General features: G+C 39.1%; 1 protein-coding gene across 5 annotated transcripts; it reads left to right on the top strand.

Annotated features, from left to right (window-relative positions):
- Positions 1–110,076: 110,076 nt before the first annotated feature.
- On the top strand, positions 110,077–259,560 carry RBMS1 (RNA binding motif single stranded interacting protein 1). 5 transcript variants are annotated; one of them, XM_063340626.1, is made up of 14 exons: positions 110,077–110,452; positions 191,134–191,306; positions 218,407–218,465; positions 221,300–221,391; positions 233,081–233,238; positions 236,452–236,531; positions 245,009–245,124; positions 245,993–246,042; positions 246,136–246,229; positions 249,811–249,861; positions 252,001–252,111; positions 252,773–252,853; positions 254,069–254,153; positions 257,081–259,560. In XM_063340626.1, exons 1-13 carry the CDS (start codon positions 110,378–110,380, stop codon positions 254,144–254,146), a joined length of 1,218 nt encoding a protein of 405 aa, XP_063196696.1. In that variant the 5' UTR covers positions 110,077–110,377; the 3' UTR covers positions 254,147–254,153; positions 257,081–259,560. The 5 variants fall into 5 exon arrangements, with proteins under 5 accessions (XP_063196696.1, XP_063196695.1, XP_063196697.1 ...); XM_063340625.1 differs by having other exon boundaries at positions 110,078–110,452; positions 191,131–191,306; positions 257,081–259,556; XM_063340627.1 differs by having other exon boundaries at positions 110,079–110,452; positions 191,131–191,306; positions 245,009–245,115; positions 257,081–259,554.
- The last annotated feature ends 3,851 nt before the right edge of the window (positions 259,561–263,411 follow it).

Here is a 263,411-nt window from a genome sequence, read left to right as displayed (position 1 = left end):
GGCATCAGAGACAGATGTGAATTTTCCCATTCATCTAATGTTTTGCACTAACTGCAAAACATAATTGTGACAACTTTAATGCTAATAGTGTTAACTCTTCTATTTCCGAATCATATACTAGATATATCTATTACAACACCACTTCATTACTGTTGAGCTTACTTGATATGTTCTAGTGTATCCTTCATCTTAAATGACTACTTAGAAATATGCTGCCGGAGCCCACAGAATGCCCAAAAGCAGAAAGGCACAAGGGACAATCTCAGAGTCAAACATAAAATTGCTGCTTCCAGATCTCATTCCTAGACTTCTAGCTAAACAGCTCATTGATCTTTGATGGCTGCTTGTCATAATATTGTTTTTCCGCCACAAGAGAAGTCTGATAGCTTCAGACTTCCCTTCCCCCTCTTTGATTTTCTTTTAAGGAGCTCTTTAAATATTTATGTCAAAGTGTACTAGTTAGAAATCAGTTTGAGACTGATTTCTCAAATCCAGCAAAACAGGGCTGCTGATAAGGAAGGATGTCACACAGCTCTAGCCTAGACAGACAAGGGTGAGGAGACCACAGCCTCAGAAAGCTGAAACTTATTAACTCTGTGGGGTATTAGCTTTCCAGAATGGGTATGTTTGAAACAGCTGCAGTTACGTAGCAACAGGCAAAAATTCAATTCTCTCATCTCATCTCCTATAATTATAACAATAATAATGTATCAAAACATGTTAAGTCTTCCCGCTCAACTAGCTTATGTGCGGGAGATAGACAACTTAGTCCTACTCCTTATATTACAGTTAGCTGTTTGTCTTACTCTCCTAGCAGGTGGCAGAGTCCAAAGATACAGGTGGTTTTTCAACTTTCATTTAGAATGACTGATAATTTGGACAAAATTCCTCTAAGTCAAGTCAAAAGAACTTGTCTGCAACAACCTTAACATGGCAAGTAAAGGAGAGAGAATAAGCACTGGTTATTTGAAGCACTGGAAGAAATCCCACTTATGTTTTGTTGCTGATAACCCCACTCAAGGAGAAAGAGATGATGCTTTTCAGGAAGCGAGGTCTCTCCTGCCCAGATGAGTTGGCAGGGAATAGGCCATGTTACTGGAGAGGAAATCTTAAGCGATTCCTTTTAAAGTCAGTTGTTTTCTGTCTTTTCCACAATGTAGTGACTCCCTTAAAGACTGCTTTTGTATATGCGTGTGTGTGTATACATGTATATAAGTATTTATACACACACGTATAAGTACAAGTAAATGTGTATTTCTTGGAGATTCCTTGACTCCTCAAAAATTGCAGAAGAAAACCAAGGTGCTTGAATTTAGTGGGCGGAAAGTGGGTTAGAAATAGGACAGTTTATCAAATTATGGTGGTCCCATCCCACAGACTGTTGTCCTTTCTTTGCAAGCTGTATAAATTCAGCCTTCAGCTACATTTCCAACTTCGATTCCTTGTCACATTTCTCATTCCTGTCTCTCTGCTCAGCCAATGACAGCAGTGCCAATCTCCCAGTTGTTAAATCTATCCGAAAGCTTCCCCCCTCCTACTTTATATCACCCTAAAAGTGATTTTTGCAGCCTCTCCTCCAGAAAGAGTGAATTTGAACACAAAGACGGAATATTTGAGCCAACGAGAGAAGTAAAAAGAGAATCCTTGAAGTCTTTTCTTTAACTCGTGTTATCCTATGCACATTACAGGAAGGAGAATGTCCCTTTAAATAGTTTGGGAGCCCTCTAGTGATTCTTCCCGTCTTTCACTGAAGAAACGATGAGATCCTCCCCCCTACCAGGGGAGGTCGGTGGAGGGGCCTTTCTGTATAGCTCATGGACCCAGTATTTGGCATCCCACGATACCAGCGTTAGCTCCACAAATCCTTAATGTGGTACAAAGAACCAGAATAAAGTGCTTTCCTTTTCTCAGCCATCTCTGTTTGTCCATTTCATTAATCATTTAAATTCCTGTTTTGCAAAGTTGCAAACTCTGGGAGATCAGAGGCTTAAATCTTGGCAGCATTTTGTCTTGGTTTGCAAAGGACCTTTAGGGCAGAACCCCAAGTACGCGTATCCTTGTGCGTGCTGCAAACCCTTCTGAGTTGTCAAGAATTAGAATGTAAATCCTGAACTGTCAGATTATGGTGGGAGCTAAACCTTTTGCTATTCTACAATTACAAACCATAAGCTCTTATAAAATATATTTTAAGGAGTCCTATTGAATCGCACAGTATGTAGCATAATGTAATCAATACAAGAAGCTGCATATAAATAATCTGTTTGGATTCTCACACATTTTAAGATGAGAGAGGGCACCATTCCCAGCAGTACTCCCCCCCTCCCTCAGAGTTCACACCTTTTATGGGGGAAAATGATTGTAAAGTATTCATTTAAGCCAATAACCAAAGCTTATGTTATTCATTTCTCAGTGATATACATAGTGCTCTTTTTGTATACTATTAACTGTGGACATATGTTTTTCATTTGACTATGTTACTTACACACACAATTCTTTTAAAAAATATGTAAAATATAACAGCTGCTGCAAAAAAAATATTTTTAGATCTCTGAAGTGCCTAACGAGCTGCAGTGCACAACAAAAATGGTTTGGTCTTTGTAACATGCGCATAGTAAAATACCATGGAAGAGTTTAATCCACTTGGTCACCTCCCTGGAAGGGAGCAAATTGACACAGTTCTGATATGACCCTGTGCTTCTGTGGGGTATATTCCTTGGCTAAAACAGCAAGGTCTTGATCATTCATTGCATCAAAGCAATGATACAAACAATGGATCAGCCAACTTTTAAAACAGCAGTATAAAAGCAATTGTAAAGGCACCAACTGTATCATCTGAGCTCTGCTTTGACATTGCTGTTTTCTGATGGCAAAAATATACCTATTTCCTGCCAGTGTAAGTGAGAGATTAAGGGGTAAATATAGAAAACCTAAAGTTTGCTTTGGATGAGAAGTTTTTTCTTTATGAATTATTGAATAAATCAAATATCCTTGGTTCTCATCCCAACAGAGTGTGATGATTGCTAGCTTGAAAAAATGTAGCAAGAGCAAACGTTGGCAAGAGTGAAGCATTATAATGTGATGTCTACAGAGATTTAGAGATAGGAAGGATTGTCAGTTACAGTCAGTGCTATCAATGTTGGTGGAAGATGTTTAAACTGTAATTCTACCTAGATTAAGGTACTTAAAAACAGTGTTTGTGGCTTGAAAATGACCTGTGTGATTCTCTTTTAAGGAATGAATTCCACCGCTGGTTAATACATAGATGCAGATTATTCCATTGCAACACTTTTGGCTGCTACCATGTGAGGGAAGGCAAGTATGGAAAACTGCCAAAACTGAATGTCTTCTTCCTTCTCTTCCAGTTGATAAGACAGGAAAACTAAAATGCTTTTTTGAAATCAGTCATGTGGTATCTGGAGAGTAGGATGAGAAAACACAATTTTCTTTATGAAGATCCCAGTTATACAGTGGTTGAGAACATACTGGGGAGGACCCTGCTGTCAGAGGAGCTCTGACATTCCCTGCAGCAGCTGCAGCACCATTCTGCAAATTTTCTGCTGCCATTTGATGGGGGGCCATGGTCTTGACTTGCACCAGGTCCTGCTCTGCCAGGTTCTTCTAAAGCACCTTGCATCATCCATGTTAAATGCCCAGACAACATTTCTCATTTCTTTGTTTCTCCTACATTTTCATTGCTTTAGTATGGATATTTCCAGAGTGTTGTCCAATGTGTTCAAAGGGGTCCAGGGTGTTCAAAGCTGTGTAGACAGTGTCACTGAAGCACTTCCATTCTGCTTCAAAGGTGTCCATGGTGTACAAAATTGCACAGGCAATGTTCTTGAATCAGTTCTAGTCAGCTTTTATGTCACAGGAAGTTGCAGTAGTGGTATCCAGCTGGCTTTCCACTGATTTTCAAAGTGCTAGTTTTACAGCAACAATTTTACAGTATTGACTTTAAAATTGTTGAAATTTAGCTTGTTCCAAGGCTTTTGCTTAGTTTGATGTGTATGTCAGGCTTTCACAGATCAGTTAATTTGACATTTGAATCCTCCTCCCATAGACTGATGCTGATGTTGCCCTGGAAGTGGTGTAATCAATCACTGCCAATTTTTAGAATGGGAATATGTCTAGGGAATTTTGGTTTTACTTGGAATCTGAAGGCCTGTGATCATATTAAGTATATTATTTAGGAAGAATGGGTCACTGGTTTTGCATTTTTCATACTGTATTTTTCAGTAACGTCAGCAGCCTTGACAGGCTTCCTCAAAGCAAGCTTTGATGACAGCAGGGTAATTATGCTCTCCTTTGGTATCTGAGAATTTATATGCTCTATGTCTTCATAAAAGTTGTGTCTTATTTTAGCTGTGTTTAAGTGGTATTTAGGCAGTAATAATGGGCCAAAGCATTTCTTGTAAAGTAGCAATCTTGCTGTATAGTCATTTTTGCCATTGGGCAATCTAGTTTATTGATCATTGGAGATGCAACAGTGAAACCACCATCATTTTCTCCATTATTTTTTCAGTAATTACAGGTCTACAGTACAGATAGCTAATCCATGTTTCCTTAAAATTGCTTTCCTCTTAAGAAAAAAATTATTTAGTGCTATTATATTAATTTCCTATCTGGTGACTGCGTTGTCCGACAGGGCAGTTCTTCACATTGGATGATTAAGTGGATGTCAGTAAGTGTTTGTATGATCCTGCTATGTTCAAAGAGGTAAGTTTAAAGGACTTAAAATAAAGGGAAGGGAGGTTCCTCAGGGAATGTCCGTGCTGTGCAGTTCAATGCAGTGCAGGTAGTCCTGAGCCATCTACAAACTGACCAGCTGCATTTGTATGATTTTGCACTTCAGTAAAATATTTGACTCTCAGTGGTAAGCTCTGGCTCCAGCTCAGTGCCATGGCGATGCAGGCATCTTGCTTTTGCTTCCAGGAGTTTGATCTGCTGTACTCTGTCGTGTGGGAGTCACTGAGCGCTAGTATGGCTTCCGATCCCAAATTTCTTGTGAGCAGATTTTGCAATTGTAACTGCTATTGAATCCATACCTACAGCTTTGCTGGATTTTTGTCATCTCAGAAGTCTGAAAGAATGGTAGATCAACTTGATTTTGATGCCAAACAGACATGCTGTAGCAGTATCACTCATCCAGATTCAGTCACAAGACAGAGACAAAGAATAGGAGGTCAAACTGGCTATAATGTTTGGCTATAATGCCTGTGGAATTTGATAAACCTCTGTCAGTGATCTCGTGTGTGTACTAAAACTGCGTGACAAACTTCCTGCACTAAGTTAGAACGGAATCGAATTTGACCTCAAGCTTACACACTTGTTTGCAGGTGTCTATTTGCAACAGCAGCTCTTTGGAAGACAGTATAAGCTTAAGAGTGGAGATCAGGGATCAGGTTTCCCAGTGCAGATTGCTGCTGACTCCTGAACTAAGGAACTAGTACAATTTCGCTGTGCTCAGAAGGATAAAACAGAATGGTTTGATTTTTAAAATGATATGGCAATTGATATTTTGATTTTTTGGTTTGTTTTGGGGAAAACCAAATTGTCTTTAAATTTTAAGTGGCTTTTGGAGTTACGTACGGGAAGCAGAAAGGTAGGAGAGGAATACTTGTGTTCATGGGAGATTTCCCAGCTCTTCCATTTCACACACACAATATGCATTGAATGTTTTCGCTACAACGAAGCGAGACAAAGGGAAATTGGGATGAACTGCTCTCAGCTAGTAGAAGTGTTTTATTCTCAGTTTAGTTTAGAGGATACTCGGTGGATGTGAAAGATGAATTAGGGTTTGAGGATTGAGAGTGTAGCGTAAAAATCTGCACTAGGGGGCAGCCGACAACTGATGCGTTGGATTAGTAACGCGGTGTCCCTTGTCATTCAGGAGTTGGCCCAGAAGATCCATGGACTGCCCAGCCTCTGAGGCAAGGTTTAGGCTTGCAGAAACCGTTTAGTCAGAGCTGCCTGTACTGCGTAAATACACGAATGAAAAGGTCCTGCATGGTATTAGAAACCCTGCACATGAGGGTGGTGGTGAACTACAGTGATAAAGAAAGCTGGGACACAGAAATCTCCTTTCAATTTTAGCAGCAGTATTGTTCTTTTTCAAGAGCTGCATTTTAAAGCAAGGTTGTTGATTTTATTTTATTTCATTCATCTTGAAGTAATTTGTGTTTATTTAGACAGAGTACATTTTTGCCAGGGAAGAAGAAAGAAAGATGAAATTTAGCTCATTGTCAAAATAAGCAGAAAAACTATAGTCATCAAGCAAACAAGATAGATAGTTTTTGAAACCTTTCCCTTTTTTAAGTTGCTTTAATATAAAATTACACTAAAGATTGTTGCTTATTGCTCAACTTTTCTGTCAGCAGCACATTCTCATGAAATGACACTTTGGATTTTGAAGTGAATTTACCCAATTCAGCAGAACACTTAGATATAGGCCTGGAATGCAGGTAGGAATAGGAAGCTGGAAGTGCACTTCAGGTTCAGAGGTTCAGAGTTCTCACGGCAAGAACATTTATCTCAAGGAGGGAGGTTAGGTTCCATGACCATTTGGCAGAGCTGCCAGTGCTATGATTACTAATCTGGGTTATTTAGGGAAACGCTGTTGGTTGCAAGCAAGGTATGAGTTCTGGATCATAGTAAGAAATCAGAAAAAGTCCTGGTTGGAGAGGAGCTGAGAACCACTGCATAAACATACTTGAAATCTGCGTTGTACTTACTTTGTAGAACACAATTTCAGCTCTCAGAAATTAAAATTTTATTTCCTGTTTTGCCAAATGAAGGAAGCTGAGGCAGGGGGACAAACTTACACTTCCAAAGTGTCACAACAAAGAAAACTCGAAAAGTTTATTGACAAAGGAAGATATAAAAGTGCTGGAAGAAGCAAACATTCCAATGGCAAAGTGTGCACCAAAGTGTGGAGCCCTTGCTGGGCTAATCCTGTTGATTTTGCTATATAGACAGTGAGGAGAAACAAGCTATTCCTCTAGAATCACAGAAATCTAAGGGAGGTTTTTAATTTTCCAATGATTAAAAAGAAAGCCCAGGAAGATCTGACTAGCAAGGGTGAAGTTTGATTCTTTATAGTGCAAGGGAATGATTTTATAATTTCCCATTTCTGTAGCTTTCCTTCTTTCTTTTCTTCCAATATCTAGCACGTATCTTACAAAAGAGCATTTGAACTGCCTTCTGAATGTCCTTGGTAGGTAAATATGTGGAAGTTTGTGAATGTCAGCTTTTCCCCGCTTTAAGACCTCAGAAAGTTATGGTAGTGCCCAAACTCACAAGATCATGATATTTTGACTTTTGAACTGATATACTCTAAGAAGAATAGATTTTGTGTCAGTTTGCATGATTCATTTTAAAGTAGGGTCCTGATACCTAAATCAGGTTTGGAGACTACCTTAGTGTGAAAAGTAATACATTTTGGCCCTGTGAACCAGAGTATTACATCTGTACCAAGTTATCAGCATTGTGTATTTTAACTTGTAAGGCTGCAAGTTATTTGCCGCTCGTCTCCTTACTTGAGCTATTGCAGTTGTAATCCACTGAGCCTATCCTACCTGGTCATTTTCTTAGTGGAGTTGATGGCTGGTTGGGAATTTTACATCTCTGACCTTTGATTTCTTCACATGCTTCTTGAGCAATAACCATATACATTTGCTTGCCCATGTATTGAAAATGTTGGGGGTTTTGGTCCTCATCTTTGCACATCACTGATATGCAATGTTGAGCAGTAAAAATTCCATTCTATCAAGTAAAAAAACAATGGAAAATCAGCAGTGGAAACAAAAAAAATATTATCTGAGTAAAGTATGAGGAACTTTTAATACCGCTTCACAATGACTGTCTTCTGCCTGTTCTGATCAGGATCCAGATAATGCTTTTCATCTCTAGCTCCCCTGTATATTGTTTTTAGACTTATTGCATGATATCACCATCTGTGCTACTCACATTTTGGTACAATTCAGGATCTGCATATTTTAAGACATGAATTTATAGCTGAAGTGCCTGAAAGTCTCAGAGTTACACAAACATTCTCTCTGCTTTGTGTGCCATATCAGCAGACATCAAGAAGATAGTTCCTGCCCCTCAAACCTAAAAGTTCAAATCAGCAGAGAGAAAGGAAAAAAAATGGGAAAAACAAAGAAATAATAAGACAATATTAAGTGAGGTGCCAATTCACTAGTGTTGATCAATTTATAGGCATCAAGACAAAGGAAAGCTTGAAAGATGTGAAGCTAGTGAGCTGTTTTTATCAGTAAATAATAGTCTATAATTAAATTAGAACTTTGCTCTGGTGGTTATGACTCTCATTTTACACATAATCAGAAATATTAGCTCTGCCACTACTGTGTTTTCTGCATAAAGCACATTGTTATTGTACAACTGATTTGTGAAAATGAAAGCAATGAAAATTCAATCCAATGCATTGATCGGTAATTTTTGTCTCTTGGTCTTTTCTGAAAAGCTCTCAGTCATGGTTGAATAACAACAAAGATTTCTTCAAACTTTTTGTTTCTGAAGCAGATCTTCTGGCTGATGCAAATATTAGGAAAAGACCATGAGAGAGGTCAAGGAAACTTTAAATGAAGTCATTTATTTTTCAGCCAAGAACATATTGAAATAAGCTATGCATCGCCAGAATTAGGCAATATTACCATACACTGGTCTTACAAATGTTTTTGGTAATATGATTCCCTCTCACATGCCAGCTACACTAGAATCAAACAAATATATTTTTAGTAACGAGTTCAGAATTGTTTAGTCTTTTTCTGCTAACAGAATCATTCTTTATGAGCCCTGATTTTGACAGATTTCCATAAACTGATCTGACTGGCAGTAACTTACTTTGTATATTAATTACACTGACATTCCCTTTTTCTATCTGGATGATTAAATAATATAACCAAGAGGTGTCTTGGTGAACCAGTGAGACATCAGAAGAATGTGACAACTTTCCTTTCTGAGCCGGGGATGGCCCAATCTTCATTCCTGAAGGAAAGATATGTTGCTCTAAGATTAATTTTATGGACTGTATTTTAATTTTCTCCTCAAATGTTTTGTACCTGGTTTTAGGTTGAGGCTTTTTATGGTAGATTGAGGTCAAATGGAAGCCTGAGTAACAAGTTCTTCAGGCTCTATACAAAGCAGAGTGATGGCACTAACACAGCTCTGAGTTTGAGCTACTGGGCAGTGCATAGCTTGGACTTGGCAACACATTTACAAGGTCACGTGGCCTTTGGATCTGACCTGACTCCTGGTTTGCTGTGGAATACAAAAACTATGCATATGATGCATTTTCTAGATGATAACGAAAACTAATTCAGTTTCTTTTTCTATTCTCCGTCTTGCTCTTGTTCTGCTTCAACGCTCTTACTATCATTCCCCAGTGCTGCTAGTATCATTCTTTTTTTTTCTTATTCCATTTCAAAATATGTTTACCAAAACTGATCCAAGGAGAAAGCTCATATATAGCAACTGCCTAAGCCACTTCTAACACACACAGTGCAGAAGGACTCTTCTGGTCCTGTCCATTTCAGTGAGCAAAAAGCTTGTTCTCACTTATACTGACCCTCATGAATACCTGAGAACTGTTGAAGGACAGCATGAGCTATCATCTCTTTTTGGTTCCACCTCCTGCTGGTGGTGAAAAAAACCTGTTGGCATTTTCTGTGTGCATGTAACCTTGCTCTCCAGGCTGTCTTTAGGACTTTTGCCCTGTTAGAATGATGCAACATTTTCCTTACGTGAAAATCAGGCCTATCTTGAACAACTTCTCATACAATACTTATTGATTTGTACGAGACAACTCATTAAGGTTTGAGTCATTAATATTTCTCCACTGCAGATATTGATACATTGTAACCAGTGTGAAAGTTCAGTTGGTCAGATGAAAACCAAAACTTGCTAGATTTCAAGGCTGCATTTAAGAGCAGAATTTAATCATTTTAACTGCCAGACATGTCTGATTACTATCTTCCAGACATTCATAGCTCTATCATAAATATATAGATTTTCACATTTTCCTAATAAATGAATGAATATACCTTTTGGGGAATAAAGTGATAGGTTTTAAAGGCATTTGTTTACTTTTTCTGTAAGCTCCTGAGATGGCTAACATACTAGTTGTTAATCACACCATCTGTTCAAGCAGTGTTTGACTAAATGAATCAATTCATACTTTTTCTTCTTAAAGCAGTTTTTTACAGAACAATATGTTTGTGTCTATTACCCCATCATTTGGCAATGTAATATGAGATATTTTAATTTTCCTATTTATTGTGCATGGATTTTCAATCTCCAAATATTTTTTTTAAATATGCATACAGCACAGAAAAGCTGTGTCTATTGATTTCTGTAGCATTGCAAACAGTGGAAAAATCTGTTCCATTCTGCTGTCAAATTTCAACCATCTGATTATATTTAAATGAGTTATTTCAACATGTTTCATCTGAATGACGGTCATATAAGCGATCCCTCCTTTGTACCGAAGATGGCAGTGGTGCACAACCTACCTAGCCGCTGGTACATTGCCTGGAAGAGTTTTGCTCAAATTTGGTTACTAGTTCCAGCAAACAGCAAATTAGGGGGGGACATTCTGCAAATGGGAATGGCAACCTTTTGTAGTCTTCCTTGTCTCAGTTGTCTCTGGTGAGCTTACATTTACATAATTCCAATCAAAATTCGGGCTAAATACGGAAACCGCAGCTTGAAAGAAATATAAATCCAAGCTTAGAAAGATTGTAACTGCTCTGTTTTAAATTTTGCATTCACGTGCACTTTCTAGCTTCAGCTGAAACAAAAAATCGTCAATGTCCGAAATGTCCTTGCATCAAATCTCGGTGATTCCTGAAATCTCGTGTGAAAGGCTACAACTGTCAGGTGACTATGAGTTGTTTCTAACCCCACAGAGGATTTGCACAAACATGCTTGGAGAAGTTCCTGACTCTTAGTTTACCTTAAACCAACGTTTTGAGGTCCCCCCAGTAGATTCAGAGAAGGAATGCTGGGCTGATCACCGGGGAGAATCTGACAATTAGTAAAATAGTTTTTGAATAAAAAAAATGATTGAAGCTGCACTGGTAGTACAAACAAATAAAATGAAAACAAGTAGCAAAATTCCTTCAGTATGCTGTAAAGAATAATCATGAAGGAAAATTGACTGAATGATTTCCTAACAATTTTTCTGTTATCATGGACTAAACATACCTTCATACTGCAGTGGAATCAGAGGTAGCAATTGTTCCTAAAGGCTATATCCTATTTACATGGTTGCTTAAGAAACAGCAAGTGCTTTTCCTCACTCATATGATGCCACTGTCCAGAAAGCTTTCTTCATAAGAGAGGCAACTGTGTCCTTAGAGGCAAATACCTATTACATTAAAGACAAAAATTGTTCTAAAATTATGGCTCGTTCATACTATGTTTTTCAACCTGAGTCTAATTTGTGTAAATTCATATGTAGTCAGGTTACTTGGCCAGACTCGTTTTTGAAGGATTGCATGCTATAATAGAGAAGTGTTTACTATGTAATGAAGAATGCTGCTGAGATGATCTTAATAGAATCTTCATCATCCCTTGGTTTGTCTGGGTTTATTTATTGATGGTTTGGGGTTTTTTTGTTAGTGACAGAGTGAGAAAGTAAAAGGGCAAATGTGTCTGTGAATGATGTCTCAAAATTTTCCAGCTGTAAATTGTAATCAGTATTGTGTTGTGCCAGTGGAACACAGTTGTCTTGCTGGATAGAGCAGGAATCTGTCAGTAATGCAGGCATCAAACAAGTGAATATACTAAGGAATAGGTTCATGGCCTTGAACTGGTGCTAAATGTGAACTTGAAGCCAGTGGAAGGTAATAAATAACACATGTATTGTTTCCTCAAGTGTCCTGGTAAGGTGATAAGCTGCTAACTTCTTTTATAGAAGGTGAAGATTTTGTATTTCTTCTATTTTAATTACCAGCTAACATTAGTCTGCTCTGAACACATTGCACGAGTCATTGTGAAGTGACTCCTTTGAGAAGCAGTGTGGCCAGCAGTGACTCCTTTGAGCCAGCAGTGTGCCCAGGTGGCCAAGAAGGCCAACAGCATTCTGACTTGTATCAGGAATAGCGTGGCCAGCAGGAGCAGGGAAGTGACCGTGCCTCTGTACTCGGCACTGGTGCGGCCTCACCTCGAGTCCTGTGTTCAGTTCTGGGCCCCTCTGTACAAGAGGGACATTGAAGTGCTGGAGCGTGTCCAGAGGAGAGCTGCCAGGCTGGTGAGGGGTCTGGAGACCAGGGCATATGAGGAGAGGCTGAGGGAGCTGGGCATGTTTAGCTTGGAGAAGAGGAGGCTGAGGGGGGACCTCATTGCTCTCTACAACTACCTGAAAGGATGTTGTAGAGAGGTGGGTGTTGGCCTCTTCTGCCAAGTGAATAATGACAGGACCAGAGGAAATGGTCTGAAGTTGCAGCAGGGGAGGTTTAGATTAAATATTAGGAAGAATTACTTTACTGAAAGAGTGGTCAGGCACTGGAACAGCCTGCCCAGGGAGGTGGTGGAGTCACCATCCCTAGAGGTATTTAAGAAACGTCTAGATGTGGCACTTCAGGGCATGCTCTAGTGGCAGAGATTGTAGGTTGTTTGGTTGGACTCGATGATCTTAAGGGTCCTTTCCAACCATGAAGATTCTGTGATTCTGTGAGAAAAAGGATTATTTCTGGGCATCCCAAAGACAAACGAAGACATTCTTTCACCCATCAAACCTTTTTTCAAATCTAAATATTTAGCATTTGGCAAACTTGATCCACTGTGTTGCTCTCAACCGCAAAGCTTATTTGACAATGAAGACGCCCATCCCTTCTGTAAAAGAAAAGGACAGCCTCTTGATTAAGCTCACAGCTTCACTTAGGCCTTGCTTAAGTTTCACTTTGAACCAGCCCCTATCCAGTCCAGTCCTGGTAGTATTAATACATAATGACATTTAATTCACATCATTGATTTCTTCTACTGGAGGCATGTCATTCTCATGTTGTTGACAACAAAGGTATTTCATGTCTTCACTGTTCCTAATGGTTCATCTATAAATGTAGAGAAAGGAAGGGAGGAAGGAGGAGAAAGGATGGCCATACACTTTGTAGGCCTCTGAAGGATGAAGGCAGTTGTTATAATGCTACACGGTTCACTTTTGCTCTTGGGCTCAACAATACCTTATCAAGTATATTACAGTCAACACAGAGGGAAATATTGAGACTGAGGTTTAATTTCCAGGTTTAAAGCCTTAGAGAAGTCCTATGGGGAATTTCTTCCCTGAGTCCTCATCCATCTCCTTCAGAAGCATATGTAAACTACATACAAGTATTTTAATTTGTCTGTGCTATAATTTATTTATATGATTACCAAAAACTTGATTTTTGATTTTTCAACAAAATTTTCAAAACTTTGTTTTCTCTCCATTCAAGGGGTTACGGAAGCTGACTTGTTACAGTATACTTTAAAATGTGGGTATGAAGTAGAATTAGTAAGTCAGTTGTCACATCGGATCACTGAGAAGCTCAGGTAGAGCTATGGCATCAGTATGAAACTGCTCCTACACTGCTTTATCAGGTTAATTAAAAAGGATATCTGAGTGGTTCATGTCAACTTGAATAATGATGCATTCTTCCTGTACATATTAGAATTCTCTTTGAAAAATCTAGTAAATAGCATTGCCATGTTGAAGTTGCAGATTTTATTCAGCAGATAGATCAGGTCTGCTGTTTTAAAAGGGAAAGATACATGTTTTTCTTCAAAATAGAAGCAATTCTACTGAGAGAACTAAATTTACCTTCTTTACATTAATAAACTGACAAATGTGACTTCCTTACCATTTGTATCTCGTGCAATTTTCTTTTTCACTGGGTGGAGTTATTCCTTAAGAGTTCAAAATGTTCCTGATCTTTTTGATTAGGCAGTACTTTTACTGTTATCTAATCTCGAAAGCATAAAATCTTTCATAATGTAACCTGATCTCCTTATTGCTTTTATATGCTACAAGCTGAATTTGTTCAGTCCTTATTCATATGGTTGATTACCAACTCATATATAAATCCCAGCGATTGCCGTGGGATCATTTTTGTAAGTGCATGTAAGTAGAAAGTAGATAATATGTAATTTTTTTATATGTAAAAAAAGTATAATGTGAGTGGTTACTCTTCTGTTGCAGAAGGTGTCCTATGGGTTTGTTACAGATCTTTTCTAAAGATTTTACAATAATGATTAATTTTCTTCTCTAACATGTCAATATCCTTGAAGATAGCCATTTTGAGTCCATTAAAATAATGGACTCAAAATAATTTAAAGATTGTTTAAGCAATTAAAACCCATGATTTGACTGAAAATTGCATTGTACCAGATGACAATTTTAATGCTTTTGCTTTTTGTAAATAAATGCAAAATTAAAATGAATAAGAAAAAAAGAAACAAGGGCCAAGCTGAGATCTTAAAAAACTTTGAGAACTTTGAATTATTTAATATAGTTACAAGATTATTTGTTTTAGATACTTGTTACTGTCAAGTTAGAAACTAGCTACATCTGATTATATATGGCAATAATATTCCATTTGTATTGAAGAAGGTTGTCATCAGTCTACACAGATAATAATTAATTTTCAGTACCTTTGTAGATAATAATTAATTTTCAGTACATTTGTTTTGAATTTTGTACTGTAGCTGACTGGGAAGTGGAGACCAAAGGAAAAAATACCATCTAACCACTCCTCACGAAAGGCAGACGAATGGAAAAGGAATCTTTAAGTTTTTGAGGTTGTATCTGCATTGAAAGCTAAAGAGTTAAAGTCTATTTCTATTACTGCACCTCTAAATCTCTAAAATTAAGGAGTTTGGAAGTTTGTGTAATTTATTTCTATATTGGCGCAATAGCATCAGGTGTTAGGAAATGTTTGCTCTGTAGCTGCCACAGGACGGACGGAGTGCCTGGTGTTGGAGCAGGAGTAGGATAGAGTCGAATTGAAACTTACAACGTTCTCAATGATATTTTGATATTTCAGGCTCTGGAACATCAACAAATGTGAGCTGTTATTATTTCTGTGTTTAGCCATGGCTTTTTGTCCCATGTGAAAGATGCAGGGCTTTTTGTCATTGCTATTTTTTACTCTGGATTTTTTGGTAAATAAGAACATTTTGAATCGCAAAATAAAGAAATAAATTTGTAGAACCCACCCTAAATCTGTTTTGGCAAATAAGTGTCACCCTTGCTACCCACCAATAGTAGGGACAGATTTTCATGATTTTTAATATAATTGCACCTAAGAATCATTTGGTATCAGATCCTCTTTACCAGACATTGCACTCAGTAAAGAACTTGCAAGTCCAATGAGCTTTAAATTAGCGTGTTTATGCTATTTACTAGCATCATGCTACGATTTCATTACATATCTTCCACCTGCCTTTAACTGGTGATTAGACGGTAAACTAAAGTTGTTTAAATTATGTTTATGGCAGATTAGAGGGGAGTAAGATGAAGGAAAAGAAAGAAGATGAGTGAGATGAGGTACAACACTGCTTCTTTGGTGATGAAAATGCTTTATCAGTTAGGTCCGTGTAATGTCTGATTCTTTACCATCTTCAGGCCATACATATTCTGCTCTTCACTGAATCACATATTTGTTCATTATATACCATTCTTTGTGCTTTTGCTCCCCCAGCTACTTTCCTCTGTGGTGGTGGCACTGCTCTAGCAGCTTGACAGTCTCTAACTTCCAGTTTTCTCCTATTTTAAAGAAATTCTTGAAGTCTTGTGGAAGAGAGAGGATTCAATAAAAAGCAAGTACTAACTGCTAGATACAGTCCCTAGAGACATTGTCAATTCCGTGGACTTATTTTCATAACAAAAGGAACTACAGAACAGTAATTCCACCTAGAAAGGAAGGCTCACAATCAATGGGCTATGCAGACAATTTTTCCAGTTAGTTGCTTATTCCTGTATTAGTTTGCATGTAAACTTTTTCATTTTCCTTCTGATACAGGACCTTGAAGAATCAAATCTTTTATACATTTTATTTAAACATTGTAAAAATATTCCATTTGCAATTTAAATTGATTACATCTCGAAGCAGAGAAAAAAAGGAAATAATGATGACAGAAATACTTGTTTAAAAAAATGCTGCAAATGTGGTGATGTATCATTCAAGGACAAACATTTCCTTTATGCAGTGTAAGAATCTGATGAATTCCAGAATACTGTCGAATTACTGCAGCAATGGTGTTGCAGTTGTAGTAGAATCTCTCCTCTTCTTGCTGCACTTGCTTTTGCCTCCTTAACCTCTTTATTCAGTTATGTAGGAATGAAGGCTCTTGTGGACTTAGCATAACCCCCCCACTTGCAGGCCACTTGCCAACACTTTCTTAAGTGCTTAAGTGAATCTTGTACAGGAAACGCAGCACTGAAACTTGTCCAGGGTAGGCCAGGTGATAAGACTTTTGATCCTTCTAGCCTCCTCCGCTCTAGACAAAGAGTGAACACAAAAATAATGTTTCAGAAGCACAACAAACAAGAACATTTGGAAGCAAGTAAAGAGTTGTTATTTTCTGGGCCTGCTAACAATGACATTTGTTAGAAAGGTAAGAGGTATGATGATGGAGTCATCGTTTTTACCAATATGTAAGGAAACCCAGCTGCAGTAGACTTAAAGGCGCATTACTGTCATGATCACCTGTGGCTGTTGGCTTTTCTGTTATCGAATTAGAATATTAGATGTTAGGAAGGAATTCTTTACTGTGAGGGTGGTGAGGCACTGGAACAGGTTGCCCAGGGAGGTTGTGGATGCCCCATCCCTAGAAGTGTTCAAGGCCAGGCTGGATGGGGCTTTGAGCAACCTGGTCTAGTGGACGGTGTCCCTGCCCATGGCAGGGGGTTGGAACTAGACGATCTTTAAGGTCCCTTCTAACTCTAACCGTTCTATGATTCTATGGTTCTGGAAATTGACTGTTATTGTGAAATACAACGCCTCATGCCATTTCAGGCAATGCTCCAGCATTCACTCTTTTCCTATAAAACTCCAAGTAAACTGCTTTTATGTAGAGAATTGAGTGGAGAGGGACTAACGCTTTCTCACTTACTTACTGAAAGCTTCTCCTGCGGGGTTTATATGGTCCATAGAGAATGAACACAAAATTCCACTTAGTTATCATGATGCATCATATGAGCAATATCCTCTAGGTCTTGATTTAGCCAGACGTTATGATAATCCCTTCCTCAAAGGATAACCTAGAAGTGGGGGTGTATCTACAGTCAGGGTGTGTGAATATAAATTACAGATGGCAAAGCACTGTATTTTCTAGGGCACAAGATGCATGTATTATTAATTTGTTATTTTGTGCTTATTTCAGTTGTTGTAATAATAAGTATTTCTAACTACTTTACACTTCAGTATATACAACCTCTATGAGTTTTAAGAGCATATATTTTTGCTTCTGTTCTTTTCAAAGCAAAAAGTTATGGTAAGCCAGTTTTGTATTATTACATCCTCTCAAGGGACTTCAGTAAAAAAAGTCTGCAAAATACTGCACTAGATCAGCAGTCAGTGAGGCCACTCACGGTACATAAACCTAACTGTGTTTGTAAGTCTTTTCTGGGTCAGGGCCGAAGAATGTATTCACTTGCCAGTACTGCCCTAAAGACAACTTAACAAACAAAAGAATCAAGCACAACAAGAAAAGCATCATTCTTATGAAGACACTTGACATTCCCTGAAGCATCCACACCCAAAAAATCAGTCCCCACCTGAAAAGCAGACTAAACTAAAAGCAGTTTAAATATGTTCTAGTAGGAGAAGCTCAAATATTTGCAAATATTAAGCAATTGTTCTATGTACTTCTAATTCATCTGGTTGCATTAAACTTAAATATGCAAAGGTCTCTCAGTATCACTGAGGAAATTGAAAACGTGATAAGCTCTGAAACTCACTGTGTTCACTGAAAACGTGTAACTGTACATTCAATAGGTGCGTAGTGATTCTAAAGATGTTGTCTTTTCATACTTCGGGTTCCTCAGGCTTCATACACAGTGTAATTAACCCCCAGTTGAGAACAACCTCTGTTGTTCATTCAATACATGAATTCTTTCAGTATAGCTAACATACCAAGTGGATTGTGTTAAGCGCATTTGTATATTGTTACAAAATGCTTTTCTTTTGTTCAGGTTTTTGTACTACAGGGCATACTAATTGGAAAAAATATCTATGCACAACGTTGCCAAGCTACATGTTGAAGTATTAAAGATATATAAAAAATTGTTTTGTAATGGAAATGCTGAATCTAAAGAGACTTAAATGTCTGCTTCTCTCTGTCATTTAAAAAGTAACTGTATCTATAAAAGTCCATCTGTTTTGATAGAGCATTCCATACATTCAACTTTACCACTGAAACTTGTTATACTCTATAGCTGTTTTCGCTGTTGAGCTTAAGCTATGCGTTCTTGTAATGCTTAGAACACTTATATTTCTAATTGCGATACTGGCAGACAGATGAAAGAACTAGAAATCAGGATCTCGAGTTCTGTTTTCCATTCTTCATCTTATTTAAGTGGCATCTCTGCAAATTACTATTTAGCCACCTGCAATTTAGGAGAAGAGTTTTGCAGATATCTACACGATGACACAAGATTTGGAAAGGGTCTGTAAACTGCTTTGCAAGGCCTGCATGTTAAATGCAAAATACCTATACTAGATACTGGGAAACATTTTATTGTGGTTTATATACTCTGTGGCATTTAAAGAGCTGCTTCTGTTTCTGTTGTGGAAATGCCATGTAAAATCCATTGAATTGAATATAGGTGGTATTTTTATATTTCACGTGTGTAGGGATTTGTTTGATGGCTTCTTTTGTGTTCGGATTATGTTTCCACTTGATTCTTTCCCTCTAATTGCCTGCCAATTATCTATGAAACAGGAACTCGTGTTTATAGAAAAGTGGTGAGGAAAAGTTTATCTAGTGTGACAGAATCAGAATATATTTGTGGTCTAGGTTCTCTATAGGTTAAAAATTCTTCTCTCGTGCCTATCTATGGCCAGCAGCTCTGCCTATAGAGCCAAATCCTCATTCCCGTGTCTGCCTCTCTGGGGCATGTTGTCAAGTGTATACAAACAGAATACATTTGAATTACATTTGAAAAATATCCTTGCAACATTTATACATGTATTGTTGGAGAGATGCTAGTGGCTCCAGACCTGTTGCTACATAGTTTTGCACATAAAATTACATCTCTCCCTACATTTACTGTCTTGGATCACGATAAAACAAGATAAATATTTTTAAATTTTTTTCTCTTGGAGGTTAGAATATTCTATTTATCTTCCTTCAAGTGGAAGAGAAAAAGAAATATAAGATCTCTTAGACAACATCTATAATTAATAGAAAGGCGAATTACTGCTGTTTAAAATTGTATATGAATACAGTCACTTATTAGTAAGTTTTCTGCTACTTGCTGATATGATACTACTTTCTGCTAATGCTGATATGAACAATTCATTTCAGTGATGGGCAATGACTGCATAATTTAATAAGAATACATAAATACATAAATAAATTTTAAAGCTGTAAACGTGTGCATAAGCAGTTAATCTGGGCAGCATGAGAGCTAGCCCTGTGAGTGCTTCTCTGACAGAATACAAATAGTAGTTAATCTATATGCAAAACTGAATTTACCAGAAGAAGAAACAGATAACTTTGGTTATAATCATGGCTTGTTTAGGGAAAAGTAGACTAACTGATCATTAGTTTTGGGAAATGCTTTAATGGAAACAAGAGAGTATTAATTTGATTCTTCAAGAGTCATTCAGTTATTAGTTAACACAAGGGCTATCCAGCAACACAGTATTTATCATTAGGCTATACACCAGAGCTTCCAGACACTTAACGCCTGGGTTGGGAATGTAATTCAGATCATTTCACTTCAAAAGCAAAGGCCATTTACCCGCTTGAACAAAAGGAGGGTGTTATTAGTGGGTAACAGCACAGATCCAATGGGACTTGGGCCAGGCATTAGAACAGCTGAGAAAATGACAAATTTTGCTCAAAACTACCTACATTTTCATTCCATGAGCTGTAAGGAGGAAATACTTTGTTCACAATTTTTCACCTAAAATTATTTTGCAGGTGTTCTTCATCGAGAATCAGTAAAGGGTACAAACTTCTCTTAAATTTTGCCATTGAAAATTATTGTTCTTATTTGATATATCAAGTTTAGTCATCAGTCTAAATGTTTTGAAAGAGTATTATTTCAAAATTTGAGCTAACACTTTTAAGCAATTGGTTTACATCTTTGAGCAATGCACATTAAAGTGTGTTTTACTGTATTTTTCTCCTTTCAAATGGAACAGAAGGAGAAGCTCATTCAATTCAATGTCTCTAGTTAATAGGTGAATGAGTGTTGTTTAAAATGATACATCAGTGAACACACTGAGTAAGTTTTATTCTATGAGCAACGGTTGATGTAATGATCAAGATTTCTTCTCTTTCTATGAATCAATATTTTAACACCTTCCAAAAGAAGAGGAAAACATAGAAGCCTCCGACTACTTTTCCACTAACTTCAGTTTGAGCTCTCTTGAGGACTACAAAACTCTCCCAGGAAATTTGTGGCAAAAGATTTTCCTCTGTTCTAGCATGTCACTAGAGGTTTTTATCCCAAATATCAAAAATTGGTGATAGTTATTGATTGAGTTCTGACTTAACTCACCTCTTGAAAATACGTCTATGAATATTTTTCAAAACTGAAAATAATCTTCTAACATGAGGTGCTTCAGGCATCTGTAAAGGACACAGAAAACTAGGCTACATTCCTTGTGGGGTTTTTGGTTGGTTGGTTCCTTTCCAGAGCTATTCCACAGGGTCGGATAAAGGAGGCCACACAAAATGGACATAGATTAGAGATTTTAGACCATTAAAATGGTTGTGAGTAACTTTTGTGTCGTTCTGCACATCTTTTTATCTTCCTCATACCTTCGTTTTAAAATCTCTTACAGAATCCTTGCAATTTACATTAATGAAAACAGGTATGTGCTTCAGGAACAATAGCATTGCATCTTCACAAGTCATGAGGAAGTAAAAAACCATACATTCGAAATAATGTGCAAGTAAAACTTGCATTTAGAACTGTATTGCTACATACTTATCCTGTTTACAGTCTTTCCTACAGCTTTTCTCACAGAAAAATGTAGATTTGGATTCTAGCTGGAATAAAAATGCCAGAAAGCTTTGGCAAGAGGATAGTTGCTGCATACTTAGGGATATTGCATGGAGAAAGAAATGTGTTTGTAATTAGGGAAACACAGAGCAGTTCTGATTACATCTAAGAAAAGCCAAATAGAGCAACTTTCTGAAGGACAGAGCATGTAAGCTTAAGTGGATGAAAATTTAGCTTACGCTAAAGTAGTTGAAGTACACAGGTTCTCACAAAATTCTATAATCTATTTCTAGCTTTGTTCTTGAATTAGAACATACACATCATTTGGCCTGCAAGGTTCAAAAAGTTTGACCAGTTTTCTCTCAAAATGTGTGAGTAACGGTTACAAAAAGCCAGAAAACCATTTTGCTGAAGATGGCGGTAATCTATCTACTGAACTCAGTGGGCACTAAATAAACATGATTGACTGTATTGTGTTTTTAAGTGTTCAAACACTGTTTGATTTCAGGAAAGATTTACATGGAGAGTAAAGTGCTGCTGCTTCTTCTCAACAGAAGGTTTTCATATCTACCTGACTCTTGGAATCCAGGCACTTCTAAAAAGCATCACTTTAAAAATATTTTAAAATGTTCAGTCTGACTAGTTAGTGTTGGACTGTTTCGTCTCACACACTTCTAGTTTGCACACAAAAAATCACACAAGCTAAACTAGTGAACTTGGAGAACTAAAGCAACTTAGATCTGCTGAACTAATGATGCCACAGAAATGTCAACATATGGATTGTCTCTGCAAAATACTAGTTCTGATCGAGTGAGGTTGACCAATTGTCTTTTACATCTGACCAGCAGGTAGGTTGTCTGGAACTTGAGAAGGCACAGAAACCTGCATTTTGAGATGGTTTGAGAAAGCTAAAGCTTCTGAGTGAGTTCCTTGTAGCATTTTCTGCCTTGACATGAGACCACATTTTCATGGCACACTGCACTAACAGATGTGGTACTGCAGTTTAATTTATTATGAATAGCCAAGTTTCATCAAAGCACTATTATTCTCAGAAAATGCCTGGACAATGTTAAGACTTTGACTTTTCAAAATGTAGTATTCAGGCCTGACCTCTTCCAATTACCAATTTTTCTAATTATTATCTTACCATTAAGAATTTCAGGTCCCTATTCATAAGGGTAGTGATGAAAAAGCTTCTGAGCCCTATGTCTGTGGTACCTAAGAGTCTCGTTTGTTGTTGAATGTGCAAATAAATGAAATCATTATTTTTAGAAAGAATGAGTGAGCCAAAGGAAAATGAAGATACTTCAGAAAAAAAAATATTAATAGAGCCAGTGTTCTTTAAACAGGTTCATGTCAGCACCTGTAACAGCTCTAGAATTTTAACTCATGTTCGTAAGAAAAACAAATCCCATCATCTTTATATAAATGCAGAATAAGCTTTCCAGAGCAAACGGCAGCAGAAGTAGAACAGGAATAAGACTGGAACTCTCATCCAACATAGATGTTTGCTTCATATATTTGTTGAAGTCAAGCAGGTAGCATTTCTGTCCCTGGAACAAACCATGTCTAAAAAAAAAGTCTTGAAACACCTTCTTTTCCTATCATCTCCTTCAGAACCAGTATATCCATCAATAGCAGACCTAAAGGGACACACCAACCCTAGATATTAAATCCCCAAAGCCTGCATGCATTCTTGTGTGAACTTCACCTGAGTAGGTCATTCTTGCTACAAATTAAAAACTTATACATTGACATTAGGTGCTAAACCTGCAATCATGATTGCTAAGTGCAGGAAACTTTTTCTTCAGCTAGTAAATTAGTCATGACTCCCTTGGAGAATGTCATGGTCTGTAAGCATATAATTTCAAGAAAAAGCTATTATATTTTAGGATTACTTCTTTAAAACATTCTCCTAGGGTTTTCCTCTTGCACAACATACACTTATTTCTCATAGCAAGCCTATACAGCATTGCTGGGCATGGAGTGCTCCCAGTTCTCTACCTGGAAAGGAGAATCAGGGATGTAAGCACAGCCCTTACATTGCTCTTCTGAGTGCTACAAACCAGACAAAGTTTGTGGTATGTTGGGACTATGTAGTTTGTAGTTTAACCTCTGTGTTGACAGAATCTTTTTGGACTCTGTGTGATCATAACTTACCTTTGGAAAAACATGTTATTTTTAGGTTTTTTGAGGGTTAACTCTACAATATATGGTATGCTTTACTGATATTTCATTCTGTAGCAACCCTAACATTAGTTGGTGGAATTCTCACTATGTGATATAAAGATCAATTGGTATAATGATGTTTTCCAACAGTTGTGATTACTTTAAAGGATATACTGTAAAGCATTTGTCTGGAAGCAATTAAAAGCTAATATAAACTCACCGTTTATTTCAATCAGTCAATCATACTTATTTCTTTCTCTCAGTGTTTTTCTTCTGTTTTAATTTTTTGAATCTTAAGTGTCAATAATGGCTTTTGACTTTTCCTCTTTTTTTTCCCTTCACAGATCAAATCTTCTGGAACTCTCGGGGTTTTCAAACAATGTTCTGATATGCATTCAAAATTTCTTTACATCACATTCTTCCTGTTTTCCTTTTGTTCTTGATTCAAGCATGAACAGTTAGGTTCACTTTAGTTATTTACAATATACTTAAAAATAACTTTATGTGAGTGTACTTCGTGTATCTTTTTATTTTTTTCCTTCTCCCCCAGATCTTCACAAACTAAAACAATGCTCACAGTTTACCGAGATCTGAGTTGACACGGGTCCTGGTTTAAATCTCAGATGTACAAAGAAGAGTATAATTTAAATTAAAATAAATCTACTGTTCTATGATGAGGAAGTTCTGATTTTCAAATGCATATATTGACATATGTTGACTAAAATGCATGATCCTTTTTCAAAACATTTAATCTCTTCATTATATGCTATTCCATTTTGTATTAGTTCTTTTTTAATATTGTAAATGGATACATGCAAAGCAGCAAAGTATAGACAGTTGAAATGGCTATTGCTACCATTATTCAGAAAAAAAGTATGCTTACCACCGCCTTTAATAGACCTTTGCCTGAATAAAAGACAGAAAAATAAAATCCTTTTTTATTTCAACTTGTAAAATCTTGGAGTCTAGTCCTTAAATATTTGCTCACTTGCAAGTACTGAGAATCTAAATTGCATTGAACTGAAGGATGCTGCAGAAACGTGTTCCTCCCTTTAGAGCTATGAAACAAAATGAAAACACTGCCTCTAAATATTTTGTTCTAACAATCTTTAGTGGCTGATTAAATATTTGCGTGGTTCAATAGCAGTTCTGTAGAAGCAGGCTCAGTGCTCAGAAATTCACTGAAGTGCAAGACAGAGTCGTGTCGTGGTGAAAGGTTCTTAAATTCTGCTTATATGCGTAAAGGCATGGAGCAGTATGTACTGAAGCACCACCTCTTAGATAAAGATATGATTTATTTTCACTAAGAATTTCTTAATTTGGAAATCGTCTACAAACAAAAACAAATCTGGTGTGTGAGCTTTTCACGTTATTTTCTTCCTTCTGGATATAATTATTTGCATTATTTTTAACAACTTCTTAGAAAAGTCCTATGCAGTCTATTTTTGCAATGGGCAGTGTGCTTACCAGGAATGACTTATTGCTTACATGATTACAGTCTACAAGATAGAGCAAGGAAGGCAAATGCATTCTAACTTGGAAATTTCAAGAAAAGCTGTACTGTTTTACTGTTTTATGACCTTCATTATGGCCTTAGAATTGAAAAATTTTTCTAAACTCCTATCCATCTGCTCTGAGTAAAGCAAATGTTTGTGCTGCTGCTCTCCATAATCCCCTTTTCCTTTCTCCCACATCTGCTACTGACCAGGCCTTTTCTTGATTGTTATGGAGTGCTTAGTTTGAAAAGACACAATAACTTTAAAATAAGAAGATGTCATTGTTATTAAAACATTTTACTCAGACTCAAAATCAGGGTTCAGGAATCTTCAGATTTCCTCAGTGATTTTGGGCAGCTGACTGAATCCCTCCATGCTCCCGTCTCCTATTTGTAAGAGGGAATAATAATGTTTATTTTTAGGAGAAAAGTATTGTTGCTTATTTTGATTGAAAGAATTTGTTCATTGCATAATACGAGGAAATAATATTATCTCTTGAAGCTTCCACACAGTGTATAATGAAAATATTTTAAAAAGTAAGAATACCATTTCAAAATGCTTTAAAATTAGATTATATATGAATTGCTATCTTTGATTTTTGAGTGTATTGGACCTTCTGCTGTTTCAGTGTTTGTTTCAGTGTTTCACTGTTTTAGTGAAATAGTAAAGTAGTCCGATAAAAAATACTAAAACTTCTCTGCACTTCCATTGAACACTAGTGAGCCCTGTGTACTCTATTCTGTAAGTGCTAAACATAGGAGCTCTCCTTACTGTAATGTTCGTTTGGAAGGCCAAACGTCTGGAGAGAAAGCTTATTAAGGCTTGCCCATGTACGGAAGCTTCTATTGGTTTAATTATATAAATCAGATTTATATGACATGTATAAACACTACACTGTACTGTATCTTGGCAGGCACATGTTATTTGATTTGCTTCCAAGATTTCAGGTTGCTGAGTGTCACATATTGCATGCCTCAAATACAATGAAAAAAACAAAGGCAAAAAAAAATGCAGCCCTCCCCACACCTCCCACATACCCCGTAGGTCCAGTGGGACTGAACCCAGGAGTATTTGGCTTTAGGATTTCTGGGATTTTCTTAGCCCTTTGCCAAATGGAGCAACCTTAAAAAGAGGAGAGTTTGTCAACCTAAACAAGCATGTGCAGAAGTGACTTTGCTTGTCAACACGCTTTTTTGCAGCAGATCTAACACTGCACCTTCTTGCTTCAGTCTAATGAAGAAGAAAGCCCCAGATCCTTTGAATTAGTTGCTCCTGCTTTCAAAGGAGTTGTTTATACAGTAGAGTAGACATTCAATGAGTTGTTTAGAGATACTTACAGTATGGAGATATTACTCGTTGCAGAAGATGGGAGGACACGAAGGTCACTTGACTTTGGGAGGCCCGTTTGTTATCAACAGTTGTGTTGATAACAAACATGCCATTCTAGGGTTGCACACAAATACAGGACGACCAGAACTGGCTGCAGAGTTCCCACATTAAACTATGTGAAAAAATTATTCTATCTTCCATTTCAGAGTAAACTTTCGGAGGGACCAATACTGGTATCAAGGGAGTGAGATTGCACTCGTGTCTCTGGCTGCTTCAGACGCTGTTGGTGCAAACCAGTGTGCTTTCAGCGAGTCAGCTGGCAGCGTATGGCAGTGGTAGGGAATGTCTGAGAACTGACAGCAGGCCGGTGCATAACACATCTAAAACTGTATTCAAAAAACCATCTAATTTCCAGAAAGATTTACAAATACAGCAGGATCAAACTAAACTGTGGTCATACTTCCCTCCTTCAGGTGGGTGGCCTGTATGACACCTACGAAGGGAACATTCGTCAGTCACCCAGGATTGCGGGTGTATGAATATGGGTTTGAGACGTACTCGTAAGGTGGGCAGCCACAGCAGCAGGCTGGGGGAATCTTGTGGCACCAATAAGGGCAAGCATCCCAGTAGCACGGTGAGCAGTGTCTTATTGCCTGTGGCTGTATGAATGGCACGTGAGAGGAGTGTATCTGCAGTTTCCTGTTCCTGTCAAAAATGCATAGTTCCTGAACTGGCTGCAGAATGTGGAGAATGGGAAGTTGTAAGGGTCAAATACTTGTGTCTGCAAAAGATAAAAGTAACTCATAAGATAAATGAAAGTGTTGATATAGGCAGTGCTTTAGTATCAGTGTCGTATTACCCCATGTTACATATTCCTAGTTGCAGCTTGTTGCCTCTCTTTACACCCGTTGCCGTTAGCTGTAGTTGAAAATGGAAGTGTCATCAGAGTGTATATACAGCAATGTGAAATGTGATGGCTTTTATTTATTGTAGATAGTTTACTTGAGTTGTGAAATGTCTTCTGCGCCCTATCTCATAGTTGTTTTGATTTTAAGATTTATTTGTCCCAATATATGTCCCAATGTCAAGGGACATACTGAAATACGGAAGCCTGAAAAAACTGTTTTTAATTCTGTTTAGTGACAGATTCTGCATTGTTTCAATTGATTGTTAAGACTAAATTCCTTGCATTTGAAATCAGACCTATTTTTTTCCAGGAGGAGCTTTAACCCACTCCAATTTAATGTCATATAGCAAACTCCAGCCTTCTAAAAACATATCCATTTTACGGTCATGATTAACTCTTTTTTTATTCTTTACTGCAGCACCTGCCAGGGGTTGAGAGCTGCCCAGAATGTCCTAATCTGTGCTTAAATGTGTTGCTGCTTCTCATTCTTCTTCCCTTTTTGCTTACAGTTTACAAAAAAGTACCCCTCCAAAACTTCATGGGGAAAGTATGAATACTTGATTTTCAGGGAAATCCACCTATTGTAAATGTAAATCATTCTTTGTATTGAAAGCTCTTGTGTCACTGTGCAAATGCACAGAAACTAGTTATACATCTGTGCATCAAGGCTGAAGCACGCACAAGACCAGCTAATTCCTTTTTCAAAAGTCCAGAGGATTGTCCTTTGACACCATCTACAGAGCACATTTACAAATGAAATCCTTTATCATTCTAGACCTTTTCTTAAATATTTTTAGCTTATGCAACAGCATCTGGTTTAAAACAGGAAACAGGCTTATAACTAAATGACTTTTGCACATAAATATTTAAGACTCTATATACTGAAATGTGACACCACAAGTTATCACTTCCCGGTATGCAGCTTCTTATGCTCAGTTTTATTTTGGCAGATATAAAATATCACAGAGACATGATAAATGTAAAGTCCTTCTCAGAAAACAAATTAAGTTCTAATATCACTTTGGAATGCTATAATCTTAAAGCAGTGTTTCTGATTTTATTGAATTGCTGGTTTTGGGGGGTTAGTTTTTTTTTCCGAAAGGTAATCTGCCTTCACGTTTACTTAAAAGTTTGACCTAGTCTGCTCCCTCTTCAGCTAGTGGGAGCTTTGCTGTAGATTCCAGCTGATAATTTGTATTACAGGAATGTGTAATACAAATAGAGTAAACTCTCTTCTCTCATGGGATATCTACAAGCTTTAGGAGATACATTAAGCAAAAAGCACAGTTATGTTTTTCTGGAATTCAGTGTTGAGGAGGAAGAATTATAGCATGTAAGTAAATGAACATATGTTTACTACATGAATGCTTTTACTTTTTTATGTCCTTTCTCAGTTGTATCTCCTTATCCCGTGCTTATAGTTGTCTTTTTCTTCAGAATATGAACTACATATGCTTACTGTTCTATTTACTCTCCCTCTTGATGGCCCATTTCAGCTAAACAACCTGGGATGTTCTACTGCCTTTTCACTGGTCTCAAATGGACTTCTGTCCTATTCAGAACTTTGCAGTGGGTACCAGTAGGCACGGCAGAAGCCAGTTTGAAAGCATGCAAAATCTTCTACATGCCAGGGCCCCCAGAATGGTTCCTCCAGACTTTGGCATGTCTGAAGAGATCATCGGGTAATCACTTCTGGTTAATCTTAATGAAGGTTTTAGTAATAATGAATAATTTAATGGCTAATAAGAACTCCATTTTGTACAGGAGGGATTTTGAATATTGCATTCTGTTAAGTGGACCTTATAAGATGCATAAAGAGATATAGGCCTGTGACTGAAGTATTCCTAAGTCATCAATAGACCTCAGATAAGAAAATGGTTGAGAACAGTTGTCCACAAACTGAGTGGGCTGCTTGAAAGGGAGCAAAGGAAAAATCAGAGGAGAGGCATGGACAGGTCAAAGGAGGTTGTGGGCACAGGGCGCCTGAGGCCAAGAGCAGGGAGGGGGCAACGTGCAGCAGAGCAGAGTAGACTCCGGCATAGTCGGGCTCTCAGCTATGACTAGATTTACCCAGAGCTGTTGTTCCGCTCGAGCTTACTTAGACTAAGTCCCACCTGCCTCCCACAGACCAAGGAGAGATGGAAGCTGTGGGAAAAATTAATTTCTCTTTCCTCCACAGCCAGTGGGCATGATCAGAAGAGTCAGGAAGAGCACTAGAGGATGGTATGGTCAGAAAGGAGGACTCTGATGACAATTCCCTCCAGTTCTGGAAAGCTTTACAGCCCTGTCCACATGCAGTTCCAGTTTTGGGTAGTTTAAGCCTAGGTACAAGCTCTTAAGGAATAATATTTCCTTTATGCTGTTTCTAAAGAGCATCTCATATAATGTAAGGAATGCCTGACCTTAGCATTTTACATCTAAGGACATTGTTAACAGCAAGTCAGGGTGGACATGCAAGGTTACGAAATAATGTCTAGATATTCTAATTTCTGAGAAAACATTCTATTAAATTTATTCAAATCTACATGAAGAATTTACTGTGCGTTTTGATTAAAAATCATAGCCTTACTATGAACAATGGTAACATTTTATGAGCATTAGTTTAAGCTGTAAGGAGTTCTGAAAAGTTTATAAATTTTTTCTTATCAAAAGCCAATGTTAACTGTAATCATATTGATTTCATTCTTAGCATGGCACAGTTTTGACACAAATTTTGAAAATAAGTAGTAATTTCTATGAAAATTAGCAATGAAAAAAGAAAATATTTTCAATTGTCCTGTGTTTCTTATTTAGACCAAACTTGCACTTGAGTAAAAAATGACCAACTGAGCTTATCTGTAATGAAAAAAACACGTTCTGGATACATGTATCATTAAGTAGAATATTTTAAAATTGTATTTATTTTTACCCACAAGGGGAACTTGTATTTCCAGCAACTGAAGAGAAGAAAGAAGTCAGTGTCCTGATTAATTGTTTTATACCTTTCCACTAAATTTTAGCAGATTTGAGCTTGAACACTGCCCTTTTCTTGCTCCACGCTGGTCAGATGATAAGGATTAATTTGCTGTGACCTATTTGTTTTGACCTTACTATGACCTTTAAGCTTTTTTATCCCTTTTCCTGACACTGTCTGTCATCTACCTTGGGCAGCCAAGTATAACTTCAAAGCAGTGTTCTGTAGGATACTTAGTTTTATAGCATAGTCATTCATTCCAGCACATAAAAGATCATTTGCCTATAAACATTGTTCCTGAAAATAGGAGTAAAATGGGTCCATTTTAAGCTTCCCAGGTTATGTCTCTGGGTGAATGTTCCAAAAGGAATAAAAGATGTGGCACACACTCTTTCAACTATTTAAGTCTATTATTTAATATAATTTCTGCAGGAATATTAGTAGAAGAACTTCTGTATATATGTTATAAAAAATGTCCATTGTGTTGTATTTCAAGAGACCGGACTTCATGCAGTTTCTATTGTGTTTAAAGCGATTTTAACTACTAAGTTAAAATGCGAAGTTTTCACACTTCTGTTGGAATGTTTTAATCCATCTCTGATTGTTATGTATGAGCCAGAGGTATCAAACCCGTAGAGTTCACATCTTGCTTGGACACTTACACATATTCCAGATTGGTTTTGACCCATATTTTTTTTCCCTTCTCATCTCTAATGATCGCACATGCACTTTATAGGGCATCTCTGACCACTCTGCTTGCATGGATTAATTATAGCTAGAATTAAGCATTTTCCAGTGGCTGTCATTTGAGACAGTGATTTTCATTTCCTTTCACCATGGCAAGTGACAGTTCTAACTTCTGCAAGCTTGCTATTCAAGAGGAGCAGAAATGAGAACTTCATATTTCTAGTGAGGGAGACTCCTAACTTTCCAGTACTCTCCGTACAACTTTCCAAACTGTTGATCTTAATAGTATAATGTTGTATGCACAGAGGAGCTATGTTTTAAGAATAGCGAGACAATGGCAGTGCCACTAGCAGCTAAACGTCTTACTTTGCTCCAAGTTTCTATAACAAAATCATGAAGATAACAATACAACATCTCTTCCTAACAGCATCTTGGGACCATGATTGATGCAGCTGTCCCAGACTCATGCAGATAAGATGTTTGTACACACACATAAAGTATGCCCACATGCCCTTCCATACTCCCTCCTACAGTCCCTCACCACAAACCCTTATCAACTTGTTTTACTCATCTCTCCATTGAGCTATAGGTTAGAGACCTTTTTTATTCTAGAATTCCTATTTGTTTCACAAGGAGTCCTGGTTGTACCAGGAATATAGGAACATCCTCTTAGGTCCCAGTGCAGCAGAACATTTAAGCATATGCTTAGCTGTAAGCACATGTTTTAAGTTCCAGGAAAGTAAGAATCTAATCATGTGTTGAATCTGAGCCAGAAAATACAGCACAAGGCATGTGTAAGTAAGTGCAAACAGTTTGCTCAGGTTTTAGGGGTATGTTGAATTTTTTTTTTTTTATCGGGAAATGCCGTATAAACAGAGCCAGACTAAGTTTTGGGCATGGATAATCAGAACAATCTGCAACGGCTTCCCGTCTGTGGCTAATGGGATGTTTCTCCAAGCTTTGTCACCATGGCAAATACTTTTTAATACACAAACATTTGCTGCATTGAAAATCCACCCACTCTTGTTGAAAGATGGCCAGGTTTTGTAAAATTGCATTCCAGCTACCCTGCTGATTTTTAAGATAAGCCCTTTCAGTTAACATTCCATGTGTCTAACAAAAGATGTGTGAAAAGCACAGTTTATAAGAACACACATGGAATCTTTACAGTTTCACTGTTCTCTACTTTAATGAGAAAACGAAGTTAAAAAGTCTTCTCGTATGTACATGCATGCAAGCATGCAAACACAGTTTTATTCACTGTTTTTTCTTTTCCTTTCCTTCCCAACCCTCAAAGGGACAAGCCAGTAACTCCATGCCAAGTTTCCATCTAAACTTGACTTCCCAGTTCTGGCAGGCATTCTGTGAACATCTCGTGTATTAATGAGAGATTAGGCTTTGAGGTTTCTTAGTTTTCACTGAGCGAGATACATATGCTAGGTAATAAGGTATCTATTTAGCTTTTTAAAATAATTGCTCTTAACTTTTCTTCTTGCTTAAATATGAATATATAATAGAGTAATAAAAATCAGTGATGTTCTTAAGTGCAACATAAATGAAATGAAATCTAGACATTTCCCCTCCCACTACGGCTCTAGGAAGAATGGTCTGTCCAGCTTTTATTTTCAGTGCCATATGGGTGTGTGATGCCAGTAGAAACGGCCCGAACACTTACATGAGATAGTTGCATCTGAGAAGAGACTTCAGGGAACATTGGAGGGAAGATATGAGCTATAACGGTCCCAAGGAAAAGACAACTTGCATTTTGGCAACTTGTGTGAATTTTGCAAGCCTTTTACTTGGTCAAAAAAAGGGAAAAAAAAAAAAGAGAAAAAAAGGAAGGAAGAGGGAAGGGAATCAAATAACATTCCACTCACACAGAACCATAAATACACATACCATTTTGTTCTTCGGGTCTACACAGGGAATATTTTTTCCAAAATATTCATTTTTTTTTTCTAGCTAACTATAATCCTTTTATGCTTTTTAGCAAAATCCCTCAGCAGTTTCTTACTGTATATCTTATTCTTCTGCCCTTTTATAAAGTATTTACTTCAGACCTGACTAAAGGGTAAGCCTCCCTTAATATTATCTTGCAAAACACAGGAGATAATCTTGTGCAGGCCTATTCACATTCAAATGCGTCATACTTCCTTCACAATAAAAGAAAAACAAAAACAATTTACTAAGGCATCACTGGTACATAAAAGGGACTGATCCGTACACGGTAAACTTCTCCAGATTTCCACAAAAATACTTTTGTAAAATTCCTGGAAAATCTCCAAGAGAAGATGCCACGTGAATGTAAACATAAATCCACACAGTCCTTGGACATGGTACTTGTTGTTATCTTCATCCTTTTGAAGTATTATCAGAAATGTCTCAAACAGAAAAGATAATAAATTACTCTGCTCACCCTATGAGGTCACTCCGTGAGCTCATGCTACATAGGAAATAGAATTTGGAAGCCTGACACCCAGTTTTTAGGACTAATGTCATTTGAATTTTTATAGGAAGCATGATATTATGTTTTCAAAGCTGTTGTATGGTTTCACATCCATTGGTTTGAGTTTTATAGTGTCTGAAAGGAAATCAAAATTTCACTTGAAAATGGGGATGTATTTAGAACTAACACCAAGTTCTTAAATTTTTCCTGAGTAAAAGCAGACGTGGTCTAGAAGTGATTTTAAAAGACTAGTGTTTTCTACATTGTGTGGTTCTACTACAAAAGTATTCGTAGTAAACTTACAATTCCAACAGCTGAGGCTGCTTTGCAGCATCCTATATTTTACAAGCATGGCAGAGGGACATTTGTTCATTAAACAAATATTCTCCCCTGGGTCTGCTTCTTCTTCTCAGATGCCACCTATAGTGTGTTCCTCATGCCCCAGGAGCCCTGCTTGCTCTTCTGGGCATCTTGGCGGCCCATTCACTGCCATTTTTGCTGCTACCAGTAAAGTGCCTTCAGTGGAGTGACTTCATATGATTACTTGCTGCACTTGGGGTGGAAAGAGAAAAGTGGAGCTGCACAAGTGATAAAAATAGTGGATATTTTGAATTAAATGTATTCTGGAGAAAAAAATATTTGCTGTCCAGCCAGGTCAGAGCACAAAGATCTTGATTCAAAGCCCATTTAACTCAAAGCAAAGATTCTTGCTAAAACTAGTGGGCTTTGGATGAAAACCTAAGTATACTGAGGAAAGATTTTTGCTTTCTGATGTGCACACAAATGAACCAGAAACAGGAATAAACCACTCTGGACTCAATTTTAGCCAAAACTTTAGTGGCAGAAATATTTTGAATGAAACACTCTTTATTTGTTGAAAAAAGTCGATTCTCTAAATAAGGTAATAAAAAATATACTGAATTGATGACTTTACAGGTCATGTATGAATTTATACATATAACCTAGATCTCTTAAGGTAGACTGCAAAGTGTCTATATATTAGCTAGATGCTGGCAGTTTGGCTGCTGTGGCTAAATTCTGTATTAAAGCTTGTGAAAAGTTTACTTTCGCAATTCAGGATGGAGAATTCTTCCAAGAGAAAGACTATAAAAGTGAAACAGGAAGCAAGTCAGTGTAAAATATCGAAGTCTTTTAAAATATTTAAATAACATTAGCACTGTGCTGAAATACTCATTTCCTAATTGCGTAGCACACAAAATCTTGGTCTTGCTAAGGCCTCCAATAAATTGAAAGCAGACTAAAACAAGCTTTCATACAAGAAACATCTGGTTATTTAAGTTTCCTTCTTTTAATACTAATTTTAACAACTCCCAAACGTGGATAGAAATACTACCTTATACTTTTGTTTAAAGTTCATTTCCTGTCCCTGGGATATTCGCTGACCTTTTAATGCTGGCCATTTTGCTTTCCACTTTCTTATTCCTATTCTCATTGACTTCATTCCATTCTTGACCTCTCTTCCCCTCAAGAAAATTAAATGCAGTCCAAAACATGTTGGACACCAATTAGTTTTACAGCTCGTCTTACCTCCCCTCCTACTGCATTCTTCAGTTCATTGAGTCCACTCCACTTTTATATTTTCAGTCTTCACAAAACTTATAGCCCCACTGCAAAATAAACACTGCTGGCATGAAATTAAAGCCTTTTTCTCTGCTGTTTTCCTCCTGCTAACCAATATCAACAAAAAGTGATCGCTAGACACACAAGGAAAAATATGATTAGCTTTTACCTTTGGCTTTTGAAAAAAAGCTTTCTTTTCTTGTAGTTACATCAGAGGCTTATGGCACTTTAGAACAATAAGTCTTGACTAGACAAAAAGTAAAAATAAAACTTTGCATACTGTAATTTACTTCTTTATCTTTTAATTATGGAGGTGTTGGAACAAGAAAGAACATATTTTTATTTCTGATGAGAAGACATATTCTCTCTTGTAATTTAAAAGTATACCGTAAAATATAAACATATAAAATGTAAACATAAGTTACGATCCTACTTATATTTTAAGTTATTATTTAAAAATTAGACATATTTTGCACTCTTACACTGGTCCAAATCTGCCATCTCAGCGTGGTTATCAGTAGGATCTTGCCTAATAAATCTTTTGTTATTGGCCTACCCCCTGACTCAGCGAGGCGCTTGCTGAGTACATACACGGCAAGGTTCAGAACATTGCTGGTTGGATGGAAACCGCTTCTCAGCTCCTGACATGTGTTCCAAAGTAGAAGACAGGCATTTATTTAAGTATCTTTCTGAAGTACACTTAGTGACAGTATGGCTGTCAGGCAAAATATTGTAGACAAAATACCTGCAATTTTGTTTGTCTGTATGCAGCCACAGATCTGATGCGCTAGCCGTCAAAGTTTGCCTTTGACTTCAGTATTGCAAGACTGAAGATGATGTGTGTGTACATGTGAACTGTCTCATATTTTTAGAGGTATATTTCATATGTTATGGATATAGTTATAAATATATATCATATATATCTATATTTGTACAATAATATTTCTGCCCAGAAATAGCAATGACTTTTTTTAAATTCCTCTTCTTGAGAACAGTCTTGCGTCAGAGCTTATAGCTAGCCTAAAACAGCCTGCTTTTTAGTAAGAAAAAAACCTATATCACTGCCAATGGTTGTTGTTCTTAAAACTCCTTGTTAAACTGAAAAAGTTAATGATAAGCACTTTAAAGTTTTTATTAATTTATGACTATGTGATATTCAGTTGCTTGGACTGATCTGAAGAGTGTGAGGAAAAACAAGAGTCCCCTCTTCTCTCTTAAAGAATCATCCTTCCTTTGGCTGTAAATAAATCTTATCACCATGAGCCAGAGAACACAGCTTTTATTGATTTATTTTCTTTTTTACCCGTCTTGTAATGTCTAAACACTCATATCTAAGCCATAGATTATTCAGGAGCTTTCAGTATTGTTCACAGTATAAAGTTTTCTTTGTCCACACTTGTAAGAACATTTTATGGCTCTTCAAACTAGATATTACATCAGTATGTTTCTGTCTGATATAATCTTTACAACATAAAAAAAAACCTACTAAAGCAGAAGTGGTCTCTATGTAGTAGTGTTTCTAGTTTTAGGGATATCTTTTTTGCTTTCAGCATTAATGCTATTAGTGTCAAACTAAGAACTGTAACTCACAAGATTCTGTAAATCTGCCTTTTAACTTTATATGCAAAGTATCAGTTTCATGGGTGAACCCTGACCACGTTTTAGGAAAAAACGTAAAATGTATGGTACTTTCCTTTAACCAGTTTTTGCCCTGGAAAAGTGATAAGCGTTAGGTACTGGTGTTATATATTTCTGATAGAGACCACTCCCCCCCTTTTTTTTCCCTTATTGTTCTATCTATATGTAAGACACTATTTTGACTTCATTATTTCCACTTTCTACCTATCTTGGTAGACTAAGGAGAAATCTGACTGAAATTCATATTAACAGTTAGATCTCTGAAATTCAGAAGATACGTTTTGTAATTATATGCTTAAGGCAAAAAGAATAATAAATATTAAGAAAAACCTCACTTTCAGTATAACATGGCTTAGTCTTCTCCTTTCTTGGAAAAAAGCCCCAGAACTCAGTTTTTGGCTGTACATTGTAAGAGATCCTTCACTGTGAATATGCTGATTTGTGATACCTATGGTTCTGCTCACACATTGTTAGGCAAAATGAAATCTTTTAATCAGATGCAAGCTACAAAGAAAAATTGAAGTGGTGAGAATTATGCACTGAGAAGGAAGAACGTGCCTCAAGAAAGTGTCAGTGCACCACATGCAAATGTTATTTACCTTTGGGGCATACAGACGGTTATAACCATATTAACACTCACTGTGATCCTAAAAGCACTTCTGTACTTCTGAATATAGAATTAATTTGACACAGATAACCGCGTTTGTGTTCTACTAGAGGGTTATAACCACCTTTCTTTCTCAAAGCTTGCAAAGTCCTCTTAATATTGTGTAGAAGGCTTATGGTGACTCACAATTCTGCCTAGGCACATGTTCTTGTCAGGATGTTATTCAGTTTGCTCCAAAATGTGTACTATAGCCACTCAGTTTTTGGTTGCCCAGGGCGGTGGAGGCTGGAATAACTCAGTAACACAAAGGTGCAACTAACAGAAGAAAATCTGAAAAGTCGGGGGAAGATAGTCTGTGCTGAATTTACTGCTGTGTCAGAAGCATGAGACCACATGACAGGGAAGAAGGCTCAGCACTATGCTAAACTTAGTGAATGTATCATATAGCAGGTTCCCTTTCAGGGTGGCACGGTTAATCCACAAGCCAGATAATCCCCTACTGGTAATTGAGAGCTGATTATATTTGGTGACCTTCTGTACTAGCAATGCTATTTCCTGCAGCCTGAAATTTAGCTTTCCCACTCTGCTGAAAGTCAGAGGCACATAAATATCTCAAATCAGTCACATGAATGGTAAAGATAGGATCTGAAAAAAATGTGAATACGCTGTCCTAGTATAGCAAAGATTTGAATGGACAGTAGATTCTTTGGATTGCCTGTGTTCACAGAGAAAGAAAGAAAGAAAGAAAGAAAGAAAGAAAGAAAGAAAGAAAGAAAGAAAGAAAGAAAGAAAGAAAGAAAGAAAGAAAGAAAGAAAGAAAGAAAGAAAGAAAGAAAGAAAGAAAGAAAGAAAGAAAAGGTATTTTCAAAAATTGGGCTCCCAAAACCTAGTCGGTTGTGGCATCAAATTACGAAGTTTAATGGATAGAACGTCATTTCTATACCCTGCTGGTGAGATCATGCCATAAATTATGTCAGATTGTATTTGTTGGATCGGTGAATTCCTTTTGATATGAATAGGAAAAGTGCAAATATGAAAAACATATAAAAGAATATACATACAGGCTGAACTCTTCCATTGTAATTTTTAAAAAATATGTTAGGGTAAAAAATTCAAAGCAACAATTCTATTAGATACAGCTCAATGAAATCACCATAATTCTTCTTTGAATATTTTCTGTTGAACTCAGAAAGTGTAGAACAAAGTTCTTGCTGTGCAATCTTATTTATGGCTGGATTTTTGCATGGATATAGGAGTTAGAGTGAAAGTCTCCCCATTTGACTTTGAAAAATTAGGATACATTCCAAAAATGTAAAATGTAGCCTAAGCTTCAGCATGGGGGTTGCAGTCCAAGATCAGCTGCTTATTCATTTTAACTATTTTCACAGTAATTTTCTCGTTTGAATAGCTCACTTCTGTTACTTTATTTTCCAGATGTTTTACTCTTTCCTTCCACAATGCTTTTAATTTTTCTTCTATCTAGACACTATCTATGTTACATGAATGATACCACGAATCTGGGGTGTGGAGCTCTATGTGAACTAATTTTAGTCTGATTTCCAAGTAATTATAGGAAGAGGACAGTTCAATGGAGATGTACTTGCATTGCTGGGCTACTCTCACACCTTGCTGCTGCAGCTTCCCTGTTTACACGGTGTGTCCAAGTAAAAGCTCGTACAGGTCTGACCACCGGAACTGTGATCAGGTTTGGTTCACTCCCTGTAGTCTCAAGAGTGGGGGAATTAAAATTCTCTCCCTGATGGCAGCCTCCATACATTTATTCGCACAAGGGGGAAACTGTGCCATTCCAACCTCCCTGAGCACTGCTTGTCTTGTGGTTGCGGTATAATGATATCCTCATATCCCATAATACCCTCACTTTATAGAGAGTTATCATTTTTGGTTTTTTTTTCATGCCTCACAGACCTACAGACAATCTTCCTATCTCACAGAGCCAAGTTCTGAGGGAAAAGACAGTAGAATTCAATCTTTATGTGGTAATTCAGTTGGAGAAGCAAATAGAACAGGAAAAAAAGTATCTTGGTATGTAGCTGTTGAGAACCAGAAGTTTCACATAGAAGTGTTATCCATCTCACCTTGCTTCCTTCTCAGCAGAGCTAAGAATGTTCTGGCAATATTTTAATTGTTGGAAAAATACAGTTCTGTTGAAATCAAACTGTTTCACAGGAATGTCTCATTTTTAAAAAAAAGTTACCCAAGAAAAATACAAAATATATTTGAAGCCTAACTTTGTATGTGTGTGAGATTTTAATGTCAAACCCAAACTGACAGCATGAAAACAAATGTGTGACCATGCCAGAAACAAATGTTTTCAGAATTCATTTCAAAATAAGTCTTATTATCTTGGCTTGAAATTAATTTTTATGTATGCCTGACTAACTTGGTGGATAGGAATTCTGCCTGAGAATGTAGAAGAACATACTCCCAAATCAGGGGAATTATAGAAAATAAAAATTACTTAATTTACTATCCATACATAACAACAGTTTTACAAGAAACCTATGCATGTACTGGCACATTTTCCAAACTATCTGTAAAAACAGTGAAGGGGACATGGAAGAAACAAATGTTAGTGTGATGCTGCACAGTGCTGCAGAACTTCTAGCTCACAGCGTTTGGCACTAATGGTGCTCTGTGGCTCTCTACTGTGTTTATCACAAACCCCTTAAAAAGCATCACCACACAATGTTTCACTTTTTTTTTCATTTAACTGCCGTTTTAAAAGAGTACTTGGTCTGATGAGATGTATCTCATGTTTTCTTTCAGTTGAGGGGAGGTACCACATGTACGAACCAAAACAGATCAGGAAAGCCAGAGATGGTTAAATTCTGCAGGACAGGCTCTTAAAATTGATTGTTAAATCCCATATTTCTGAAAGATGCCTGAGAAATTCCTTATTCAGTGAATTTCCTTATTAGGAAAAGGTATCTGAGATCCATCAGCAAAGCAACAGTCAACTCTATGATTGGAAAGGGAAGACAATTGAGTTTCTAATGAGAGGTTCACGGGGTTTAGCAAAAGGAATTCTAACACAGCGTTAAACCTGAGTTTAATACATAATACATTTGTAAACTTTGATACATTTGTAAACTTTGATACATTTGTAAATTTTGTATGAATTTATGAGTCGTATGAAGCATGATATAGCCAACACATTTGGTACATATGCTCTTTAGTTTAACCCCAGGAACCAAGGGAGATATTCTGGTCCAGGGAACTGAGATTTAGAAGATTTGGGTTTGCCACTGACTTGCCTTGTGACTATTCAGGTCATTTACCCTTCACGATGCTCCTAGTTTAACACTCATAAACTGGGGATAACGTTGGTTAATGCTGTGCAAGCCTGAGTTGAAGAATACTGTAGGAATATAAAAAATCGGATCTCCTCCCTTAAGTTCACATATAAATAACGTATTTGATAAATGTAATTTGAAAAATGTCATAGATATTTGATAAATTAAGTTGTGAAACAATCTTAGAACTGCATGCAATCATTAACTTACAATACTCATTAAGAAGATGTAATGAAAAACATTTTGATATTCTAATCAGGGATTGCTTTTATTTGTTATGAACACCAACCAAACAATACAGGGTTGTGCTCCGGCAAGACATCATCTTTGAGGGGGAAAAATTCACATTTCAGACTGACAGAAAGGAGACAAAATAAAGCCTCTTATTGAGATACATAAATAAGAGTTTATAGCCTTTGCCATGCATTTTGTGGTTCAGTTGCAACAATCCTTGAATACTGAGGCAGATTGTCCTGGCGTGTTCAACTGTACTGCGTAACTAGAGCATAGATTTTTAGAGGGTTTCACCATCACTAACCAGCCCCTTTTAACAGAGGTAAAGTTCCATAATCAGATTTTCCAAAATCAGCAGCCTCTGCTGATTCCAAGTTGCACTTAATACTGGCACTCTGTGGCTAAGAAAAAAATTAATAACTAAAACTACCTTACAGGCTAACATGCCATATAAAAGAATTCCACTTTTCTAGAAGAATACTTTTCTACACTTCAGTCGAGTGTTGTGTAATTATCTTAGGTGGCTGAATGTGACATTAAAAGAGAAGGTGGGCGAGATAACCTTTGGAAAGCTTGCATGAGAGGATGGAAATGTGCCTCATAATAATGAGCATGTCAGCACTGCAGCGTTACCTGAGGTCACGGGTGGAACATATGAGCACGGTGACTAGTTTTCTTAAGGTGTGAATCCTAAATTTATATCAAAGTTACTTTACACATACTGTGTTCACCTGTGTGTGTCACTGGGATTTCTGCAAGCATACTCCATGTACCCTGACAAGGATAGTGACCTACATTTAAAAAAGTTTTTGACATTTCTTTTGCCAATAAAATTCTTGACTAGGTTCTCTGTTCCTCTGGGCAGGCGCGGTTGAACTGAGGGAAGGTACTTCCTTGCCTTTCAGACAGATGAGCCCACGTTCTGGCTGCACCACACTAGATCAAATGAAACCTTCTCCATGGAATTGGCTAACTTGAGGTTAAGTAACCCTAATGCAAATCATAGTTTATGGCTAGGTAGAAGCCACACCAAAGTACGGATATGGATTTACTTTGAAATTAAAACATATTCTAAATTCTTGCATGAATTGGATTTTGTCTTGAGAAAAATTAGTGATGCTAATTCCAAATGATTTAGCTGTGAACAGAGTATCTGCAACACAAAGTTGTGTGTGCATGGCTGTTCACTACAGCATTGATGACAGTGGTGACAGACAAAGTCAATATTCAGGATAAGGTTAGGCTTGTTAAATCACTTCACTTATATTTATGGTATGTTAAAAAACTGGAAACTCAAGAGGCAAAAAAGCATAATTTTCCCTCTTAGTCTGTAGGGCTTGTTGGTTCTCTACTGGTTAAAACATTTCAAAATTAAAATATTTGAATGTCTATATTAATAAAGATTTTAATGTCTTATCAAAATATTTTATATTAATAGAAAATTTTACTAAATATGATCTGAGAAATACCATGTCATATCTTGACTTTTCAGCCTATGCTGTTTTGTCAAACAGCATCTTTAGGATAAAGATGAGGTACCTTTTCATATAAAATACATCAATGCTTATGTTTTCAATATTGCAGACTAAAAAAATTCTGATAGCTGTCAGTTTTTTCATAGTTTTTCATTTTCTGCAAGTTTACAAACAATGCAATGTATGTAAAATATGCTAGGTTCAAGCAAATAACATACTAACTTCCCTATATATATTTCAAACATCACATCAAAAGCAGAAATTATCAGTTCCTTCTTGCCAGCCTGTGGTCTGCCTCTGGCTACTCCCTGTGTATTCCTTCTCCAAAGCTAAAGCAAATACAAGAAGTCCACATGGTAGATGTTTCTCTTTTCTGCATGTATCCTATCCACCACGACCATGTTATTCAATATATAACTAACTACTAACTTCAGGGTATTAGCCAAGTCTGTCTACACTACATTAAACCAGATTTACTTTAATTCTGGAGTTATTTAAAATCTAAGTTAAAATTCTGATTAGAATAAGCAGGAATGTGCGTGTGTATATTTTTAAGATTTTCAGCACACAGATCTGGGATTTTTTACAACCGTGCACAGTGTCTATAAACCATCTTCAAAAATGTGAAAGTGATTTCCTCCTTGCCATATTTTCTTTTTGACCTGATGGCACAAATTTGTATGTTTAGCTGTAGCTGCTTGAATACATTCCACAGATGTTCGCTGATAGGGAGTGTCTTCTGTGGCAAGCATCTGATGTTGTAAATGTGCACGGTCTGAAACACAAGAATCCCTGAAAGGTAATGGCTTTTATGTCACGTAAATTTGGAGGTTAGTTCACGGACTCTTCTAGGAGCTCCAGTACTGCACATTTTTCCATACCCAGCCCCTTTTAGAAAAAAAGGGCCCCAAATATTTTGTCTGAATTCCTTGCTCAATGAACCTACAAGGAAACTTATGGAGCAATGGAATTAAAAGATTAAACCACAAGCCACTTGTACTAAGTCTTTAAATGACTTACGAAGCATAGAGTTTACATAGTAATTGAGTCTGCAGACTCAGTTGCTTTTGGAGAGTTCTGAGGACTTCTGGCTTTTTTCTGCCTGACTTGACTGCTTTGTTGCTGTGTGGTTGTTCCCATCTGGATGTTACAAAAGAACAAGACAAAGGATAAGATTACAATTAAGTAACATTTATTTGTTTGGGGTTTTTTTAACCACTTCGTAATTAGAGAGAAAATCCCCTTTATTGTTAACCAATAGGGCAAGAATTTGAAACAGCAATATCACATGGTCACAATATTCTCACTCACATAACTACCTTAAGTCTTTTATATACTTCAGGCATGCAGTACTACATGTGACAATCTTAAGAGACACAATGACTTGATACACACCTACATTTAAATGTCTCCAGCAAGGTGATTTTTTAAGTTTAAATATTAAATATTGACAAGACCGAAAGCAATTTTTACCAGTAACCTCTGTCTGTGGCTTTAAATCCATTAATTTCTGTGACACGGGGTAGGGAAAAAATAAGCATGCTGCAAACACGGGAGGAGGCAAGTATTTTACCCTGGATAACCAGGAATATAACCTAGAGGTAGATTAGTGGCTTGGTACAGGTATGAGGACAGGTCATATTATTCTGTGGATGCCTTTCAGTTTGTCTTCAGAGTGTAAAGTGCTTAATTTTTAAATTTTGATTCTGTAGCTGCGAGGATAATAAGCTGACCCCTTTAGGCTTGGTCCCCTGTTTCTATTCAGTATAAGGGTGAGAGAGAAGAGAAGCTAAAGTTTCCAGCAAGGACTGTGGGATTCCCCTTCTCCTATCAGGGACAGGAAGCTGTGTGTTAGAGAGCTGGGATAACACATTTCACTAGTGAAACAAATGGACAGGAGAAACAGTTAACGGTGTTAGGAGCTTGTAGTTCTACTGATCAGCTATAGGCAAGTTTAGTGCTTCTAGAAGATCTGAATAAATAATAATGATGCGGTCATCTAAACTGTTCCCGTGGCTGGTGTTTGTGGACAGTGATGATCAGGTGTCATTGTGGAGTGGGTAGAAATGGTCCCAGGCTTCATATGGGATCCAGGCATGGTTGTGGTGTTGTAAAATTTGTACCATTGCATTTCTGTTCTGCTTCTAGCAATGCACCCTTCAGAAGACCACCAAATGCCAGAGTGGCCAATATAAATTTTATACCCATATTTTTTTTTCCATTTACACCTAGATGATGATATGTTTTCACACCTGGTCGCCTTGCTGACAGATGAAGCTGGTCAGAAGCTAGTACGGAATGAGAACAGGTTGAGAGCACACTTGAGAGGTGTAATCGGTCCCCAGAGAAACTTAAGACAAAGTAGGAGGTCTCTGGCCTTTGAGGTTTTTTTTTGTTTCATAAACAAGGTCATTACAGCATATAATCAACCCTCCCAATATTTGATTATCTTTTGTTTCCACATACTGATGAGAAGGATTGTGGGATTTTTTTTCTTCATCATTGACAACCTATCCAAATTGTGATAGATGTAAAAAATTTCGTCTGCTTACTGGTCAGTAAAATTTGAGGTGAACTGAAGGTTTTAGAAATATCCTTCAATGGGACACTCTTGCAAATTACCATAAAACTTCTGAGTGAAACTTCATAAACTCAGAGAGCGATGAACATCGGTGCTGTGGAATTTCCAGGACAGAACTTCCCTTTTTCATCTGTTTACAAAACCTTATTTCTGCCTTGTTTGGTTCTGTTTGCTTCTTGCATATGGACAATTTTCACTTAGGGATTTCTGAGGTGTCAGCAGGAAACATCTAGCTGTAGAGAAACCTGCTACACGACCAGCAGTGCAGGTGACTGCAGCTCATTGAATAGTGTTTTGTATTAACACTTGCCCTCAACCTGAAAAAAGTCACATTTCACGAGAACACATTCAGCAACAGGAACAGAGACTGCAACGAGCAACACTGTCTGTAGAGGACTAAGCAATAAACAGAAAGACTTTTTCAAAAATATGCCAAAAAAGTAATTGGAATTTTTACAGGTGTTTATTATTTTAAATTCCTTTCTGAGGCAGGCTGTGTAGCATTTTCCGCTCGTGCAACATTATCTGCCCAACTACTTTATATTAATGGCTTGGTCTTGCAGAGAAGTTACAAATGTTTTTCAGCAATAGTTCAGGTATAGCAAATGAATGAAGAGTGTGACAATCCACTAAGAAGGACAGGAACAGAATTTGAACCTACCAGTTGAGCATTTTACACTTCAGGACAAAAAAACCCCATGTGAAGCGTTCTGCCTCTTATGTCTTAAAGTCAGTAGAGGTTGACTGACTGAACCAAAGGTTCTCTGTACAACAATGACAGAATGTTTCTTGTTATGTAGGATATCAACACAAAGTAGCTGCAAAACCTGTTAAATCCAAAGGTACTCTTCAATATTGTCAGTAAGGCTCTGGTGTGAAAAATAGGCCATATAAAGCATTGTAGTTCCAAATACTTATAGCCATCTGAAGAGCAAAGTGGTCTTCACAGGTTTTGGGATGTGCTAGAACAAATTGCATGTGATTCATCGGGGACAAAGGAAAGGTAATGTGAACGATTATTCAACCACAAAAATGCAGATTGAGAAAAAGGAGTATTTAGGTAGCAGTTGTATAGAAAAGGACTAAGGAGTTATTTTGGATCACCACCAATATTAGTCAGCAGCGTCATTCAGGTTTGAAAAAGGCTGGGATGTGAAAACAGAATCCTGCCCTGCAGGTTGTGAAGATGAAGGCAGTTAAAAGCAGAAAAGCTGCAGCTGAAATAGTGTGTCCAGTTGTAGATATGACACTTGTAGAAAGATGGTGACCAGTCGGTGTCTAGAGGAGAGAAATGAGGTGCTCAGCTCTGAGAAACATGACCTAAAAGGAAAACCAGAAAAATCTGAAGTTATTTGTCCAGAGGAAAGAAATCAAAGAGACCTGATAACAGTGTAACGTACACAAAGAGCTGCTGTGAAGGAAAGGAAGAATCTATTGCCACATTTGTGAGGGGCAGTACAAGAAGTAATGGTCCTCAGATTACAAATAGATTATTTATTTTAATAATAAAGATAATTAAAGGCAGGAATAGACAGCTTGGAGATGTAGTGGAATCCTCTTTACTAGAAGTTAGACAGGCATCTGGCAGAAGTGATGTAAGAACGGTTCATTCTGTCTTCAGGCAGTGCAGTAGCTTCGGTGATCTCAACATCTTACTCAGCCCTTGAATTCTTTTAGGTTCTGAGGTCCTGACTATCTGATAAGTATTTGGTGAATATGAACCAGCGCTGAGGTGTGGCTGATGGAAGCTGGCAGACCAGCAAAAAGAGATACAATGAGGGTGGTATGCAATTTGTCTGAAGTCTCATGGCTTTAGTAAGAAGTCACAGAAGTGATGACGGGAGGAATGAATTTCCATGTGTAACACTAAAATCAGTAATTAGAACAGAACCAGCATAGAGAGATAGGTGCATCTCTTTTACTGCACCTGTTTTTTTTTTCAAACGGAATAAAAACTCTGGTCTTTAACAATGTATGGAATCCAGAATGAATCTGATAGATAGAATGGATTTTAATAGCATGCCTGAACTATATGAAGGATGCAGACTTCTGAGTTGCAAATATAAAATGCTCATGTCTACAAAATCTTTGCAACATGGATGCTGTATATATGATAATTTCTTTGTATTTCTTCTGAGAAACTAACCTGTTAGCATTTGTTCTGCAGTGGAATTACTTGAAAAGCAAAAAATGTCACAATGATATCACCTTGAATATTAATTTTTATTTATTTATATACATAGTTATTCAGAAAAAACACAGACACATAATCTATCATGAAATTCAGCAGTGGTGCTTTATACAAAAGTTGATATCCTTCATCAAATAACAATGATGTACTTTGTATGCTTAGAAAAGCCTCTGATCTGTGTTTGCCATTCTCAAACATAAAGATTGCGTCTATGATTTTGCTAGCATTAGTATTTGGAAGAATAATCAACACAGAAATGCTGAGGTTTGACAAGTGGTATAAGATTTCAGTAAACATGTCTTCTCTCAGAGAGATATTGGAACCAGATAATATTAAGGGAAATTATACTGCTTGGAACTCTGATCTTCAAAGAGAATATAAGTATAGATTGAAATCAGAATGGACATTTAGGGATATTAAATGCAAATAAGGCTTCAACAGAGGCTCAAAGATACAATTAAATTATGGAAATACGCACAAGTTCAATAAGTGAAAACACAAAATACTTTGGGAAGGAAGGTTGTATAAACATAAGCTTATTGCTAAATTAATATTTGGAGTTAGCTGGAGTATTGTCATAATATTTAAACTGAAAATTCTGATTTATCAAAAGTAGGATGCTTTGTGAAAACTTTTACGGAATTTTCTTTAGAGAGAAAATTTTTTAAGAATTTAAATGAATTCTATTCCAGCTATTTCAAAACAGAACATTCTGAAGGTGTCTTGCATTGGTTTGCCTATTGGATACAATTTTAAGATGGTCACACCAAAATGAAATATTTAGATTAATCCAAAGTATTTTTCTGCACTTCTTATGAGGGAAATTTGCTGATATTTGTATTTGTTTCCTTTCCATTGCAACACTAAAAGGGATTGGAACTTATAATATTCCCCCCAAAGAAAAATTTCGAGTCACAGTTGATTATTTTAGAGTATTTTTCTTTAATGGTATTAAAAATGGGTCCTCTAATAAAGGTAAAGGATGGTTAAATTTAAATACTTATTAAAAAAATTAAACAATTCACATGAATTATGAAAAAAAATTAATTTTATCCCTAATCTTACAATTTCTAGGGATATATAAAAATGAGAAACAAATAGAACATGAGTTCAACAAGCACATGTACATTTATAAGTAAAATGTGAAAGTAGTTTTAAATACATACTTTTCACATACCTTAGAAAATCATTAAGATTTTGCCAGATGGCATTTATATGCCTTATTGTAAAATGTATCTGATGACATATATATTTCATAGGCAGTTAAAGGATAACAGAATGTTATATTCAGTGACCACCTACAAATCTTTTTTAAAGATACAGGTTAGACTGAGTGCATTAGCAGCCTAACCACATATTTAGAAAATGAAAGATTAGGCTAACTCTTATCATGTGAGCTCAGAAAGTACGGTTGTAGTTTTAGACTGCAGGATAAAGAGGTTAGGGGCCTTTTGCAGACAGAGAGTTGCAGAGAGTAGGATAAATGTGAGAAAAAAGGAGAAAAAAATCTTAAGTACTCTCATGTATTCCAGTTATTGTAAATACCATGGAATAAAAATGTCAGTTCATGAGCCTCAACTTTTCTTTGCTTTCCCTTCCTGTTCACTGACTCTGTCCTCAAAACACCTCAAAATCCATTTAAATTCTGCTTTCCATTACTCCAGATGTACAGTTTGGATGAGGAGTGCACAGGGAGTTTAAAGCATCCTCTACCACTTGCTAGCTGCTATAGAGATTAGCTGCACATCTGCAGGGCAGCAAAAAAGTAGAACTGGATGCTAATGCCACCAAGAACATTTCTGGTTTTAACATTGGAAATTAAATAACAGCTTAACAAAAATTAAGGTTGCCTGGAAGGTTCCTGCACCTCTCCAAACTACAGAGTTCAGCAAAACTCACATTTTTTAACAATGTGTTTTGAATATCTCAGTCTTGATTCTTAACTTCTTTAAATTTTTTCTGATAGTTCATAAGATACATTCTGTCTCCTTTTTCTTCTTCGAGCAGGATACTTAAACCAGTCTAGGGCAAGCTATCATCAAATTTGTTATTAGGTCCAACACATAGCTGGTCTCCCAGAAACAGCACTACATGTACACTACATACACAATGTGCATTACATGTATAAAATTTTATGACCCCTTTGCCTTTACAAACAGGATACCATATTTGTGACTTTAACAAGTATTAGGGTTTTTTAATATATAAATGCAGCAGTAATGAATAATTCAGTTGTTTTTTGGTTTTACCTTAACTCTGTAACTCCTGTCTTCTAGAGCTCTGAGCTTTGCTAAATATGATGTTCCCAAAGGATAATAGTCGGAAATCATGTTATCTAAACATCTTATTTGTCAGGGTGTTTACTGGAGCAAAAGGGGCTGTTCCTCCTCCTTTGATAAATCAGGCAAGCATGTGTGGCAAGAGGAAGTTGGTTTTTATCCCCGTAACATTTTAGTTAAGATAAGGAGTGCAGTGAATCTCTCCATTGTTCCTACACACTGTACTTTACATACTGTAGTTTGGATCATGTTGCATAGGAGTCTCAGAGTGCAAATGAATTCCTTTTGAGTGAAACTAAATTGGAACATGCACAATAGGAACGAATCTAACACACTCCAACTGCAAATGGACAGTCAGTTAATGGGTCTAAACCACAGCTAGTCCAAGGGAAAGGAAAAAAAAAGGAAAATATATAACGTAAACTTCAGATCTCCTCAGTCCCAACTATTTGACTTCACCGTTTGACCACAGTATTTGCTGTGCTAAACACAGTCAGAGAGCAATCTACTCCATATATAAATGGTGGTGTCCCCAGCTGAGGTTTCAGGTATGTTTTAAAACCGCAGCCAGTAGGAGGAAATTACCACTGAAGGCAAATAGAGTTTTAAAGGATTGACCCAAATCTCATGAAAGCTGCTGGATGATTCCAATCAATTTTAGTGGGTTTTGCATAGACCTAGAAACTCCAGGTCTTGCTGCCTACTGTTGTCTGATGGCATTCAATAATCTTAAAAAAAACAGAAAGAACTCAGTAGAGCAAATTGTCTATATGAGTCAAAGAAATTATTTCAGTAAAGAATGTAGTCATAACTCTTACTTACACAGATTGTTTCATTTAATAGGATCTGGGTGAAGATTAACATATATTCCCTCATCTAGAGGAACATATAGCTTGGAAACGTCTGAAAAAGTAAAATAATTCTTAAGAATTCCCAGAAGATTCATTAGACACGACTGACTTTGACTTAAACAAATTACTTCTAAGATAAAACCAAATATTTTGGTATAAATATATCTGATATACCAAATATTTACTTATTAGGCTTTTTCCTTTTACAAATTATCATCATCCTACAATAATAATTCATAAAGAAAAGAAAAACAAATGAAAATGTGAATACGCTTTGTGAAAGGTAAGACATTTTGAATAATTATTTTTTTTGTTTTTCAGTCCCTTTCGTTCAAGAAATGTATTAAAATACTATGGGAATATATACATAGCTCAAATTGTGAGACAGAATTAGAGTAATCAATTGCTTATAGGGTATTTGAAAATAAATTGGATGCTTTCATACTTAAGTGTCTTGATAGCATATTTTCTGTTGCCATGCTTTAGATAAGTTTCTGAGAAGGAGATGCAAAAAAGAGTGAAAAAACCTATCTATAGCCGTGTACCTTGTTCCATCTTATTTAAGAAAAGCAGGATATTGCTCCAGACTTTCACCAAGTTAATGCAGACATTAGCCTAAAGCCTGACTTTGCATTCTCATCGCTGGGGTGTGTACCACTTTCTCTATTTAGATCTCCAAGCAAACAATAAGATTCCAGTCTTCCCTAAATTAAAAGGCAAGTAAGCAGCAGACATAACTAAAGAACTCTGCCTGTTGTCTGCTCCCAAAAAGTCTCACCAGAGACTCTTTCTTCCATCTTTGGAAATTGGCATCCTGAAGCCAAATGAGTCCTCTTTGTTTTTTTCCCCACCTTCAGCTCGATTGAAGTCCCTCGTTTCCCTCTTGTAGTATGTCTTTATGCTGCTCCTTATCTAGTGAACACCCCGTTAAACAGCTCCTTTTCTTGACCTCTCTCCCATACAGGCCTGCTGTCTGAAGGGATTTATCTTGGGTTTTGCTTACTCCCCTGCCTAGTCTCTCAGTCCCACCTCAGAAGCAGAATGAAAATTCCGCTCGTTTTAGAGCAATTTTTGCATTGTATGGTTCCATCTCGAGGCTCTTCTGCTTATACCACTTATCAGGGAATTGTCTCCCTTTCCTGAGAACCACTGTCACATTTTCTGTTATGGTAACAGTTTTAGTACTTCTTCTCTCCACTCTGGAGTGCCAGCCTCTGAAATGGTTTTACCAACTGCTGAAAGGTATGTTAGATGGGTAACCATATGTCTTTCATCTGCTGCTGTGCTCAAAAGTCTTCTGATGGGAGAGCATTGGTGAAATCTCTCCAGAGCACTAAGTTCTCTGGTCAGTTAGGATGAAGTCCGCAATTCATTCTTCCCAGTTCTTCAGTTTCAAACTTTTTGTAGGCTCCTGGAAGTATTGCTACATTGATTAACCTTAACCTATGCTTTAAATATATTGTCATTGTCAACTTGGGCCAGGAACTTAATGAGGTGAATATAATCAATTAATTTAGCAGGTGTGAGCTAGAGACCTGAAGTGCCTTAACCTAACCATAGTTCCCTCTGAGTATTTCTTCTCAGGGACAAAATCTGGTTTTATCCTTTGTCTTGATTTTCCCAGCACTCCTAACTTTCCAGTGAGGTTTCTAAGCACTGGTCTAAGCTAAAAGTCCCAGGTACGTTGTTGTAAGAACCAGGTAGTATCAGAAAACAGCCATGCCATAAAAGGCAAGCATGCTATGTTAATTATGTACCATTTATTTACTGAGCATAGCCCTTCCTTTTATTTGCATTCTTTACCAAAAGATTTTTCTCCGAACCCTCTGATTCACCCTGTTTTTATCAAGGTGGAAGTGTCAACCATTTATATTTGTTTAAATGTTCTGATTGAACAGATGATACTCAGGCTGGTTTCTGTGATGTCACTGGCAGTACAAGGTGGCTGTTGGCAAAGTTTATATACGAAGTGCCTGGGTACAAGACAGCTCTCTTGGTGATAATGAGGTCACATTCAGTTGGTCATTTAGTAGAAGCATAACCTTTCTGGTTCAGTGCCAACCTCTCAAGTATCCCAGTTATTTCTATAGTGTTGTTTCCTTATTTCAAATTACACAGGCCTGCTCTTTTTAACAGACTGCTTTCGCTCTTCGATAACTGGTGGAATCACCATGAAGCAGAGCATTGTTTATAATGAATTAGAAACCGTCCCCGCATCTTCTTTTCCTTTTTCGTATACACTGCTGGATTGCAGAATTCTCACTCCCATCAGTTGTGCTTCTGCAGTCAATGGATGTAATATACTGCTCAGGAAAAGTCCAAATATTAGAACTTGGCTATTTTTCCTCAAATTTACAGTGTATTATCATGAAGTAGGAAATAATTCCATTTAAGATGCTTTATCATTTAGGACTGAAACCTGGTTTCGTTTAAATGAGTGGTGGAATTTTGGCTGCTTTCAGTGAGATGAGGTTCGGGACTTATGTGGCATAAGGGCTTGAATTTGTGGTTTCTTCTGAATTTTGTGTGCGTTTTTGTTCTTTCCCATAGGGCAATATATTGCTCCTTCTTCTGTTGCTGTTGGCTCACCTTGGAAGTAAAAAAGTGGAAGCCAGTAACTTATTTTCATCCAAATAATCTATTGCACCTCTTTAGCAAGATTCTTTCATGATTTCTAAGAAAATATTCACAAAATGCTAAAGCACGCAGGCGACTGTGAAGATAGGAAGGTGGAAAATATTTTGCTTTGGAGGAATAGTAAAGTATTTCAAGGTCTTACTGATTTGTACAAATTACATTTCAATGTCTATGGCTATAAAGGAGAGCTGTCATACACAATTCACATACAAAATTCATAAGGAGTGAATTGTTCCTAAAATATTTCCAGCAAAAACTTTACCATGCAAAGATGTGTCATGTATAGCAAATATTAATGATAAGGTTTCAGTAATGTCTGAATGACATAAAAGTTTAAATCCCTTTCAAAAAAGTGGTTACGACATATATTGAAAGCAGAAGTACCAGCACCTTGCAGAGAACACGGCAGAATGTTCAGCCTCCTAAATTAAGCCTCCTAACTTCACCCAGCTTGATTAGCTGGCTAATCTCCTCAGGCTTCCTGTATAATTAATGGAGAGAAGTAACTTTCTTCCACTGCCCATCCATGGCAAGAACCTAATTTAAGTGCTTGAATTGCCTGGTGGAAGAACCTGTTTCTCTTCACTGACTCTAAAGAAACCGAGCTGGCTAAGCTAGGTGCGTCAAGTTTGGTTAAAACCACTCTCTTCTGATTCCGAAGGGCTCAGGGTCCTGGAAGTGGAACTTCAGTTTTATAACAACTTCAAGTTCTTCCTTTGGGCTGGTCAAGCAATGTAGATAGAATTCCTCTATCTAACGGTTCCTCTGCCGGAGTCTTTAATTCTTTCCAAATTACCTGTAAACGAATAACTGCTTTTACAAAATTCTGGTTTATCTAGAATTATTTCAATGTTGAACATAACAAATGTTACCCAATTATTCTGAGGTTCACCAAGTTTTCTTTAGAAAGTAGTATTGTAATTATCTCATCACTTAAGTCAAATAGATTTTCCCGTTCCCTGATGAATTGGGCAGTACCTATAAACCATCTCTGCTGTGGCCCTAATTGATTTTCTTCTAGACAAAAATACATATGCTTTTTGTCATGAAAAATTAACACTAGCCCAAAAGTAGTACTTGTGAAAAATATTCTTATTGTTGTCCCCCTACATAAGATGCAGTAATTCTTACTGATTTGCCTATATATTACCTATTAATTTTCCCACAAATGAATATTTAGAGTCTGAAAGCAAGATAATGCAAACACTAGAGAGGGATTTTGTTAATGCAGTAGCCCAAAGCACATTCTGGTGATCGAGCATGTATTTCTGAGTTCTGATGCAAAAGTATAAATTCATTTGTTTGTGATTGTTTGTTAGGATTTTGACTTCAGCATCCAAATGATGTACTTGGAGGTGATAGCTCCTGTTAGAGCTTCCAACTAAACAAACTCACTCTTTCTCTTCCTTTTAGTCCATTTGTACTGATCGCATCTAGTTTTCATTATCCTTCAGATTATTCTTTTGAGGAAAAAAAAAGTCACAGATCTCTTTTCAAAACATCTGCATAAAGTGCTTTCTGCCTTGACCTCTAATTACTTTGTTCACTTAGCTTGAGAACAGATGTTTTTTAAACAGAATGACAGCTTTATCAAAGGATTTTAAGAACTATTTCAGAATGTTTGAGCTTATTGAACAGATAGATATACCTATTTTATAATCCTTCCTTTTCAGTCACCATATCTTATTACCAATGTCATTGGTAAGGCAACTATTGGTGTTAGCAGCTAGTAGGAATTCTAGAAAGGATTTTTATGGAATGGGAATACACATGCTGAAAATGGCTTCATATTTTTCTGCATTGTTATTATTATTCTCATTATTGTAATTATTATCATTATTCCTACTTTTCCCATGATGCAAGTGAAGCAGAACAATCCTGCCTTCTCTTCATATTTTTATGATTTTTTGCTATAAAATCCTTCTTAGTGCTTCTTTATTTTTATAGTGTGGTGGTCAGTGTAAGGAAGAGTTTTTTTATCTTTTGATTCTGTGGTTAGAAGACTTCCTTCTGGAGAAGAGAGAGGGAAGGTATGATGAGGAGAGAAGGAAAGGAGACAGCAAAATAAAGGATGAAAATTCTCTCAGAACCCATTTGGGTATCTCCAGTGATGCGAGGGTGGCTGTGAAGCAGAACACAGCACATTGGCACTTCAGATGTCATGCCAAAAGTTACATTAAGTTACAACATTGCTGACCAAAACCATGTCTGCTTTATTTCAGATGCGTAGTGCACTTTGCTGGATGCTTCTTTCTCCTCTCTAGCTCCATCTGATGGAAGTACTTCAGTACGTGAATCTCCAGATGTGACAGTATCACAATTTATGTTAATCTGTATTTTGTATTTTCTGAAATTCGTAAAACAGATTGCACGTAGTATTGAAAATAAGTGTACAGTCATGCACTGAAGTATAAATATTAGGGAAAACTTGTAACCGTGTAAATAACAGCATGGGCAAATGACCAAAGCTTTATTAGATCTCTTTTTTTTCAAGCAATAATTTTAAGTAATAAGTAGTAAATGCTGTAGAAACCTCCACTGCAATGAGAAACACAGCTATATAGTGCCAGCAACCTGATTTCATTCTCATTCTCAACTTCATTCTCATGAAGTTGTTAAACATGGCAGAAGAATATCTGTTCTCTTCTTATCTACCTTTTTTGGTCAGTATTTTGATTTGTCACTTAAGAAGAGAAAGACAACCTCTTGTAACGATGCTAAACTATAATTTGAAAGAAAATAAAGAAAAAGAAAACAGCCAAGTGGCCCAGCTATTAAGTTCTCCTTCTCTGTTCTGAGTCTAGGATTTGGAGACTTTTTCTTTGCTTCAAAATTAGTTTTATTCTTTGCTACAGACTTTTGTTCCTCTGTTTTTTAATTCCTGCATTGAACTGTCCCTTTCTTGCATCAGTCAAAAAAACCTATCAAAATTCCATGCCTGTGGTTATCCTATAAATTATGTGGCAATATTGGAGGGAAAATGAATCAAAACCTGTGCAAACTCTGCTCGCTCTTTTGTTGCAGAATATCCTGTTCCCTCTGGCTTAGAAATAAATTTGTGCCCAAGGCATCACCATTCCATGTCTCATGGCTGACAGCAAAAAGTGTTAGTTTTGTGATTTGTTAGATTCAGAAAAGGACAGTGAAATTTCTTGAAGACAGCTTCTCTTTACACAGAGGCTAGCTCTCTCGTATTTAACATGTTTCTTAAATGAATAGCAGCAGATATTTAACTGGTGTTTATGAAAGGAATGACCAGCTGGCTTATTGTCGGTGGACATATCCAGGTTGGCTGTGCAAGTGAAGGCCCAAACGGGCCAGATGTTTTCCATCATAGCACACTCTCAAAGTGCTGCTCTTATGCCTGAACGAACCCCACACACCAAGCAGTAATCGTGCCCTGATTTCTGTTCTAATGCACATTGCAGCATGAAATAAGTTACATTCCATCTTGTTGACACAGCGTGCTTCAGCTGCTGGTGTGGCAAGTTGTTTCTTCACTGAAGCTGAACTAAGAAATGTCTGGCTTTATTAGACGGATTATCTTATTACTGTTTTCTTGGCAGTTCCTCACAATGGCACTTGTATGGCACCATGAGAAAGTGAATACCCAGAGCACTGAAAGTGCATTAACGAAACCAATCAAAACGTATATACACTTCCAAAAAGTTATTTTGGGACAGAGTTCAGGGACAATATCATCTGTTCCGTAGCAAACAGAGGGTTAACTTCGTGTGACTGCATTTAACTTCCCCAAGAGTGGAAGAAATAGAGAAAACTGCCATAGGTCAGTTAAGCTCCCTGGACTGTGATAAAACGAGAGTCTACAGACACCTCCTTAGACATAACCATCCATGGTCTTACCTATCTGTACTTTCTAGTCTAACTTGGATTAGTCGATTTTGCCTTCTCAGTACCCTGTAGTTTAAACATGTGGGAGCAATCACCCCACTTGGGTAGTTTGGCTGCCTCTCCTTTTCTACCTTTGGCCCCAAAATTCTGTGTTCCTTTTTATATATCATCTCGGCTTCAAGAGGAGGGCCACAGAATACTATATGTCAGCTTAACATATGTAGCCTGAGAATTTAGGCACTCTTAGAAGACAGCAACTATAATTTGAACCTCCTCAGGATAAAGAAGCACTGAGATTTCTACTTTCTGGGCAAATTCTCTAGCTGTTCTCTACTCTGCTTTGTAAAAAATGTCTCCTTTCCCCTTCTGCTTTTTGAATAAGTGGGTGTTTTTTGTGTAAAGTGAAATACATCCTGTGTTTTATGTGTCTAAAGTACTGTTAGATTGGGTCATTGAGGAACTTGGATAGAGAACTTAGGCACAAGCATGCTTTATGGGTCCCAAATAGATCAGACAAGCGATGGATACCAAAAAACCATTCCGTTTAGCCGAATTATGGCCAAGTGTTGGTAATATATACTAGCAGAACTTTTAAAATATTGATGGAAAACACAGTGTTCTTTTGCCCTGTATTGTTATACTTACGCTGTTTTTTTAGGAACTTGCCACTTGGTGTTATTTGCTTTAATATGTATTTTCATATTCATAATTTATTGGATTCATTTGTTGCTGCTGCTCTATTGCAGTTTTAGCAAAGGTATTGGTAAGGTGGAGGTAAAGAATCTTTACAGTTGTCTTGTACAAGTTCATAGTAGCTGTCTTCTGCAAAGGACATCTGAGCTGAGGCTCAAAATGTTGGAGTCCTGTAAACAACACCCACTACAAGTCACTGGTTCCTTGAGCATGCAAGAGAGCTCCAAAACCTCTCAAACATTAAGGGGAAATTTATACACTTCGGCTTTCTTCTCTTGCCGTCCGTTATAACTGAATCTTTACAATGGTAGCATTCTAAGAAACTATGCATACTGCGTGCGGGCTGGTTTTTTTTTGATGGTAAGGATAAAATGTATTGCTACTAGGGCTAGAAAGTAGCTGATACCTCTATTGAAGTAATTAGAAGCAGATTGTGGCACTTTAGACTGTTAGCTTTACCAATACCTGGAGAAATGGTCTCCATTTTCCATTTGCATAGCCCTTCTTCCCCTGCTCCTGGTAAGAGGGTAAGAAAGATATAAATGGAAATGGTCCTTCCTTCTGTAGTTGCTGCTGCCATCCTGGTAACGGCAGGAGCAGAAAACCCACCTTTGCAGAGCTCTCTTCCTTTTGACTCTTCTTTCTTTTCAGTAAGGATAGCAATAGGCCCAGGACAGCCCCTCCCCAGGAAGATAACAAAATTTTTAAAAAAGATGGAAAGCTGAGGTTGCCTAGGGGGTGGAGAGTGGGGACTACATGGCTTAAAGAGTCTGAGGTGGGATTTCATATCCCACAGAATTGAAGAAACTAGAGGGGATCCCGGTTCAGGGTATAGTGAGAAAGTGAAAGTATCCCTTACAGAGCCCTTCACCTCTATGGAAATATTTCAACCCACCTGCTACGCAATCTCCTCAACTCTCATCACTTCCCCAAAGTACCATTCTTCTCTCAACCCCCCACCCAGATTCCACCACCTGCTTCCATGTCTTCTCTGAAAGGGTGCAGAAGTCAGATGCAATTGAATCCAACTGGTGCAGAAGTTCCAGCCTGAGCAGTCTCCACACATGGATCAGATTTCTGGATCAAGGCCTAAGGCTGAGACTGTAGCCAAATATTTCCTGCTCTACGTGCGACACCACAGTGCACGGCTGTGTCCCGGAACAGTGCATTAACTTTGCAATGTTGCAAATCATGTTTCTCTTCAAAAACTAATTTTCTCCTATGAAATATCCATTGAAAATGGTACTAACTTTTGATTGATTGCTTGTGATAGAGATTGGCTAGTGGTAATCCTGTTTGGCTTTGTGTTCTTCATTTTACTTCGGGAAAAATGTAAGAGAGACTCTACAGTTTCCATTACTACTATTTTTCAGCTGGTATTTCTGCGTTGGTGAACTTTGAACAACCACTTCAATCCAGAAACTGACTATTCCACTTTACTATTTACAGCAAGTGCGCTCCTCACACTGGGATTCAGACAATTTTCCTAAATTTGTATAAAATAGCTCAGGAAATGTTGAGTGCTAAGGACACTGAAGGAATCCTTACTGCATTCAAGAACTGACTATATATAGGAGGTTTTCATTGTGTGCAGTGGCTTCAAGCTACCTTTAGATCTTGGAGATTCTTTATCTTAGTCCGCAGATTTTATTTTGGTCTATAAAATTGTTGTATGCCAAAGCAACATCTCTCTTCTGCTTGATCTACTGGAATCATTACAGAAATAACTTTGCATATTATTTTGGCCATTAGAGACCAGAATTTCTTTTTCCCCTCTGAGGTTGGGGAAAAAGAAGTATGGGCTTTCTAGACAGGGGAAAAATAGGGTGGAGAACAATGTGAGGGAGGTTCAGGCTCTGCAGCACTCTTCTGTTATCATGATATATGTTTGCATGATGTATGCTCACATTATGTAGGTAGGCCTTCTGAGAGAGGAGTTAGAACTCTGGAGATAGCAGTCAGTGAAGCCAACCACTCTGAAAGGTTTTTCTAATCCAGCACAGACAAATTTATGCAGTGACCTCGTGAAGTAATTTTAAATATCAAGAGAAAGTCTGATTAGAGAAACTAAGGAGATGGAAATGAAAGATAAGCAAGTCGCAGCCATTTGCAGTTTGGGAGTCTTTTACCTTAAATAACTTTATAGGAAATTTTTCTTCTGCGTATGGTTACTTTATGGTATTGCCCTCATAAGAGAAAGAAATCAGTCGTCAGCTGGCTCGTCAAAAACCCCTGATATAAAGTTCAAGAAACTTCTTCCAGATATCCTGCACTGGAAATATATTTGGACTTGTAAAAATCTCCATGATTACCTAAAATTTCAGGAACAATTGTTCATCAGTTGCAAAGGATCAGCTCTATGTTTCTTCTGTATTTAAAAATCTGTGCTAATGCTACTGCCAGTCATTACTGTTTTATGGCTATTTGTTTTGTTACATTACCCAGCGTCTTTGAACACCACCAGCCTAGGCGTTTAATCAAAGAGCTTGTCTCTCTGTAATGATCTGAGCACTGATGAAATACTATCTGGAAAGACCATGTTACTTAATCTTTGAGAATAGAGTGCAGATTTATTATTTTCTTTCAAAGTAAAGCACAAAAATGAAGCAATCCACACTGTAAGTTATTCTGGTATCGGTTCTGACACAGAAGTGACATTACATTTATTTATAAACTAAAGTAAAATTTCTGATTTAATATTTGCTTTCATCGAAATGAAAATGATTTCAGGAAAACAAAAGGATTTTAGGAATGATTAAAGCCAAAAATATAATTACTTTAACATGATAATTACCTTCTTTAAATCTGGAAATAAGTATATGAATAACAATCAGTTTTTTACATACTTCAAATTGTAAAGAAATACAGAACAGGGCTAATAAATGTAGCAAACCCTAAACACTATATTTTTTGGAATTAATCAAATTGAGAATCATTACAATTATAATTCTAGTGGTTGAGAGGTTTGGCCTACCATATTATTCAAATGATTTAACTGCAGAAAATTTTTAAAAGTAAATGTTGTGATTTTAAAATATTCTTTTATATAATTGTGTAATAAAAATTAATTATCAAGGCAGCTCAGAAAATTTTACAATTATTTTGCTAGAATTAAAACTGAGGGCACTTGAGCACTTTAGGAACAAGTTCAGTGTTTTATGGTTATCAGCCCAAGCTTATGAGTGAGGTTGTTCCACTAATAAAAAGCTAACTTTCCTGATCTTTTCCCACTTGAAGACAGGTGAAAAGGAAATACCCCAGAGACTAGAAGTGAAGGCTGTAGCTGTGAGAATTCCTTCCTAAAGTTCCCAGCCTGGCCTCTAAACAAACCCAAAGCAAGTCTAGTTCCAGGAACATCAAATAACTGCAAACTCTTTATGAATCAAAAGCTGCAGGATTAGTACAGTTATATTCTCAAGCAAAGCACTTTGTTCACCCCATCGTAGCAGGTAGTAATGCCTGCTTTGTTTATGGAATCTAAAACTCTGTGGGTTTGGACCCTGGTGAAGTCAAACTAAAAATTGTGCTTGAGTTAAAATCAAATTAGGATCACTATGCTTTCATGAATGTACATCTTTAAATAGATTTCAGATTCCTGTGGCTAGCTTCCCCAGACTAAATGAGCTGCCCTTGGCAAAGGACTGGAAAATGGAAGAGGAAGTGAAGGCTTTAAAGCATTTGTGGTTCCCCTCTCTCCAAGCTGGCAGCCAGTCAATCCGGTTCCAATGCAGTGTGCTCGGATGCCCCTGGCCTCCAGGAGCGAATCTGGCAGCCAGCAACTGATGCAGGCAAAAAGGCAAGAGCTACTTGCTTCACATGTGAGAACGGGGCATGAGAGGCAGACCTGGGCTAAGATCCCGGCCTTCTGCCTAGAAGTCATCTATTTCTCTGACGGAAGAGCACATTATGAATCTTTTTGTTTGTGGAGAGTGGATTAATACTAACATTAGGAAAAAAGATCTTGCTGTAAACTGAATACCATTTTACACAGGTTTATGAAGCAATTTGGAGGGACAGAAGATCAACAAGAGGATTTGGGACAGAACAGATCACATGTGAGGGTGCTCATTAAAACTGATGTTAATGGTATAAGAAGGTCATGTAGTTGACAATAACTTGCATTGCTTATAACTTAATGTGCAGAGAGCTACAGCTCGTATTTGACAAATGAGTGCTGACTATAATGTACTTTATTTTGAACGCCTTGGTCTCTAGGAGCATCTAAGAGGACAGATGTTTAAATGTACTGAACATGATGACTCCATAAGTTAATGAAAGCTTTCATCTTGTGAACCTATGAACAGCAAGGCCTCAGGGTCTAAAGTTTAAAGTGAAGTGGCATCACATCTAAAAATCTCACCCTCACCCTACTTGCCTCAGTGTCTCCATTCATATGGTAAATATTTTTATATAGTTACATACTTCTACATAGTTTGTATATACTTTCAATTGTATTTGGAGATACTTCAGATATGCACAGAAAAGAACAAAAAAATATGTGATATAAAACAACTGCGTACAGTTGTTTTTAACCTCCATCTGCTAAACTAAGAAAAATTGTGCAGTCTCTTGTCTACAAACTGTAACCAACACATCAGTGCAGTGTTTATTGTCCAAATCTGTGTGCGGAATCTTACAATGAATCCTAAACCCCTTTTGTCTGAAGAGAGAAAAAGGAATTGGACGCAGCTTAATAGACTGCCCACTGATTTAAGGAAACTGAAACAAACTGTTTAAATAGTTTTCAATGGAAATTAGTATACACATTGACACAGAAGTTTCTCAATATTTTGGAATATATATCTCCATGGAAGTAAAAAAAAAAAAAAAAGGAAGAAAAAAGCTAACTATGAAATAATGTTTGAATTTAATAAAAAAATGAATGAGCTTGTCAGAGTCACAACCATTCCTCTATCCTTCACAGGCAGAATATAGACACAGAAAAACAATCTTGAAGCAAACAAAGTAGCTTCAGTCAGATTCATAGTCTCCCTCGCACTTTTTTTCCTTTAAACTTTATTTATTCTTGGGTTTATCTTTCCAAGGGCTTTTAAAAGGTTTGAACGATGATTTGAAAACACAGAAGAGTCAATAACTAAGCAAATGTCTTCTTGTGGCAGATATAATTTTTCTTGAAGGTTAAAGCCAAAAGCACTATGATTTGTAAGTTAAATTCCTTGGTATTTTTGCTATACTTCTTATTTATTAGCTGTTTTTTCAACAGCAATGACCAAGGGATTTTCAAAACGGAGGTATGAGCACATAAAACAAGAAATAAAATGCAATTTCTCTGTAAAGAAATCCTTCAAACCAATTTTTTTAATTTAGGGTATCAAGTTCCTACATTTCATTCTTCAGAGCAGAAAGGTTAACCAAATATTGCAGATAGGCCATTACAAAATGTTTTCCTCCCTCCACAAGGATGATTTTTTGCACCATACAGTGCATTGTGCAATGTTCCGTTCTGATGCAAACTAGGGATTTCTGTGGCTGTGGGGCCTCTAGTTGAGTGGGAGAGCAAGAAAATCCTCTGATGATTTTGTCAAGCAGGATCTGTTTCTGCCAAAACAGAAATGGCCCCTGCTCAAACTCTTCCCCACGAATCAAAAACCATATGGACTTTTTTACATACTTCTGTTGTATAATAAGTTATTTTTCTGCTGAATTCTGTCATTCTTTCCTCTTTGGTGATTATGTATCGCAGCTCGCATCCTTCTACCCAGTGATCTCAGTTTATTCCTATTCAACTACCATCCACAAGATGCTTAGCATTTACATGCATCTTTTTCCACTCTGGTAGTAGGAACACATGGTCATAGGAAACTACAGGCTTTGGGCCTCTGCCCAGAGCAATTTAACTGGCAGAGTCATCACATACTGCAGATAAAGACAGCTGAGCGCATAGAGTGGCTGCGACTTCATAACTTGCAGTGTTAGCTGATACACCTTTGAACTGCACACAGGGCAGTGAAATGCCTTTGTGAATTAACTCCTGACTGTTATTTCCAAAACATGCTTGGGTCCCATTAACACTCTCTAAACTCTTGTTTTTTAAAACAAATTAAGCTGATTTTATCTCGGAAAGGAACACAAAGCCTCTCAAACCACATCTTTTTCTGTGCTTCTTTAATATGGAGTCTACTAAAGCCGTTTTATCAAAGGAAACTTTTAAAATAGACTTGTCAGCTGTTTATGCCAACATTGACTCTAAAATTAATTTTCATAGTTGAATCACACATCTCAAAAGAAATTGAAAGTGATGGAAACAGTGCTACAAAACCAGTGGGGTTTGCAAGTCTAATTTGACTATATCATATATAAAATCATTCTCTCCACGTTCAAACCCCCCAGTGGAGTTTAAGTTCCACCAGCAGAAATCAGCATTGCTTTATTGGCTTCATCAGAGCTACATTGGCTGACTCCCATTCAACTCAAATCTGAGAAAGTTTAGATAATTTGTTAATATAAGTCGCTTATGTCCTTCAAGAGTTTTGCTGTAAACTAATGGACGCCTTTCATTCCTGCTTCAGACTTTGGTTATTGTTGTAATGCGCAAAATACCAGCGTAGCTGGATAAAATGTTCAAGTCACATCCCTAATTGTTAGTTGCATTTTATAGAGATGCACGATGCCTAGTCTACAGTACCCCACCTTTATCTCGGTACCTACTTTAGTTGCTAGATCATAAAAGATCATGAAAATCCTTCACTAACAAAGGAAAGACATTGCATCTGTTTTATGACTTGCAGCTTTGATGCAGGCCTGGGAGGCTCATTAGTAGAAATTAATTCATAAGTTGTGGAAAGTTTTCTTGTCATTTCAGTCAGATTAGACAAGAGTCTAACATCAAAGTAGGGCTATGAATATGTATTTTTCCCAGAGTTCTGTAACTGTTTAGACTGATGGGTCTCTTATACAAACTCCAGACCATAATTCAACTTGGTAGCGGTTTCTTCTATTATTCAATACTTCTACCATAAACACAAATATTTTACTCCAGTTTATTTTAAACTTTTTTAATGTGAAAGAAAGACTTCCTTAAATTTGATTTATGGTTCAGATTAGTAAAATTAGATATTTATTGGGTTGACTGAAATAACGAATACTTTATTTGCTGAATTAAATGCAATCAAAGAAACTATCCAGGCTCCTCATTCGTTAGATCTGAAAGTCTTGAAAATTTCACCATCACTGCAGTTTACAAAATCATGTGAGGAAGGTACTGAGTTTATGGGATGAAAGTAATTGAAATTTTAGTAGTAACTAGCAAATTTTCTGTCTTGGATGGGCTTAGGTAATACGTCTTAGACAATTATCGATGGAGGCACTGTGTTAGACTGTTATGTTCCTACAAACAGCAATTAAAAACCTCAGATGTCAAGTGTCATACTTTTTGATGGTTTTGTCCTTAAAATAGGTAACAGGATCTGTAACTTTCCTAGGTGCTAATCCTAAGAATGCAAAGCAAGCATCCATTCCTCTCCTTGGCTTTGTGATGAGTTGTCAAAATCACGTATTTGAAGTCCTTAGACAGAGAGGGCACGCAAAAGTGTACACAGGCTTTGAAAACGTGGCCCAAGCCATTTGACTTTTGTCACTTAGCCAAAGAATGCTAGCTATTTTCAAAGGCTATTTACAAGTCAGAGGAAGTTCCCACCAGATTAGAACTGCTTTAAGGAAAAGTTAAAACCTGGGCCAAACTACTCTGCAACACAGAATCTTTTTAATCTGCACATACAGTTCTTACGTCTATAAAAGGAGTTATTTTTTGATAAGGAAACTGAATGCATTGAACCTGCATGGTAACATGTCTTTGTCAAAGGCTGTTGTTACAGTCCCTGTGGTTGGTAATGTAAACAAAGTGCTGTAGGTCTCTTTTGATGAAAGATTGGTCAAATAACTATCCTTTTGCTGGGTAGCGGCAAATGCTTTGGAGAGCAGTTGTAAAGATTCTGGTATCATTTTACTGTGACCTGAGAAATGAAATGAACCGGCTAAAAAAACAATAAGTAAATTCGACCTGCCTTTAGTCGTAGGCAAAATGTTATGTAGTGGAACTTTATTAATCTAACTGTAACTTTAATTTTTTGTTCTCTTCTATATCTTCACTGATGGTAAAGAAACAAAGTCTCTGTGATTCATAAAACAAGTTGGAAAAAAAAAAAAAGGAGACATGTTTTTGTAACTTACTGAGTGCTTGAAGCTCTAGTAATTTAGCTCTACTAATTACAGTCCTTGTCCATGTAGGACAATTTACAGTAAGGATGTTGAACATATCTTGAATGTACGACATATGAGAAAAAAGAGTAATTTCAAAGGTGAATAAAATTTCTTAAATAACTTGTATACTCTAGCCACCAAAAGAGCAATTACTTCTGCTTATATCTGATAAATAAAATTTTAACTATGGTAGAATGCACAAGAAAAATAAACAGAAACACACTGAAATGTATGTATATATAAGAATACTGTATTGGGAAAGTGCAAACCACAATTTTTGATTGAAGTCAATTAAATGAAAAAACACAAATTCTTGGGAGATCTATGGAGCCCAAGACCGTGGGCTCAGAGTTTGAAGTTGCCTTCTCAAGCATCTTAATTTGAACACCTTGAAACCAAAGTATTCACATTTACTATCCATTCTTGAATATTCTGCTCACTCTAGAAAATCCGATTGTTCTTGATCAATTATCACAGAAATATAGAGCACAAACCTTATTTAAACTCCAGATATTGAATCCTCTTTTACTTTGGAGCTATTTCAATTCTGTGACTAAACAGCATAGTGAAAGCTCATCTCTTGTTTCATCCTTTGGTTAAATATTAACGAATGACACAAAGTGTTGAAACTTTATGATAAGGATGAGAAGAAGTGTATATAAATGTTCAAAGGAGCTTTTTGCAAAAGGCATCATTAAATGAATTCTGAATGTTGCAGAATTGTTATGTTACAAGACCGTCTGAAAATTAAAAGCTTGAAAATAGTTGGTAAGAAAATTGTGTTCTGTTATTTCTCTCACCGCTCTCATTAACATACTCACCATCTCACAGCTAGAAAGATACACTGAATATTTATCCACCACTTTCTTTTTTCATCTTCTTGCTTTTATCTGATTGTTCAATTGCCATCATTCGATGTAAATGGCAAAGGGCTTCCCCTCCTTTTTAAAGTTTTTTGAATAATAATTTTACTCCATTGGGATTCTGTGCAATGATTTTAACTGAGGGAAAATACTGAATTCCATACCAATGCAAATTCAAGCTTGCAAATCAGCGATTAAGCAGTGGAAGTCTATTTATAGTATATACAAGATCACTGGAAAAAGTTCCGTTTCAGGGAAGTGTACTTTTTCTGAGAAAGTTGCCTAACACACTAATTTTTACTTTTACACATTGTGTAATTAACATGCATAAATATATTTTTTATATAGGAAGGTCATAACTTTTTAATTAAAATTGAGCAGAGAGAATTATAACACAGGATTATTGTTTTGTTAATTTCTTAAACTGTGCAAAATGCAAACAGTAGAAGACTTCCAATATAATCCTTCAAGTCTAAAATATAAAATATATTCTCTTTAAAACAGGCACATATTTTTTTATGATTTTTAGGCCAAATTCTGATTTACAATTCTATTTACATCAGTGTAATTACACTATTGCTAAGTTGGGACGCAAGGGCTTCAGGCTGTATTGTCTCTGCTGGGCTTAGAACAAACCTTAGCAGCTCAGGTAGAGCAATCCCTGCTCTCTGCTCTCATCTAGAAACATCCTCTAGGTGTTTAATATCTCTTTATCTCTCTTTCAAGCTGAAGAGAGCCTGCTTTTCACCCGTTTCAACCACACTAATCTAATAAGCACATTCTCCACCACAAATCAAGATGTGTAATGGAGACTTTTGAATCTGGAAGAAAAAGCTGACTCTCGCAATGAGTGCATGGCAACGCTCTAAAAAGATCTTGTCAGCACATTGGCTGTATTTATCTGGGCAGTTGTTCCAGGATGAATCATTTGTGTATAGGAGTACCCGTGTATCTCTATGTGCATGTCTGTTAGGATATCATTCTGTTACTGACATTCGCATTAGCGGAATCTTTGTATTTCTCATATCCGATCTTATTTTACCTCATTCTGCGGTAAAGCTAAATTGAAGTCTTGCATTTGTCATTTTGCCACCAAGACTCACGGTCTAGCTCATCTTTGTGGAATTAAGTCACAAGCAATTTTTACGCAAGTTCTGATTCCTGCGCTCGCAATTTTCACCATGAAGTGAGATAATGTTCTCAGATTGTCAGTATTTATGCCTAACCACCTCAGTGCTGTTTTCTCCCCCTTTTATAACATATAATGGAGATTACCTACTGCAAGATGCACTGTTTCAGAAGTCACCGTTCTTTCTCTGCACTAAAGAAAGCATTTGTTTAAAAGCTACTTTCCCCTCTCAAAACATCTTCCACCGACATGGAGAGTAATAAGCACAGAAAAGCACTTGAACCACAACAAACGGTGAAAATCACAATCTAGAACACGAGGAATCACAAGTGCTGTCTTTGTATCTTATATGCTAACTTATTCTTTACTAGTTACAAAGAAAGTTGCCTGAAAATATGACTAGGAGCCTTACGTGGCCATTTGCAAAGTGAACAATACCTGCCTCTGCGTAATTCTAGGAATTATGGAGTGTATTCCTTAAAAACTGTATATATTATGCAAATATCAAGCTATTGTTGGTGGGAGTGGGACCGGAGGATGCTTTTAAAAAAAATCATTCCACTACGGTAGGAATTCTTTTTAGACTAAGAAATTCCATTTTCTGAAAAGGATCAGAAACAAGAATGACTCTACAGATTTATGGCTCTTCATAATTAAACACAATTTGCCAACGCAATGTCACACGGAATAGCTGCAGCATAAATCAGATTCCAATTTTAAACATATTTTCTATCTTCAAGTCAATACATTTTGCTCAGATGCTCAGTAGGTTATGTCCTTACGTCTTCTTCAGGAGACAGAGATTAAGGCCAGGTCAAAGTCCAGTATTGTAACTAGATAAGATATTAGGTAACATTTATTTTTGTGTCTATCCCTCAGTAAGGAAACAGAGATTTAGCTGAATAGCATTCTCTGTTCCTATCCCATCAGACTTTGAACCCCTGTGAAAAGTAAATTCCACATGTTAGGAATATTTGGAACCACACTCAAGAAGCAAGGAAAACAGACTGTCATAAGCAACATACACATTGTATTGAGAGAGCCATTTTTAAAATATGAGAGCTCTCCCTGCTAATAGGAAGGTCACTATTAACTTTAGGTTAGAAGTTAATCTTCAAGAACCATTAAGCGTATCAATGACAACCATAACATTAACCCTGTCCTACCATCTTCTTGGGGTAATTCTTGGAATTCCCCCAAGTAGCAGGAGAAAACAGGCACAATGATGCTTCTACATTTTAACACTTGCAATGATTTTTCTTACACTATCCCCTAAAAGGTGCATTTCCAAATTCAAAGATATACATTCTGTACTCTTAATGTCCTTATGACGGTTATCATAAGCAGAAAAAATGAGGAATAATTGCCTCTATTTGCGCAAAGCTGGCATGCAGCAGTCATTGCCAGTTGATGAGCAATTGTTCGTGTGGCATCAACAAGTATTTTAAAAATGTTCATTTCTGGATTCTTAGACCAGGATCCTATCTGATCTGTGGTTGATCTATTTTCTCTGCTTGTTACCGGGGTGATGAATATCTTGAGCTGGGATTTTGTCTAATATTTTTTTTTCTCAAAATAATAATAACACTATAGAAAATAGTATGTTAGACTTCCCATTATAAACCAGAGTTGCTGAAGCAAGAGGGGATTTTATTTGTAAAGTTCAATCATATATTTTTATCAAATACAAACTATAATAATGAAATGTTCCTATAAATGTCAGCACTTTATCATCCTTACACTCAAAATCCTTTAAAGAAAAAATAAAATGAAGCACACAAAGACAAATGTTGAGCTTAGCCAGATGTGAATTTGCAGTCAGCATTTTATGGACCAAATACCATTTGAACAGAACAGTAGAGAAAATATTTTAAGATTTTTTATTTAAACTAAATAAAATATTTATGCAGGAGAATTTCTGTGGAACACAAAGGCAAGCATTCATCAAGTTTTGCTGCCTGTTTTCCTCAGCTCAGTATTATGGTAAGTAAAACTGTATGAGTCACAGACCAAGAGCTTCATACATGTTTAGTTATGTGGGTGGATCCTCACGTTGATGTTGCCTTGCTGCAGCCAGCTGTCTGTGTAACCTGTGGAGTAATCACTGATAAACTCAACATAGTCTCCTTTGCCTGCATTCCTGGGTAGAACCTGTGTATCATCTACTACAGTACAGAGATCCCCTTCTTAATGCGATGGAAAGCTTTCTAGAAAACATTTGTAGTACTAAAAAACTGCAGTTCAAGGTAAAGGAAACTGATTACAGACATGTATTTCTCTGTAGGCAAAGGTCATGTATCCAACCTGCCTCTTCTAGTCCACTTCCCTTTCAGGCTTTTGACAATTGCTTGCCTATATTTTGTATTTGTAAAAACATGAATGAAAAACAGATTTTGTGGTGGTCTGAATGCAAGTTGGGATATTACTGAGTCAAGACTCTGTTCAGATACTGTTTTCACTGTGGGACAATGTCAATTGCCTTAGCCTGGGTGAGCCTTTACTAGCTGAAAAGATAGTCCATCTAAATGAAACTGTATTTTTTTAGACTTGAGTCAGCCTGGGTCAGGCAATACTTAATATTGCTTCTATTGAGTTACTTAGGTTTTCCTCATATTATTTACTAATGTCCTACTAAATGTATTCTCAGATCCTTCCTGTTTATTTTCTTCTATTGTTTTCCTTCAGTTCTTCTTTCTCTGCATTATCTCCACCATTAAAAATAAATTTCCAGTATTTGCTCCTATCTGCCACTCATGCAAATCTCTTTTCTTCTTCCCCATCCTGTATTTCCTTTTCCATTTTCCTGGTTCTGAGATTTTGCCATTCTTTCTTCTTTTGCTTCTTCTTTTGAGTCTTTTCTTTTTTTCAAAGTCTTTTTGTCCACCTTCCCGATATCTGCACTATGAACCCCTTATGCAATTCAGAAGGGATAATGGGATTATTGCAGTTGGTGCACTGCCTTTCCTTCCCATCCTAGCCCACTTTACCCTTTATTTAATGTGAGCAGGTGGCACTTACTCAGTAAATCATAGGAGAGAAGACACTGGAGAATGGCTGTCAGGGTTGCAGACAGAAAACTGTTGTCAGTTCTTGGCAGCGTGCTGAATATATTCGCAGTTAAAGGTAACCCATACAAAGGCACAGGTTTCAAAAAAAAACTTCACCCAAAAATCCCAAAGGTAACTACGGCAGCGTTCTTGGGTTCCGGTCCTGTTGCTAACTGACATAACTTCACTTTCAGTAATGAATCCCAGGTTAATGCCAGCTTGGGATCTGGCCTGAGGTTTGTTCTAGTGAGATTTTGCCAACTCCCTCGTTTCCTCCATGCACAGAGTATGGTGAGCATAGCTGCCTTGATAACCCCCAACAGTTGCTCCACAGATGGGTTCTGACTGTGTAGGAGGTCCAACCAAAAGAAAGTGCTTCTCAGAAGGGCAATAAGCCTGCACAGAGCTCTGTATTTCTCTGCTTCCAGGTTGCTAAATAGCTAGTTCCCAGTTAGGCAGTTTGGGAAGAGCGTAGGTATTTCTGCCTGACAGCACAGAGCCCTGTATAAACCGGGGAGGCCAAGCTGCACTGCAACCTTCTCCACTAATACCTGCTTCATGCCCTGGTTTCCATGGGCTGGAAATGCAGGTGCTCTAGCCAGAAGGTAGTCAGGGCACAGTCACAACAGTTTACACCCGTGGTCTCTGAATACTGGGGGAGGGCTGCGGGTTTGTCAGCATTAGCAGCATTAACATTAGTCCTCAGAGTAAACAGTCTCCTCTTGTTACTCAGACACTGATCTCCAAAGTACTATTCCTGCCTTTAAAGGTATGGAGAGCCACCAATTCTTTTAAATAAGCTTTGTCAAGATTTTTCACCCACTCAGTTAACTAATGTTGAGGATTTTTGTTGCTACTTGCTTTGGCAGTAAGTTTCTTTTAACAACAAATCCATGCAAAGCCCAAAACCTCATAACTGTGACTCCTATGGCACTCCTAAACCAAACTGTATGTGCGTATTCTTTCTAACACAAGCATTCCCTCAAGGCACTGTTTACTGTAGGGCACAAGTCATGTTTTTTTTTTAATTTTTTTGACAACTGAAATTTGCAGGTTATTTAAACTAGGGAAAGAAAAATATATTTCCTAGCGTCTTTGGTTTTTGTACAGGCAGCAAAACCCATTGTTAAAAGAATCATTTGTTTTGCAGGTGAAAACAGTCCTTTGAAGTGTTTTAATAAAAAAAAAAGTGGTTGGAGAGCCAGCAGGACCCGTGTGTAATACATTCCTGATCTGTGCATTTGTGACCTCCAGGGCCGATTATTGTAATTTATTTTACCTAGCACTGCTGCCAGGTGCTTGGGGAAAAACCCTCCAGTTAGCCCCAAAGTAACAACTTGTTTCCTCAGGAAAACAGGTCAAAATGAACCCGTCATCTCAATACTGTTCTGCCTGTGCAGGCTTCTTGGGGATAGATACTAGTTGTATGTCTCTGCCCTCATATTGGAAGATCTATCTGAGAAATCTCCTCCCAGCCCATAACCACTGACTCTCACAAGCAACTGTTTCTCGTCATAGTTAAATTGTGGACGAATGATGGGGGGAGGTTTGTGGATGTGAAAGACAGCTGCTGTACAACATGGTCTCTCCTATTTTTTAGCCTATTAGGGGAAATAGCACATTAGGGGAAATGGTTTGGCACATGCTCGCACCTACTACTCTGACAACTTCCACTCTGGGAAAATATAAAGAAATGTAGAAATGACCGTAATGAGCAAGCTATTGCTAATAATACTGAGCCTCATGCTGGAGCCAGAGGTGTCAGCGAGAGAGTTTGTTGTTGCTGCCATTTGCCAGTGACTGCAGTCAAACAATGTTTTCTTTCTGTGTACTTGTATCCTATAAGAAGGATGTTCCAGCAACATCACAGTAACAGAGTTGATATTCAGCATGTGACATGATGAAATTTATTCTTACAGTTTCACGAGTTTACAGCAATCAACATTATGCAACAAGCTTATATAAACTAGTGCCATTCTATCAATTTTAATATATTTATACACTGTGGGTACAGTTTGTCGATTTAGTCTAGGCAGAATTATTTAATTTCTCATAAGCTAATAATGAGTTCTGTATTAGCTACTGTATTTTATTAGTGTGAGACATGTCTTTTGAAGGATCAAGGCCAAAACCACAATTATTATTTCTTCTTATCAACATTCAGCTTTCACAGGCAATTACAGCTTATGCATATTTTATAACAAGCACTTGGAGCACATGCTGATTATGTAGTACTTGCTCAATGCCTTGTAATATCCAAGAATGCTTATGGCAGTATACAGTATTGTGGGATCTTACAGTACGAAAGAACCCTTTTCCCTCTAATCACTTACAAAACGCAGTGCTTTTTGCTTGGCGACCCTGCTATATCTTGTTTGCTTCAATTATTAAAGGTGAAAAGAAAGGCTAAATATTTCTGCTTACATTTCTTATCTGTATGTTGGCACTGCGTCACTGTGTGAAAACAGAACCGCAGCAGAGGAGCTGCCATGTGGAGAGACCTGCGGTCCCTCCAGTATCCAGACGTGTAGCCTGGATCTGTTAATGACCGATTCCAGATACCTGAGCGAACCAAGCGAGAAGCCATAGAAAAGTAAAGTCTTCATCTTGATCTCCAACAGCTAGCTAGCAGGCAGCTTTTGCTTTGAAAAATGAATGCTTGTAAGTCTCAAAACGGTATGGTCCTATCTAATTTATCCCATCTAATCCTCATTTTTGCTATGCATATAAAATCTTTTCTTCACCAGAGCTCAGAATGTCCCCAGTAAACTGTGAGAAAAGAAATATGTCTACAAGGTGTGTTGTGTGATACGCAGCATCTGAGGCAGCTGAGGGTCCTGTGGTACCAGCTTCCTCGCTGTTTTTGGATCCTGACCCATCTCTTACAGTGAAAAATTGTGGTTGCATGGCATTATTCTAATCTTCTCCAATTTTGCCTCAGACAAGGATTTTTCAGTGTCAGTGAATCCACATCTGCCCCTTTAAGGCTTCTTTCCATCTTCTTCGTGCTGTCTCAGCAACGTTGCACAGAAAGAACTGGAGCCAAGAACTTGGATCAAGATGTGTAATCGTGTTTTGAATTCTACTACGCTTTTGGCTTTGGTAGTAACGCATGGCTGTGGGTTCCACAGTTTAATCATAGAATTCATTGTCAAAGTCATCATGAAGATCAGCAATTTAATGAGATTCTAGCCAAGCCCAGGAAGCATTTTAAAAGTGTCAGTGATTTTTGGGAAGGTTTTATTTAAGAAGCAATAGTTTTTCAAGGAAAGCTTTCATTTATCTTTATCCAAATTCAGTTTAACATTCTACTTTCTTCTTATGGAACTCCAGCTTAATGCTTTTGAAATGGAGAAACTCTGAAAACAAATGAAGATGTTTTTCTCATTACCTGGGCACAAAGTGGTGTTTTGCCTATTCTTTCCTGCTACTTTCAGGGGCAAGGGCGAATCCCTGACCCCTTTGAGGACGATGGCAAAGGTTTCAGGGACTTTAATGGAAGTTTTCCAAGACTTAATTTACGTGAGAGAGCTGTATGTGAGTGACAAAAATGCTAGAGACGAGTAAATGAAGCCATTCAGCTGAACACCTCTGTATGCACATAAATGCCATAAAACTTCTCATTTTTTTTTTGACATATGGCTTTAAAATTCAGCTACTCTACCGAAGTTTATGGCAATATATTTCTGCTCATCATGTGTTCTGTGGGAGTTCTCCTCGGCAGTATTTTAGAACTTTTAATGTTCACAGTCTCCCATGAAAATGCTTCTTTTAAGACTGAAGTTTACTTCGCCATCAAGAAAAGCAAGAACTCTAGCAGACAAAATCTGCTGAATTCCTTTTTAACTCCAGAGAAATCTCCAAATACATGGGCAACAGCTTCAAAATTTAAGCAGAAAATTTGACTTGTCAGTTCAGCAGCAATCTGCTGTCTTTATCTTTTAAGGACACATCTTGAAGGAAATCAGTAACAAATACCAAATTATAATTTTGGTTTGAAACTAGAGCTTTATACTTCTTTCACACTGCATGATGGCTTTAAGTCTTTATATATGAGAGCTGCTGTCTTAGAAAACTAGGGTTTTGGCATGGATTCCAAAGGGCAGAATTTCTGTATCCCTGTTATGCCAGTGTTCTCCTGAAACATGTGGCTAATTTCACAATGAGATTATAAATTGTGGGCTTTTTTCTAACCTGTGGTACAATTGAATCAACTTCCCTGTGAAAACCAGCCGTTGGAATGCCGATGCGTTTGTCGCTTGCAGGGTTGGGCGAATGCAGTCACAGCCGTTCAGCTTTATCATGACAACACACAATTCTAGTACGGCACATATTACCAATATGCCTCAGAAACAGCTTGTCTCATCTGAAATCCTCACTGTGAAGAAGAATGTATGTATTTATTAATTCATTGTCAAAGGAGCAGACTTAAAATCTATCTAAATTAACGCATAGCTTACAGTCTCTTGTGAATAACTGAATAACTTGGTTCAATGTTAGGTCACAGTGGAACATAGACTGTAACAGGAATATATAAAAGCTCTGAAGGGAGCAAAGAGACTTTATTCTGGAATGGTGAGCATCGTTGCCAGAGTAACATAAACCTTGTGTGTTTTCACAAGGAAATGAGTCACTTGTTTCTGTTGGCCGGAACTCTGTTTTCTTTTAATTTCATATTTTAGTTGCCTAATATAGTTTGAAAGAACCCTAGGGTTGCAGTCTTTGGGCTAAGACACCTTGTTAATTAAAGCAGAGTAGAAGGGTAGCGTAGTAATTACACAGAATCATGAAAAATTGATAGTAAATATGACATTATCACATCGTGTGAAGGAAGCCTTGATCCCTTTGTCGTACAGTTCTGTGAACTATTTATGAAGTTCTGAAAAGAAGATTTATTTTCATGTGTGTGATGTTTATACCTGTATGTATACTTACATCTGTGGCTTGTGTTCTTTGTGAAACTAATTTGCAAGTTCCTCCTTGCAACTGTGAGTCTCATAGTTAACTTAAGGACATAAAGCCCAGTTGTCATCAATGAACAGACTATGTTAATGTTAAAGATGTTGGATCAGATCCATACAAACAGTGGGGCACTATTTCCTTTCTTTGGACCAGCAACTCGGAACCAGTAAAGATTCTTCTCCATTTTCCCAGTGTTACGGCAGCACTGAGTATTCCCGTAGAGTGTCACCCCTTCTTGGTGAGGCGTCCTCACGAGACTTAAGATCAGCGCAGCTCAGTCCTAAACCACTTTCTATTTTCTCTTCTTACAGCTCCAAGCTGCCGAGATTGTGCCAAGCAAAATAAGTAACACAGACTGTTTGAGCAATTCTCAGCTACAGTGGAGTCTCTGAAGGAACATAGCTGGCTGGTACAACATAGACTACTTTATCCCGTATGTAATTTGGGCAGAGACTCCATATAGCTCCCTTCACTACTACAGCCTTAAATGGAAGTAGCAGAGACTAAGGGCCAAATATATTCAGTTGAGAATTAAAGTATATATTATGACCTTTTTTTGATGGCATAAATCTATATGCATAAACATTGCACACCTGTGCCTGTGTATGTGATAGTTCAGACATATAAGCATATTTTTAATTTAGTGTTTGCATATGTGTATGGGTGTAGTAGATAATCATGCACTTACTGCATCATGCATCCCAACAAAGCAAATTCCTATTCCCATTGGTAAAGATTCTTCAAAAAGCAATGCTTTATGCTTAGATGGAAACACTGGGAAACACTGAAAAGATCCTTAATCCGTCCTATTCCAAAACCAGTGTTTGCATGCATATTCAGACTCATCTGAGAATCGCAAAACCAAAGTTTATAAGTAAAATGGAGGCATGCTTTTGACAACCTGACTAAAACATAAGCAAGTGTTTTTAAATAATTTCAGTGGGGATCAAAGAAGCGGAGAAGCTAATTGAAACTTAAAGGTCATCTACTGTGATTGACTCAGGGAAAAAAAAGTCCTGGTCTCGCATTAAGAGTTTAGACACAGGTAGCTAGTTAGGACTTTCTGGGCATGTTCAAAGTGCTGTAAATCCCAAAAAGCACAGCAGATGATACTCAGATATGTATAAGTGTAACTGAAGTGAATTGGTGACTGCAGCATTGAGTTTTGTTTATTTTGAAATGTATTATGCAGAATAATTAGGGATTAGGGATGGGTTAGAGAGAAAGTGCAGAGAAAACAACTTAAAATATTTGGAATATATCAAACGCCTTGTCTCCTTTACACAGAAGACTAATTATCTTTTTCCTTACCAAAAAAGTGGTTTAGCATATAAAAATAGGTGAAGATACAAACTGAGGAAATAAATACCTTGTGTACAAGTGCTGGAGACTGGTCTTCTCTAACAAAGGGTTATCGCAGATGAATGTGGACGTTTAAGAGCAACATAAACTTGCAGTCCTTGTCAAAGATAACTATTGATTTCATTGTGTTTTCCGTTCAATGACTCTGACCTACCTGATCTATGCAGTTGATGTACCTAAGTATTTTGACAGCTGCGGGCGAGTTTGAGTACCTTGAAAAGAAGATGCTTCTGCTATAAATTGTAACCAGGGATTTTAGTTTTTGTTTCTCCCACTCTCTTGTGTTCAGACAGGTGGAGGAGTGTGGAAAGTGCATAGCAAATGTCATTGTATGTTTACTAATCCTAATGAGCATTGTTATTCTGCTAATGATATATGCCCTACATTTTTCTTCCATGTCTTCCAGCCACAGCTGTTTCACATTTGTAATGAATATTTTATTGTTTCTGAAGAACTGCTGCTTCTGTGGAAATCCGCAGAAATATGGAGTCCCTTCTTACAACATGGTCAAATAGTTCCTTTGACCATTTCAAAATAACAGGTCCAAAGGTCTGCGGCGCTCAAGATCAGAATCTTGAATTGAGTATGGATTCAGTGCCACGGGTATTTCGCCATAGGGGTTTTCAGATTTTGGAAACAGTTAATAAAAATTAAATAGAATAGGTACCATTACTGATACTTATGTTTAGGATCAAATTGTGTTCCTAACTGAAAATGTTTAGGATCAAATTGTGTTCCAAAACTGAAAAGCTTAAAAAAGAGATCTTGCAGACTCACCCTTAAAATGTCCAGTGAATATTTTTTACCTCAGGTCACAGCTGTCCCACCTACTATATTCAGTGTCCCTTCTATGCTTACATAAGTCATGACTCATGAGCACTGGGAAGAGAAATCTGTAAGAAATTTTTGCTGGGCTCTGTGCAGGTTTTGTCTTTCAACAGGTATTCATTTTGAGGATGATGAAGATATAAGGAACTTTTTTCAATATTTTTGTGGGGGTTTTGTGTATTTTTTTTCTTTTATTTTAGTAACTGCAGTCCTAAAATAGGAAGGTCATTCTAAATAGTACCTGTTGAGTTTCTAGCCATTAGAAAAATACATTAAGAAATGAACAAAACTTCAGCTCAGTGCTGGTCCCAAAACAAAGCACCATGTAATCTGAATGCATTTTAGCAGAACATACTATACTAGAATTCTATGAAAGATGTTACAAGCATTTACCTGCACGCACACGCCTATTTATCTAATTATTTTATTAGTGTTATCATAATGCCTTGGCTATTTAGGTGCAGATTAGATCTCCTCGTGGTAATTTCACTGCTTTTTGTTACACTCCCACTGTGTTTTCTGAGTACAATATTACCTGCTCTAGAAAGCTCATGATGCAAGTGAAAGGTGGGATCACAAATGGATACAGAAAGATGGAGCAGGAAACAACTGTAATTGAGATGACAGATGCTCCAGCACCGTCGCTGTAGGTGTTTCTGACTGTGCAGGACTGGGCTCAGAGCAAGCAGGCCCAGAGTATACCAGTTATGCGACTTTGGAATACTAACGTTCATCAACTTCAGTTTTGGGGAACATGATTCAGGCACTCTCGGGTTCTTTTCCGTCCTGCTCTCAGTCATATTTTTCATGGGATACCACGTCTTCAGAAGCGTGTTGTTGCCTTTTTCCTAGTATTAAAAAACTTCAAGCTAAAACTTGATTTTGCCACATCGTCCCTGAAAAACATTGCCAGCCTTGAAATATGCCATAGAGTGAAGTTTTAAGTAGCCCTGCAAAACAAACTGATAAAACCTTGCCAAACTGTACAATAACTTATGCATGGTCTATACTGAGAATGAGCCTTTATTCCGGTTAGCAGTGGAGTTACATCAGGCAATGCCAACACCCAACATCACGCCTTGCCCCTCGCAGCTGACCCTTACTGAATATCTGAGTGAGCGCCCCAAGTACAAATTATAGTTTGAATCACCTAAACGAGGAGTTTTCACTGATATAATCATCCAGATGGCAAACAGCAGGAAAATCCACAACCTTAAGCAAACTAGTCTTCAGAAAAATCAAAAAGCCCCTTTAGAGAGTTTCACCTTCTCACAGCAACAAAGTGTTTTCGAGTTTCTAAATCATATTTTTTTAGGGCAGAGGTAAAAATAGGTAAATGCAGCTTCCAGAAGGAGCCCGGACTAAATAAGTTGTCAAAAAATTATATGAAGAACCACAGTATGTTCCATGGAATCAGTCCTCTGTGAATAAAATGTAATGCTTCCTGCATAGGCACGTGTCACCTTTGCATAGAGCTAAGCAATTGCTATAAATCATCTTACAGACAAGTACGTGTTTGCAGAATGTATTGCAGACGTTTTATGATTGGTCTTTTATGAGAATGAATGGTAACTTGAAGGAAATCAAGGATGTGTTAAATTAATACGGATCTCCCTCCTGTGTTGTCGTAAGAATTTATTTTAGCGTCTACAACTGTTGGCACATGCAATACTCTTGTTTTCTGTGAAAATCTGCAGTTTGATGGTCAAATGGCGATGACTGTGAGCAACCTGCATATCTTTCTTGTTTCTTTCAGTGAGAGTTAAATTTCTGTCTTCGTACTGTGGGATGTAATGTAAGACCAGCTATCACCTGGCACTCCAACATGAAGCCAGTGTAAAGTATGTGGTTTTAATTTCCACTCAGGATAAGCCACTGGATAAATTGCATCAGCTCTTGCATGCAGCCTGGTTTAGCCTGTTGTCTACAGGTTTAGGTCTACAGTATTAAGTAAAGGGTTCCAGTGAAAATCAGGAGAGCATATTAATTTATCCTTTTTACCCTGTCATGTTTTAATCTGGTAGTTTTGAAAAAGAGGGAAGAAAAGATAACGTTGGAGAATTTTTCAGTAAAATGAACTTATGTGAGAACGAAATGTTTCTTTTCGGCCCTTGGGAACAGGCACGGGGTAAACATGGACAATACTGAGCAAAGCCTGGTCTACACTGACAGAACTGGGAAGCAGTTTGCTTTCTCTGTCATATATTAGGCCTTTCATGTAATTAGAAGTTAGTCTTTCATACAAAGTCTAAGGCAAAAGAGTGCTGCGAGTGTTTCCTAAGTTATGACTTCAGATGCTTGCACTCAGTGAAGTAATGAGCAGTTGAATTATTTTAAAAGAATGGCATTTCAGCAGACGATAATTCCTCATTTATGCACAGTATACTTTGCTTCCACGAAATCACACAAATATCAATTAACTAACCATTACAACACTTTGAGAGAAAGGAAAAAAATTACCATTCAAAAGTAAGAAATAAATCTGGCACAGAGATATAACTGCTGGCATGTCAGAACTTTGATCAACACAATTTAAATTATTTTCTGACTTTACCAAAGAAATGAAGAAATCTTTATATGTATGTATCAAGTAGCCTTATATACCTTCATGTGTGAGAGTGCTCTGACTCACTCCCTCCCTGTACATGACCCACGCCTATCCCAAGGTAGGAAATGTCATTTTAATGACGATAGTGCTTTATTTGCCACTGCATACGTGTACAAATTGCATGGCAGGGATGTTTTCTTTTTCATCAGCTGTGGTGAGCTGTATTTACGACAGCATTTACCATTGGGGTACCTCTGGAAAAGCTTCGCAGCTTCTGGCTTTGACACTATTCAGTGTGTCAAAAACTAAGTTTGAACACAGCTCCGAAATTCCTGCTGCTGCTAGGTATATACAATTCCTCTCTGCCTCAGCTGTACGGGTCGCGGCAGCGGGTCTGTCCTGCCCCAAGATTCCTAACAGTCTTATTAAAATAGAAAAGTTGACTCCAGCAGAGAGCTAATTATGAGGATGTCAGGCTCACACACCTCCTACCTTTGGGAAACTTTCTTCATGCAGGGTGAAATTTCTGGGAAGAACTTGCAGCTCCTATCAAATCTTCCCTTAAGCTCAAGCATCTTCAGCAAGACTTCCTAGTCTCTGTAAGTCTGAATTCTCTTGAGATGCTTTAGAATAAGCTTCTCCTTGTCTGAGAAGTCATAAACAGGATAAACTGTGGGTACCTTAATTCACATACCACCCCGAAATGATTCTGCCCAGCACAGTTTGGATCTCCCCTGCTTTGTGTTCAGGGCTTAATGTGCAATCCATTGAATGTCACAGAAGTCTTTCCGCTGATGCTAAAGTGATTTTGGATAGGGACTATCTATCTACTGTATCTTTCTCTCTAGAAACTGCACGATGTCAAAGAACTAGATAAACGGATTCAAACTATGCTTCACCTCAGGAGGCAGATAAATGCCCTGTTTCTTTTCAATATGAGAGGAGGAAATGTAGGAACATGAGATGGAAAAGAGATTCCCAGGATACTGAGCCCAGCCTTGTATTGCCATCAGTCACATCACATATTGCCCTCAGAAATGTATCTATCTCTAGCTGCAGGACAGCAGAGGATTAACCCCTAGTGGAACACTGCTCCAGAAATGTCACTCTATTGAAGGCTGAAGATATTCTTCTACTATCAAGGCTAATATTATTTATGACACTGTTCACTCCTTTTCTGCTCGTATCCTTTCCCCTAAATAGCTTGTTTTCCCACATACCCAGTCCTCTTATAGAGAAAATTATCTTGAGACATACAGAACACTTAAGTCCTTGGCCAAACTTTGGCATGGTACAAATGCAAGTAACTCTTAAAGAAGCTGTAACCATTTACGATGCATATTAAGTTCATATAATAACTTTTATGTTGGTTTGTAATTTCAAAAGAGGGTATTACCACAAAAAGCAAAAAAAAAAGTACAAGCAATTGTCGGTATAACACATTGTAAGACTTTAGTGTTACTGTAGTTTCTATTATAGTAATTGTAAAGCTAAAGCTAGTTATTCACATTTGCTTACACAACAGTTTCAAGTGCCTTCCGGATTTATGGCTCATCCAGACCTTGAATTTTAATCTTAATTTAGAAATTCTGTGACTGAGATGAGGTGAATTGGATGTTTTACACCTCTTTTGCTGTGTATTTCTTCTTTACAAAACTCAAGACAACTGAGCCAACTCAGATCCAGGAAGCAGGATGACAGGTGGTGCTGTGCCCCCGCTGGTTAGCTCTCCTTCTTTATAATTATACCAATTATGGGATCCTAGCTAATATCACTTTATGTTTATTTTACTGTGCCATGTAGATAAATCAGCTTATATGCAGAACAAGTGCTAGTCTCCTTGCTGGCCACTTCATTGCACGATGAGGATGAATCTGTGTTGTATTTCCGTGCAGTATAACATCAAGCTTTTTTTTTTTTTTAATCTCCTCATCCTTTTCATCTTCAATCTTTGTACAAATTATGAGATGTTTTAAGCCCTGAACTTCTTAACTTCCTCCTGGTCCCTTGGACAGAACCAGGCTGCTGACTAAGGGAGAGTTATTAAATTTTTTTTTTCTCATGGTCAAGTCCGCAATTGTTCATTTCAGGGGTTCTTCACCGTTGCTTAAGAGGTAATGATGAAGACAAAGATGTAACTTAAGAAGTACTAATCACTATCTAATATGGGATAGCTGAAGCACTGGACCACCAATCGTACGTGGTGTGGCAATCCTCATGTTCCACATCTCCATATTTTTCAACATAGAAATTAATTGTTTGGTACAATGTTCCTGCTGTATAATTATGCATATAGTTATTGGGTAAAAAGCTGATTTCCACTAACTAGTGGGTATGATACAAAAGATGGTTTTGCTAATCAGCTAATAAAACTGACATATGACATTTTGGATATTCTCTCCAGTTCTTGGATTGGACTGGAGTGTATGTTTCTAGTTTTATGGAACAGGACGGAGTTATCAAGCTCCCAAGCAGTCTTGGAGCTGTTTGCTGTCCTCAGTGATTTATCAGTGACCTCACTTGTAGGTTGTCAGGGAAATAAAGGAGAACAAGAACTCCAGGTGAAAGCACTCTGTTTGAGAAACGTATAGCTTGCTGGGATGGTAAATTTGCTCAGGAGGGACTGGGCCCACAAGGATGCTGGGCTTAAATGGGACTGAATATTTACTTTACTGGAGATGTTGAAAAAGCTAAAGAATAGGTACTAGCAGCTCCTACCATTGCTAAGTCTTTCAGGTGGAAATAGTAGCGGCTAAGTAGCTTGCATAAAGAGGGCAAGTATTCCCTTTTCAAACAGCCTATAACATTTAGTCTGGGTTTATATTGGAAATTAAGTGTTTTAGAAATAAGTGTGAGGCAGCTTCTAATTAGACGTGTCTGAACGTGCTGCATAGTTGTGTGTGATTAGAATGCTTTCTTTTATTTTAAAAGAATGAAGTACTAATGAAAATAAGCAGCTATGGTAGTACTTGTATGCTTCATAATTTCAGGAAGAGTTAGAGCAATGCCGCATTCATTAATATTGAAGTTTGTCGAGAACCACAAGTCTCGGGATGCATGCAGACAAGCCTGGCAGGGGTGTCCTGCAGGGAGTGATGTTTTGAGCATTTCTCAGTCCCAGCAACAGTCTGTCCCTGTGATAGAGGGAATACTGTCCATTGGACAAAGAGGGTAAAAGCCAATACCCGTTGAATGTCAGCCTGCAAGTGTTCTGCGCATTCATTATTTGGTGTGTTATTTTAACCCAAGACCAATGGCAGCTGATGCTAGAATTTCTGGCTGTGAACCTTGGGGATGAAGATTCAGTGTATATTTTTTACTGAGGCTGCTACCCTTGGGCAGTGGAGGAGGGGAGGAAGGCCGGTAGACGGCTGGGAACACCCCATACTGGTGTCTTATGTCATCCCAAAGGATCACCAGAGTTTTATGAAAGGACTCTTTTGTAGTCCTCTCAGCAGCAACGCAACCACTTTCAGAAGCAAGATATAAGTCAACAGAGCAATTTCTAATCAAGATTTACATAGTATAACTATTGATCCCAGGGTACCTTATCTGACTCTGCATCAGCTTAACAGAATTAATTTATTACGCTTGTTTTTCACGGAACATATTTCAAATCTTATTTGTGGAATGCACTGCCTTTTAATTGCTTGTAGCTTTTAGAATACATCTTTTTTTTATATATACATATATATATATATAATGTCTCATTGCCAGTGTTATAGACTTCCTTGAGAAAAACCAAATCACAAAAATCAAAGGAGACATTTAATAACTTTTTAGATATGAGACCTGATGAGAAATTTTATTTATTCCCCAAATACAGCAAGGTTTCTTTATTGGCCTGTCAGCATTCCAAAAACCGCATTTATGTGAGAGATCATGTCATAAAAAATGTATGCAACAGCTCTGTTCTAGAAATGTGAATTCTAAATAGCAAAGTGCAATAGCTACAGTACCGGAAAGCATTTTCTTAAGAAAATGTTTTGTTCATTTCATGCAAGAAGCTTTCTCAACTGTTCAGAAAAGAGGGCGTCTACCAGGTACTTTTCTCTGTCCTTTTCAAGCAACTGTTCAAGAGTGAGTGTAAGTGTTAAACATCGCTGGGTTCATGCACTTGAAGAGCCCCCTAGGGTTAGATTCTAAAGCCCTTTCATGGCCTTTATACTCATAAATAAGGGATTTGCTGCATTTTAAAGCATATCAGATCACAGTGGAAGTTTAAATTAGCATTTACTCCAAGGAGAACACATTCCCGAACCCTTGTTAATGTTCACCTCTTGGGTACATGCAAAGATTGAAATGAGAGGCTTTCCAGACACACTGGGCATTTCCCTCCTGTTCTGTGTCCCGTTTTGCTCCTTCGAAACTGCAAAGCAGCAAGATAAATGTGGGAGGGAGCCTGCTGTATTGCTAAAAAATGAGTTTCATGTTACTGCAGCTATACCACATGGGTGTATTTTATCAATTTCTGTAATAACTAGATGGCAGCCAATCACAAAGCTATTGAAGTGTTCAAATCCAGCTGCCAATTAGCAGCTGTAACAATAATCCATCCTAATAGCTGTTAGCAGAGTCAGTGGTGGGATGTACTTTTACAACCTGAGACTGAAGAAGTAATGGTTATCTCTGAATCTTCTGTTTTTGAAAAAACATAGTGGGCTGTTCTCATTCTTGCAGTTCTCCTTCTGAGGATTTTATTGGTATGCAGTTCGAACAAAGTATGCAGTAGGGTGTATCTGATAAGAATATTTGGGGCTGGAATTTTCAACGGCTGCACAGTGAGGCACACAGTTTAAGACATGTAAATGTTTTCATCCAAAAAAAATTTTCAGACGTGCAATTGAAGTGACTAACGCAGCTGTGATTTGCCAGCCTGTGCATTTATGACTGCACAATTCAGATATTGTTTTGGAAAGATTTACATTAGCGCATAAAGTACAATGAGAGTAAGTAGATAGAAAAGCCTTCGCAGTGCTCTGCAATCTGTGCTCCTCTGAGAACAAGCCCACCCAGATTGCAGCCTGGGGGACGCTGTGTAGGCAACCAACACAAGATTGTGCTGCAGACTATTAACTTAGTTGATACCTTCTCTTCTTTTTGGTGGAATGTCCTGAGGTTTTGTGTTTGGATGTCTCTGAAAGGGGGAGAGTAAATCTCTTTCTTCATAGTATGTTCTAACTACTCTTCTAGGTTAATGTTGTTCTGAATTTTTGATCTTGGTTAACCTCAGGCTCTAAGCACATTCACTCCTTCCCATAGGCAAGAAAATGGATAAAAGAAGACTCTATCACAGTTCTCTCTTCTGGAGGCAGAGGGGCAGGATAGAAAAGAGTGGCGTTATCTTACTGCTAAATACTTGAAGGATGCTCATTTATTACGATAAGGAGACACACAAGAACCTTAATAGGTTGGGTCTTGCAGATACTGATTTTCTGGTTTGTTTCACGATACTTTTTGTACCTAAATATTAGCAAAGGCGTACCCACTTTTATAGCAGTTTTGCTATGGTTCCCTGTACCTGGAAACTGGCAAAGCCAAGTTGTGACATGAAGCAGACATTCATCTATCTATCCAGTGGCTGGGGTGGTTTTTTGCAGGGGTCTCAAAAAAGTTCAGGCTTCTCCTTTTTAAAGCACAGTAAAGCTAACAGCTTTGGGCTTGACATTCCACCTCTGGAAGTGAAAACTGATTCCTTTGCCCCAGGATGGTAAGGTTAGAGAAATTAGCAGGGGAATTAGAAAATAATTATCCAAAATGCTGTCACTGAAATAGTAATCTCCTTCTGCTGCTCTGAGTTTTGTTGCTGCTTTGCTTTCCTCAGTGGTAAGTTTCATATAATCCAACGCAAGAGTTCCCTGCTGCCGTGAAGCAAATATTATAAGCAGCAGTCCTGATTCGTTGCTGTGATAACAGAAAAATCCTATTCCTACTTAAGCTGCTGCAGTGCGACTTCTGATGCAGTGTCAGGAAGAAATCTCAAAGCTGATTTTTGTGGAGAAAGGAGAGAAATTCCCATACCTTTGTGCTAAGAAAAAGGTGGAAAATGCTTCTATATGATGGCTCCTCCTCTAAGGTGGAACTAAGAAAAATGGTCATTGTTATTTAGGAAATTGGGCAATTTATAAAACATTGTTGAGAACAGTAATCTGAATGATGGACTGTGTCAAAAGATATAACGTAACAGCAATAAATGGTGAATTAAATAGAAAGTGCTTGAGGGCTGAGAACTGGAGTTTAGTCTTGGAATATTAATTAAAATGATAAAAGTATGTAGCATTCCTATGAAACAGCTAAGTCGATTGGAACAAACTAATTCCCATTATAGCTCTGCTGAAGACACATGAGTCACACAGAATAAATTTGGCTCACTGAGTTAAATTCTGCATCACTACTATGGCAGACAGAACTGTACCTATTGCGCCAGGTGCAATTAAAGAACTCACAAGATGTCTTACTAGAATAATTACTTTTCTTTCAACAGTTAAAAAGGGCTGAGACAGGACTGTATATAGGTGGGGGGGAAAAAAGCGCTTATTTTTATATGGTTATCTTCTTTTTCCATTGGAACGGGGGAAAAAAAATTGTGTGAAATTACTGTTTTCTTTTAAGGCAAGTTTTATGGATTATTGGTCCAGGATGTTTGCTCTTTATTGAGTAGACTGTGGATAATTTTAAAAATAATAAATTGTACTATTAATTTTGATTTTGTCATTATTTTTACAAAACCCACAAAATGGAAAAGGCTTTCTGATCTTGATCAGCTTCGTGGTGATACTAACAAATCTCCATAGTAATCAGTCTGTTATAATTAACAATCTATTCTTTTTCGCTTTTTTCTTATAATTGACACATGATAAGGACAAAGGACCAAAAGTGTGGAAAGAAACACAACCAGAATAATTTATTAGTAGGAAATAGTCTCAGGTAAGAATTTCCATCTGTTTTCTCAAGTTCAAAATTATTTGGCACTGTGCAGTGAACGTGTAAGGAGGAAAAAAGCGTGTTCTTTGACTAATATAAAAGTAGGGGGTTAGGCTTCAAACTCTTTCTTGGAAAACTGGTCCCATTATGGGATATTTGCCACTTCATATGCAAAAGTGTGTATTCAATGGTCCCTCCTCTGGCACACTCCCAAAAACTCTATCCAGAGCCCTATTCATGGTTAGTGTAGTGTAAAATGGGTCAATTTAACAGACTTTAATTGGATCAGTTTTCAAACATGAGTTACAAATATGGGTCTCTTCTTTTTTCACTTAACTCTAATTGCTACTTGCTGTATACTACATGCCTGCATCAACTTGAGTGCTGAAGTACAAAGATGTTGCTGTAAACTGAGCACCTCATTCTGAAAAGGGAGGCCTACGCTGGTTTCTCAGTAGAAAGCATAGAAAAGCATTCAACAGTGGGTTACTTAGTCCATAGAAAGATTAATTTCTACTTACACTGATCCTTATAAAATAGAAGTCTCTTCTATTTCTCAGCTACTTTTTAAAGCCTCTTGTTAATTCAAGCCTACAGAGTCCTTGGTGGTGGGAAGGGAAATTGCTGGAAGATTGCTGATTATCTGCTTTAAGATGACTCATTCAATATGAGCAATTGTGAATCATGAACAAACTATCTACAGGCAGCACGCGCAAGACTTAATATCTTCCGTGTTACTAGATGCTTCCAATGTTTAGCATTAGTGTTGCTTTCTTCCTAAAAGCAGAAAGGCTCACAATCTGGTATTGAAGAATTACCAATTTAAAAGTTGCATGGAAATATTTGTGACGCTAATTCTCTACTAGGTACCGTTGCATGGGGGTTTAGCCCATCATTTCAGATTCTGGTGTATGTAACTTCAAAAGCCTTTAAAATGACAAAGAAAAATGTAAAAGTTTATCCCTGGGCAACATACCGCTATCCCTTGTGCACACGGGTCATTACAAGATCGAGCTTCGTGATGCAGCTTCTTCAGCTGGTGTAGCCAGGAGCAGGGTGCTCTACTAGATGGTGAGGGGACAGCAGCAGAGTGGGAGAGTAGCTCAGTAGGATTTACAGATGTTGATGATAAGAGAGGAATGGTGAGATTTTAAAACCTTCAGGTTCATACTGACTCCAGCATGGAGCATCCAGTTATGGGTAACAGTCCAAATAATCACTGTTCCAATCTCTCTTTGTCCCATCATGATGTACTTGGACATCCAAGCAATCCGCTTCATTTCTCATCCTAACCTTCATCTTTTTGTTCAGACAGACCTATTTTTCCTGATGTTGCTTTCTGGCATTAATCCCATAGTTTCCTAGCCCTTCTGGTACTACCTGTCTCATTCCAGGCTCTTTTGCCTCACCTCTCTCCTCCCTTTTCAGGTTCTTCATTCAGGCTTTGGTTTTGTTTTGTTCTTTTGCCTCTTCCTTCACATCTTTCTTTACTCTGGCTCCCCATCTCCCTCCTTCAGGTCTCATTTTCAACCTTCACCTGACAATCAGCCAATCTCACTGTCCCAGTCTACTTGTCCAGTCAGTCTTATCTCAATAGGCTGTATATTCTGGCTGTATATATAGGATGAGTGGCCTATATATATTGGCTGCTATCAAACCTGCCTGAGCTGTTCTATTGCTTTCCTATTCTTTTTACGTCCTATTTTCAGTTTGTTTACTGAAGCAATATTTTTTTGGTTTGTTCTACCTTGAGGTCATTTTCCCCCAGTCAAAGGTTCCCAGGCCTCCTCTATTTTTCTTACCAACTTCTTGTCCCTAGCTCAACCAGTCTTCCTATTTATTAGTTCCTATTTCCATTTACCCACCCAGTCTCAGTATCACCGGATTCCTTGCTCCAGATTTTCTTCCCTCTTTACCTCCATACGCTGCCTGCTATTCTGCCTGCACTTGAATCCTCCAACTTCTTGTGCACATTGTGAGTGTCAACAGGACAGTCTCGGAGAAGGTAGCACATCTTACAAAGTTACTTTTTCCCAGGGATCCCTTTCCTGCCGTGTGCCCAGCTCAATTCATCCAATTCTCAGCCTTCTCAGCCAATTCCCTGAATGCGCTTGAGTTACCTCAAATGAAGAGGGCAACCAGGATCAAGGTCCATGAATTTCTTGAGTGACCCCTTCTCTCAAGCTAACCTGGAGCACACAGGATTCAGCTTTGGTGGATGTCCTTGCAACGCATGTGCGAAAAAGCTGGTGTTTGTACTCTGAACATCGTGTGCACGGTAAGTGTGTCAGACAAGCTCCACGGCACGGACGGGAAAGGCTGCACTGAGTAGCTCCCTCATGCTGCAAGGAGCCAGCAACAGAAAGGCTGCCATAGCACTTCTGAAATACTCGATATTGTTTTAGCTGAATAACTTCTTTGTCTGAGGGAAACTTTAATTCTGTTAAGAAATAAAAGCTGAGGTTTCCTTTTATATACCTAATGGTTTGTTTAAATTAGTGAAATGATTCATTTTAAATGCCTTCATCTGTGGTTACATAGTAAACTCTTCTATTAGTAGAAGTGTGTGCAGGACATGAGAATCAAGAGAGAACAAAAAGACCGTTAGGAAAAATAACTTCCTCTGACATGTCAGAGAAGGTATGCTCTTTTTGAAGAAAATTAATTTCCCTTCATAAATTGATAAGGCTTCCTATATTCTGTGTTCTGAATATACAGTCTCTGAACACCTTATGTTGGCAGTTGTCCTTAATGCAATCATCCCTAGATTAATCCTAAATGCTGCTCATGTATAGCCAAGCACTACATGATAACTAAACATTTTGTTTCTGATAGTGCCCTTTTAATGAGTTGCAGGTGCCACAAACTTCATGTTCCCTATAGTGCTTTATTGCTTACTAGATGCAGTAAAACAGTTGGCACACTGTAAATTATCAAGTGATAATTATATTCATGGCCTCAATACAAGAAGAAAATCCTCTGTTAACAACATATTTCTTCCCAAATGTGGTAATGAGATGTGTTGCACCTCCTAAGAAGAGCTTGCAGGGTGACTCTCTATTTAGAATACTGCAATCACAGTTCTATTTTGGGCCAGCATCTCTATGGTCAGAACGGAGGGTGACTCTGTACTCCCAAATGTGTATTTCTCATTCACTATACTCTTTAATTTTTACTCATCCACTAGAAGAAAGTAGTTCTGTAGTTAAAATTGGAAAGATTTGATATTTATTTGTCAGGAAGGTATCAATGTGAATTTTTCATACAATCTGATTTGAAAAGGTTGAGCTGTGAGCTACAATAACGCGATGCCTTAGCCAAGCTATTCTAGTATTTTTCCACTGTTCCAAATGTCTCCTGTATGTGAACACTCCATGACAGCCACATCTCAAATGGTAATAGTGTCTCTGAATAGCATAGGATGCTTCCTATCTCTAATAAGCTCCTTTAATATACCAGCCATATAATGATGCTCATCAGTACAAATTACCACTGCAAGGTCAATGAATGTTAATATGTTTCCTGCAACAGAACCTTGAAGAATAATACAACCCCCTCTTCCTCTCTAACTAAGATAATTCCAGGCTGAGTACTGACCTACAGCAAAATAAATTAAGGAATACCGGAGTGTGTGGTTATGTGGACTGTGATTTTGTAAAATAATAATCTCATTTTAGATTCTCCTCAAGTGCTACAATAATTATTACTTTTTAATGGTTTGTATTAATCCATCAAAATTATGTGATAACTGTAAACAACTAGAATATTTAGGGAGCAATATTCACATAAGATTTAATTTATATCATCTCAGTTTTAATGTTTGGAATCTTCCTCCGGGCTGCAAAGCTCTACACAAGCAAACAGGCACATGGGGTATATGTAATAGTTACACACCACGAGAGAGCTGCAAGAAATTCTGGCTTGATCATTAAAAAATGGGGGGGGGGGGTATTTATGATTTTTTTTGGTGAAACAACAGTTTAACTTTTTAAACAAATTACCTGATTTGTTATTTCTTAGGTGGTTTTTGTTGCTTTTCAGAAAAACACAGATGTGCACAGAAACTGAAGGTTAGTCACTCCATACGCAGGCACTAATTCAAGAAAACGGTAAAGCTGTATTTTGGTGCATCCCTGTTTAGGACAGTATGTGAAAAACTAAGAATAAGTTCTGAACAGAAGCCTCAAGCAGATTAATTTTAGTATATGAAGCTTTAATTCAGTATTGTCACCAAAAGTTGTTTAGCAAAGAAAAAAGGTTTTCTGAATATTCTGTTCTGTTTTCTTTCACAGCTAACTTAGCCACCTGTCATATTTGTAGCAGATAATTAATTTCAGAGAGTACAATTAGTCTAGCTAAGAATAGTCTTTGCAGCATACTACCTTCTTATTATTTCTTTGTCATGCTCCCCAGCCCATTGACTCATTACTTCTCAGCTACTACATTTACATTTTACTCTTGGGTGAATCCACAAAATAATAAAATGATAAGATAACAGACTGACACTGCTCATTATGTATTGTAATAACCATAATAAGAGGGATAATCATATCACGCTTATATTTCATGCATACTTCATTGCCTTAAACTCTGGCCTGTAGTCACTGATGATTTTGTTTATTTCTTGGTGTTTGCTAGAAGAATTTAATATTAAACAAAAAATATATTAAATGGTAATGGATGATTTATTGGAAAATGCGAGGGTAAAACCAGGATAAATAGCTATTTGAAAAACACTTCTAAAAAGAATGTCTTTAATTAAAAAGATATTTCATCATTAAGATGATAGACAAATTAATAAAAATCTTTTTTACTTTATAGCATATATTACAGTTAAAAAGGGACTCTCATGAGAACAAAAATGCATAAACCATAGTGTACTGCTTTTTGCCCAATACATAATTCATACATGCAAATGTTCTGCAGATATTTCACTATAAATATAATTAATTGCTCCAGATTCACAGATGAGGCTGTGTGACTGTGCGTGCACACATTGCCAGGCACGCTCATTTATGTTGATTCCAGGCTAGAGACTCCTGTGACAACCATAATAGGTAAAGAGGGGGAAAAAATCCGCATTTAGAGACACACAGAGTCATGCAATGTCTATGTAGGCAATTCCTTACAGAAATGACAGCATCCACCAAGAAACTGATGAAAGTGGCCTGAGGTAAATAAGGAAAGGTCTCTCATACTAATAAATACATGTACCATATAATATTGCATAGTATTAGCGTACCGCAATTTAGTTGAATTTATTCCTTGGCACTCAGCAATTATCTCTTTATGTTGTTGCTGATTATAACTATTGGAAAACCACTGAAAATGGGGGGGGGGGGGGGGAAGGGGGGAGTTGAGATTATTATGTTTTTTAATAGCTTTGCAAGGTAGAAGCTCTTTTGCTTTTGTTTTATTGTTAGAAAAGGCTACAGAAAAGTTTACGGATAGTCTTGCAAAATGGGGAATTCAGGTTGATACATGTAAACATAGGGGTCATTTGGAAAATTCCAAGCAGGGAGGAGCTATTTGGCTTTGGAGGAGGGAAGCAGACACACGAGATGATCTAACAGGCTTCTCTCTTTCCTATTCTATATGATTTCATCACTGATAACACAAAGCAGCTGTTGGCACCAAGTAAAATAAATTATATAGTAAATGGATTTTGCTGTTAATTGATAATCTCAGTATCAACATTGTAAACATCTAATTGTATTTTTATCTAAAAAGTCAGTAAGACCATGCACTGAGAAAGAGATTCTTCATTTCTATCTGGATTTTCAAATTCCTATCTAACAACATGTAAAAAAAAAAAAAGAAAAGAAAATTAGGATATTGCATTTAGTGAATTATTTCCTATGGCATAGTCAGCTGTAAAGGATATGCTCCGAAATTTCACTACAATTCTATCATCAATTTACATATCTGATCAAACTCCAGACAAGATATTACTTGGAGTTCATACTCTTTAAATTCAAAATAAACACCTTGCTTTTTAAAAGTCTGGTCACCAAAGACTTCCAAAGCATTCAGTAGGAGATCAGTGAATCCCTTTTGAATACTAATGCATTCTCATAAATAATTGGAGATCACATGTTACTATTCAGTTTGTAACAAAACTCCAAATTAATGTTGGTGTCTAAAAATGAATGCCCTAATAGATTCCTAGGGCAGAATTTTTGGAATTTTTATGATTGCAGTGCTCTGTCTTGTCCATTTCTGTGACATAAAGTTTACAAGAATTCTCAGATTTATGACTTCACGAGACTTCTACAGTGTTTGGAAAATTCCTTCAGCCTTCCTCTCTAGACCTTTTCTAATTAATTTGATGGCTATATTTAATTTCTTAGAATTATCTTGTTTATTATGGAGATAGGTTTGGTAGATCAGCATAAGCTTCAGTTCTTTCTATTTAGGCATTACCTAGTAAATATCCGTTCAGAACACATTTGATTTTTCATGGTTTATATTTCGTTCAACTTGATTTAAATTTTAAAGTCTTAGAGGTGGCACTTAGATTTTTGAATCCAGGGGTTCCCACACAGAAAAAAAATCTGTCACTTGAAAATCTAGTTGTTTTTCACATCAAATTAAGTTGAAAGGGAACTGTAAAAGGTGAATTTATGATGTTTACATACTGGTTTGGAGGGGTCTCCATGCCTCATGTGCTGTGCAGAAGGATGCATAATTATTTGTAGATGAATGGGAATTCTGATACGTTAGAAAAGCCAACGGCAACTAAAGAAGAAAATGAAAAAAGAGTTACTTTGGTAACTTGCTTCAAATACTTATAAATATCAGTCAACTCTTTTTGTTGTGTGATTTAAAGTCATAACTCGTAACCATTATTCACTTGGGTTATCTTGTTTGGATAGGAAGGAAAAAAGCTTCTCATTTGTTTGTTTGCTTTTTGTCTTTTCTTCTTCCTGTTTTTACCTGGTCATTTTTTAATATTCCAAGATTTTGACAGTGTCAGTGAACCAACAGAGAGAAGAAACATAAGTATGAATTAGGTGAAGTAGCTCAGTATGAATAAGAAAAAGTAAATGGCCAAGATAAAAAGTTCACGGGTTGAAGTCTCCTTTCAAATTTGAGTACTTGCGATTGGCAGATAATAGCAATTGATATGTGTTAATAAATGATGGAACAGGACACACAAAAAAAAAGACAAAAAAACAAAAAAGCCCCACCCAACCCCCCAAAAACCCCTAAGTTAGTTACAAATGGTTTTCAGAAAAGAATCTGTTTTGTTTCTTCCTACTGAATTTGAATAATCACTGTTTTCTTGAGTGACTTCTCTGAGTATGGAAGTTAACCACTGGAAATGCCTCAATTTTTATTGTTTTCTATACAATATTTATACTATTTGTGTTGTTTTGCTTGATTGTTTCTCTGGATTATGAGGTTATTGATGTTGTCTGCATCTTTAGCAGCTTAAGTAAAATTTCCGGAAAGTAAATGGGAGACAGATTCAGTGAATCTGCTCTGCTTACACTGACATTTCTGACACAATATCTTTTAGAAGAAAAACCCTATTTTTGTGAATTGTTACTTAAAGGCAAAGAAGATTTTCAGTCATTTCCCCGTAGCCTATACAACATAAAATGTACAAAAAAGCATACAAAAGAAATCTCAATTTTTGCTGACAAATCAATGTAAAATTTTTGTCAGGTTCTCTTCTTCAATCTGATTGAAAGAAGGGGAAAAAAATCTTCAAAGTTTACAGTAAAATCAAAACCTACCCATTATTCTTCAACACGCAAAAGCTTATTGCAAGTGAAGATGTGTGGGAACATTTTTTGTCCAGCAACATCTCTGTTCTAGCTATAAAAAGTTGCTTACTATCATCTTTCCTTTCAAATCGACACCCTGCAGGCTTTTCTTGTATATCCTCTGAAAAGCTGTAATACTTGCTCTTCTGCCTTTTCCAAGCTTGCAGAATTTGTGGACTAGTATTCTACTCATTATCTCAAAAGGTTTCTTAAGAACTGCTTAATTATTCCCATCTTGTCATCTATTTTTTTCAGCTCTTTAATTGTCTCCAAAAAAATCCATCCTGCGTGTAAGTTAGAATGATCTTTCTCTTGTGAAAATGCCAGTGTTAGAAAATAATCATAACTCCATCCTGCCTTTGATTATAGTTTATTCTTCTTTGGTCACTGCAGATCTCATTAAGATTCCAAGAGATCACTCGTCCTTAAAAAACACCATAACTAAGATACTGCAGCTAGGAATCTTAGCAAAGAGGTGAGGAGTGAATAGACAGAAAGATAGGTCTGCTTCTCTTTAAAAATAGACCTTTTTCTAATTTGGGGTTCATCAATTTGCTCTGTCAAAGAGAGTTACTGTAGAGCAACCAATGGAGACATGGAGAAATTTTCCTCAGGAGGCACAAATGCTTGTAGAATCCACAGCAAACACGAGAACAAACGGCAGATTTAGCAAAGATTCACTGATCTAAATCCTAAACCCTATTCAGAGAGATGCTAAAACTAACTTGCTCGGAAAGTATAAATTTTCTGCAGTTTGACTTCATCAATTTAGCTCGTTGCTGTGTTATGCTGAAGCTGAGCTATTCCACTGCATTAAAATATGGGTAGCAACTAGCAACAGAGGTTCATTGTTGTAAGATTGCTCTATAGAAGAGCTGTCTTTGAATATATAAAAAAATAATTCATAGTATCATTATTCCCATATGAGAATTTATCATGGTCTATGTAATAGGTAGGTTCAGTAAAGTTACACTACTATTGTTTTAGAATATGCCTGAGTTATCATGGACCCATCACAAACTCAAAGGATGATTGAGAGGATCAGCGCTGATCCCATTATTCTTGGTGTGTGGTGCCAATGCTGGTGAGCAACATTATCTCTGAAGAGCCTTTACACACCTTCCTAATAGTTTGGGTGTCATCAGGAAATAAAGTTCTGCAGTTGCACCATGTGTGCATCCCCTAATGATTTTTGAAGCTGGTGCTGGAATTGTTGAAGATTACCTGAAATTAAGGAGAAAGGCAGAAATCTCACTGGTCAAATCCCAACAGGTTTTGTGAAAATCAGATGAATAGAAAGAGAAGAAGGAGAGAGACACCAAGCAGTGCCCCCAGGAAGGGAGAGGCTGCATGATGAGCTCAGCAGTGATCCGTCCTGTTTAGCCTGTCACTAGTGGGTTGTCAGGCAAATGCTGGCTGGCCAGTAAGCATTTTCTTGACTAGAAACCTGTGATGCTGCCTCTTGCCGAAGCAGTAGTTGGAGGCAGAGGAGTGCTGTGGAGATAATCTCAGAGAGCGCGAGTGGCTGGGACGGCAGTAGGACCTGGCGTTATCACAGGACTCGTGCAGTTCTAAGGGGTACGGAGCTGGGTAGCTGGCCAGGAGGTTTCCAGGGCACAAACGCAGAGGAAATCAAGCTTCAGTAGTTGTGCTGTGCAGGGAATACTCTGAATTTGTTTCAGATTTTGTTCCAATATACGAAATAAAATTTGCTTTGAAGAATTTCCCTGGTTTGTCCTCTTTCTCTCTCATCACTCTCAAATACTTCCACTTTACAGAAAGACATAAATTTTGTCAGGTTTCTTTTATATCTATGTGGAGGTCTCTGTGTAGAATTTGCTTTAGACTTCATCACTTGAATTCTTCCTACACATTAATGAATTTATATTTGGATCTCTCCCATGTATGCAGGCATTATGCGTCCCTACTCTCATAGTGCGGTGAACAGCTTACTCTGCTCCAGGGTCTGCAGGAAATGCTCTACTGGTGAAATTGTCCCTGCACAATTTCTGAGGGCTGTAAGCTGTTAGAAGGAAGTGAACCAAGGACAGCTAAAACAGGACAATGTGTATTTTGAAGCTTGAACAAAGAGGCAGAGGAGCTGTAATAGATTTACACCCTCTGTGTCATTCATTATCATTTATCTTACGTGTTCTGACACAGACACACGAGCTTTGAGTTACTCTGGGTTTTGCCTTCAGTCAAAGACAAAGCCAAGTACTTTTCAGCACTGAATACTCACATGCTGTTGAAAGGGCCCTCTACAGCTCTGCAGAGAGGTCCACACCACGTAACTATAAGCTTTTTCATCACTGAAGTGCTGTTGCAAGTGAAAAAGCAAGTAAAGTACCTTGGGTTTTAACAGAAATTTCTCTCTATCCTTGAGATTGTAGATGCATCGCCCCTGTTCAGAAAGATTCCCATTGTGGTAGATGAATCACTATAACTACTTCTTCGACATTATCATTGAATTATACTCAAAATTCCTATGGGATGGTCAGGATAATGCTATGGAGAATGACTGTCTTTTCATCCTATCCCCTCTTCACCCGCTCCTATGAGGATCCCTGAGAATAGTTTTTTGTTGAAAGCAAGCACACCACAGAGTCAGTATTTTTTCCCACCATCCACAGACTTTCATCATGATCAGATGGAGATATTCATTTTTATCTCCAGCAAAATGTGATGGAAGCATTCACATTACTTTTAAAAGGATGCTAGATGGAATATATGTAGATGGGTTTTGTTGGTTTTTTTTCTATTGTTCCTTACTTTTACCTTTCCTGTTTATCCCATCTGTTCTGTGTCTGTGTTAGTTTAGACTGTAAGCCTTTTGGAGACAGAAATAAAACATTTTATACAAAGCATCGTCAGTATACAGCCAATAATAATGATGACATAGCTGGGAGATCAATTAGTTCCTTACTATTATCATTCCATATATATTTTTCTTAATGTATGCCTTGTAATGTACATAATTCTGGTGGGTTTTTTTCACTAAGGACATACATTTATTGCATGTTTTCTGCTACATATTTACAAGGCAAGTATTTCTCTGCTCTTTAACAGTTTAATACACACCACTATTGAAATTAAGGGAAAACACTACTAGTTTAGGATAGACTTGTTTTGGTTTAAGCTTTTAAAAAGCACCATAAGTTTATGCTTTCTTTATATTCAGAAACTTCCAACACTTTCTCTCTTGCGTGTGCTTGCATTTATAATCCCCTAGGACTTCTTGGGTTTCGCTGGCACTGGAACTGGCAGCACCAAAATACCATGATAAGGGCTGTTTATGCAACACTTCCTGCCTCGCCAAAGCCAGGAAGTGCTAACACCCCTAAAAAAATTTCACAAGCTTTATAGTCCAAAGCCGTTCAACAAAGCTGCTGAGCTTTCTGCATCCTAATGCTAACTGAGCTTTTTTTTTTTTTATATTTGCCTCCCATTAGCACTGTGCCTGGAACGATGCCAGTTTGTCCTCTTCAATTGTTGGCTGTCCTTGAAGACTAGAACCCTGTGCTTACTTATTCTTTCAACGGGACAACCATAGCTCACCAGCTTCTTTGCACCATTTGTCCAATGTATCCCAGCTCATTTCATGGAATAAGCACCTCCGGAAGTCACACTTAGTTTAGGCTGAGCTTGTTAATTCTTTATGGCGTGACTGATAGCAAGCCAGTTAGGATGAGGCACTGTTGAGAATCTTCCACAAGTGTAAAAAGGAGGTGTCTAGCACAATGCTTTGGAAAGAAAAATACCTCTGTGCGTCTCTTTTTTCCCTAGTTTGTGCCAACAATGCACAACAAAGTATCTTCAGTTGCTGTGAGTGTATAGCTACAGAGAAAGGGACAGACATCCCAAGTAACCTTTTTAAGAAAGAAATGGGTTGGGAGAATTTGGAAGTCGGTGGCAAATTATTACTGCGAACACTAGTGCTGAGTATCACCATTTATCAACAAGACTTACAAGACTCTCGTTCTGACAGAGGTCTGATGGAGTTATATGATATGCAAAATGCAGGCTGACCCAGTATTTTAGAGGAAAGTTTTTTACCTTTGCATGTGAGACAAGACTTGATAGTGAGATCGTTACATAATCTATCTGAGAGCACATATTGCAAATTCTTTTTATAACCCAAAAAATAAGTGTTGCACCTCTCCACCTGAGAGAGAGTCACGTCCAATTCAGGCATTTGTGTGTTTGTCAGCATGTTTAAATGAAAAGGGAAAGAAAGGATTCATAGGTGACAAAGCTGCAAGGGGCAACAGTCCTTTCTCTATAAGCCTCTGACCCCATCCCCACCTTTTCACCTATAACTACCAGAAGCCAAACTCCAGAACCGAGAGCAAAAAAGCCCGATGGTATTCTTCCTGGAGGAGGGAGTCATTACAACAACACAGGAGAATATAATAGCAAAGTGACACAGAGGAAAAAAAAAAAACTTTTTCCATCCTGTGTGGGCTAGGTGCATAAATTAGAAGCCTGCAGCTTGCTGGGATCTTTTCTTTGTGCTCTTTCTTCATGGTAGTCAGTCTATTCCCAGAGGGACGGAGTCCCAAGTCTATTACATCAGCTTCCTCTTTATGAGTAAACTCTTTACAAGTTGTCTGCTTAGGGAGTTTTTCTATTGGAAAGTGGTACCTTATTCACTTACTTTTTTTCGTAAATTGCAAGCATCTATATTTTTAAGACCTAAAGAACCTTAGCATAGGTCACCCAATATCTCTGATCTCTCAATGATTTAAATTAACCTAATAGGAATGGTGTTGAGGGAACGGATCAGAGATTGGGAGATAAACAAGAGCAAGGATAGCAGCAAGCAAACGGTTGTGGAAGTAAAAATAATTGGGTGACTATCACACCCATGAAAAGGACTATTCATAAGCATTGGATCATCAGACACAAGCCAAAGCCAAACGACCTACCAGTGTCAAAAGATGTGTAATGCTTCCTTTTTAGCAATAAAATAAATGTTCCTCATGAGAAGATATGATCCTTCCTAAGCAATGCTCTCAGCTTCCTGAATGTACAGAGGGAAGGAAAAATTGAGCCATAAAAATTGGCTTCTGGATTTGAATCATGCCCCAGTCAAATGAAGAAAGGTCATTATCAAGGTCTTGTCTGTGAAGAGCTATATGAGCAACTGTGACTGAAGCCAAGTCTTATCCTTTCCTTTGATAAACTGAAGAGGCCGAGCTCCAACATGAAGTCGAATAACAGCATTCTTCATGTAAACTTGTAATCCCTTGTGATTTTAACTCCACTCTGTTTTCAAAAAAGGCTCCTTCCTGCTTGGAGGCCTTTCAAATCCATGGTCTTAGACCAGACCCCCTTCTCTGAGTTGAAGATGCCCGTATCTGTTTATGCCTACAAGAATACCCAGACACACACACAAATGTGCTCTCATGCTCCCAGCATATATACATTTTGCAAAAGGACTCTATATTGAGCATGTGCTCTTCACCTCTAGTATCCTATTGAGAAATTAGTTTAAGCTTCTCTCTTACTATACCCTGCTAAGAATGTCCTATAGCTGGAAAGAAAGAAAGAAAAAACGGTATTGAGAAATAAAAAAAAAAAAAAGAAATCAAAATAATAAAGCAGCCTATCCACTGATTTTAGAATCTGTATTTTAAAAACATATTTTTTTTCTTAATTTTTTTAATTTTTTGGCAGAAGCTTTGAGGGGTAATAAGAATCTGTGCATCATACTAAAAATCCCCATTTAAAAGCTTGTATAAATATACGATATATGATGAATTTGCATTAGTCTTGTTAAATACTCATGTAAATATATTATTAGCAATGATTCATTTCAGTTATTTTAATTATTCACTTTTTTAGTTCTCTTAGATTAATTTTACTTCCTTTGTGGGTGTTCTGAATACCTAATTCGATTCCGAGATGGGGAATATGTTCAGAGCTTGTCAGAAAATACACAATCAATAGTCAAAGAAACTTCTGAAATGTATGACATTCAGTAACAGTGATTAAAACAAATAATATGAAAGAAAAATATGAAAAGGTAGAAAGGCTGAGTAGGAGTCAAATGTGTCAATTACTTTTCAACATGGTATGCTGTCGTTTTCTTTTTAAATACAGACAAGAAAAAAAAGGAAAAAAATTAGTTAACATGCAGAGGTGATGTTGTAATAAGCTCTAACTTATTATTAATGTAACCGTCGTCATGGTGGTAGGTGGAGAGGCCGCAATCTGTAGAAATTACAGAAAACGCTAAATAATGGAGTTGATGCTGAGACAGGCTATGTGCGGTACCGTGAGGTCTCCTACAAGGTGCTAGGCACCTCCAGTGGGAGATGCTCTCCCCCAGCACGAATCCACGGGGCAGGAGGAGCGTGCAGCGCTTTGCGGCATCAAACGTTTCAGACGTCAAAACCGGAATGAAAATGGTTGAACGGGTGTTTCTCCGGGTGCATCGATGACGCCATCACTGGGGAGAGGGCTTTTGCCGTCCACGGGTTTCCTGTTTTCCTTCAGTCGAAATGACGTGCCTTTCCACACCGGGACGCGTTGCGTGGCCACATCCCTCTGGAAGCGGAGCCACCGACTCCGGAGCGGCGGCGGCAGCGCCGCGCAGCGCCAGGTGGCACTGTCCCCCGCCGGCCCCGCACGGCGCCCGCGGGGCTGCCGGCCTCCCGGGGCGGCTTCTGCCTGGGCACCTTGGCCTGCCACCAAGGAAGGGGAGTCCTCCCGGCTCCACCCGTGGCGACGTGTCTTTCAGCGTGCTGAATTCTTGCTCCAAGCGTGTGAGCAGGAGTTGAGAGCTGGGAACGGCCAGGGCACCGCGCATCGGACATGGCTTTCCCGCACGGAAGGTACAGAACTGGCTGAAGAGCTGCAGCGGTGGGTCCCCACGCTCATCCCTCACTAGAGGCGGTTCCTGAAGGAGACTTTTCTCCAGGAATCAGGAACAGGTACTTGCCTGAGGTTCCTGAAAAAAAAAAAAGAAAAAAAAAAAAGAGATAGTCTGCATGAGGCTTCGTTAAAGACGCTGCTACGTCTGCCTGGCAAAACTGACCATACACAGAATTGTCTGCTCATATTTCAAAAATTCGGTATTACAGTTGTTGTCACAATGTTCCTTAAGTTATGTAGGGAGTCTAAGGTTGTAAATAAACTAGAAATTGTAATAAACTAAAACTTTAAAAACTTTGTGAGTTCCTAGCATATTCAATCAACCAGTATAAAAATATGAAAATCCCAAACTACAAATCCTAAAGATGATTGCAAGCTTTAGAAAATACTTGCTAGTCTTTAAGTCCTCTGAGGAAAAATGATTAACATTCTTCATTGCTAGGGATGTGTTGATTACAACTCAGACTTCGGCTTGTTTATTTACAGTTTTTAGGTCCCCTAGGAACATATGTTTGGAGGTTTGATGTCTTTGTGCCTCCCCTAGTGAAAATGGAAGCAAAAGTGCTTTATAAACATCAAATTATACAAAAATTAATCAAAATTCATAAAATGATGCAATAAATACTGCTAGCATCTGATAGAAATACTATCCCACGATCAGCGAGTACATTCTTAAGTTTCTCAGTGGATTAAAACCCCAGAGACCAGAATTGGAAATGCAGTATTTTTATTTGGATGACTTTCTAGCAAAATAAATACACATTGGTTTATAAAGAGTTGTTGTGAAACAGAAGATCTGGAAAGAACTTTAAATGCTAAGAACGTTTTGGTATACAGCTGAAACACTTTTTTGATATCACAATGTTTCTGACATGCACGAAATCCTAAGGAAGGGAAGAATTACAGTAAAATGAGGCTCTGATAGTTTTGGAAACAAGAAAGATACAAAATGGTTAAATATACATGTGAGAACTCAAAGCTTTTATTGGTGTATTCTCTCATTTATGTTAGGAACAACAAAAAAACATTGAGCTGGTCCAAAACTGGAGAGCTAGCCTTGGAATCAGAAAATCCAAAATTATTTATGCCACTTTTATGTTATTTGCAACAAAGCTTATGCCATCTATAATCTTTTAAAAGTCATATAGTCCCTCCACATCTTAGTTTCATGTCTGTGAATGGGTTCAAAAAATGGGTTGTGAAGATGAATCAAAAAATATTCTGACATTATCACAGCACAGTAAAAGGACAGGACATAAACATCCTAAATCTTTCTCATTAAATAAAAAAGGGTTTGTCTTCTTAGTCCCACTAGCACATAAATTGGCATGTCTTGAAACAGCACAAAATGGACCCAGAAGAATCTCAATGTATCAGATTGACCCTTTTCCACTATCAATTTTCAGAAATAAGAAAAAAACTTTTTAATCCCCTAAGAAACACACTGTAACTGTGACATCCGGCTGGGCCTCGCTCTTAGTTCCATGAATTCACATCAGCATTAGCATTACTGTCTGTGCTGAAGAGAGAAAAAGAAATGAAGTTGCTCAACTCTGCTTTGTCAGCGTTGCATGACTTGAGAACTATTTTAGCGGGGAATACTGGGGCTTCCACAGGAAGGTCATCAGCCAGAATGAATCACCCCAGCTCGACTGAGGATCTGGCATTTCATCTAGAAGACAGAAATGGATTCAATGCCAAGGAGGAAACTTCCATTTGTACAGCAGATCAAAGGTGTTGACACTTTAATGGATTTTTGAATTATGCAGTAGAGACGCAACACCTATTAGCTCTGAGGATGTATTGCACTGTAAGTGTTAATTTGCATGTACAGGGGTCTGAGTGGCCAGCATTTACAAATAGTTTGTGATAAAGCTAAACATGATAAATTGTGAATGAAGCTCAAATACATGAACTAATTCAAAATGGCAACGTGTTGTGGTCCTTTTGTGAGAAAGATGTTTTCTCTGTGTAATGAAAATCAAACAAAAATAGCACTGATATGTACCTGTTGAGATATATAGTTTAAGTGTTTGGTTTGTATGGCAAAGGATTTAAAAAAAAAATTATTAAAATGCCTTATTCTCTGGTTACATTAAATTACAAATTTAAGACATCAAAAATGTAGAACCTAATATGTACACTTGATAACAGGCAAAAGAGCCTTGCTCTTTGACTTGTTCAAGTGCTTTCTTAAGGAAATAAGGCTCAAGCAATTGTTTTGTCTGCTCACCTTCTCCTTCTTCATCCCTCACGCCATTATAACTTTTGAAGCCTTTGGGCAATTTCAGTTAAAGGTGAAGGTGGAGCAGAGGTGTCCCAGACAGGACAGCCCGAAAAGTTGCACGAAAGTCAGTAGCTGAGAAAAGGTGAGAAAGCTGGTGTTCTGCTTGAGAGCCCAGCAGGCGGGGTTCAGCCTGGGCCATTTGGGCAGAGAGCAGCCCGCTGGCCGGCCCGCACCTGAATCCGCACCCGCATCTCTCCCCTACGTACAACCACGCAGAGGGTGCGGACAGTCAAAGGTATCGCTGTGGGTGATGGAAGGAGGAGGGGGAGGAGTTTGAGACATTGGAAAGACTTGGTAGATATTTCATAAGCTGCAGAACTTGTCTAAAACACAGCTGTGTTTGAATTGGAAGGTTGACATTTCATAGTTGGGAACAGTTTAATTGCAAAAATAGGAAAGTTTAGGGGCATTTTTGAATAGAAGCCTGAAGGATGTATCCTTCACCTTTTATTCAGAACTTGCTTAAGATATGCCTAAAGACAGTGCAATGTGTCCCTAAAGTCTGTAGAAATAAGATGTCTGTTGTCTATGTTAATTAAACTTTAAATTTTTGTTTGCATGGCAGGAAAAAACCCACGTTTGTTCTGAATTATCCACAAATATTTAAAATCAATGGTTTGAATTTGATCAGGACCAACCACAGCTGGTTGGTCAAGCTGTTAAAAAGACAGGCACAAGAATTCGTATTACGCTGCAGCTGAAGCGGGCTGGGCTTGGTGTTTTCACAAATACTGCCCTGAAACTGAGAGGAGAAAACTGAAAGGGAATGTCCTAACGAAAGAATTGTAGCTGGTCAATATTTTATAGAGGTACAATTATTCTCTTCCTTGTTCATCTGCTTGCACAGTGGATTGTATTGCTAGAGAGACTCCAGGGTGGTTAGGAACTGCATGGGATGGAAGTTTCTGATAAATAATGTATGAATAGAAGTTGGATTCTTAACTACCTCCACCCTAGGATGAACATGCTCCTGTAATACAGATAATTTTTGCTGTCAATGAGAAGACAATGTAAAGGAAATGTACATGTATTAAATAGACATATAGAGCTGGACCAACAAGAGGTGCCTCACAGATTTTATGAAGAATGCTGAAAAAAAGCCCAATTGCTGTTCGTATGCAATCACCTTATACATATAGCTGGGCATCTTAGGGTAAAGTAAACCAGAATACAGAAAACTCAGAAAATGCGGTGCTTGTATGGGAAAGGATTCTCTCAGACCAATCTAAACATGAAGAAAAGGTTTCTTGCTGGCAATCAGTGTACCCAAATTCATGGCAACATGTTTAGCTGCAAAGACAGAAAGCGTTTTCATGGGCAGTCCAGCTGCATCCTTTGCTGACGTCCATTGCCCATAGTGGGAGCATTGCCTGGTGCTTGTGAAACTTCATGAGAGGGAAGCCCAAATGCAGAAGTATGTTAAATTCCTATATGCCAGTGCCAGTTAAATACTTCAGTTGGACAATCTTAGAATAGTGTATAGCCCTGTAGGTTTTACAAAAGTGAATTCCGCTGAGCGCAGCTGTCAGGAGCAGCTGAGCCAGTGCAGTGCATGGCTGAGCTGTAAGGATAAACAAGGGCACGCCACATTCGGCAATGTTTCAGCGAAGCGTTGTTACACCAGGAGAGCTACTGTAAAAATACAGAATTGTAGTCACTCTGTTGAAATAAATATTTAAGTATTTGCTGAAAGGGTTAATAGCCACTAAATCTAGAGAGTTGATTTAATTGATGAAAACAATCAAGTGCTTTTCATCTTGGTGGCCCATTAACAATGGCCGTTTATTTAGCCTTTGTGCTTAAGAGTGTGGCCCACTGCGACCTGAATTGAAGAGTCTTTCATTTGTGTTGCAAAGCAGTCAAGGCCATATGATGGGGCTAAGGGTGGCATTACAACAAGGAGGTTTTGCAAGTAATTGGAACAGTGTGTGTTGGGGGTGAGGGGAAGAGCGAAGAGCTTAAACCGAGTTGCATTTCTGTAGCCCTAACACACTCTTTAGGGGTATAAAACAGATCTTTGGTTTGTTAACATTTGTATGTGAATTAGGAGGCAGGACCTGGCTTCTCTGCATCCACAAGTGATGCACTGCCACCGCTTCTATTTATTTTAGTCATTTTATGTGGATCACACTAGGCAGATTCCTAGGAAGTGCTTGTGGTGCCTTGCATTGCCTACGGACTGAGCACACAAGGCAGACAAAGAACAGAAGCGGGTGAAATGTTTGACACAGTTTGCAAACTGGGGAAGTAAGGCACAGGGTAATTCAGCCACTTGCTCACCCTCTCGCCCACATCCTGTGGTAGATCTGGTATTGGACAAAGATCTCCCAAGACTCAAGCTAGTATCTTAACCAGAAAAAAAAATAAAAAATAATCCTTGTTCAAATATGCCTGACTGTGACAAAGTAATAACGATTTCAGCATGAACATGTCTGTCTCTTTCAGCTTAAACCAGTGCAAAGACCCCGAGTGGTGCAGAGTACAGCAGTCTGCATGGTTCCTGGAGTGAGGTGGATTAAATGTATTTCCCTCCTATTCTACATTGCATTTAACTTTTTCCGCCTTAGGGTAGAGCTCCTAATGTCTAAATTAATCTGTAAAGATTAAATGGGATTTCTCTTCCAACACTCCTAGAGTCAGTGGATAACCATTGATTTGGTTTAACTGAGTTGCCCTAAAATTCATCTGACATGGCAGCACATACAGAGCTTCTCAGGCGTTTGCAACAACAGCCCAACTGTGTTCTCATCATATTTTAATCTGTCCTGACCAGATAGACCTTAACTATGACAAGGAAATAATGTACAAAAAAAAAAAAAAAAAGGCAGACTAGAATTTAATATTGTTCCATCAATAGTCAGTGAAATCTGGCCATGGACAAAATTATGGATTACTTTTTTCCCTAATATTCACAAAGCTGCAGTATCTACATTTGTACTGCGGCACTGTGTAGGAAGTCAGCTTTTAAAGAAGAAAAAAAAATCTTTTTATTACTCTGTTGGGTATCTGCTAGCCCTCAGAATGAAATTCAATGTTTACCGTCCTTCTTAATCCTATATTTTGTGTAGTGTGCAAATGAAGGAAGGATTTTTAACCTTGTGAGTATTTAGTTAGACAGCAGGAGTTAGTACAGCCAGACAGCATAAGCAGTTTCAATTTAAAAGTGTTTGTTTGCCCTTGTTATGTACATAGAATAAGCAATTAAACCCAAACATTTCCATCAGTATGAAAAGTTAAGAAATTAGTCATTTGGCTTAAAGCTTCTTCTGCAATGGCATCCTGTCTGTATTGCACAACTTGTGTTCATGTTACTAAGTTGGCTGAATAATCAACGTATCAAAAAGATACAAGCAGAGACTGCCCTGAGTGGTGCTTAATTATGATTTTTTTGCCTAAGAATTCTTCATTGATCCATTCTTACGTCATTCATGTAAATGACTCTGATAAAATAATTATATTTTCTAACCTCATTTTAATAAAAACTGAGCATCATTTGCAAATTCTCATTAATCATCAGTGGGATCACTGCACTGTAAAAGTTTGTAGTACTAAGTTGCAGGCTTATTTTTTAAAATTCAATGATAAATATTAAACTCTATCAATTTTGTACTTCTGCAATGTCAGTTTTGCTAAATAAATTAGAGCAGATATTCCAGTGGAAGTAGATCTTCAATTAGAAAATATTCTGGTTGAAAATGGAACCGAATTGGTTTCAACCTTACATGAACAGTGACAGATGTTTGGGGATGAGATTAAGCTTTAGAGCAAAAGACCTCGTTTGGGAAAGTTCTAAGTCTCTGCAAGGAGAGACTGGGAAGGAACTTGGAGATCAGCTTTAGCTGTTACAGTTGTAATCAAATACTCTCTTAGCCAGATTTCTTCTTTCATCACTTTCAGGAGCCGTTGTGGCAGAGTGCACTGCTGCTCCTCTCGCTGGCAGCCATCAGCCATTCTCAGTAACTTGACACAACTAAGCTGGAGACTGTTGCAGTTGTAAATGCTGGAATGATACAGGCTGCATTTCCCCTCTCCTCATTTCCTAGAGATTTTTTTTCTTCTGGATCCTTCTGTCTCCATTCATGATTGCACAACGTGCTTGTGACAGCCACAGGAGCTGTTTACATGAAGATGGATTCTAGGAAAACACTCTCCTATTTCTAGCTGTCTTCAGTACAATATGTGTTTTCTTTCAGATCTCATTCTTTCCTTCTCCTCAGGAAAATCCTCACAAAATCCATCCATCAACTACCAGTCTTTATTTTTTCTTCTTGCTTGTTCTGTTTTTCTCAGAAGAAAACTAAGTGTACTACCACCCGTAACCTGTCAGTTTAAGAAAGGCTTCAGACCACAATTTGGCAGTTCTTAAAGCAATCTGTAACAGTATCATCACTTACCTGGGCGTAGCAACACATTTCCCCACGAAAGCTCAGAAACTTCATTTCTACTCGCCTCAGACCATGCACCACCCTGGAGCGTATTACCTTGCATTCTTCAGACAGAAGTGCAGCCCGTATGCTTTTTCCACTGCGTAAACGTCAGTACAGTCAACAGAAGGCAGCTGATTTTGGCCATGGCCATTTCAGCTTTTCCAGATGCACATTCTTAACCCACTCAAATACCTGATATTTCTGTTCTGATCAACTTTTCCCTAACTTTAATCTTTGTCCCTCCCACAGAAAGCTGCCATCATGGACACAAAAATATTACCAACTCATATGCTTTCTGTGCTCAGCCTTCTTTTCATAGTCATTCTAGCTGTGTGTTAACCAAAAAAAAACCCAACCCCAAACTAATCCAAAACAGAAACCCCCAAACCTAACCAAAACTCAAAATCTTCCATGTCTCTTTCCCAGAGAAAAAAGACGTCTCCTAAAGATGCATCTAGGCTTTTAATCTGTGCAGACCATAAAGCTTATACAAATTTCTTCCCTGGAAAAAACTTGTAAAGCAATCTTAATGGCTAGCCAGGAGAGCTGCAATGTCATTTGCGTAATTGTCCTCTGCTCAGCTGGAATTTGGAAGAATATCTGCAGTTACCTCTCATTGCTCAGCCTGCACCAGGGATTCATGGCTGCACAAAGGCTGCCTTTGCTATTGCAATGTAAATCCTTAAGTTTTTTAATCTTTCTTTACACTATTATCACATTTAGCTTGGTTGATGGTAACACATTCAGGAGTTTTCGTGGACCTTACATATACATTTTATTAATAAAACAGTGTGGCGAGACAAAAATGATTGTGACAAAGAAACGGCATCTGCTTAATACTCTGAGCATCAGTTTATCTTTGTGTAGAAAAGAGACACATTTGTCAGAAGTAAATCCACTGTGCTAAGTGGGGTTTTTTACAAATAACAGTGGATTACAGTGTGCCACCGGTTCCTACTTTTAATGTTTGGGAAATTATCTTTCAGAGAGAACGTATTCAAGTGAAAAAAAATTGTAACTACTATCGACTGGAACAGGAATGTTTCCTGTTTGAGAATGAAGTATACTCAGCACCGCTGGCGAAAGTACAAATTTAAGGATGTACGATGGGCCAGATGGAGAATTTGGTCTGGTTTTGTGGTTGCTGTTCTGTGAACTGATTTTAGCACTGCAGTCCCTCCTGCTCCTAGCAGATAAATGGACCATCTACCGCCAGGCAGAACCGGAGCCAAATGTAGTTTTCCAAAATCGTCTCCAATTCTCCCCTGAAGCCTGCGCCCTGCACCACTGCTCGCCAACGAGATGCACAAAGAGCAAAGGCGATAACAAAGCACCACCGGCTAATTAGGTCAGAGCCGAGCCGTGTGCGGATGCGACCGCTGCAGCCCTCCTCCTCCTCCTCCTCCTGCGGAACGTGGAAACCCCCCGCTCCGCTCCTCTCCCCGCCGGGCACGGCTGCTTTTCGCGGCGCTGAACCGGCCCTCCGCCCCAGCGGCTCCGCTCCCTGCCCGCCGCGGACGAGCTGCCCGCTGCCCCGCGGGGGCCGCCGCGTTGGGCCGGGGCCGGGGCCGGGGCTCGCACCGCGGGCGCCGAGCGGGGCTAAGCGCCGCCCCTCGCCCCCTCTCTCCCTCCTTTTCCCTCCCTCCCTCCTTCCTTCTCTCTCTCTCTCTCTCTCTCCCTCCCTCCCTCCCTCCGCCAGCCCTGCCCCGCCGCCTGGCACCGCCGCCGCCGCGCCCGCCCCGAGCGCTCCCCGCGCCGTCGCTCCGCCAGCCGGCCCGCCGCCGCCGCTGCTCGGCCCCGGCCGGGCGGGGACTTGGCAGGAACTCCCGGGGAGAGAGCGAGAGTGCCTGCCCCCGCTGCCGCCGCTCCGCTGTGGCTTTTGGGCGGAGGAGGAGGAGGAAGGTCTGGGCTCGGCCGAGGAGCAGCCGCCGCCGGAGAGGAAGAGACAGGAGGGAGAGAGAGACGGAGAGGCGGCTGGAGCCCCCCAAAGTGCCCCCCCATCCCTGCACTGCAGGCTACATTTCCAGCTTCATGGGCAAAGTGTGGAAACAGCAGATGTACCCCCAGTACACCACCTACTACTACCCCCAGTATCTGCAGGCGAAGGTAGGGTACGGCGCGGCGGGTCTGCGGCTGGCCCCGCTCCAGGGCGGCCGGCCAGGGCCCAGCCCGGACGGGGGCTCCGTGAGGCGGGGCACGGCCCGGGGGCGGCGGTCAGGTTGCAGCGGGGGACGGAGACAGGAAAGAGCCGGCAGCCCCTTCCTGCCGCCCGCCGCCGCCCGGGGAGCGCCTCCGGGCTCCCCGCCGGGCTCCCACCCCGTCCCCTCGCTCCCGGCTCTGCCCTCTCAGACCCGTCTCTTTCCCTCTCGCCTCCCCGCTCCCGCCGGCCGTCCCTCCTCTTCCCCAGGGCTCTCGGCGCGTCTCCTCCTTCCCGACCGCGTCCTCGGCCACCCCGCTGCACAGCGGAGCTCTGCGGAGCCCGCCGGGCCCCGCTCCTGTTGCCTTCACCCAGCGCAGCCTCCCTCAAGGCCGGGGAACGACCCCAAACTTCAGCCGGCAGGCCCCAAACCGGGGCTGTCCGCTGCCGGTAGCCGCTCCTTCGGCTGGGGCGGGGGTGCTTTGACATCCTGGGGCGGGGGGGTGGTGGCCGGGCGCGCTTATTGCTGCGATGGGGGTGGCCGTAATTCCACTGAAATACGGACACCGGGGAGGCTGCGGGGCTCGGATGGATCCTCATTGTCTGTGGAGTTGGATCTTTGTGAGCTGCCACCTCTCAGTTTACAAACTGGATTAAAAACGCATTAAGGGTCCAGCTCCTGCTGGTTAATGTTGTACACGGGTAGCTGTTGTTTGCAGGGAAATTGATGTTAGGAGTTTTTGTGGTGGTGGATCTCCACCTTTTCTTCCCCCCCCTTTCTCCTTCAAGTCTGTAAGGGCAGCCAGCCCCACTGCTCTAGAAGCATCATGCTGCAAACTGGCAGATGCAGAGGTGGTTGCATCAGCTGTCTGGAACATTTAGCATAAGCCTCTCCAACCACCAGTGTCACTCCTCACAAATCAAAACAGACCCATATGAGGCTTCAATGTGTGAACTTTTTTTAGAGGTTATAACCGTGGTGTGGATTTTTTTTGTTTTTTTTTTTTTTTTTTCTGTTGAAGTGTCCTGCCTGTGTGGCAATGACAGGACAAGAATTCCCTTCCTTAGCTGCACTCTTCATAGGCTCTTCTTTTTATTGTGTTCTGTGTTACTATATTGTGAAATGTAATTTATACTGCTTGGCTGAAAAATAAATTCAGTTTGACAGTCATGAGACATTTTACAAGTCAGCAATGAGGAGGCTTTGAAATGTGCATTCATATATACAGAAATTGATAGAAATATGATGAAGGTCTTTAGGTGATTTGAAATGACTAATCTTTTAAATGCATAATCAACATCAGGCTAAATGGTAGAGTCTGTATCCATTTAAAGATTGTGCCGCAATCACTTCAGTACTGTTTAGATACATTTTTTTAATGCATTATTTTTATGAAAGGTAGAGCGCCTAAAGGACAGCCTTTTGCATCACTTGGCTGTGTCACCATAGAAATATTCTCAAGTGAAAAAATGTCTTTGCTCAGAAACTTTTACCTTCATGATTTTGTGTGGCATTAGTAAGTTACGAACCACGTACCTAACACTGAATATATATAAAGCAATGTCACTTGGCGTTTTTGACCTGTAAATAATTGAAGAGGGAGATAAACTGTAATAGCTCACGGTAGATTAGAGTATGATCCTAGAAATCCATGATCCTATGAGAAAGCTTGATGGACCATCTTTTGAAAATGTTTCCTGTACAGATAATTTAATATTGATTTGTATTACAGTCAATGACATCTTCAAAACATCTTGCAGTCTTTGCTATAAAATTATACAGCCTGAAATTACATTACTCTATGTCAGCAGAGAGAACACACAGCCATTTGACCTACACACATGAAATCAAATATCTGGGATCCAGTGAGTTTCCTGTTTTCAGAGATCTTGATTTTATAAAAGAAATAAAAGAAAAAAGGTGGCTCCTTGGTGTAGGTAAAAGGACCAGTAACTGTAATTTTTGATATTCAAGTATGCAGATTTCAGTAATATAAGTGATTTTTCACTATGGATCCTCTCTGAACATGCAGAAGAATTAATTTAACTCTTAGTTTTCAGATGTCCTATTCTTTGGGCCCTAAAACAACCCGTTGTCCAGTACCTGAACTATTTCAGAGAAATCTTTGTTTTTTATTAAAGAAAAATGATAGTAGAATTGAGTAGCCTTTGCTGAATGTCTCATGGGTGATGGTACATGGTTACACTGGGGGAGGTAAGAGATTTTGAAACTAGAAGTTTTGCTTCCCATTTTATCCTTATTTAAGTAATGATGGAAAATCTGCTGACAATAAACTGCAAATCGATAATTAGGAGATGACAGGAATTGCTTGGAGATGGATTTTGCTGTAGAGAGCTCAAAAATACTCATTGGAAATTGCGTGCATTACGAATGGCTCTTTAGGTTATAATGTTGGTGCGGTCAGCTATTTTAATTGCTACAAAATATGTTATAGATTTTAAAAACAGATTTTGTATTTGTCTGTTATGATCTTCACAATCTTATTCATGAAGTGTTCAAGCTGGTTCAGTCATATATTCTGGGAGGAAATACAAACATTTGCTGTGTTTCAGCACCTCCCCCCTCCCTAATCTTGGGGAGTTTAGCATCAAACGAGACCAGTGAAACCATGGACTTAAATGAAATGAACAAAATAAACATTGGAAGAAGGTGTAAGGCTTTTAATATGAAAAATCGTTATGGCAATGAAAATAGTTTGAAATGGTTTCAAGTTGAAGCTTGTAAAACATTCTGTGTTTTTGGGCCTGCCACAATTTTTACTCTGGCAAATGATATGTTTGCCATATTTGTTACATTTTTGTGTCTTGTAATGAATGTGCTTTTTAGGACAGTTCCTATATTGCAGCATTGTATGGCGTGTCAGAGAGCATCAAAAATATTTTCCAAGTTCAATGGACATTTCTAAAGGTTTAGATACTTTCTTTAACACTATTTCTGTACCGTTGCTTTTCAAATTTCAACTCAGTTGTATTTAATTTCCTTACTTAAGTTTTTATTTGTAAGGAAGAGATTCTGTATTTCAACATTTCAGAAAATGGTGTTAAGTAAGACTGTATGTGTTTTACTAATGCTTAAAGGCCTCTCTGTCCAGGAGTAAAATCTGACTGTGCTAGGCAAAGTATTGTAACATTTAACAAGACGGTTAGGGTACACATAAAAAATATAAATGTATATATCCATCTCTGGGCCACAGTCTGTGTGAATTTGTGTTTTGTTTTCGTTTATCTAAATATCAAATGGATTTCAGGGACAGGATGCACAAAATGATTTACAAATCAGTCATGATAACTAGCTGTATTACTGTTTTTTCCTTGGACAATAATGTGACAATATGACTAATTTTACCTGTAGGTTTCTGTATCATAAAGGACAGTTCTTTGTATAGGAGTTAGTAGAAAACAGCAACATTTCCTACAGATAGCATGGTTTATTTAAAGTGCAAGCTTTTAATATTCATAGATAATATTTATGTGATACTTGAATTCTATTAGTTCTGTTTGGTATTAGGTAACGACAAGAAATCAAATTGTGTGAATCTTGCTAGAGTGGGCTTCTAACTCTATAATCTCTTAGCTGCAAAATCAGTGCCCTGGCAGCTATGAAAAGAACTAATAATTCTAGAAGTTTGTGTAGGTTCGTAGGCAGGACTGCAGATTGATGGAAACTTGTAGTGAGCGGGCAGATTCTGCCATGTCAAAAACTTATTTTCAGGCTGTTGACAGCAAACTTTAAAATGGGAACATTTAATCTTTATCCAGGCCTGTTGATGGCAGAGTAAGTAGGAAATCAGTTAACGCGGAACTTACTGTAGTGTTAAAGAAAGTAGATATGAAACTTTCTTATTCGGAGACGCTGGATAATCCAGAGTTTAGTGTCAGTGTATGAAGTTAATAGGCTGATGTAGAACCTTCTGGTTTTGATGCTTCTAAAGCAGAAGCTGTAGGACCCTCTAATGGTTTGCTGCTAATGAATACCTTTACTCTTCGCATTCTGTGCCAAGCACAGGTCTGTTAGCCTTTAAAAAGTTTTACTGGCTTATGAGCTGATTTTAGTCAGCATAAATGATTACTAATTCTAATCAGTTTAGTTAGATTTATTCCATATGCAGTACGACTGCAAAATCTCTACATAGTAAAGGACAAGTTTACAGTAACACAGACTACGCGTGTTTATGTTTATAAGGTTGGATAGAAATAATTTGCAGACTTCTTAATTGTGGGAAGTTATATTAATTGCCCATAATTGTGATCTCTTTTGTTCTCGACTGGTCTTAGAAATCCATTAAAAAAAAAGCAGAGGTTAGCTGCAGGCAAACTTTTTGTCTCTGGGCAGTTACCTGATCCTGTAGCCTCCTCAGCCTCTTGAATGTGTTCTCTCCCATTCCGGCCAGGCGGGGATTTTATTGTGCTACTATCCAAAGAATTCCTTGAAAAAGTGTACCACATTGTGGAAGGGAAAGAAGTGTAAAGTTTACCAATTTTAAGAAAAACTTGAGAGCGCTGGTGGTGAGGTGATACCTTCGGCTCTATAAAATAATCTCAGGGGATGTACGATATGGAGAAATGAAGAGTGTTCCCTAGAAAGAGCATTTTCTCTTCTTCCAAACATCCCAGTCCAAAACTGAGAGTGCCTGTTTGCATCCATCCATTGGACACACCAGTGACTTTTTGTCACCGATCTCAGTGATTGCTTTATGTAATCGTTCCAGCCAGCGTATTTGGTGGGGGGCATCTCTATCCTTGTCCCAGTTATAACTCCTTTTAACTTTTGAAGTTTAGTTCAGGTGGCTTACTATGAAGTAGAAATATGTCCTTCAGAAAGTGTTTCGAGAAACCGCTGCTAGAATAATTCTTGTATATGCAAAAGTTGAAGCCTTTCTAGAAATGGATTGATTGAAGTTCATACAAAGCTCTGCAAATGCTTGTCTTCCTTGCCACAAACTGTTGCAGTTTTGAATTATTCTGTATCAGGGCCTTTCTTGAGAAGCAGTGTCAGATTAGCCCCAGGGGCAAATAGGCATTACAAGCAGGATGTAACCAGATACGTTTTGTGTGTTGTTACACACAAATTGTTAATAGTAGTGACTTCAGGAAGGCTTAAACCTAGGTATTCCGTGCTGGGATCACCGCATTTGTTGGTGGAGTCAAGAAGGACGTACGTTAATGTGTCGTGTATGTTAATGTACATCATTGTAAATATCCAAGTAACTGATAAAGGTACACGAAATGTAGAAACACTTCACAACATCATCATCTTGAAGACTGGCTTCATTGAAGTCAATGAATTTTGCCTTTGATTTCAGATGAGCAACATTTTATTTACTAGAAACTCGATTCATGCTTGGGATACGCTCACCGTGCTTAATTTGGAGGTGATTTGCAATGAGATGATATTCATAATCTTCACTTTGGAGGAGCAAATGTTAGGCAGTGCAACATATAGATTGTGTGATGGGGGATGTAATCAAGGAAAAGTAGCAATGGCATCCATAAGATGTGCCGATTCTGTATTTTTTCTAGTGAATCTTCTAAAGAGTTTTTAAAAAGCCACAACTTTTCTCCCTTAATCCAGCCTCCTTAGAGGTATAAATATACATACACTAAGGACTGAATTTGCAAATGACAGAATAAAAAATATTTTCCCCACATCATTAATGGTAGAAATGACAGCGTCTTATTAGCTTTGTAATTTCTAGAAGTTTGAGACTAAACTCATCCCTAGAGTACACTGTGCTTGGGGCTTAATTTGATCCTGCGTGATTGGCCTCATTTAACAAATGTCAACAAAATCTCGGTCCCTCTTCTTGATTCAGTGGTAACTTTAATGCTGACGTGTGAGTCAGATCCTGAGTCTGATAGTCTTATGGGACTGATTTTACAGAAAGGTGATAAACCAATATATGACTTTAAAAACACTTGAAAAATGTATTCGGTGCCGTTTTCCTTTTGTGTTTGATTGTTAGCCCCCCTCAAGCACTGGTTATATTCCAAAATTGTATCTCTGAAGTTTATATTCAGTAGGTAGGCAACAGCTCAAAGATTTTTGTAGTCGTTTATTTTCTAGCTTTACCTTCAACGCAGGATCTCAAGGCAGTCATGAAAGGTGCGCAATAAGTTCGTGGGGGGAGAAGTTAATTTTCTTTGAATAAAATAGTTCTTTAAAGTATGTTTTCTTTCACAACTCAACTGTTACTCTTGGTAATGACTGTAGTTTTTTCTCATTACTTTTAAACCAGAGTTGAGCGTGCTGTTTAGATTCTTAACCTTATTTGTAAAGGAAACCCTATACTTCAAAATACTTTGCTTCTAGTTAGAGCATAAAACTTCAGGTCTTAGTTTCAAGGATGAAATTTCCTGAGAGTAAATTTCTAAGCTTCCACCTAGTGTTGAAGGAACAAAGAAATTTTCCAAGGGAGAATACTAGAATGTGGTAAAGCATTGCTTTCTAAATCAGTTTTTCTGTAAAGCAATACCTTTCAGAAACATATCTATTTAGGATATACATCAAAAAAACATCTCAGACAATTTTTAGGCTGCTTTAAAGTCCAAGCAGCAGTTTGAGCTGTCAACGTTGATAGTTGATGCATCACTCTTGCTGAGAAAGGTAACTGATGCTACTAATCCAGTGGTCGTAGTGAAGGACACTTGATTGTGAAAGCAGTGAAGAAGTTTGAACAAAGGCATAGTAATAAACTGGAAACTGTATCTTGGTACAGTTACGTATTTCAGTTTCAGTCTTCCAAGTAGTCATATCAAGAGCAAATAACAATGGTTTAAAAAATAAATTGTTTCTACGTGAAATTATGCTTTTGGTTTGAGAAATAGCCCTTTGAAGATATATGCTCACATTTAGCCAAAGATATGCTACAAATTATATGCTCATTTTTGTTGTATTGTATAGTCTTTCTATGGCCTGTGCTAAGTAGTGATCACAACTATTTCTACTGGAAAATCACTTGCTTTGTTATAGAAGTGAAAAATGTTGGAAAAATATGCTGATAAAAATCTGTTCTATCCATCTGAGGTTAATTCATTTCAGTCAAAACACAGGCACACAACAAATTCAGGTCATATTTACTGTGGCTAATAGGTGATAATTATTACCTGACTTAATGCATTTTCTTAGTCTTCCTCAGCTGAAAATACCGAGACCTGCATTTAAATGTAATTTAATTAAGTTCTAAGCTGCGTTATATTATCGCAGAATTGAGGAAGACAAAGAGGTTGGACATGGGTATAATGAGGTACCACGGCTCGCTTGTTTCATGGTAGCTTTTGAAGCCACTGTGCTCTGTTCATGGTCTGAGACTGTAAGAATACATTGAGTCTCAATTGCTCTGATTTAATGGAAACATTTCAAAATATATTTAAACTAAATTTCTGAAATCTCAGGGTACACATAAGGCCTGTGAAAAGTGCTGCAGAATCATTTCAGGCAGATAAACAGCTTACTGATGCAAAACACAACTCAAAATGTTCAGTGTGACTTTTGTGTATCGATCTTCTGTAGAGAGGTAGAGTAAACGGCCTTCGCTTTGTGGATTTTACTACAGGTTAAGAACTGAATTCCCTTGCTTGTCTCTTGGCAACACACACTGACACAATTTCTATAGCAGTTTATAGGCTGTGGTAGTATCTGTGACCTCTTCTATCCCTCAGGCCGTAGCTACATAATCACTTTAATTTTACATAACTATGCACAGCAGCCAAAAAGGGCAGTCTTCTCTTTCCCCATTGCCCCCAGCAACTCGTTCCTGTCCCCTCCCCTGTGCTGGCACTAGCATTCGTACCATCAGTCAGTGAGCTGAATCAAAAAACCAGTCTGGCTGAAAACTAACCCAAAAAACCCCAGCTGTAATACATTTTTACAGTGGAGCGACTAATGAGATACTTAAGGAGTTGGAGATTTGCATGGCTGTGGGTGAAGTTGTCTCCAAGAAAAGTACACCCTCTTGGGTCTCACTTTTGTACAACAAAATGGTGGTTCTTAATGTTTCTAAAGAAAAGGTTTTCCATGTCCTTGGCCAAAAGGGCAAAAGATTCAAGCCAAAGGAAGATACAAGAGAGCTCTTAGGTTACCAAAATCTGTTGATTGCATATATATGCAGTTAACTGCTAGCATTATTTTTCTATTACCTTATTTTCTCTTTTACTGTTTTAAATTGTGTTAGATGTTGCTGTACTAAGTGTTAAAAAAGCATTTGAGTCTGTCTTTCATTCTTACGACTAATGAAAGAAGAAAGTGTGAAATAAGTTGCTGAGAGGGCTTAAGTTAGGTAGAGGCCTGGGAGGAAAAAGAATCAAACGTAAATGGGACTTCCAGAGGCCTTGTAGCATAGCGTTACATCTAACTTTCCATTTTCGGCACAGTGCAACATTGATGTTTTATTTCATTCTGGGGAAAGAGGGGAGAAGGCTGGCACTTCAAATTAGCAGCAGCTGCAGAATTAAGACAAGGGTGTTAGTGACTCATTTGGAAAAGTACTAGCTAAAACATTCTGTCTCCGAGAAAAAACATTTAAGAAGGGTTTATGATACAAACTTTGAATTTCATGAGTAGCGCCTGTGACCTTCTGGTTTCCCCCCGGTAGCTCTTCTGACTAGTGACCATTGGTTTCTGACAATCACATATTCAAGTGAGGAGGAGGCATGGGGAGATTTTGGAGGGGGAAACATCTCTGTTAACAGGGTCAGAGACTCCAGAATGCCTCTGACTTCTTTTGACCCAGTCAGTTAGCAAAAAACTCAGATTCTTATCGTTCCAGGTAGAAGGAAAAAATGGTGATACTTAGTTGTTGCTTTGATGTAGCTGAATTATTGACAAAGAGTAGTCAAACTCCAGTTTCCCTGAACATGGGGATCTTGAATAATAGAAGCAGCTTCTAGAAGCAGTTTCTTTGTTCTCAAATTCCTTTCCCCAATTCCCAATTCGTTCTGTTTAGGCCGTTTACAGGACCATATACTCAGTGCTTATGTTTATGTTGTTTTCTACTCTTTTCTATTGGTATTTGGGTGAGGTTTTTTTCCCTCCTCTGATGAATATGTGTATTTTCCTAGTTTATCCCCAGGCCTACAAATGGCTTTATTTAGCTTTAAGAAGAGAAGGCTAAGGGGAGAGCTAATTGCTGTCTAAATCTATCAAATAAGAACGTATAGACAAGGTGGAGCCAGACACTTCCTTGAGGTGCAAAGGGTAATTCAGGTTGGAAGGGACATCAGGAACTCTCTAATCCAACTCTCTGCTCAAAGCAGGGTCAGACCAGGTTGCTCAGGGCCTTATCCAGTCTGGTCTTGAAAGCCTCCAAGGATGGAGAGCACAACCTCTCTGCACAACCTGTTCCATTGCTGGCTGTCTTCATGGTGATTTTTTTTTCCTATTTCCAATCTGAACCTCCTTTTTTTCATCTTATGCTCATTGACTCATCCTCACACCACGCACCACAGTATAATAACCTGGCTTCTTTTCGTTGATAACCTCCTTGGATGTTTCCATTTAACAAATGGAAAGCTGCTATTAAGTCCCACCAAAGCCTTCTCTGCTCCAGACTGAAAGAGCCCAGTTCCTTCAGCTTTTCACAGAGCATGTGATCCAGCCCCCAGCCGTCTTGACGACCCTCCACTGAACTTTCTCCAGGTTATCAGTGTTTTTCTTTTACTGGGGGCACAAAGCTGAATGTAGTATTCTAGGTAGGGTCTATCAAATGGGGGTACAGCCACCTCCCTCCCCCTAACGCGGCCCAGGAGGCACACCTTACTGCCAGAGCATCCTGCTGGCTTATGCTCAGCTTGCAGTCTGCCACAGCTCCCCCAGCTCTGCCCCAGCCAGTCAGTCCCCAGCTTGTATCATTGCAAGGGACTCTTCCTTCCCAGGTGCAGAACTTTTACACTTCTCTGAAACACACAAGTCCCAGGATAGACCCTTGTAGTGCTCCACTTAGTACTGGCCTCCAGGTACAGTAGAACTCATTAACTGTGATTCTCTGAGCCTGACCATCCTGTTAGTATCATTCCCATCTAGTTGTCCACTCATCCAGAGTATAACGTCCTTAGGCCCAAGAATATAGTGGGACACAAAGTCAAAGTCCTTGCTGAAGTCAGTGTGAATGACATTCACTGCTCTCATCTTGTCTACACATCTAGTAGTTCTAGGAGAATAAGCAATAGAATATATATAACACAATGGACACAAGTTGTGGCATGAGAAAATTTTAATTAGAATCATAGAACGTGTTGGGTTGGAAGGGACCTTTAAAGGCCATCTAGTCCAACCCCCTGCAGTAAGCAGGGACATCTTCAACTAGGTCAGGTTGCTCAGAGCCTCATCAAGCCTGACCTTGAATATCTCCAGGGATGGCGCCTCCACCACCTCTCTGGGTAACCTGTTCCAGTGTCTCACCACCCTTGTTGTAAAGAACTTCATCCTAATGTCTAATTTAAACCTACCCTGCTCTAGTTTAAAACCATTGCCCCTCGTCCTATCACTACATGCCCTTGCAAACAGCCCCTCCCCAGCTTTCTTGTAGGCCCCATTAGATATGAAGAATTTTTTTTTTCACCATTAGGGTGGCCAAGCACCTGAGCAAATGCCAACAGAGATTCTGGAATCTCTTGGAGACAGTAAAAAGTCAACTAGACAAGGTCCTGAGCAGCCTGATCTACTTGAACGTGCTCTTGGAGGGAAGAAGGACTAGCTGATCTCCAGCTGTCCTTTCCAAACTAGTGTGTGGTTCTATAAGGTAGACCCTGATAACTATCATCATCATAAGAGGCTCTAAAGTAACTGTTATCGTTCCTTCTGTGTTTCATCATTGTAAGCTGTGATACGGCATTTGGAAAGGAAAGGTATAGAAGGAATTCCCTTTTTCTATTTAATGGAAGATGTATTCTACAAATATGTAAATGACATTTCAATAATTCCTTCAGCATGCAAATTCCCTTATCCCATTTTAGCAAATATCTTGTTTAAGCTGCTTAAAATTTAAGGTTTTAGGTTTGCTTATTTGTTTTTCTCCTGGCAGAACATTATAGCGCTACAAAACTACACTGTAAATTGTGACAGATGTGTATACATTCTCATACCAAATCACTTCCTTAGACTGGCATTTCTTGTTCCTGCATCAAATCTGAATTTGTTGATAAGTTTTTGTCTTGGACATGGATTAAAAATTAAATAAAACAATAATTAATCCCAAATTAAATCTTGCTTCTTTCCAAGCAGACATTTTTCGGAGAAACAGCAAAGAGTACTCAGGAAGGCAATGTTCTGATTTTCTGGTAGAAAAAATGGGAAGAATTAGTATGTTCCTGATGTCCTTCACTGACAGTTCTGCTATATCTCAAGTGACTTTTCTTTCAAATTACAGTAAGTTCATCAGCTGCAGAAGCTATGGATATGTGAAGGGCTTCCCAACCCACCCACCCACCCACCCAGCTTCTTTAGCCCACTCTGCTTTTATTAACACTTCTTTCCAGTGGCTTTTATATACTCACTCCCCCATATTTTCTAAGGATTTTCAATGGCAGGTATAATAATGGGAAGCTCTCATGATCCCAAACCCTGAAGTTAATTTTAAAGATGCTGCTTCTACTAGATCTTTAAAAAAAAAATAATAAAAAATCACAGCTGTAGTTGTCAGACAGATTGATGATGAGAAAAACATGTAAAACCCACCAAATATCAGTTCATTTTTACACTGCTAACTAAATAATGTCATCATGGTTGTTCATTAATCTTGAAAATCAGGTTTCTTGTTAGGTGCCAGAATATATATTTAGGGACCTAAGACAGGATTAAGTTGGCCTTGAGATGACTTCCTCATGGCCAGAAAGTTGCAGAGAAGAAATCACAGAAAAGAAATTACCTGATTGAACACTTCTTTACTTCCCTTTTTATCCTAGAGTGTTTACCTTGATGGTGACTGGGCTATCTCAACATAAATAAAAGTGAAGATATTTACAAAAATATATAATTGGGAAGAAATGAAGAGGTATTTGTGTACTGTGGATGTTTCTGCTCTTAGGAATTTTAAATGCTGTTCTTGGACTTTTATTTAGTTGAGGGCCTGGGACTAGCGAGGAGTGTTATCCAGCATCTAACGTTGACCTGCTAAGTAGCCATGCATCGTGCTGGGAGAAATAGCAAAAAAACATGGTAAAAATGAAAGAATGACAGAAATTTACTTTGCCACGTTGCCCCCAAAAGAGGCAGATAAGCAACTATGCATATTTTATATCTGCTACTACTTTCCTTCTTTTAAAACTGAAAGTGGAATTCCATGTCAAATGAATAATTGAATAATGAACAAATGAATAATAAATACTTTTTTTTTCTAATCATAAGAAATATAATGGATTATTTTCCGTGCTTACTTACACTCTATTCAAGGTCAAGGTTAATATAAATGCCTCCTCTTTTACTGATATTTATATGAAGTTTAGAAATGCATATATGTTGAACAGCAGAACTCCTGGCATTTCCGCAGCACACCATTTTAAGAGTAGAGATTTATCTGAGCGTTGTCCTCATAAATTTATTACATCTTTTTCATTGATGGAAAGTGTGCTGCATCTCTCCCAATTGCTTTTGTCATCCAGGGAGGATGCTGCCGATCCCTGTGCTCTGATGGTAGTTGCTAATACTTGTATATACACATTTTTAAAATGTGTTGGATTCACATCTTTTACTTTAGATTTACCTGCCAGTTGTTAAAAAATATTCACTGTTCATTCAGTTTCCTTGATTGACTAGTTATTGTTATTCTTTGATTCTTGGCAGTGTGGTCTCTACTCTGCAGGATAACTTGTGCTTCAAGTAACTCAGGTATTGGGCAATCTAGTGAAGTGTGTTGTGTTACCTATAAAATATTCTGGGTTGCCGTCTGTATAGTCAAGGCATTCACGTATAAAATGTGGGCTTTTTTCATAAATTAAGACCGTAGTCCTTCCCTTGACGCTGATATTGAGCTCCATGTGTTCTCTAATTTAAATGGCCGTAGAATCTAGTCCTTGCAGAAAAATCATGCACCAGAATCTTAATTTTATCTCAAGAAATAAGAAACATTGTAATATTAATTTTCATATTTATTTCATTACAGCCCTCATTGTTCAATTTAAACGAGCTGCGAAATCTCCAGAGCGTACCAGACTCTTGTTCCTGCCAGCCTATAGCTTTAAAGCAGAATTCAGGAGCCATTTGCTCTGCATCCCTTGGAGAGAGCGGAAAGAAGGCTCGCTGGTCTCACGGGTTTTATACAAGTCAGAGCAACTCTGGCTTGCCTCATTACTGGAGGATGGCAGGAGACTGAGCTGGGATTTCTGGGAGTAGAAAACTGAGAGCCATGTCTGGGAATGACAAATATTTCACAGTTTTAGTGAGAATCTTTTGATAATTGATAGTTTTAGGAATAGCATCTGGAAAAGAGGAAAGGAAAGCATGGCTCAAGATAGATAACAACAGAGAAGTAGTTTGGCTGCTGTAATTTTATGTAATCTTGGCTTCGCTGAAGCAATGGACGCCTTTGGGAGAGCTACCTGCCGTTAGTCCTTACTCCCACGTTGAGACCCAGACCTGGCCTCCGGAGCCGGGGGTTTGCACAGGAGGGAGGTGGTTCCACGGGGAACGCTTTGCTTTCTTTGTCCCCCTCACATTGAGCTTATCGCCGAGAGTGGGTTAAATAGGCTCTTCAAAGCTGGCTACAGACCTGTCTCTTGAGCCTTGTGTTGTCATTTGAGATAGGAAAAGAGGAAAAGGTAAGTGAAAAATACAAAGCTAGACGGAGGGAAAATATAAGGAAAACTAATTTTGAAAGAGGGAAATTGCTGTAGAGAACTGATAAGGGAAAAGAATAAGAGAGTAAAGAGCAGGGAAGAGAAAAAGCACAGTTCAGTGGAGAGGCTGTGGCACGAGTGCCAGGGCATGGCACAAGAAGACACCTCCAGCTGCCAGGCTGTCCACGGGGAGCTGCATCTCCAACAAAAGGAGACTGAAGGCCATATTCTGCAAGAACTCAGTTTGGGGACCCCTAAAGTTCAGCAAGAACTAAAGGTTATTTTCACAAAAACAATGGCGAGGTTTGGGGAACAGACAGGCAAGACCTCTGGGAAAGGCCTTGTTTTATATAGATTGTGAGAGGACAAAAGCGACTCGTGGGGCAAATTTGGCACTTATCTTTGCCTCTTAACTGCTGCAGCCATATTGTGATACTGTAGCTAAAATTACAGAGGTAAACTCCTCAGAATTGAAGCCTTTGCTATTTCTTTTTATTTCTTGTAGATTATACATCTGTTTTCTCATTACACTGAAACTAGAGTAAGTGCAAGGACTTCCTGAACACGCTCTTAAGTGACGTGGTCATGTTGCTATTCTTTTTGATATTTTATATGTTCAGAAATTCTCTTATCCCGATAGGTCTGGCATGAATCTGAATCCAAGAAAATCTACAGTATAGAAAAGACTAAATGGACTTAGCATCCACTTAGCAGCCGGAATATGACTGTACTGTATCTCACACTACTCCTGGTAAAAGTGGCTAAACAGGAAAAAAAAAATATCAGAAAGCATCCGTCTCAATGTAAAAAATGAGAAGATTATGCATGGAAAATGGAGTTCAGTTGAAATTATACAGTGTATCAGCCAGAGTGAAACTTAAATTTGTAGCAACATATTTTCTTGTCTTTAAACTTCACACATACAGAGACGTGCTTTCTTATATTAAAGTTTTCATTGTTCTTTTGTTCTGTTTTTACTATAGCAGAACATGTACGTGTCTGAGCACGCTGTTCTGGTCATGTGTCCGTCAGCTCAGAGGCAAAGGTCCATCCCAGCAGCCTGAGCGGGTCTGGTGTTTGGACTACAAGTAACATTCCAGGCTGCTTTGCTGAGCAGAGAGGTGGGCTTTCTAGTCAGGTAAAGATCACTTGGAGGGAAAAGTAGGACCAAGAGAAGGTCTGAAGTGCTAAAGTCACCACCAGAGAATAGCATTTGCGATTCCTATAACTGAGATGGGGTGATTTGTGTATTTTAATTCATATTTTTTGCGAAGTGGCCAGAATCACTCTCAAGTGTGCTGTGGCCTTTGGAGGTGGTGGAGATCATGGTGTTACGAAGGCGTAACAGTCTACCCCTGTGGAGCAACACAGCCCAAAAAAGGGCTTTAGTTTTGTAAAGACGGAGTCACAAATAATAAATAGTGATTTTGCACTTTGAGTGTGCTATCCTGAAGCCATAACTATGTCTGACCAAGAGAAGATCCTTTTTATTTTGTTCAGGTTTAATGTCTTTTTTTGTAGCTTTTGGTTTTGTTTCTTTTTGTTGTTTTTTAATCATTGTTTCTATTGGTGATGTTAGCCCTCAAAAAATGATAAAATCCCAGAGTTTTGCAGCATATAGTTTCATCCTGCATCTCTTTGGTGTGCAGTGATCCTCTGAGAATGGTATTTGGCATCCAGTTCCTTTACTCTGAGGGCAGAGATCTTTGAGAGGTGACTGCCGCGCAAGCACTGTGCACAGCACTACACAGCGAGCACTGGTGGAAGGCCAGGTATAAGGATTTATTAGGTATTCTGGAATAATTATCCCCAAATAATTTCAAGTGAGTGGAGCTTTCTTCTCAAATAAGAGTACCATTATCCAAACCAGTTTAATCCACTTTCAAAGCCAGCTAAACAAGAAAAGGCATTCTCGTTCTGAAGTGTGATTGCTTTCGCATGGCGTTACTTATAAATGTTGTTATATTTTAAACTGTTAATTGGATACAATTTTTATGCGTACGTGAGGCTTCTGTTCCTACCTTTTTCCAGGACGAAGCCTTAATGGTTTGATGCTACTGAAGTAAACACAGAGAGTAAAAGCTATCAAAGGTGCAGAATATTGATGCTAACTAGATTTAGAGCTTGTCTACACTTAAAAATATAATGGCATTTATAAGGAAATACTTTTCTGGAATTATTGAGTATTATAAATTCCCATATAGATGTTCACATATCTGCATGTCCACATCAGGGGTTATTTCAGAGTAGTTCTGGTAAATTTCCGAATGTAGACAAGACTGAATTAAGCTGACTTGATGTGCTCAACTCATCTCACCTGAAACTCTAATAACTGTATTGTCCTCTCATTAATCATTTTAACAGATTTAATTATATGACTAAATCCAGTAATACCAGAAGTAAATAAATGCACAGTGAATATTTATTCACTTCACTAAGTGAGCATTTTGCCTGCGTGCAGTATTCAGGACTGGGCTTCAGAGTCCTTGGCAGAAGAGATGAGATTTCTCTGTGTTCTTTATGATGTCTCCTTTCTTGAAAATTATAAGTACTGAAGTTACACGGATATCTTGAATTTAATTTTAAATTGAAAGGTTTCTAGGATATGCAGTAGTGCAAAACACAAGTAATTACATTAATGTGTATATCATAATTATATTAATACATTTATATTAAATAGTAGTGGTTTTATAAATAAAAAGTTACGTTACACAGAAGAATGGATATGAAGTTGCTTAGCTTTATAAAAACCACATTTACAATGATGTATACATATACATATATTCAATTTAATTACACTAAGTGTTGGCATGAGAGACCGACTCTGCGCAGTTATAGCCCTTCAATTAAAATTGGAGGGGAACGGTGTTAAATAAGTAACGCTGAGTAGAATTTGACTCTTAAGTACAGAAAAAACTCAGTCTGTAGCATATTCTACTTTTGTGACTTTTATAGACTTCAAAGAGAAATGTACATTTGCATCCCAGGGCAGAAATTGGCCGTGTGCTTGGAAGCATGAAATCTCTCAAGGTAATACTTCATAACTATGGAATGTATCCCATGACTGATATGTAGCTAAGAACTGAGAATCAAATTACACATTAGAAATACTTGAAATTAAATATTTTTCTAGTAAAAGGGAGCATTATGCAGGGTAAACAATATATGTTTTCTTTTTCTAGAGATGCATTGGAGCATAAATAGATGAAGCATTTAAATATGTATGTTTGTATTTCCTGCTTTTTTTTGAATTTTGGTAATATTTCTTTAAGAAATAACATATTTTTTTCTTGAGTTCATTTATTAGAGTTTTATGTTTGACTCTTGTAAGTATCTATTTTTAATTTCTTTTTACATTCTTCTTTTTTTCACTCCAATTAAGTTTGGAATTTCTGCTCTTAAATAATTAATTTCCAAACATACGGGCTTGTTTCAGCAAGGAAGGAGGAAACATCCCTAAATCCTTATTGGTGTCTGCACAGGAGCATCCACTAAGGTGCTCTCAGTGGTTTTTTATTAATAAAAAAAAAGTTACTGAGAACAAAAAATAAATTGCTGAACTTTGTTGTCCATTTTGGTGCATCTAAGATCAAAAAGAATTACCTGACTGTTCATTTTCACGGTGTCCCAGACCCTTGTAGGTAGAGATGAGCTGTTTTGTCCTCAAGCGGACGTACCTTCTGCAGTGTCAGCTCCACTCACTTTTCCTGAATCCATTCCCAGTACAAACTGAAGACCTACACTGGTCAGGTTTAATGGGGGGTGTTGGACTCCATCCGTCTTGTGTCCCATGATACTCCTGGCTGCCTAGAGCGTTGTGCCTGGTGGGGAAGGTGATGGTCATGATTTTGGCTAAACAGCTCTCAGAGTTGGAAGACCCTTCTCTGTTGCCTTTGACCAATGTAAAGGATTGCTGAGGATCCAGCCAAATCTGCAGAGAGCAAATTCTTCTGGGAAATAGAAAAGGGTGTTTATTTGAAATACAATAAATAGTAAAGGAAATGCAGATTTTCCTGTGTTTGTTATTTTACCTGAGGTTCTGTTCAGATGAGCCCAGGTGGTCAGGAGGATTTTCTCTGTAAGCTGGCTTTGCCACTGCATGCAAGAGACTACAAGGTACTTGGTGATTGATTTAGTTTATCAGTTATTACTCTTTGTATTATTAAAGCACCCTGGCAGCCCTCCACACAGGTCAGGAATCCTTTGCGTGAGGTGCGTGACTGCCACGGAGGGTTTCATGTCTCAATGAAACACGGGAGACAAAATGGACTTTGGAGGGTATAAACAAACTGGGTAGCAGTAGCGTTTAGTGTGATAATCCTTGAGTTTAAGATAGACTTCCACTTTTTTGAAAAGTTTTTTCCATAATGTGCATTCAATATGCTGTGACTAATGGGTACTATTAGGAAAATCTCAATAGTTAGAGAGATAATGTCAGACTCGTTGGAGACCTGATAAAGAACAAAGCGACGCATTAACCTCAGTGTCAAAAGAACTCTGTATATACCTTGGTTCCAACCAAGCGAGATGTTATTTTTTCCTGATACTTAATTTCTATCAACTTTAACAACCTTCAGCTCTCTGTCACAATTCTTAAAATGCTTAATTATGGGAACAGCATTTGGAACTATTCATGTAGTTAAGAATATTCACATGATTAAAAATTTGAAGTTCTTTCTGACCTCTGCAGATCAAGTCTGAAGTATTTTGTCTCTCTTTACCGTAGCTCTGAATTGTCCAGATTCTGACAAATGATAAAAATGTGGGTGTGTTGAACTTTGCATAAGTTTTTGGACATATCCAGTTGGGGTTGGAGAAATACTATACTGGTTATTCTGTTACGTTGCAAAATAAAAGCTACTTAGAAAAAAGCACATCTTGCAGTATTCATCCCCGAAAAGGGATTTCACATGAACACTATGCATTCGTATGAAATCTAACGGCCATTTCTTCAGTGAAATTTCACTGTCCTGCGGAGCATAAAATACAGAAGCACTTACATAATAGAAACTTGGAACACTGTAGATTATGTCGTTTGAACAATAAATGAACTTTCGTTCTATATTGAACTGAAGTTTAGGAATGTGGTGTTCTTTGTCTCATAATTGTCTGCCTACACACACCCAGTCTGCACTTCTAATAACAACTCCCTGTTGAAGGAGCACACATGTCCTGTATTTTTGGCCTCAACTGTATATTTTTGCAGTGGAAGACGTCTTTACATTAACAAAAATAACTTCGTAATGATGATACATCACAGTTAATGGTGCCAGTTTTATATTATTATGTGCATACATACTTGTTAGAACATGAATGATATTTTCAGAGTAACCATACAGTTTGTGGAACTATTAAGTGTTTTTGGCTCCATTAGAATATTCAACAACATGTTTGTTGAATATCCACTTTTTTTCTTATTCATCTAATACTACCATTTGTTAGGCTGTGATGAATATGTTCTCCAGACAGCTAACAAAAGATAACAACAGATCGGTTCTCTGTCCAGGAAAACGACACCATGTAAACAGAATATTAGAGCAGGGCTTTAGAGGACAACCCATCGTTCTGTGCAAGAAAAAGGTCAGCCTGGTGTAACGTCTCTGACTGCGCTTCAGTACAGGTAAATATAAGACCATAAAGAAAAGCAATTTTCATTTAAAGCTAAGTGTAAAAAAGCATAAGCTTCATTGTTGTGCTGATCTGGATGAACCTTAAACAATGTTTACAGTAAGGTTTGGAGAGTTGCCTAGCACTGGAGTATACGCAATTAAACAACATAGCTGAACTTTTCTTTCATGTCAGCATACTGCTAAAGAGACCTCCATTGTACTCATATGGTAGTCGTTCTCGGAACTTACAACATAAACAGGGAGAGAGAACATTCACTTGTAATTCTACCCCATGGTAGCTGAGTGCATCAGGGGGCACAACTGCATTTTCACCGATACGGCTTAAGAAGTAAATTAGATATATAAAATAATGGTAAGAGCACGGCAAAACGTGAACTCAGTTCTGACATGTGAATGTGTACCTGGACTTGGTAATTGCGAGTATGGACTAATAGTTATTTAACATATTGCAAAATTAATTTCAATTGGTTTTGTGCACCCTTATTTCTCTGACTAATAAGCATCTATATACTCATCCTTACTTTGGTATAGTAACCCAAGAAAAGCAAACACAAATTACCGAAGGACTAAAGGAAAGCTAAAGCAACATGCCAGCTGGTAGACTTTGAACATGGATAATCTGAATTGGAACTGCAGTTTGGCATGTCGTTAGTCTCAGAAATACTTGTGATTCATATTATAACAGTGAGGATTTCCAGAATCGCCTATATGATTTCACATTTGTTCTAGTTATTTTTACTTTTTATTTTAAAAGAAGTTATTTTGGATACCACTTTTGCATATATATACATCGTGATAGTTCTTGTAGGGCTTGTAACTAATGTTATTTCATTAACTTGCCGCATTCAGTTTCTATTAAGCTGTTTATTTTTATGTAGAGACTATATCTGAATGAACATTTTTAATGAAAAACTGTTAATGGCTGTATGTAAAAATGGAAGTTAATGTAGGATATGAATTTCAATGTGCAGTATATGACTTGTTTAAATCTAGGCCAATTAACTAGGTTGTACGCAGTTGATGACACTGCAGAAAGATGAACACTAATTGTATTGTATATGAAAAACCCGCTGAACTTTCATCAGCATCCAGAAGAGAACAACAGTTCAAAGCTCACAAACAAATTATAAACATAAATGCTTCAAATAGACAATGTTTTCTTTCATATATTCTTTTTTTTTCTTTAATTGAGACCTCTTGACCTTTGCTTTCTGTAGGAATAATACTAATCCTGGGCAATTTCAGATAATCACAACAGAGATTAAAACACGTTTTTGTAGTATTTGTAGACTTGAAATTAGAATGTTTAAACTGTACATTCACTTTCACTGAACAGTTTTTACTGCTCATTGGCAAAAAATTATTCACACTATTGTCTGAAATTGCAGTTTATTACAGTTATGATAGAATAATTATATTCTACTCTGTACTGGAGCTGATAGCAAGAGGGATAATCATCATTTTATGTTGAAAGACCCTCAATCCCTCAGTGGTGTCTATTGTGTAATAATTTTTTCAGTTTTAAAAAAATGGCATCTCGTTTTTCTGGACAGAGATTCAGCTGGAGAATGGTGACATGCCAGTGTTATTGCTTTAGAAACAAAGAACTTAGGAATAGTACATGGGCTCTTGTGTAAGTAGTAGATAAACGATTTCATTAGCAATCCTGCAGCATGTCTGCTGACAGTGATAGAAAGTACTCTTCCAAGCAGCCCCGTCAAGACTTTTTTTTATTTGTGAATGTACAGCGACTTTATTACCTTTGAAATACATTTTCTCAAAATACTGTCCTTTGAATTAGGCCTTTCTGCCAGATGCGGTTGATATTATTACATTGCCAACTATTGCCAGTACCTTTCCCTCATATTTTTAATACAAAAAATTTCTTTCGATGTTTATTGAGTTCTTGCGTTTTAAATTAGATGGGGAATGTCCTGGGAATCCAAAGAAAGTCCCTGTCTTGCAAAGCCAAATTAATATGTTGGTGCTCGAAGTACATAAATCAGCGGACAGTAACTGGGTGGACCGTGAGCGGAATTCACCGTTTGCTGAGCATGCTTGGTGCGCAGCTCTGTGCTCGTAGGCTGGAAACAAGCACCCCGTGGGGACACTCCGGCTTTAGGCAGTGACTGGTATTTAGGCTGCAAGAACCGTTTGCTGAGGAGAGTAAAAGGAAATGCTAAACCTAAAGGCACATGGCTGCTGCGAATCAGTAAAGTCACAGCTGCGTCCCCTGTGGACTGGAGAGGCTTGCCTGCTGCCTTAGCTGGGGACACTTTTTGTTGATATCTCTGGGTAACTTCACCAGTATTTCCGCCAATTGGGATGGGCTCATGCCCGACGCATAGAGAGAGAAACTCTGAAAGCCATTACAGGTAGTTCACTTTCAGTTGCAATTATCACCTTTACTTCAAGGCTGTAAGAATACCGTGCTACACTGCACGTCTTGTGGCTGTAAATAATTCTGTCTTAGTAATGTTTTAATGTCTGCTAATATAAATCTACCTTCTCCTCACTGGCAGCACATTTTTCTTGTAATAATACCTAATGGCATGCATTTGTAGCTAGTCCCTCTGTGTACTGGTGCCAGCCATGCCCATGCAGATAAGGGGTTGTCACTGCTTCCATGATAAGTTTGTATTAGCTAGGTTTAAGAGCTAGACTGTATTTTATTTGCTATCTTAACTCATAAACTGGGACTTTGCTCAAAATGAGTTTATAGAAAATAGTTTGTAGAAAATAAGTTTCTTTGATTTTTTGAAATTGTAAAAGGAAGATAGCATCTTATTTGAACCGTAGTTTTCTTTCAGCTTTGACTTAAATTAGCTTTTTAAAGTAAGCGAGAGGATGTTTTGTGATAGTTCAAAATGCGGGCCAAATGTCTTTATGTTATAATGATAATATGGCTGGTTGAATTTTTTAAGGCATTTACTCAAACGTTAGTAAAATAAATGTTAAAACAATCATCAAAAGATAAAACAAAAATAAACTGTATCTTCTGGTAGATATTTTCTGGTATTATGTTTGGATCCAAATCATTTCAGTGAGGTGCTACACGAAGATGAGGTCCTAGTTACGTCTCAAAATAGGCCTAAAGTGATACCTGAGCAATGCCCCAGCGTGGCGTTGGTCCCTTGTCCAGATCCATGAGCCCCTTTCACAGCTATTGTGATTATCTCAGTAGACTCGACAACATCCAGTTAATACACATCACGTCAAGCTCACTTCAGCTACGCTAATCATTATTTCAGTGGAATTAATAGTGCCGTGTTGTACCCCAGAAAGTCAGTGATATGTTCACTCAGTCTCATTCACTGTTTCCAGGGAAAACTAAAAGGCATTTGTAAACGTTTCTGTCCAACACACCCAGATGTGCGGGTTTAATTTTGAGCAAGTATTCTTTATTTGCACAGTCCCTAACAACTGATGTGATTGGAGTTAGATAAATGAGGAATCCAGATACAGATCATACAATAGGTTTCCCTCCTAGTCGCTGTCCCCATAAAATCTTGATGCTTAACCTACAAATTGTTTGAATAGTTTAGGTTTGTTTTTTTAAGATAAATTCTAAGTATGAATTGCCAGAATATTGCTGTCATAAAGTTCACTATTTACTGAATTTACATATCTTCGTCAATTCTTCCAGAAATTTGTTGTTGCTTGTTTTTTCGTGACACAAAAAGAATGACAAAAACGGCACAAGGCAGTTCAGCTTGTAGACATAAAAAAACACAAACTACTGTAACCCATTAAGCTAATTATGGTATTAAAAATTAACATCTGTGGACTCTGTGCTTCCTTTTTTTAACTTCTGCACAAAGACAAAAATGGATGTGGCATGCATGTGAAGCAACATGAATTTGCTGTCAGAAAAAAAGGACTATTAACAATAAACTTCCATGGGTGCAGTCTTGAAGGACATTATTTTCCAAATGTGTCGTGTTGTAGAGCACTGGGATTACTCATAGTAGTAAGGATTTGTTCTGGGACTTTACAGGGTTGCCACCCAACCATTTTGTGGCTTCCAAGATATGCAGACCTTTTATAAAACACAGTGGAGCCGAAGAGCAAATGGAAAGTACTTTTTTATGTGTAGTCTTGCCACTTTGGAGACGCCAGGACTTTCAGGGCCTTATGGTGCCATCACATTTTAGGCAGAACTCTCCAGTGCTTTCACTAGCAAGTTCTACTTGAGGATTGATGGCAAGAATATGACCCCGGTGTGGTGTGTGCTCGCAGGCTGAGCGGTGGTGGGAGGCCAGCTGTGGAATGTGGGAAAGCGGCTGAACTGCTGAAGTCATGCAGGGAATGTTAAATGTGTCTCCAGCTGGCAGGGAGCTGCGGCTTAAACTCAAGCTCCGGGTCCTGGGTATTGCCGAGTGTTCGCGGCACCCTCAGCTCCTGCTGCCCAGAGCACGGCGCCAATACACGTCGCAAACGGATCGAGAAAATGAAATGCCCGTCACCTTTTAGGAGAGTTTTAATGGCAAATGAAGTGAGGCAACGAAGGCTTAAACTTTTTTATAATAAAATAAAGTGTTACAGTAGCCCTACCCAGGCAGAGAGAAGTGCGGTCGAGAAAAGTTAATTCTGCAACTCTCAGCAGGGAGGGAAAGGGTTCTCGTATTTTTCTTTTTTATTTCCTTGGGGTATGTTCCTCTTAGAGAGAAAATGCAATTCATCCTTCTTTAACAACCCTCTAAATTAGTGGGGGTGTTCTCCAGCAACTTAGCCCACGAGTTCCAGTTTCACAGTAAAACGCACAGGGGCAGGGGCTGTCGCCTACCTGGCATGGCAAAGGGCAGAGGGAGAGTCAGTGGGCAATGTGTCGCAGCCCTTCTTCTGGGTGGACAATCTGAAGTTCCTCAGCTCCCCCAGTGTTCCTCGATTAGCAGGCAGCTGCTGTCAATACCCCTCAGGGATACCTGCAGGTATTTTCACATGGTTTTTTATCATGCTGACATAAACTCACTTCGTCTCAGCCCTGAGCTAAAGGGAAACCGTGTTGGGACAATGCTTAACCGGAGCTGAAAAATCCTGCTGAGGTGTCAGTGAGGTGGCTGCTGGTCCAAGGGCACAGGCCGTGTAATCCCAGGTCTACGGGAAGACGACTGTGTAGACATCCCCTGTGTTGTCTAAAAGTATGCTGAGGAAAGAGGTAGAGAGCATTACAGTAAAACTCAGAGGTGGCAACTGTGTAACAAATAACATAGGAGTTTATAGAGTACTATCTATTAAATATGTTATTATCAGCAGTTGCAGATGGATTATTACAAACTGCAGCATGGAACTGCCAAACTATGTTAGCCCCTAGCAACAGTCTTCAGCTGAATATTCCTTGATGACCTCCTAAGGTCAATTTTCATAATAATATTACAACTTTAAATCATCAAGAGAAAGCATTGATCGGCTGGTTTTCAGCTTTTGTTTAGCTAAAGGCTCCACCCAAGTAACTCTGGTCATAAGACATTTTCTTCTGTTAGAGTCATAACTCAGGATGTGTCACAAATGGCATTAACATTGAAACAGCGATGGGCTGCGCCTCCTTATTTCTAATCCTGACCACAAGCCTCTTGACTCTGGATCAGTAACAGAATGGAGAAACATGAGAAAAATGCATTTTTAAACTTTTCCTATGCAAGCAATAATTTAAGGGATTTTAGAGATTAACTCTGGTGAATCTTGCTGCACAGATTTCAGACGTTCCTTCCCCCAGCTAACCGCACTCCCCGCACTGCCTGGCCTCTCCCTGCTCATATCCCTTCTCGGAGGTGGCAGCAAGGGGACATCTGCCCACGCCTCTGCTGTTGCCTTGCAGGGTTTGACACTACTGCTCAAGCTCACTGTCCTTGATCATACAGCATCGTAAACACTGCTTCTTGAAGCAAGGTGTCCCCACCTTGGTAACTACGGAAAGCTACCTGGGGAGCAGAGAAGAAAGTTTGCTGTAGGCAGTAGGTGAAAGAGGAATACATCTGTGACTGAAATAGAGCTTCATGGAAAAAAATCTAGTTGGGGAAGGGGGTAGTGACACCGCAGCCAAGGGAATACAAAGATCAGAAAGAGTACTTTGCAAGCACATGAAAGCTCATCTTCCAGCCTCCTCCTCAGTCTGTCCTATGTAAGTATGGCAGTAAAATGCTTCTCACTGTTGGGAGGTGTTGTGCCTGGACAGTCACCCCAGTGGTGCAGGAGGGTGGGCAGATGTGGAAAAAAAGGTTGCTGAGCTGAGATACCACACGCTGTACTTGGAGCGTACTTGGAAGGCTCAAGCACTCCCTTCTGCTCACTCTGCTACTCAGGCATTTTTGGCAGAAGAGCAAAAAGGACACCTGGAGGCAGCAATACCTCAAACAACTAGAGGAAGGCTTGCAAATGCTCATCTGCCAAGGCCTAACTTGTAGGAAGAACATTCACTGCTCTCCAGCAGTCAACAAACAAAGTTGTTGCTGTTTGGTATCAATAGAAGCAGCTGGTGCAAGTAGCGGGTCTAAAGGAGATGAACGGGAGACGAACGTTAAGTGCTCGCAATTGGTGCTCCAAGGTCTGCAGCTTAATTCAGATCAGTATCCCATAATACAGAAGACACATTGTAAACCGAAAGCTGCGTTTTCAGATGTATTCTTTTGTAGCAGTACCAACTTCAAGCATCCCTCTTTGTCTCCAGCCATTCTTTCTCCCCACATTACCCCATGAACGATGCCAGCAGAGCTGTTAGTGGGGCCATACAATGAAATAGATCTGGGAACCGGTCCAGGTAAAAAATAAACAGCAAAAATGAATACCAGGAACACGCAGGATAAGGGGGGAAATGTTTATGCTAGCACTGTTGCTGAAAGAAATGTATAAGAAACTTTGTGCTAGTGAATTCTCGTTTACTATTGGAGAAAATGATAACTGATGATGTACAAAGTAAAATATCAGATCTATGTCCTAACAGTCTGAGAAGAGCAACTGTGGTTATTATTTACCTTTATATCTTATGAAAGGGATTATATTAATGCAAGCTAGTATTCATTTGTTATGTGAATGTTATTGCTACAGAGAATACGGCCTAGTCAGGGCCCCATGTAATCTATAAGTAAAAAAGGGTTACAGAAGTTAAATATTAAAAATTGCTTTTTTGGTACAGTGGGGAAAAAAGTAATTGTGAAACTCAGACTAGAATTAGGGAGTTTTTAGAGAAAATCCTGTGCTATAGTAACAGAGTGTTTCAGTATTAGATTTTTCAGTCTTTGGTATAAAGTAGACCAACAGTCATGATAAATGCTAATAGAAATATATAAAGAATGGATATTTATTTTCATTATTACAAATGAAATGAGGAAATGAATTTAATCTCAAAGTATGGAAATAGGGGGAAAATGAGCTACCTTTTCTGAGTAAAGATTAATGATTGCTGTTGTACAGCATAAAAAATAATCCAGTCAGGTGTCTGTTCTAACTGGTGAAATCATCTTCATACCACAGGACATGAAAAAAGCTCATAAAGTGAAGATGGAACAAGAAAAGCATGCTATATTTGGGGAGAAATCAGATTTACAAAGGCTAGGATACCCTATCTGATGTATTTGTAAATAGATCTTTGATTCATGTAAATAGGGCATCTGCAATTAGTTAAAAACAAAAAAGAAAACACAGCAGAGAATGACTGGGTGTGCGGATGTTGAGATACCGGCGTTCCCTGGGTACGCGGTGAAGCCGGGTGCCACAGGCGGAGGTCTTTCCACTCCCAAGGAGCTTTGTCAGCCTCTTCTAACATCCCAACACCTTGAAGAAACCTATTTTGCCTTAAAGCAGGGATTCTGTTAAATAGTTTCAAACACAGTCATATCTTATCTGGGTTTTATGCCTTATAAAGTGGATGAAAAGACTGCATAGTTTGGGGGACTAACACTTATCTGATAAGACAAGAACTATCTGAAGAAATTTTTTTTTTTTTTGAGTAGCTGAAATTTGAAAACTGGGAGTGGATGGCAATACATTTAGAGTCCACCTGAACCGGAATATTTTTAGAGACTTCAGTGAAACAAGAAGTTGAGAGCATTCTTCTTCAGGCTGAGTTAAGCATTTCTTTGCCCAAATTAATTTTCAAGATTTTTAAAGCTCATTTAAAATTAAGTAAAGATAATTTTGAAATGTTATATTTAATCATTTAATAAGAAAAAGGTTAGAATTAAATAAATAGGCATATTATTGATAACTTCTGTGAGGTTTGTTGTTGCTGTTGCACGGCTCTCATCCCTGATACCAATGTAGAAATTTGCTCAGATTTATTGGTGTATTGTCTCTGGACCCTCCTTTGTGCATCCATCTTCCAGATCAAATGCCTCCTTCTATATTTAAAGCTCTGTCCTTATTTCCATGCCCTGATTTCTGGAAGATAGGGGTATATCCTTTGTCTTCTTCCTGGCTAATAAAAGGGTTGATTGAACTACATTGCTGTAAGATAAATAATTAATCAACTTCTGCCTCTGTGGCCTGCTTCTCTACGCCTTTGCTTTTCATCGATTTTGCAAGTAACTTCAGCAAAAGTGACATGGTTTCCGAGAGCTCAGTTTTCACTTATTTTACGTCTGGTAAATTGTCTCATCATTTATAACATTTAAGATTTTAGAATGAGAATGTAGTTTATAAAGGCATGAGTGATGTTGACAAGTCTTTATTCCATCCGCAACTGATTTAAAAAATCCTTATTTCCCCAAAACGTGATTTCCAGTCTGGTGTTAGTAGCTAGTAGAAAGTGAACAGTTTTCAGCGTTCAATGGCTGTTTGTTGGTAATGTGAAATGAGATGCTGGTTTCAGCCCGTGTTTGTTGTAGTTACAGAAGCCACTGTCTCAGTTGTCACCCTTCCTCGAATGGTCTGCAGAGAGTTAAGAAAGAGAAGAATTGCATACTCGTTCCTTTTTGAAGGCAAACCTCCACAAGCGGGATTGAAGCAAATCCACAGGGCAGTATGGGGAAGCTTGCTCTCCCGCTGCCCACATTGTACCTCCTTTTGTGGAAAATGGGATCTTGTCATTTCCAGAGCTACTAAACTAGCTTTGAGGTACAGAAAGAAGGGATTTGATGTTTGAGGTGAATTTAAGTTTTAAGTTTGAGATTAACGTTTTAATCCAAATTTAAGCAAGTCCTTAACTGAAAAAAACCCAAACCTTTTGAGATTTAATGTGAAAGTCACGCAATTCTGGCTGTGGGGCAGTAACCGAGGGCCTCTGTAAAGAGGCTGAGAGTAACAGACTGCTTCAATACCACTGGTGCCCTGGGATGGTCCACTACAGCTAACTTGGGAGCTGTTAGTTATATTAGCTGTTATTATTAGGGAAGTTTAAGACTAGATGACATTTATCTGTTGGCCCTTGCCAGTGAGGTTGAACATGGCACAGAAGAGCAAAAGATTTGATTGTGAAGGTGTTAAGACACTGAGCGTTCAGCTTGATGCTGAATTAGCGAGCAGGCTTTTAAAAACTGATGCACAAATGGGGAAAAGTCTTTAAAGCTTGCTGTCTTCTGTTTATTCTTGAGGATAGCCCCCTAAAATGGTTACAGCTGTTCTACCATCTGTAAATGAAGAGTTTAGTAATAGTAGTAAACAAGAATAATAAATATTAATAGTAATAATAGTGTTGAGAAGATCCATTATTTGTGCAGTGCTTTAAGAATGAAAAGCGTTAAATAAATCCAATTAGTAATTAAAGTTTGTGTGTGTAATAGAAAAATATGCTCAATGAGTTAGATTGGGAAATAATTAGACAAAATTGTCATTCCCTCTTTGGTCCATCTTTTGTGGAAAGATGGAACCCAGGATTGTTATTTTATACACTGTGAAAACCGAGTAAGAATTAATGTTGTTTTTATAATTAAATGACAACACAGCATGTTCATTAGCATGTAGTTACAGAACTATGGTATTTCCATATGTGCCTGTAATATATTTTAATTTTTCTAAAACATTTATGTACTTATATACCCAAGTGCTGCACACAAGCACAACTTCTGTAAAGCACAACTTCTAGTTGCCTGGTGAGATTTGACATTTCAAATACTGAGGAAACAAATTGCTGTCTGACAGAGCAGACAACAGGCTTGCAGAACTCTGTACTTGAAAATAATGAATTCAGGAAATACCTTGTGCCTGACTCCAGCGACAATCTCTTCCTCCCTAAAAGTGATCCCTGCTCTGTGCTCCACAGTGATGGCAAACACACAGGCTGGGGCTGGGGGAAATGGAAAAAGAATCTAGAGCTAATGCAAATGTCTTCTTGTTGTATGGATCCATGTCACTTTTTGCTTACATGAGGCGAAGTTCTTTACTTGTCTCAGGAAAGCTCTGCATTCTGCAACCGAAGGCACCGTTTTCTTCTTAAAGAACAGGCAAATGCATCCTAAAGCTGTCTAGGATAGCAGCCACTGCAGGATAATATTTTAAATCCAATCTGTCTCTGCTATTCAGCCACCATTTCCAATTCAGTATTGAATTGTTTCCATAATTCTCCTCCTCCCTGACCTGACTTCTGCTCTTTATGACTAAGTGAGCAAGGAATCTATACATAGATCAAGAGAGTCAGCATTATTTTATGCTGTGAACTTGTCTACGAATTTGGAAGAAAGTGATACTGTGGCATTGTTCATTTTATCTCTAGAATTGGTTATATCTATTGATATACCTCTGAAAGAAAAAAAAAAAAGAAAAGAAGATAGGAACATGTGTTAAAAAAAGCAATGCTTTGTGTTGGTGAACGCTCCCTCCCCCTCCCCGAGAGGGATGAATCAAGTATCCAAGAAAACAAGGAATGTCCATATTATCGTATGCTGATCATCATGGTTTTCCTGTGTGTTCCTAGCCAGGATGGACAGGGGCTGAGATTCTTGCCTTGCCCCTCGTGAAAGTATTTATAGCAAAACAAAGTGGGCATAAGGTATCTGTTATGCAGAATCTTCAAATAAATCTAAATCAAATCTTCAATAGTCTTCTAACACTAGAATAAATGACTACCCAGAGTATGGGGAATTCATGAGTCAGATCCCAGATATCCCCCATCCCAGACTACCTGCTTGTCATCAGCTTTCCAGTAATGGATAGCTCAGGTAGTCTGCAAAAAATCAACCAAGAGTACCCAAGACAGTAGGAAGTCTAACAGCAGGGACACCTCTTAGAACATTGCGATTCCTAAATCATCCCTTTAGTTAAAACCCTTTTGTACCTTCAGAGAAATAAATCCTGACTTCTGCATTTGGAAGAACAATACTGCAACTGTGTCATTCCCTGTTATAGGTAAAGAAAGTCCTAATTTGCTTTCAAACAGGGGTCAGCTTTCATGATGCAAGGCTGGCCTGTCAACACAATGTCTAGTTCTCATCTAAACTAAAAATCTGGATTGGTGCAGCATTATATATATATTTTTTTTGTCAATCAGATGTTTAAATCAGATCTAATCCCCATTATCAATGTTTGTAGGCTTTCTGTCTGATGACTGCCTCTGTATTTCCATTTTCCTATTTCGTAATATTTGCAGTAGCCTGCCAGATCACTTCAGCAGGGTAGATGGAAAAATGTCACTTTTTCCTATGTGACTCCTATGGTTTCTGTTGTCTCCCTGTATTTCTCCCAGTTAAAACCAGCAGCAATTAAACGTGAGTAAGATAACAGATCACCACCATTTTCATTTGCTCCTGTATTATCTCTATAATCTTTTAGATTCTTCCACTGACGCTTAGGTCGTAAGCTAAATTATCCCAATTCATCAGCATATATAAAAGTTTGAACAGTAATCTGTGTGAAGGGAACAGTACTGTCTCCAGTTCTCAACTCAGCTCTGCAGTGCAAGGAATGTTTTGACTGTCCCATTTGAATCTATTTTGTGTCTCCCATGTTGACTATGGAGGTTTTAAGACACTACAGTAAGATCTAGGTGGCAGTAATCGGTAGGGGTGCTGTGAATTCTGCCATGATCACCAAAAGAATGTTATTAATCTACTTTATATTCTGTTTATGCCTGGTTTATGCACTGTTTTGATGTTCTTAAATGATAAAGATATCAAGACCTGAGGTCAAAAAAAGAATTGAAACATCAGTCCACCTACTGGCTTTCTTGACCCTGCCTAAACCAGTGCTTGTCAAATGACTATTGATTGCACGTTTCAGTAACATTTTATTTTATTTTGATGTCATTTTCTTTAAAAGTAAGTGATGTTTTTGAAATACTGTAAGTATTCTGCTCTCTTTCTATGTTATGAAGAGATCAAAAGCAGTACTAGATTGAGAAAAATATGGAATTGGATCTCCCAAATATTGTATGACTCAACTACTTTAAAAAAGATTGGCATAAACATAAAGATTCCAAACAGGTAACGTGAAACATGGACAAAACTATTAGCTATTATACCGTTTGGGTCATGCTACAAGCAGAACTGCTTTAAAGTCAATATTAATAACCAATATTGGATCGAATAAAAGGTCAAAGTACATCAAATCTTACTTAAATTCCAAGGGTAAAAAAATGTTATTAGAAGGGTATACAATAACAGGTCTTTTTAAATGTTCAAATATTAATGGAAAAGTAACAGTAGATAAAGAGCAACCGTAGGTCTAATATCATAGCATTAATGCCTCCTTTTTCATTGATAGGTTCAAAATAGCTTTAAATTATGATCCCAGGATTATCAGTGTATTTTACTGCGGAGGAATGAATGTATAGTGGAGGAATCATGCAGTGGCAGAAGTAGAACAGAACTTATATAGCTCTCTTGCATCCTAGTGTGTTATGTTAATCACTAGACCCCTTTACCATGAGTGTTCTTATTTGCTAAGGGGCTCAGAAGGACAAAACTATGTATGTTTTCATCTCTGTTTTGTATTGGCTTTGGGTACTTGGATATTTGTACTGTAGTCCTTTTGTTGAAAGAAAGTAAGTTCAAAATTGGTGTGCAGGATAGAATCTAAGGAGTAGGAGTGGCAAACTGTATTGGTGGGGTAACAGATACTTGATTAAAATGATAAATGATATTCCGAGCATATCAGCAATCTGTTACTAAAGTTTTAAGCAAATGCGTAATAATACATATTTCAGCGGTTGCTGAAATAAGAGCATCTATTGTCAAACTGGACATGAATATACTCCAATATATTGTCACAAATAGTGTCTTTTACTGCTTAAATGTCTCAAGCTTTTGTGCAAAGTGGTTTTCTTTTCCTTTTCCCTTCCTGTAGCAACTCTACTTCCTAAGGAGAAATGTTGAATGGGAAAAGCAGAAACTTCTAGTTCATTTCATAAAGGCGAAACATACCTCTTCTGCACAAACCCCACTTTGTGAAGGTGCTGAAGAGCATTTTGGATGGATAGAAATTAACTGACAAACACATCCCAGGACTGTACCCATCTCTAGCAGCTTTTTTAGCTGGTGGCCTAGCCCAAGAGCTGCCTCATTCCCGCAAATTGTGTGAAACCCTGGAGCCCCTGGTTCGGAGAAGTGCTTAGGGACCCTGCCAGTTCGGTGCATCTAGAGGTAAATCTGTTCTCACTGGATTCATAGGTAGAATATCTGATGATTTTAGGAAAACCAGAATTTACTTCCTATTCTAGCACATCTGCAAGGGGAGCCTTGCTGGGGTTGAAAAAAATGGGTGTTTGTGATCTGCATTTTGCTTGTGTGCATGCACACGTATCTGCCTTTTAGGCTACGCATACGCATATAGAAAAGATGTTAGTGAGAGTTTTGACTTCCATGCTATTTTTAAAGTGCATTATGAACTGGTGAGTTTATATAAATACTGCGTAACAGTGATAGCCTCAAAACTTCAAGGTTGCTTTATATATTGCGATGAGTCAGTGAGGCTGTTGGCAACAGAGAGGCAGCTCTGCAGAACTGGAGGTTGTGGGTGGGTGGTGAAGTGTTCCAAATACATCATACACAAACTTACCGAATAAGTAAAAATGCAATTTCCCTAATTGAATATACTTTTATTCTTCCTATCACGGGGATTTATGGGCTCCCTCTAGCGGGTAATTTTAGGGTATGAGCTTTTCTTACGGGCTGGTTCTTCTCGGGGAGTTCACAGCTGACAAACAAGATGGCTGACAGGCCGCGAGAGCCCCGGGATTCAAAAATCCTCCCGTTTCTGCTCAGTCCGTTGCTGCAGGAAAGTTAAGGGAGAAGTTACACGGCGCGTACGCGTGTCCCGTTTGTGAGGGAGCAGAGGCTCCGCCAGGACTCATTCGCCTCACGGAGCCTTTGTACCGCCGGCCGGTCAGCCCGGGCCGCCTCACGAGCAGTTTCCCGCCCAGTCCCGCGGGGGGGCGGCCGGGCCGCCCAGCTCCCTCACGGCCAGGCCGCCGGGCAGGGCCGCCCGCCCCCGCCGGCCCGCTCCCGTCTCCCTCACAGCCGGGGCGCCGGGCAGGGGCTCCCTCCCTCCCCGCCCCGGCGGGAACATTTCCACGCCGCAGTAGGAAGCGCAGGGCAGGAAGAATAAAGGGAGCCTGGCGTGGGGCGGCCCGCCGGGTTTCTGGGGCCGTGCCCGGGCCCCTCAGCACCACCGGCCCCTGCGCGGGCGGTTTAGGCCGTCTATTAAAAACAAATTTTACAAGTCTTAAGCCGTATTATGATGAATACCCTTTATTGTTAAAGCTGGGACCGTTTTAGGGACCTCGCTCACTCTTGGTTGCTTTAGATAAAACATTTTGTTGTAGAAAAGAAAGTAATTGGTTTAGCTTTTTTTATTTTTTTCAGTCCATTTTACTTCCTGGTTCTCTTAACAAGCTGTGTCTGGGGAGCAAACACTGATGGGGAGTTTAATGTTGCCATGTATTTCTACTTGTCTTAAATTTTATTTTGCTTAGTAGTATTTTTATGAGGTTCAGAGGTTTGTTTTCGTTTTCTTTCTCTTTTTCTTTTCTTTTTTTTTTTTGAGGGAATTTTAATACAGGTTTTAATTATTTTAATTATTTGGGCCTAATTTGACCAGCTAGTGCCCTGCTAAAGCTTGCGTTGGACGAGAGCATGTGCTCGTCACCCGAGACGTGGGTAAAGCGAACGGTGAGTTTCTTCAAGGAGAAAGGAACGGCTGGACTCTTGAATGCCGAATCCTGCAGTTATCTTAGCTGCAAAAGTAATTAAACTTGATTATTTTTCTTCTCATTATCCTGGCACAAAATAAGAGTGGGAAAATGTCACTGAAACAATTAAAACTGGCAGTGAAAAATAAGAGGTTTTTTTTTTTTTCTTTCCCATACCTCCAGCATAGTTACATTTATAACTGAGTATGTGTCTCTTGTGGTCTCGATTACATCCTGTGTTTTTAGCTGGCAGCGTTTCCTCTGCAGAGGCCCCGTTCTCTATGCCAGCATACATTTCTGTGTATATTAAAAGAACAGAATCAAGACGAAATAGTAAATGAAACTACACTCTCCCCCCGCCCCCCCCATAAGTGAGGTTTTAATACTGATGCTTGGAATAAAACAAGAAGCGGTGTATTTATCATCGTGTTTCTTTTTGTAAAACCAGAGAGTGTGCTAGCTTTGCGTTGTCGAGGTAGGTTGAGCAATTCGTTTAAGTCATCAAACGTGTTACACAGACCTTTCTCCCATTCTTTGAATATTTGAAGACTGTATTTCTTCAGTAACATTTTCTGGAAGTGGAGCTTGCCTTCTCCAAATTATTCTGTGTTTCAGAATCAGGATGTGAATCTGCACCTCTTAGAAAGGTCTCTTTTTTCAGTTTGCATAGAAACATTTTTGGAACAGTGAACTCTGCTAACAGCTGTATTCAATCTTGAGTAAAATCACTTCCTGAAAAAAGTGAAATTAAACTTAATATACAAGCTTGCTTGGAATATAATACCATGGAGTTAGGGAACTTTGTGATTATGAAACCGAATCCACTCACCCTGCTGAGGTAATTTCTTGTAAATTGTACACTATGGAAATCTTTAATCAATGTCAATGTTTTTAAAGCTAAAATTCATACGTTTCCAATGTGCTTTTTATTTCCCCTCACCCAGAGAGTGCATTAGTTTGCTGGGTTTGTTTTTGTTGGTTTTGGTTTTTTTTTTTTTTTTTAAAGAAGAATTTTCTGCTGTGGTTGTGCAAGTTGAGATAGGAGAAGAGTCAGGGCACGAAGAATAGTGCTCTTACCTGCCCTAAGTATTTCATGTCATAAGTCCAGTCATAAAAATCATGAGACTGATTGAAAAAAGTCAGGTGTTTAAAAGCTACATCTGATTCTGTAAAAAATAAAAATAAACTAAAAATCAAGCTGTTGTTCAGTTTAACACTGCAGTGCTACACAGAAGGGGTGGAGGTATTCTGTATTTTTTTATACATTTAAGATGAAATATCAGATTCTGGATATATTTATAGTGTGATCCAAAGGTAGAAACTGAGCTAGCCTGCGTACTGGTAAGCAACACTTTTGCGGTATAGACTAAAACCACAGAATGGTGCTCAGCTCGCAACCAGGCTGAAGCCATTGAAGCTGAAACCCACCTTGCGGTGACTACACTGCTCAAGGTACATGAGCTTCAAAAAGGCGAAACAAAACCAAAAGCATCCATGTACTGAAGCTGCACATTAGGGTTGTTGACATAAGTCCGTTGTTCATCTGACTTCGTGATCCAGGACTTCAAAACAAGACCAAAAAGAACAAGACACCAAAGCGGAATTGCCCAGTTGTATTTAAATGTTAGATAGAGTAACAGAATTTTTAAATGCTTATGGGGGCCGGGCAGCTGAGTCAGTCAGTGGGGCACTTCAGTGAAGTCCTGCCTTAGCTGGTACCTAATTCTATATGTACCTAAGGATCTAAACAGATTTTGCATGTATTTCTGCATTCAGTAGCTTGGAAGCAGAATATAAGGGTAAAGATTCAAATGTTGTTCTCTTATATTTGGGATGAGTGCCATAGCCACAGGTTACAGAGTCTATTCCCCTTCTTCCTATTTCATTATTTTACATAAAACTGTGCCCGTGTAGGCAGCAGACATTGAGGGAGATCCACTCCCGAAAGCCCCAGGCAGCAGGCGCTAGGACGGTGCGAGTGCCAGCTCCAGCTTGAATTTGGGGCTCTTATTTCCACTGGGATGTTCCAAACGTGTATTTCTTCTGCAGCTCCTTGCAAGTATGGTTTTCTTCTGAAGCACATGTGGCTTCTCTTCCCTTTCCCTTTACTCATGGCAACGGTAACCTAAGGGCCTACCTTGGAGCAGGAAATTCCAGGAGGGGGAAGGCCACCTGGGAAGTGCCACAATAGCTAGCCAAGTGACTGACAAACTGCCATTTGACTTCTCCTGCCCTCAGCTTTAAAGAGAAGCCCTCCTTTCAGCAGGAGTTTTGCTATTAAATCAAGTTTTGCTTCCTGATTTACCAGGAAAGAACAGAAAAAAGGTAATCTGAAATATTGTAAAATACTCTAAATTCTAAGAAAAGTTAAATTTTATGTAAGCACTGACCTTTTGGCTCTATTTAGCTGACAAAACGTATGCAAAATTTCTCCTATGTCATATCGTGGATTTGGGAAAGTGGAAAAGGTAAATGTTTTAACTTTTAACCCCCATGCTTATATGCACAACGTTTCCCATTTGATAAGGACAGTCTTTAGTAATGTTTGCTATTTTTATGATTCATCAGTCTAGAGAACTTTCGGGGCAAGTTAATTATCTAGTGTGAAGTGGTGGGGTTCTCTTGTTGCTTTATATACTATTTTATTTTTGGATTATCTGTATTTTTCTATGGAAAATAAAAGTGTAAATTTCAGTAATGCAACAGGCTACTCGTTGCAGTAAAAATACTTTTCTATAAAAAATATACATTAGGAGTTTTATTTTAATGCAAATAGCAATAATTGCTTTCACCCCGTTCGAGCTCGGTTATGGCTCTTGGGAAAGCAGTTTTTACCTTAGGGCTTCAGCTGCTTTATGGTTGGAATACCGTATTTTAGTTGCCTTTCTTGTAAAACGTAGGTGATATACTCATCTGTTGGGTGATAAAGCCCCCTTGGGAACAAAATTAGTTTCTTTCTTAGCATGATTTCTCTTTATTTTATCCAAATTCATGTAACTGAAATTACAATTCTGCCCACCCCAACCAGTTTTTTCCTTTTTACTGCTGACAAAAGAACTGAGCATTTTTTCCATTCCTTGTCCAAATTGTTAAGATGCCCCTGAGGACCTTTGTTTACAGTGTCTTCTCATTCTTTTTTTCCTTGACATTCTCCCCTCCCTCCAGCAGCGAGATACTAATTAAAGAGAGGACACAGTGACCCTGGGTTGTTTAGAAGTCACAGGGGAGGGGTGGTGGCACAATGACAAAACCATCCCTGCAGGAAGTAATCAGGCCGGAGACCCAGCACAATACTCACTTCCATCACCTGAAAAACCCTTTCAATTTGGAGAACCAGCCCAGAAGCAGATTTATTTTCCCTTTAATAAAGTATCTTCATTACAAACAAAGCCTCAGTATCTGTGTGTCAGTCTGTTTGTTTAACAGGGTTATTATACAGGTAATGTTTTTTCTTAAACAACTACTGAAAAATATTTCTCTTAATAGAGTTCGTAAGTAAAAGCAGTATTAATAATATAGCATGTTACTGAATATCATCCACATTTGTCTTTAATTTCAAGGGAAAAGTAGTTTGTTAGCATGATATCATCCAGCAGGATTACGGTCTTATCTGGTATATATGAATTTCGCAATATTATTATGGCTATTATTACTTAATTACTAGCTCGTCGATACTTGTGGTGCTTTGCAAGCACCTAGCGACAGAGAAATCCGGGATTCATTCCAAATCATGTTTTATAAACTGGACCAAAAAAAGTCATCGCTTTGGATTTACACCTGTGAAAATGGGATATCTGCTTATCCTGCGCTCTCGGCTGCGGGGCATCTCCAGCGTAAGGCAAAGGCAGGGTCCTGCAGCTGGGCACCGCCTGCTCCCAGGCAGCATTCCGCTGGCAAAGCCAGGGAGACTCTGTTGATACATTAGTGCAGCCAATTAGATAAATCATCAGGCTCGAGCCCTAGCGCTCAGTCTTCAGTGTTATCTGCACAGTTTTATCTTGCGCCCATAAAAGAATCCAGCTGATTTCAGTAGCTATCCGCTTGGGCTGGCCCGCGTAAATCAGATTGCAGTGTTGAAGTTAGCAACATGATACCTACTGTTCCTGTTGAATACACGGGAAAAAAAATCCCACTGTCTGGGAGCTGGATCAAACTGTAGACAACATGCACTTTAAAATGCATAATTAAGGGATTTTTTGATTTTTATCTTTGTGGATTTTTTTTAGCAATTAAGAATAAAATCAGCTAGGAGAAACCTTTAGAAGAGCCCTGTTTGAGGCAGAGGAGAGAACACCGTTGTGTCTTGCTCCACAGCCTGAACAAATCATTGTCTTCTTAGAAATAATCTCTTAGGTTGAGGCTTTGTCAGTTGGTTGTTGGTTGTTTTTCTTTTTTTTTAATTCTTAGAGTTATATCTGGAAAAATTATAGGTTTTAGTATGCCCTTTTCACTGAGTATCAATCTGTGCAACAAGGTTTACATTTAATGAAACATTGTCTTTTCATCCCAATTTAAAGTCTAAGTGTAACCCAAGTATGGTAGCGTGGATCCAGGCGATCGGTGAGTTCCAGGTATCTAACATGCCTTTCACTTTCAGCGTTAAGGGGTGTAAAATATATAAGACTAAAAAAAAAAAAAAGTCAGTGTATAGGTATTTTCAATTATTCTGTAAAATCTTTGATTATACCAATCAAAAATATCCTGATCAAATGTAAAGATTTATATAAGAGTGTCTGCATTCTAGACAGCAGGCACCAGAATTTTGATAGCATTTGTTCTGTAAACTCTTTTTTTAACTCTTATTTTTTAGTGACCTACTGATCTCTCAAAAACTATAGTGCTGTCAGTTTTGATCAGCTAGTGGCCTTGTGTCTTCGGGAACATGCTATGCCCCAGCACCCTAAACCAGCCTGAAAAACTGGATCGTGTCCTTCCCTGCAGTGACTCTGTCACCCTTCGCACCTACCCGGAGCGTGAGCTGGCTGTGTCACTAGAGACCTGCCAAGTTATTACTGTCAGGGTGACAGAAAAGAGCTAATAGTATCAAAACCTACTGGTAGGTCCCACGATGACTAATGCGGGGTCTGTGGGACAGCTTGGCTGTGGAAGCGTGATCCAGGTCCGGCACACGAGCACCCACGAGCTGCGTTTCTGCAGCTTGAGGCAGAGCGCAGAGGACAGGGCTTGCGTTCCTAGAGGTGAAGCGCTACCTGCAGCCCACCCGGGGCTCCTCTCAGACTTCCACCACTGCTGCCCTTTTTCTGCTAAATGCAGGCAGTGTGTCACCAGCTGCGGAGCCAGGCGGGCTCTCTGCCACTGCTAAGGGGACAGACTCGGTGTCCCTGCTGCGGCTGTCTCTGATCTGGGTTGAGCAGTGATGACCAGTGTCCTCCAAGGTGGTGGTTTTTTGGGTGTTTGGATCATTTGTGGGAGGCGAAGAGAGGCATGAATGCAGTGACTGTCCAAGGGCAAGGGCTTGCTTAAAATGAAAACACCGACATTTTGGGCACCGCTGGGAACTGCGATGTTGGAGTAGAAGGGAGACAAAAAGGGACTGAAAAATGCCTCTGTCTGGGTAATCTTCAGTTACAGAGCAATATGGATGTTTGAGACTGTGATGCGGCATACATAATACTGAACTAAAATTGACACCTTTCAAAAATTTGGAAAAAAATGACATACAGTTTGTTTTTTAAATAACTTTTACCAAGGAGAGCCCATTTGTACTGAGTACTCCTTGCATCACTTCACGCGGCAGTGCAGCTTTGATCCAGTACAGAGTCTCCTAAAACCTGATTTTGTATCTCAGGGAATCACAAAATAATTGATTCAGACCAAAAAGTATCAGCCAGTGTTCTTGACATCACTGTTAGTTATTGCGCTGCCCATTTGACTGGATTGTTATTGTTCAGATTCCTTTCTGGTTTTGTAATGGCTGTATTTCACATTAAAGTTCAATGGTTTAATTAAGGAAATGACTGAATAGGAAGTTACTGTAACCAGGATTTCAGCTTTTAAAGAAAGATTTGCCATACATGTGAGGAAATTTGTGAACTTAAGCTTTTTGTTAAATGTGCAACATCTCCACTTTGTTTTTTAAACCACTGATATTCAGTTGAATAAATCACACCATTTTCCTTCTCTTTGTGGAGCTTTATTAATTTCTTTCCAAGCATATAGTATATTGCAGTGCCTTTCCCTAAAGTATGGTTTTAAACAAAGATGATTTCATTTGCAAGTTTAATTGAGATCTGAAGACAAAACTAAGGACATTCTGTGTTTGCGAATGTCTCTTGAAATTAAAATATTTTATATGCTGCTACCTAAAACCCTGCGTAGCTGCTTGCTTTCAGTTCTGAGCCTGGCCAGGGCTCTGCAGCCAGGCTGCATCTCCACATCACTGTTCCCTCAACACTTGAGTGGGATTTAGAAGTTCCTGCTCAGTGCCCGGCTCTAGCCGAGCCTGTTATGTGTTACAGCTGCTCTCTACATCTGAACTGGGAAATCAACCCCTTAGGAAAAATATATATGTATATCTGTAGGTTTAAACTGTATCAGTTTACTTTTCCACTTCATAGCACACCCGCACGACCAGTTGATTCAATCCAGCTAAGGAGTGTGGTAATGTCTGCTCCGAAGGGTGGAATAAGTGGCTGGCGTGGATGTGGAGAGGGAACGCTGTGGCGGGAGAGACATCTCTTAAATCAGATCTGATACGAAAGGAGTAGCAAAGTCTCAGTTGAAAAAAAAAGAAGGACTCACATCCACTCACTACAAGTACCCACTCTGCCAAATGGTATGTTTATTAGTTTGATCAGCTACCGAATAATTACAGCGGTACAGTAAATAGCATTAAGTACTATGCGTCATCTGAAGCCTGGAGTTTCTCAGCATGAAAAGGCATGACTTTTTTTTTTTTCCCCCCAGTATGTTTACTTTATAGTTTACAGTTCTTGAAAGGAGCAAGGAGCAGTCTCGTAGTTCAGCACAAACTAAGATCCTTATAGGTATCATAAAATAATTTCCATTGTAGCGTGAGCTGCTTAGCAGGCAATCGACACTGATAATCAAAAAGTAGCTGGTAGTTAATGAGAGGCACGTTGCCTGGCTGTTTTAGCATTTTAACAAAGCAGTTCTAGCACAGTTTTGATTCAATTCTTGAATTTTATCAGCCAAACATAATAGAACATCAGTAATTAGGCAATTTTAAGCATTTAAACCAACTGTAATGGAGGAACCTAAAATAGAGATTACAAGAGGATGTGTTATTTTAAATGGAAATGTTATGGTAATACATTCCAGAATTAACCTTTTAGTTAATTTAAAACTGCCTTTGTTTTGTTAAAAAAATCAAAGGTTGTCTACATTGGTGACATTTCGAAGACTTAATGATTATTTTAAGGAAAATAAACAATTTTCTTCTGTATTCTACAATGACACTAGTAAAAACGACAGTGAGAAAGCTCAACGTGAGATACTTGTGTTGTGTGATTCTGCTCAAATGGATTTGGGGTCAGATTTTATGTGTTTTGATACAAAATATGGAATTTATTGTTTAAATTTTTAAAATGAAGAATCAGATTGGACTCTATTTTGCAGTTTAAGTAAGTCATTTATATCTCAAAGTTTTAGCATTTCCTATTTTTTATTCCTGTGAGTAAGAACGGTTTGGTCAAATCTGCTGGTACAGCCAATGCGTAACCCACTGAATATAGTCACCAAGGGATTAATACAGCTCTGTCTTTTTTTCACCCTGGCCTAGTTCCTGCAAAATCATGTGTCTACACGATTTGCTCACATGAACCGTCAGGTTGTATGTTGTCGCTAGGAAAAAGGGCTTATTCTTTCTCAAGTTACTGAATACTGAAGTAGGTAAAGAAAAAAGCTAAAGACCTAGTAATGTCAAAAAAGTTAGTAGTTTTTACAAGTTTTAGTTGCAGTTGAAATTAGTATTACAACATATGGATTTTTCTTTACTCGTACCTCTTGTCAGTATGTTTGTAGTTGATTTAAGAACGCTCCTTTTTCTCCAGGTAATGTCACTAGATTGCATACATGCAAGCGCAGAAGTTAATGCGTATGCGTAAATGGTCTGAGGCAGTGTTGGGAGCAGCCCTTCTGTGGAATGAAGTAGCAACTTTAGTGGAAATATAATGAACAAGGGGATTAAAATGGAAGCATTTAGGCATACTTAGATTTTCAACTTTCTTTTGATGTCTTTTAAATGGTGTCTGTAATTCTGATAAAAAATCTTCTGGAGTTGTGAAACAGTGGGCTCTACTCAGAAAACAATCTGAAATTTCTTGGATGCAAAATGTATTTTTTCACTTTGTGCAGAATGTGATTTATATAACATCTCAGCTGACATGATCTGACATGTTTTTATGAATTCCTTTGCAAGGCAAAAATGCCTCTAGTTGCAATTTATAGTAATGAGACTGTCTGCTGTAAAGTAACTGATTACAATGAAGGTATAAGAAGCAAATGTGTTTGCCTTTCCGAGCCATTAACCTCTCCTCGCTTCTAGAGTACCCAAGCCTGTGTTCTGCAGCAATGTTATCTGCGGGTCTCCGAAATCCATACGTTTGTCCAAACATAATTTTGTATGTGCTTCACCAAATATAGTTGGTCAGTATTTTGGTCTGGAGTTCAGCCAATTAGGTTAAATAATAAATCCAACAGATAAATGAAAAATACAACAAAGCTCCATCTATCATTGTGTAAGCAAGTATTCACATGAACACTTTTCAATGATCTTTAGAATAATGAGGGGTAAATTGTGTCTTAGGGTCAAAAGCAGTATATGAGAGTATCCAGTTATCTTTATTAGGTACTACTGGATTACATTAGGGGACAACTGGGTCAGGTCTTGAAGCGGGTCGTTGTTTTTCTGGTAGTTTTGATGGATAAGTAACAAAAACATGACGTGTCTGCAAGGGCACATCTTCTCATAGATTCATGTTAAAATACTATAGAGAAAATTACACAAAATTGCTTCCCACTAGAAGAAGATCATCTGTTTCCTCCTAGTAAGTAGTCCTAGAAGGTTCCCGTAGCCATTTGCTGAAATCCTTTTTGTCTTAGAGCCCGTTCAGCAAACACTGCTGGGAGTTCTGCTCCGCTCGGCAGTAAGTGCAGCGAGTTGTACTGCAGGCACTGAAACATTGTGAAGATCCGGTCCCTGGGGAGCTGAGCGCAAAATTCTTTTTGAAGATCCCAGAACGGAGAGAATCCTGGCTATGCAGAGCCTCTGACAGAAGCTGCAATAGAGGAAGATAGGGGAAGGAGCTGCCAAGGCAGTGAAGAACTTCAAAGAATGCTGGAACTAGGGGCGAAAGTTCAACCTAATTCTTGTGTTATCCGAACTTGCTCACCCAACTCTGCTGCAGTGCATCTGCACAAAGTGGCTGGGGTCTGGTTGTTGCAATAACCTCACTTTTCTGGAATCTGACTGGAAATATGTGGTTAAAAAAATGGTCGCCAGTGAAAAGTGTTCTAAGTAAAATTCCATGAAGCCACCCAGCCAGCAGCACCCCCTCCCATGGGGACACGCACCTTCCCCACCTTGCCTGCTCCCAGCTGCGTGCTCCTACCACTTCCCTTGTGATGGTCTTGTTACACACCTCGGTGACCCCACTCAGCTCCCTGTCATGGCAGAACGAAAAGTTGAAAGATTTCTGCTGGGTTAGTGAGTTGAATCAGCAAGCGAAAGAAACAGAGGATCAAGCAGAGAGCTGGAAACCACAAAGGTCAGAGCAGGAAGGGGGAAAGGGGCAGAAGACTTCCTCCTTTCCCGCATCCCTGAGTGGTTAAATGCACTCAGTAGATCACAAAAGCACAGTGTAAGTGCTTTTATTCTGGTTGAAATCTGGGACCCGCTGGTAAAGCTCCTATTGACCAGGCCAGGATTTCATTCCAGGTTTTATCTTTGATTTATGTGCGTTGATATTGGTGAACAGACCTGTGAAATGTGGTTTTGCAGTGTCTGGTAGATACTTTGAATCCAACTCGAGAAAACGTATTGAAAACAACGTTAAGAATCTATTTACCTAAATAAACATAAAACTTAATTATGATGCAATGAAATATTTTCCCACCATGATTTGTGCTGCTGACAGCCCATGACACTTCATATAGAACAATTAGTAAATAACTCTATGAATTACTCCCTGAAATAAATTGTCCTAGCCATCTTGATTAATTTACTGATTACCGAACATAAATATTCAGATCATCTCTGAATTTAAAATTACAGGAACTGAAATGATGGAGGTGACGATGCGGTCTTGGGATAGCAGTGAAGTTTGTTGCTAGTTTAGCTCAGAGTGGAAGTGGCAAAAACCCCTGTTTGCAGCCGATGGCTGTCCAGTGTGTCAGAAAAAGGCTTTGGTGTTCTGCTCCTGGTTTTCGCCTGCCTGTGGTGCATCAGCCACATCTGATACCTTCAGGTATAGGATCCTATGGCCTTTGAGGGAAAGGCTGCATCAGACGGAGCTACATCCTTCTTTCACCCCCGAGAGGGGAACGTTCCCCTGCAGGTGCCAAGTGCCTGGCTGCCGGAGGGCTCTCATCGCCATGACCCCCAGGCAGACGGCATTTATGAGGGCTGAATTTACACGGGAGGAAGAATTTTCTTGCTCTGAAGATATATCTGTTGGTCATTTTGTTCTGTGTTGTGTTGGTGGTTTGTAGGTGCAAGGTAACAAGTCTGGAATTTCAGAACTCAGAGGGGTAGAGCATGCATTTTTAAAGGAAAAAACCACTTCGGTTTATAGCTTCTTTGGCAGACTGAAGCCCGTAATGCCTGTCAGAGATGTAAGCTACACCAGGTACTTCAGGAACAATCCTATCAAGGTTTATGTGGATACTTTTATTTTATAGATATTGAAAATGAGATAAGATTCAGACTCATTATTGAATGTTTGCTTAACTTCTGCCACATGATGCTGTTTCTTCCCTTCATACTCTAAATTAGGTCATTATAATCAGATTGTGTATTATAAACAAATGTTTTTCTGTTTACATGTGATTATAAAACCAACTTGGAGGGTGAAGGCTATAATTTTGAAACAGATAAAATTTATATGTCCCTTTGAAATCTATATGGAAATGAGTTTCTCACACTCCAACAGAGATGATGTAAATGGACACCCGAGAGCAGTCAGTGTCCTCAGGGGAGTTTGAGCACTGTAAAGACATTTGCAGGTCAGAAATGAGGTTAATTGACAGGGATGTGTGTGAGGACAGGAAAAATTTGCACAGTGCTTGTCGGCAGGTAGAGCTGTCGGTTCTTCACTTGACCACTAGTATTTGTCAAACAAACACAACAGGACTTCGTTCCAAGGAAAGAAAAAAAAAAAAAGCAAGAAGAGTCATCTTAGGACAACAACATTATTTGGAAAGAGACGTGTTTTGTGGATTTGTTCCCAGATATTCCCAGGTATACACCTACCGTACACAGTCTCCAGCCTGGCTTGTCGCTCCTGCCAGTGTGGCTGCTGTCTGCAGCAGAGGTCTGCAGAGTGGCATCTCGGCTGTTTTTTCCTTGGGTGTTCTTCAACCCCATAGCTCAAGTGTGCAAGCCTGGGTTTGTGCTGGTGACAGTAACTCCATCTTTTTTTGGCATATCATATTTTAAGTGACTTTTTCTGCTTCCAGCCCCCCCCGCCTTTTTCCATAATGAGTCATTTTGGATATAGTGTGTGTTGCGATTCCAGCCTGCTCCTCGTTGCTCTAGTACAAAATTTGCTTACCATGCAAATAGTGCATGTTTCATTCAAGCCTTCAATGTGTATCTCCTGTTTTATAGATGTGAAAAGACCAGGTAAGGGTCTGAATATATATATTTTTTTCCATAACTGCAGAGTACTGACAAATCTGAAGCTATTTCATGGATAGATACCAAGAAAACAACATACAAAGGAATAAAATTTATGTCTGGCTGATTTTCAGTCAGACCTTCCACTCTAACCACTGCGCAATGATTTATATTTTCAGGGTCATTAACTGTTCTCAATCTTTAAACATATTTTAATTGTAGGACTCTTTTCATGTCTTTTCTTTCTTATTTCTAAGATTCTAGTAAAATAGTAACCATTGAAGCCTGGCCCACACCATGAAAAATTTCGTCCAAGAAAATCCAGCACACCAAAATTGAACACATTGTGCCTTGAAAGAGCCTCTTTTCTGTTGGAAAACCAGCAGCTATAACCCTACTCTAGAACCATACTAAATGTCAGGTTTTAGAAAAAATATTTATGTATTTCCACATTTTGCTTCATCTTTTATTAATATTTGTATTAAAATGTAAGTATGTAAAATATGTAAAAAAATTAAAATAGCTGTACAGAATCAATGTTTCCTAGAAAATACTTAGCAAATATTTTTGCTGCCGCCTTCTACGGTTCCATGAATTTATTCTGCACAAAATGTAAAATATACACAGTCAAGAAAGCATGTCAAAACAGCGAGCTCTTCTTAGTAGTCTCACTTAAAACATAAATATGTTTTAATATAATGATGAACAACTTCCTGCATAGTTAATAACAAAGCAGAAAAAACCAATATACTTTGTCATTTCAGACAGAGTTTATTATTTTGCTTTACAATAACTCTGGCAACTGTTTGCAGGCTTTGACTGCTTTATAGTTTCAAACAAGTGTCTGGCAACATTATCAAGCTAATGGCAGAACTCAGATCTTTTAGAGCCATTTTAGTTAATTCCACAAATCAAGATTGGGTTTTGCCCTGTGTTTTAATTACCAAATATCAGCGGCCTCCTTAAATTCCTGTTAAGTAGTAATCCTTTACAATAATTCTGTTTCATACTTGTGCTTCCCAGAATGTACAGGATGTGTTTAGGAAGGGGCTGTTTGTTTGACAGTGGAAATACTTCTATAAGGAAGTATCTTGTTGTGGCTTTCAAAGAATAAATAATGCATTCCATAATACAAAATGCTGGCATGGCATTAACAAGAGATTGTGTTGCTCTCTATGTTCATATTCTTAACACCAGTCATCACTGAAGGAATGGCAACAATTATTTATAATTGTGCAATTTATAAAGTGTCCTTCCAAGAACATTTAAGGAAGCATGGAAGGAATGAACTGCAAGCTAAAATGAATAGGAGGAGTCAAAACCTGTCATGGGAGGCAGAAACCCAGTGGCCACAGCAGAGGCGTTCTGTGAGCAGAGAACTGCTCTGTTTCTCACAGAGAGCTGTTGGATTTAAGGGAAAAATCCTGTGAGGTGATGGGAAAATCAGAGACAAGTTGGAGGATTCCCAGAGAGAATGAGCTGATGAGTTCGAATTAAAAGAAATCTGTTACAGTGACTGTGCACAGGTATTTTGTAATGAGTGATGAAATGGCATTGGGTTTTTGTATTCTAATCTAGAATATAAATAATTTGGTATCTTGGTACCAATATTTGAAACGGTACAGATGGAAAAAATTACTTGTCTTCCCCTTTTGGTTGTGATTGTCATGGAGATTCTTTTCTTATTGTTGAATATATTCCTGTGATTATTTTGAAGACTGCAGTCTTAAACAACGGCTTCTCAATTGTGTGTGCAATACCTCACTCTTAGTAGATCATACACTTCTGCAGAAGTCATTGTTTCTTAATATTTTTATTTTTCTAAAAAAAAAGAAAATTTACAGAAGTTTTTGTATAGAAAGTGTTTCGCATGTTCATGGCATTACTATGTTCCATTTCTACTGATGTTTTCTTCTCATCCTCATTTAGCAAGAGGCAGATTTTTTTTTCATTACCTGTGTACTGGGAATACTTAAATAATAATAAAAACAATTAATTACGAGATTATTTATCTTGAAAGGAACTTCCCATGTAATGAAGTTTACTTTATTCCTTTGGCCGTTATAAATGCTTTTCTTGCTTTCAGTTCTGAATAGATGAATTCAAGCCTAAAATTAAAAATCTGCTTCTGCACAATACTTAGCTTCCCATACCCCATTATTAACACTTTTCAGGAAATGCTTAATACCTCTCAAAGTTCAGCCCTGTGTGATGTTTCCTTGGTTTGCATAGAGTATTTCAAACTATTTTTGCGTTTTTGTGGTTCAGTTCCGGTTTGTATCTTTTTACTTGTGACTGGGTGTGATGAGAGGATGGATCCTCAAGCAAGCGAGCGTTGTGGTGGGAAGCCCATAGGTCTGCTTGGTCCCGTCAAAGCGGGGAAATGAGGTTGCCGTAATCACTCCTCCACTAATGGGTCTTTGGGAGGCCCTGAAGTGGCCAGGAGAGCAGGGCTGTGAGGAGAGTCAGGAGATTCAATCTGGACTCGCAGGGTTTTGCAATAGACTGAAAGTTTCCCTTTTAAAGCAGATCCAGGGCCAAGGGACCATCTGTCCGACAGAGGCACTGAATGCCCTGAGGGGAAATAGCTACTGCAGTTGAATTTTGAGATAAATAAGGGAAGCCAGGGATTTGATTTAGAACAGAAATGGTAAAGTAGCAGCTTAAATGGGTAGAACTGTTTTTAAAATAATGGCTTAGTTTTGCCAGTCTAGTAGATTTCTTAAGATTGATAAACGTTACTGGAAAGATTCTTGAGGGCTTCCAATTGTCTACAGGTTTTCAGAGAGATCTTTCTTTCTGTATTTACCCAGTCTCTCTGCAAACCTAAATTTCTGAACTGTACATAAAAAAAAACCCAAACCAAACCAAACAGAATACGTAATTACAAAATTGTAGCTCCAAAACACATCAGGTCTGCTCAGCAAGTTTTCCTTATTTCTGAATAAGTAACTCTAGTAATTTAAAGAAGCTCTGAACGTAATTTATACAGATATTTAGATTTTCTTAGACCCTACGGTCACCTTTTTCCCTCGGGATCAAAATGAATTGCTCATTTATAACTCTAAGCAGCAAGATGCCTGGCTACCTGCAAGTCTGTTCACACCTGTTATAACATGGTTAATAATAAAGCCCTTGAAAATATGATTTAAATTATCACATCTTTATACATTTTATAGATTAGGTGTCTCCGTTTTGGGATTTCCAAATGAGTAAGACTGAGACTATTCTTTGCAAACAAGGCATGCTGCTTACATCCCAGAAAATATGTAGGGAAACTGTTGTCAGTATCTTGCACTGATATATCACTGTACATGTACTGAAAAGTCCAGGACATTATCTTGAGCCTTATCAACTTAATCTCAAATAGAGGGTTTTACACAGAAATCATTTGGACTGTGTTCTGGAGTAAGAACAAAGCAGCTTTTTCGTATAAGTGTAGGTTGAGCTTGGCAGGGACCTCAGGGGATCTCTAGTCCAACCTCCAGCCCAAAGCAGCATCCGCGGAGGCATCAGGTCGGGTTGCTGAGGGCTGTACACAGTCTGGTCTTGAAAACGTTCAAGAATGGAGAGTGCCCAGCCCCTCTGGGCAATGCCTGGCTTCCTCACGTCCAGTCAGAAACTCCCTCGTTTCAATTTAGGTCTGCTGTCCCCTTCCTCCCCTCACTGCTGTGAGGAGTCTGGCTCTGTATTCTTGGTAACCTCATCATAGCCATTGAAAGGCAGCTCTTTCCCCATGTGAGGCAAAAATGGAGGCAGATTACTCAAGTGTTTTATAAAGAACAGAAAATATTGATAGATAGATTAGCACTTAGGATAGGACATCAAGGTTTTCTTGCCACAAAATTCTGTGGCCTGTTTTTCTTTTACAACAACAAATAAGGAGATACCATTTGATTGTGATCTGGTAGATGTTTACAGTATTATATTTGTTGTTGTGTGTTTTCAATATGTTAGGAAAGAGAGTAATGGTAACTGAGAGAAATGTGTCACATACTGAATCCAAGAGAGGGAAATCCATGTCCGAATCACGGGAAGCTGTGGGACATGTGGTGGCAGGGAGGGCAAGACGGCAGCGTTTCAGCTACTGCTTTGGAATATTCTTGAGTGCCTTCCCTGGTATGACAGCATCTGAGAATAGGCCCAATTGAGCATCTAGTGTTTACATCCCTCCAGCCTCTTCCCTGGGGGATGGGGCAGGAAGAGGAGAAGGAAGGAAGCAAGGGATGATTGATGGGTTTTGAAAAGCTTTTCCCCCGTGAGGGGAAGGTGTGGTCGCTCTACACATCTCCAGCTAACAAAGACCTCCTGTAGGTGTTAGCGGAGGTAAGCTTTTTCATCCCTCTGGTGATGGGAACACTGTGCAGAAAAATATTGTTTCTATTTTTCATTTGGGAATACAGATTTGAGCAGGAGAAGTAGCCTGTCACCATTACAGTTTATACTGCTTTAAGACAGTGTTTCAGCACTGAATCCGATTGTGTCATCGGGGACCGTGGGGCTATAATAAGTAAGACCGGAGCACAGATCGCCTACTGTATGTAGTACATCTCGGGAAGGCATGAGCACACAGCTATGTTTCTATCAAATTAAGCCACAGGTACGTGAACATACTAAGCCAATATAATCTGATACCGCTGCCAAAACAAGCAGTCATATCCACCCTCTCACCCCTGCCTATTTTTGCTCCCATACTACCTCCTCCATTACGCTGGCACACGCAGTAACACAGCCACATGCTGAACCAGACAAAGGAAATGATCTGGAAGAAAACTAACCTGATCAGACAGAAAAGAATAAAATTAAAAAAAACCAAAAATGTTTCACCCAGAATCAGTTGCTGAACCATTGCTTTTTTCAGCAGTGATGCCAGCTGATATAGCAAAGCAGGCATAAGGCTACAGCCTTCACCAGACCAGGGAATATAATTTTATTCTAGCTTTAAGCCTCTGTGCTAACTTTATGCCAGCAGTGGGAATACAAATGATCCGTGATCCAGCATGAAGTTAGGGTAGTACAGACAGGCGGTACCTGATCTTGTGTAAAGTCTGCCGGTACAAATTTATTCCATCAAACATTTTTGAGTGGCAGCGATCACCATGTGGCTGTAGTGCTTTTCACCCAGTACTAGCAGCCCTCAAACTTGTGTTACCAAATCAAGGTCAAACTGAATGAGATGCATTTTAGGACTTGAAAGCAGAAAAAAAAGTTAAGTTATGCAGAATTTAGTTCTGCCAGCTGACGGTGCTTTCTTACCACTGACTGTACTCGGATGGGCTCTGATCTGTGGTGGCAATGTATTAGGATACCAAAATAGTCGGTGATTATTTCTAGGAAACTAAGTAATTGAAGATTATGGCTATTGTAGATACTAACGTCAGGTGACACTATGTTACTCGGCTTTTCAGTAATGAACTACCTGGCAATTTGTTGCTTCTTCCCAGCTGTTTCCCATTGTCACGTTTGCGTGTGTGAGATTAGGGCCACGATGTTATCAGAAAGAGGAAGAGAAACCAAAAGGTGCCTGATGACGCGTGCCCGTACCAGGTCTTTGGCAGTGTCACCAATCAGAAACTCTGTGGCTTGACAGAACTGTAACTCTGGACTTCTTAAAAACTAGACTACCAGCATCAGTGGGTAATGCAAACGTATATAATGTAAACAATGCAGGCTAATAGCGAGTGAAGGTGGAACCGCCCTTTTCTCCGCGTGTCCCAGTCTTGCTGCCCAAGAAGCGCAACGATTCCTCGGCCCCAAATTTTGTGAAGAAAACCAGAAATTTCCCCCTGCTTCCCAAATGCTGGCCTCGAGGCGTTAATGAGGGCTTTGGCCGGATGTTCCTCCCCCTCTCCCCGTCGCTGAGCATGAAAAACTTTCGAGTTAAAAACTACAATATTTATTGCACTCAGAGCAGGCGGGCCCGCGGCGGAATGCGCGGCACGCGGGGCCAGGCGCAATTTGCGCCTGGCCCCGCGTGCCGCGCATTCCGCCGCGGGCCCGCCCCCCCCCCCCCCCCCGCTTAGGCGCAACCATTGCGAGCCGCGGGCCCGCCGCCCCTCCGCTCAGGCGCAACCATTGCGAGCCGCGGGGGGCGCCCGCCGCCCCGTTCCGCGCCTCTCCCGGCGCCGCGCCCCTCTCCGCGCCGCCTTCCCCCCCTCCCCGCCCCCGCGCAGCCCGGAGGCGGGCACCCTGCCCGCTCCGCTCTTCCTCGTTGCGGGTTCGGCCCTCCGTTCTCTTCCCTCCCTCCCGCCTTCCCTCCCTCTTTCTGGGCGGTGGTTGAGGCCGGCGGGAGGTGGGGTCCGTCGGGGCTGGGCTGGGGAAGCCGGCGGCGGTCAATGAGAGCCCGTTGATGGCAGGCTGGGCGGCCGCGGAGGGGTAGGGTCGTCGCGGAGCGGGGCGGAGCAGGGGGGGGTCGGGGAAGGGCAGGGGGGGCAACGAAGAACCGTAGCCGGCGGGGAAGGCACGGAGGCGGGGAGAGCCCTGCAGCCCCGCCGCGCCGCAGCCCGGCGGCCGCCAAAGTTGCTCCCCATCCCGAGGGGCAGCCGGGGATCAGGCGGGGCGATGATCTTCCCCAGCAGCAACAGCAGCGCGGCGGGCGGCAGCCGGACCCCGTATCGGAAGCAGGTAAGAGCGGAGTGGGGGTGTGGGTGTTTGTGGCTCCCCCACCCCCCGCTTTCCCCCCCACACCCCCCCGAGGTGCTGGGGGAGGAGTGGGGAGAGGGGTGGCGACTTGAGGGAGTTGCAACTTGCAGCCTGTTAGCTTCTCCAGAGCTGGGATTTACAAAAAGAAACTCTTTTTCCTTTTTTTTTTCTTTTTCCTTCTTTTGCCTTTTTTTTTTTTTTTTTTTTCGTTCGCCCCCTCTTAAAAGCTGCGCCGTGACCTTGCCGAGTGCCCGGGCGGCCTCCGCCGGGTGACCTTAGCGGCCGGGCCGAGCGGCGCGGTGCGGTGCGGGGGGCCGCGGGGGGCCGGGCGGACGCCGGCCCTGCTGAGCTCGGCAACAAGTTGGAAAGGAGCCGGTGTTGCAACACGGGCCGCAGAGCGAAACTTCGGGTTGGATGTTTTTCGCTCGGCGTTGAAATGAGCGGATCGCGGCGCGGTGTTTCTTTCAAACCGCCCTCGGAAAACCCTCTGCCGCGCTTCGGACTTGCCCCTTCTCCCCCCCTTGAAGCGCACAAGGGAAATCCTGTGACATTTTATGGGCAGACAGATCGCTCCGATAAGCTCGGAGCACTCGCATCTATGGAGCTGTGCTGAAAGAGGTATTTCTTTGTTTGTTTGTTTGGTCGCTGGAAATAATATAGTTGAAATAGTTGGGTTGTAATACAACCTTGCTGGGCCGTTGTCTCTTCGGCTGCGCTTTTCACTTTTGTCCCCCCAAAAACGTTGGCATTAGTGTTACATTCTTTACTGCGAAGCGTGTTATTTTTCATTGACTCTGATTTAAAAAAAAAAAAAAAAAATTCTTACTTTTCAAGTCCATCGGAAAGTGTGCTGTGTGTTTGTGTGCCAGAGGGTAAATGGAGTAGAGGTCACTGACAAGCTCCCGGCTTGACAAAGCATGCCAAAAATACTACGGCAGGCTTCTTTCCAGGTGAGGAAAAATCCTTCCGTGTCTGCTGCCCTTAGCAGCTGAAACAAGGAATTTGACGGGTTCGGTTAGCGACAGTGCGGGATTTGTCCTGTTTCGCTCGGGGTCAGAATTCGTTAAGGGGCAGAAATAGCAGACCGCATCTCCCCGCCGCGCACAGCCAGGGGTTTCATGGAAATAATGGGAAAATGGGCTTCGAAATGTTGAATTCTCAGTGGGACGACGTGTGATCTGCGTGGCTGCCCTGCACGACAGGGAAAGTTAGGCGCTCGTATTTTTTTGAAGCTTAAACAAAATTCGCTATTCCCTTTCTCCTCCTCCCCTATTTTATAGAAATACCTTTTTTGATAAGAATCACCGGCGCGTTATCTCGGCAGCGCTCTGCAGATGCTGCCTAACAGTGCGTGGAGTTATCTTTGGATCTTGTACTCGAAGTGTTCAAGTCCATACATAATAAAACACGCTTATTGTGTGTGCTGCTTTGGGTTTGTTTTTAATAAATGCCCTGGGTCCGCCCACGCCGATGATCTTGTCTGGTGCTCCTGCATACTTTGTAAATGAAGCCAATTTATTAGGTACTATTTTCTTACCCTTACCTGAAAGGCCCATTAATTAAGGCAGGCCCCCTGGGGCCGGCGGTGTTGCCGGGGCGCCGGGCAGGGTGTCGGTGCGCGGAGGGCGGGCGGCGGGACCGGCCTGTGTTTGCCTGCGGATGGGAGTTCTCCTGCCGGCCTGGAGCGGGCTGATAAGATGCTCTTCTTTTCACAGTGCACTCCTTAGATTCAAAGAGCTAAAAGGGCCGACTGAATCAGAAAAACAAACAGAGCCTTTTTTTTTTTTTCCCCCCCAATAGGCAGAGAAAGAAATAAATGGGGGGGGTATTATGTGGGCTTAAGACCCTGGGTACCAAAGGTTTCTTTTGTTAGTGTGTAGCCATTCTCTGCTCCAACACTTCCTACATGAGAAGCCAGGGCCCGTGCCTTTCTCCATTTAAGTCCGCGGGAAACTCCTATTAACTTCATTCATGTAGACTAAGGTCGTTTAAAGATTGACTTTCTGATCTGCCTTTCACTCAGACTTCACCTGCAGGGGCGAGCTGATGGCAAACAGTGCTGAAGACTGTTATGAGCCTAATTTTTCAACTCTTGATAATTAAGAATAGTCCAGATGAAGTCTCTGTGTGCTCTGCGTAACCCATAGTCAGACAATTGAGCTATAATTGTGCTTTAGTCTGAGACACTAGGTACTGTTAGTGTAGGAAAAGTCATCTACTATTGTCTCTAGAAGGAGAAATTAGATTTCCTATGCTAACAACATGTAGTATATGAAGCTGAAAAAAATTCAAGTGCCTTAGAAATGAAACTAAAATTGTTTGAGTAGCTTGTATGTCTCCATCAGTATTGTAACATACATGATATCAGGGTAATATAAGAGCAGTGCAGTTTTAGTATTTTCCTGTTTCATCTTTAAGATTCTGTAATGGATTCAGGTGAAAAGGTGAGTGATTTCTTGGTAAAAGGCAAGGTGATGCTCTCTTGATTTATATTTAAGGCACTGTAATGGGATGTGAAATTCTGCCTTCATTTAAAACGTTGATAAAATACTACTTAGCTACAGTAGGTCCAGAGCTTTACCCACGCTCTCTTTTTGTTTTCCCAAGAAACTTTGTTTTGTTTTATAAACGAATCTGTGCTTACAGTATTATGCTTGTTATCTGCTGTATCTATTTCAGTGAGTATCTCAGGCATGTAGGAGCCAGTCAACATCCTGGGTTTCAGGTCAGATTCGATTGGGTGGTGCCTAATTTTTTTCTCTCTTTTAGAGTACTTGTAAGAATACTAAAACATGGTCTCTGAAGTTGTATTTTTGAAAGGATTTTCCGTGTTATGGGCGGACAGGCATATTAAAAATTCTCCTGCCAGGCTTAAAAGTTAGATGTTGCTTAAATGAGTGGCAACTCATCTGACAATTGGGTTGAAATGCAGATTCAGGTCTAGTTAAAGAATGAAAGCCATACAGCATCTGCAGTAATAGCCTATCACAATGCTCATGGCCGTGCATCCTATCTGAAAAAGGTAGGTGTAAGCTAATATTTTTACTAACAAGGTTACTCGAGCTATGCAAAGAATGCACATGTGTGCGTCCGTAATGCGAAGGAAACAAAATGACATACAATATCCTGCTTAATACAGGCTTGCTTAGCTCTTGGTTTGTGGGTGCTGAGAACGTGATGATACTCTGTCCCTCCTCCCACTTTCGCTATTCTCATGTAAATTGGGAGGCTCTCCTCTGAAGTAAATATTTCTACACTCTGTAAAATTATCGTAAATGGAAAATTAGGCTTTCTCCTGCCATCTGCTCCTTGAATCTACAGAGCTAGTGCAGCTATTTGATTAGGGGTTTTCAATGGCTTTGTGCAGGGAGGTTTCTCTGCTCTCAGGTTTCTCCAAGAGGAAGCCAGGAGCAGCTCTGGAGGTCTGGGATGAAGGCCAGCGCGGGGTCCCATGGCCTGGGTGCTCTGGAAGCCCAGTGCCTCTCTCCCTTCTAACAGCTTTGCCCAGTAATACTGGTTCTTGTTACGTTTCTATGAGTGTAATGTTTATCTTGCCAGTGTAAGGAGATTTACATAGTTTGCTGCTTTCGAGCAGATTAACAGGGTGTAGCTGCACGTGAGGAATTTAACACTGATTTGGTGTTCGGCCTGTGTAAGGAGAGACGTACAAAGCTTCTGATTAATCTTTTCATGCAGGTCTGTTAACATGAAGTGCCATGTCGCAGGTTGGGCTTTGTTAAAAGTTGAAGATGAGAGTGGGTTCCTAATGACGGTTAAGTGAAGAAAGCTTTTGCCAGTCTTAGGCTAAAAATGTAGACGAGCTTTTCACCCTATCTATAAGTTTAAAGTATCAAGAAGCTACACCTGTAATCCTACTTTATTATTTCCCAGTTGGCGCTGTGTGTGGTGTCAGTGTGTGTGAGAAGGAACCTCATTAAACTTGCAAGACCTGGGCACGGTCATAACTCAAACCAGGCAGCTCCAGAGAGCAGACCAGACCAAACTGACTTTACACCTCTTGGGTGTATACACAGGGCTGCGGGGGGAGGTTTAGGAGCCTAAGAATGAACAGATATATCTTTGGTTACCTACATAAATGGGATTAGTTTATTTTTGTTTGTTTCTTTCCAGAACTATAAGGATTATTTCATTTTGTTTCATTGGTTTGCACTGACAGAGTCTATATCCCTTTACATTTTATACTATGTTAAAGGGTCTACCTGGATTTAACAAGACTCAGCTCTTATGTTAAGTACCAGCTATTTTAAGTTTTTAAGTGCATCTGTAAGATTGTTTATGAAGTTCTGCTTTATTCTCGAGGGAGCAAAACTGCTCAGTCAGTGGGTTTCTATACTTGTAACACAAACGTGAATGAAAGAAATAAAAGGAAGCACCTTATCTTGTCAGGCATGATGTTATAGATTATGAAAAGCGATATGATTGTCTTATCTGTATTTAGCAATTTGAAGTTTTTGTTTAGTATTTCCATTGGGGTGAACAATATATTTTTATCTCTTTGGAAGCGTTATTGTTTAAAGTATGACTCTTTGCCATTAAGCTTCACATGGAAGGGAAAATAGAAGTCTGTGTCTCGAACATCTGCTGTTTTGTTTTGGGTTCATTTTTTTTTTTTCCTGAAACTTCCAACCGTTAAAAAAAAAAAATTGCTTGAGTTAACACATTTCAGAAGGGTTAGATCCTTTAAACTAGGATTACTGGCAGGGAGGAGAGGGGAAGGAAGGAAGGGAGGGGAAAATCCTTTCCCAAGAGCTTGAGGTGACTCCTAGAACATCCGCACAGTGCTGCAACCAAGTAAATAAAAATAATGGTCGCTTCATATGATAGCCATTTTGGTCTGTGTTTTTTTTTTTTCATCTGTAACGTCTTCATTAAAATTGGTCTTTGTTTGTTGTGTGAGATGGTGTATAACAAAAGAAGTCAGTGGAGAATAGGAACTTTTTTCCTGGCTTTCCCTCATGGCTCTGTTTTTGGCTTCTTACGAATGTTTTTCTCTGTTTCTACATCAGATTATTTTTAAAATAGCTTACTTAAGGAATGCTGTGAAGGCTTATAAAGCTGTAGTCCTAATGAAGAGGTGCATGGAGGTGTTTTGATCTTTGATGAAGCATGTTGGTCAGAAGTTTTCTAGAAAGCCAAGAGAACCACATTTAAATGCTTTCAGAAACCTTGTTGAAGTAATTGTTAGTTATTTTGCATACGTTTCAGAATTGCAGTGTACTGTGGTAATTATAACAGCCCTGCAGAAGCCACTGTATTTGCAGCTTCCTGATGCAACAGGAAAGGGAAGGGATGAGTTATGAATAAAGGAGAAACGTGGGGGGGAACCATGGGTTAGATAAGCATGAGCCTCCTAACCCAGCAACTTAGGAAAACATCCACACAACAAGAAAATCATGTGCTGTAGGGGCTGGTTGCTGTGGTTAGCACAGGTTTAGCTCTGTTTTCCTCAAGAGACTGCAGTTAAAGCAGCGTAGCTGCAGCTGTGCATTGACGCACAAAGTAGTTTTAAACTGCAGCTTTAAACAGATTCAAGATGAACTAGGTTCATGTCAGTGTGAGTTAGTTTATTTAGAGCAGTTTAAATTTAGTAATGTTTATTACAGTTTATGTTAATTGATTTTTAACAATACAATTTTATACCAATTTTAAGGCCTAACCCCTGCACTGAGATGCACCGGCTTAAAAATATCTGGCAAATGTTTTGAAGTGTGATAAGCTGTTCAAAACACAAATGTAGTTGCAACACTTCAAAAATGTCTTTTTCTGAATTTATGGTGTAGTATGAGGATATATCAGCAGTATGGTCTGTTGCAAAATAAAAGCTGATAATTACAGATATATACAAATATATAATAGTATAATACATAATAATACCTTTTGTTATGTGTCCTCATAAAAGCAGTGTTGTTCGCTTAACCATAGTAGTTTAGGAAATCACTGGTGTGTGTCTTATTTGTTTAAAGTATTCTGCTTTAGAAAAATGATGTGTCAAATAGAGTGAGTGTTTTGATTTTACTTACTCGGTTGGTAGAACTGTAGAACTTTGAGGTTGCAGGGGAAACAAATAACGCATTGTTCTGGGGAGCCCCGCTGGGCTTCGTTTTTCTTGGTTCCTTGGTTGAAGAACCTTGTTTCCTTGGTTGAAGAACCAGGGCAAGGTGAGCATCAAACTTAGTGTGGCCTGACATTTACCTGTTTGTGAAATGAAATGCTTCTTTACAGCAACTAAATACAGGTAACTTTATTTCATCATTGATTCCATTTCTTGACAGTGTCTCTTATTGGCAGTGGCACTTTCACACCTTATTCTAAGCGTTTTTCCTGTTTCTCCACTTAGACGAGAAAGGGATTTATTTATTTCCCTACCTTCTATTGTTTTCTGTTCTTTTCTCTCTGAATCTCCTCTACCATATGGTGCTTTGCTTCAAGAAAGTGGAAACATGACTCCTTAGGTTAACTACAGCTCATATATTGTGTCATCTGGGTACTACAGCATAACAATGTTAGAATTCAGTCCCTTAGGATATCCGAGGTATGTGTGTGGCACTTCCATTTTTAGGGTGTTTGGGAGTGAAATCCAGGATTCAGGTGTGAGCTTGGGTGAGTGTTACAGGGAGCTTTTCTCAGGATTGTTAGTCACTGCAGGACACTTCATGCCTGAGGCGTTACCGGCTCCCACCAAGGCTGCTGCAGCTTAGTGGAGGAGTATCCAGTTATGATACAGTCTGAAGCAATGTTTGTAGCTGCTCAACTCCTTTGAGGTGGTTCAGAATCCTGTTTTAGGGTTTGTCTGACCTACAGGAACCATAGCAGTTTGTCAGCACAACAATCTGAAAGCACTCAAAGCATCAGGCAGATGAGGGTAAACTCAAATGCAGATCCTTGTTTACAAATCCACAAATGAAAAATACAAAATTCTTAAAACTGGGGAATGGAAAGAAAAACAAAACAGTTGTGCAGGACTTGTATGCAGCCCTGTAGCAGATGACTTCCAGTCTTCCCAGGAAGACTCTGGTTATTGTGCAACCCTGTTGCCTCAGGTTGTGTTCAGAGAAGGGGCTCTGATTTAAGGTTCCATATTTCCTTTTATACTTGAAATCTGTTTAGGGGGTAAAGGATGGAGGACTCTTTTTATCATTTAAGTCAGTGATGGATTATTCAGCCTTCTTTCAGCAGACTGTAGGTTGTTTTTTCCTGCTTTGGAAGTGCTAATGTCTCTTGGGCATCACCAGGTGCAATGCTGCCCCCCCAGGCTTTAGAGTGTTCTTCAGCTAAGCACTAAAGCGATGGCTGGCATGTTGCAAAGGAGATTTCATGCTATGATGGGTGAATTTCAAGTCCTGTAGTGGTGTTTTTCTTTCTCTTCTACCTATGGGAATAATTTGCTCATAATTAGAGCGGGTCCAGAGGAGTGCCAGGAAGATGATGAGAGGGCTGGAGCACCTCTGCTATGAGGACAGGCTGGGAGAGTTGGGGTTCTTCAGCCTGGAGAAGAGAAGGCTCTGGGGAGACCTTCCAGCGGTCTTCCGGTATTTAAAGGGGGCCTACAGGAAAGCCGGGGAGGGATTCTTTATCAGGGAGAGGAGTGATAGGATGAGGCGTAATGGTTTTAAACTGAAGGAGGGTAGATTTAGGTTGGCTATTAGGAAGAAATTCTTTACTGTGAGGGTGGTGAGGCACTGTAACAGGTTGCCCAGAGAAGTTGTGGCTGCCCCATCCCTGGAAGTGTTCAAGGCCAGGCTGGATGGGGCTTTGAGCAGCCTGGTCTAGTGGGAGGTGTCCCTGCCTATGGCAGGGGGGTTGGAACGAGATGGTCTTTGAGGTCCCTTCCAACCCAACGCATGTGTGCACGCATGGCATGGCCTCCTGCAAGCCCGGGAAGGCAGCACCCACACCAGATAAACCTGGTCTTCAGCAGAGCTGGGCACACAGTTCCACAGATTTCTGTGCGGTATGAAAACAACCACCAGCAGGAGGAGATCCTTTGAAGTGTTTAGTGGTCTGTCTTCCAGATGAGTTCAAGAAGAGTTCTAAAAATGTGGGTCTGAATTTTAAACTCTTGCTTATGCCAGTGCATACTTCCATACCCAGTGGTGCCACTGCCTGGCGTGAGACGGCTGACGTGAAAAAGTTCTTATTGAGACAGAGAACCAGAAGACCTTTGAATTTCCCCAGTGAGAAACCTGAGGTGAATAGTTGGTGTGTCCTAGGATTAGTATTAGACTGACATTCAGCAGAATCAAATGGTATTTAAATTGCTTTAATATTATTCCATCCAATCTACTTGGCTTACGTGATCCTCGTTACGGTAGTACTTGTGCTTATTTAAAAGTACTTCTGTGTAAATTGGGTGAAAACATTTGAGTTGGGTATTTAATATAATTGCTTAGCTACTAACCTTTGAAACAGGACAGTTTTGGGCTTTGCTTCAGCATTCCAGGAGATGTAGCTCTCAATGGTGCGCATGAGAAACACCAAAACTGGATTTTTAAAAGAGCATTTCTGCAGTGTTTAGCTTGAACAAAAAGAGAAATAACTGTTCCTTTATGTTCTTGGGGCAAGAATGCTTCCAATGCACGCATAAACATGTAAATATTCCAGAACTAGGGACAATTTTTGAAAGGAGAAAACCAGCAATATCCTGTGGTTTGAGGAGCTATAGAGCATGTTTGAAAATTTAAGTAACTCTTATGGCGAATAGTACCAAGATGTAATTCACTCTGTAGAATTTCTGTTGGTTAAAGTTGTTAGTGAAACTTAAAGTTGTTAGTGAAACTGGTGCCACACCATGGCACCAGTAGAAGAATGCAGTGGTTTTTTGGTTGTTTGATGCGTCCTAGGAGCTGCCTCCATTCCCAGTTACAATATTCCACGATCCTATGGAGGTTAATGCAAGATGGAAATGGCTAAGGAAGTCATTCATTTTTTCAGTGTTATGTTAATATTTTAATTGCTATAGTGACAAAATCAGGTTAACTTTTGAACCAGACTTTGTCAAATTGCCAACAAACATACTGTTCTTAGATCAGTCAGGTGTGGAGTGTCGTCGTCTCAGGGAAGTCACTAAGGGCTGAAGACTGGCTTAGTTGTTAGAGAAGGCACTTCGATTTTTCATGTAACCATTCTTTATGTAATCTGATGAGTTGTTGGGAGTTCCCTGCTCTGAAGCTCCTGACTGTTTTGTGCTTTCTTTTTTAATGTTTCACTTGCAACTTTATGGTTGATTTAGTATTACTAATGTATGGTTTTGTGTTGCAATATGTAAGATGACGGAATGAAAGACCTAGTCTATCTGTGTGTTTTATCCTTCTTTCAAAAGACCTTTTTTTGGTGTGACACTTCTCGGGTGACCCTCTTCCAAAATTACTGAATCCTCAGAGCTGGTTTCCGTCTCCACGTTCTTCCTCCCCTGAAATAAGTTCTGTGTTGAGTCATTGTCTTGGGTGATAATAAAAGTCCCAGGTCAGCCACACCTGTAACGTTTATTCAAGGACAGTACAGGGATTAAGATGGTGACATGAAGTTCAGATTGTCCTGTCAATGATATTTTGGATAATCTTAGGTAAATTGTTTAGGTTTGGCTCTTCAAAATGTATTTGTCAATAGTAGTTTCCTACCTCCCATAGATTTTTGTATAGAAATGTACTAACATTCAGCAGTGGGTCAGATATTACAGCAATTGGGACTAAATATCTTGAATATAGACATGCACACATACGTATATAGATGTATACATTTAAGACTGTTCTCTAAAGCTCAGGATAGAGCACATTATTCAGAATGATAAAACTTCGTGTTCAAATTCTGTCTGTCATTTACTGTGTAAGTAGTTTCTTTACAGTCTATGGAATTGTTCACGCAAATACTGTTACTTGTATTTCCAGATTAATAACAATGGCAGAGTTCATTTTGGCAAGAAACTGGACTGGTAAAACTATTTAGAACTCTAGTTTTAGAAAGAAGTAGATGTTGTTTTTCTGTTGGCAATAGTTGTCTTTATTTCGAAGCAGAAGTTCAGTGTGCAGAAAGGCAGAGTTCAATCATTAAAATATTACTCATTACAGGAATAACTCCATGAAGTTCCATGGCCTAGATTTTGCAGAATTTTTATCTAGATAGCTTTAGTGGTTTTGTGGCCTTATCTTTCCTACTAAATTAACTCCTTGGGCTCTTTTTCTCCTCTGGGAAGTCCTTATTCCAATATTCTCTTGTCCTATTTTAATTTTGAGATTCAATTAAATTGCATAAATTCAAGTGTTTATTCTTTTAGGAAACTCAGTGCATGGTCTTTCAACTTTCATTTACTGCGACTGCTGTAGCAAACTAATAATGACTTACAAGATTATTAGTGTTAAACATCCAGTGGTTGCACAGATTGATAAGCTGCAAATGTAGGATTGCTGCTAAGAAAAGTGGAGCTCAGTGTTCTTATTAAAAATATAATTCCTTGAAACTGCCCACAGTGTGGGACAAACCTGAAAGCAGTTGCTCAGGACTTTAGTTGTGCAGTAAGTAGAGGCAAGTGATTAATTTATCTTAAAACGTTAGCCGTTAGCTGGGTGGATTCCCTTTCACTGCAGTGTTTTAAAGTTAATTTTCAGTTCCAAGTGTGCTTATCACAAGCATTTTCCTTTATCTATAACTTTCTGATGTGTTCAGGGCTGTGATTCCTCAGCTGAATTCTTGTACCAAGGACAAGAACATGACTAATAAAGCTGTGGATGAGCCGGGCTCTGTGCCCGAATGAACTGGTTTATTCCTGACTGGCGTTTGACATGGTGTTCATCATCTGTAGCCATACATAGCAGCAGACCTGATTCAACTGAAATGTCCCTTCCCCTTCCAGAGATGGAGGCCCTCGCACAGGCGCTGCTGTATGGGCCTGCGTGGCCTGCTGACTGCATGGGCTTCGAAATACGTTGGTGACTGCTGTAAGCACCACTTGTATCGCTTCTGCGATTTCAGTTATAACCGTTTAGATGTCTGAGTTAGACTATTATTTGTGCTGCCAGGATCAGTTCATCTTGGCAGTCGAATTCCTTGTATATTTAAAGTGTTGTATTAGCAGTACATCTGGAAGCTTTTCTAGGTGTTATCTAATTCTTGTATTTTTTCATTTCAGAATTAACAATGATCTGTGGTGTCTATGAAAATGATTCATTATGCAGTCAGACATTCACCCCAGCAGCTATTTGGAGTGTTGCTTCCTTTAACTTTTAAGATGCACTAAGGAATGGCATCCTGCATTTGCTCAGCAAGCATACTGTTGCTAAACATTTGTAACGTAACTTCAGAACTAAGTTTCTGGATGTAAAAGGAATCATTAATTATCATGTACTGTGAAGTCACCAACATTTTAATCTTAGAATAAGTCACATTGTGGTGCCTGCGTTTCAGACATCTGAATGATATTCTTAACCACTTAAAACCACTTGTCTCAGAAATAAAAATCTTCTGGAGTTAAAAACTAGCAGCATGAGTTAAAACCGTAGTTTACAAAAAAAATAAGTTTATCTCTTGGTTCAAACCAAGGATGAAGTTTCAAATTTGAAGGCAAAATGTGAGGGAAATTGATGAGTACTGTGGAAGTGAGTTAGAATAGCTTTTCTGCTTGCATTATTCGAATATAAATTCCAGATTTCAAGAAGAACAGGAAATGATAAATAAACCAGACATAAGTACACATGGTTTTTGGGAAGTGTCTGCACAAGGATTTTAGAAAAGATTGTCATTTGTAAAGAGAAAATAGAATGTTTTCAGCAATCAGAAAGTATTGGATCTAATAAATGATAAGCATCTACCAGAATATCATCCTTTACAGAATGAGAAAAGACTGACTTGGGTTTGTTTCAGATAAAGGTTATAAGGAAAATCTGACCCTAAGGCCAGAGCAGCATTGCTGCACGTGGTATGTGCTCAGGATTTCACCAGTTCTAGCAGACAGGTTTGTTCATGCTGCTTGTTGCCTTACTTGTAAGGCTTAGTTACAGGCACAGGTACCACGTGTTATTCGCTGCAGTCTGCAGTTGTCTTAGTTTGTGTATGTAAAACCAAAGTTGGTTTAATTCCTGATTGCTTGACAGCCTAACAGCCTAATGCTGTTTTGTTACCACTTTCATGAGTCATCACGGATGGCAAAAGCGGCAAGCACTCTGAACTTCCTTTTTCTTTGTTTTTTAATTTATTTTTTTTTTTTTTTTTAGTGAGGGGGAGACACCAGGAGGGGGAAAGAACAGCCGTAGGGTCAAGGCTGCTGCTTTTGGCCGTGCTGCCAGATCAAGCTATTCTTTGAACTGCTATCTCAGTTTGTGGGTCCGCAGTCGTCCTTAGCCTGCCATCAGTCACGTCTCTCCCTCGTTCCTGTCCCGTCTGCCTTCTCTCGCGCTAGTGGGGCAATCCAGATGGCAGAGTGGATCCAGCTGAGATGCACAGGGCCAGCAATTGGCTCCATCGCTCTTCGGTCTTCTCAGCCAAACCGAGGGAAAGGTTGGCTTGAAAGCTGAGCTGCCAACAGGGCTGGCAAAGTCATCTTTGTTCTTTTTTTGGTTCTGCACCAAAGTCAGCTTATCAGACCAGCAGATCTAACCACCAATGTTAAAGCTTTTTGGCTTTCTTATACCTCCCTTTTCCTTTTCCCTATCTGCATATCCTAGATCTCTCAAAGTGCAGTTTCTACTTCATAACTTTATCAGGAGTTGACTTTCCATGTTAAAACACCCTGTCAATAACACTTGAAAGATCTCAGCTTTCTGTGCTGTTCTTAGTTGTCCCAATGCCACATTCAGACCACCAAAGGCCAGTACAGACAAATGATCCCTAACGTGCACTTAGACATCTACTGGGGACCTCCACCAGAAGTTACCTACCCTTGGAAATCTTCTCCTAGTTTTTATGGATGATCTTCAGTTTTAATCTTGCGTACCTTTACAACTTTGAGAATTTCATCCTACTGAAGGAATACTGGTTTCCTTATTTATAAAGAGAAGCAAACTACTATTTATAAAAGCAGGCTCATGTGCTGGATTTTGCTGTGCTGATTTTAGCAAACTCCTTGCTGTGTTTTGTCAAGTCCCCAGATTTGTTGTCTTCACAGTATTGTGGTGAATTGCCTTAACGTATGAAAGGACTCCTTCTCATCTGTTAACTCTTGATCACTTGCATGTAGGAAAATATGTACATTTTTAATAACTTTGCATAGAGGATTAGATTTACTGATTGGTTAGATTCCCTAACTGCTGATTTTAAATTAAATGTCCCATGCTCCTATTTGTTATGGCTTAAAATTCAAAAGAGTTCGCCCGCAGATCGTCTTAAATCTGTGCTCAGCAACTTTGTGCTTTAAGCAGACTTCTCCAGTCAACTTCTCTGGGCCATGGAGGTAGACATGCTGCCTGAACTGGCTTTCATCAAACAACAACGGAACGGTTTTGCTAGAAACAGCCTGGATCTGTTGAGACTGATGCCGAGCAAATGCTAACAAGCCCTGCTTGATCCAAGCTGAATGGGATTAAGTAGTATTTGTAGTATACTAAGCATTGTCTTCTGGAGTATCCTACTCCCTCTTTCCTCAAATGGTGCTGGAAAGGCACTCTCTCCATTAAGTATGCTGGTAAGGAAACAAATGATATGAGTATTACTGTAACATCTGGAACTATTCTTAAAGAAACAAAGTAAACGTTCCTTTTCTACTCCTGTGCATAAAAATTGTCTAGCTGGAGAGAGAAAAAGGTGTCGGAGGGCATAATCACCAAGTACTGTGAGATGCAAAAGGTGTACTGACTGGAAATGTGAGAAGGAAATCCTTCACTCTGACTTCTACGGAACTAAACCCAGCTTAGGTTCCAGATTAGGAATTTGGAGACATCTATAGACAAAAATTATGACTTCCTTGTCTTTTCCAGGAGAAAATGGTCCAAATGTCAGTGTTTTCCTGTACTTCTCATAGCACATAGTTTCAAGAAAGCAGATCAACAAAAGCTTGTGGAAGGAAAAAGTAGAAAGTGTCTTATTCCCCAGTGTTCAAGTTTAGCTCAAGATTTGAGTAGATAGGATACACAAATCTAAAGAAACATAGATATAACAGTTTTATATGTGTATGCTCACACACATGCTTTTTAAGGGCAGAGGGGCAGGATGATGATAACAAATCAGAGAAACGTTCATAGTTTCTCGCTGCTCATCAAGCTACATCTGCTGCTGCTTGTGTTTCCTGATCAGCTGGGGCCATCTTAAGTTGTCTGTACCATCTTAGCAGCATTTTCTGTAGCAACAGCAGCCGTGGGGTAAGCCGTGTTTGGTATCTGTCCGAACTGTTCATCAGCCGGATGAGCTGTTGTTGTTTCTGTCTTTACCAGGAGTTAAACACAGCTGCTTTTATCACGCTGAACTGCTTGTAACTTGTTTTGTGGTGCCCGTGCGCGGGTAAATCTCCATGTGCTACGTAGGAGAAAGTTGTGCAAACCATTCTGGGCACGACGGACCACTCCTCCTTTTTTCCTGAAGGGCAGAGGCTATCCTCTGTGTGACTGTGTATTATGTCATCCAGCTGCAGAAAATGGACCTTTTGTGGCATTTATGCTGTAGCGAATGTTTGGCCAAAAGGGTTTGATGGGATGGGCTTCAATGTAGCTGTGTAACAGTGCAAGATCATTGAGAAATGTCCAAAGTTGACTGGTATCCACTGGCCCCAGAAATTTAGAGACAGTTGTCCTTGACACTGAGGTCAAGTCTTCCTGCACACAGCTCTTTCTCAGCTCGTGCTTTAGATCACTTTTGCTGGATATAAAGCATACTTAAAGCCTTGAGGTTTTCATCGCCTTCCGTGAGAATACAACTAACAGCTTGTCCCTCCTGGAGTTGTTAGTTCAGTTGCATTACTGAAAATTGTTGGTAAGTGCGACTGCCGTGTCACACACGACTGCCGTGTCACACCCCCGCTGCGGGCAGTGCAGCCAGGTGCCCGCCCCGAGCTTTGCATGGAGTTTGCATGGATTTCCCTCCCCAGCGGGAAACCGTGAGCCATGCAAGGGGCAAGCGTTTTAAAAGCAACGAACTCCAACTCCAGTTCTTTTCTAATGAGATTCTAAGTTTTGTTTTAGGAAGCCATGTGGAGTCTGAAGAGTCACTTAGAAGACTTTGGGAATTTCATTTGCAATCTTGTATGTGCTACACCTGGTCTCGTTAAAATCTAAAGGAAATTGGCATACGTGTTGCAGCGTGCAAACCAAGCAGAGTTTGCTCTCTGGTACTCTATAGAAAAGCCCTACGTTGGAAAGTTTTGCCAACATTATACACTTGTGTCTTCTGATCTGTCAGTTTTATACAATGTTGAAACGTATAAAACTCTTGGACAGATTTTCAGCTTGTGTAAGTGAATGCAGAACCACCGGGTGAGAGTGGAACTAGGCCGATGCATGTGAGTGCAGAAAACCGACAACTCCTTACATAATGAGTCTGATGATTTTAAAAGTCGCTACCGATCTCGCTCTTGTTCTAAAAATGGCTACATTGCTAATTCAATAATATGTGTCTGCTTGTGTTCAGTTTGGTGGTTTTGCACAGGGGAAAATCACATTTATGGAGGTGTGGTCACCCTGCCATAAAGAATTGCACATTTAGTGTCAGACCATATATGTGTGCGTATGTGTATATATATGTATGTAGTGGCATATATACATGTGCCACTTTCAGCAACATGGTCTCAACCATGGACTCCTTGAATGTCAAAATACCACGACAAATTTAGCACAAACTTAGTTCCATTTCTGCTGAAATTTAGTTGCTAGTCACTTCAATCTGCACTGGAATAGTTGTAAAAGTATCTTATGCCTCCCTTTTACATGACTGCAGTGCATAGAAGGCAGTGCGGTATGAAATACCGAAGTTGTATTTAATCTGCACCATTGGCGTTTCTTGAATTAGGTATGTGCTTTCCTAGTTATACCTGAGACTTGCTTTAATACTTTATCAGCAACGTTAAGTATGTCCTTTTCCAATGTGTTGATTATATTGAATTGTATCTGCTGCATTTTGTCATGTTGCAGAACATAAGAACCACAAGGGCACTTCTTGAAATTTCGGAAGTGAGTAACAAAAAGATGAAAGGAACTTTCAGCCCAGCACAGATCATGCTGACCTCACTTCTATGGCAAATACTGTAAAGGACTATGGAAATACTTGCAGTGGAGTAACTAGGAAGGGCAATGATGCTCGGAGTATGTTTTCCTGTTGTCCAGCTCCTGGAGGAGTCATTCATTCCCACGGAAAGTGATGTAACGTGCTGCCATTCTCACTGAAGTCAGTTTAACTGTAACTTGGCATAGGCACATCACAAACTGCTGAGCAACAGAATTGCACCTTCTTGGTATTGGTGTTATAGTAACCTTTGGGTTGTACTTGTGCAGCACATCTACAGTGGCTTGTTCTTTGCCGATACCTCTGCAGTAGGTAGGCACAGAAACACAGAGACACAGACATGCATTAGACAATTAGAAGAGGAAAAACATTTGCAAACCGAGTAGGAAGATAAAATATCTAAACTGATGTCTACTTCAGTAAAGCGTAAATTGTGCAGGCAAGAGAGCCTGTTTATGGGTCATCCAGATTCAGTCTTGGTGATGAAGTCTTACAAAACTGGCTTCTTCTTCTACAGTGTGTGTTTTTTGTGTGTGTGTTTTTTTTTTTTTTTCCCTGACATGCCACCTTTCCTTCAGCTGGAGGTGCTGGCTGCAGCGAAGTGGGCATAGTCTGTCAAGAGAAAGACTAAGATTTAGGAATGTCAAAGAAAGGGCTGGAGCCAGCTGCCAGCACTATCCCATCCACGCTGTCAAAGAATGCAGCAGGAGAAGCAGGAATAGGCTGGGGTATGTGGCACTGGGATACCTATTAAATACTGGTGTAACAGAAAGCTGGCCTTGCCAAAAAGAACGTATATTCTCTTCTTTAACATAGAATAGAGGGATGAACAGTGACAATGCTGCCACTGTGCTGGGTGTAGTAGTATACTGCCCATATGGAACCAGCTATCGTAGACAAAGGGATTTTGATAGGAATTGACTCCCTCATACATGGTCGGGCACAAGTTCTTCAATTTATTTTTTAACTTCAATAAACAGAAAATGACATAGCGGATCCCATGTCAGCCAAAAGAGCCATCTGTGGTCTAACCCTGTGACAAACAGTATAGCAGTAGTTCCAATGCCACCAACAGTGTGGAGTTTGCCAAAAAAGCAGATGCTTCTTTTGACATGCATCTTCAATGCGGTGCCGTTTCTATCCTATAATTGCCGTCTATGAAGGGAGGGTAGATAGGATAGCCAGATGAGCAGAATGATTAAATTGTAGTTTTGGGGGGAAAACCAAGAATTTGGAAAATAATAACAAAAATTAAAAAGAAACACTATTGGAAAAAAAAGATGAAATAAAAAATGGCAGAATCCTCCTATGTCCTTCATGAAGCCTGTGACACTTTTAAAGTAAGAGATAATACTTGGAAGAGCTTATCAGAAATCTTAAACCTAATACAATATGGGAGAACAGTAAATAACACTTCAGAAACTTTTCTGCAGAGTTTTTAACTTTTCAAAAGAAAACACTTCCTTCTCTATTACTTTAAAGAACTGAAGATTGGCCAAACATACTTTTTTTTTTTTACTGGACTGACAGTCTTTCTAGTACAGATATTGAAGCAGTTCTCTGAATAAGCCAAGGTGAATATCTACATGTCTGTACTACGTTATTTTTTAACATGGTACTTAGACTCATAACAGCAGCTTTATGAGATATATAGACTTAGCTGGTCTAACCACCAAAATGCAACGCTGGATGGCATCCATAATTGTTAAAAAAAGAGGATGGCCTCATGGATCTTGTATATTTACTACTTTATGACATTAAAAACTTAATTACCTAAACCCATAAGAATATGCATTTTAACATATCATAGAAGTACTTGAAAACAGTAAGTTTTCAGTCACGTTGAATATGGTCTGTGGCCCCATTTGTTGACACTGGAGGTAAAAGTTCATAACAGGTAATGGCAAAAAAGGTGAACAAAATAGCAGTTGAGCTGAAAATCTGCATTCTTCTGATAGAAGAGCCTGTCCTCTGAAGAGAAGTAACTGCCTTGTGTGACACAGGAAAGTCTCACTGCCAGAGCTTAGTTTTGCAAGACTCACTTAGAGAAAGGGTTACCTGCTGTCTCTTACTTTCCTACAAGGGAGCCAAAAAATACCCAGGATAAATCCAGGTCTCTCGTTTTCCATACATTTAAGTCACATTTGGTGGTGCTGCTTTTGGTATGTTACTTCTTCCTATTACACTGTAAGTGCAGTAAGAGGATAATACGTATTACTGATTTTCAGATCTCAGTACACTTGTTTCCAGATTCTGTGAATAAGAAGAAATTGCTATTTTTCCTTTACATTATGGGAAATGTATGGTTGTTTTTAATTTTTCTTTCAAAAAAAGAGAAAAAGGTAGGAACTTCGTATTGTCATAATCAGAGCGATGTTTTCTGCTTTGAGGTATTAGTGCACCTTCTGATCTTCAGCCTTGTTTAGGGTAACTTCACTTAAGCAGTGGTTAAAACCAAAGAGGTTCAGAAGCGCCATGAATTTGAGGGCTGGGGGGAAGCGATAGGATCAATGATGCTTTTCAGTGTGCCTTTTGCTCTGCTCCCTCCCCCCCATTTCAGTGCACGCTGAGATGTTAATGAGTTTGTGAGCTTGTGCTCCACTCCAGTCCACACCTCGCTTTCTGCCGCAGAGTGCCTTAGAAAGGGAAGTGCTGATCTAGCAATATTTCCTTATTTTGCTGATGAAAATATCACCGTGGGACAGTGTCAGAAGTCTCTGTCAAGATCTCCGACATACTGATATTTACTGATTCTGCCTTATCCACTAAGCTGGTTGCACTGGCAGTGAAGAAAATTTGATTGTTTTGATGTGATCGGTTTTTGACGGATCTGTTCTGTCTGCTTTTTCGGTCATTTTGTTATCTTCTAGATTCTTGTAAGCTGATTGTTCAATAATTTGTTCCAGAATATTTCCGGGAATTGAAGTTCGGCTGACTGTGAAATTCCCTGGGTCTTCCTCTTCCCTTTTAAAAATAATAATTAAAAAAAATAAAATAAAAATTGCAAGGCATTGATGGCTGACAGAAAAGTGAAACTATTTATAGTATTTCTATATGTGCCAGCTGCAGTTTGGCTGGACCTTTTTTTCCGTGTCCTGGGAACTCGATAACTTTCATGAAGTACAACAATTACATAAATACTTACTCTTTTCTTTGATTTTTTTTTTTAATCTGTTTTGGGCTGACACCTGGAGAGTTTTAAAATGGTGGTAGTGAGTAGGAGTAGGAGTTTCCCATTTAATGAATGCTTAAGCACAGTTGTATATGTAGAGAGAAGGGACCACAGTGACCTTCTAGTTTAGGGATCTCTGAACCTCTTAACACTGTGCGCACCAAAAGAGTGATCTGTCAGCATTTGCAAATGCTACGTTTCTGCGCTTTTCCCCTTAAACCTCGTAGCTGCTGCTTTTGCTCTGAGAAACCCTCCATGTGCTTATTGCTGGCATTTCATAGACTCCACTGAAAATGTGTCCCATGACGCTATGCAGGACCTTCCTGCTGGCATATGACCCGCTGTGGCCCCTCTTCCATCACACGACCTGAGACAAAAAAGGCTTATTGAGTCATGTTTGAGTTAGTGTCTGGAAGTACTGTCTTCTGAGCTGGCACTGAGCGCTTGTGAGCTGTATGTGATTTGCCAGCTCTGATGTGACCATCCCTGGTCTAGCCATATCTACTGCATGACATGGGAGTTTCTAAGTTAATTGACATTTCAGTTGAAGCATTTCTCCTACCAACGATACCTTGGATGTTTGCTCTTGTGGAGAACACTGTAAGATTTTATACCCTGCTGTTAACATGTACCAACAGATGTGTAATGCAAGGGAGGGATTATTTTTCTTATTTGTATTCAGTGTCATGTGCTGGACTTGCTACCTTTCAGAGACGTGCAAAACCCATTAGTAAGTGAGTTAAGCCTCTCTGAAAAGCAATGTGTTTTCTTCTAATTGCAACTTGAATCTTCAGGCTGGAACAAAAACTTTAACACAGCCTAGGGATTCAGTACCATTTTCTCTCTGGATCCTGAGCAAAAGCCTTGGCTGGTTTCACTGAAGGAAAAAGGTCTGCATATTTACTAGAGTCAAGAAGGAAGTTGGCAGTGAATTCTTTTGTGTCTATTGCTCAATGAAGGGCTAACCACACAAACATTTTTTTTTTTTTTTGTCCAGTAGATCTCAGTACCAAGCTCTCTTTCTTCAGTTACTTCAACATCTTGACTTTCTTTTTATATTGTTTTAACATAGACTAGCTGTTGGATTGCTGCAGCCTGTTCAAATTTCGGAAACTAGAACTGAAATATTTTGCTTTAGGTGAGTCTATAATTTTGTCATGGCTAGGACATGGTGTCAATGTATTGTTTCAGAGGATTGTTCAGGGAATCCAGGTATAAAACTGAGAGGGAAGAGGATGCTGTGATTCATGGTGAGCAAGCAGAAGAGAGGAGGGTTGATAGCTTCTGCAAGGGAACAGGGACGTAGCCCAGTTCAGCGCTTCCATTTCTCTTCTTTCTGATACCTTTTGTGCTGTGCTGTGGCTAGCTTCATGTATCCAGCACCTTTCATTTGTCTCTGGACTGGGGGAGTCAGTCAGTGGACCACTTAAAAAATCCCTGACAGGGGATGGAGTCAGTGGAGTAGGTGAACTCCAGGGAGCTTTGAAGGTTTTTCATTTTCACAGAGACTTTAGATGAGCTACTTGAACCAGGAGGAGCTTCCTGCATCCATTGTTTGCTCTGTTGGTACAACCTCTCCTGTCGTCTCTGAGATGGATTTTTTTTTAACAATAATAATGAAAAAACCCCTGTTCTTGAAGAAAAAAACCTGTTCAGTAGCATCAGCGTGGGTTTTGTCATACACTGGCTAGGATGATGCTCCCACTTTTCCAAGTGTCTTCATGCAAAGGGAATATGTAGATTTGGAGCTTTGTTTTATAACTAGCAGCAGATTGCTGTTGCATTAAGCTTTAATATGTATAATTTAAATACTATTGGTTCCATCTTCTGTAAAAAATATGGGAATGTGACAGTTTGTAACAAGCTGGAATGGTTTACTTCTGTGCTTACTGTTAGTAATCGTTGCTTTCTGGTGAGAACAAATTTAGTCCAGTTATGTTCCTGTGAAGGGTGGTTTTGTCCTTTCACCATCCTGAGGAAAGGGAAGCAAAATAGCTGTCAGCAGGGAGAGAGCTTGGTTATAAGCAGAATAGTCTAGGGGTGAAATGATTAGGAGCATTTGAGCTGTGACTAAGGGTTTGTTTATGCTGGACTTTGTCTTGTTTTGCTGCTGATGGAACCGTTCTCCATGAAGATCTTTTCAAAAGGAAGCTGGGAAAAGCACCTCCTCACGCGTGCATTTCTGTATGTCAAGGAAGGGCTTCTTAAATGGCTCAGAAAAAAGGTGTGTTGGCTGCTTTCTGGATTCTGATGGAAAACTTTCTCATTCTTACTGTCAAGATGGTTCAAATTTGTTAAAACACAATGGACTTGAGAATAAAGACAATATTAATTTTTTAAAAAAGTAGAAGTAGAAATAACTTTCCTTTTTTTACTGTCATAGATGTGTGATGATATCCATCTATGTTTTTTTGTTTCCTTTTAGTATGGAGAAGACTGTCATCTGTATTTAGAAAAATGGTTTTCATAGGATAACATACAGGCAAGAAAAAGGGCATAACCCTCTATTTTCATCTTGCAAAGCTCCTCTTAAAACTTGTGTTAAGGAATAATATTAAAGCTGAGGGGTGCTTTTTCCGCCCCCCGCCCTTCAATGTGACTTTTTTTTTTTGTTGGTGGTTTTGGTTTGGGTTTTGGTGTTTGTTTTTTTTTTTTTTTTTGTTGGTTTGTTGTGTGTTTTTTTTTTTGTACTTGATTTTCAACCTGTTTATTGTAGTCCGTCATTATCGTAACGCCAGCTGTAGTGTTTTGGGCATAGTTCTTCCATGCCAAGATATGGAAGGTTTAGGGAGCTTTTTGGGAGAAACCCAGGGCTGGCTCTCCAGGTGCTCCTAGGCTGTCTGTGATATGTTGTAACAGGGAGAGTCTCTGCTTGATGCCAGCCTCCACCCACGGGGTCCTGCCTCTTCCCAGCACCTATTTGTTTCTGCTCCATGTGGCTGGAGCACCAGCACCCATCTTCCCTGGTTAAAGGAAGATGGAATAGGTTTGGATCCTGGGTGTGCAGAGAGCTCTGTGTGATCATGAGGCACGATATCCATGGTCTCAGCCTTGTGCAGTAAACCAGCCCTTGCTGGAATAGTCCTGGTGACTCTCACAGTGTCACTGTGAGACCACGTTCGTTATCTGTGCAAAGAGAAGGTAAGGTCAGTGGTTTAAAGGAGGAAAAGGGGGCAGGATTAAGGTGTTTTTCGCTCTGGAAGAGATTTTCAACAGGAGTCTGGAGGACCCAGCTTCTGAGATGCTCTCTGCATTTCATACTGGTGTCATCCTGAAAATGCTTAGAAAGCAGCCGACTTGCTGAATCTTCCTGTGACAAGCGCTGACAGACTGAAGAGCAACAGTCGGAGAACCTACCCTAAGGCAGGAGACGTGAATACAGCAGCAGCAGATCTTTCTCCTTCTACTGGTTGACTCATGTCCACTGAGAATTGGACTTGGAGAGGCCTCCAGAAATCCAGTTTTGCTTGCTGTAACATTTCAGACGTGATGATGGAAACCATGAAACAGAATAGTGAGGACACTCAAAATGGCATCTCCACTACAGCCATCAGCTTGCAGGCTTAGACTAAGTGATCAAGGTTTAATGTTTCCTTAAGTAAAGGAAGGTGATAAAGCAACTGTCTTCATCAGTGAGCAGCCATTTCTGTTAAACATTTGGAGTTCTTTCTGTTCGGGACGTGATTTTATTCCAAACAACCTCCTGTTTCCTAAGTTGTTCGCTAAGTGTGGCAGTGTCCGGCTTCACTAGATGTGGCATCTTCCATTTTCCTGAGTCCTTGCTTTCCTTGTGCGTGTAAAGCTCTGTGTTAAGTAGATTAATAAATAAATAAAAAATCAACCCCCAATTTAATCCAGGAATTTTCCAGATTAATGTAACTTAATGCTTTTTATCTCTGTTGCACACATCCACAAAAATGTGTGGCGATTTTAATATCGGTGCCAGTTACTGAAGGTGCTGTTTAGTGAAATCAGGGAGATCAGGCAAAGTCAGGCAGGGTAAGCAGGTACGTGGAGCTTCGTCACCTGAACAAAGCCAGGCAAACACCAGTGACAAGATTTTGAAATTATGCCATGATCCAAGCAGCAGTTCAGGCTAAATCAGATAGTTAATGGATGCTGTAATTTATGGTTTGAATTTAGAGTAGATGTGTGAGAACCAACTCTGTTGTTAAGTCACGGTATTTTCCCACCAGGAATTTTAGCTGAGAAGGAACTCATAATTAAATGCTAGCGTGTTATATAACTTCATAGACATGCTTTTATAACACAAAGTTAGAGACTTAAATGGATCACTATTGAATAGTTGCACTCTGTTTTGGACAGCGGATATCCACGTTATCTTGTGCTTGTTGGAGTTTCCTTGGACTTTTGTAGTCTGAAGGCAGCAAGGATTGGTATCTCTCAGCTCCTAGGTCAACGGAATTTCTTAGGGTTGTTCCGTTTTGTTTTGGTTGGGTGTTTTTTTTTGTGTGTGGTTTTTTCCTGTTGACAGCGAAGAGATCCTTCTCCTCCTTGGCAGGCGAAATCGTGCTCTGACTCATTTCCAGTCCGTAAGCATAGGGTGCTTTGCAAGAAAGACAGGAATGGTTCACATAAAGATGAGTACGTTCTCCAGTTGTTTTTCAATACTTGTGATTATTCCCGGTTGGGCTTCATATTGAGAAGAAAACACAGGCAGGCAGTTTTTCCTTGGATTAAGGCACTCCGCTGGGACTGTTCTGTCACCGAGCTTTTCCTTTTCCTAACAAGTACCTGTGGTTTTCCCACTGCTGCGGTTGGGTTGTGGAGGGCTGGAGGGGAAGGTCGCTCTGAGATCAGGCCAGTTGGGAGTTCCTCACAGCTGGCTCCAGGGTGGGACGGGGTGATCATACAGTGTATAGGATGATTATTCTGTCACTGGCCTTTGTTGCTTAGATGTTTGTTGAAGATGACAGGGAGGAAACTGCTGTGGGGAAAGAATGATCGCTAATTACCTTTGGGAGTGAAGACTAAGGAGGAAATGGCAAACCAGTGTGAAAATGTTATTTCTTGTGAACAGGAATATTGTCACAAGAAATAATAGTCTGTTACTTAGATTTATTGCTCCTCTACTTGTGTTCGGTGTTTTAATTTAAGGTGCAGTGATTGAAAAGAAAAACTAATGAATGGGTTTTTATGTATGTTATATTATTGCAAACCGTTGTGAAGTCCATATGATAAAATCTTAGGAACAGCTTTTGATGCGAATTTGCAGCAGAGACTACAGTTTGTAAAACAAAACTTTCCAAAATCGATTTCAGCTTTTATAAAAAGCTTTCAGTTAATATTTGTGAAAGCTGCTTCTAAACAAACAATCCCACACTCTGGCCAGGTCTCCGCTGCAGAATGTCTTGCCCGCGAGTGCTCTATCAGCCAGGGGTGTGGAAAAAAAGTCATACATCCTTGCTGACATTGATACGTTGGCAAAACCCCAGGTGTGGATGCAGCTGTGCCGGCAGAAGGGAACTTTTATCGGCTTAGCTGATGTCGTTTGGGGAGGTGATGCAACTACGCCAGCAGAACAGCTCTTCCCTTGGCCTGCGCTGTCAGCGTGGGAGGCTCTGCCCCGCCGCCTGCCCCAGCGCAGACGGGGAAGGAAAGCCCTTTAGAACAAAAGAGGGCCCTCTCATTTAGTTTTTACAAGTAGCTGTTGATGAGGAACAGAGCGGAAAGAGTGATTCAGATTTGAGAATTAAGTTCTAATGTAAAAATTGTGTCTTAGGTCGTATGGCTGTAAGATGTCACTGGGTTGCGGGGTTTGAGAGCTGCAGCGTGCCCAGCATCTGCCTTTTGTAAAGCCTTTAAGGCTGGTAAAGGTATGTGGAAGCAGTGAAAAACCTTCTGTCTGTAAACTTAGGAAGACAACTTGTAATCACATTTACATTCCTATCATACTTGTGTGTGACCACTAGCACTAGAGCATCTTCATGTTTAAATAAAAGTTTAAATTTCTCAGAGTGAAGTGTTTATGTTTTACTGGAAGACAGCGTCAGGACTCCTGCTCTCTCCACACACACACACGCGCGCGTTTTCCTCTCCTGCCTTTGGCCAGCTGGTGACAAGATTTTACAAAACTCCAGTTCTTCATCATGTAGAAAAACAAAGATTTTAAGGGGAAAAATGTTGTAAGAAGTAAAAGCAAAACTAACCAAAGATACTGAAAAGCAATAGAGGTTTTTAGCTTCCAATAGCAGTTACCAGTTAAGATGGAGACTGGTACGTGTATGTTGACTTTTATGGCAGTTGTACATGCGTGCACGAGGGAAATGCGTGTTTTGAAACCTTGAACGGAGCAGTTGTGCGTTTGATCCCTGTGTGCGTTTTCAGAACTCCGCTGAAGGCTTTTTGAAGAAAAGTGAAGCACCGTGCCAGACTAAGTTTGTTCGGTTTGTTATGAAAATGTTTTGAAACTAGTTGCTCTGTCATTCTGCATTGCTTGTAACCCTAAAAATAATTGCCTGGCTTTACTGGAAGCAGAACAGTCTGACAGCCCAACTTGCGCTGCTATAGTTAAAATCCGTCAATGTTTCCATTACAAACTTGGAGGGAGGGTTTAATCTTTTTCCCATTTGAAATCATGCCTGGAAGAAATTCTAGATCAGCACTTCAACTCCAAGTATAAATCTTCTGGAAGACATTTGATGTTTCTGAAAATCTTTATTTAAAAACAAACAAAAAACGCTCCAACCCTATGGCAATGAAATATTGATATTCAGCTTGAAATGTTAAACGATCAGGAATATATTTCATTCTTTTTGGAAATTTTCAGTTCAATTAAATTGGGCAAGACCGATGTTTCTACATATCAATGCTGATTTTATAGCGAGTGTTGCAGTCTGCTGTTTCAGGCTATTATTGCCGCGTAATAAACTTTGCAATAGGCCGAATTGGAAGATTTCAAAACCTTCCTAGGGAAACACAAAAAAGAAACATATAATTATCATGAAGTATCTGATAAAATACAAAGGCATGTCTTATTCTCCCACTCACAATTTCATTCCAATTTCCCGAGGTTATCTCCAAAATAGTTTCACTTTTCTTGTGTATTAAGGCTGTAGTTTCATGGGTGCTTTAAACCGAGGTAAACCATAATCCCCTCCTCTCTGCCTACACGCTCCTGTTCCCTGCCTTGTGACAGCCAAAGCTTTTGCGTAGCACAAACCCACATGTGGTGAACCAGATCAGGGAAGATAATTTTTTTTGGTTCGGGCTGTGGCTACGCAACTATTTGTTGTCCAAAGAAGAGGGCGGCACCGGGGCGGGAACGAGTGAGTCTACACTGACATCTCACTTTATATTCCACTGTATATTTTTTTTTTTTTTTCCCCCCTACTGTGGCTTTCCTCTGCAGTTCACAGGGCGGCTCTTCGCTATGAGCTTCTCGAGGTTTTTGCAGAAAGGGGCCTGCATGTGGCCAATTCTTTTTGCCAGTGAAAACCTTGTAGTCACAAGACTTTTACTGGCAACTTTAGTTCTCTAGTACATTTGTTAAAGTATTCCTCTCTTACAACATCACAGACCTATTCATAATGTACAGTGTCCTGCCATATGCTGCTGTTAATACAAACGATTCAGACTGCTCTACTGCACATTTTCTCTACGATGTTTTACGTTCCGTTGGGGCCTGATTTCAAGAGCAATAGGATTAGGTACCTTGAGGACTAGGTAGAAGTGCTCATCTCCTTATGAAACTTGGCTTTTTTGCCATTATGCAGAATCTTTTCCTTGACTCTTGAAATAATCCACAAATACTGAGATCAGTGGTAGTACGAAAGTTCTGCCAAGGCACACAATTAATTTAAAGTCTGGTCCTTAAGCTGTCTTTGCTCTCTCTGTGCTTTAAAAAAAACAAACCCAATAGCAGGATTTTGTGAAGTACTAAAAGCCAGAAGAGATACAAAAGAGTCTTCTAATTATTTTGATATTTCTGGATAGATTAAGGAAGTAGGATAGTCTTCATGTCTGCCACAATAACTCATTTATGATGTGAAATAGTCATAGTGATGTAAACTTAGCGTATACCTGCTGGAACCTAGAGGAACGATATCTCTTATTTCATTTTCACATCAGATGCTACAATGAAGATGGTTAAAATCCTATGAGTAATATTTAGCAGGGGTTATATATACTTTGAGCCTGTGTCATGCATTGCGCGTGCTTCGGATGGTGGTTGGGTATATTGGAATGTGCCCATGAATCCTGTCCCAAACGTGGTGTGAAAGCAGGTGTATTTAAAATACATGAGTAATTAAGTACAGATTTAACACAGTGCTCCAAATGGTTAAACAGGCTACTGTAGACTGATCTAATGTGTGTGCTGTGATTGCTATCTATAGTTTTCCTCTAACGTGCTTTTTCCTTTGCAGCAGTCCATTGTACCAGCCCACCCAATGGCTCCTCCTAGTCCCAGCACCACCAGCAGTAATAACAACAGTAGTAGCAGCAGCAACTCAGGATGGGATCAATTAAGTAAAACAAACCTTTACATCAGAGCACTGCCTCCGAACACCACTGATCAGGACCTGGTAAAATTATGCCAACCGTGAGTACTGTGCTTAAATATAAATCATAATGTCATACCGTAAAAGCTTACAGTAGGTGTACAGAATGAGTGTTTGGATTGTGAGGGAAGAAAAACAGATTCATAAATAAAAACCCTCGTGCTGCAGTACGATGGCAAGTTTCAACTTCCCTGGCAATCAGAAGGAGGAAGTGTGTTTGGCACTTTGGAGAGGCAAAGAAAGTTGAAATGCAGTGGTGAACAGAAGCAATTCATTGCTTTAATAAAAACCATGGTCACCCATACTGCTGCCTGATGCTGTTGAAATCACAGATAAATGCCAATTAACGCCTGAATGTGAAACTTGCTATTAAGAACCTGCAACAGTGGGTCTTCTCTGTTCACTAGTAAGATAGTCTGTTGATATAAACTCTTCAAGTAATTTTCTTCATCACTGTAAATTACATTGTGCATTTGAATGCTTATCCTAGTTTCAGGCTAATTTATGTTGGCTGTACGTTACTGCACAATTATATTTATGATTAGAAATAGTCGATCTGTGTAAGAATCCTCTCTAGTGGCTGGAGTTCTGGGTATGCCTGGCTTAGCAGAAGGTTTTCAGGCAATGTTGTTAACGTGAGATTTCTTTTGCTTGTGTGAGTTTTTGGTTTTGTTTTTTAATTTTTACAGCACCACATGCCTTTTAGTTACTTTCAAATGTGGGTCAGATGTCAAGAGACTGTGCAATTGTGTCATTTATACACTGCTTTTAAAATCACCTTTCGTAAATGTTTGACTGAATTTTAAAAATTCCTTTTTTCTTCCAAAATTCATAGTGCCCTTTCTGGATTATTTTGAAATCAAAAGTACCTAGCTAAATTTTTAATACTACCTGAATCTCAAATGAATGGAGAATCATTAAGATTTGTATATAACACTACTCTCTGATATTCTTAAAGTAATTTTATGTTCAATTTAGCAGATAAGTAACTAGGAGTACACAAAATACATGCCCAAGATCACAACACAACAAAATGGCTAGGAAAACCTGTAAGTCTCGGATCCCAGCTTATATGAGGTGCCTTTGTTTTTGAATATTGCAAAAAATCTAGTACCTAATTTGTAGAGTAGAATTTTTATTTTGCTTCTTTTTTAACCAAAACATGGATTTTCAGGATAGTAGTCACGTATCAGTCATCTTAGTATTATAATAAAAATAACTTACTCTCAGGTCTTTAAAGAAAACTTTTTTCCATTTGGTCATTTTTCCAACAGCAAATGAAATCCATGTGTTTTACAGAAAAGAGAAGATATTATCAATCTGTGAAAAGATTCATTGATAAATTAAACATTTTTACAGCTTCCCATGCAACAGTGACCTCTTGTCAATTGAATTTTAGTTGCAAATGCGTGGCTTGCAGAAGTGGTTTTTGCCTTCCCATTTTTGTCTTTTGAACTGATGAAGAAATCTTGGCCTGCACACTCATGTTACGTCAGGACAGAGTTGTGAGGTTGTTTTGCATTGGAGCCACCCAGTAACTACTATTTGTGCAGTGGTTACTATAGCTCCTTAATCTCTTTCTGAAGACGTTTTGGTTTGCGCAGTCTTAGATGTCATTGATGCATGAACATCTTAGAAAAAATATCTTTTCCTCTTGGAAAGTCGAAGATTCCGATTTTGCTGTTGCTTCTGCCTTTTAATATATAATTGTAGTTGGAACAGCATGAATTTTGCAAATAAAGAAAAGGCAAGAACTGCAGCCATGAAGTTATTAAATCAGTTCTGACGTGAATTTGCAGACTTGGAAGGCCATGGCATTTCTTCCTGTGAGATATTTCTCTCCGAAATGTCTTACTTAAGAGGAAAGGAGGCCCTGTCTCAAAATTCTCCATTTCTGCTGAGGAACCAAGTGAGACGTCCAGAAATTTTAGGCTTGGAACATCTTTCAAAAATCTGGGTAATCTATTAAGAGCCTTAGGCTTCTCTGCCAGCATCGCCCCTTAGCAACTAATGTGATGCTGCAGTGAGGTAGAAATGACGACACTCTCTCCTTGTTCACAGAAGCTCAGTAATCCACTTTTATAGACTATGGAAAGTTTCATATGCAAAATGTTTCTTCCTACAGATCTGCCTAAACTTCTAGGACATAGAGGGCAGGATATTCTTGAAAGTTTACCTGCTATGTTCATTGTTTAAGCTGAAACAATACAAAATAAATGGAGAATAAAATCTTGGACACATAGAAGTCAATGAAGAAATTGCTGTTTACTCCAGATCTCTGAAGTATTTTCATTAGCTCTTTCCAAATGTCTATGATTTTACTTGGAAGCTTTACAGTAATTTTAGCTCCTTTTCCCCATGCAGAGTGGATCTTTCTGTCCTAAGAGTGTGTCCACTGGAGTCCTTGATGCTAAGGATGGATAGAAAGCCTGCTCTGCATGTTGCAGAAATGGTCTTGCTAGATGGCAATAAGCAGTTTTCAGTGGATGTACAGAAAAAGGGTTTTGTTTTATATCTTTTGGCTGTTGTTAGACAAGACAGAAAAACACCTGTGCATTGAGGAAATAATGGTTGAAAAACGTCATTGTCACTACAAATGCCAGAAACATCCCATCTGCACAGATTTTCCCTTTGATCGTCATGGACTGTACTGAAGAGTTATTTTCAGTGATGGTTATTGTAGAGAAATAGTGCTTTCAATATAATCCTTCAGAATACAAGGTAGAAGAATCTCCAGAGTTCTTGTGTGTGTGTGTCTGGTTATACAGTGACTTTTATTTACTTTAGTCAATATGTTTGCTTTAGTTCTTGCTCACAACAGCTAGTGGTGCTAATTTTGGCCATGTTTTTATTTTGATTAATTATTTTTGGTGAATCACTGGAGAAGCCTCTTATCAAATCATAGAAGCGTCGGGCTTGCTTTCCTGTTGTAGCACAGCTGTGTGGTATTTACGAACACAGTTAGCAAATGTTCACCGGTTTTGTGGAAAAGTACTTTCCTGGCAAGAGTGCAATTTGCCAATATACGTCTCTACAAATCTGCTCTTCACCTTCATGTGCTTGGTTCTTTCTAGTGCTCTATTAGGTGAAGCTTTCTGCTCTTTTCCAAGATGAAAAGAGCATATTACAATTTTGTTGTGGAGGCTTACCTGGCAGTACAGCTATTTTGAGACAGTATTACTGGCTTTTGTGTGGGAAATGAAGCTGCCACGCTTCTGAATAGTTCATTCAAACTCGAGCCTGCTACTCCAGTTCTGCATTGGGAAAACAAATTTCTTCATATCAGTTGTGCCAGAGGCAGAACTGTGGGGAAGAATAAGGTAGGTATTATGTTTATTGCAAGGATGTCATAACAGCCAACCCAGAACCAGTCCCGAGTGTCGAGGGGACACCACGTGAGTCAGTGCTGGCCATAAGAGCTTTGCATCAGGTATGTAAGGGTAGGTAATGGCCCACAGATGCTATCTTTTACGTGGGAGGCTAGACAGGACAAATCAGCTAAATAGAAGGACAAAAGCAGAGGAAAGGAAAAATTAGAGTAAGGAGCCGGTGAGCATTGTCTGGGGAAGCCGCCCGACCTCAGCTCTGTCTGCGAGACTCAGACCGATTCCTGCAGCCGTCCTCTCTGCCTGACTCAGCTCTGCAGTTTCTTTTCCCAAACCATGTAGGGCCATTACATGAGCTCTGCTGTACTGAGCAAACCCTGGCTTTGCAGGGTTGCTGGAGCGGTGCTTGCCTCAGCCGTGCCTAATTGTACTCCCTTCCCTGAGAGTGGCTATCAATACTTGCTTGATGTGCCTCCTTCGGCTGTTGTGTTGGGTTTTTGCTTATGAATACATTATTTAGGCTTTAATTGTACTTTTTTATTCAGTGACTGTTAGACAGTCACTTCTTGCAGCTTATTTAATATCTGGATCTGAAGATGCAAGATAAAATCAATTCCAGTTATTCACTGAAATTGTTGAGACTGCTTATGTGATTAGGGACTTAGGCGACTGTGTCTTAGGAGATTCAGCGAGGAGTTTGTAACTTGCTTTGACACGTTCTCTAGGTGCTTTCCAGACTTTCACTAAGCGCTGTGCTTCACTGGGGATGACCTTTATGCCCAAGCCACATGGTTCCAAAGCCCTGTGCTTTCCACTGTCTCGCTTATGATTTACTTACTTGCCTGCAGCATGGCATCTGTGTAATGCAGAATTTCTTCAGAGACCTCCTTTTGTGTCGTTCCATCATTAAATGAGGATGATGCAGCAAGACCCTTCAGCCTCCCGACAATCCCCAGTCCCAGGGTGAGATTTCAAGCTTTGAGGCTTAACCTGGGTCTCCCCCATTCAGTTCAGCATAAATCATCACACCAGCCCACCCTTTGGTGTGCTCCCTTCCAGGCTGTCGCTTGTATTGAGCTGTTTGTGGTCTGTGTGTTGTTTTTTTTTTTTTTTTTTTTTTTTTTTTCTAAAATCTGGTTTTGGTCTGGACAGTTTCACTTAAGGCTCCCCCCTTAACTTATTGCTGTAAGGTTGCAATGCAGGTTTTTAATGGGATTACAATTAGGAAAGCAGATGGTTTAAGGTAACAAAGTTAGTGATATAATTACCCCAACAGACCATTGTTGTGCACCAGCATAGTCAGAACACACAACCAGAACCTTGTAGCGGCTGCCTTTGCTTATGTGTGCTGGGAAGCTGCGTTTCTTCTTGAGACAGTATTTTAAAGGTTCCTTCCTAAATATTCAGCATCATGAACACAAGCATAGCTAAAGCTAATGTCAGGCTAACGGTGGTTTTAAAACATTTGAGCCGGGCGTGCTCTACAGCTTTGTTTCCACAACATGGGAACTCTCCTTAGTTGCATGCTCTTAAAGTTTCCCTGTTTTGGGGCAAGAGCACCTAAAAGTTGTTTCAGTTCCCTACTCTTAATAAAACACACATTTTTGTTAAGTCATGTGACATCCACCAGCATATTAATGTTTCCGTGTTCTTTGCTTGCTGTGTAATTGTGACATCTCCCCATGCTGCCATTTCCCATCTCCTTCAAATCCATTCAGGACTGAGAAGTGGCAAACCAGAGCTTGAACGTTTACTGTAGCAGGGAACTGTCGTCACTGCGGTCAGTTAAGAGCAAGACATCTGCTAATTGTACTCAGCATAGCTCATTAGAAAAAGTACATGGCTGGACTGAAGAAAATAGTCTGGTTGTCCTTTGAGTTTACCTCTTTTGGCAGAATGGTCTGGGCAAGTGACTGCTGCTCAGTTCAGTCTAAGGAATTGTCCGTAGCACGTGAATTCAACCCCTTTAGACAGCTGATGCGGGTCAGGGAAAGCGGAATGGAAGACTTCTCCAACTTTTTTTTTTGAAGTATTTTCTCTTCATTCCTTTCTCCCTTATTCTCCATTTTTCTTTCATTGCTTGTCAGCTGCAGTGAAATATTGCATTCATAATTATGTGGAATATGATTTCGTGTCATATAATTAAGTGTGATGCATCAGTGTCTCTGAAACTGTTCCCTTTGAGATCAGTATTAATACTGCTTATACTGGAGCAGGAGCGCATCTATTGTTCTTACTTTTTTTAAGGTGGAAAGAAGTCCTCTACAAATTAGTTCTTTTAGACGCTTATGTGTGCATTTTTTAAAATAGTATTATTGTGTACATCTCTGAATAAATAACACCAGGTTTACAGCATGTCGTTTGGTTGCAGGAGGAGGTAGATACTTTAGCAACTGAGCAGTGTGTGATTTGTACTGTTTAGCTTAATGCTGAATGGTACCAGCATCATCTTTTCCTTATTCCTTCTTCAAGGACTGTGGCGTGGTTTGGGTTTTGTGTAATCTGGAGTAGAATTCCCTTAACTGTACACTTTAATCCGGTTTTGCGCTTCAGAGCAAACATAACACCAAGAATGGTGAAGGTATGTTCTCTAGATGTAAAAACTGATTGTGCCAGCGCTGTGTTGCCTGTGCAGGCACACGTTGGTGTGAAACACAGTGCAAGTGCAGCACAGAAACACTCGCAGTAACCTCAGGACTGGGATTTAGATAATCTCACTTGTGTTCTGCCCAGCCGATGCAGCCAGTTTCTCAGCTAGGCAGACTGCCAGAGGAGGACTTGCATGCCAGTATGGTATGTAAACCGGCTCTGCTAGCTTCTGTGCTGCAATATGCTGGGTAGATACAGATGTCTTAGCTGAGTACTGCGTCCAGCTCTGGGGCCCCCAACATAAGAAGGACATGGACCTGTTGGAGTGGGTCCAGAGGAGGGCCACGGAGATGATGAGAGGGCTGGAGCACCTCGCCTGTGAGGACAGGCTGAGAGGGTTGGGGTTGTTCAGCCTGGAGAAGAGAAGGCTCCAGGGAGACCTTATAGCCCCTTCCAGTACCTAAAGGGGGCCTGCAGGAAGTTTGGGGAGGGACTCTATCAGGGAGTGTAGTGATAGGATGAGGGGTACCAGTTTTAACCTGAAAGAGGGGAGATTTAGATGAGATATTAGGAAGAAATTCTTTACTGTGAGGGTGGTGAGGCACTGGAAGAGGTTGCCCAGAGAAGTTGTGGCTGCCCCATCCCTGGAAGTGTTCAAGGCCAGGCTGGACGGGGCTTTGAGCAGCCTGGTCTAGTGGGAGGTGTCCCTGTAGGCGGGGGGGAGACAACAGGGGGGTTGGAAGTAGATGATCTTTAAGGTCCCTTCCAACCTGAACCCTTCTATGATTCTATGATGATCTTTTAAGAGGTTGCTATCAAAAGCAAGTATCCCATTTCTACAGCTGAGAAGAAATAGTATTCAGTCCCTTATATGTCCCTTTTGCCAGATGCACTGGAGAGATGTAGGCCTGACATGAGGACTGAAATGCTCCTTTTTGTTCAGGCTTGGCTTCCGCAGTCAGTGGCGAGGCATTTGTGTGGTGTTCCGGGGGAATTGCGATTGGCCTGGATATGTGACATTTGGTTTAAATTGTCATTTCCTTTGTATTTTAGCAACTGCCTTCAGCAGTCATGTTGTGAAGTGTCTAGCCTGGCATGATGTGAAGGAAGACTCTCTATCTTCCCTTCAATATTTGCACTTTAATTAGACAGAAATAAAATTCAGACAGCTTTATATTAATGATCAAATGAAATCCACGCTGAAATCCTCTCTGAGGAGTTCCAGGGTATTTTTTTGTACCATAATGCCTTCTTGTAGAATGTCATTAGGGAGCTGTATGTATTTTTGGGGAAATAGTAATTGAGAAAAAAGTGAAAAAAGTTGTCTTTTACAGTCCTATCCTCTGGATGCAGACAGTCTCTTGAGATGCCTTGACTTTAAAACAAATATAGTTCTAATTTTCTCCTTCCATTTTGTGATTAAGCAAAGACTGAAGTTTTTTGAACTCAGTATTTCATTTAGCCTAACAGTAATCAGCCGTTCCCCACAGCACACCCTCTTAAAAACCAAGCAATTTGAATACAAACGCACCGAGGAGCTCAGTGTCTGCACTGCGGTCGCAGATGTGGGGACCCAGCGATTGCACAAGCTCCATCTCCCCCAGGAGACGAGAGTTTTTGTTGCAGTGTGGGGCCGGAGGAGAGGTGATCCCATGGAATTTCCTTTAGGAAGTGGGGGCGAGGGAGGAGAGGAGAGTGGAAGGAATGTTTCAGCTGCAGCTGCTAGTAAAAGAAGCACTAGGAAAACAGATTGGTAAAAGTTAACCGCCATCGAAGATCTCTCGTTGGAAAACAAAAAGCAGATTTGGTAATGTGGGGCCTGTAAAATCTGTGTGTTTGCAAGTCTGCAGGTATTTGTTGTAGGGGGATGGAACCCTTGTTCCCTATCCCCGAGCCATAGGAAAAAAAATGTCCTGTGGCAGCTGGTGGAATGCCTTTGATCAGGGTCCCCTCCCGAGCTTCCCCATGGCAGGGGCCCGTCTCAGATGGGACGTGGTAGCACCGCAGTTATTCATCGAAATAACCGGTAATTCAAGAACATTTTGAAGGGGATTGGTTAATTTCGGTGAACTACTGAATATGTTAATGAGTACTAATCAGGCTCTATAGTGGGTTCCATGATGCAGATGCCAAAACCTGTCCCTTCTGTTAGAGACCGCTGAGGCAGACTCCTCAGTCAGAAACCATTTCAGAATTGAATCAGCTTAGAGCCTAAGTTGATTTCTGCCCCAGCGTGCTTACATTAAACTTGCCCTTTTTCTCAGGATACCATTCAGCATAGAAAGCAGGATCGGTATTTGCAAACAGATTCTTTTATCTAATGTCTAATATCTCATGTGGTTTCACGTAACTCATAGAAATCTCATGAAGTCTTGACTTTGTTTGCTAAAGGTTAGTTCTGCTTACCTCTGATTTCTGTAATGTTAACTCCTTGAAATGAAAAAATGAGCCGTCTGATGTTGACACATTATAAGACCAGTTATTTCTTTTGTAACCTTTCAATTTTTTTTTCCCCTCACATTGCAAAGCTGCATTTAGGGTTGAGAAAGTAACACTCCCATATTGTATGCAACCCAGAAAATAAATATCCATAGCAAATATAAATTCAGATGCTACTACCTCAAATGAAACTTGTAATTGAGGAAAAAAAGGGAGAAAAATCAGTGCTTATTCTTCTCCACAACTTCTACCCTAAAATTCTACCTTGTTTTGACATTTAAAAAATGTGAGCTGCCTCAGTTCAGTTTGAGCAGTGCCTTACTGAAGACTCAGACCAACCCTGTAGAAAATTAAATTTCTAAAGGGCTGCTGGGAGAAGAAATAACGTTTGATCATTTAAATATCTAATCTTTGCAGTCAGATGTGCAGTACTTGGGGGAAAAAAAGTCAAATTTTAATTTGAGTGTTGATAATATGATATGTGGACACAGAGCAAAAAACACCGATGAAGAACACAAAAAAAGAAAACATTGATTTGGGATCTGTTCTGACACCGTTACTAGTACAAATATTCCTCTTGAAATAACCTGTGTGAGTTGAGTTAATCATTAAAAGAATCAGTTTTGGTGGAAGAAATGTGTTCTGAAATCTACTCCTGTCCTGCCTCTTCCATTTCAGTTTCTTCTGTTACTTGCTTTAATCTCTTTATTTTCCTGAAAGAGGAAAAAATTGTAATCTGTTGCTTTACTGCCACAAGAGAAATCCCCCAAGATAAACATTGTGTTTTATTTAACTAATTTTTTGAGTATTAAAAATGACATTTAATTAATTGATCATTTTGGTCCTTTTAATTGAAGTATATTATGCCCAAATGTTGTGGGTTGTGGGTTTTTTTTCCTATTCTGTGCAGTTTTGTAGTTGTACATACTAGCTTTTTAAAGATAGAGTATGGATCAGAATTTTTGCCTAGAAGAACTTGGTTGACCTAATGTGTTACACATTATCAGTATTTCAAATCCTAGTGCTGCTTTTTGGCTTAGACGTAGTCACTAAGTCACTTAGACAGCTTTCACAAGTCTGTCAAAATATCAGCAATTATTCTAGTGCATTAATAAGGAGTTTTCCTTTAATGTCTGAGTGAATGCAGTCGTGAAATAAGTGTTACGTTAATAGGAGATCTAAAAGCAGGAGGAAAAAAAGAAGCTTCATAACAGGGTAATACAAATACTGGAGGAATCTCAAATCTTTTATTTGCAAACCCTAAATGTCAGAAATAAAATGATCTAAACACTGGAAAAAGAGTCAAGATACTTTCTGGTTTCAAGAACTCTGCTGGTAGAGTAACTGAAGAGCTTTTGGAGCGTGGGGACCAGCAGAGTTTTACAGTTCCATACACAGTTTTATTTAGTATGTATGTAGAATCACCAAGGAACTGGTGTGTTAACAAAACCCTGGTGTAGAACAGAAACGCTTACCCATGCCCAAAGATGATGGCAAGGTTGACTCCTGCTTGTTTGCAGTGTGCTTGCAAAGGCCTGATCCTGGAAAGCCAGGAGCCCCTGCAGGAGCCCGCAGCTCCTAGTGCCAGCGTGAGGGTTTAAAACCATTTAGCACTCCATGGCATGGACTTAGAATTTGTTTGATAGCGAAGGCTGAGCTTTTCAGCTACATAATTGCACAGTGCCAGATAAACTCCACGGTCTCTAGTTCTTTCTCTTGGTGTTGGTTGTTCTTTTTTTTTTTTTTCTTTTTTCTTCTTTTCAACGTGTAGTGGTGCCTTACCCCAAGGCAGAAATCTCCCCCATGTTAAGTCTGAATGCCTTGGCTGCGTTCTGGAGAAACTGTTTGGCAGAGAGAAGAGAGACTTTTTCCCTCCAAAGCCTGAGGGTGTCAGCGTGGTGGGGCATCCAGCAGAGCTGATGTAGCAGTGTGCATTTCCTTCCACACATCACCGTTTGTAGTACTGTGATCTGAAAAGGAGTGTTTGTAAATCATCTGCTGCTCTTTTTTTTTTTTTTTTTTTCCCCTCCAGATATCCTGTATTCAACCCCCTACATTTCCCACGCTTGAAGGTACTTGTTTTTATTGTGTGGCAGGCCGTGTCTTAACTTTATTGTTAAGGCTTTTTTATTTGTTGCCAAAAGTCAATTTGCTATATTTTGGAGATCTTCATTGCTGAGAGAGAACGTGTTGCTCAGTGTTCCTTTTTCTCAGTGGTAGCTTCCAGGGCTCCCGTGTTGCCGGACAGAGGTACAGTGCTAGGAGCGAAAGGCCATTAGCCAGGACTGCTGTTGAAAACCATCCATCATCATACCAAGGCCTCAGCATGAATGTACTCTTTACTATGTAAATTAGGATCAGTTCTTTTTGAACATCTTCCAAATATTCAGAGCTATGACATTATAAAAATATACAATAATGTGTCCCAGTCTTCCATTCTTCCCAAGTGAATTGCATGTTACTTTGTTCCATGAAAAATTCTGAACTTTTTTCCACCCATTTTATTAATTGCTTATTCAGTTAAATATTTATTAATTCTCTTTGAAGTCTAGGACACTCACTCTGAATTACGCAGTTTCCCAGATGTCATTAAATATTTTGAAAAGAGGGGCACTCCCAGGAAGAGGGGACAGCCCTGACTGTCACTGGTCAACTGTTTCCCATCTAACACTTGAACTGAGATTGAGATGGGAGTCTAAGGAGCACAGGCCTACTGTTTTGGATAACTGGATTGGGTAGAATTGGTAAGGTGCAAAAAGTAGGTGTGTTTCAGTACGTCACAGAAAGGCCCAAGTTGTTGAAATGTTCTTGGGTAGATAGCCAGGATAAGAAAACGTTTTGAGTCTGATTCCTTTTTGAAGAACAGGAAAGACAATTTTTTTTCCTTTTAAGTTTCCATTTAACCAATAAATTGCACTTTTTGAAGAAATGACCTGAAGCAGACCCTGCGTTGGTCTAAATCAGTATGGGACATGGGACTTCTGCTTCATTTGTGGTGACTCGTTTGGTCTTTTCCATCAAAGATGTTGCCCTTTTAATTGTTACTTAAAATTCATTGATCAGGTGACACTGTCTATATTCTCAAGATAGAGCCCTCCACCTGAACTCACTTGGGTCTGCTCACTTAATCAGAGGAGACTGGGGGTTTGGGCTTCTCCGTGCTTGTAGCTGAAAGGTGAACAGCAGCAAGACTTTACGTTTAAAGGTAGCTGGTTACTGACCAAGCATCCTAGTGACGTTTATATGGTGGATGTAGGTTTTGGGAACATTGTTAGTTTCTTTATCTCCTGGGATTAAAAAAATTAGATCATTTAATTAGAAACAGAACGGAATACATCTAAATATATAGCTGTAAAGCCAGATACTCAATTCTTTATAATTGGCTTGCCATGTACTTCACAATATACTAATAGAAACACTCGCAAAAAAGGGACCTACTGGTGTTTATATCATCACAACAAAAGTAGTTAAATTTTTGCCATGAAAAAGGGAAATTAGTTTTTGTTTCTCTGGATGAAAATTTAGAGGTTCCTGTGATAGAAGACATTTTAGTGCTGTTAGGGCATTTTAACTTTGCTCTTCTTTTCGTGGTAGTTAGTCTGCCTTTTTTTTTTTCCTTTCCTTAAGTGAAGGGGAGGGAAGGAAGCTTGAAGTGCAGAGGAAAGAGTAAATTTTTGTAATTTTATATTGTAGCCAGGAAGGAGTATTTCTGAGGACAATGTTTTCTTCTGCTCATTACTGTTCTTTCCAAACTTCTGCTTTGTTCAGTGGGACAGAATTTCCAGAAATTTTAATTGTTCCTCAGGGATTTAACTGGATTTGTATTTGGACCTCGGTCGCTGGTGTTCTGCCTTCTTCGGGATCTTATAGTTGTCTTCTGCTCATGCTTGTGCCAAAGATATTTGACAACTCTTGAGTTCGGCTTCTGCAGTGATGGAGGAAATGTGAGACTGTTTCTCTCAAGTTGCTTTCCTCTAGTGGTAGAAGTCAGCATTTGGCTGTGACAGTTCTCCTTTATTTTTTTGGCAGGCAGTTCTCTGACATTCTTGTTGCTGAGATCATCCCCACTAGGGCTTTCAGAAGAACATCTGACTGGGGCTCAAATTCTTCACCTTCTGCTGTTGTGACCATAGAGTATGTTACAGGAAAGGTCTCAGTCCTTTACCATTAATAATTAATTTGCTTCTAGATACCTTTTGTTGACTCCAAGATCTGTGAATTTGTGGTTTCTTTCTTTCACCGTGATTTGGTTTCATGTTGAGGGTGTGGGTTCTTTTAATCCCAAGGATAATTTAAGAGAAGAAAAGTATCATTAAATTACTGCAGCCTGAGTCAGAGTTGGTCTGTGAGTTTAGTTCCCTGGCCTTCCCACACAGCATTTCCGATATGCAGTGAGCTGAGGGTGTGCAGGAAAGACTGTAGAGTGACCTAGATACTGTTTAACTCTTTACTAATGAGTGGCTTTCTGACACTGGATATGGCCATTACGTCTTTGGATTCTCAGTCCTTTTCTGTGCCATAGCTGTATCCATTACATTTTCCTGTTTCTGAGTGGTTTTCATAGAAAATATTTTAAGTTTTCTATTTGGATTGGTTTAGACATCTTGTTTAGATAAATTGATAGGAAAAATTAGTAAATGAACTATTTTAGAATCTGAAGCACGGGTGCTGAGATTCGTCCTCCGTATAAGTTACAGCTTCTTTCAGATAGTACTTTATCACTCCTAAGAGAAAAGTTTGTTCTGCTGCCCTCTTGCAGGCAAAGAAATAGTCATCTCGGGCCCTCGATAATAAAAAAGGTCTGTAAAGTCCACAAACACTGTGACCACGTCATAGAAACTCCCTTGTTGGCGTATGTTGTTGAATCTGTTCGAGAAAGGTTGTGATACACCACTAACCTCGCTGGCTTTGGGCTTGCCTGTCAGCTTTGCTGTCGTGCAGTGGCTGGTTGATTTTTCTTGGCTCTGTATGAGAATGTGTTTTTTGAATAGTCCCTTCTGTGGCTGCTGGTGCTCTGGGTTCGTGAAACCGCCAAAGGGCTGCTCCTTTTAAGAAGCTTTGAATCCATGTCTGTTTAATGTAGATGCCATCCAAGCTTGCAGTTGATACAGCCAACTGGAGGACCCCAATTTTCTTTGAGCCCAGTTGACCCAGTCTTAAGTCACCCCTTTGCATAGATGCTTGTGAGTTGGGTTTTCCCTGCTAGGCTGGGATTAACCTCCCTTGTCGATGTTCTTCACTGTGAACCCCAGCAATCCATGTGCTTCCTTGGCCACACCAGCCAAAGTGCAGCCTGGGACACTGGATTTATCCTTACATGGTGGCATCTGACACAGTCATTATACGAAAGTCCCTGGAAATAAGGGTCTAGGGGATCACATTAGTTTCAGCCAGCTCGGGTACATTCTATGTGACAATCTGTTAGTGGGCAGTGTGCTGTGGCTGCAGGTCTGTCTGCAGCTCGGGGCTAAGAGCAGGCTGAATGTGCGGTGGTTCCAGAAGACTTCAGTTGTCCTTGGCTAGCTGCTCTAGTGATGGGATGAGAACAGGTTAATGGTGTTTTTAAAGAAAATGGTATATTTAAGCTACCAAAAGCAAATTTCCAGATAAGTGTCTATTACATTCTCTTTGCAAAACTGCAGAAATCAAACTCTGGCTCCTGCTTGCTTCAATCAATATTCAAAAGACTGTCTATCTTAAGCAGTGTGAAATGGAGGAAGTGTCACTGAATATGACCCTGACGCATCAGCCACAAAGGTTGCACTTTAGATTTTGTGCTACAGCTTGTGATTGCTCATCTATCTAAAATTTGGCAACAGATGGGTAGTATTTTTTCTTAATGCATAACACTCCTCTGTCCCTATCTCAGCACTTAATACTGCTGTGGACATCTTTTCAACAGAGCCGGGCAGTTAGAATCAATAATGTGGGAGCTGATGTTTCTGCTCAATAACATACAGCCACTTAAATGCCCTTCTGAAGTATTTTGACCCCTGGAGAGAACTACTTTAGCACAACCATTTTCCCTATTGAAATGGAGATATTTGCTATTCAGCGCAGCTGGGACTTGAGACAAGAGAAGCAGATTCAAATAAGGATCAAGTCTACATGCCGTGCTATTAAGGGGGCAAGGCCTTTGGAAGGTTTAGCAGTGATTTTGAATAATTTGTCCATTTAGTGCTGTTCTAGTATGAATGACATGACGTTACCAGAAATTAAAGGAGATCAGACTCTAATATTAATTGTACAGTTTCTTCATAATTCGGTGTTAATTCCAGTATAGAATAGCTGTTCAAAGCAGGATTTTACTATGAGTATTTCATAAAAGAAACACTGTTAAAATGCAGTTCAGAGGGACTGGAAGTTACTTGAATGTATTGGGTTTTTTGCTCTTCTGCCCTCCAGACAGAAGAGGGGCAGTCAGCGCTTTCCAAGATTGGGTGTTAAATTAATGCAAGATGCAGGTAAGAACAAATAGATATCTTTGTGTAGAAGGTATTTTAACCAGCAGGCCAGGTCTTGGATTCATCCTGTTAGCTTTGTGTTGTCTTAATATTACAAAAACAGAAGGAAAACATACAAAATATGCTGACATATTTTTAAAAAGTTATTGATGACAGGCATTATTCCAATGACCAAACACCTTTCATACCAGATAAATGTGAGAACAAGCACTATATATGTGTGTGTACATATATATGTATGTGCTTGTGTATATGTAGCTTAGACAATATGCGAGACAGTTTTTGGTTTTTTTTTTTTTTTTTTGTAGTTCAGAGTTGACAGATGGGTCAGGGTTTAGGAAATGGGATGTGGCTGAAAGTGCCCTTGTACTTTGGCAATCTCAAATCCCATGGTTTTCAAGACTGTGCCAACATGTTCTTTGGAGTGTCATTTATTTAAACTGAGGGTATAAGACTTGGTTAGCAACCTTCACTAGAAGTGAAATTAATAGGCAAGAATAAATTAAAGAGTAATCTTCTGCAAGTATACAGGCTTGTAGCATGAATAGGTCTCTATCCAGCTAGGAGGTAGACTAACACTAGCTAGGATTGTAGGCAGAATAGCACCTTTTGATTTATACTGTCTGACTAAAACAGGGGAAAAAAGTATTGGGAAATGTTGATAAATAATTTTATTTTCCCCTTGCCTTGTCCTTAATTCCCTCCCACAAGAAAAGGAAATATGCTTAGGGAAAGCCAAAATACAGGACAATGCATCATACGATGACAATGACTGAATTTGGCTTCCTTGGATGGAGGAGGAGGAATTGAAAAATAAAAGGTTTTCAGGTAGAGAGACTAATTTATGCTCCCAAGCTGATCTGTACTGTTTAGCACAGGGAAGAGAAAGGAGTTATAAATTATGAATAACAAGAACTGCTCTTTTATGTCTTCTTAGTTTTATTCTTTCAAGCTGTTAGTGTAGGCTCTGCAAAATTGGTGAGGCTGAAATTTGCCAAGATTTATGGTTGGGTGTAGAAATACTGCCTTACTTTCAGATTAAAACAGCTAGCAGTGGTAAATCAATACACGCACGTCTGCAGACTTGCCATGAGCTTGGCTTATAAATACATAGTAGCATTCTTCTGGTTTAATTTCTCATTTTCCCAAATCATTGTCTTGATTAGTGATCGTTTCTCAGAATGAAAAAAGAAGATAAAAGAAATTGCTAGACTGTAGAAATATTCCAGACTTGTAATTTGAATTTATTCGGAACTTTATTATTTTGCTTGCAAATGAAATATGATTTTCAAAAAAACACTGTATCTTTCATGGCTATGTGAAACTGTGGTCTCATATTTTTTTATATTCTTTCTGGGAGCCACAGGAACTATGATAATTTATTTTCAAAGAATATTGCTTCAGTTTTTGCTTTCAGTTGCGTGTGAAATGCAGATCTTTTTCAGTGCTTTACTCTTAACCCAGGTATTATTTGTGTCCACTCTGTAGTGTTAGGGTAAGAGCACAAGAAGGTGAGACCATTTGCTTTCTTAAAATAACATGGCGTTGTTCTTCCACCTTGTAGCTGTAGGAAACTGGAACCCCTTCCCATATACCTGAATAACCTTGTCAGTAGATGTACTGGCAAATTCCTGCAGAAAATGTAGGTTATCCTATGTTTTTTTGAGTAAGAACGATTCTAGTACTAAAAATTGGCTAAGCCAAGAATTCCAAATATCGTTACAGTTATTTATCTCTTTTTGTAAAATAAAGATTCTCCATAATTTGATCTCCTAAACTGGATGCTGAATGAGACAGGGTAGAAAAGTGCCGCCTGCTTTGTAAGGCAGGAATTCAGAGGCAGACATCTTGATTTTTTTCTAACGTTGTAGCATTTACTGATAGTTCCTTGTGCAAATGTCTTCATATATGTTAGTTGGTTTGTGATAATTTATGATAATTCTGAGATTTTTTGTTTGTGACTATCTGAGTAACTGCACAAATCATTTATTATCAATGATCCTCAGTTCAGCATCTTATGGTAAAATTTTCTATAATGCTTTCAGTGTAAGAGTACTTAATATAAATTACAATACAGTATATTAGAAGTAGAATAGTAGCAAATCGCTTTCTAAACCATTCAGTCTAATTTATGCACATCACTTCATATTCCACCCAACTCTGAAATATTTTTCTTAAAGAACAATGCCACATAATTTATAAGAAAAATGCAGAGAGATCTTTCCCTAATATTGGTCATCAAGCTCAGTAGAATGTTGGCAGGAAACAACACTTTTAATGTCAACCAGCTTTTGTGCCCCTGCGAACAGATATTTGACAATGTAACGTAACTCTGGGTAGTTCATACCTTTTAAAATACTTTGCGTATGAGTTTTCAAATGGGTAAATAGAAAAATTGCCTAAAAGCGTAGGCAAAAATAGGTTATGAAGTATTTACGTAGCTCTGCTGAACTGTTGATTTCATAAACTGTAAAGATGATGATAAACATAAACAGTTTCCTTTTCTGAAAGAATAGACACTATAGTTAATGCACTACTGTGATTTTTATTTTCTTTTTCTTCAGTTTAGGAGAAAAAAAGCTATGGCTACTTAGACGATACTTGCACTTCAAAGTGTGTCAAAGAGGGAAATCCGTTTGTGTTTCTGATAGGTTATTTATCCTGCTTAACCTATAAACTGTGAAGTAACAAGGCTACTGAACTGATAGATAGCCTAGCAGATGGTTCAGAGATTATGCTAAATCACCTCCGCTTGTCAGAAGCCAGGCTGGGTTACTGCAGGGACAGTGGCTGCAAGAAACACGGAAGGGGATCATTATTCTGTTTTCTAACAAACTGAGGTTTGTTGCTTGAAATTCCATTTTTCTTCACAGCAGGTGACATCTCGTGTCTTTACAGTTAAAACAGATACGTAATCAACAAATTTAGGACCAGCATGTTAGTATCCTGGCTTTCATAAGAAGCATTTGGATGATGAGAATCTTTAGGTGTCTATGAAATATGAAAGATGGTCTCCTGCGCAGTGCAAAAGTGCTCTGCCGCTTTCGCTCCTGTTGCTCTCTCCTTTTTCAGTGTCTAGAGCTGTTGCTTTGGTCTCTCCCTCCCATCAAGTCAAGCATTATTACCTTGCTAGCCTAGGAAAGATTAAATGGAAATTAAATACCATGTGATTATTAAGAAAAATCATGTTGCAGCTGAGCAAGGATAGGCCAAGATTTAGGGCTTTGTAAAAAAAAAAAAAAAAAAATCAAAAAATCTCACCCTGAAGAGTGGGTGATTATTAATAATAGTTCTGCCAAATATCTGTATTCACATTCTCAGTGGAGCGACTGAGACAACAGATGCCAATAAACTTCTCAGAGCCTAGAGATGAAGTTATGGGTTCATCTGTCTGAATTTGCCTTTTTTTTTTTTTTCTAAATTAACAAAAAAGCCCCAAACCAAACCTTACGTGAAGATTTTATACTTAGGTTTTTAAGTCTCTCATTATTTCATTCTATTGCTGTTGTGTTTTCCTCAAAGTAGCATCAGTTGAATTCTTCTCGATGCCTGCTAGGGAAGAATACAAGAGCCGCCCTCTCTAACTCCAAAAGCTCTTTGGGGACAAGCCTTCATAGATTTTTATTTTTATTTTCTTTCTCCATGATCGTGTCATCATAGTACTGAAGAATAACTGTTTTTTTCACATATTGCAACATTCTTAACCTTATAAACTAAAACAAAATAAACATGCCATTACTTTATTTGTTGATTTTTATATTGACAGAGAAAACACCTCTGCAGGGAATTGTTGGAAATCTGTTGGTTTAGTACACACTAGAAAGCTCCGTTAGGGATGCTCTTTTAGTGTCAGCTGTAATGTGTCTTAAACGTTTAAAATACTCAGAGATACTAAAAAAGGCAATTTTCCTCAGTTGTGCTAAATGAAAGGGCATTGTACAGTGGGTCGAGCTTTTAAGGTAATCAATTTGTTGTGCAAAAAGGAACACACTAATTGAAAATCCTTTGCAAAATGTCATAAAAATAGCTGTAGGATGTTAACAGGACTTTTTCCCCTTGACTTTCAGTCACCTTCTAAGGAATGGGTAGAGTTTCTTCACATCTCTACAAAGCAAGAGGAAGCAAACATTTCCTGATTCTAAAAACATTTCTCTATCCCCACAGCTCATCCTCGGCTAAACCAGGAAATAGCTACTCTTAAGAAAAACAAAATGGGTGTCTGAAAAATAATAATCTCCAAAATCTTCTTCCTGTGTGTCACTTTGCTATTTGTTAGAGTTTTCAATTCCTGTTTCTTTTTAGCTATGAAGTAGTTACATTTGTGTAGAGCTGGTACACTGTAAACCAAATATGTATTCATAAAATACCACTTTTTATCTGCTAAAATTAATACTGCCCAAGAAACGGAGAAGGCATTTGTTCACACTTCACCAAATTGTGTACGTCCATTATGCTGAGCATCTGCTCCTCTAATGATGGGTAACTGTAAGAGCTGATAGTATGTCTGGTTTTGCTACTTTTGATTACTTCTTAGTGAAATCTGAAATTGTATCCTACTGAGCCCGAAGAAAAGATGATTTATTCCAAAGTAATACTGGTTTGTACTAGTATTGGTAACTGCATCAGTAATGATGATGATATATGCTTTTATGCACTGATTCTTAATGAAAACACGAATATGCAAAAATTAAATGAAGAATGAAAGGTAGAGAGGTTGTGAAGAAAGCTTTCTTGGTATTGTGAAGAACTTACAGCAGGGTGTAAGCGAAAGATCTGTGGGATTGGGGTTTTTTGGGGGAGTGTTTTGTGTTGGTTTTCTTTTTTTTTTTTTTTTTTAGTACACAGATCCTAACTCATCAAGAATAGTCTTTACAGTAATGGACAACATGTAGTTTTAATCATGTTGTAAAGACTGTCAAAATAGTAGTTGGCTTCTGTAATAATAAATTCTAATTTATTTGGAGGTATTTTTTGTCTCACAAGTAAAATAATAATAAACAACAATGAGGACTTACTTGGATATTTGGGTATTTTGAAAATACCATCTTTCTCTCTGAAGTACCAGAGAGTCAGAGGGACATTTACTAAGAAAAAAGGGAGCTAGCTTTGTGTCAAAGCCACATAGGCATTGAAAAGAGTGTCATCAAAGCAGTGTTCTAACTTTTAATTTAGGTTCATATTTTGCAGATACTGAAAAACATAATCCAGTGCCTGAAATATGGCACATCTGGCTGAGCTGATTAACCCAGTGCTTGAATATCTGAGGCTAGTATAGGAAATTTTGCTGAATGAAGCAAATTAGCCAATTCTTTAACAATTTCAAAACACAACTTCTGCTAAACTAGATTGTGCATACCCATTTACTGTGCAAATAAAAATAAGAAACGTATAACTGCAACTTTTAATGTAATGTTTAATTATGCACTAAAAATGATTGGTCCCGCTTTTGGTGGTAGGGTACTCGTTTTGTTCTGGTAGCAAATCTTGAGGTTCATGATGGCCATAAAGCAACTGAGTGATTGCAAAGAGTTTCTCAAAGAACAGTGTGTCTTCCAACAACAGAAAACAAAATACGGACAAAATGTTCTCAGCAATGTCTACGCTAGGGCATAGATGTGGTGAAGAAGAATTTAAAAATGGAAACCATATGGTTTGATTCTGTTCTCCAAACTCAGTATTCTGCTGGATTAAATAAATTTCTTCGTCAAGTTTTTGTTAAGGTAACATTTACCCCTAATTGAATAGCAGGATTAGAGTAGGCTGTCACAAGGACTAGCGGTATGGTATTGACAATTATTTTCTGAAATTTCCCTTATTGGGAAATCAAAACTTTGATACATGCAGACACAACCCCCCCCGTGTTTATCTAAGCTTAAATGGGAGCAAGAGCTTCAGGTTCGGTACACCGCTTTCCCAAGATGCAGCAGAGAGAGGGAGATACGGGAGCCAGATAAAAACCTTTTGTATTGCTCAGAGGTGTTTTTTTGGATCCAGCAGAGAAGATTGCTGGGGCTGATTATGTTCCTTGGCTGTGCTGTTGGCTTCAAAATGCCCCAAACACTGGAAGAGCAGCGAGGCATGGGAGCCAGCTGTACCAAGTCAGCTCTTGCTGACTACTCCCTTGACTTTTTTCTTCTGGTACAGGGATTTTTCTGTGCTCCTTTTGCACTAGGTGGTATAGAGGAGCTGAGAACTGCAACGTAGGTGGGTTTTTCCCATGGACTGCTTAGGTGCCTTCTCTTCAGGTCTCTCTTCAGAATGGGTTGGGCTTCCACATACTCAATGAGTGAGATGGACTGTGGTGGGGACTTGGCTATTAAGAGCGTTAGTTTCATGTAAATGTTTGAGTTGTACTGTTCAAAACAGAATACTCTGTGTTTGGGGGGGGGTGAGGATTCTCTCTTAAAAGGCGCACATCACTGATTTGCAGAAGTCAGTTTTTATTACGTGCATTTATTTAGGGTCGTACTAAAGGCTAATATTCCCTTTGAAGCAGGAATTTACTGTATTTAGGACATATGCAAGGTGCCCACTGACCATGTTGTACTGAATAAGACAATGTTTGACTAAGAAAGTTGTTTTTTCTTTTTGTTTGTTTGTTTTTTAAAAGCTGATTTACAGACTAAGAATCCCTACCTGCACGTTCTTTTTAGTATTACAGTTAGCATACAGGAGTTGCTTCGGTAGTATTTGCTTTATCCATTTTGTTCTAGTTATTTAGCCTAGCCTAAAGTAAGGTTTATTTTGATGTGGATCCATTCAGCAACCGCAATGTGTTTTAGGATTAACTGATCAGCTCTCCCCCATGACCCTCCTTGCCGGATCTGCCTGTTTGTTGTGCTCTCTTGTCTCTGGGTCACCTCATGAGAATATTGCCTCCCTACCGAAATTTTTACGTTCAGCCAGGTTCTCTTTCCTTTCACAATTCTACCTGATAGTAAGTTCATGTACTCAGAGCCACTTATATGTTATGAAATCCATGCCTGGTTTTACCACATGATTCTGGCTCTTGGAAATAAAGAGCATTCCATGAAGGGCAGTGATAAGATGCTAAGACGTGAAAATTAATCTAGAATAAACACAGAAGATATGTCGCATTGTTTCTGCATGGCAGAGGAGTTCTGACAGCACTGCAGTAATGCAAGGGATAACAGCAGGATCTCTAGGAATGCTCTTTTTACAGCTGGACTAGACTTAGGCAAAGAGAGAGCACTGCTCATCTTCAGCACAAAGTTCTGGACGGTTCAGGACGCAGCACCTAAGCAGCTCTAAAAGGCAAGGGCTTTCCACGGTAGCAGAGATCCATCCGGTGCGTTAGTGTCCGAGTCAACATCAGGTGGTAGAGAAACCCTTCAAAGCACCAGCTGGAAGACAGTTTGAAAGTCCTGCAAAGGGGAAAGCACTGTGAGCTTGGTGGTATGAGGTATATTACATTAAGCTACTGCAGGCAAAGATTTGAACAATTCATTCCAGACAACCCGTATCAAGCCTCTCACTGCCTGTTCTAATTGTACCTCCCCTAATGCACACACAGATAAGTTCTTTCAACACTCAAAATAGCACTTGTGGCAGAAACTCCAAGCTACTTCGTTCCCCATTCTTTGTCATGCTCATGATGGCATCTTATCGCCCTCACGTTTGCAAGTATGTTCGTTATACTAGCAGATGTACAAAGGGAGAAAAATAAACACTGGTTCGGTTTGATTCACGTACTTAAGTTTTCTGAGGATCCTTTTCCTTCATCATCATGGAAGTCACCAAGAGTGGGCTTCAGAGATGTTTTAAATGTCGAAAGTATTCCTAGCTATTTGTAATAAATCTGTCAGTGTGATTATTTGCACTGGGTTTGACCATGTTGCTGAAAAATGTGATTTTTAAAAAGTACTTGTTAATACTTTTCTTCAAGCTTTCCACTTCAAAAGTATCTAATAGTAAGGTATGGTGCTGTGTTTTGACATCCATGTTGCCTGGTAGTAGATCTTAGGGCAGCTGAGTAGGTGGGGTTACACAAAGAGAGTGTAATGGGCAGCAGTAAGCATTATCCTATTAAGGAGCAGTTCTGTTTATCTTCCTAACTTGGCTTTTGAACAAGTTCGTTCTTTATCTTGTATCCAAATACACATTTGTATTGGCGTTCTGTACTATAACGATAGTTTGTACACTGGTACATAGACTGTTACTGAACATACCCCTTTTAATCCCATAACCAATGTACTCTGGCAATTATTTACCTGCCTCTTACTCAAGCCTTCTCTTCCTTTATATATTATAGAATCACAGAATGTGTTGGGTTGGAAGGGACCTTTAAAGGCCATCTAGTCCAACCCCCTGCAGTAAGCAGGGATCTCTTCAACTAGATCAGGTTGCTCAGAGCCTCATCAAGCCTGGCCTTGAATGTCTCCAGGGATGGGGCCTCCACCACCTCTCTGGGCAACCTGTTCCAGTGTCTCACCACCCTCGTTGTAAAGAACTTCATCCTAATGTCTAATTTGAACGTACCCTGCTCTAGTTTAAAACCATTGCCCCTCATCCTATCACTACATGCCCTTGCAAACAGCCCCTCCCCAGCTTTCCTGTAGGCCCCCTTCAGGTACTGGAAGGGGCCATAAGGTCTCCCTGGAGCCTTCCCTCCTCCAGGCTGAACAACCCCAACCCTCTCAGCCTGTCTTCACAGGCGAGGTGCTCCAGCCCTATGATCATCTTCATGGCCCTCCTCTGGGCCTGCTCCAACAGGTCCATGTCCTTCTTGTGCTGAGGGTTCCAGAGCTGGACGCAGTACTCCAGGTGGGGTCTCACGAGAGTAGAGTAGAGGGGGAGAATCACCTCTCTCGATCTGCTGGCCAGAGAGGTGATTCTCCCCCTCTACTCTGTTAATATTAGTTAACATTGATACAAGTTCTGTATAGAAAAGAGATGCAAAGCTGAAAGCATCTTTCCATCTCTAAAGATAAGTCATACTAAAGAGAAAATGTGTTAACAACACAACACTCAACTCCCCCCCCCCCCCCCCCCCCCCCCCGCCCAAATTCCCAAAAAAACACCTCTGTTGCTGCTGAACATTTATTTGATGTTATTTTTGGGAGAAAAATAACCTACTTAATAAGAAATACCTAGTTGCTTGTCACCAGCCAGATTAGCAATTATTTCTCAAGATTAGCACTTAATTTAAAAGAAAGCATATTTTAAAAAACTGCTTCAGAAGAGAAGGAATAAGCAATCACCAGTCACTGTAGAAGTGATTCTGCCAGCCATGAGAGATGTGCCCTGCCTTAGGTAGACTTACTATGTCTCACCAAGCATGCAGTAAGGCTTTGGAGCAGAAGATTAGCCTCAGCAGGGTGCCTAAGATAACTAGATACGCATGAGCTTTGAGAGGAATGATGATCCTCAGGCAAGACCTACCACCATAGGCATTTTTGGAATGTAAGTTTTCTCTTGCTTGCTATATTTCTTTTTGTAAGCAGGCAATACGTATTAGTTTGCGCCATGACTCTGATGTGTTTTATAGCTCATTGATTTCTGGTGGGTCCTGGATTGGAGTTGCACCTAACAAATAAGCAGTTGAATGCAGGAGCCTGTGTTAACAGCAGTATTAGGACTGCAGAATTCGGGAGGAAGGAAGTAGATTGTCATGGTGGTGAACATTTGAAGGAAGCACTTAAGAGGAACTGCAAGGACTAATTTCCCCTGATATCAGACCATGTGGTGGGAGCAAGTAGGGGATGTACCCCTCTGCCCGGGCTGAGGTGGGGTAAAACGGCATTTCTGTGCTTCTTGGCATGGCAGGCACTTGGGAGGAGTATTCACAGGGAAAATCATAGAAGCAATCCTGGCGATAGCTGCTATTGTTATACGGGTTCTCCAAATCGTTCCTAGACTCACACTGCTGAAACTTCTTGGCAGTCTCCCATGGCAGCTGGTTCCTTGCAGGAACCGTGCTATCTAGGACAGTGGGTTAAATCACTAGTGGTCTTGCACATTGGAAGATGTACAACTGCATAAAGTGGTTGTAAAGAACAGACATGCAAACACATGTTTATGGGCTGGTGTGCGTCAGCATCTGTGGGCCAGGGCAGTCAATAGCCAGTCCCTGCCTCCCCTCCCTGACCAAACTGGCTGAGGGTTGCAGGTACTTTGTTTACATAGGTACCCAGTGCTGTAGTTTTATACCACCACCACTTTCTACACTTTCAAGAACTGAAACAGTAGCAGTAACAAGATCATCTTTCAGAGATTTTTTTTTTTCCCACAAAAGGTTATGTAGCTCTTCGCTTTAAGAAGCTTAGTGAAGGTGATAGGGTATGGAGAGTGCTGGCCATCAAGTACAAGGCTGGGTCCAGGCAACTTGGGGCGTAAGAGTTCAGTGGATCTTGAAGAGCGCAGTCCCTGAACAGTTTGCCTCTCTTATTTATAGCATGTGTGTTTACTCTGCACTCTGAAAAATTCTGGAGAAAGTTTCAGAAGTTTTGACTTAGAAGGTATAGAGCTTTCCAAATGGAATGATGTATTTGGAAAACAAGTGTCACTAATACTACTCCCAACTATCAGGCACAATTTCTATTGCTTTATTACAGCTTCTAGCATAGTATATTTAGATATGCACTGATTTTCATTGACACACATTTTTTAGGCTATAGGTGGATAGTTCTATTTTATATCAGTATAGATGCTCACAGCTTCAGATACAGTAAGGAAGCCAACACCTAGTGGCTACTGTCCCAGGTTTACCCCCTTGCAACTATTTGAAGCCATACAAAAACTCACGGAATGAACAGAAGGCACTTGAAACTGTTCACAAAGAGTGATAACTGCACTGAAACATGTATTCAAATGTTCTTTAAGGGGAAAGTACTTTGTAAATAGGCTTCATCCTTGAATAACTGTCACTTTGCAAGTGATTTGAGTACTCTTAACCAACTAAGCTTAACTTTGTTAGGCTTCTTACATATTTTGACAAACTTTCAAGACTAATACAGCCACTGCAGAAATTGTGTTAGTTGTCATTTGAAATAGTATCTTTTTGAAATGATACTCACTCTGTGGAAGTTACATTTAGCAGGTGAACCAGCAAAACCTTTTTCTTCCCTGAATTCCGCTTTCTTACGCTGATAACATTTCTCATAACTTTCAGTTCATTTTGTGTTCTTGTACAATGATAAAGAACCTCTTGGCACACAGTGCTTAGGTATACCTCGTAACGTATTAAGTTACGTTATATGCTCATGTGAAAACAAACTCGTGTTGCATCGTTTCTGTCTTGTATCAGCAGCGTGTCAAATGTAGTTCACAAGCAAAGGGAGGAGGCTGTGGTAGGGAACTTGGGAAACCTGGGCGCTCTTTCCCATTCCACTGCAGGCCAGGCCAGTGGCTTTACTGAAATTTAAACTGGTATTTGACTTCCAAGGAACATTGCAAGTTTTCACCAGCAGCAACAAATTCTACTCTAAATTTGATCAAAAAACCTAATACTGATAAATTTTGCAAAGCGCTTCAGAAACAGCAGTCGTTCCCATAGCCGGGATTGCTGTCTGCCTGTTTCCCAGGCTTAATTGCTTTTACATCTCTGGGTGCTCACCTTTGGACTGCGTAGCAGATTGCCACCTGGAATACCCAGTTACTGAGAAGCTGAGGAACAGGCAATGAATGTGTTTTTCTTTAAAAAAAAAAAAAAAAAAAAAAATAAATGGAAGTTTTCCTGAGGGATATTTTGGTTTTAGTTGAAATTGTTTGCATTTTAATTTTCCATTTTAAAAATACAGAAAATTTGTTACCGCCTTTGCTGATCAGCTTTGGTAAATCTGACTTGCACTTGTCACAGAGTTTTTAATCTTTTGCAGTGGGAGGGGGAAGAGATAGCTAAGGTGGTTTTTTTGTGTTTATTTTTGTTTGTTTGGTTGGTTGGTTTTCTCCCTCTTGTGCCGTGTTAGTTAGCAAGCCTAGCACTGACAAGGCAGTTTGTCTGCTTTATCTGGTATCTATACTGAGAGAGTCCAAGCTTAGTCTAAAATGTGGTTTCTTGTACATAGCAGGATTTCAACTGTGTTGTATTCTTTTCTGTAGAGCACATTTTCACTGGCTTGTTTTGTGATCTGCTTTGCCACTAAGAACACAGGGGCAATAGAACAAGATCATGCTTGAAATTGTTGATCTTTATAATCACTTCTATCTACAGATGAGGTTTCGCTATATAATTATGTAGCCTATATATTATTCCATTTTGTTAAAAGTAAAGGGTAATAGGATATAAAATAATGCGAATTTGGTATCTGTTGTAATAGGCTATTTTTTTCTCATTTTCCTTACATATGTATGATACATTTTAGGTATGGGAAAATTGTGTCCACGAAGGCTATTTTGGATAAGACAACAAACAAATGCAAAGGTATGTATGTCTGCCTTTATATTACATTCATCTGAAAGACCTAATTGATTCTGTAAAATACCCTGCTGTTTAATTTTAAGTGCTCTCTACTCCCCTCCCTTTCTTCTTCCTAAACTAGTCTTACTCTTGCCCAGGGTCAGTGTATTCAGTACATTTGTTTCCAGCGGAGCTGGCAGACAGCCAGCGTCAGTGGTGCAGCCAAGCCGGAGTGAAGCTGCCACGCACAGTGCTGGCTGGCAGTTCGCCTCTATTTTAAAAACAAAAATGGAGCTAAAAGCAGCTTTTCCCCTTTTTTGCCTAGAGAAACTAGGGAAGCTTACAGAAGACCATTCAGCTGTACTGAGCATCTGAAAAAATTATATATCGTGGAAATCGGCTCCATTGATTAGAGTAGTTTAAAGCAACACTTAATTACACGTTCCAATCCTCTAATTGTGTTTTGTTATATGCAATTGAATGTATTGGGAGCAAAGAGAGGGTTCGTTTTCACCAAAGTAATTGCAGCTGGAAAAAAAATCTTCAAAGTCCTTTAGATAAGCTGGATACATCAGTTCACTGATTTTTGTCACTCCCTGCAATTACAGTGAGGTTGTATCCCAGCAATGTGCACGGTGGGAGAAGGTGTGGTAGCAGACGCCGAAATATCAGGTTTCAGGCTTTCTTTTTTAAATGAAGAGGATAATTTCTAAGCAAAGTGAAGAATTAAGTCAGGGGGTTTAGCAACGTTAATAACAGTAAAGCTCATGAATGAGCGTAAAGCTGATAGGCAGAGGCAGGAGAGGAGAGTTCATCATTAATTGAGACTCAGTTTTTCTGCAGGAGTTGGAAGCAGTGCAGGGGCATAGCTTCTTAGCTCCCCATCTTAAGCCATTAAGGGGGTGCTGACAGTTCAGAAACAGAAATTCCTAGAAATTTTTTTCCCAGCTTGTATGCAGATGTCATCTGCATATATGGTGACTAGGAAAGAGGAGGTGCCCTTTTCAATTATTTTAATTCATTAATACCTGTGACAGCGCTTAACTGATTTATTCTGTCCGTTCCCCTGGTTCCTGAAGATTTCAGTAGCTCTGTTCAGTGATATAGAAATTCTCACGTTAATGTTTTAAGAGATTTAAGCTGACTTTTCCAATATAGATTTTAAATCTTGCTGGTGAAAAATGGTAACTAACAGTCTGTTGTAACAATATACAGCAAGTTAAGGCTGCAGGGAAGCTCAGTGCATATCACTGAAATTGCAGTAGGAACATAAGCAGACAAAATGCAGAAATCTAACTGGAATTTAACCAAAAGATTGACAGCATCTCTGGCTCTTTGCCAAAAAAACCCCACCACACCATGGGATTTAAACTAACTGGAGCAACAAGTTTATGTATCATCTAGAAGGTGGCAAGGCCAGCTTTGATGGCACGCATGGTATGGGTATGTAACTTTGTCTATATTGCACCCTGCGGTGTGGTGGTGTTGCTGACCTGGGCTGTCATGGGTATGGGAAGCTAGTTTTGCCTTGGCAGCACAAAACTTGATATGAGCTAATTCACTCTGTTTCATGTCAAGATTTAACAGTCCACAGCACCACATGTTACACAGAACAATATGCTGCTTTCTTCAGCTTCTTGGCAGGTTAAATAAGCTTGCACTGATGTACAAGGCTGCTCGAGTTGTTTTTCCCGACTTAAGGACTTTGAAGCTAGTTCAGTTATATCTTTGCACAACCTTTTTGCTCTCAGTATAGACATACTGTAAGAGAATCCTATAACCTTCTGAAGAAATAATTCCATTTTCCGTTCCTCTAGAGCTTTTTTTAATTGTTGGGTTTTTTGTTTGTTTTCCTTCAACCCGACTTAGATATTGGAGAGGGATTTCTTTAGTATTTGGGGCTGTTCATTGGTGGGAAGGAAGGGGGTTGAAAAATGCAGAATGAGGTTTGCGATAACATCTACGGGAAGTAGCTTCCAAACTCCGACTGCCTTTTGGTGAGACTTGAGCATCCAACTCACAGGTTGCATTAAAAATCCAACCTATAAGGTCAGTGTCTGTAAAGACCAAGGGATATTGCTTTTCAGATGTCCTGGAATCCATTAGCTGTACATTGTTGTTCAAAATAAGAAAATAAGTTACTCCCTATATATGGAAATTGTTGCAATTGGCTCTGGGTTTACTTTAACATTTAAAGATTGCATTGTATGTCATAGAGAATGCTTTCAGGACAATTTTTTACATTCTGATTTCAGTAACAACAGTGGGGAAAACTCCCTTGATTTCAGTGAAGCTGAGTTTTCACTCACTTGCTAAATTTAACTCTTTTATGTATATACAATGAAGTAACTAATTCACCAAAAAGTGGGTTAAGTTGCAGTAGATATGCGTCTTTTAAACTAAACTCCTCTCCCAGTTTTGAGTAAGTGACATATAACTTAGAGGCTTATTGACCTCTTACTCAAACTGGACTAAGAATTTAGTTTAGAAAAATGAACAGATTATGCTTTATTTGGTGATCTCTATGAAATAAACTGATGATGTCACATTTGCTCTTAGAAGATAAGTACCAGACAGCACAAAGCAAACCACCATACTGCTTGTTAGCGATTTGGACAAAATCCTGATAACGAGCGGGCATGGAAATTGGTTTGTTCCAGTAGGGTAGGTCCCCACCAGTTCAAGGTTGAAGGACTTTAGCAGATTATCTTTTTGGGACAAAGTGAAAAACTTTGGAGCTCAAATTGTCCCACTTCACAAACAGGAAAATTGTATTAAATAAGCATGCTAGTAGCAGATGAACCGTTTGATTACAAGGTGGTTTCTGTCTTGTTAATGAACTACGTTTTATATTTCAGGTTACGGTTTTGTTGACTTTGACAGCCCAGCAGCTGCTCAGAAGGCAGTTTCTGCTTTAAAGGCCAGTGGAGTCCAAGCACAGATGGCAAAGGTGAGTTAAAAAAACCGGCTAATTCTTGCACTGGGTTGTGAAGATGAAGAAGCTTATATATTAGCAGAGCATCGGCAATGTGAATTTTCAAGTTGCAGGCCCTTTACAGAGAGCACAGTCCTCAAGCCAGAAGATCTATTAAGGTAACAGAATGAGGGCTTTTGACTGCCATATCTCAAATCATCTCAACGAATGAAATAAAGAAACATAGTATGGTAAAGTCTCTAAACTCATCTGGTTGGATTTATCAATTTATTCATGATACTGTTTTTCCATTGGCTTCATCAGAAGAAAGATTAGCAATAAATTGTAAGAACTACAGTAGGCTTAATGTTTTAAATACGTATTAATTCCTGGAACAAGTCAATAGCTGAAATAGTTTACAGCACAAAGGTATGAAAGGTTTTATACGTTGCCTGCTTGTTGTTACTGAGGTTAGCAGCCTTGCAATTTGGGGATGAATTTTTAAACACAACATGTCAAAATTTAACCTTGTGACTTTGTCTTCAGCCTTTCTAGTATATTTTCTGTTAACTTAAGTAAAATTTAAATCTTGGCATTGATGATAGATGTCTTGAAATTCTTAGCCAACTCTTTGATAACCTATTTCTGCATCAGGGCAAACCAAAGCATTAGTAAAAATAAAGAAATACGATCTTTCTTCTTTTTCTGTCGTTTGTACTGATCCTCGCCTCTGAATCAGGTTATTAGCCAAAAGTGATCTTCAGAGCCATACTCTTTCAACATAGAAGTTTCTCAAATCTGTAAAATGAGGTGGATGATACATTAGTAATGATTTTGTCATGTGTTCTTGTTAGGTGAGGTGGCCTGGTTCCAATAGAGTGCCATAAACACCACTACAAATTTATTAAATAAAGAAAATATTACCAATGTAATCTGTTCATATAATTTGTGGTACCCCTTAAAGCAATTTTTTTTTTACTTTGAAAATTATATTCTAATTAAAAGAAAAATCCAGTAATTAAATAGTAATCTCAGAGACTTTTTTTAATAAAGTAGTCTGCCACAGATCTGGCAAATCTTTTGTAGTTATCCATTAGGTACAGATTTTTTTCAGATGAGATATTTTCCACAGTTTTTCAGCTGAGGAGAACAGTTAAGCTAACAACATAAAATGTCTTTGGATGGATTCCAGGGCAACAAAATGGAAACCATATGTTTCATACTTAATGCATGTTTCATTATAGCCATGACACAAACATACATACTTACTGGAAAACACTTGTTTTTTTTTTTTCTTTTCTATCTTTTTATAAGGTTTTATATATGCTTAATAAAGACCTTTTAATCTTTAGGTTTTAGGTAATTTAAAGTATACATTAGATTTTTCAAAGCTTCTGTCTGCCATCTTACAGATAAGATATCTAGGTAGGAGGGGAGAAAAAAGAATACAAAGTCATGTAAATTCATTTTGCGGGTGAATTTTGATGTCTGATTTAATTGTCTTCTTGAGTAGATGAAGAAGCTCTAATAATTCACTACAGTAATCTAATTAATAATTTCTTAATTTTTCCCATGGTATATTTTTCTGACTCATTTCCTCTGACAGTTAGCTGCAATATCGCTAATATTTCTTTCTGTTAGCATTCATGAAAAAAATGTGCACCATAATACCTGACAGTTTTGATTGATTTTTCCGACACCATGTCAAGCCTGGTGGCTTGTGGGAAATCTGTGACTATAAAGTTTGCATTCCAGTGAAACTTGTTGTTCTGCTTCTTAACATGGAAAGAGTGTTTAAATTGTTAAAAAAACCAACCCAATGAACAGTACCACAACAGTCACAAGTGACTAAGAGTTTGAGTGCTTTGATTTTTGTCTATTTTGAGCCGTTTTTTTCTTTTCTGCGCTGTGCTGCTCTCCTTTTGTCTGAAAAATCCGATCTCTGCTTGGATGCTGGGAATTGCCAGTCACTTACAGTTGTTTTGGCAAGATTAGCAAATCAGACTCTTCGCATGCGAGACACCATAAAAGTTTACTTGCATTGTGTATTTAATATTTTATCCTTTTGCATGTTACCACCTGTGCCATGAAGTGGTCTTGCAGTGAAGATGTTTAGGCTTTAGCCTGAATGTCACAGGGAAAGATTTGGAGGACAGTTTCTCGGCTGTCTGGCTCGGATGGATTTCCTCACCAACGACTACAACTGCTTCAGTTCCAAAGAGAAATAAATGCCTCTTGGCAGGATTTGTCCGTGGGAAGGCGTTGTTAATGCGCTGTGCCCAGGGTGTCAGCCAGCAGCACGGCTCCTCAGTATTCTCGCCCTCCTCCCAGATAGGGTGGTAGTCCCTGAAGGGGAAGGAAAATGTTATTGTGTCAGTGAGTTAGAAATTACACACATCAGCAAAAATCACGTACAAATCCTAGTTTAGCAGAAGTGGTTGAGATTATACGTATTAAAACCTTTGTTGTTTGTTTTGTAGAGATAACTTCAAATATTTGACTTTGTGAGCTTTTCCTATCCACGGGGTAAGATCACGCTGTACTCAGCGGTCTGCTTCCAAGTTGACCTGACTCCAGAAAAATATCACCTTGTCCGTTGTGTTTCAGATATTGTTGAGCAGATCGGGAGGGCCTGGGGCCTGAGACATGGCTTCAGGCCACATCCTGCCAGATCTGTTCCAGGGGGTTCACCGTTTGTGGAGAAGTGGCCATGTCTTTATATCATGATGGTAGTGTTAGCGAAGGAACACGGTGTCAGACCATGGCTCAAGAAATGTTATGTCTTCAGTTATTCTGCTCTTCCTGAGAAATGAATTGGGAACGCTTGACTAAGAGCAGCTTGGGAATTGTTTTGCTTTTTGCTGATTAACAGGATCTTCCAGCCGCCGCTGAAAAGGAGATGCCTCCAACCGTTCCTTTTGGTCAGATAATGCTGCTAAGAGCTCACATAAGATGAAATTGCATTGCCAGGGGATGGGAGTAGTTTTTGGATGGAAACTTGAAATGGAGATTATGGGCTCTTGCCCCTCTCCTCTCGTCACACTGAGTATTGCCAGCATTCGCTCTTGTCAGTCATCTTCTCGGTGTGTACAAGTGGCTGTGGAAAGGAATCAGGAGATGGTGTGAGCTGTAGTGGTAGCCCTGGTACAAAACCAGTAGCTTATCTCTTACTCTAGAGATAAGGTACACAAAGAGCAGATACATGTCTCGCAAGAGTACTGTTATTTCTAAGCTAGTTCGTAACTGGCTGAGTGTCTAATTTTTATTTTAATTCATTTTAATTTCTTGAAATGTCTTTAATGTGTTTTGTTTATTGTCCTTGCTCCTAGAGGCGTACTTCAATAATAAGCCAATAATAACAAGTTCAAAAGCTCTGATTTTGCAGAGCTGTGCGTCCTTAGGTAAGATTAGTAGTAGTATTGAAAAGCTCTGCCTATTTTCTTTGCTGGAAATGTTGTTACGGTTGCTGTCAGAGTGAATTTTCTGAGAACTGTCTCTCTTCTCTTCACCCCACAGGTGAAGAGGTGAAATCGGTGAGATAACTGTAGGTTTCTATGTTGTTCAGAGCAGATAGCAAATGACTTTGTGTAGGAAGATAGATGCACAGAGAAAATCTACTGTATATTGGCATTTGGAACAGAGATATAAAACACTGAGAATCTCTAAGGGATGTTTAGAGATGGTGAGGTCTAAATGCTATGGAGATATGAGTCACCTAAATCCTCATAGGTTTTTGACCTTGAACTTAACATGAGGCATTTGGGTCAGTGTCAGACAAAATTCTGTCTCATCAAATGGTATTCAACCAAGTTCAGCTGTAGTTACTGAAGTAACTCTGTTTCAGATGATTGGAAAAGTGGCACTTCTAAGTGGAAAGTTGAATTTAATTCTTATTCTTCTGGATGTACACTAATGTGTAAATATAAAAAGTAAAAAAGAACTACTGAATAAGAATGGTTAATAAAAAACGCGGTTCTTCTCATCTTTCTATCTAGCAAACTTAAGCCAGGAGGAGACCGATTGTGTTTGTAGCCCAGATAAAGTCAGCTAGAGAATATATTGTACTGACAGCGATGTAGAGATACACAAGCCAGCTAGAATACCAGCCTGGCTGTGGCAGCTCAGAATTCGTCAAGTGCTGAACAACTTCTTCCTGGCATGGCAATGACATTTATATAGCCATATTGTCTAGCTCGTGGTAGGTTAACAGATTCCTGAGATAGTATAGTGAAAGGCTTATATCTACTAAAGCTGTTCCCACTGTTACCACTTCTTGCAAAGAGCTTGTAATGTTCTTTGAGCATTGCAGGAAGGATTAACATATGTTCTAGCATTGTCACAATTGTATTTCAGCCCTGTCCTTAAAATTAGTGTAGTGTCCTCCCTTTAAAATGATTTAACCATCTAAGTCCAAAACAATTGCTATAGACATAATGAGCCTGATTCTCCAGACTTTGTTTTTTAAGACCTTGCCTTCCTTCATGTCTTCTCTATTCTCTCTCTCTGTTAATGAGGTTTTTAGTTCTTCCATATGTGCAACTTTGCTATAAGATTGTCAAGATCATTTATAACGTAAGTGATACTCATTCTTTTCCAGTTTGTCCTTTCCTCATTTTTTTTTCTTTTGTATGGAAGCACAAACTTACCTATAGGAAACACATGCCACTTATAATAGAGCCCATGACAGTAGTCCATGGACATGGAAGATTTCTGTGGTCAAAGAAACTTGTTAATTTGAGCCAAGGAATGCTGTTCCATGTACTAATGTGCGTTTTGTGGGGAAGACTCATTATTTATCCATTCAAAGATTTCCCCATTGTTGCACATTTTTAGGATTTAGAGCTTCAGATTCATAATGTTATAATTTCCTCCTCCTTAAAATCTTCAGTTCCACTGACACAACTAAGTATGCTTCTGCTTATATTGTATTAGCTCTCACATTAACAAATCACTAAGTATTTTCAGGTATTTTAGGCTTGTGCAAAAAATTAGGGCCATCTTTGGAATTGCTTCTTATTCAAATTGTGTCAGAAGGATGCCTGTGATAACAATGCAAAGCATGTTGTACCATCATATACTGGCTCTTCCAGCATTCTTAAGGTACAATTTCCATTTTCTGTAGCGGTCTATTGGCCCTCAAAGCAACAGACCAAACTCTCTGAAACTCATTATGTGGGGGTGGTTTTTAGTTTGTGGCAAATATTAGCCTGTCTGAATTGACGTTGATCCTACAGAACCCAGAGATGACATGAATTCATAATCCTTGCATTCTTTACTAATGGTTACAAAGGCAGAAGTGTGAAGCACTTCACGTGTGCTGGTAGCTTTATCTTTCTTTCCAATTAATTTCAATGCAGGAGGGTTTTTTATATTCTAAACTTACTTTAGGTGACTTTTTCCAAGCATATTTGGAAAAGATGAACTGTCGCACTATATAAAGTGTGAACTGCATACAAGGTATGGGGTTTTGGGGAGGGAAAGGCTGCTCAGCTACATGTCCTCATCTCTGTAACAGAAATCAAGGCTTTTCCACAGCTATTAAACATAATGTATTAAAGGCAGTCTTCCTTTATGTTGCTGATGAAGAACATGGTTTTAAGTTAGCAAAAACAAGAAACAGCTAACTTTTATGACTTTTAATAATGTATTGCTTTTTGTACTTTGTCTTCACTGTGGCAACCTTCTGGAGAATTAAATCAGTTTTCATTCCTACAGAGTAAAGTAAGAAAATAAGTTTAGGTTACCATGGTAGCTAGTGCACTTAATCTAACTAGAGAAGGTAGGCATATTGCTATTTTTTTTTTATGCTGCATCTGGGCTTCTGAATGCCAAAGAACAGATGACAGGCAAACAGGAGCTAACTCAAGCAGATTTCTACAGCAGATGTTAGCAACTGTCTTGTAAGAAAAGTTTTGGGTTTTTTTTTACCTAGTTTGTAGTACTTTCTGTAGGCAATAATACTAAACCCTACTCTGTAATAGGCTATTTTAAGTAAATATTATTGATTTTCCTCCTTTTATTTGTAAAAAAGTTTTATGTGTATACATTATAAAATAAATGGAAGGTTAGCCAAATTTTGCTTACCTGGGGGCTAAATGACCATCATTTCAGGAATTGCATTTGCATTAAATAAGTCGGTTAACAACCACTTCCCTTGAGTACACAGCTTCAACCCACAAAAGTCTTATCTCAGTTGCAAAGCAGCCTGCAGCTTGTTCAGCCAAGGGCTTAGTGCTCTGTTGTGAGCCATGTGGGCTTATTCATCTTTCCATTGAAAACAGTGGCATCCACGAGCAACAGGCAGAACTCCCAGGGAGCACCTTGGTGCCCTTCTAGCAAAGGGAAAGCAAGAATGCCGAGAATGAAAAGGGATAGTCTGATTGCAAACTTGAACACAGTGCTTATTGTAGTTAAAAATTCCTTTTCGTACGGTTCTTGTTCCTCTTTGTAGTACAGATGTCCTTGTGAAAATGAATTAAAATGTTTAGCTTCTTAATCATATATAGTGTTTATGCAATTCTGGAGAACAAGTGAAGATTATGGTAGTGATTTTTCCACTGGATTGTCTTGTTAACAGTCTGTGGTCAGACAGTATTAAAACTGTGGCTAAAACAGACATATTTCAGTGAGACACAGGCCAATGGTAAATTTTAAAGTAGTTTCTATACGAAGGCAGACAAGCATTTAATCCCTTCCCTATCAGCCAGAGGATCTTCCATGCTGTGAGCAGTGCCTAGTCACATGTTTCTGAATGGCTATCTGTTCGCTCTGACCTTACACAGAGCAAGAGAAAACAGATGTCTTATCATTTTGCCAAATTTCTTGCTTGCAATTTAGGAACGGTTCCACACGCACAGGGAGGTTTTTGTTAATTTCTTTCAGATGATGGTGGAGCATTTCATATTATGGTAGGGACTCCTGATCACCACTTCTGTACAGAAATGAGAATTAGCAGTTGATTATTCCTGTCCCTTTTATGAGAAATACTGTGTCTTGTAGTCAGCTTATTAAGTTAGTGCTGTAAGTGCTTCTTAGGAATAAGAAATGGGAATGCATTAATACGCAAGGGCACTGTTCTGCATCTTTGTATTACCATGTTCTGCTAGAGAAGTTACGGGCATGCAGCTAAAGCTGTTTGATGAGTAAAGACTGATAGAAACTTGTTGACGTGAACTGCTAAAAACAAGACTTCTAGTTTTCCCTTCCTACATTAGCCCTCAAATTCCCTGACATCGCCCATAGTCTGCAAATATTGAGCACTTTCAGTGTCTTTCAGGACCTGCTAAGGCACTGTTAACTGAGGACACCCTGCATGAGATATGAAGACTCTAGAATTAAGCAGTTTTCCTAAATCGTGTAGAATTTAAAAAAAAAAAAAAAAAGTTCCAATGGTTCAGTTGTTTATAGCTTGCTACCCTAAGTAGGAACCTTTCCGCTGACTCTAGTAATTCTTTTTAATCATTCCCATAAAATAGCACAAATAATTTAAAGAGACTTAAGATTTCTAAGGTGAAAGCGGTTTATATGATTTAATGGATTTTAAGCACAGGAAAACCCCCTACCTTTGAAAGTGCTTAGAATGATTACAGTGTATAGGCAAGGTTTGAGCTGAGTTATGTTTGCAGGTATTTTTGACAGTTTCACTTTTTTGCTGAATTCCAGAATAAAAGTTAGAAACTTAGATATCAAAGGAATTCTTTTTGTCGTCTGAAACAGAACTATAATGCTATACAAATACTATACAAAATTATAATAACCATGTGAATTAAGCTATGGTGAGGCACGTTTTGGGTAATGAAGGAAGTCACAGAACTTAATGTATTAAACTGCTGTTTGCCAGAGAGACAGAGGGACGAGTTAAAGAGTTTGTTTCGCCTAACTTCCTGGATTTTTAACTGTTTAACCATTTTCCATGCCAAAACCTTGTATAAAAGCAAACATCTGTTTGTACGATGCCTTTTGTGTAAGACAGGATAAAGATGGATGGGGAGACCTAGTTGTGGTTGCCATTTGGAAGTCAGCTTGGAAATCCAGCGTGTTCTGTGGGGAAGGAAATGACTTGCTGCTTATGATCTCCCAAAATGCACCCAATAGCTCTTGGTTTTTTTTTTTTTTTTCTTGCAAAGTGAAGAAGTAGATTAAACTAATCTGTCCTGACTGAGTTGGACTTGGTGATCGTTATGGGTCCCTTCCAACTTGAGATTTCTTATGATCCTATGATTTGTCCTGGTAGCTCAACTGCTGCCGCTCCCCAGGGCGGCTGTGGGTTTGCACCTGCCCTGCAGATACAGTCTTGGTGCGCTGTGGAATGTGTTTGTTGGCATTGCAGCCGTTTTGCTCTGGGAGAACTGCAGATGAATGAAATTTCAACTTGTATTCCGGGATTTCAGTGTGACATCCTCATGCATTGGCCGCGTTTTTGCTCTTCCTCTCCCACGTTTGCCGACTTTACCAGTTCTAGCTATGGACATATGTAGAAGTATCTTCAAACGCCCCTTTTTCCACTGTGGTTAGTATGTCCTGCCAAAGGATCAAAAGCAGAAATAACTGAATCCCTGGGAGTATTCAGGCTCTAATAGGCTGACATAGAGAAAGGGTGGAAAGCAGAAGTTGGTCCTTTCCAGTCGCCCATCCAGCACGCATCTGACCAATACCCAGTCTAGTTGCTAATAGAAAATACGGATTGTTTCATGGACTGCAAGTCAAATTTTTCCATTCCAAATTACTTTCTGTTCAGTGAAAGCAATTTCCTTAGCACAATTTCCTCAGATGCACTTTTTTTTTTTTCTCCATTCCTAAGGGATTTGCAATGTGGGTTAGTGGTGAAGTCGCTAATACTCTCTCAAAGTTGAGCATTCCCTTTTCTAACAATGCTGTTACGTGATTTTATGGCATGAAGTTTTCTCTGCTAGGTGGATAGGTACAAGAATTGAGCTTCACAGCAAGTATGGGGAAAGATCTTCATGTGTTACGGTGAATTGCGGTTGGTTTTTGTGTCCCTTTTGGCAAGGAAGGCTCATGATCTCTCACCCTGAATACGCGGCCTGTATAATGCCAAAGTGTGGTAACCCCCTAGGCTGGAAAAGGAGCCCGAGAGAAGGGGAATGTGATCTCCCCAGTTACCTGAATGAACCAGATTGCTCTGACATTCTGCAGTTGACTGAATTTCTTTCTCTATGAGGTGTTACTGAATGTAAGCATTCCTTTTTTGCATGTAAACTACATTTTTATTAGTGTGAACGAAATGGGGCCTTTTTTTATCTTTCCAAATGTTGTCATTTTTAATGAGAAAATTTTTATATAATTCAGATTTTATGTTATTGTAGAATAAAAACATTAACAAATGAGATGAAAATATGCAAAGGGTTGGTTTCCAGCTTTTGTACTATTTTAGGTTTTTTGGTGAAGTTTTAGGAAGTTTGTGCGCATTATATTTTATATCTTATAATAAAAAGTGAAGAAAATCCCATTTTTATCTTTCAAATACTATTCTGAGTTACAGGAAATAAGCTACAAATGCAATTGGGTGATCCTGGTGGCTAAAAGCTCCTATAAAGCTTTTGCTAATAGTGTTCATTAAAGAAGGAAGTAAGCCTACATATATCAAGGTACAAAACCAAATTGATTAATACAATCTAAGTAAAAAACTAATTCTAAAAACATGAAAGGTGGCTTCATTTCACATTCCTACCTGAGAAAATTTGAACTGCATGTCAAAGATGTAACTAGCGTAACAGAGGTTTTCCCATCATAGTTGAAAACTGCCCAGGAATCGATATTAGTGTCAGCTCTGGCCTCTCAGTGAATCCATTTTCTTGTCTTCTCTTTCTGCTGATTTTTCCTAATACGAAAGAGAAATCGGATGTTCTAAGATAATTTAAATCACAAACTTCTATGTGCGATTCAGTGTTTTGGGTGGATGCATATTCCCACTAGGGTAGCGCGAGGCAAAACATACATGGTAGTCCAATGCCATGTGCAATGGACTGTAAAAGGGACTGGCTAGGATAACACCTGGGCACTTGGAAAAGTTTGCGTTTTGTAAGGTACGTGGGATTTCAGTGTGGCTAGGAATTGCAATCATACCAGTGGCATAGCGGGCAGATCAGGAGGATGTAATGGGAACACATTTCCCTTTTATAGGTCCTTTGGTGCTGAAGTTTCGTAAAATCCTTTACAGAAAACTTGAAAGCCCTTTCTAAATGAATGTGAGATTTGGGGTGAAACGCAAATAGTGAAGGTCAATAAGCACAGAATTTGCTTCTCCATTTTTAAGTTTCATTAGTTTTTGGAACATGAGAATTTGTTTCTGTGCCTAAAAGGCACGACCGCCCCTGGCCCCCACTCCTTTTCTTTCTTTGTGCTAGGGAAAACCAACCCCAACTGAGAGGTGGTAACCAGGATAGCAAATTGTTAAATTATGCAATATGCTACGAAGGGTACCGAGATGTTATTAATATAAGGGCAGCCTAAGGACAACATGATGTCTAATCTGTATAAGAAGGTATCACCACCCATACAAGTACAATCACTTTAATAAATGCTTTAATTCCAGTAGGGAAGAGTTGTGGGTTTGTTTTTTTGTTTTCTGCTTTGATTCAGGCTTCTCTGTAAGTCCGTTAGCCCTCTGGTACAGAATGAAAATATGCTAAGGGCTGTGCCAACAAAACCGTAGTTGTTTCAGATCATATAATTCTTAATGCCAAAAAAAGTTCTGCTGGAATATAATGCGTCCTGCACAGACTGAGATCTATACAGGATCCACAATGACAACATCAAGGTTTTGCACAACTGTAAGGGCCAAGTCATCTAGATTTGTGTAGATTAAGAATGTATGTCATCACAGAGCATGGCCAGCAATTAGCAGCATGAGAGGGATGCAAGAGATGCTCGAGAACCACAGCTGGAGAATCTGTAAACACTGGAAATGATCCATTTCAACAAAAATATTTCTTTGAGCTGGAATTTCGTAGTACATACATAGATCACACAAAGTAGGTAGCCTAAGGTCAGGAGAAGGGCAAAGCCGTGACTACCTTTGTCTCTTCCTAACCCCTCATCTCCTGGCTGCCCTCCTCTGTCGTTTTGTCTGTTTCTAGAGAAAGTTTTTGGAAGACTTTTGTATCGTCTGAATGCATAATGTAAAAGTTTGATGAAAACTCAAAAACATTCATGTGTGGGAGAAGACCACTGTCCCACTCACTTCTGTGTGTATCAGCCCATATTTGTGGTAATATTTTGGCAAAGTGCATACTCTTAAATGCATTCTCTCCTTTTATCCCCTGTATTACTTTCAAATTGTCATTCCAATCTTTTACCTTTTTAATTTACACCTGACTTTTTCTAGCCCTTTCCACCAGTCTTGTATTTCCTTGTTTGCTAATTTCTTTCCTTTTCTTGTTTTTGCCTTTTTTTTTTTTTTCTTTCGGGGAAAATCTGAAACATGGAGTTGTAATACGGACTATAAACCAGTCAATTATTCACCTTTATCTCCACTTAAAAATGTCATTGTCAGCAGTAATAGGAGGAGGGGAGCTTTTCTCAGGAATGCTGTATACAGGGATAGAAGATGGAGGTCACTCATACCAGGGAAGAGCAGCCTGTAGAAAGGGGCCTGAGAAGTGAAAATCCGTACCAGTAGTTATGTGCAATCGTTGTTGTATTTTATATTCAAAATGTCTTTTCCTTGCAAATATAATAACAGATGGTTTTAATTCTTTTTCAGCAACAAGAACAAGATCCAACTAACTTATACATTTCCAATTTGCCGCTTTCAATGGATGAGCAGGAGCTCGAGAACATGCTGAAACCGTTTGGGCAGGTTATCTCTACGAGGATACTGCGGGACTCCAGTGGGACAAGCCGTGGAGTTGGCTTTGCAAGGTACTTCAGTGGTGTTAGCCACGTTGGCAGCTTTTTTCCTTTTTGTAATTAAAAAGCCAGAAATAGGAGGAAAAGGCAGAAATTATTGAAAATGACCAAGCTTTTAAAGACAAGGGAGATTTAGATGGAGATACCAGCAGGGTTTTGTTAGTTCTTCCTTTGGTAAAGCAAATATGGCTGCGTCTCATCTTGCTTAGATGGCTAAATCTGAATCTATTGCTCCTATTGGACAATTATCTAGAAAAAGAGTTCACTCTCCATCGCTTCTTCCTCTTCTCTGTACTTCTCCTTTATCCCTCAACCAGTAAGCAGGAGTTATGCAGTGCTTCACAGAAACTTCTGTGACATTTCTGGCTTTCAAGGCTTTAATTTGAGACAGGAGACTATAAGGAAGAACTTCTCCTCCCCCATTTTTTTTTTCTTTCTTTTGCTTCATTAGTTGCTCTGAGAAAATCAGCTCATCATTGCCCTTTGAATGTCAGCCCTTTGAATTTTCTGGCTCATTAACATGTTGTCATCTGGGAAAGAAAATATTTTTATTCACTTACAGTAAATCTCACCTTAAAATATTTGACAGGTCAGTCAAATATCTCTCCCAAATCAACAAGAACAAATATTTTCCATAGTTAATAGATACCTCCCAAATATTCTGTCCATGTGAGTTTACTTTTTCTCTAGTTAATTGTTAGTTGTTCTGGGGTCTCTTCATCAAAGCCTTTTCTGTCCCTTTCTAATATTTTTCTCTCATTTAAAATGAGTATGGCAGTCAAAATTTGGAGGCTTTGGAGGCAAAATTGGAGATTTCTGTCATCAAAAGTAGAAGCATGCTTTGAGCAAAGAATTGGGATTCTCAAAATATGTTGTAAAAAATCTGTCAACAGTCAAATTTCAGTAATTCAGATGTTCAGCCAGTATTACAATAGCTCTGTATTTGAACAAATAGCAGAACCTAAAATTAGTGCAGAGAAAAGAACTGAACAAATTATATCTCCTGATGAAGCCAAAATTTTTAGGGATTGGTTTCCCTGTGAGTTGGCTGTGGGTAGTTCACAGGACTGTGATTATTTTATTTTTTAAATCCCCTCCCCAATTTATTTGCTTGTCAGACTGTCCAGTTTCAAGAAGATAAAACAAAGGAATGAAATTAGAAACAATTAGAAACAAATGATATTCATTTATTTAAGAGTACAAAACCAGCAAGCTTGATTTCTACCAAAATTTCTTGCTGTCCCCTTTAAATAAATCAATAAGTATTTTTAATATTTTTGCAGTAAATTTAATTGGGCATTTTATTTCATTCATACACTTGTTTTTTTTTTTTCATATAAGCATATGCATAAATATTTGAGAGTAAACTCCATGCAAGTGTACACAGGATGTGTGTAGTGTTTTTGGATGATGTAGGAAGCAATATACATCCAAAAGTAATATTTACTAATTTTGAACAATACTGATACATGCGTAAATGCAACTTTCACTTTTTGATGCTATGAAGGGCAGAATCCTGTAACACCCAAGCTAAAATTCCCTAGGCATTATAAATTTATTCAGTCTTTTCTCCCTAAACTTGCCTACCAACTCTACCTTGAATCAGTGGTATTTTAGGAGTGCTTTTATTCTAATATAGCCGGAAGAGTTTTAGAATTGTATGTGAAAGTCCTGAAGACTTGTGTGTATCCAAAATCTTTCTTGTATTGAAGACACTAAAAGAGATTAGTTTTAAAGTATTTTCTCAACAGGTTCTGTATTATACATTATATGTTTTCTATATACATAAATGTGAAGTTATTTTTATATGCATGTTTTTTTGTTCACATACATACATTATACATAATTTATAGAATAAGCTGTTGTTGTCATATCTAATCAGAATTTCTCCCCTTCTGCAAGGTAGGTATTGGAACATTTTTGAATAAATATTGGTTAAAATTGTCCGAGAAACATGTAGACATTAAATAAAGATTTTAGTTTCTTGCCTTTGGGAGCATTTTATTAGGTTAACAAGGGCTAATATATTTTTTCAAGTCCAGACTTGAGTCTGAAACTGAATTATATTGTTTGTTTCATGTGAGAAAAAAAAAAAAAAGATTTCTTTGATGCAGATCCAACAATCCAGAACTTCTGAAAATTCTCTAGAAGGTATTTTTGAAACCATGAAGAAAACTTCTTGTTAAGTCTGGCGTTTTGATGATTTTGCTTGTTGTCTATAACTGTTTCATCAGCCTGTGCAGAAAGGCTAGCAGAATTAAAAAGGTGCCAAGACTTAGTAATTTTTAGTACTGCTTCTTTGCTGCTGAGGCCGTTGGCCTGATTTGTGGCTCTGAATTACAGAACTTAGTGAACAAACAAAAAAGAAAATCTCTCTTCAACGTTATCCAAATACCATCTTGCAGACAACCGCTAAATATATTCTTCTTTTAAAATAGTTTTTGTTGTACTTGCACGTCTCGCTCATCCGTTGCAACTTAGTTCAAGCTGGCAGTCAGGACCGACACATCTGCATTGCAACGTAAGGATGTAGCTGCAACCTCCGGAGCCACTCCCAGGCTAGCGCTAGCTCACCAGTAGTCCACCCAGTCTGTTAAGTCTAGTTTTAACAACGTAAGTGCACAAACCTGTTCAGGATGCTGGATAAATTCTCAGTAGCCGTCACAGCTATTCTGTTATTAGTTCCTGTTTGGAAGGTAACCTGGAGACAATTAAATGAGAGACAGGTACATCATTTAGTTGGGGTGATAGGCATAAGCTAGAAACTGCAAAGGCAGTTTGGGTCACGCGGTCAGGCATGTTTATGTATGAGTTTATTACTCTTAAACTGTACAGACACTTCATAATCCTCTATCAAAAGTGGCATTGACATTTGTTACGTCGGTCGTGGACGCTAAGGATTCAGTTACGAATGATTGCGGATCAGTCCTTCTGCTCCCTTCAAGACAGCAGGGGCACTTTGTACTATAGCTGTCCAAGTTACGTTCTGTAAATAAGGGTATTGTATTTGCAGTTTGGCACTGCTTTGGCCTCAGATGTTAACTGAGTTTAGTTTTACCTTTCTGAAGTGTGTGTTCTTGGAAAACATCCTCTCTATCGCTCACACTCGGGAAAGCAACCCGCAAAAGTGAAGCGAGAAAAAGCAAGAAATATGCTTTAAAAAATCACAAACATGGGAATCTGGATGAGTGTTTAATTTATGTAAATTATTCTTTATTTTCTTAGAATGGAGTCAACAGAAAAATGTGAAGCAGTGATTGCTCATTTTAATGGAAAATTCATAAAGACACCAGCAGGAGTTTCTGGTATGTTGCATATATTTCTAACAACATGTATGAATGGGTTACTGCTTACGTAGTGGAAGCCGATTGCTGTATCTGGCTTCTCATTCAGAGGCAGGCTTATTAAAATTAAACTGTGTCTTGCTGGATGACTGTAATACTTGCTCACTTGGAACACAGTATATCACTTTTCTACTGTCAACCTTTTCTAGGAATCTAGTAGTGTTCTTTCCTAGCAGATAGACAAGCAGCTAAGATGCCTTAAGCCAGCTCTGCGCAAATTTACATCCCACATAATCCCAGTTGAAGTCAGGAGACAAGTATGTTGTATGTGTGTCAGAACAGAATTTGGCTGATTGTCCGTGGACAATTTTTTTTGAGAGAGGCAAAAAATGGATTACTTTTGCCATCTGTTGATGATTTTTTTTTAAGTAATTTTCAAAAAAAGATTTGATTAGAAAAAAATAGATTCTGCAGCAGTGCCTTAGTGCCAGGCACTTTCTTTCACCAGGGAGCTGTGAATCTCAAGTCAAAGTAGGCTTTGAGGTTCTTCAGGAAGGTGGAAGGAGGTCGGTGAAGAATGCTACTTCAGGAAATACTGTGCAAGGCAAAATGCAGAGAAGCTGCATAGTGCAACTTCATTGTCACGCCTAGTTCCTCAGCAGTTTGCCTGCTTTGTCAGCACTGTTCTGAGAGAGAAGATGTATATTCCATAAACATTTAAAAATGAGGAAAGGAAATTCAGAGCAGCAGAGCTAAATAGAAAGAAAAGAGGACAATAAAGGAGGAAAGAATACATGCCTGACATTCTAGGCAGCTTTCGCTAACCATTTTATTGAGAATCCCAAGTCGTAATTTTTATAAATTACGTTGTTGATGTGGTTGCTGAAGCCACCTTTTTCCCCGCTGTTGAAATGTTCTCCGCAGCCAGACCCTGACACTGAGGAGGAGGAAAGCAGCCCTCAGCAGGCAGACAAGAATGTGGCTTGTTTAGTAAAGCTACATACATCCCTCATCCCTGAAAGATTACACCAGTTTGAGGCAGTCTGTGCTGCGGTAGGGATGGAAAGCTGCTTCAGAGCACAGGAAACCACTCCCTTCACCAAAGCTAATCTAATGCAGGGGTTTGACTTCCCTGGCTTGGCTTTTGCAGACTCTTTGCATTGGGATTGATTGCCGAGATTATTTAGTTAAAGCTTTGTTATACGTAGAGGCTGTAACATTTATTTTTTCTATTTCATATATTTAGCAATCTGTGTTTTATGAGATGGAAAATCCCTTTAGGGGTGAGGAGATCATGGAATGATTTTCTCTGAGTGCTGGCTGTGCTCTGATCCACCCTCCGTGATTAGTTTTATAGAGCTGCTATGGCTTGGACATAATTAAGAGTAAAAAGGATGGAGAAACCAAGAGTTCAAATTAACATATAGGGTTTTCTATTAAATTATAGCCAGTAAAAAAACTATAACAGAACCCCCTATTAGTGCTTTTTAGTTTGCTTGTTTTTATTTTCACTTGTGGTATTCTCTTCTCAGTGAATGAGCCGTCAAGCATGTTGTTGCTGATCATGCTCTGCCTCTGGTGGGCTGTTGCTGAAACCAGAGTTGCACCTTTATATGATCAGGTTCAACCAGGTAGAAATAAAAAGCTGCTGAACAGAAGTGTAAGAACAATTTCTGCAGTGTGGAGGAAAAAATTTACCAGAAAAGTGTGATTAATTAGGGTCAGGAAAATTGCATGGAATTCGTGAATGTCAGAAAGTGGGAGCTCAAGAGGGGTCTCAAGATGTAATCCACCGCCCGGGCTGTAACTTCTAATGCTTACTTGGCAAAGTAGTCGTCTAGGCTCTCTGTCTAAAATGGGTAATGAAGCACACACCTCCAGAGACTGATGTATCTTTGCTGTCAGCTGTCCTTGCGGTTACAAAGAGTGTCTAGATGAGTCGCTCGGAAATAGATAACTCTGAATGTCTCAAAGTCAGTTAAGTGAGATGAGTCACACCCTCCATGATGCTGGAAAACGCGACAGATCAGTAGGTGCATAAGGGAGTTGTGAGAACCGTGTTTATTAAAGACCCTCAATCTTGTTGTATAAGGTACAGCGCCAACTCTACTTTTCCATGCTGGTGCTGTGAAGTTGTATTGCTCCTTGGAAAGGTTTTTATGGAGTTCAAATTCTTCCTAGAGTTCCTCACCACGTAGCAAGCATGTGTCTGATAATGCAGTCTTATTAGAGGATGCAGCTTATGCCTCAGAATACGCTGCAGCCTGCCAAAACGTGGGGCAGAGTCATGGGGCAACTGTGGTCTTAGATGATGTGCAGAGAAGAGTGGATGTAGTGGGAAAGCTCTTGGACAAACAAAGATTAGGAAAATGTTTTGAAATAGACTAGCATCCTTCAGGGTTATAGAGGAGCAAGTTCAAATACATGCAAAATAAAATCGTAGAACTGGAACTATGTTTAAATTAAAACATTGTGTCCTAGAAACTTGGCTAAAATCAGCGAAGGGAGCTGGCTATAAAAACACTGTTATCAGGATGAGGAGGGTAGGAGAGATGGGCCTGTAATGAAATAGGTGTGGGAGGAAGAACATCTGTTCAACAAAAACATGCTTTCATAATGCAGCTTTGTTATTTTAACTAAGTTTGGGTTTACATGGAAGAATGGGTTAAACACAGTTATAGGAAGCATAGGTGAAACCTCCTCTGGAGCATGAGAAGACAGAACAGAAAACCCTCTGTGAGCCTGAGAGGGCCGAGGGTAGCACAGGACAGTCGCAAAAGCCTTGAATTGAGTGAGTGACTGGGCATTGATGATGCAGAGCAAGCTGAACCCCAATGTAACAAGCTATTCAGGCTTTATTTCCCTGCTCCATATTAGCTTAGTGAAACATATTCAATATTTAGTGTGTCCTTGTTTGTCTTCAGTCAGGAAGAAGGAAGGTTAGCTCAGAGAGCAATTTCAACTGCACTGCAAGTTGGTATAATCCTAAAACTCCTAGGAGGGGTGTATTAGTTTCACCATTTGCTCTGAATGGGGTTTGTACTTTTCTGGTGTAAGTTATTGTAATAGTTTGTTCTGTTTTATGGACTATGACTTTCTGTCCATTTCTCTCAGGACTTTTGATTTTTGTATTCCTTCTTTTCTCAACTGTGTGTTTATTGCGTGATTGCTATAATCTTGACATAACTTTTGCAGCTGGTTCTACTTTTTTCTTTAAAGAATTATTGCTTTCAGTGAATAATGTGATATTTAAAGCTTTTCTATTCTCCTGTGAAACATGAACCTCATGACACGAGTTGGAGGAAGCAGAGACTGGACTAGTAGAAAGAGCCAGGACTCAGAAGATGAGCAGTGAGGACAGAGCAGGATACTCAGCCTCCCTCCCCTTGAGATGATACTTAATGTTCGTTGTCTTTTTTTTTTTTTTTCTTGTGTGGGACCCACAACAATTGCAGAAATGATCTGCTGGGCAAAATCATGAAAGGCATCTCCTCCCTGTCACAGCAGTGTGTAGCCGCATGAGGATACGTGACAATAATTATATAAGTAATTACATAAAACAGTTGTGATTGTAGCCTATGTAAAGTATGTCTAAGCCTGACTGTATTTGTGTCTCTTACATTTAAAATGAAAAGTATAGAAGTTAAAAAGTTACACAAGTTTTATGACTGTTGTATAGGCTTTATGGATTCGTTAATACTTCTTTCACTGAAAAATAACTTTGGTGATTTTTGTTTTAATGGGTGTAAGGTAGAGAGCATTTTTGCTGAACAGCCCATACTGTTTTTGCTTCAGGATGGTGGGTAATGGTGATGACTCAAAAATCATAAGTTATCCGTGACCCACTCTCCTCTTCCCACTTACAGTAAAGATAATGGTTACTCAGGTTCTGTTTTAGGGAGGAAATTGAGGACAAGTGGGAGAGCCCTGCTCCTGCCTGTGCTCTTGACTGTAGACTAGGAAGAGGTCCACCGGGCGTGGTAGACGCTACTGTTTGAAATGGTTCTGATCTTGGACATCTTTCGAGTGCACCAGAGGAGTGAAAATGGAGCCTTGAAATAGTTATCTTGTGGCAGTCATTTTTTGAGCTTTTCCTATTTGCTTACCTTTACAAAGTATCCAGCACTGCAGACCTCTAGATGGTAAATTAAAGCCACTTGACCACAAACTTGCATTTCTTAGTTACCTTTCACAGATCCTTTAGAAATAATCCATGAACCGCAGTCTGAAAACTACTGCTGAAGGGTATCAAGAGGTCAGAGTACTGATGTTACTCCTGATTGTCACACTGAAGGGAGAGGAACCAAGACTTTATCCATTAGATCAAAGATTAGAAGCTTTTACTGCTCTAATTCTCATAGTTTGTAATTGCTGCCTAGTTTTAACTAGTAATATTGGAATAGAAAAGAAAAAATACCACTTAAAACCACTCAAAATACACTCCTGTGTATTATTAAACCATGTATAAATTATTAAAGAAATGTAACTCTGAGCACTGCATTTAAGTGAAGATTAGAATGGTGAGGAGTATATATTTCATTTCATTTTATTAAACATATAAAGCTACTGATATTTGAGATCTTGGGTTGCACAACTTTTTTAATTCTCACAGCTTTTGGCAGAAGTTTCTAGTTGTACATTAAAGTGATGTTTTAATGCTAGAATTCATTAGTCCCATCTGCTTCGCCACTAGAAAATAAGCAATGAAAGTCACTAAAAGATGCAGTTTAACTGAAAACCAATTAAAATAATAGTATTTTAAAACTGTTTTGTTGTACTTTTTAGTATCCGAAAGCAGCATTTTTTGAAAAGCTGATAAAATTAGCCATGTAAAGTCAAGGATGTAAACACAAAGTCTAACATAAGAACATCAATTTTGTTCTTGCATTTATAGTATCACCTGGTACGCGTTTGGGTAGACACTGAACAAATGGAGAGTGAATGCTAATGTACACGTGTGCACATTATGTGTATGACAGGGAAGTATTTACTCTCTGGGCTAATATTGCATTCACGTCTGTCTTCTGTAAAAACATTAGCCCTAGAGGAGGGTGATTCAGGGCAGGAGGAGATGGTCAGCACTTTCCACAGCTAGGTTTTAAAGCACTGACCTGCTTTAAAGCAGAGGAAAGATCATGGTTACAGAACGCCTCCATAGCAGCAGCTCAGCAGACACCTACAAACCACTGAAAGTGCCTGTTGGCTTTCACTTAGTGTCAGTAGAGTGGGCATTTTAAACACGGTGTCTTAGCTGCAGAAGCATAAATCCACTGTAAGTCATAGCCTTTTACATCAGCTATCTCTCAGATGTGAATGCAACTCCGAATATTTAGACTATGCCTCTCTGTCTTGCACGTACAGACGAGTCACTGAATGATTAATGATCCCCTTCATCACTGGGCCTGAGCGCTTCCCAACAATTAAACAATAAAAATGACTCTCCCTTCCTTCCTGGACCACAAAAAAAGATTGCTTGACTGGTCTGTAGGGCTTGTTGGAGTTTTTTATTTATATATATATATCTATCTATCTCTATTATATACATGTTTGTATGTGTGAGTATCTTACTTGTGAAAAATATGAGGAAAGGTAAACTGAAGAAATAAATTTCAGATTTAATTTTGAAGAGAATAGGGGCTATGTTCACTCTTCGGTGGAAAGGGGATCAATAGATCATACTTGGCTCCCGTGAAGGTTTATCTCCTTCTCGTGACCCTCCCTCTGATGACCGTCAGTCTTTGTGTTCTTTAAGCAATGAACACAGTAGTACCCAAGTCACATGTATGGAAAAGCAGCCAAAACTTGAAGTTAGGCTTTAAATTGCGGCAGTAACCACTATAAGCATTCATATCTTGAACTGGAATCAGGAAAGGCAAACGTTATAGAGCCTTCTCGCAGCAGCTGGTGGTATTAAATACCAGCCTGCTTCATTTTTTTTAACATGAGTTGGAGCTTTCACCGCATTTGGCTTCATTTATGGACACAGAGAGGAGCAAGAGAAGCTAGATGGTCAGAAAAACAAGGGTTCCCATGACCAGATCTGTATTCAGTAAGATGGAGCACCAACTTTGGGCAAATCACAAATTAATGCCTTTTATTTTTTTTTCATTGCTGCCGGTTTTGGATATTACATATGCAAAATGCAATATGTGTGGATAACTCTAGTTCCGTTTTTTCTTCCTCTTTAAAATTGTCAGGAGAGTGTTTCCAATGCACTACAGAAGATACTTCATCATTTAAAATTTAGCTGTTTTCAGTTATCTACTGAAAAAAAATTATCATTCTTAAAGTAGATTTTAATGAACATTTTATTCAAACAGCTGAACAGTTTACTCTGACTTTTTAAAAAAAAATTATCCTGAGACAGTGATGGTAAATGTAAGCACAAATAGCGTTTCAGAAAAGTTTTGTACAATTCACTATAGGGTTTTTTAATGAAAGCATAATGCAGCTTTAAATAAAGTATTTACTACCTGTGAGTGCTATAATACAGAATCACAGGGTATTTTCTGATGTCTTTATCAGCTGTTCTCATGCTAGTTTCTTTTGACTTGATCCAAAAATTTATAGTGTGTATTTTGGAAGACACACACGCTTCCCATAATACTAGATGGTTTGAAATAATTTATAAGTAGCCAGAGACACTCAAGTTGGGGAAGAGATTTTTTTTTTTTTTTTTTTTTCATTTAAGGCAGTTAACTTCAGTATTTGGATGTCAGCTCTCCCTTTCTGACGGATTTTTTTTTTTTTCCCCTCACTGTGTAAAATCAGAGTCAAAATAATTTTAGACCAGAATCTGACAGTTTTACCCATATTGAGTAACATCTTCTGAGATTAACTCCTCTTACTTCAACAGAACTGTGTGGGGATTAAAATGCTGTGTGATATGACCAAGATTTTTGGGATCTAGCTTTTACAAAGTAACATCAAATTATCCATCCAGCATATTGATACAGCACCTTTTAGATAATACATTTTAAATGAATTCAGTTGTCACGCTTAGTATTAAAGTCTGACTCTCTGATACTGAAGTTGTTTGACCGCTGAATAACGGTGCGCGGGTAGGAGAGGTACCCGTCTCTGACGGATGTGTGGTCGATGTTGGAGATGAGACAGGGAACCACACACCAGTTCTGTCTCACAGCCCATCCATCTTTTATAGAGCAGGCCGTCAAAAGATGTATCATGCAGGAAGTGGATATTTTCCCAGTAGAACCAGAGCGAGTGTTTTAGGTATGCCATCCAAAGCCAGGGATGACTTGGCCATTAGTGCTAGTTTTGTGCCAAAATTTTAAAAGTTAGACTCTTTGCCAGGTTATAAGTCTCTGAAGCTTTCAATACCAGACATCTTTTATAAATGCAGAGAGGTTGAAGAGCACATCAGCACTGGCCATGGTTATACATAGAATAGATTTCGTTGCATGATACAGATACGCTAAAATTTTTATTGGGGTTAGTTTTTTGCGGGTGGCCCTCCCACCCTATGTGTTTACTCTGCATTTGGAAACTTGCATGTTTTCTGATCCAGCCATGTCTCAGGAAGGTGTTTCCAAACGAGGAATGGCTGGAGGAGTGTCATGGTAAAGCTTAGACAGCTCATGTGTCAGGAATTATTGGCAGAGAAGTGTTCGCATCCAAGTTATAACAGCGCTTCCACCCTGTGATTAGGGAGGGTGGGGTGTGATGTAGCAGAGCTGTGCTTCAGCCAGAGGTACTCAGGAACTATTGCAGTTTAAGCTAGTAACAGGGAAATAATACTACACAAACTTTTCTTTTTCATTGCTTCAATTTTGACATTAAGAATTGAAGTCATGGTCAGGATTATGTTATGCAAAAAATAAAAAAACGTAGCGATACCATTTTATGGCAGCAGGCAAAAAACAAGCTAAAAGAAAAATCTTGAAGAATTTCTGGTTGCATTGTGTGCTCTTTATAGAGCAGAGATAAAAAGGGAATGGGCAGTTGTGGCATTTTTTCAGTGCAAGCTGGCGGGAGATAAAGGTGCCCACTCCACCCTGCCGGTTAGCGTCAGCGGAGATACTGTGCCAGCTCTTCTGGCTGCTTTGGATGAGCAGAGCAGTTGAAGTTTTAGGACATTACTGAAACCCCCAAGGGGTGGGGGGAATACATTAGAGGCCTTTGGCCAGATTTATTCTCCACCCTCCTTAGATGTACCTCCGGAGAGGCAAAACTCAGAATTCAGATGACAGTTCTCATTCATCCCCAGACCAACAGACACGTCCTCAGGATATAAAGACCGTGTTTCTTTCCAACAGGTTTTAGAGCGGTAGTTTAAAATCAAAGCTATAAGGCATTCCAGATGCTCGTTTGTGTGTGGCAGCTATCTTTGTGCTATGCAGAACAGTCGTTGATGCTGTAGTATGAGTCCAAGTTATTTAACTGTCATATTGGGAAATATAACTAAAAACCATACCTCATTTGGAGTGCTGAACAGCCGTGTATGAACGCTACTTCAACTAATATTCCTTCTTTCTTAGTTCCTGCAGAACCGTTATTGTGCAAGTTTGCCGATGGAGGACAGAAAAAGAGACAGAATCAGAATAAATATATACAGAATGGAAGAGCATGGCACAGAGAAGGCGAGGTGAGACTTGTAAGTCCTCCCTTCAAGCTTTAGTGTGGGTGTACAATAATGAATACTTATGAAAATGATAGGCATTGAGACTTCTTGGCTTGGCTCTTTGGCATATTAAAAATGTGCAAGCAACTCTTACCTGACAGTTTGCAACTCTATAAAAAGTACTTAAACTGTATCTTTCTTAAGAGGAAAAAAGGCAAAATGTGAAACACCAAATCCAGCCTCATTAAAGTGAACAATAAAATCTCCTTCAACTTGGTCAGGAATATGTCTGAGATATTTCTCATGTTAACCTGAAACATAACTTTATTTACATGTAGTAAATAATCCTTTGATTTATGCAGCATTGAAATGCACATCTCTTTCATAAGATTAAAATAGTAAACCAATGTTGTGCAGCATTAATTTTTTTTAGTCACAGCTTTTTTAATCTTTAATGTTCAAGATAATAGTTTCATAGGCTTACTGTGGTTAGCAAGCCTAGACACCTCGTTTATAGGAGACAAGAGAATTCAAATGTGTCTTCTGAAAAACAGCACTCCCCATTCATTCTTGTAGTTAATTTATTGTAGGCAACACCCTAACAGAATCGTCTGCGTGCCCTGCCTCCCAAACACACGCGTGTTCTCTTAGCCAGGTACTTCATAGACTGCATTTTGTTCCTCATGCTGGGAACTTGGAAACTTGTATTCATAGCCCGTATCGCTGACTCTCTTCACTATATAGTTCTGTCAATTAACCTTTCCCTAACTTATAGCAACGAACTATTTCAATACAAAATTTCAGTTTAAAATAATACAAATAAAGAAAGAGTAAGAGGAATAATTTACAATAAGAATGAATTTTGTCAACTCTTTCTTTCCACTTTTTTTTTTTTTGTAAGGCTGGAATGACACTCACGTATGATCCGACCACAGCTGCTTTACAAAATGGGTATGTTAAATAACACCACACTAGGAAAAAAAATGTTTGCATTGTGAAAGATGCACAGAACTGACATTTAATAAATGTTTCTGCATTTTCTAGATTTTATCCGTCACCCTACAGTATTACAGCAAACAGAATGATCACTCAGACATCTATTACGCCATATATTGCTTCTCCTGTTTCCACATACCAGGTTTGTATTTAGAACTTAGTAGCCAAAATGGTTCATTGGAGCTTATATTTATTTATAAATTGCTACGTCTGGTTTTCTGAATTCTCCAATAATCCTTCATTTTAATGAAGTGGCCTCTCCATGCTGTACAGCATGAAAATGAAGGCCTTAAAAGCTAAAAGGGTGTTTGAGGAAGCACAGCAATTTAATGAGATATGTGGTGTCTTACAAAACAAAGTCTCTAACTTGTGCTGATGGCTAGGGTATTTGTAGCCACTTCTTCGTTTCATGTATGATTTTTCATTTTCTCTTGGTCAAGTTCTTTGATGTCAATGATGCATCTTTAAAATAATTATTCTTTATTTTAAACCTTCTTGATTTAGTTAAATTCTATTTCAAAGGTATTTCTCCATGCTTTTTTGAACTTTTCTCCAGGTTGCTTCAGTGCAAGAAACAAAACAACACAAAACCCCCAATAATAATGTGTTATGTAGCTGCACTAAGAAGGGTATGGAAACTTGTTTGACATTAGAGAAGGAAATTTGAAAAAGAATTCTGAGTTCAAATTACAGTGGCATTCAAATTCATTGTTTTCATATTAGGAGCAAAGCATTTAATAGCTTAGAACAGTGTTTCTAAACCAAAGGTTACTTTATTTTGAACAATGAATTAAAACATTAAGCATGCACATTTTTTGTTCTTAGAGCCCAGTCCAAAGCTTCCTGAAAAGGAGTTCTGATAGGTGTCATGTTAAGTCGCCCCTAAGGGATATTGACAATTCAATGTGCTGAGAAATTATATGGAACAGTTTTTGTACTTTGATGTAAATCTCTTCAGAATGCTCAATTTTGGGGCATTGTACATTTCAGTTTATAAGCAACTTGCATTTAATGCAACTAGTATGACAGTCTCAGATAAATGCTCAGTAGTTACTACTTGACAGATGCCAATTATCCCAGTGTAGGCTAAATGATCAGCTGTTTTGGCTTTGTACTGTTTAACACATAGACGAAGTAAACATCAGTGATTCAGGTCAGAAATAACCAAAACTAATTAAATTTGGAAAATTCTTACCTCTATATGTCAGGGGCAGGAGAAGAAGCTGTTTACGTTTTAGTGAGAGAGACGTGGTGAGTTTTCTAGCCTACTATGGGTGAAAATGAATATAGAAGGCTGTGTAGAAGGAATATAGAAGGCTAACAGAGGCACTGTGGGCCATTTGGTCATTATTCCCTTACATAAATTTCCACATACCCTCCCATTCCAGGTGAGAAGAATGAGAAAGAATTGTCTAATGTTAGTTTGGAGGTCTAATGCCGCCTTGCGCGAGCAAAGCGTTATGTAGGAGCTAAAACAGTGTACTGCTGGGTAAAGGGCAGCCGGATTAATTTTATGTTAATTTCTGAGGTCACTTATGCAACACAATGTTTGCTCGCAGCCGACAGTGCTAGTACTGCGTTTCTCAGTATATTGAATCACTCTCCTTTGTGCAGTAATATCTCAAAAACTACAGCAAGTTGTTACCCAGAAAAATATTCTAGTCAAATTAGCTGCTATTCGTTATTAAAATATAAATGATTTATCAATACAAGACTGCAAGATATTCAGAATCCAAGTAAAAGTTGGAAGTTGGCATGGAAACATACTTCGTAGGAATATAGTATCGCTTTTCTGGGCTTATTGAGATAGGCAGACTGTAATGGTGTATGTTTCCAAAAATGTTGTTACCAGTATTTCAATATACATGGCATGGAGCTTAAATTATTGTGGATGGAGTTATTAACATCATTATGCTTAAAGTACCACAGTAATAGGAACTGAAAATTAAATTCAGCTGTTCTGTACTGGGGAGGAAGGAGGTTCTTGGCCAGAAGAGTTTCACAGTTTGAGCATTAGTCACATCTTCATTACTGATCACTTCTCACTGAAACCTGCAGCGTTCTGTCATCTACACAATGGGGTGTATCACGAGAGTATGATTTATTTATTTTTTCTTTGAGGCATGGTATAACCTGTTTCTAGATTTATTCGTATTAAAGGTAAACAAGTTTATGGAGTTTTGGCTAGTGTTTGTTTCTGCAACTCGCGTATACCCAAATGACAGTACTAAGCCAGTTGCTATCGTAGTACGAGTGGATTAGCCAAAGCTTTAGTCAGGCTGTACCAGTATTTTTGCCATTCAGCTTTTGCCTGAGGAAAGGGAGGGTTCAAGTGTTTTCCATTTTTTAACTCCTGTTCGCTCTTTTTCTGATTGAAAAAGAAAAAAAAAAAGTTTTTATTTGAAAGCCAATACCAAAAGGAGGGAAGAAATATTTCCATCTTGCAGAAAATACCTCACCTGGATTTTTTTCAAGACTGTCTGTCTACCTGTCCTCTTCACAGGACTCTGGGAATGATGGTAGAGGTTTTTAAGGGGCTTTAAATGTCTGGCAGCAGCGGTGAGTCAGTGTGCGGTGCCGGTCAGAATCCTGCCTTATCCTACACACCTACAGGAGGCGGGGAGGAAATACTGCCATTCTTACCTTCGGTATTTCTTGCAGCACACTTCCTCAAAGAGCTGTCGCAACCAGCTCTTTTTAACTAGGATAAACATATAACCTATCAGTTTACATTTTAGTCTTTTTAATTTACCTTGTCATGCAAAGTTAGGCATCCTGCCTCAATTTAAGTGTTTGGGTAGCTGGTGTTTTTGGAGAGAAAACATGCTAGTTGTCAGAGCAGGAATGCTCCTCAGAACCTTCTCCTCTTCCTCTGCTTTGGGAATAACATACTGCAATGTCTTGGAGAAGAACAATTCTCCTAAATCTTCTCCTTGTTCCTGGAACAAGATTCTAGCAGAATTACTGGTTTCTTTTTCCATTGTGAAAATACAATAATTTATTTTATTCCAATCTCACTAGAAGGCAAATGATGCCATACCTTCTGAGATCCCAATTACTTTTCCCCAAAGGAATTTCAAACACAGAAGATGCCTCCACACAGCAGGAATCTCTATTTAGAACCCTTTTGTTATACTTGATAAAATTTCTGAGACCTACACTAAAAACATAGTATACTGTTCTGAAAGGTGTATGTGGTATATTGTCTCCAAATCTTGTTTCTGATGTACAGGTACAATAAATACACTTTTTGTAGAAATCAGTGTTGCTCTGCAGAGTGACTAATAGCATTAAAAACTGAATAAGTAAGGGAGGGGGCTTTTTAACATGATTTGTTAAATTAGAGAATCACAGAACGGCTCAGGTTGGAAGGGACCCTAAAGATCATCTAGTTCCAACTCCCCTGCCATGGGCAGGGACACCTCCCACTAGACCAGGCTGCTCAAAGCCCCATCCAGCCTGGCCTTGAACACTTCCAGGGATGGGGCAGCCACAGCTTCTCTGGACAACCTGTTCAGTGTCTCACCACCCTCACAGCAAAGAATTTCTTCCTGATGTCCAATCTAAATCTCCCCTCTTTCAGTTTGAAGCTGTTACCCCATGTCCTATCTTCCTGGTAGGGCCCCGTTAGGTACTGGAAGGCCGTTTACTATATCTCTGTTGGAGTATTCAGGAAAAGAATGACTGAAACAAAAAATAAAATACTGATATTTTCTTTTCTAGGTTCAGAGTCCTTCTTGGATGCAGCCTCAGCCATATATAATGCAGCACCCAGTAAGTTTTTCTCCTTCTCTGTTGCATTGTTACTGATTGGATAAACACTTTACGTACTTAAAACAACAATAAATAGGTCAGTTCCCACCCAGTTACTTCCAGAGTTTTGACAATTACATCATGATTAAATCATGGATCAAAATGAAAAGAGAAACTAAGATAGTAACCTGAATTGGGGCTTCATTTTATTAGGAAAAAAAGAAAGTTTCCTTCAGGATATTGAGGTGATAAGGACAATTGGAGTTACCCAGTCAGCATCCTGAGGAAACTTTTTTTATTTTTTTAAATTTAAATGAAAAGCACTTTGCAAATACCAATGTTTTACATACTGTTCACCTAACAGGGGCTGGAATTGAAGATCCGAGGTTTTAGAATGGGTCTAGAATAGGTCAGACTGGATAATTTGTGAGAGACAGATGGAGGTAGTGATATAAGTGACATTATGGGCGCTCACTTGAGAAAACCTGCATAGCTTGTTCTGGCTTCACCGCTCATGAGTAATGATGGTCTCCCCACACTTTGGCTGTGGCATCTGTACCAGACACATTCTAATCTATGCTCTCCCATGATATTTTGCTTCTTATTTTGCTTCTTATCTATGTCATTTGCCAATTAACTACCATTATATCTGAGATTTATTAGGTTTCTTGAGATGAGCATGACAAATAATAACAGGCGCTTTAATATATGCACTCCTGTAGTTAACAAACAAGTCTGTTTCCAGATATAGTACGGATATTGTCTTGACTTTAATTAACCTCTTCATGCAGATTATAGAATGTAAATCTTCTTGGCAGAACATTTTCTTCTTGCGCATGCAGAGAAGGTGATACTGAACCAGAACACCCTCTCACATGCTCAATTGTTGGTCTATTTGTGATTTTTGATGTTGAACACACACACACACAACTAGTTTTAACTTTTCTCTCTACCTACACAGATTTTCATAAAAAAACATCTTGCACATTATGCTGTGAAAGACACAAGTTAATGCGTTACAATGCTGTGAGGTGTATTAGTTTCACAGGTATACAAGGTGAGATTTCACAGTTGAGAATAAAGATCTGGATTCCTGACTTAAGTTCAGTTTTGGCCTGTGTGAAGACTGGTGCCGTCTTGCTCATTTGCTTTGCAGAGGAGCCTGCAGTCTACAGACAGGAAATTCTTTTAGTGTTTGATGTGCCTGTGACTCATTTCATCTACGCTGATCACATGGTTGTTTTTCCAACTCTACCCTGTAGGGTTTTTTCTTTTCTTTTTTCTTTTTAAGGATTAGCTATTGATTCAAAATACTGGCTTTCAGTACAGTGCAATTATTTCTGTTAGTTTTGAGCCTCAGTCAATTTTAATCAACAATTCTGCAAGCATAAGTCATACAAAGTAATTGGAAATGTGTTTTTGTAGAACATGATTTGTAAAATGAAATTTGTTGATAGCCCTCCATTTCAGATAACTCTGAAAACCTCATGAGTGTGCCCTCCATATTTAGCAATCTCAAGTGTTTAAAAATCGTACATATACTTTTTATGAAGTTAACGAAGTAGTACAGGAGTGATAGAAAGGTTGTCACAGTAGCTAGTATTTAGACAAAGAATCAATCTTTTACACAGCATTGCTGACCTGCTCTTCTCAGGTTGTGTGTGCTAATGAGGCCAGCCATTAATTGGGGCAGCTTTGTATTGTGTGAGAACACTGCGTGTGACAGGTAGAATTCCCCTAACACAAGTGTTCCTCCAAAGCCTCCATTCCTAAAGATGAGACAACTGTTTCTTTGTAACGCCTGAAATTCCAAAGGAAGCTTAAGCTAAGTGAATCTATACCTGGTAACGTGTGCAAATTTGTGCTTTAAAGTTAGCATCTGGTTAAACTCATATTTTACGAAGTGTTTTCAGCAGGTGTCTCAAGTGCATTGTACGTCAAGGCAGTTCTTACCCCATTACCAAACTGTGCAAACCACATCTGCTTGAGTACAATTTTTGGAATCCTCCAGACCTGTGTCCTGAGTCGGTGCCTGGGATTAGGGAGAGTCCTTGTGGTACATCCCCTCGAAAGGACAGCCTGTACTTAGACTCTCAAATCAAAAATGTGATTAAAATCTGAGTGTTGCCACAACCCCTTTCTTTCTTTCTGTTTTAATAGGGTGCTGTACTGACTCCCTCCATGGACCACACCATGTCACTACAGCCTGCATCGATGATAAGCCCTCTGACACAGCAGATGAGTCATCTTTCATTAGGCAGTACTGGAACAGTATGTAGCAATTTCATACCAAACAGAACTTACACAAGTAGAAAATACGCTGTATGCATGTGCAACTAACGTGTAGGAAAAAAGTAATCCTTTAAGTAGTCTTTCATCCAACAGAATATTAAGAACTGTCTTCATTTTTTAATCCTATTCAGCAGGTTTTTTTTCAGTCTATTAGCTGATGAAGGAATTGGAAATGAGTAAATAATATAGATCAAAGCAAATGCAAGGAATCCAGGAAGTAACTCCAGAGTTGTATTGAAAAAGAAAAAAATAGTTGGGTTTGCTCTTCAGGAGATCAGAGTTGCAGAAAGTAATACGAAGTGTGGAACAGAAACTAAAGCAGAAGAAGAGTTGCAGGCTAGCTTCTAAACTGAAAGACTCTTCTGAGCAGATAGAATTAAAAAAAAAAGAAAAGATTATGATTGGGATTAATAGAAATGTCCTTTACCTAGTCTTTGAAGTCTAAATTTGAGTTTTCTCAAAACAGGTATCTCACTTTTCTGAAAATCCTATTGATTTTATACAGAAAAGTCTTTCTCTCATATACATTGCTTTAGGGAAACAGTCAATAGCTATTAAACGATATCATGGTAGGTATTTTGAATACTCTTAAAATTACAGTGGGCTTTAGCTCAACTTAATGGACTCTCTGTCTTTCTAGTACATGCCAGCCACAACAGCTATGCAAGGAGCCTACATACCCCAATATACACATGTCCAGACAGCAGCCGTTCCTGTTGAGGTCAGTATATTTTATAAAAGACCAGAGATAAGAGACGTGAATATGATATTAGATTTTTTTTTTTTGCTAGGAAAACTGCTGTTTGAAGCCTAACGTTGTAACTGTGTGTGTACTGTGAATACAATACATATTAAAAAGATAAAGTGTCATTATTCTCAACTAATGTAACTGGTATTATAACAAAGAATGACCTGTACTTGTAGCAGTACAGTACTTGGAGCAGCCATCTGTATGAGCGGAGCTCAGATGAACTTCTGTGTTTTGTAAAACATGACTTCCAATAGGAGCAAGCCAGGGAGTGTATTGTAGTTTTGATCTTTCATTTAGTTTTCCTGTGAGTAAACTTTTCTGCCAACAAGCCATGATTGTAACTTTTTGCGAAGAATCTCAATTTTACCCTGACATCTCAGGGTACCATGCATATTCGCCTAATAGACCCCTCTGCAAGTCCAGTTGAAGAATGTAACTAAATGGTAGACAATAGTTTGTCTACTATTTTTGACTTACCTTACACCCTTTTATAGGTCAGTACGTTTTTAACAGAGGAGCTAGGTAAAGTATGCTGCAGCTCTTTTATTCAGAATGAGGGCTAGACAGTTTCTTCCAGAGTCTGTAAGAAAAAACATGTCATTTCAAAGTCTGTTTGTCCAGAAACTCTAGAACTTGTTTGATTCAGTTTATGCATCTGCCCATGTGGGTGGGAGAAAGACTTTTGGTAATTAGCTGGTTGCGCTGTCTGCCAGAGCACTATCAGCTGAATGAATTCCCTGGTTTCTGGGGATCTGTGTGTGAAGTCGCAACTACAGTTCTTTGTGTTGCCTCTTGCCAATCACACCACAGCACTCAAAGCCATAGTGTTTGTACATGTGGTAAGCAGGTCTCATCCTTGCTGCTCCTCAAAAGGAGAGGGGCAGGATGCTCTTTGGCATTTGCAGGTAGAAAATATACTAGCAGTTATTTGCTCCGTTTCGATATTTATTTCTATAATTTCAAAGGTTTTTTTTAATTATCATCAAAGCAGTTGAAGAAATACAAGGTTTGCATGATCATTTTATTTCTCTATTTGCTGAAATGTAAATCAATGCAAAGTTAACACCTCAGATTTGGAATACCTCACTTGAGCAATGTTAGCGAGACTTCAGATTTGAAGACTGTTAATTGCAGATAATGCTGCCTGATTTTGTGTCTCATGTCCTGCTTCTGCTTTATTTGCAGGAAGCCAGTGGTCAACAACAGGTTACAGTAGAGACGTCCAGTGACCATTCTCCATATACGTATCAGCAAAATAAGTAACTGTGAGGTAGGGGCTCATCCTGTCACATGAAAGATGTGAATTCAAAGATATTTTGTTACATAACTTACAGTACTCTGTATTGAAATATTTTTTTTAGATCATATAAATAATACTCATAATATCTGGGGACAGGCAGTGAAGTTAATTTGAACTTGGCCAGAGTTAGAAGCCAGGAAAGGAAGGACAGGTTCCGGAAGTGAGTTAGTGAATTATGAGTAATAGCATTTTAATCATTTCTCTATAGCATAACTGGATTATGTTGTATTTTAATTTGTTCATCTTGGCAGCATGCTGTATACAAGAATAACAATGAATTAGTGCAAAAATACTAGAATCACGATGCTAAAGGGAACTGTATTTATACATATATTATACACCAGTTCTGGTACCTGTGAGATTTGGAAGCAGTTTTGCGACTGACTTACAGACCACAGGCAGGAGGGTGGTCTGGTAGAGATCGTTGCTGACCCTTTCTCCTCAAGATTTCCCTGCTCACCCTTTATTCTAGGAAAAAGCGGTTTGGTCCAGAATTTTGTCAGTTAATTTTTAATCTACGTCCTAGCTTGTCTCTAATTCCGGAGTTGTTTTACTTTCCTGCTCCGGGTTTCCTCTGGTTTTGTTTGCGTGGCCATTCTTTACTAACCAATCATTAGCTTTACCCAAACTCCACCCATGCAAAATTTTTGCTTTCTGTAGATTGCCATCCTGAAAACGTTATATGCACTAACCATCCTCTTTTCCATCCTTCATGTTTTACAATTCTGGAATTTAGTTGATCCTTGACTCATCTTTTTCTGAGTGCTTTGTAAACCAGGCAACTTGACTGCATAATTTTTTTTAAATCAAATTTTGTAAGACCTCATACTGGAAATTTCTGTTCAGCAGCCATAATTTGCTAGAGGCTGTCTTAGAAGGGTTTTTCTACAGCTCTCACGGCATTTATTAGAGTCTCAAAAATCATAATCAGTTATGTGTGAGGAACTTCTAATTGTGTTATATTCTCCCTAAAATGCGTAGACCTATCAGTAGCACATTCTACCGTTACCTTTGATTTTGCAGGTCAGCTGTGTTATTTGACAACACTGCTCTCATCCCCATTATTGGCAGAACAACTTCTTATATGTTCAAGAATGTAAAGATAGAAATAAACCAATGGGGAAACTTCGCACATTCAACAGATGGCACAGTCTGCATAGCGCAACATGTGACCTGTGTTTATTATTGTAGTCTGGCCGAATGCCGGCATCGAGAGCGAGCCCACATCCTTGATTTGCATCCAGGGCAGGCAGAAAGCAAAGCCACAGTCTCTTCTCTTTACCCATCTCCTAGTGTTAAAATCATGGCTCCTGCATGTTTGCTATGCCGAGGCTATTGGCTGGTGTTAACCACTTCTCAAGGAGTTACTTGTTTTGCCTTAAGTCTTCCCTGTGGGCATGTAAAACCTCCTTACCAAGAGAGATGTGTGGTAGACAGCGAAGCGTAACCCTGCGCGCCATCTCCCCGTCCTGCCTCTCTCTCCCAGCCTGCCAGTATCTTTCCCACGGGCTGGGGCCAGGCAGGAGGAGCAGCCTTTAGTCTCCTGAAAGGATGAGATGTGTTGCCGTTTGAGACACGTTTTATGACGATGACTCTGTGCAGAATACCAAGCTCTGTGAGCAACTCTCTGCGTTTCCTGTAAGCAAATCCTCCACCTATTTTATTCTTCAGAGAAGTACCATTACCTGCATTTATATGCAGTGGGAGCCAGGGAAATCTGTCAGCAATGGCTGTGGCAGGGGGCATGTGGGGAAGGTTAATATTACTCAGCTGATTTCAGCCTCTGAGTATGGCATTTGGTATTTCTGTCCCTGGAACATGCTGGTACTTGTCGTTTTTCAGACAGGTGAAGGGGAGGGGAGTAGTTGACAGTTATTTCTTGCCCTGAATACCCCACATACGGGGAAGACTGCGGTCTCCTAATTGTTGTGGCTTCATTACTATTGTCAGATTGCAACTTCTTTCTAAATGCACATCCAGCACTTTTGGGAATGTCCTATTAAAAGTCAGTATACGTATTGCCATAAATAAGGGGTGAATGACAACTAGCACATTTGCACAAGTGGATGCAGTCAATCAGAAATACACATCATCTTTCCTTTAATGGCTACATTTAATAACTTTATAGCTCCTTTTAAAAATGTTGCTACTATGTGAAAATAGTCAAAGACCCTTGAAAACCCTGTTATCATCATATACGTACCCATAAATGTACAAACTTTAAAATACCAGACTTTGCCCTGCCTAGAGAAATTAAAACATTGTCTAAACTTTTTCTCGTTAGCTGGGTAGTTTTTTAAGCCCATATGGCAATATAAGCCAATATAGTAAATTGAGCACTCTTCCTTCAAATTTGGTGAGCCCTGAATTGCTGTTGAGGATTAACCATTGTGGAGACTCAGTAGCTCTCTCTGTGTTGGCTGTTGGAACTTGTACGTAGTCTCCCTGAGGCTGCACCAAAAGAAAGTTGTGTTCCTTTTCCAGAGATCAAAAGCCTTGGAGATGCCGCAGGAGTAGGCTCATACACGCAACCATTTTTGGTCAATTAAAAGGAAACAACAATAATAATAACAAATAAAAAACCCAACAACAGCAAAGAAGGAAATAGCTTGGAATGCAGTCTCGCCGTTCCCCAGTGGGAGCTCTGCATGCTGAGCAGGTATTAGAGATAGAGGGGGAAAATACAACACAGGCTGTATCCTGGCAGAGCGCCTTATCCTGGGAAGGGCCAAGCACCCTAAGTGATGCCCGTGTTACTTCTCAAGTTTGCACTCAGGTTCACTTAGCCGCCTCACAGCTGTCTGAAATAGGAAATGATTGAGTGTTGCGGCCAGTTATGTGAGAAAAAATCCCTGCAATTGTAACTCTGCTCTAGCTCTGACCTTTCTGTGTTACAGATGTCCAGTGTTGACCAGGCCTGGAGAAGGGTGCAAAGGCTGAAACAATCATGGATTTTACTGATCAATTGTGCTTTAGGAATTATTGACAGTTTTGCACAGGTTCTTGAAAATGTTATTTATAATGAAATCAACTAAAACTATTTTTGCTATAAGTTCTATAAGGTGCATAAGAAAAACCTTAAATTCATCTAGTAGCTGTTCCCATGAACAGGTTTATTTTAGTAAAAAAAAAAATTTTTATCAAGTGTTACGACGCAAAAAAAAAATATTCAAATTTCTGGGTATGCACAGATGACCACGAAGACTTATTCACGTGCATGACAGAATTTGTGTTTTGGTTTATTTTTATTTTGTTTGTTTCTTTTTTTTTTTTCTTTTTCCTTTTTTTTTTATTGTATGAAATGGGTTTTCTGAAGTTTAAAATAGTAAAACATCTAAGATGATGTTCTGTGCTTGCAGTGTGTGAGTGTTGCTTTAGTGCAGTGTTGCAGTTATAGTGTCTGGTCTTTTAGCTTTCTGTTTTTCTTTTAATGTAGTGTGAAGTGTCTTATCCTTTTCTATAAATTCCAATTTGCCTTAAATCTTTCAATGCTGTAGCTGTTTCAGTAAGTAGTCCAAACTAATGGTGTAGAATGCTTTGACCAAATGAGCTGGTCTATTATGCCTTGTAAAACAGCAGCATAGGGCTTTTAAAGGTAGTCAATAAAAATTGCTGAAAATTTGGCTTTTTTAATGTGTAGTAAGTGTTTTTAATGATTTTTCACATAATATGTAAGGTAGTGAAATGCAAGAGGGGAAAAAAATGTTTTGTGTGAAACACATTTTCTGACTGGGGAAATTTTAATAGGATAAATTGTTTGTAAGGCCATATGCCAATAGTTCCCTCTGGTAGTTTGAATGATTTAGGAACTCTGCTGTATGATGCAATGTAAAATCTTTTTTTGCCTTTTTTTCAGAAACTAACTTGATGTTCTAGTTTTAGCATAGGTAGAGTAGGGAGTTTTGGGGTGGGGATATCACCGAATGTTTTTGTCCTTCCTTTATACTAATGATAGTGCTTTAGGATGAGGATTGTGCTGAGACTTAGCAAACAGAAAAGTTGCTATTTTAGCAAAATGGCAAAAGCTAAAGGACTCGTTTTCAAACATACGCTGAGATTTAAGTAGAAGCATAATTGATTGGGTACTAGCTCTCTATAGTAGGTAAATAAAAATAAAAAGACTTGGCACTTTTAAAAGGTAACTTTACCAAAGAACAAAGAGCCAGTAACCAATAATTCTGATTTGTCTCAGCATTACGTCTTCTGTACTCTTTATTTTTGCCGGACCAGTTTGCGGTTAGGAGAATGTGCCTTTTTTGTACATTTGCATTTAGGTTTTATAATTTTAATTGATGTATGGACACAAAAGCATGAAGGAAGACTTGGATCCAAGCAGTGCCACACTTTACATCATCACTACAAGTGTTAAGTGTAAAGAAAACCGATTTTGAAACTATGAAATTCCTGATTCATAAATACACAGTTATTTGTACTTCACATATTAGATAATTCACTGCTACTAAAGCTCTTTATTACAATTGCATATGTTTTAAATCGAATGATAAATTAAGTTGTCTTCCAAAACTGTGTACTTCTCTGGTCAGCTGTATATGATCAGTTATCTACCTCAAAGTTTATTTCCTTTTGTATTGGGACAGGTTGCTGGCCCTCCCTGTTTCCGCAGACCAAATCATCCTAGCTCAGGAGCTAGGGCTAAGCAGTTGTTTCTTTCAAGTATTTTTTAGTTTTTAAATTTTGTGTGAGTATTGGAGTATAGATGTCGGTGACATTTCATAGTTTCAAAAGTAAATTGCTGCTCTGAGAAGTGTAGATTCTAGTGAAATACATAGTCATAAGAGATGTGTTTTTGTTTTTTCTTTTTTTTAAAAAGTTGTGGTATTATTGGTTCTATGCTCCCTGGAATATTACTGCTTTGTAAAAGTCCAGACTTCCTGCAGCACCTTGCCTGTATCTGGTAACTTTCCAAACCTGGATCTCTCACTACTTGATGTTTTTGCGTTAATTGAAACTGCAGTATGATAGCTGTGTTAGAGGGAGGGAAGAGCTGCTGCCGAAATGTCTGAACTAAGTGCCATACTCATTGTCTGGGTAAGATTTGGGAAATTTAACCTCTGTACATAAAGAAATAATCAGTTACTTAAACATCACATAGTAGACAGCCATTAAATTATAAAAAAATTAATTTATGAAGAAAGACCTTTTGTACAGATTGAAAAAAAAAGATTTTCATAGAGATATCTATATGATCAAGAGAGTTAATTTTTTATTTTTGTTTTACTAGTGCCACAAACTTGCCAGTGGTAACTTATTTGTCCGGTTCAAGATAACTCTGTAGTTTTGTTTCCTAGGACTTGTTAAATGCCAAAAGACATTTTTGAACTGTAAATTTGATTAGATTGTTAGCTTTTTTCTGTTTTATTTCTTTGAAAACTTTTGAATAAAAAAGATCCCAAAAAAATGAAAATGCGTTGTCTTCTTCCTTCAGCCCTTCCTTTACTGGGGGAAAACCCAAACAGGTTATGATAAAACCTGTGCAAGTAGTTTGAAGTGCTCGGAGTTGCTTTTTGCTTTAGAGTCTGGGTTTTTCCCTCCTCTAGCTTTTGTTAAAATCAAATTTTAAGTCGTTCAAACCACATTACAAAGTCACGTGTTCTTTCAGACAAAACAGGGAGAGACAGATGAGAAATATATGAAGCTATACCTGATTTGAATGCAAGAACTCCGTTGTTCTGCATGTCAGCCCGCACGGAGAGCTGTGTGTAACCATGCCGGTACACTGTAGTTGTAAGTGCAAGCCAGTCTTCTAGAAGTAAGGGTGTGGAGACGGAGGGTCACTTTGGTAGTTTGGAGTATTGAATTTGCTGCCTAAAAGTCCTTTCGTCTTTCCCGCTGCAGTGGCGTTGGCATTGGCATGCCTGGCTCTGGAGAGCAGAGGTGATACTTCGCTGGAATTAAAAATTATCCCGAGTGTTTGCCTTCCACCTGCAATCTTTGAGCATTTTATTTCTTTAAAGATCATCTCGGATTTTATTATCCTTTTGGCAAGATCACCACTGCTGATGGTGTGTATCAGATGGGGGACTGCTCTGCCCAGAGTAAGGCTTGGAAAAGAAATAGAGTGAAATATCAACTAGTGTGTCTCCTTGGCCAAATGCTTTCCCAATCACACAGTCCTCCACGTAGCTTTGTGTCGATGCGTGTGGCAGGAGAGGGGCTCTGACTTGGTCTTGGGTGCCCGAGGGTGCGCCCAGTGGCAGGGAGCAGTGGCTCACTGGGTGATCCTGTGGGCGCCTGCTTTGGATGGGCAAAGGGGAGGCTCGCTCGGCGCAGGCTGTGCTGCCCTGGAGAGCCCTCTGCCCCATGGGAGACTGTCCTTTACATTACACACCTGGTTTTGACATACGGCCAGGACTGGGCCAGGCCAGGCAGGTGCTGGCTGGGTGCCCTGGGGTCACCCTGCAGGCAATGCACAGCCCGAGCCTTCGGTCACACGGTGCTCACGCAAGATACTGAGAATAAACGTGTTTCCAGTGGAGGTAGCGAGATGTACTCACCTAGAGGTTGGGAAACGGGATTTACGTTACTTTATGCAATACAGACATCCTCGGCAAGGATGGCTCGTTGTCAGTGAAGAGAGAAAAAAAAAACCTCACACTGTGTGCTACTAAACACATTTAGATTCCTGTACCTGAAAAAAAGACCTTTTAACCATTTTGTGGTAATTTAAATACTGTCCCAGTATGTTGGCTGTCTAAAATGCAGTGGGTGAGAAGATGAATACAGAAAACTTTTAAAGGGTTTTGTTACAGCATTCCTGTTCACCACCACACAGAATTAATCTCAGATTATTAAGCAGTCTTTCTGAATTATGTATGAATGCTACCTCACAAAAGCTATGTGCAATAGACTCAGAATAATGCAGGTTGGAAAGGCTTTTTGCTATCTATTTGCTTTTCTAATTAGCCCTATGATAAACTTAGGTCTGTTACTGTAACTCCAAATATATTTGATAAGAATGAATGCTTTCAGATTAGTACCTTTTCCCTGATATAATAAAGTTGTGCGTATCATTTCTATCAGGCAATCTGCAATAATGCAATATCTTTATGTAATATACTTTTATTATATATAATAAAACGCATATTTATTGCCAACTGGCTTGTTCTAACGTTGACTCCATCCTCTTTGCATACAACCTGTTTTGAACCCTACTTGCAAACACGCTACTAGTAAATTTTTCTTTACCTGTTAACAAATACTGATAAGCGTCATATTCATGTAGGATGATTTTTGTACTGATACAAACGTTTTGTGCAAGATCGTGTACAAACGCTATTATTTGTGGCTGTTAGTGATTAGAAAGTAGCCTTTGTTTAGGCGCTGAACAAAATCTGTTATCTTTCTCTATTTTATAAATGAACTACACTGGGCAGGTGCAAGACAAGTGCAAGCAACGCATTAGCAGGAGTGTAACAAAGTACTGTTGATCTGCTGAGCCCTGCTAATGACTGGTTGCTAGATTGGGCTAGAATATTTGTGGAGTAAGTCAGAGTGGTCTAAAGCACTCTCCTGGTACTCTTTGTCAGTTTTTCTCAGGAGAAAAAATTAATGAGAGGTGCTGTTTTGCTCTCCCCTTCTAGCTTTAATTTATGCCATGGTACCTCCACCATACCAGACAAATTTGATGATTGACTAAAACTGTGCCACCTCACTTTCTGCAGAAACATCATATGAGAAATGCATTTTATGTGCCAGAATATTTATATGAGTTTGTACTCCTACTCCTCCTGTGCACACTTCACTGTTCCTTTTGCTTTGATCAACTGCTCCAAAATTATTTGCAAACTTTCACATGCGTTGGAATAAGATACTCGATCCTATCCTGTCCAGCAGTGTCTTAGTGAAAGCCAATGTGTTAGTTGGTGGCATTTAAGACATGTATGCTGTTACCTTCCAAACGCTTGCAACACTGACGTACTCTTTCAACTGTGAAAGATCATCTGTACCATTCCCTAGCCAACAAATTCTGGCATTGATTAACCCAAACAAATCTGAGGCTTTTGGCTTTCAGACTTGGTCCGTTAATTCTATCCAGAATAGGGGTTAGGATATACAAAACCTATTCTGTTTGGCAACTTCTCCTCCAGCTACTAAGAAAAGCCAAGCAGATGTCAGAACAGCAAAGATTTACAGTGCAGTGACCAGAGGGAGCGTGTAAAAGCTTGTGTGTGGAATGAGTCAGTCTTTCCTATTCAGGACAGCTCGAACTGCATCTACCATCTGAGAAACCTGTGCAGCTCATTTCTCTAGTAAAGGAGAAACCATATCACAGGAAAATACTCCTGGATTTTTTTTTTTTTCCATGTCCAAGAAGGAAGGCCAGCTTGTCACCAAGCAAGCTTCAACTGCTGAAGTTACCTTGCCTTGTTCAACAGTACGCCCTCACTCGGTGCTTACCTCGGCGGGGTTCTGAATTCTGCTGGGTTGCACCGGGCTCCCTTCCGCTGAATGACGTGACGTCTTTCGACAGCTTCACTGGGATAGAAAGGGATATGTGGAGAACTTAAAGAGCGAAGGTATGTGGCACCCTAAAGACTTCCCACGTGCACACTACAGGCGTTCAGATCGACCTGCTCAGGCAGATTTCTGAGCAGCTTTATCGTTTTAGAGCCTGGCATGCCAGTGTTACCGAGGGAAAAACCATGTGGAAAATATTCCCGCATGTACACTCTGCTGGTCCTAAAGAAGTCTTCAGCAATGGGAATTTTCCCTGGTATTTTCACCACCTCAAATTAACACACAGGGCTCATGTTTTCAAGTATTATCTGTGAAGCGCTTAAGGGTAATGGAATAAAACAATGGTTTAAGAGAAGGCTAAGAGAAAACTTACTAGTAAATAGGATGTTTTGGTAAATAATTTTGGCTTTTTTGCAAGCACGAACAGAAAATTACTTTTCCTTTTGTGCTTTAGTCTTTCCCCAATGAGAAATACTTTTTTTCCACCAATGAGAAATACTGTGCTAACCTTTTTTGCGTTCCAGTGAATGTAAAAAAAAAATAAAATAAAAAAATGTATAAATGTATTTACAGGTATTTGTTACAACCTTGCTTTTGGGTCAGTTTGTTTGGGTATCTTTAGCCAGTCTCAAAAATAATCTGTAAGGAAAATATACGTAACTAGGAGCATAAAGCAGTTATTTATTGACTAGTCCACAGAGAAAAAAAGTAAGATTTCACAAGCCATCAGGCTAGGGACGAGGACGCTCA

The sequence above is a fragment of the Chroicocephalus ridibundus genome, chromosome 7 (assembly GCF_963924245.1).
Source record: "Chroicocephalus ridibundus chromosome 7, bChrRid1.1, whole genome shotgun sequence".
NCBI classification, from domain to species: domain Eukaryota; kingdom Metazoa; phylum Chordata; class Aves; order Charadriiformes; family Laridae; genus Chroicocephalus; species Chroicocephalus ridibundus.
Note: the sequence above shows the minus strand (reverse complement) of the source record. Positions and strands in the feature narration are given on the sequence as shown.

Excerpts from the sequence above, each read along its gene's own strand:
- RBMS1 (XM_063340625.1), top strand. The coding sequence starts at position 110,378 with ATGGGCAAAGTGTGGAAACAGCAGATGTACCCCCAGTACACCACCTAC. Across the intron at positions 233,239-236,451 it reads CGTGGAGTTGGCTTTGCAAG|AATGGAGTCAACAGAAAAAT; the intron begins GTACTTCAGTGG and ends TTATTTTCTTAG. Across the intron at positions 246,230-249,810 it reads CTCCTGTTTCCACATACCAG|GTTCAGAGTCCTTCTTGGAT; the intron begins GTTTGTATTTAG and ends TTTCTTTTCTAG.